The sequence below is a fragment of the Sarcophilus harrisii genome, chromosome 2 (genome assembly GCF_902635505.1).
Source record: "Sarcophilus harrisii chromosome 2, mSarHar1.11, whole genome shotgun sequence".
NCBI classification, from domain to species: domain Eukaryota; kingdom Metazoa; phylum Chordata; class Mammalia; order Dasyuromorphia; family Dasyuridae; genus Sarcophilus; species Sarcophilus harrisii.
Window position 1 is genome coordinate 134,899,378 of NC_045427.1, and position 288,358 is coordinate 135,187,735.

General features: G+C 36.0%; 3 protein-coding genes across 8 annotated transcripts in view; all 3 read left to right on the plus strand.

The window, feature by feature from the left end:
* Positions 1–3,978: 3,978 nt before the first annotated feature.
* PIWIL2 (piwi like RNA-mediated gene silencing 2) lies at positions 3,979–78,007 on the plus strand. The gene is given in 24 exon segments (XM_031950873.1): positions 3,979–4,064; positions 4,066–4,149; positions 8,709–8,948; positions 11,173–11,260; positions 11,408–11,552; positions 12,091–12,291; positions 13,662–13,772; positions 26,846–26,963; positions 28,048–28,172; positions 29,592–29,672; positions 30,016–30,129; positions 41,825–42,013; positions 42,813–42,897; positions 43,715–43,804; positions 49,281–49,421; positions 53,284–53,397; positions 54,331–54,519; positions 58,837–58,938; positions 59,484–59,600; positions 59,949–60,037; positions 71,525–71,630; positions 75,528–75,781; positions 76,440–76,547; positions 77,259–78,007. Coding segments are annotated over 24 exon segments (3,111 nt in total). The 5' UTR covers positions 3,979–4,001; the 3' UTR covers positions 77,416–78,007.
* On the plus strand, positions 77,430–155,030 carry SLC39A14 (solute carrier family 39 member 14). 4 transcript variants are annotated; one of them, XM_031950874.1, is made up of 10 exons: positions 77,431–77,512; positions 78,067–78,196; positions 138,541–138,813; positions 142,097–142,283; positions 146,178–146,347; positions 148,007–148,129; positions 148,979–149,167; positions 149,318–149,525; positions 150,651–150,835; positions 151,821–155,030. In XM_031950874.1, the coding sequence occupies exons 3-10, from the start codon at positions 138,556–138,558 to the stop codon at positions 151,965–151,967; spliced, it is 1,467 nt and encodes a 488-aa protein (XP_031806734.1). In that variant the 5' UTR covers positions 77,431–77,512; positions 78,067–78,196; positions 138,541–138,555; the 3' UTR covers positions 151,968–155,030. The 4 variants fall into 4 exon arrangements, with proteins under 4 accessions (XP_031806735.1, XP_031806734.1, XP_031806737.1 ...); XM_031950875.1 differs by lacking the exon at positions 78,067–78,196 and having other exon boundaries at positions 77,430–77,512; XM_031950877.1 differs by lacking the exons at positions 77,431–77,512; positions 78,067–78,196 and adding an exon at positions 97,787–97,996.
* Positions 155,031–173,680: 18,650 nt separating this feature from the next.
* The window catches only part of PPP3CC (protein phosphatase 3 catalytic subunit gamma), a 124,854-nt gene continuing 10,176 nt past the window's right edge, over positions 173,681–288,358 (plus strand). For 2 of the 3 annotated variants that reach the window (XR_004231770.1, XM_012540040.3), the window contains exons 1-11: positions 173,681–174,084; positions 223,883–224,080; positions 224,383–224,507; positions 248,240–248,351; positions 259,781–259,926; positions 262,363–262,502; positions 270,645–270,722; positions 270,808–270,902; positions 285,187–285,312; positions 286,138–286,215; positions 288,138–288,219. Coding sequence is in view for 2 of the 3 variants with exons in the window: in XM_012540040.3 (XP_012395494.2) it covers positions 174,033–174,084; positions 223,883–224,080; positions 224,383–224,507; positions 248,240–248,351; positions 259,781–259,926; positions 262,363–262,502; positions 270,645–270,722; positions 270,808–270,902; positions 285,187–285,312; positions 286,138–286,215; positions 288,138–288,219 (1,232 nt within the window). In the remaining variant the exon portion in view is untranslated. The remainder of the gene's footprint in view (positions 174,085–223,882; positions 224,081–224,382; positions 224,508–248,239; positions 248,352–259,780; positions 259,927–262,362; positions 262,503–270,644; positions 270,723–270,807; positions 270,903–285,186; positions 285,313–286,137; positions 286,216–288,137; positions 288,220–288,358) is intronic. The other variant, XM_012540038.3, reaches the window with a different exon arrangement.

Consider the following 288,358-nt stretch of genomic DNA (forward strand, 5'->3'; position numbering starts at 1 on the left):
ATTTTGTTTTCCTCTCCAGCTCATTTTTTTTCTATTCTTCTTCTTTCTTTTTATCCTGTCCCTCCTCAAAAGTTGTTTTGCTTCTAACCACTGCCTCTTTTAATTGGCCCTCCTTTTTATCATTCTCCACACACTTCGTCTTATTCCCTTTTCCCTTCTATTACTATTGGGTTAAATAGATTTCAATATATAACTGAATGAGTATAGATACATGTAAAGTCTGAACTAGCTCTCTGGAGGACCGCGGGATTAGCCTGAATCCTTGGTCTTAGTGGAGGAGTGAAAGAAGCAAGGGGGCCATGTGGCTGGTCAAAGATGGAGTCTGGAATCCGGCATCTTCTCTTGTGTCTGTGGCTGAGAGGCCTCTGTGTCCCTCCATCAACCCTTAAATACTTCAGTAGGATTACATCACTACCCCATACTGAACATGAGTCAGCTGTAGAACATTACATCATTACATCACATTAAGTATCTCACTAAGTATGTATTTATAGCTAGAGAATCATCTCATCAATCATACGGAGTCTTAAGTATACTTTCTCAGAGTTCTGGCCCTCTACAGATATACACATGCATACATATGTACATACATATATACGCAGATATTCTTCCCTCTCCACTGTAAAACCTCTTCCTTGCCTCTGTCATGTGACAAAATTTTCTCCATTCTGTCTCTCTCTTTTCCCTTTTCCCAATACATCCCTCTTTCTCATCTCTTTAATTTTTTGGACATCATTCCAATATAATCAACTCACACCCATACCTTCTGTCTATGTAACTATCTATGTAATTATGTAACTATGTAACATTTTAACTATCCAAATAATGACAAAATTCTTGTCTTGTCTTGAATCATTTCCTATAGGAATGTAAACAGCTTAACCTTTTGGAGTCCTTTTTGTCATATTGCTTTCTTGTTTACCTTTTCATGCTTCTTGGGTCAACTAGGTGGCACAGTGGAGTACCAGCCTTGAAGTCAGAAGACCTGAGTTCAAATTTGACCTTGGACATGGAATGCTTCCTAGCTGGGTGACCCTGGGCAAGTCACTTAATCCCAATTGTCTCAGCAAAAAGAAAAGAAAAGAAACCTTTTCATGCTTCTCTTGCATCTTATGTTTGAATATAAAATTTTCTTTGCAGTTCTATTTTTTATTATCATGAATGCTTGAAAATGCTCTATTTCATTAAATATCCACTCCTGCCTCCCCCCTTAAAGGATTACATTCAGTTTTTCTGGGTTATTCTTGGTTGTTATCTTAGCTCCTTTGTCTTCCAGAATATCATATTCAAGTCCTCCACTCCTTTAATCTGGAATCAACTAAATCTTCTGTGACACTGGCTGTGGTTCCATATTTGAATTGTTTCTTTTTAGTTGCTTGCAGTATTTTCTTCTTGACCTGGAAGCTCTGGAATTTAGCTATCATATTTCTGGGATTTTTCATTCTGGGATCTCTTTCAGGATTTTTTTTTTTACCTCTGGTAAAAAATTTTTGATTTTTTACCTCTGGTTCTAGGATATTGGGCACTTTTCCTTGATAATTTCTTAAAATATGATGTCTAAATTCTTTTTCAAATCATGGATTTCTAATAGTTCAATAATTCATAAAAAATTTCTCCTTGATCTGTTCCTAGGTCAGTTTTTCTTTCTTTTTTGACAATTATTTATTTTTTTATTAAAGCTTTTTATTTTCAAAACATATATATGGACAATTTTTCAACATTGATCCTTGCAAAACTTTGTGTTCCAATTTCCCCCCCTTTCCCACACCCCCTCACCCAGACAATCCAATATATATTAAATAAATTATGTTTTTTGTTTCACTATAGTTTTCTTACCTTTTTTCTTCATTTTCTATTCCAACATATATCACTTGCATACGATGTGCAGAATGTTATGCTACACTGGGAAAAATATAGCTAGATATCTTCTATTCATATCCAGTTCCCTTTTGACATTTTCTCTTTTAACTTTATTTCCCTCCACTATTCCGTTTTCCTCTCTGGCTTTCATTTTTGAAACTTCTTGTCATGTATCCTTTCTACCCGCTCCATTCTTCTGTTTTCTCATTTTCCATCTTTTCAAAGCAATGATTTGCCAGAATAGAAAGACTTTATTTTTGATTTTCAGTTCTTTGCTACATTGGAGATTCAAAGGTATAGAGGCTCAGGCCAGAGGTGTAATTGCGGTAGGAGGGCTATAATTCAGTCAATCCAATTGTCCCACAATACTGAAATTTAAAGCGTCAAGAGATCTTGGTTTATAGTCCCTATGCATCATAGTGCTCATCTCTGCAACCAAAGTGCAAAATTCTCCTCTCTGCCAGGCAGGCCTTGTGTCACCACCTCTTTGTCTAGTATCCTCCTGCTGGACCTGCCACAGGTTCTTATCATATGCTAGTATTGAGGGAGAAGTCCATGGCTACGCCTACCACTTCTTTATTCCTCCACCTGCTACACTGCCTCCTCTCATAAAGGCTTTATCATCTGACTAATATTATCTCTTTATAAGTGCTAACTGCAAGTAGTTTACCATTAAAGCCACCAGAATGGCACAATGAAAGTGAAGCTTGGTAAGTTGAATGGGGGACTCACAGGGCACTACCATGCCCACTCCCTACCCTCAGCCTAGCTTGCCTGAGATTCCAAACTTCCTAGTTATAGTGATGTGACAATTGCTGTCTCTAATATATGGCTCTCACATTTCTGAAAATGTGTCTTGTCCCAGGAAACTTGTACATTGTTACTGTAACGTTCTTACAACTTGATCCCCTGTGTAGTATCTTCTTAATCCTCAGAAAACACTTTGTGAAGCTAGAATTAAAAGAAACACCTCAATTTTCCTGGATTCAGGGAGAGATAATCCAGAGGTAGGGGGAGAAGGGCACTGAAACTCATAATAAAATTCAAGCCAGAAGTAGTGGTGTATTGGATTGGAAAAGCATTATGACACTGGGCATTTGCTAAAATTCTATGATTCTGACAGGAGTCCAGAGTGTAATAAGGAACAGGAAAATGAAAAGATCGTTTCCAGTTGATGCAGTACAAGGGTGAACAGTGATAGGATCAGAAGGATTTAAGAGGAGTTAGCTGTAGTTAGGCTTGTATGGAAGGGGAAAAAAATGCAGAGCAGAATTGATTTAAAGGGGGGATGAAAGGAAGAGCAGTATGAGTGAAAGCATGAAACTTAGAGGTCATAATGGAGTTTGTCTGGAACATAGAATATATAAAAGGAGAATACCCATCGAGAAAGCTGAAAAGCTGCCCAGATTGTAGAAGGCTTTGAATGCCGGAATAAAATTATACTTTCTTCCTAACTTCATTTAATCTTTGCAGCCACTCTTGTGTCTGATAATATTACTGTTTCACGCATGAAGAGTTGACAACTGAAGGACTGAACGGTTGTCAAAGCGAGATTTCCAACCCAGGTCTCCTAAATCCAAAATCAAGACTCAACTGGAGGATGAAGAAGGGAAAAGACTTTAATAACTAAAGAGCCCTTAATCTTAGAATAAAATTGGGTTTATGAGTTGCCTCGTAATGGTACGGGTTCTGTTTGCCAGGCAGGAAGAGCCGCATGATCCCACACCACTCGCCACCGTAGCACTCATCCCCCGGCCTCTGCAGGTTATTAACACTCTCTGCAACGACCCTCCCTCTTCTTGGCCATTTCCTCGACCTCACCCCGCCCTTACCGACGGGGCTAACCGACTTTTACAAACGCCTGTGAAGCTTAAACAATATTTGGGCGACCTTTGCTGACACCCCCAACAAAGGAGTTTGTTTTCGAAAGCTATTATATGTAAGTGGTGTAGCCTGTACCGAGTTTCAAAGTTACCATCAAACCCTGAATCTCTTCCCTGCCTTCACACCCTTTTGGTCTAACCCAGGTAACTCGCTGGGATAGGTGGGAAAGAAAGATAGCTTTCCCCCCATTCTTCTCCCCTCCCCAAAGAGGGGCCAATGAGAGGCCCGGCAGAAGTGAGTGGCATGCCTCAAAACCAATGAATGGAGTCAGCGTCCTGATTGCAAACGTTAGCTCAGGAAAAGAGAAGGAGGGGTCGGGGGTGGAGTGGGAGGAGGAGCGGCTCCTTCGCTAAAAGGAGTGAGAGCCGGTGGGGAGCTCGAAGCACGAAGCTCTCTACCGAACAGGTCAGCCATTACCCGGCCCAGTGAAGGGCCCCGGGAACCCGGCTTGTGTTGGCGAAGCTCGGCAGGTGTGGGAGGTGATGGTGGCACCCGGGACTGGGATGCGGGGGGCAGAGGGAAGAGAAAAGGGAGCGGGGGGGAGGGGATTGAATCCCTCCACGAGCACGTGGCGCCTTGGGGGTGGGGGGGACTCCCTGGCCTTCTTCCTCCATCTCCTCGCCAGCATGAAGACCCCATCCGCCGGTGTACCTCTGCGTCTCGCGACTTCCCTTCTCCCGCTCCGATCCCCGCGGCCCCTTTTCTGCCCTCCCCTCCCCCACCCATTCCCCTTTACCTAGGAGAGCCAGAGAAAGAGGGGTTTCGAAGGGGTGAAAGAGCCCCTGCTGGGGGCGACCCGAGGACTAGAAGACTGTGAGGGGAATGGAGATGGTTGAGGGAAGATAGAAGCCGAAGAGAAGACAGGACTGCGGGGCAAAAGGAGGGACACTGACCCTCGGGGAAGGGCATGACCTGAGCCCGGGTCAGGAGCGGTTAGCTTGTTGCCCAAGATCCAGAGAGGACCTTAGTTTGAGAGTTGGGGGAGGGGAGGGGCCTTCGAGATCATTTCCACCAACCTCATCTTACAGATGAGGAAACCAAGGATTTAAGGAGGGGAAAGAGACTTACTTAATCTTGGGATAGGAACTTCCTTCAGGAATATTTGAGCTACAAGACTACATCCATTTCCTCTTGCTCCTTACACAGATGAGGAAATTTAGGTACAAACTTCAGAGCCTTGATTTTGATTTACTTAGATTCCCATAGGAACAAGTGGCCTAAGGGGAATAGGGATTTGAATCCCCGAGTCTTCAAACCAAACTTTTAAATGTACATCACCCAGAGTTTCTCTATACAGCTGGAATTTTGATGGATCTGAAAGGCTTTCTTGCAAGATTGTGCCCAAGTCAAAATTGGGAAAGAAATGTGTGTTTTAGGGAACTTGAAAAAAACCCACCAGATTTTTATTGCTCTTTTGTTTTTACAACAAATCCATTTCCAAATATTACTCTCCTCTCTTCCCTGCCCAGTGAGCCATTTCTTTTAACAAAGAATAAAAAAGAGAAACTAAGCAACACAACCAAGCATGACACTGAGCAATATTTCACCACCTATAGTATCCCTCTGTAAAGAAAAGAAGGCACGTTTTTTATTCAAATTAATCTTAATTTTCTTCCTATGTCCAACACTCAGAGTGCCTCTGTCATTATGATTAAATGATGTTTAGGGTGTTTTTTCTCTTTCTACTTAAATTATTATTGTCCTTATTACTAATTGCTTTATTACTGCTTTCCTACCTGCTGTTTCAGTCTGAATCACTTCATATAAGCCTTCTTACTTCTAAGAATCCTTCCTAGTCATAAGTCATTAAAGCATGATAGAATTCTCTTGCAGCAATATGCCATAGATTCTTCAGCCATTCCCAGTCTGAGGAATATATACTTTGTTATCATTTCTTTGCCACTACACAAAGTGCTGTTATCATAAACATTTTGGTGTCTGGAATATTTCTGTCTTTGACATCCTTGGATCATATGTCTATAAATAGTATTCCCAGGCATGGGCATTTTAGTCATATTAGTATAATTACATAATTGCTTTCTTGAATGGTTGGACTAATTCACAGCATCACAATTTTTCCTATAGTTCCTCAAACGTTGAATATTCCCATCTTTGTCATTTTATTGGGTGTGACATTTGAAACCTGATTTATTTCAATTTACATTTTGCTTATTAATTGATTGGTAGAATCTTTCAGATAGTTTGTTAGGCATTATGGTGTACTAAATAGAGAGCTGGTCTTGGGAAATTGCAGGAAACCTGAATTCAAGTACTACCTGTGACTCATGTTGAGAGAGTCTTAAATTATTGAGGTGGCCCACCTATATTGGGAAGAGTTTGTCCACCTAAGAGTTCCTGCCCTAGTAAAATCACAGTTCTAAACTCTACCCTACTTTTTAACATGGTTAATAAGTTTGCAATTTGAGGGGAACTGTTGATATCCTTTAATCACTTATCTATCCATTATTCCTCCTATTTGTTACATTCTTAGTTAACCAGGTTCCTCATATACTGTTGTCCCTCTTATTTTCCCTATAACTACCCCAAGATCAGATACCTATCCTCGGGTTATTATTGAGTTTCATGTTTTTTCTTCTTTTCTTGCCCTCCCTTGCCCCACATAAACAACTGAAATTGCGATCATTGACTTGTTCTGTGCTTTATTGCCACAGGACCATGTTTTTTGCTAGGTGACTACCAATCAGTTAAAGTCTCATTAGATTCCATTATGTGCTTCTTGTACACTTGTAGTAGGGTCTTTCAGGAGATGATGTCTTACCTGAAATGAGTGTGTTTAATAGTAGTAACATGAAATACCATGGCATGTATGGGACTTATTTTTTAATAACTTTTTAGTGCTGTTTAGATTTTTTTTTTTTTTTTTTACTATGTTCTTATTAAACTCTGAAAAGAGCATTTTGCTTGTAGTCAGAAGACATCTAGGTTTACATCCCAGCCCTAGTCCTGTGGTGGGCATAACATGTAATCTTTCAGAGCCTGTTTTCTCATCTGTAAAATGTAGATACTTGTCCTAGCTTCCTAGTAATAGTTCTGACTGGCTGTGAGCCTTTAAAGAGTTGGGTTAATTTAAACTGCACTTTGATATGTTTACATTGGGAAATAAGGGTGGGAAGTAGGAAGAATTGAGATAAAAGGAAGGCCCAGAGTTATTATTGGGACAGCTAGGTGGTAAAGTAGAGATGAATTTTCCTGATTCCAGATTGAATGCTTTATCTTCCAGAATTCAAAACTGACTTCGGACACTTATTAGCGTTGTGACCTTGGGCAAATTAATTAACCCTGGTTGCCTCAATTTCCTCATCTATAAAATGAGCTGGAGAAGGAAGTAGCAAACCACTCCAGTGTCTTTGCCAAAAAAACAACAAAAAAACAACAAAAAAAAAAAACCCCACACACACACAAAAGAAAACTGGGCCACAAAGAGTTAGACATAACTGAATAACAAGAGATATATACATCTGGAAAGATAAATGACCCAGCTGTTACAAATATCAGGGAAAATAACTGGGCTTTTGTTAAGGGATTTAAAAATTCTCTATAGCTCACATATATATATATATATATATATATATATATATATATATATATATATGTATATGTATATATATATATATGTATATATATATATTTTTTAACCAACTTAACCATATTTATTAGTGTCATGTAGCTGATACTTAGGAGTAAAAGAAGTAGGAGTATCAGGAATCTGAAATCAGCAAAGTCTTTTTAAGTTCAAATTATTTACTACTTATGCTCTTACCTCTACTCCAAGTTTTTTTTTCCTTTTCTTAAAATATGGGAATCTGAATTTTTTAAGCTTTTTCAAACTCTTCCCTAACTACAGACCCTTATTATATTTTGCAAGACTTTTTCACGAATAACAAGTACTAGATTCAATGTTGAAGCAGTTTGTTAACAGAGGATCTTTTGAATAATACAATTTTTTGAGGCTTTGTGGAAGTTTTGTGAAAGGAAAAAAAAAGGAGGGACAGGAGAAAACCTTGGGGAAGATTTTCTAGCAGGGGGCATGATAGAGATGATGAATCAACAAAGGAAGTAGAGGAGAAAGAGGAGAGAGCCCGTGTCATGAAAAACCAGAGAGAAAAGAATGCTCCTGAGATGATGCTCAATAGTGTTGAATAAATTAAGAAGTCAGCTGAATCAAGAAGGATGAGGACTGAATAAAGAGCAACAGTGCTGACAATTAAGAGATGGTTGGTAACTTGGAAGAGAAATTGGTTCAGTTGAGTAATGTTGGAAACTAGACTGCAAGGGTTAAGGAGTGAGAGGACAAGGAAGGGGAACAAAGAGCATAGACAACTTTTTCAAAGTGTTTGGCTAAGAAAAGGAAGAAAGATAAAGGATGATAGCTTAAGGAGAAGATTGAGTGTGGTGAACATTTTTAAGGATGGGGAAACTTGAGAATGTTTGAAGTAGAAAGGGGGCTAATAAGGGAAGTTGAAGATTTGGAGGTAGGGATGAGAAATGAGATTACTGATTGTTATGAAGACTGAATGGACAGGATAAAATATTCCTGTAGAAAGGACTCTACATTCTGGAGCTCAGAAAACACAAATAGCTTCCTTTTGTCTCTAAGATGAAATACAAACTTCTCTATTTAGCTTTTAAAACCCTTCACAATTCAGCACTGACCTGTCTATCTTCATTGGACATTATCTCTCTCCCTACCATCTTCCATCCTTATGCTTGTATTCCAGACACTTAACCAAATGCCTCACTAAAGTAAGTTTTTAATATGTGCTTGTTGATTAACTGATAGTTTGCTCTAAAATGATTTTGGATCCACTCTTAGAATAAGAATGACAGGCAGCATGGAATTGGGGAGGAGTTTGGGGAAATTGTGACATTTCTTATATTCTTATGGACTTGTTTTGAAGGGTTAAAATGAGTTAGGAATCTTTGTATCTTTAATTTGTGGACAGGTGATTAACCAAAATAGGATCAACACCAATGTCCTCTACAGCCAACCAATGGATCCTATTCGACCTCCATTCAGAGGAACTCCTCCTTTTCATTCACTTCCAAGCATGCGGCTGCCAGGAACTCGACCACATGTTCCCAAACTTATGGACACAGCTGTGGGTAGAGCAGGGCAGGCAGTCCAAGGCAATTCATTTGGGAGGTCAAAGGAACCAAGCCTACAGTATGAGCAATTGCACCAGGTAAGAATACAGGAAATCCATTAATACTGTTCTTCTTGTCTAATTGTGAACATACTTTTTGTCCTGCTGTTCTTGAGTTTCTAACTTTAGAATTTAATCATGAACATGAAAGTGATTCACAAATAGGACACTGATATTTGTATATAACCACTTCCCTTTGGTGCTTTTCCAGATTTTGTAAGAAGTAGTTTTCAAGACAAATCAAGACATGATCACTTGCTGCTTTCTAAGTTCTTCTCCCCTCCCCCCTCCTCCCCCCGTGTTGTTAGCAGTATAGTGATGGTGGCAATGGTTGTTATCTTTACAGTGTGCCGACATTGTAGAGATAATAGTTGCCAACCTACTGAGTTTTGGGTTGTTTATTATTTTGATAAGGGCAAAAAGCCCTTACTCCTTAAGGGAAAGAATAACGTTTCCATTGTTTACATTTTTTTAAGGCAAAGTTTATTTGAGTTATAAATACTTAGTATCTTTAAGCCTTTGTATATATGATAAAAGGAACAATATTTGCCTACATAAATAAAACTCAAAAGAATTTAGAAAATCAAGGGAAAATCAGATTAAGCCATTAGGCAGCAGCATGTAAAATGTATTATTGTTTTGCAAAGAGACAAACATTTTCCAGTAATGTACGATTATACTCAAATTGTTTGAGGTCTCACTATTCATATGGTATATGATGTTGACATTATTATAGTATAGTAAGTTTAACATGAGACAAGGAATTTATAAATGGAATGGTAAAAACCTTGTACCCATTGAGAAACTATAAGAAAAATGAAATCTTTGTTGTTCTTAAAAAGTCAGCTTTACTGAAAAGTTGATAAGAAACTCAGAACTGCATTTAGGCTATTTCCACTTCCCCCCTTAATTTCTTCTGTCTCAATAATTGAAGAAATTCATAAAACTTAAATGAATTTTTTAAAAGTATGATTTTTTTTGTATTTTCTACTTAATATATATGGCTCATTTTACATATTCCAGTCAAGAGTTATATAATTCCTTTCTCTTACTAAAATTATTTTGCATAGATATTTTAATCTGCCCTGTTTGAAGTGAATAAAATTTTTTCTAGATAATACAAAGATTATGGGGTATGGAATACAGTGGGAAGAACACTGGTCTATAGAAATCAGGAGATTTGTTTTTTGGTCTTGACTGCTACTTGCCATGTGACCTTGGACTAAATAACCTCCTTAGGCCTAATTTTCTAATTCTAAAACAGAAAGGTGGCTGAACTTAGATACTTGCTAGCTCTAAAAGTTTCCATAGTTCTATGAAATATGTTGGAGTTATTTATAGAACTAGAAATAAAGTACAGGTCTTTTCAACAGTATATTCATTCCACCTGTGCTGGGTTCTACCTTAGATATTGTTATTTAGTTGTCTCTGAACTTATGACCTCATTGAAGGCTTTCTTGGCAGAGATATTGGAAAGGTTTGCCATTTCTTTTTCCACCTCATTAAATGCCCAGGGTCACACAGTAGTATAAGTTGTAGAGGGCTGAAACTCTTGAATCATTGCACTGAGGTTGGTTCAAGCACTTAGGTCTAACTACTGATTAGACAATACTCTATGGGCACATGCTTGGAAAATGGCCCTTCCCACTATCTTGTGCTGGCTAATGATTGGTGTATACAGAGGATTGTAGGAGGGACTAAGGGGTGGAATAAGACAAGCTAGGGGCACTTTGGCAGTAGATGAGGGAGAAGGCAGTTGTGGAGATTCTGCTTCCTGCGTCTAAAGACCAAGAATAAAGACTAAGGACTTTTGCTTATCCTGACTCCAGCTGATTTCTAAGGTATCCTGGGTGCTAGCGCGGTTGTCACAATAAGTGACTGAGGCCAGATTTGAGCCCACAAAGATGAAGCTTCCAGACTCTAGGTCCATACTCTATACACTGTACCACTCTAGTTGTCAGTATAGTTGAATTTAATATAATTATTCCCAGTTTTTTTCCCTCTTCATAATTAGCTACTTTTAAATTGTCTTTTCATGAAATACTACTATTAGACAATTGTCTAATAAGGTAAATTGGTTGTTTCCCAATAGGAACGCTACAAAGAGATTCATGCTTTTATCCTTCAACCTTATAATACTACCAGGATTAAATAAAGAAGTTACAGGACTTTTCATTTCTGCCAGAAGCTTGAGAATATCACTAGTAGTTTTGGCTCTTAAAAATTTTCTCATTTGATAATTATTTATCATTTGTACTTATAGGAGTCTGTCGGTTTGCCATCTATGTTCCGTGGGTTGGGGTTTGAGACAGCACCCCGTTCCCCTTTGAGAAGAGAGATACCAACTGTAGGTAAGTGGAAGGAAGGCTAAAAAAGAAATCATGGTGGTTTGCTTTCTCTTTTATCATCTATGTAATTTCTATCTCCAAAGAAATCTATCATTTAGAAAATTCTTTTCAGCCTATAACTCTAGCAAATATTTGATCCTTTTTATTAAGGTAGAGGCATTTTAGGCCGAGGCTTGAGTTTGGATATGGTGTCTAAAGGCCAAGAAGAGCTTCTGAACCAACCAACCTTCCCAGGCCCTTTGGTGTTGGCAGCTGGGGACAGCAAGATGGCATCAGTCTCCCTTGGTTGGAATAGGTGCGTGTTGTTTAGTTCTCAGACAAATTTAAAATTCAGAAAGATAATTTAACTGACTTTGAGAACAAAAAAATTTTTTAAGAAGGCTTGATCTACCTATCTTCATAAAACTGACTTTGTGATAATAGACCTTAGGTATTTTCTCAGAATAGCAGGTAATTGCATTCTTTTTTTGCCCACTAAAAAGAGGGGAAACGTGCAGTTTTCTGATAAGACAGTGAATATGTTTTCTATCTCTCTTAGAAAGTCTAATTCTGATTCTTAAATAATTCTTCAATCAAATGAGGTACAATGGTGTATCACTTGTAATATAGGAAGTGATATAGACAGTCAACACCAAAAGTAGTTGGTGGATGTGATTTTGCTCTGCTTTCATAGTATGTTCTGTTGTACATCACTGTCATCTGAAATTTATTTTCAAAAACTGCACTCAGTTCATTTTGTAGACTATTCTAGGAATAAATTAGATTTGGAAGTGACAAAAATTGAACATATAAAAGTACTGAATTTTTTTTTAAATTAATGTTTATAAATTCAGGACACTTGGAAGAGGGAATTTGGAGGTTCCTTTGGGAAGACCAACTATTGGCCTAGGCAGAGCATTATATAAAGCACCAAGTGATTTATCATCTCCAGATACTTCACTGTTACCATCATCATCATTACCATCACCCAAATCCTCGTTCCCCCTCTATCAAGATCACCCTCCAGATATTCCTATTGAACAGATGGAGAAAAAGTAAGTGAGGAGCATTGTCTTTGTGCCTTATGATGACTGGAGGCCTTTAGTTAATTTCTATGTTTAGACCCAGGGAACTTTTCATGAGACCAGAATCCTAGTAGGATAGGTAATATTTTTTGGTAATTGGAGAGTTTATGTGATTTGTAAAGAAGAGTAACAAATAATGAAAGTTATTGGATAACAGTGCTAGATAGGGGAATTATGATTCACTCTTTCCCCTCCAGTTCCAGCTCAGATTTAACAGGACAGTTCCCTTTATTAAATATTTATGGAGGTTTTTTTTTAAAAATTTTAATTGGCATAGTATTCTCTCCACTAATGAGTATTTCAACATCTCTACATTTTTAGTAGGTATCTTCATGCATTTTTATGGCTAAAGAAATCATCACCTGTTGATGATCCTCTCCAAATTTAACTAGTCCCATCTGGTCCTAGGGTGGCATATATATGGTCTGCAGGCCTGTTCCTGAACTCTTTCTAGGTTACCTAGGTTTAACACTGTGGCAGTATAGTGGAACTTATAGAGGGGCAATTCCTTATCATAACACCAAATTGGAGAAGTTAACTGGGGGAGGGAGGAGAACATTATTAAAATTCTTCTTTGTGAGTTTATGCTTAAATCCATTTAAACTTCTAACCATAATACTCATAAGGCTAGCGATTCAGACTGAACCTGTTATTTCATTAATAATGTGGAGCTCTTAGATGAGAAAATTCCCTTAGGCAGTGCAGATTTGCATCATCTCTGTATCTTATAGTTTTATTTGTCTAGAGCATTGACAAATCAAATGCCCATGGTCACACAGCCAGTTTGTGTTTGAGATTGGACTTGATTCCAGTTCTTTCTGATTCTGAGACCAACTATATATATTCATTATGCTGTGTTGCCTCTCTGTAATACTCAGATAGAAAAGGCAGTACCTGCTTCTGAGTACATTGGCTGTACTCTAATGGTCTTTCCCTCTCAGACTTTTGTTTTGCCTCTCTCTAATGTACTTAGCATGTAATAGTGAGTCAGCAACAACAATATAGCTATTTGGACTTGTATTATCCCTTTGCTAGGCTGTAAGCTCTATGTGGGCAGGGAGTGTTTTTTTGTTTGTTTTTTTTTTTTGTTAACTTTGTATCCTTTAGAGTCTAGCATGATAGTCCACTTATAGTAGGTGCTTAATAAATACTTGAGTTGAATTTTCAAAACAGATTCTGCTAAGAATGTTTCTTCTAATATTGTGGTTCAGAACTTACATCTGGATGCTGTGATTTCTTCTGGTTTTTAGATATCTGAGAAAAAATCATGAAATGTTCTTACTTCCTCCAGCTTGTCTATTTTTGTGTTGTTTTTTTGGTGTGTGTGTATTTTTTCCCAGAGAGCCCCTTGTGAAACAAGGATCAAAAGGAACCCCTCAACCTTTGGGATTGAACCTAGTCAAAATACACTGTCAGAATGAAGCTGTGTATCAGTATCATGTGACTTTCAGGTAATGGTGAATTTTTTCTTTTTTGCTCCTTCTAAAATGGAAAATTATATTATGTGCAATTCCGCAAATCTTGCCTACACTTTGGTGTGATGTGGGGCAGTGAAATAGTAGACCATCAGAAATTATAGATTTTACTTTATATCAAAAATCTTTATTGGCTTCCTTCTTTTAGGAACCTAGATTATTTTTCCATTCCTACATCTTAAAAATTAAATTGTTATTAGTTTTTTCAGTATGTCTGGTCATAAGGTGATTTCTTTGATTTCCAGTTTCATGTATGAAACAGTATAAGAAAAATAATTGATATCTGTTTGTGATATTTTTTGTTTATATTAGTCCCTTGCCCTGGATAGGTAGGAGACTAGCTCCAAAGTAATGGAGAATTAGAATAACAAAAATGTGACCTGTCATATGCAACAGAGGGGATTAAAAGAGAGGACCTGCCAGTCTCTTGAATTATTGGGTAGTTTGGGAAACCCAATTTTAGAAAAGACAGGAATAATGAAAAATTAGGTACATATAGGAGAAATGGAAAGAGTCCTTATATAATTGCTAATGTCAACCTTGTTCTTAAGTTCTGAACATCTTGCTTTACTGTGTGCATTTGTGTATACATAGGTGCCTGATGGCATAATACAAAAGTTTCTTTTTCTCTCTCAGAACTGAAATAATTGATCTCAGGTCAGCAGTCTGAAGTGCTGCTTCTGTATACCACAGAAGATCAATGAAAGCTGATTATAGTCTCCGGTCTGGGGGAATTCTGACTATTCCATATCTAGAGTTTGGTCAAACCTGTAAAATATTACCTACTAAATGGACCTGGGGCTAGATATAGATTCTTTGCTACAATATGGCATATTATCTATTACAAATACATTGCCACAGTTTAAGCACCTTTCCCTATAGGTTGAATTGAATTGGTATTTGTTATTAAACTAACAGTGTAGTCTAATAACTTGGGTGAAATGCAAAGGAAGTGTAAGGCAATCTCTTCCTTTAAATATCTTCCAATATTATCGGGAGAAATAAGATGGTTCAGTTAAAGAATAGCTCATTCATAATCCTTATCATTAGATGCAATATAAGCACAATTCTGCTACCTGCTGTCAACAATCCTGGACCATTTTCATCTCTGTCCAAACAGTTGGACTATAGACCTCCCAAGTCAGCTAATTCATACTATCCAAGTCTCTAGTTTGGAGTGTTGAAACTATATTGTAGGCAGTAAACTGCTTCCAGTATATCTGCTCTGTACCACTTTCTGAAGAGCTTTTGGTTTGTCATATAGTCATTTATGATCAAGCGCCCAAAAGATATGGTAAAGATAGAAAGTGTGATGAGAGGTCAAGGGAAGATGGAAGACATCTGTGTATACAAAATTTGCGAGGAAAAGTTTTATTTAAAAAGGAAGGCTTGATATGAAAGATAAGAAGTGAGGAGGCCCTTGGAACTGCATAACAAATAATATTACAAAAATGGGGATAAATTGGTGTAAGGGACAATGAAAAGGTCAATTTAAGTTGGAGCAAAAAATTTCTGTTAAGTGTGGTGAGGTTGGAGAAATAAAAGATAGTCTGACCTCATGCATTAAATATTAAAGAGGATAAAAACATTAAAATTTGCCTCTTTTACCTGGCAAAAAAAAGAAAATAGTTTGACAGCTAGAATTCCCAGTCTACTCAACAAGAGACAATTTTTGATAACATTCTAGTCATGATGATGGAATGAGGTTTTTGAAAGGACCCAGATTATCCTCATCATACATTCCCCTAATCCCCCCAAAAAAGCCTTACAAATAAAGGTACTAAAGAGAAGAAAAATGGTTTAAAAACTAGAAGAAATTAAGTTATCCAAAATGAATGAACCAAGAAAAATCCTGATAGTTTTAAAAATAGCATAAAGCTACTAAACCAGCTTAAAGTACTACAAACAATTTTGATGGAAAAAGACCTGAGATGAGATATTCTTAAATGTCTTCAACTGACTATAGGACACATTGGAGAAAATTTAAACAAGTCAGTGTGAATAGGAAAATAATAAGGCCAAAAACATAAAGATTTTAAAAATCATGGGAGGAAACAGAGCCAACAAGTATTTTAAAATGTTTTTTAAAAATGGAAGGACACAATGAAAAAAATCGCCAATATGAAGAATACAGTAGGAAACCTGAATCAATAGATTCACTCAACACATTAGTGTGGGGGACATTTATTGAAGACCAGTTGTGATATTCAGAGCGTCTATAGAATTCAAATCTTGGAAGATCCAAAATTAAAAACTTTTACCTCAGTATAAACTCTTAACATTCTAATAATAGGGAAAAAAAGCTATTTCAAGCTATCACAAGACCCACAGAAATTGTCTGTCATAGAACTTTAATCAGGACTACAGGAATACTTTTCAAATAGGGAAAAGAGACAACGGAGGAAATTAGAATACAGTATCCATAAAATTAAGAAGCATTGGCCATGAACCCTAAATTCTCTACCCAAAAAGAAACTATATATATTTTTTAAGGTGATGAGACTTAAAAAAAAAAAAAAGTTTTAAAAGTATGCCAAAAGTCACATACACTTTAAAGAAAATTTCCCCAAATGAGCTAAGATTACCAGCCAGAAAGATGAGTTCTTAATTAAAATAATATACCCTTCTCAAATCGAGACAACATATCTGTTGCCATGAATATGAAAATCCGTATTTAGCATATTGGTTGTATCATTTGGACCATTGACTAAATGATTAAACTGTTAGGAAAGCATTTCAAAGAAAAAAAGGGTAGAAACTTCTATGTGGCAAGGCATTCTCTAGGATACCAAGAACTACCCCTCTGACTTGGATTCAAAAATCCTTCTCAAAATGGTGCCACCAGTCCGTCCCCCCCCCCTTTTTTTTTTGCAGTCCAGGAGAAGATGTTTACATGTTCACTTTTGGATTGAATGCTAGAAAGTCAGCTTTTACTAAACTCAAGTTTGGGCTAATATAATAGAAGATATTGTAAGCCTTAATAAAAAAATTTTTTAAGGAAAATTAAAGTAACAAAGTATTTAGAGCTTGGGTTTCCAAGTAAGACTACAGTGATAGTTCTACCTTCTGGACCAAATTTTTTTTTTTTTTTAAATTTAATAGCCTTTTATTTACAGGATATATACATGGGTAACTTTACAGCATTAACAATTGCCAAACCTCTTGTTCCAATTTCACCTCTTACCCCCCCACCCCCTCCCCTAGATGGCAGGATGACCAGTAGATGTTAAATATATTAAAATATAAATTAGATACACAATAAGTATACATGACCAAAACGTTATTTTGCTGTACAAAAAGAATCAGACTCTGAATTATTGTACAATTAGCTTGTGAAGGAAATCAAAAATGCAGGTGTGCATAAATATAGGGATTGGGAATTCAATGTAATGGTTTTTAGTCATCTCCCAGAGTTCTTTTTCTGGGCATAGCTAGTTCAGTTCATTACTGCTCCATTAGAAATGATTTGGTTGATCTCGTTGCTGAGGATGGCCAGGTCCATCAGAACTGGTCATCATATAGTATTGTTGTTGAAGTATATAATGATCTCCTGGTCCTGCTCATTTCACTCAGCATCAGTTCGTGTAAGTCTCTTCCAGGCCTTTCTGAAATCATCCTGTTGGTCATTTCTTACAGAACAGTAATATTCCATAATTTTCATATACCACAATTTATTCAGCCATTCTCCAGCTGATGGACATCCATTCAGTTTCCAGTTTCTAGCCACTACAAAAAGGGCTGCCACAAACATTCGTGCACATACAGGTCCCTTTCCCTTCTTTATAATCTCTTTGGGATATAAGCCCAGTAGTAACACTGCTGGATCAAAGGGTATGCACAGTTTGATAACTTTTTGAGCATAGTTCCAAACTACTCCTGGACCAAATTTTTTAAGATGACCCAATCTGTGTCTTGATTTTTTAAATAATTAAAACATTTAATCTGTATAATCACAACTTTTTACTTCAAAATGGTGTCAGTCACCTATAGCTACTACCTTCTCCAATCCATACAAATGCTAACATAATCTTTCTTTGAACCATGAACCATGTCTAAAAACCTCACCTAGGGGATAAAAGACAAGCTCCTTAGTCTGACTTTTAAGACCATTTGCAATCTCAGACCCCTCTTTTTAGATTTATTCCCCTTCATGGCAGGTAAAAAGGACTCCATGACTGCTTACTTCTGCACCGAATCCATTCCACGGACCGAATGCATTCCCTTGCACCTCCTGGTCTGGCTCCCTCAGGCCTTCCTCCTTTCTCCTCTCAATTTCTTTCACATTCCGATTACTTATTTACATGTCTGGTCCCTCTCCTGGCATTTAAGCTACGGTCCCTGTAGCCTATGACTAGCGGGTTTCCTTGCACACCAGTAGGCACTGAGCCGCTTTCCCCAGCTCACAGCCGCCTGCCCAGCATGGCGGGGACTTTTTCCTCTCACTTTCTTGACATAGCCAGTGAAGATGCCCTCTCTCTGCTCAGGCCTGAGCTGCTCTCCTCTGGGCCTGCTGGATCCCCTCCCCCACGGGCTCCCCCAACCCCCATTCCCCAGGGCTCTGTCCTCCAGGCCCCCTCGGAGCTTCCTCCCCCCTCAGACCCAGCCCTGCCCTCCTGGGGCCTCCCCTCGCCCGGTCCCAGAGACTTTAGGAGCAGATGCTCAGGACTTCCTGGCCTGGGCCTCCTACCTTTCCTGGCCTCCTGCTGGCCGGCTGGCTGGTGGCCTGCTGCTGCTGCTGCTCACACTCAGCCTCGCCTCCCGCCAGCCTAGAGGGCTCTGCTTCTACCCTCCTTGTACCCTAGCCAGCTCAGGCGCCATCTACTGTGGGACAACTCGGGTCCTCCCACTGGGCTTCCCTTCCGGTGCATTCTGGGAGAGGCCACCCGTCTGCTCTGTACCTCACTGTGGTGTTGGACAAATTGCCTGGGATGGAGTTAAATTTTTAGATTTGTTTGGTTCTGTCAGAAACCTCATAATGTCTTACATCTTTAAAAACACTTTGAATGTGCAGTTTCCTTTTGCTACAATCATTTAGTTCACACAGGTAGCATTGAAGCCATATTTTTATCACATTAGATAATAATATACCTTTCAAACAGTCTTTTTTTTTCCCCATGTCTAGCTTTTGTTAAGGCCCAGAGGGTTTCAGTGAGGTTTAAATCAGACAAGTTCCTCAGCTGTTAAATTATGTTTAACTTTATTTCTTAGCTTTTATGATGTCTGGCATGTTATGATGCTGGGATATTATGCTTCTTATTATGCCAATATTTATCAGAATTCATCATTCCCTCAATGAAGACAAGCTTTTTCTAGGTCTGCAGGAAATAAATATAATGGAGGAGAACTCCCTAAAATGTTTTTTTGGATAGGTACTTTATAGTCCAGTGAAGATGCCCAGATCTTATTAGATTACCTGGACTTCTCACAACAGAGAGAGTGACTTATACTGTATAAAAGTGATTTTTTACTAGACCTTTTCTCAGTCTTCAGTACTCAGGGATCCCTTCCCAGCAACAAACATTTTTTTCTTTATAGCAGTTATTTTTTAATTGGTATTCTTTATGTTCTTCTAATTTCAAGAAACCCATGCCATCCCCAAGAAGCAAATAGATGAACAGAATCTCTTTTCTTATCCTCCCACAACCTCTCCCCACTTTTGGGGGGGCAGGGAGGAAGAACCTTTATAATAAATACACACAACCATACACAAGCAAAACAGATTTCCACATTGGCCATATCCCAGAAAATATCTTACTCAGTATCCCAACTCACCACTTCTCTTTTTTAGGAGGTTGGTAACCTGCTTTATCATGGCATTCTGGATCATCATTGCATTAATTAGTGCCTTTCAGAGTTATCTGTCTTTATAATGTTGTTTTTATTATATAAATTGTTCTCTGGGGTTCTGATCATTTCAATCTATAGCAGTTCTCACAAGTTTCTCTGAAATCATCCCTTTTGTCATTTCTTATGTGATAAGATTATTCCATTATATTAATGAATCTCTGTTTGTTCAATCATCCCAGTAGTAGCCATTTTTTAAAACCAGCAAAAGAAAGAAAAGAAACATACACCATAGGCACAAACTCTACCCCCCAACTGACAGAAAACTATCTAAAGGTGAGAAGGATGTCAAATGTTCTGAATTGGGCTGAGTGTCATTAGAAATAAGCACATACATGACCATAGCTCTCACAAAATGAAACCATATTAAGATGATTACTCCTCCCAAGTAATGCACATGCACTCTCTATCAATGTTGTCTCTTCCATTAGAATATAAGCTGTTTAGGGGCATGGACTCTTTCATGTTTGTCTTTTTATTCCCAGCATTTAGCATAGGGCCTACCTACTTTAGCAACTTATGTTAACTGGAAATATATTATCTCCTTCCAATCTCTTTTGTGGCTTCATATTTAAATATTTTTGTTTTATTGGTCATAAACAACATGTAAGCTTTTTAAAGTTTGATTTATTCCCTCTGCATTATTTTATAACTTTATAATATTCCTTTGTAATTTTTAATAAGAAAATAATTTCTCCATTTTGGTATATCATTGCAATTTGTTCAGCCATTTTCTAGTTGAATTCAGTCAAATATTTATTAAGTGTGTACTATGTGCCAGCCAGTATGCTTAACACAGGATATAAAGATGAACAGTTCTTTTTTTTTTTTTTTTTTAATTTTTTTTATTTAATAGCCTTTTATTTACAGGATATATACATAGGTAACTTTACAGCATTAACAATTGCCAAACCTCTTGTTCCAATTTTTCACCTCTTACCCCCCCACCCCCTCCCCTAAATGTCAGGATGACCAGTAGATGTTAAAATATATTAAAATATAACTTAGATACACAATAAGTATACATGACCAAAACATTATTTTGCTGTACAAAAAGAATCAGACTCTGAATTATTGTACAATTAGCTTGTGAAGGAAATCAAAAATGCAGGTGTGCATAACTATAGGGATTGGGAATTCAATGTAATGGTTTTTAGTCATCTCCCAGAGTTCTTTTTCTGGGTATAGCTGGTTCAGTTCATTACTGCTCCATTAGAAATGATTTGGTTGATCTCGTTGCTGAGGATGGCCTGATCCATCAGAACTGGTCATCATCTAGTATTGTTGTAGAAGTATATAATGATCTCCTGGTCCTGCTCATTTCACTCAGCATCAGTTCGTGTAAGTCTCTCCAGGCCTTTCTGAAATCATCCTGTTGGTCATTTCTTACAGAACAGTAATATTCCATAATTTTCATATACCACAATTTATTCAGCCATTCTCCAACTGATGGACATCCATTCAGTTTCCAGTTTCTAGCCACTACAAAAAGGGCTGCCACAAACATTCGTGCACATACAGGTCCCTTTCCCTTCTTTATAATCTCTTTGGGATATAATCCCAGTAGTAACACTGCTGGATCAAAGGGTATGCACAGTTTGATAACTTTTTGAGCATAGATCCAAACTACTCTCCAAAATGGTTGGATTCGTTCACAACTCCACCAACAATGAATCAATGTCCCAGTTTTCCCACATCCCCTCCAACAATCATCATTATTTTTTCCTGTCATCTTAGCCAATCTGACAGGTGTGTAGTGGTATCTTAGAGTTGTCTTAATTTGCATTTCTCTGATTAATAATGACTTGGAGCATCTTTTCATATGACTAGAAATAGTTTCAATTTCTAAGATGAACAGTTCTTTAATTGATAAACAGTCCTTGCCCTCAAGGAGTTGACATTATACAAAAGCTCATAAAACACATACAAAGACAATGATAATAAAAGACATATACATATATATATATATGATGGGGCAGAGAAGACTTCTAGACAAAGTGTTCTAAGAAAATTTGAGGAAAGAGAAAAATTTCATCTGGGAAATCATTGAAGGTTTTATGCAATATTTGGTACCTGAGCTGAACCTTAAAGGAAAAAAAGATTCTGTTAAGTAAAGATGAGAGACTATATTGAGGCATGAAAGAATCCCTCTATGAATGAACAGAGGCAGGAGATGACATGTGAAATGAGGGAACAGCTAGTCTTCCAAATCTGGAAAGAAGGGTGAAAGATAATTTGAAATAAGGAATGGGTAAGTTGGAGCTAGATAGAAGATATTAAAGCCAGGTGAAAGATATTTTCTTTTTATTTTATTTGTATTATGCAGTCAGCCATACAGTCTTTATTTAGGAGAATAAACAAGGGAGAGGTTTTGCTTACATGTAGTAAAGTATCCTTCTACTTTAAAAACAACAAAATTCTGCCTAAATTACCCTATTTCTTTGTATTTGGGTTTTTTAATAATACCACAGACATATCCCAATATCACCCCCTTGTTCCATATAGTCTTCCCTTGTCACAGTGAAACAAATTAAACAAAACCATTTAAAAAACAGATCATAGCTGATGGGGCATATCAATAATATTCCATTTTTCAAGTGAGATCAGGAAGATGTGTTTCAGCATTTGGCTTCTGAAACCAGTATTGGTCATTGCCTTTAATTTTAGGTCAGTGCATTGGTATGCTTATATTCTCAGATAGTCCCTGCAACACTTTTATTCTCTCTGCTAATTTTATGACTATGAAATGAAACCTTAGTTTAATGTGCATCTCTTAATATTTCTTTAATACTGAGTGTTTTTAATATGGTTTGTATTTTGAAAAGCATTCATCTCCTTTCAATATTTAATGGAAAAAGTCTTAATATTTGTCAATTACCTTCATATCTGATACTTATTCAAAATATTTGATGCACTGATTTTCTCTCATTTGATAGTTTTTCTTATTTTAGTTACATTTATTTTGTTCATATAAAAAACTTTTAAATTTAATATGATTTTTGTTGTGTAGCCTTGGAGCTTTCCCATTCGCTCCCTGATTGGTAGTTCCTCGTTTTTCGGCCTTTTGGTTATTAAATTTTAATTCATATTTATGCATTATATGTCATGGTTTCCCATCCTTCAAGCACTTAAAACAAAATTTTTGAAACCGAGACTCATTAGCCTTATTAGTGTATTTTATTTGAAGCTGTGAAGCAAATAAACAATGATGTGCAGTATAAGTTAAAGATAAAGAATCACTGAGGAGACTGTTTTAGCAATTCTCAAAGTAACAAAAGCTTCAGTGAATTCTGAAGGGATAAATTTGGACAAGGAAAATTGATGGGGTTTGATGATTTGGTCTGGTATTAGAAGAAGTCAAAGATGACTTCAAAATTTCTAAGTCTGTATGAGTAGACAATATTTGAAACTAGAGGGTAAAATGATTTTAAGTCAGCTCTTCCTTTCTCCTCATGTTGCCCTTGTGACTCTTCAGACTTTCTTTACCAAGTCATAGAAACTTCTTCCTCTTGGAATCTTATACCATCTCTAGACTTTTCTCATTGAAAGGACTCTCTGGGCCCTAGGACATCTGCTTTATGATTTACTGGCTCATTCCAGAACCATCATTTCAAGGAGAATGCCCAAGCATTCATTCATCATCCATCTTCAGGCTACCATCCTGATTTTTTGAGCTTTTTCTTGTCGTAGAAAGCCTTCATCTCTTTCCTTCTCCTATCTCCCTTCAGGTGTTGTCTTCCCTCATTAGAAGCCAAACTCCTTGAGGATGGGGGCAGGATCTGCTTTTATGCATATTATTATATTGCTAGCATGTGACATAGGGGCACTTAAACCAGGGTAACCAGTAGTAATATTACATAAAAGTATTTTTAAAAAACTCTTTAATCAAAGACTTTATAGGTGTTAGGGTGAAATTGAAGATTGCTTAGAGAAGACCAGTAAATTTGGGAGCCAGGTCTTTCCTTCAGGAAGAAACTGGGTAGATTCAGGGGCATATGATGTACCAATATGCTGAGTGGAAGAAGAATATTCTAAGGCCTTATATCTCTAAAATAAAAGGCATATTCTTCTGAGAGTACGAATTGAAAAAAAAATCGGAAAGCATTTGGGAATTTAAGGAGAAACATTGGTAACAGTAGCTACAGTGAGTATACTAGGGACTCAAGAAGAGGAAAATAATAGAATTGCTGAGTATATATACTTATAGTGGACTTCATTACCTTGGGTAGAATACAGGACATTTTGTGCCTGCAATTTGGGGGAAGGGTTGACTTATTAGTCCCTTGAAATAATCCTTCCAGTACATGAGATTTCAGTCTTGGTACAATTTTGTTGAATTTTCCAGTTTGAATATCCTTTATGATCTTTTCTTTTTATCTTTGAACATACTTCACCCTTTAGTTTGGAAGGCTGGCAGGCTCAAAGAATTCCATCTTTTGTGTTCAAAAATTTGGAACTTCAGAGGCCATCTAGGCTAGCCCCCTCATTTTGCAGGTGAGGAAAAAGAGGCTGTGGGAGGTTGAGACCTGTCCAAGGCCTATACACAGGTAGTATCAGAGATGAAATATGTTCTTTCTCTCTATAATGCTGCCTTCTTTGTAGTATTTTGGATATAATCAAAATTATTAAATGTGATACCTTTGGTCCTAGAGTCAAAGGAATTTCATAGGCATCTGCCTGGTTTATTATAATAACTTGTAATTTGTCCTTCTTTCATCCTTTCAGATCATTCCTTCTTTGACACCGACGCAGTCATGTTATGCCCACACAAAAATCTTCAGTGGTCCCTGCTGCTTAAAGGGTCGAGTTCCAACTCTTTGGCTTGACAGTTAAGGATCTTTAAATCTCAGGGCTTCCTTACTTTCTAGGCTTTTCTTTCTCTGCTTCTTTCCATAAACCCTGTGCTTCAACTACATTGAACACATTCAGCCTTGTGCCTTTGTTCACACTGTTCCCTATGCGTGAAATGCTTTCCCCCCTTTCCCTCTACTCTTTTTGAAATTCTACCCTTATTTCTGAAAACTCAAATGTGTCTCTATCCTAAAATCATCATTGATCTTCCTCATCAGAAACCAACCTCCCTTCTCTAGAGCTTAGGTATTACTTCATACAGTATTCTATTCTGCATTGTAGTATGCTTTGTTATAATTATTATGGTCTACTTTCTGTTTACTGACATATTTTACCTCACTTTTGTTAATTTAAAAAATATATATATATATATAATTTTATTTATTTTTCTGAGTCAATTGGGGTTAAGTGATTTACCCAGGATCACACAGCTAGGAAATGTTAAGTGTCTGAGATCAGATTTGAACTCAGGTTCTCCTGACTTCAGGGCTGGTGCTCTATCCACTGTGCCATCTAGCTACCCCCAAACTAACTTTTAAATTGGAATGTATCATAGGACAAGGATGGTTCTGGACATAGGGGAGGAACTAGAATTGTATTTAGTGAGAAGTGCTTCTCGTTGCCCTACTCTGTGACCCATCGCTGATTCCTCTCTTGTGACTCAGTGTCCTCTGAGCACATTGCCTTACCTGCTTTCAGTCTCCCCCTTCATAGAGCTGCCATGATAATCTGCCCAAAGCTCATTCAACAGTCTTCAGTGGGTCCCAATTATCTGTTCATAATTTGGCCCCAACATACTTTTCTAGGCGAACTTCATATTCTCTTCTTATTTTTCCTTTCAATTCAAACTGGCCTACTTGAGATTCTTTGAACCTGACATTCTATCTTTAATCTCTTTGCTCTTCCCCTTTTCTCAGATACACTTTCTTCTTCCTAATACTCTTAGAATCCCTATCTTCCTTTAAAGTTTTCTTCTATTGACCCCCCTCCTCCATGGTATGTATTTTCTAAACCACCACAGTTTGTAGTGCTATCCTTGCAGTTTCCTGAAGGCAAATCAGGTCAGTCTCTTCTTGTTTAAATCACTTAACTCATTGGGTGACTGTCTTCCCAGGCTCTCAAACTTGCATCATAGCTTCCAACTTGACTCCTCACTAAATTTCAAACTACCATACCCCTTCCACCTCATATCCAGTCTGTTGCCAAGGTCTGTCAGTTTTACCTTTGCAACATCTCTCAAATATGTACCCTCTCTCCTCTGATATTGTCCCCACCTTGCTGTAGGCCCACTTTACCTCACAACGAGACAATTGCAGTAGCCTGCTGGTTGTCCCCCTGTCACAAATATCTCCCTACTCCAGTCCATCCTCCATTCAGCCATCCAAGTGATTTTCATAAAATGCTCATCCAGTCCACGTCACTCCCCTATTCAGTAAACTTAAGTGGCTCCCTATCATTTTCAGAATAAAATACAGAATTATCTGTTTGACATTCAGTGACCCAATCCCTATCTACCTTTCCAGTTCTCTTACACTTTCCCTAGCCCTAAACATTACCATCACATAGTCTTCCATTCAGCAATAGTGACCTCTTGCTGTTTATCAAACAAGATACTCCATCTTTTACTTTGGCATTTTCTTTGGCAAAGCCATCATGCCCTCCTCACCTCTGCCTTCTTGGCTTCCTTCAAGTCCCAGCTAAAAACCCAACTCCTATAAGAAGCTTTTCCCAGTGCCTCTTAACCCCAGTGCTTTCCCCCTGTTGGTTTCCTGTTTTTCAGGATATGGCTTATTTGTACATAGTTATCAGCAAATTGTCTCCTCTTTCAGATTATAAGCTTGAAAGTAAGGACTGTCTTTGCCTTTCTTTGAATCCCCAATGCCTAGCATGGGTCTTGACACATAATAGGTGCTTAATAAATGCTTATTGACTTATTATCCTCCCATATTGCTTTATTATATATTTTGTAATTGCTTTTCTAGTATGTGTTGTATTTCCCCCAGCTCCTTGAGAAAAGGAACTTTTTTTTCTTTCCTTTCTATTTTTGAAGATACTTGCACATAGAGGGCATTTAAGTAGATGCTTATGGAATTGACTGTTTTAATTACCTTTATAACCTAATATTGAGCTTCACATGTAAATTAAATGAATGTCATTTGCTTGGTTTCTGATTTTCCTGTTTAATTATGAATTTCACAGAAAAGTTTTATCACAGCTTTTGTCATAAAGGTGATTCAGATTTTTGTATAGCCACTAGATGGGGCAACGGTTATGAACATAACTGCCTCATACTAGTGATAATGTAAGAAATGCTTCTTTTTTCACTCATTTTGAACTTTTTGCATGATTCCTAGCCCCAATGTGGAATGCAAGAGTATGAGGTTTGGCATGTTGAAGGACCATCGATCTGTTACTGGAGATGTCACTGCTTTTGATGGATCCATCCTCTATCTGCCCATTAGACTTCAGCAAGTGAGTCATAGTCATTGTTCTTCTTCCCCTCCCCCCCCATATAATAGTATTTTCTTTTTTCCAAATATATGTAAAGATACTTTTCAACATTCATTTTTGTAAGATTTTGAGGAGCAAATTTTTCCTTCGTCCTTTCCTTCCCTCCATTCTCCCCAAGAGAGCAAACAATCTGATATAGGTTACACATGTGCAGTTTTGTTAAACATATTTTCACAGTAGTCAAGTTGTGAAAGAAAATCAGAATAAAAGGAAAAGAAAATTTTAAAAAGTGAAAATAGTATGCTTTGACCTGCATTCAGATCCGATATTTCTTTCTCTGGATGTGGATAGAATCTTTCATTATGATTCTTTTTGAATTGTCTTGAATCATTGAATGGCTGAGAAGAGCTAAATCTTTATTAGTTGATTATTGTAGTGTTGCTGTTACCAGTGTAAATTGTTCTCCTGATTCTGCTTACTTCGTCATCAATTCATGTTAAATCTTTATAGATTTTTCTGAAATCTACTAGCTCATCATTTCTTATTATCGATAATATCCCATTACATGCATATACCACAATTTGTTCAGCCATTCCCTGATTGACAAGCATCTCCACAATTTCCAATTCTTTACCACTACAAAAAGAGCAAGGTGTTATTCTTTGAATGGAAATCTTAATCATATGGTTTGGAGTCATGTGGTGAGAAGACCTGTAATCCTTGAATATTTTATTTGTAAATTCCCAACAATTTTTGAGAAGACTTTGTACATAATAATTTGGAAGTTCTTATAAGAATAGTAAATTCAGATGTACCTTTGTGCTCTAGAAAAGTGGTTGAAAATTTTTGCATCCAGGAATTGAGGCTATTTTGAATCTATTTGAATACTACAGTACTCCTTCAGCTCTTGATTATGATTTTTTAATACTTAGGGAATGTGGGTAATGTTTAAATAATCTCTTCTGGAGCTTAGGATTTTTCAAATCCAATTGAGGTTTTTGCCTAGTTATGTTTGCTATAATTCATGTGTCAGAAACAATTGGAATATGTTAAGGCTTAGGAACTTGTCATTTAAAATTTTCATTTAAGTTTTATTTCTTGTTAGGCTGTTGAGTTGAAGAGTCAGAGGAAGACTGATGGTACTGAGATCAGCATCAAAATTCAGATGACCAAGATCTTGGAACCCAGCTCTGATTTGTGTATTCCTTTCTACAATGTTGTTTTCCGGCGGTGAGAATTAGTCGGGAGTGAAGGAGTACTTGTTTCCCTAGAAATATTAGACTATCTAGACACTTTTGCTCTTTTAATTTATTTGTCTTCAGTCTTTCTCTTAAAGTTAATATTAATGTTCTCGAGGAAGATGTTTTTTAGCATTACTTGCAGCTTGGGCTTAATTTAAAGTTTCGAACAGTTAGAAAGGATGACACTTATTCTGTCTTAGTTAATGATTGTATTTTCAAAAAGCACTAGGCCCAATAAAGAGAATTAGGTCTATCAAAACAGGTTTTGAATTAGGTAAGAAAACATGGGTCTTTCGAGTTCTTGTAGAGACTTTGAAATTAATATACATAAAGCACGTGTGCGTGCTCACGCGCACACACACACACACACACACACCCCTCTACTGTTGGGAATGGTATATTGAAATATCTACCACAGTACTTCTCCTTAATTATGTAAATTTTTCCTGGAAATTAAAAAAATTATTTTTTGTTATCCTTTATGAATGTATATCTACATCCTCTTTCCCTATACATCAATGCATTTCTTATAAATATTTTTAGAAGAGTAGGGGGGAAGTAGTTCAGCACATTATCCATGCCTTACACTATATTTTTGGAGATTTTAAATGACTGCTTTTATTTGCTTTCTCCATTTTAAGAATAAATGTAATTTTCATAAGATCATTTTATACACTATCTATTTTAAGTTTGGTAGAATACCATTTCCATTTTCTTTTTGGAATTGGGAATAGCTTTCTTAATTTTTGAGTAGAGGAAATTTTTTTCTTTGCCAAAGAAAAAAAATTGATGAATTAAACACCTCAAAAGTAAGTGTTCTTCTATTTTTTTTTTTTAGTAATAATAGTAATATTGTACAAAGTAGAGAAATAAACTGAATATTTTATGGAAAATTACTAGAAATGAGATTGCACAAAAATATATATCTCATTTTATTATGGCAAATTTTAGTCATGAAGTTACACCAAATACATACATACATATATACATATATGTATATATAATATGTTAGTTTTATTGAACTGCTTTTTTCCTCTTAAAATTATAAATTATCAGGAATGATTTTCTAGATAAGAGAATGGAGAAGGTTCTCAATAAAATTAAGATTTAGATATATATATATATATATATATATATATATACACACACACACACATGCATGCATATATGTGTATTTGTGTGATGTATGTTTGTATGTATATACATGCATATATATACACGCATATGAACACAGATATGCACAAACACACCTCCTACTTTAAAATGAGTACTAGTACTTTAATTTAGCTTTTGGAAATCTGTTTTAATTGTATAAAAGTTGTTAGTTATGGGACAGAGGAAAGTCTGTTAGTCTTGGGAATTAATTGTTTTCTGATAGAACACTTATCTTGAAGTTTTCTTTTGACAGGGTAATGAAACTTTTAGATATGAAACTTGTGGGAAGAAATTTCTATGACCCTTCAAGCGCTATGATACTACAACAGCACAGGTTAGTAACAGATTCCTCTTTTTTTTTTTTTTTTTGAGTGCTCTTCCCAGATTTTTCCTATTTAGACTTTTGTTGATATAAAAACAGGATGAATAAAGGAATGTTGATAAATTTATAAAATCTAATCAGATGCTTTCCTTTGAAACTTTAAAAATGAAATCAAACTGATTTTAGATTTAGCTCTCTCAATGACTACATTCTGTCATTGTTACAAGAGAGCAGTTGTTTTTGGCTAGTTGTCATTATTTTAAATGTAAGGATAGATGTGTTAGTCTTTCTCCAAAATACCCGGATTAAAGGGTGCTTATTTTTTGTTGTTGTTGTTTGTTTTTTCCTCATTTAGGTTGCAGATTTGGCCAGGCTACGCAGCTAGCATTAGACGCACAGATGGAGGACTATTTTTGTTAGCTGATGTCTCCCACAAAGTCATTCGAAATGACTCGGTGTTGGATGTTATGTGAGTGGATGAGATGGTGGTACTGGAAAAAACTATTCAATTTGACAATTAAGAGTTAATAATGACCTTTAAAGAAACACTATATGTAATGGTGGTGAAGATAGAAGCTAGATGACAAAAAATAAAAGGTTGGATTGGTAGGATGATATGGAGAAGTAGGTAGCAGACCGATTCTCAGTTTGGCAGTGCTTGAATAAAAGTCTGATAATCCAAGGATTATAGAGTTCATACATAAATCAACTCTAGTCTGAGATTTATTCTCATCAAAGGATGTTATGGTTTTTAAAAGAATTTTAAACCAGCAACAATCATATGAAAAAATGTTCGAAAATAATGAAAGAAAATTGCATTAAATGAACTTAATTATCATTTTATACCCATCAAGGTGACAGAGATGATAAAACAAAAAAATAGTATTGGGACTGTTTGGGTAAGATAAACATACTAATGCACTATTGGAGTTGTGAGTTAGTCCCAACCATTTTGGAAAATTATTTGGAATTGTAAGAAACAAATTACTAAATTGTTCAGACACTTTGATCTATTGATCCCAATATTGGGCCCCCAAGGAAATGGGGGGGGGGGAAAGCTTCCCTACATATCAAAATATTTGCAGTGATACTTGTTATGGTAGTGAAATACTGGAAATTTGAAAACAGATTACCGTTGATTGGTGAATGATTGAAGAAACTGGTATATGAGCAGAAAGTTACTGAATTGTAAAAAATTACAAATATGAAGAATTCAGAGAAATAAAGGAAAGAATTAGGAACTAATGCAGAACACAGTAAGCCAAAGTAGGAGAATTATATACAAATAAGAATTACTAAAACAATGAGGATGAAAATGACACTAAAAGACAGCTGAACTCAAATGAACAATATTGGTTCCATAGGAATGAAACATATTTGTTTGTTATCACTAAAGAGGTAGAGGATTGATAGTATCAAATATTGCTTATATACCATCAGTTAGTTTTGCTTAACTATATCTTTATGACAAAGGAGTGATTTCTATATGGGAGGGACAATACTGGGAAATATCTGATGTAAACAAGCATCAATCAAACTTAAGAAAAAGAAAAAGAAAATTTCCCACTGAAAAGGAGTTTTGTTGTCTTGTTTTTTTGTTTTACTTTTTTAAAGATAAGGGAGACCTGAATATTTTAAAAGGTAGGAAAGAGCAATTGGGAGTGAGTAATTGATATATACTGGAAGTCCTGTTAAGATGACAATAATTTGTTTCCTCAGGGCTTATCACAGTGCCTGGCATTCAGTAGGTACTTAATAAATGTTTGTTGACTTAATCGTGGACTAGCTTTATTATGAAGGTGCATATCTTCTGTTGAGGTAAGAGAAATGGATAAAGAGAAGTTTTGAGTTTGAGGGGAAAAAAGATTTGTGTTTATTATATTGTCTACTCTTGGTTTTTCCAGTGAAGTTGTCATTTGAATAAGAGGACTTTTGAAATGTAGGCTTAGAATAGTATCTGGGGAATCTGATAAGCTAATTAAAGGAGGCATAAGAAGGTTGATGAATATCTATGAAAGTTTAGCTTAGATCATAGAGCATGAATTTATAATGACCTTAATGGAGAATAGTTTTGTGACTATAGCAGTCTTTAACAGCCAGTTAGTTATTGGAATAGAGGTGTTATCCAGATTTGAACATTGGCAATTTAATCATAGAATTTTGGAGGGATAAAGGGATTTTAGGAAGCTAATGAAGCTATTGTTAAAAGATGTGATGGCACAGCTTCACTAACCCCCCTGATCTGGTTGCCAGGTATTGGTCAACAAGCATTTATCTAGTACCTGCTATGTGTCAGGCACTGTGCTGAGCCATGGAAATACAAAGGTGAAAGTAAAAATACTTTAAGGAGTTCTAATGGGAATAAAAATGTATATTTGTATATGTTTACCCAAGAACATACGGAAATCAAAGTAGCCTCAGAGGAGAAAGCAATAATAACTCAAAGGAACAGGAAAAGTATTTCACAGTAGGTAAAAGGAAACTAAAAGGAAACCAGGGATTCTAGGAAGTAGAGGTATGAAAGAAGAACATTCCAGGTATAGAGGATGGCCAGTACAATAGCTTGGAAGTGGGAGATGGAGCACTGTATGTGAGGAACTGTATGGCTGGATTGCAGAGTGTCTGCTATCTTTTGAAGCTTGCTTTGTCTTACTTAAATTGAAAAAGGTGTAGGGATGGTGTGTTTATCAACTAAAGGAATGCCTTTTGTATCTGTGAGGTGATTTGGAGGGCAGGATATGGCTATACTGGGATTGGCGGGGGGGGGGGGGGGGGGGGGGGGGGGGGGGGGGGGATGAAAATGAAAAATGGCTTTTTCCCAAGAAACTTTTCCACAACTCTCTACACCACACTCCCAATCTTAGAAACCACTTCATTAATCTGTAATCATTTATTAAGTATCTGTTTATGCCAAGTATTGTATTAATCTCTGGTGGCACAAGATAGAAGTGAAATTCCTGATCTCAGGGAACTTATAATCTTAATGAGTGGCAACATGCAAACAATTAATTGTATACAGACTGCATAAATAAATGCAAGGTACATAGAAGATAAGCAACAGAGGAGAGACACTAGCATTAATGGGAATGCAGAAAGTTTTCTTGTAAAAGGTGAAATTTTACATGGGAAGGAAACCAAGAGACCGAAAAGAGGAATGAGGAAGAGCATTCCAGGTATGGGGATGAGAGAGGGAAGAGACAGTCAGTGAAGAAGCATGGGCAGGGAGGTCATGGTTACTGAGCAGAAGACTAGAAAAGTAAGGGCGGATCTAGTTATGGAGAGCTTTAAATGCTCCTAGGATCAGTAATGAAAAGCAGAGATTGAAACTGAAGAACTCTGCCCTTAGAATTCATGACACAAGGAATGAATTTGGAAAAACATGGAAGTTTTTCTTAGTGTTGGCTATCTCATCCCTCATTATGATCCCTCTTGGATTTGCAAGGAGAAGCTGGTGCTGCACCATCATCCCTTATCAACACCCAAAACAATTTCTCATCTCACCAAGCAAGTATCAGGGTTTGGGAAAGGCTGACATTGAGAGGAACAATGAGAGGGAGAGAGGAGAAAGATCAAGGAATGCTTCTGGGAGGAGGTAAGAGTTAAAATGAGCCTTGAAAGATAGAAAGGATTGTAGAAAGTGGTGCTGAGCAAGGAGTTCACATTTTGCCTGAAACCTCAGATGCATGTGGGAGAGTAACGTGAAATTAGATTAGAAAGGTAGGTTGAAGCCAAATAGTGGTAGATGACTGCCACATACAATTTTGATATATATTCTATATTTTTGAAAGCATAAAACTTTGTGAGTACATCACTTCTCAATCGCAACATGACTGTAGGCTTCTTTATTTTAGATAACTGTCTGAAAACTTCATTTTTTTCTATAATAGCTGCCTCTTAGTTATTCATATATTAGGTCTTTTTGAGGACTTTGTCATTTGGATTATCATTCCCTGTTCCCTCCCTCTTCATTGACTGTCCCCTCCCCCCTCACATCCCCATGCCTGGAATGCTCCTCATTCCTGTCTTCTGTCTCCTGATTTTCTTCCCAGGTAAAATTTCACCACTTGCTAGAAAGTGTTCTGCATCCCCTTTAATGCTAGTGACTCCTCTGCTGCTTATCTCGAATATACTTTGGATTTATGCAATCATTTGGATTATCATTATCATTACACAATCTCTACTTTGTGTTTTCACAAAAGTGACTTTTTTTAAGGCCCCAGGTTTCCTGTCAATTATTTGCTTCTAGTACATTTTTTTTTTTTAAATTAGTGGGCTTGGGGCAGCTAGGTGGCATAGTGGATAAAACACTAGCCCTGAATTCAAGAGAACCTGAGTTCAAATCTGGCCTCGGACACTTAACACTTCCTAGATGTGTGACCCTGGGTAAGTCACTTAATCCCAGTTGCTTCAGGAGAAAAAAAATTAATGAGCTAAAAAAAAAAATAGCAAAATAAGAAATGAAATCACCAGCAAAACCGGAACTGTTTTTACAAAACCCATATAAAAACAAGAATCTTCTTTACAAGATCTCCAGTAAGTGTTTTTTCAACATTTCCTTACAGAGAGACTTATTTAGGGGATCACACTATGTCCCAAGGCAGCCCATTCTTAGTATGAACAAAAGTTGTGAGTGTTTCCTTCTATAAATACCAAGTCTGACTCTCTGCAGCTTCTTTCTGTTTATTCTGCCTTTGTAGCCAAGTACAAGTCTGACTTTCTCTACCAAATTCACTACCCCCCCCCCCACCAGACTTAGTATACAAATTCTTTAAGTATTTCAAGACAGCTCTCATGACCTCACCTGAGCCTTATATTCTTCTTTCTTCCTTCACCTGAGTTTCACATGGCATGGACTCTGGTTACTTCACCATCTGATCACTTTCCTGGAGATGCTGTAGCCTTTCAATGACTCTCCTCAAGTGTGATGCCTAAAATTAAGATAGAGTTGTTCTAGCCATCATACTTCTCATTGCAGTATAGTAGATTACTGTCTCTCATTTCACATTATTTAGTCATTGAGCTTATAATCCATGTACAGTGCTACTTGCAGGCAGCCAGAACTAGAGGACCTCACGATTTATAGGGAATCTCTCTTTAACTTAGACTCTGAACTGGATCTCCTCCATGAGAGTGGTGACCATATTTGGTGAGCATAGGTTTCCTTGTTTTATGCTGCACATGATGTCAATAATCAGGTGGTCACTGAACAACTTATCTCTGTTGTATCTTTCAAGGAATCCTAAATGATTTTGATATATACCTGGGAGATTTTTTGTTATAAGAAAACTTTTCAAGGCATTGTTTTACTTTATGTGATCAAAAACTTTTATACCCAACAAAGAGGCAGTTTTAGAGAAATCTGGCCTTGAAGAAGGGGAGACCTAGGCAAATCCTGGCTTTCACGCAGGCACTTCTTGAAATAATAAATTGTAAAACAATCACCAATTTGCATTGGTAAAGGAGGTTTCCTCATTAGAAATTCCTAATTAATAAAAAATAATAAAGCATTTATTAAATGTTTATTATATGTCAGGCCTCATGTTAAATACTGGATACTAATACAAACTAGCAAAATGATCCTTGCTCTCAAGAAGCTTATATTCTAAAGGGGAAGTCAGTTCATAGAGAAGAACTAGAAGGTAAGGATTAGAAAAGGGACTTTATGCTTTTGTGCTATGATTTGGAAAGTGCAATGAAGGCTGGCTTCCAAACTAAATGAAGCAGAAGTTCACTGGTCAGAGTCCAGAATCTTGGATTTAATAGCTACATGAGGAAGATGACCCTATGTAGGTATCAGGCAAAATTGAATAAGCTTTAATTAACCAATTAATTCAAATCAATTAATTAATTAAATAGACCTTTCCAGAGCTAACGGGGTCTAGTAGCCAAATATAGATCAAGATGATTGAATATGGCCCTGTGAGGAGTACTAGCATACCAGAGGTTAGTAAAAATGCACATATAGAGCATAAAAAGGTACTTATCTCCTAGCAAAAGCAGTAGTTCTTTTTCTGTCAGGTGAGTCCCATTTTTTATTTTCAAAATATCACTGGTGGGAAAAAAAACACCTCCCAATAGCACTGTGTGAAGTCCAGTAGTGAGAATAGAGTCAAGGATCCTGGCGAAAAGTTATGTGAATGCTTCTGTTCATTTGAATTTCTTCAGATTCCTCTCCTGAGTAACATATTCTTATTTTGTCTACATTTCTAGGAAAATTATGCTGAGATTCTTTGTATTCACTTGAGTATCATTCCTCAAGTAGGAACTTTTGTTTCTAAAACTGAGGCATCTTATCCCCGTTGAGATAGTAGAGGTAATGGTTCAAGAGACCTACCTCTCAGGTTTCTTGGATGAATTTGGTCAGGTTTGGTTCAACTTTATTCTCATTAGCTTATACCTAAGTAGTTCATGTGGAGACATGGACAAATTTTTGTTTCTTGCAAGTATTCTGTCCTTTAAATGAGTTGCTGGTATGCTTTTTGTGCTGCTTATGCTTTCATAAACATAACACAATCATATGGAGTCATTCGATCAACAAGCATTTATTAAGAAATTACTAAAGTGTTCAGGCATAGGGGAACTCTGAAGAATAGTAAATTGAACAGCAGCTAGGAACAAGCATCAAGAAACACAGATCAGCTTTGTAATTCATGATATGGAAACAGTAAAAGAACTATCCAAGACAAAGTGGGAGAATTAAGTGCTAATTAGATGCTAAACTCAATTGTTTCTATTGAAGGATTATGAGATATTTGTTATCTATAAGCAAAACCCAGGTTACCCAGTCCTGGATATGGCTTTGATTAGAAAGCATTATATCAATTTAAATTATTATTTATATTGCTCTATCACTGCTCATCTCTCAATGTAACTGTTTGTAGAAAGAAGTGCTTTCTTTGTACTGATCAGTCCACTGCTCATACAGAGAACTTAGATTCAAAACAACAACAAAGTCCCTCAAAATGTAACATATCCAGTTATTACAACTTGGTAATGGACCAGACTTGACATTTTTATGTTTTTAAATCTATGTTTTATTTTGATATTAGATACTTATTAACAAATCCCTTCAAGAATACATTTCTTGAAATAGTTAAATTGTTATATACAAAGAAGAGATGTATTTTTGACTTTGTCAATATAATAGGAATGAACCATTATATTTGATAAGAATTAGTTACCTTTTCATGTTGTCTTTATTTACCTTTTTGTAGTCACATAAGTTTATCTTTTGCCTTTGCCTTTTTCATTCTGTATTACTTCTGGATTCAATCTTGAAGACTTCTCAGTAAAATCCCACTTGCCTTCCAGAAGATTAGTCACAGCTTCTGAAAGAAAACTTAGATCACTGAAAGGTGAAGTTTCAATAACATGAGTGAAGTTAAAGACAATCAAACTTGTGGTCTTGTGTATGGGAAGAACAAAGGCAGAATTGAGGAAGGGAAGGAGGAGGAATATAATGATAGAGAACAGTTTGGATTATCTGGGTAGAAATTTCTCTAGGCTCTCCACATAAGTCCACTATGTTTTTTAACAACATTCACGAGGTCAAGTGAACAAGCATTTATTAAGTTCTTATCATGTGCTAGGCCAAATACACATTGGCAGAAAGACAGTCCCTGCCTCAGGGAACATTAAAATGGCAGAATATAACACAAAAAAGGCACTTGAAATTGGGGGTAGGGAGAGTAGGAGATGAAGGAGAGCAGCCAGGAGAGGAAAGAAAATCTCATGGCCTGAATCTCCTTTTAAAATAGAGGTAATGGGAGGAACCAGCCAATCTAAAGAGGGGGTGGGGTGGGTACCGCTTTCCAGTGTGAGAAGCACCAGAATAGAGAGGCTGAAGAGGTTTCTGAGAGGGTCAGGAATATAACCTGGAGAGGAATGACTCCCAAAAAAAGAAAGAAAGAAAGAAAAGAAAAGAGGAATATAGCACTGATAAGCAGATTGTTAAAATGTATTCTTTTATTACTTTTTCCTTCCTCTTCTTCACTCCCCTATCTTAAAGGTAGAAGCCATATTTTGTCATGATTATGAATTGTGACCAATGGCAATTGCAAATTTTATGATTAGAAGTTAATAGATGGCATGGTATATAAAGTGCTAGACTTGGAGTCAAATTCTGCCCTCATCTGTTCCCAAACTTTGTGACTCTAGGGGAAATTACTTATCAGCTTTGATTTCCTCAATCTTATAAAATGGGAATAATAAAATGGGCTGTCATAGGGTCAAGTGAAGCAATATCTTAAGTGTCTTGCAAACTTTAAAGAAGTATATCAATGCTCACTATAATCATAAAAATTTTCCTGATTTAAGAAAGTACATAATAGATGGGAAATCCTACAAAGTTGGGAGCTACAATTTTCTTACAAATAAGCAAAAGTGTGTCTCCAGATTATAGTCTGGAATCTGGTATAGTTGCAAGATGCAACAGAATCTAGGGGACTGGTGAAAACTGAAGCCCAAGCTAAGCTGAAGAGATTTCTTTATCAGAGGAAGCAACAAATATAAGAGTTTATCAGAGACTTCTCTCTGTTTGCTACACTCAGTGTCTGCTTTATGATTACATATAGGCTGCTCTGCCATTCAGCTGCTGGAATGCCTCAGCAGGATGGTTGAACTCTAGGGGCAACTTACCTTCATCATTGTTTTGTCTTGGCATTGGCACTACCTTCCATGATCCTTGTATTCTATTTTTTCCCCTCATTTTTTTTTCTTAATTTCCATTTTAGTTATAAATAATATGGGGACAGGTAGATGGCAGAGTGGATCTCAAGAATACTGGGCCTGGAATCATTGAAGATCCAAATCCAAATCGAATCTCAGACACTAAATGTATTCCCCTAGGCAAGTAAATGAATCTCTCTTTGCTTCAGTCTTCTCAACTATAAAATGGAAGTGGTAATACTAGCACCTGCCTCCCAGGATTGTTATGGATCAAATAGGATAATAAATTTGTAAAGCACTTAGCACAGTGCATGCCATATAGTGCTATATAAGTACTTATTCCTTTCTACTAGATTTAAGATGTTTGCTGGCTTCCCTAAAAATCTCAAATTCTTTTCCACTTCCTGGGAATAGGGGGAGGGAAGGGATAAGGTGAGGAGGTGTGGAGTCTTTAAGAGTTTTTTGAAAGATCAGGCAAACAAGCCAAGGGAATCTCAGGCACGCTAGGTATTGCAACCAGCTCAGCAAATAATGTGCCACCGAGCAAGGAATAGTCTTCAGGTCCCTCCTCCCCAATTCTTCTCTCTGGAGAGCTGATATGAGGATCTGTCCAGCATCCCTAACGCCTTTGGATATGAATATGATGGGACTAATGCTCTGTTGGAATTGAGCTAAGATTTGAATATGTTGCCCCAGAGACTGAGGAATTATTGTACATGAATATGTTCTTCATATATTCATTCATTGGAGGTTTGGGGGGAAAGGGGAACGTCTCTTCTTGTTTTTTATCTATCTTTGAAGTAAATATCCTTTTGTAAAAATCATTCATTGTTAAATGGATAAATTGAATTGAGCTGCTGGTGGCCTCTAACCGTGGAGAGAGAAAATAGCTAGCATAGACAGTCGGAAAAGAGAAACATGCCAGTCCTTCTGAAACCTTAGAAGCAAATGTAGCTTATTGGTGTAGTTGTGAACTGATCTGACCATTCTAGAGTCTGGACTATGTCCAAAGGGCCATAAAACTGTACATACCCTTTGATCCAGCAGTGTACTGTATCTGTATTCCAAGGAAATCATAAAGGAGGGAAAGTAACCCACGAGCAAAAAGATTTGTGGCCCTTTTTGCAGTGGCAAGAAACTGCAGTTAGGAGTTGGAGGATGGCTGAATAAGTTATGATATATGAATGTTATGGATTATTATTGTTCTATAAAAAATGATGAGCAGGATGATTTCAGAAAGGTCTGGGGAGACTTACATGAACTGATGCTAAATGAAATGAGCAGGACCAGGAGATCATTGCACACAGCAACAGAAAAATTATACAATGATTAATTCTGATGGATGTGGCTCTTTTCAACAATGAGGATTCAGGCCAATTCCAATAGACTTGAGATGGAGAGAGCCTCTGCATCCAGCAAAAGAACTATTGGATTGAATGTGGACCACAACATAGCATTTTCACTTCTTTTTGTTTTCTTTCTTACTTTTTCCCTTTTTGATCTGATTTTTCTTGTGCAGCAAGATAATTGTATAAAGATGTATACATATATTGTACTTAAAATATATTTGAGATATATTTAACATATATTGGATTACTTGCCATCTAGGGGAGGAGGTGGGGGGAAGAGGGGAAGAATTGGAACACAAGGTTTTGCAAGGGTCAATGTTGAAAAATTATCCAAGCATATGTTTTGAAAATAAAAACTTTTAATTAAAAAAAAAAGCTGCAGCAAATGTAGCATTCTGATCCTAGGAGAGAGTGTGAGAGCATGTGTTTCATTAAATTTTGAAGTAGACAAAAACTTCTTTTTAACAGCCCTTTTAAGCCAATTTTCTTTAGAATCATTAGGTATAGGGTCCTGTTCTCTAAATTGAACTGGTAATGGTTATACTGAAATTGATTTCAACAGACATTTATTAAGTATCAGCTTTGTTCTGGATATTGAGACAGAGGTAAAAATGAAAAAAGTACCTACCCTGAAGGAGTTTCCATTCCAGTGGGGAATGTAACTCAAGATTAGAAAAAGAAATACAAAGTAATTTGAATTCAGAGATAGCATTAACAACTAGAATGGCTTCAGGGCTGGGGTAAGTGAGTGACACATGAGCTGAACCTTGGAAGATAAGTGTGCTTAAAAGGATTTTTAAGAAGGAAGTATGAGAGACAGGTTTTGTGAGCATATGGACAAACAAGAGATGAAATGTGAAGTACAGGAAATAATGACTGATCCCAATTTAATAAAATACATACATAGGAATCATGTGAAATAAATCTAAAAAGGAGCATGCAGGGCAGATAATTAAAGATTTCAACTTCAGATCAAAAAAATTGGTATTTTATCCTAGAGCAGGAGAAAGTCATTGAAATAGGAAGGCTATTCTTAGTCACCGTATGGAAGCTGTATTGGAAAGGGAAGAAAGTTGAAATAAAATTGTAAGATAATATGATAGTCTGAGTGAGAGGTGATGAAGCGTCAATTAGGATGATGGTTATGTTAATGGAATAGAATATATATATGTACATTTATATGTGTATATGTTTGTAGATATAGATATAAAACATGTATATACACACACATATATAAAAATCTCCATTTTGTACATGTAGCTGTCAAAGGTCTTACTTGAAACCTACAAATAAATACTATGCTTATAACATGTTCCTGAACTCCAGTCTACTAATTGAAATGAAGTTTGGAATAACTTGTTCATTGGAAGTCCATACTGATTTCTAGTGATCATTGCTTCCTATCCTATACAAACCATTTATTTAATGATCTCCTCTCTAATTTTGCTGGGAATCAATAGTAAACCTTTAAAGTTTGAAAAATCTACCTCTTTACCCTTCATGAAAATTATAGCCAAATAAAGGCAAGAATTTATCAGTTCTATTTTTAGTAGCATAAGATTTACATCAGATCAGAAAATCACAGAATTTTAGAATTAGAAAAAGATCTCTATGACCTAGTCTATGCTATATCTGAAAAAGAAATCCATACATATCCAAATAGAGCTTTTCCTGTCTCAGCTTGAAGACTTCCAATGGGGGAGAATGCAGTACTTTTTGTGGCTACCCATTCTTTCTAATTTTTAGTAACTTTAATTAATAGGAAAGTTTTGGAGACATAGTGCTTAAATTTGCCTCTGGACTTCTACCCATGACTTTTGGTTCTGCCATCAGGGGCCAAAACAAGTTCATTCCCTCTTCCACATTTTAGTTTTTCATAAAATGTTTTTGTAGCATTGTCTGTATTATGATGGTGATTTTCAATTTGGTTGATTTAGCAGTACCCAATGAGAAAAGTGATTATTGTTCTATTTTGTGGATGAGAAAGTTGAAGCCACAGATAATTGGCATTTCTGAGAAAGAGACAGAAAGAGAGAAGGGGAGGAGAGAAGGAGGAACGGGAAAGATCACCTGCCCTGATTCCTGTTTCTTTGCTTGGTCTCTTCCATATTTATGTAATCAAAATTCTTTGATTCATTTTCCCAAAAGGCATGCCATATATCAGCAGAGCAGTGAAAACTTCCAGGATGAATGTACCAAGCTTCTGGTTGGCAACATTGTTATAACCCGATACAACAATCGTACCTATCGAATTGATGATATTGACTGGAATAAAACTCCAAAAGATAGCTTCATAATGTCTGATGGGAAGGAGATTACATTCTTGGAATACTACAGGTAGGAAAGACTGAGTGTGGACCCAGAGAAAGAAGAGAATGAAGAAACATGAATCTCCTTATAGAGCATGATTTTTTCTTAGAAAATAGGCTAAGGAGTAACTCTGTCATGATATTTGTTATGAATGTGCTATCATCTAAACTTAAATCTTCCAGCTCACTGATAGTTTCTCTTGTTACTGAATGACACAGTGTATATATAGGTCCTTTGGTCTGGAATCAGGAAGATCTGAATTCAAATCCAGCTTCAGATGTCTACTTGCTGTGTGACCCTGGGCAATTTATTTATTAGCTGTATGCCTTAGTTTCCTCATCTATAAAATACAGATAATAATAGCACCTAATTTCCAGGTGGTTATAAGGATAAAATGAGGATTATTTTTAAAGTACTTCACAAACCTTAAAATGCTATATATTTAAATGATCACTATTATTATTATTATTATTTTGATATAGCTGGTTGGATAAGGAAACTGGCTGAAGATATCATTAAAGTGATTGAGCTAATGATTTGTTAATATTTAGTCCTGTCTGGTTACCAAAGCTTTTACCTGATAGCAGTAGATAGCAAATTCTTTCTAGACTATTAAGCTTACTTTACCATCTCTTAACTTATATAACAAATTGATCTTTTTTGTTTTACTCTATTAATAAGTGATGATTTCTTCCCAGTGGATTCCTGACAAGGACTGTTATGCAAATATTGTGCCACAGAATTGGTTAAGAAAGCTGAGTTACTGGAACTTATTAGGAACATGAATGTTCTTCTGAACATTTTTTCTGCCTCTACATTTCTCTAGCAAAAACTATGGAATTACAGTAAAGGAAGAAGACCAACCACTTCTAATCCACAGGCCTAGTGAAAGACAGAATAACCAAGGGAGGGTGAGTAGAGCTATGACATCTACACTTCTCTGTTAAGTTCATGGCTAATCTCAATCATCTCCAGAACAATTTGGTGGAATTATTATTACATTGTAGTTGCAAAATTCTGTCCAAAGGTTTTTATATAACAATAACAACTTCTACTGCAATGACAGACCATCTACTGCCCACCTCATGAGATTGTAAGGAGTATATTTTGGGAATTTTAAAAGCTATATAGATATGAAGAGTAATGTAGTCAGAGCTGCCCCTTGACACTTTGTTATGATTAGTCTCCATAAAGAAATATCATAAGAGATCATCAGTTAAATAAAAGGAAAATAAAAGCAAAAAATTAGTAGAATCTCATTCTTTTGGGAGAAAGCAGTCTTAACCCTGTCCACACACATATATATTCTCTCCCCTGCCTCCTTCCATTGACTTCATCACATGTCATCAGATACAAACATTGAATGTAGAAAAAAAAGTAGGAATGGAAGATATTAGCTATATACCCACACGCACAGATGCACACACGCTAACCAGACTGTTCACAATAGCTTGACTGTAGCTGTGGCTTGGGACTTAGAAAATACAAAAGTCTCTTTTCCTTACTTTTTTTCCTGGTAACATCAATATTGTACAATCTATTGGTAGCTCTATTTCTTATTCAGAACATGTATTGCTGAGTATGGCAAACTATAAGATATTTCTGGAAGCCCTGATATGCATAGCTAACCATATAGTCAGCAGTCACCAAAGAACAGTGGGAATTGTGGCATCCTACCATGTCTCTTTTCCTTCATTATTTCTTCCCTGTACTTTTTTCTTCTCTCAGCTTTTAAAAGGAGAGATTTTACTACTTCCAGAGCTATCTTTCATGACCGGGATCCCAGAAAAAATGAAGAAAGACTTTAGAGCCATGAAGGTTAGAATCCTACAGTCTCTAGCACTTTATTATCAGAAGGTAACAAGACAGCTCTTGCTTTAAAGAATGATCTTTAATCATTGAGCTGAGAAAGTAGTGGTATATATATATATACTGACTTCCATTATGACCTTAAACAAGCTTCATCATTATTTAATGCTTTAGTTTTTCCCCTTTGTAAATTAGGGAGAAATTCTTTTCTTTCCAGGGATACAATGAATGTTTGAATTCATAGAAAAATACTATATTAGAAGTGCAAGGGACTTGGAGATCGTCTATTCCAACCTTCTCATTTTACCCCAAGAGCTAAAGCGATTTGCCCAAAGTCAAACAGGTAAGTAAGAGAGGTAGAATTTGAACCTAGATCTTCTGATTCAAAGTCCTGTGGTCTTCTCACTCTCCCACACTGTCATGTGGCTCTGAAGAAAGATGGACAAGCATAAAGAGCCATAAATAATATTCTTTTTGAGCAGTGAACTTGTCCAATCTTTTTGTAACACTTCAGTTCCAAAAGAAGGTGTGAGATTAAGTAGCAGAAAAGAACCAACTGGAAGGAGCAAAGCAAAAGAAGAGAAGTGAATTCATCTGTCAGGGACTGAAGTCTGAAAGTGATAGAGAAAAGCTCCCAGAGGGATCTGTTGTAATTGAGGAGCAGAAGTGGTATTAGGTACTTTCTCCAAGAAGAAACTGTAGAAAGCAAGTTGGAGAGAGCAAATTAAGATAATAATTATTTTTTTTTTAATGAAAAAATTTTCATGGCTACTTCCCAACCCATTCCCCTTTTTCTCAATATTTGATGATGATGATAAGAAGCTAATATTTATAGCACCAAGCACTGTGCTAATTGCCTTATAGATATTATCTCATTTAGTCTTCACAACCACTTTGAGAGAGGTAGTTGTTATTTTATTCCCATTTTACAGATGAGGAAGCTGAAGCAAACAGGTTACATGACTTTCTCACCACCACACAGCTAGGAAGTGTCTGGTGCCAGATTTTAACTCTGGTCTTACTGACTCTAGATCCAGAACTCTATTGACTATGCCACCAACTCTATTATATCTAGGATATGAGAAATATTCTGTCTTCATTCCCTTAATTCCTTCTGGTATATTCTAACCTAGAGGTACCCTTAGATTTTTTTTTAACCTTTTAAAGGTTCAAATTGAATTAAAACCATATTTCCACTAAACTCTCTGCAAGCTGTTTATAATCTTCTGTGAAGCCTATGTTAGTTTCAAATTTTCAAATATTTGTCTCAGATGACAGTGGTTTGTTTTCAGTTTCATCATATAGGATGTGGAGTGGCAGAAGAGATCACTATCTAATAAAAGGTTTCTTTCCTGTTGCTTCATGCCAAAGTTCAAAGCTACCTACTGCTGCTATTGCTGAATGAATCAATACACAAAACATTTTTATAGCACATATACACTCGTTGACACAGTTAATTGCCTTATAGGGTGTGGTAAAAGTACAATTTAGCTATCCCACAGAATAAATATACAAAGAAGTACATTCATGCTTTTTATACTTTCACATATAACTGCTGGCAGGAACCTGCCTCAGGCTTACAAGCTGTCATTTGATAAAGTTAAATAGCTTGTTAGAGCTCTGAGCTGGAAGCTCTCTAGACATATAATTTCTAAGTAGGGGTTCTTAACCTTTTTTAATGTCTTGAATCCCTTTGGCAGTTTGTTGAAGCCTAAAGATCTTCTTCTCAATGTTTTTGAATGCATAAAGTAAAATAGATTGGTTCTTGTTCTTCATTTTCAAAGAGACCCAAATGACATCACTATGTTAGAATTAAGGTACAGTGGGTTCAGCTGATGAGACCAATACCAGCTCAGAAAGCTCTGCTACAGACAGATGAGGCACAATTAGTCCATGTGAACATTTGGGGTGGGTTTTCTAACTTTGTACATCTCATGTTTCTTTTGAACTACTTCAATTCTGCTTTGCTCATAGAGCATAACACCTTCTCTGATGCAGGTATGCCCTACTGAGCAGTCCTGGACCAGTGCCTCCTATGTCATGTAATTAATTCCAGAGTTCTTAAGCGAGACCTTGAGAGTGTCCTAGTATTGCTTTTCCTAATTTCCACAGGAATGCTTGCTCTGTGTGAGTTCCCCTTTTAGGTAAATGTAACTTTGAAGGTATACGTTTGGCCTTTGAAAAGTGTGACCAGCTCAATGGAATTGTCTTCTCTGCAGTAGAATTTGAATGTTTGGTTGTTTAAGTCAAAGGACCCCAGTGTCTGGTAACTTATTCTGCCACGTTATCTTCAGGAACTTCCTAAGCCAGTTCAAATGTAAGTGATTCAGTTCCCTGGCATGGTGCTGGTATTCTATCTAGGTTTCAGAGGCATAACAATGAGGTCAGCACAATGGCTTTGTAAACCTTCAATTGGGTAGTCAATCTTACACACTCTTCTTTTCCACATTTTTCCTTTGGAGACTCCCAAAGGCTGAGCTAGCACTAGCAATGTGTGCTTTATCATTTAACTTAATCAATGTTTCTCCCTCCCCTGGAAAATATACTGTCAAGGTAAGTGAATTTATCTATAGGATTCAAAACTTCTTCATTTGCTATAACCAAAGGTTCCATGTATGGATAGTGTGGTGATGAGTGGTGGAGCATTATCTGTGTTTTCTTGGTATTAATTGTTAGGCCAAAATGATCACAAACAACAGAGAATTGATCCATACTTTGCTGGATCTCAGCTTTGGAGGCTTCATTGAGTGCACAGTCATGTGCAAACAGAAAATTATGCACCAATACTTCCTCCATTTTAGTTTTAACTTGTAGTCTTCAAAAGTTAAAGAATTTACCATCAGTGTGGTAACTAACCTCGATACCTTATTTGTCCTCATTGAAGGCATTTGACATGACTGAAAACGTATTTTAAAAAAAAAAAAGCATGGGAGCAAGCACATAACTGTGTTTTATTCTGTCGGTGACTGGGAAAGTACAAAAGCATTGTAATCTGGAACTTGGGCATAACATCATGGATTTACAATCCAGGCAACCAAATTTTGATATAATTTTCTACAAGCCCTCATGAATGACAGTATTAAAGGCTTTGAATTATGTCTACAAACATTGTGTATAGACCCACTGTTCTGCTTCTGGCACTTCTCCTATAGTTGTCAGGCAATAAATATCATATCAACCATTTCTAGGCCCTTTCTGAAGTCAGGGCTTTCAAGTAGATGACATATCTTCCAGGTGAAGGATCAGCCTATTAAGAAGGGCTCTGGTAAGAATCTTAACAGATTTTCCTGTGATTGTCACAGGACAATTTGTTCCCTTTATCTTTATAGAGGTGGACAGTGGAGACGTTCTTGAATTCCTGGAGATACCTCTTCTTGCTATATAACCCAGAAAATTTCATTCATGTTTTGTATACAAATCTTAACTGGAATAGAATTAGTACCAGAGGCTGTGCCCCAACAAAGGAGCTTCCTGGTATTCAAAGCCTCTTCTTTAAATGGAAATTTGTCTAGAGAGGGATTGACTTCAACCTAAGATAACCATTCAGTGATTTCAGCATTGATTGATGACAGTCATGTTCTTATCACTAATCAATTCGGCTCCATTAGCACTGAGTAGTTGAGATGATGTACCATATGTCTTTGACTCATAAATAGCCTTTAGGACATCATAAAAACACTTTGGATTGTTACTATCAATGTAAATGAATTTCAGTTGCCTTTTGGAGCAAAGAATCTTGCATGTCCCTAAATTTTGCTTGCACTTTACTTTTGATGGAATTAAATGCTGCTTTCTCAGAAATGAATTAATGATCTGCTGGTAAACTTTCATTTTTCATTTAGCAACTTCTGAATTTTCCTATCATTTCCTTCAAACCATTGAATTTGCAAGTGCTGTACGCCAACTCTCTGAAAACTGCCCACTCCTTTTTTTTGTTCCACTGTTGCCAACTATATATTTGTTTACCTTTTCCTCCGATTAACAACAACTTTTGTTGTTAACTTGTTAACAACAAAGTGTTCCTCTCAGACAAGTGATCTAATTTGTTGACATTTATTCTTCTGGCAGTCATTTTGCCTTGTAGCCTCCAATTTTGTTAAATGGGAGTATTTAGTGTGGAAAGAATAAGTCTATAATCAGTCCAGCACTCTGCACCACACATGCATTCATCACTCCCACATCCTGTCTGTGCCTTCTCCTTACATAGGATTATATAGCAATCAATCATACTGAAATTATTAATAAAAAATTTTCAAACAAGTTCAAAGAAGTTAAGAATTCCTCCCCTAGAGTCTGGAAGTAATAGGTATACTGAGTAATGATAATGATAGGTGTACTGGGTAATGATCGTGATAGATATACTGGGTAATGATAGAATTTGTCACTCTTTACAGTTTACTACATGGGCATAATAAAATTCCCTGGCTAATGACTTATATCAAATAGAGTTTGATAGAAAGGCAGCCTGGTGTTTATAGTTCTGGGCTTAGATCCAGGAAGACCTGAGTTTGAATTCTGCCTCAGCTACTTACTAGTTGTGTGACCCTGGGTAAGTCAAAATTTCTGTACTTCTATACCTTACTTCACAGGATTATTATGAAAATCAACTAAGATAATATCAATAAAGCATTTCACAGACCTTAAAGTACTTTGTACAAATTGGCAATTATTGTTTTTAACTGAGAGATTTTAGATTTAGAAGTTGAAAATGTACCTTTTCTGGAAACTATCTCATACCATTAAGGTAATATTTTTAAAAAATTGTTAAAAATCATTAAAAACCCTACACTTCATTCACCTTTGTATTTTGGAGAGGGATTCCCCTCCCCCACTGTTTTCACATATTTTTAATAAATGGGGGACAAGCTCTTTTCTTAAAAAATTTTTTTGCATGCGTTCTCTCTCTCTCTCTTTCTCTCTCCCCCTTCCTTCCTCCCTCTTCCCCCCTTCCTTCTTTCCTTGGTCTCTCTCCCTCTCTCCCTCCTTCTGTCCCCTCTTCTGAGTACATATGCAAACATGCATGTATTGGTTATTTTTTTTCCTTTGAAAAAAGTTTTTTGGTTCTCTTTTTTTTTTAAACATCACTTTCCTTTCCTAATAACTAAGTCTTCCTTGTGACAAATTAGTAGTTAAACAAAATAAATTAATGACCCTGTCATCAAATATATGTCTCGGGTTGGATCATCTCTGTGCTAAATCATAGGAAGCATGTTTATCCTTTCATGACATCTGAAATCACAGTGAATCATTGCATGTATCTGAATTTTGAAATCTTTCAATGTTATTTTACTTTACGTTGTTAATATAGTCATTGTGTAAATTTTTAAAAATATTTTATAAATCTTTGAGCTGCTTGGAAATCTTTACTAATTCATTAGGAAGGAGTTTTCACAAATCCACACTTTGAAAACAGTATTACTTATGTAGCCCTGAATTAGAAGAAGCAATCCTCATAATTCTTTATTCCTCTTCCAATTTTATATAGGATTTGACTCAACAAATCAACCTGAGTCCTAAACAGCACCACACTGCCCTGGGAAACCTCTTGCAAAAAATTTCAAAGAATGAGATGGCCAACAACGAAATGATACGATGGGGTCTCTGTCTGGATACAGATGTACATAAGGCAAGCTGGAGGAATGTGAGATGGGAGTCAGAATCAGTACTAGAGATTTAGGGAACATTAGGGAAGAAAAGGAAAGATACCTTGACATTGAATGCCTTTGATTTGTTCTTGAGCACCTTTTCTAGTTGTAATTTTTCTTTTTAGATTTCCATCAAACTTGAATTTTCTTAATCTAATTTTTCAGTGTCTTTCATAATTTCTTCTACATATCACAGGGAGATGAGCTATATGTTATCAAACGAGCTAAGGATGCTATTTGGCATTTCTTATACTTAAATATTCTTTAAGGTTTTATATGATATTTTTGCTTTCAAGATCTCAGTGGACCATTTTTCTTCTCCCTCCTCCTAATATTACTTTTTCTGAATACAGAACATAGAATTCACAGACTATTCTGTTTTCTGATTCTATTCTGATCTTTGTAGCTCAAAGGCTGTTTGGAGCTTATGCTTTGTAATTTCTTCTTCTTTGACAATACTTACATTTGCCTTATGTATTCCTCTGTTCTCTCCATCCTGTCCTTCCTTTTCATTCTTTATGTAGGGCTCTGACCCTCAGAATCTCTGGATTGGATGAACCCTTTGAGACCAGTTAGTTCTATCTTTCTCTAGCCATGGCAACTTGTACCACTTTGGTATAGCTGTTTTTATTAGAATGTTTTTCTTTATATCAAGCCTACATGTACTTTCTGTAGCTTCTCCCTAGTGATCTGAGTTCTGCCTTCTGAAACTCAGTAGAACAAGTCTTTGCCATGAAAACTTTTCATGTACTTGTAGAGAGCTATAATGTCTGACCATACCAAAACAAACAAACAAACCCAACAACCTGTTTTTCCAAAATAAAAATCCATCATTTCTTCAGTTGATCCTCAGGTCACACTATGTTTACTGTCTTTGCCATTTTATAAAACTGAGTTTGTCAGTGTTCTTTCTAAGATATGAACTCCCCAAAATTAATGGAAGATCATATTCCTAGATGAAGATCTGACCAGAGTAGAATGCAGTGTACCACTCCCTCATGCTGAACAGTTTCTCAAAATAGCATTTGCTTTAGGCATCATGTCACTGTTGACTGGTAGTAACCTTCCAGTCCATTAAGTCTCTGAGTTTTTTGCCTGTGAATTATTGTCTAGTCATACTTTCCCCAAATTGTATTATGCTTTTGATAGACAAAGAAGTATAGCTGATAGATCCATAGTTGAAAGTTCTGTAATTCTACAATATCATGCTGAGTTTATCATTTTTCCTGAACTTCTTGTCTAACTGCCCTGTCACATCCAGTGTAAAATCACTTGTTTCTCCATGTGGTAATACAGCAGAAAAATCACTGGCTTTGGAGTCAGAAGATCTGAATACTAATACTCAGTCAAACTCACCTCATCTGAAACATAATTCAATAATTCCCCTCCCTCAATCCTCCTCTTTTTTAAACTACCTATTACTGTTGAGGGCATCACCATCTTCCCAGTCATCCATACTTACGGTGTAAGTGTCATCCTAAATTCCTACTCATTTCACATAGCCAACCTATTGCTAACATTTGATGTTTCTACTTTCACAGTATTTCTCATATAGATTCCTTCTTTCTGTTCATATAATTATCATCTTAATACAGTTTGTCATCAATTCATCCCTAAGCTATTACGATACCCTGCTGGTTGGTCTCCCTGCCCCAAGCCTGTCCTCTCTCAATGACCAAAGTGATTTTGCAAAAGCACAGGTCCTGATCATGTCACTTCCCTACTCAGTAAATTCCAGTGGCTCTCTGCTATCTTGAGGATAAAATATAAAATCCTCCTGTTTTTTAAAAACCCTAGTTAGATTGCTTTTCCAGTCTTTTTTATACTTTATTTCCCTCTTAATAATTCTTAATGATTAAACTATACCATTTTTTTTGGCCATTCCTTGAATCCAGCACTTCATCTCCTAATTCCAGGTCTTTTCCCTGGATGCTCCATACATGGGAATGCTCTCCTTCCTCATCTTCACTTCCTGGTTTCTCGGCTTCCTTTAAAATCCAGCTCAAATCCCAACTTCTCTTAAGAGGATTTTCTTGGTTCCCTCCATAGGCATTTATTCTTGGGAAGTCCTTTTTATTTACATTGTATGCATTTTAATTGTAGCTGGTTGTAGCATATTGTCTTCTCCATGAGACTGGCAGCTTCTTGAGGGCAGGGACTGTTTTTGCCTTTGTTTTCATCCCCAGTGCTTAGTACAATGGATAACATGTAGTAAACATGTATTGAATGTTTGTTGACTGATTTAATCTCTGTGGGCTCCAGTTTTTTCATTGGTAAAATGAAAACCAGATGGTATTTGAGGACACTTCCAACTTTAAATTTGTGACTTCATGGAATCCATTCAGATGACCAAATGTTCTTCACTTGTGCCCTTTCTTGAGTTTCTAGATTTTCATATATATCTTCTGCATGTACAGGGCTACTCCCCTCCCCCTTTATCTATTTTTGTTAATTTTGAATAAGGTCTGCCTTCCCAGAGCCATATATTCCAGCAGGGCTCTGTGATATCTATGAGGTCAAATTTGCCTCCTTGCCTTATGGTCTATAGTCTATCCTATTTATTATCCATATTTCTTGCATATGTATAGATTTCTGAATCCTGGAAATTGGCTTCTGGAAATTATTGCTTCTCTTTTCTGCTTGTCTTTTTCCTGTGCTCTATTTATTACTGTATTATATCAGATTTGTAGATTAGTATGTAGTATTCCCTCTCTTGTTCACTTTTAGTTAAAGCATCTTGATCTAATTCATAGCAGCTTAGGCAAATTTATTTTTTAGACTGTGTTGGGTATATTCCATTCTAGTCCAAGAGCCTTTCAATCCTGTGTGATTCTGTATCCCTTCTGTTCTTGGCTTTTAGCTATTCTTTTAGTTTTAAGTTTTATGTCTTCTAATTTTAATTATTTTTATTCTAGTGCTTAGATTGACCTTTGTTTAGCATCAGCCTTAAACTTGATAAAATGTTGCCCTATGATACATAATTTTTTTCTTCCTTGGCTTTTTCTTTCCTTTCAGTGTTTATTCTTTGAAAGACTTATTCATCCCCTTACTCTAAAGAAATCTTTTGGAATCTAGTTGTTTTCATCATATATGGGTTCTAATTAAAAAGGTTTCTTTTCTCTCAGATGGTTATAATGCATAAAATGTGATACTTCTTGTATTATCACATAATTGGAAAAATAAAGAGTTTTTCAGGTTGTTATTTGAGTAGGGAATCAGATAAAATTTTATGGAGTAAGTATCATGTGAGATAGGCTAAAAATAATTCAGCAAGTGAAGAGAAAAGGGGAGAATTCAAAACAGAGAAGACAAAATGAGCAAAGGCATGGGGGTTGGAAAGCAGTGTTTCTTTGGATGGCAGAGAATAGTCCGTTTTGGCTGAAGTATAAGAGTACATGGTGGGGACAACATGGGATGAGACTAGAAAGTTAGGTAGCACAAGTTGAGGGGATTTGCCTATCAGGCAAAGGCATATGAACTTCACCCAGGAGACTCTAGGAGGTCCCAGAAGCTTTTGAGCAAAGGGGTGGTGTGAAGAAAGGTTATTCCGGTAGCAGTAAGGATGTGTCTTGGGGGGCATTGCTGGAGGTAAGGGGGGATTCCCAAGAAATTTTACCTCCATTTGGAAGGTGATTGCATGCCCAGATCAGCCTTAACACATTCTCAACAGCTTCCTTATTTCTCCTTACTCAGTGGCTGTGTTTATCCTGAAATTATCAGTCTCAAAACTCATAATGGAATCAGTGCCCTGCATTTGAACTATCCATATCTCTTTTGGGTAATGTCAAACTTACAAATAAATGATTTAGGGTCATTTCCTTAGAATTACTATTTTTAATTTAGATTTCAGGGCGTGTCCTACCAATGGAAAGAATAAATTTGAGAAACAGTTCATTCATCACATCTCAGGAATTAAACTGGACTAAGGAAGTAACTCGAGAAGCTTCTATTTTAACAGTAAGTAATTTGTTGAGCATGTCCTACCAATGGAAAGAAAAAACTTGAGAAACAGTTCATTCATCACATATCAGGAATTAAACTGGACTAAGGAAGTAACCTAAGAAGCTTCCATTTTAACAGTAAGTAACTTGTTGAACTAACAGAGAGAATGTCAGCATTCCTGAGCTCCTGATGGTCGAAGCAGGAAGATTTTGTTGCCATTTTTGTAAAGAGACTATTTGCCAAATGGAAAATTGTGGATTCTGAATTTCCATCTTGGATGATTCACCTCCTATGCTAACTCTTAACTCAATAGTTGGTGAGGCAGCAGCAAAAGTACTCTCGCTAAACACTGGTTGCTCACAGTGAACAAGAGCCGTTGTGTTGACTTCTAGCTGAAGGATGATGAACGAATTGTGTTTATGAATGACAAAGGAGTTCATTGCCCTCTTTTACACTTCTTTCTTTCAAGGATTTAAAAAAAGCATCCCCTAGAATTCAGTTAATCACCATATTAAAATAGAGCTTGTAGGAGAAGACAGCAGAGAAAATTAATTCACTGCTTTGTTGGCTACCTGGTCTTAATCTCTCCATCTCCGACAGAGTACAACAGTTCTATGATAGAAATTAGGTAAGGCAGGACCTAAGCATAGGTAACAAAGAACGTATACTCAGTGGATAAATCAAAGATCAAATCAATAAAGCTTCATCTTCCCATCTAGGAGGGAATGATCCATTATTAGTCCATATTTAAGAAACTCAGAATCTGAGATACTTCATTTATTATTCACTGGTAAGGGTTCTTTTGTGTTGCAGAGCAGTGAATGCTCCAAATAAAGGAAAGGGGCCTCCAGACAGTCAACTTGGAACATTTAAGAGTGTTTTCTGGTATCTACTTAACATCTGTTTTGCAGACCTATGCTGTACTTAAACATTTGTGGCTGTCCCCAGGTTCCTATGCATTTTTGGGCACTGTTTTACCCAAAGAGAGCTGTTGACCAAGCCCGAGAGTTGGTTGGTATGTTGGAGAAGATAGCTGGCCCTATTGGTATGCAGATGAGCCCACCTGCCTGGATTGAACTAAAAGATGACCGGATAGAGACATACATTAGAACCATTAAATCCATGTTGGGAGTTGAGGTAAATAAATTGGACTCATAACTTATTTAAAAATGTGTTTATTGTACACGTCTATTCTAAAGTTTACTTTCTTTTATTAGTCTTCAGTTAATAATGCATGAAAATGCAAATATAATTGGCCTTTTTGCCTTTTAGTTGTTGTCATCTTTCTTATTCCCTAACCCTACTGCAGTCTTTCTTCCTTTTATACCTTAGCTTCAGGTGTTATAATTTAGTGTCCAAGAGAGAGCACCCGATTTGACTCCTATTCATTATCTGAAGGATTGGGTGTGCTAAGACCTGTGGTGAGTGAAAGATGAAATGACTGAGGATATCAAAGGTTTGATCTTCTGAGCATATCTGTTTTACTAAGCAATGTATGTCAATCACCTAACAAATCGGACCCAGCCCCTTCTTTACCTTACAGCTGGGCTCTCAATACTGGGAAAGACAGACTTTTATACATTAAAAACAAAAAACTAAAGCCATTTGATTAAAAAGAAACAGTACAACATTAGGCAATCTAATTTCTAATGAGATGAAAGATTAAGAACGTTCCAAGTTGGGAGGGGGAGAGCAAACAGGTGCAATTCCCTGAATTCAGGAAAAGAAAATGTCCCACCCCCTCCTCCCCCAATGTCTATAAGCAATCAAAAGAACACGGAAACAATAACCAATTACTCAGTTTAGGGCTGGTTTTCAGATAAGACATATGGGTTGCTTGAGATGTACAATTATTTTTTAAAAATTTCCTTGGATCTGACTTGTTCTCTGATGAGCACAACTGAGATCCTTACCTAAGGGTCTCTAAACAGCAGGGAGTAGTGGTCCAGTTTCTTAGTTGTGCAGGACTAGATTGAAACAATGCAATAAGGTTTTTTCCTATTTCCCACAATTGAATTCATTTTTTCTCACAAGACAGAAACTGGACTAGACTCAGAAAGAAAGGGAACTGAGCTAACTTCAGAATTGAATGACAAGATAGAGTTAGTGTATTTTACTTCATTCCCACAATTAACGACTTGTTGTCCTTATCCTGTCAGTTCTCTCACAACAGAGCTAATGGTGCCAGGAGCCATCTTGTAATGTTCATTGCTTAGCTGTTAACAGCCTGCCCTAGTTCAAGATTCATATAGTGCTAATCTAGATTGGCCCATCAAGCAAGGAAGGTGCCCTTATTAGTTAGCAGTAAAGAGCTTTTGTTTTTTGACTGGTTATAAACAGTTTGTGAATCAGCTCAAAGGAAAAGAGAGGAACTGGTTTTGAGAAGTGAATTTATGATGAGGGCAGTGATAAAAGTAGATTACCTTGATGCAAAAGACAGTGTGAAAGAGGAATGGAGGTATGGAGACAGGTTTTTCTTGCTACCTTTTTTTCTGAGATTAGGTGATAGATTCCAATACAGACTGAAATAACTTTTTTGGACATAGCAAATGCAAGACTTGTTTTGATTGACTGCATATGTTTGTAATAGGGATTTGTTTTTCTTTTTTTTCGGTAGGAGTGGGTAAAAGAAGGGAGGAAAAGAAGGCAGGTCTTCAAAAAGAAAAATAGAATTTAATTTACAAAAAGAAATAGCATGTCTTTGGATGGCAGAGAATGATTCACTTTACTGAAGTATAGAGTATACAAAGCAACATGGGGTGAGGTTGAGGATTTAGGATGGTAGGTCAAGGGGCCTTGAATAGCAGACAATGGAGTTTGAAGTTTACTCAGGAAGCTTTAGGGATTTGTGGAAGCTTTTGAAAAGAGGGATGTCCTAAAGAGATTTATGTCTCAGGAAGATTGTTCTGGAGACTAGAAGGATGGATTGCAGGGCAAAGACAATAGAGCCAGGAAAACTTGCTAAGAAGTTGTTGGCAATAATGGAGATGAGTAACAAGAAGAGCCTGTTACTATGATATTGACATCTGAAGTGAGTGGATGAATGGTGAGACAGCTCACAGAAGTAAAGAGGAATGAGAAATGGAGAAGAAACAGCTGAGTATTGGCTGGATTTAGGGGGCTGCCTTGTAGGCAGTGCATGATAAGTGTCCAGGGCTCAAGATAAAGGTCTTGACTTGACTCACAAATAAAAAAGAGGAGGAGGAAGAAAAGGAGGAGGAGATAGCTAAGGGCAAACTTGCATTCGAAGTAGAAAGATTCTGGGAGAAATGATCAGCAGTCTGGGTACTGATCCATGAGGTACCTTGAACAGAGGAGGAAAAACATGGAGGCAGGAGGCCAAATTTGAGCTCTGTCCTGAACCAGCTCTGTGACAGTCTGTAAATCTGAATAGGGAGATGGAAGCCTGATTACAGGCACATGAGGGAGGAGACAGGAAGAAGGCATCAAGGGTAATTGTTTCAAGAAATTTGGCAGTGGATGGTAAGAAGGGGGTGAATGATAAGTAGAGGTAAATGTGTGAAGAGAAAGGTTTTTAGGGTTAAGAAAACATAAGAATTATTCTAGGCAGAAAGTGACTAGTAAAGAGGGGAACACTGAAGATATATGCAAGAGAAGGAATGGTATTAGAATTAGATCTTAGAGAGGAAGGAATTTGGGATGTAGTTAGAATAATTAACCTTAATACATAGTAGCACTATTATCTATTCTATAGAGGAGAATGGACAGAAGATTCTAAGATGTTTTGCTGAATGGAGGAAAATGGAGGGAGTCCATATTACATGGACATGGTTGTTACAATACAACAAAATTTTTTAAGTGTCTATTATATGAAGAATATTGTACTAAACTGTAAGAATATTGTTAGGGAGGGTATTCTTGGAAATATCAGAATTTACTCCTTGGTGAGGTACTCTTGTGTTCTCATCTAGAGTATCCATTTTATTTTCAATCTTTGGAGAAGGAATATTCAGTAATATCCATGCTAACTGAAGAATAGCTTTAATGCAGTATGAGCTTTATTTAACTTCACATTGACCATATTGTTGTTTCTGCTATCCTTTGGGATGAGCAATTCTAATTCTGTTTATTCTCCTCTGTATAATTAAGGGAAGTATTTTGATATATCACAGGGACATTTATTCCCTCAGAAATAAATTCTCTTACCTCTGTTAGTAGTTACTTGTTAAAAATTATTTTATTTTTTGTAAGCACAGAAACCTTACTCTATAGAGTCAAGCATTAAGATGTAGGGAATTCTGCTAGAATAACTATTCCCCTTTTTTTTTTTTTTTTTTTTTTTACATTTTTTGATTATAACTTTTTATTGACAGAACCCATGCCTGGGTATTTTTTTTTTTTTTTACAACATTATCACTTGTACTCACTTCTGTTCCAACTTTTCCCCTCCCTCCCTTCACCCCTTCCCCAGATGGCAAGCAGTCCTATACATGTTAAATATGTCACAGTAACTATTCCCTTTCTTAACAAAATTAAGGATAACGATATTTGTGAAGTTTCTCTTAAAATCTAGACACTGAAAAAAAAAGGCAATTATGGATTTTAGAATGGCTATGTCAACCACTGAGAGTGAGTGGAGTTGAGACTATTTGAATTAAATCTTCCTGAGATGTATATACCTATTTGAATTAAATCTTTTGAGAATCTCTATTTGCCATTTTCCTAGTCCTCCTCCACTCCATCTTCCTATGATAAGGCCCTTAGGATTATGTTCATACAAATATCTTTACAGGCTGCATTGTGATTTGCATGCTCTAGATCAGAGGTTGTAAGACTCTAACTAAGAATGGTTTTTATATTTTTAATAAAATTTTGTTGTACTTTAAAATGTAAAAACCATTCTTAGCTTAAATGTAAAAACCACATATAGACATACACTGCTGCAGATTTCTGATGCTCACTTGAGGATTGTAGTAGAAGATATTTCTTGTTACTCTTTGGTTTAATTTTTAAAGACCCAAAGTGACCAGACTTCAAATTTAGATTCATAAATTTCTAAACCCCAACTCTCTCCTTATCGGCACTAGAAAATTTTTCCTTGGGAGAACTAAAGCAGTTATGCCAAGATTCTCATTTTAATTCTTGACAAGTATTGCTGAAATCTCAATGCTTTCAGCATCTCTCTATGTCACTTACTACAACTATTATTCTAAGTAGGACTTTCAAAATGTTTGTTGACCAGTCTGGATTTCCAGAGATGCCTGCCCATGGATACAAAAAAACAAATGAAAAAAGCTTCATCTTCCCATCTAGGAAGGAATGATCCACTATTAGTCCATATTTAAGAAACTCAGAATCTGAGATACTTCATTTATTATTCACTGTTAAGGCTTCTTTTGTGTTGCAGAGCAGTGAATGCTCCAAATAAAGGTTCCAAGAAAGGCCCTGGTCTTCCAGTGTAGAATTCTAACATGTCTATTTTGTCTTCCAAAGGGGAAAGTTCAGATGGTGGTTTGCATCATCACAGGCACACGAGACGATCTCTATGGGGCTATCAAGAAGCTGTGCTGTGTGCAATCTCCAGTGCCCTCACAAGTGAGTGGAGATTAGCATGGGAGGATCAAGAAACTCAACTCCAAGATTACTTTGGGATGTTGAGGAGAAAGAGAAAAATATTTTGTAGAGTATGATCAGAATTCAGATTGTATACTAACTATGATTATAATGCCTCTGATTAGAGGGGTCCAGGTGAGCAGCATATATCCCTTCATGAATGCTCAACTTACTGCTGAAATTTTCGTAATTTTGATTTTTGAGAAGATAAGCCTCTGACTAGCTTTATAGGGCTGATTCTAGAGAATGTAAACTTTGCTTTGAAAGAGAACAGTAGTTTTTCTCCCATCAGTTTTGCTCAGAAATATTTTCTCATTTTTCATGAGATCCTTTTGAAAGTTTTTGCCCCTTAAAAATTCAGAGTTGAGATAACTTGTTAAGGTAATGGCATCTACTATGATTTCTTGAATAACAAATACTAATCTTATTATTTTGGATTGCTTTCTGATCCAGATTAGTATAAAATGATGGTGTTCTGATTTTGCTTTTGCTTTTTTTTTTTTTTTTTTTTTTAAATTTGGTCCTAGGTCATCAATGCCCGAACTGTTGCACAACCTACCAAGCTATGGAGTGTGGCTCAAAAAATTTTATTACAGATTAACTGTAAATTAGGTGGAGAACTTTGGGGAGTGGACATTCCATTGGTAAGTAGAACTTACATACCCATTTCCTGAATAAAAACAAGATACTTGTACTCATTCATGTTAGTCTTCCTAAAGGTTCAAACTAGTTGTTTTCATAGTCTTTAGGTATCTTCTTAGCTTTTGTACTAATACTGCATGTCATGTCATTAGTATTGACCATTGTGTCCTGAGTGGCCTGGTTTGTTTTGTTTTGTTTTGTTTTTGTATAGGAAGTAAAAGGTAGGTAGTAATTTATCACATTCTTGCTTTAAAAATAACTCCTTGGTTTATAAAGATGCAAAGTGGAATGTTTTTTGGGGATCAGATAATAAATGGAAGAAGTGAAAGACTGAGCTTTTTCTCTCCTAGAAACAACTGATGGTGATTGGAATGGATGTTTATCATGACCCCAGCAGGGGGATGCGTTCTGTGGTTGGCTTTGTTGCAAGCATCAGTCTGTAAGTCCTTCTCCTTAGTGCCTCTAATGTTTTACCTCATTTTGATTATATGTTATATTGATAGTTATTACATGGATATAGTGATGTGCCTGGTAGTCTACTTATTTGAGGAGCCAAGACCAACACACATGAAAAAAATTATAAAAACATGTAAGACATATAATTAATGGGTGAGTACTATAACTCAGGAAAGATGAGATCTCTGGATGGTAAAATTCAGTAACATAATAAGTAGCTTGGTGAGATGGGCCCTGCAGAATAAGTAATGACATCCAAGGCATGAAGAATAGTCTGAATTGGAGACAAAGATGTGGAATTCAGCAAGATATTTTCCAGAAACAGTGACAAGGCCACATGCTGTGGTGAAAGGAGGCTTTGGAGCTGAGGCTGGGAGCTTGGGCCTGAATCCAGCTCTGTTATTTCTGGGCCTTTGGGCAAAACCTTTCCATACTCTGTATTTTCATGTAAAATAAGAAGGTGGGACTAACTGACTCCTAAGTCCTTTCTAGCTTCAACAACCCCATAAGATATTCATGATTGGAGTGGATAGTTTGTTTTATGGGAGAATAAATGAAAATTAGGGAGGGAGAATGGAGGCAGATGTTGTAGGACTTTGAAGCATTTAAGTGAGGTGGTAAGCCATAGATTACAATGTTAGGCTTTTAAGTTAGAGGAATTATATTCTGAGAGCAATATTCAGGGGAGCCCAACTGTAGAATATAATTAGGGAAATCAAATTAGGAAGAGATTAGTTAGATAGAACTTTAAGGGTCTATAGGGATCTATAATGATCTAGCATATAACATCAACTAGAGAAGTAATGTGAGTGTAGGCTAGGGTATTGCCATTGGAATTGGAGAAGAGACAGATTCAAAAGACATCTTGAAGGTATAATTCTTGAAGTTTAACTATCTCAATACAAGGAACTAAGAAATAATAATTTCAACAAATATTTATTATAATCCTAATGAACATAAAGATGACTTCAAGTTTTGAACCTAGATATTTCAAAGAATTGGAGTATCCTTGAGTTAGGGTTCTCAGAGACTATTTAATGCCCAACCCATACTTGATCAATGAAACCTTCTACAAATAAGTGGTCATTCATTTGAGTGTATATATGACTATTGTCCTGAGGGATCTGTTTGTTTGTATAGGAAATAAAAGTCAAATAGATAATAATCTTCATTAAGAAGACAGGAATGAACACATCACCTACTAAATGCTTTCTACTTTGGAATAACTCCAATTACTAGGAATTTTTTTTTCTATATTAAGCCTATATTGTCATTATGCATCTTCCCACTCATTTTTCCTAGTTCTGCTTTCTGGACCCATGCAAATCAAGTTTCATTCATCTTTTCTGTGAAAGTCTTTCAAATTCTTGAAGATTATAGCATTCTCCCATAATTCTTCTCTAAGTTAAATATTGTTAGCTTCTTAAGTTGGGCCTCATGTTATATGACCTCCACTCCCCTTATCATCCTCTTTAAGACACAGACTATCTTGTCAACATCCTTCCTAAAATGTTATCTCCAGATGCAAAAGTAATCCAGAAATGTTCTAACCAGGGCAGAGAAAATAGGGCAATTAACTTTTGATCCCAGAAGCTATGTTTTATTAATGCAACCTAGGAAAGAAAGCATTTTTTAAAAAAATTTCACACTATTGATTCACACACACATATTGTTCTTTCACTTCATTAAAACCCTTTTTTCATATGAACCACTGAGCCTTTTCTATCTAATAAAGGTGTTATAATAAGGTGTTCTGTCTGAATCCAAAGGTAGAACTTTCCATTTTATTTTATTAGATTCAGTCTAAGTGGCTGCTAAGTAGTGAAGTGGATAAAATGGTGAATTTGTAGTTTTGTCTAAGGCGCTTTCTGTGCAGGAGCTCTGAAATTACTTTATTTCTCTCCACCTGTTTCCTAAATTGCAAAATGGAGGTAATGATAGTGTATACCAGAAGAGGATTGTTGTGAGGATCAATGAAATAACATATGAAGCATTTTGCAAACTTTCACATGATCTATAAATGCAAACTATTATTATTTAGATTATCCTATCCTGTCAAAGTCATTTCATCCAATTTGATGAGCTCTTCTTCCCATTTTTATGAGGATTTGAGATAACGAATGTAAAATATTTTGTAAACCTTAAGGTACTTTATAGATTTAGCTGTTCCTTTAGTTTTCCATTCCCTGTCAACTGTTTTTGTTTTATTCAGAATACTATTGCCAACTGGCAGATAAGAGATCTGGACAGGGAATTCAGTTTTCTTAAAAAAAAAAAAAAAAAAAAAAGATAAATTAAACTGAATATGAGGGAAAAGTAGTCTTCCCAAATGGAAATATTCTTACTGATTAGAGAGTTTTGGAAGTATATAACTTAATATATCTTGAAATTAAATGGGACCTTGAAAAGGTTATATAATTTAATCTGATATTCAAAATCCTTCCTCCTGCCCAACTTAACATTCCTGAGAAATAATTATCCAGCTCCTGTTGGTAGATTTTTAGCAAGGGGAAAACTTACTACTTAATGAGTCAGCCTATCCATTTTTCTACTACTCTAAACAAAATTCTTGTATTAAACAAAAATCATTTTTCTTATAATTTCTACTAACTACTTGATGGATCCATACAGGTTGAGTTTAGTCTTTCTAATAGTATCACTTCAGATATTAGAAGTCTATAATCTTTTTATGCCTAGGGGCCAACATGACAACATCCTCTAAGTTTATTTTTATTCCTCTTATAAGTACAGTCTTTGATTTGTGGGCTCTGAAATTTAGCTATGATATTCCTTGGGCTTTTCATTTGGGGATCCATTTCAGGAAGTAATCAGTGGATTCTTTAAATTTCTATTTTACCATATAGATCTAAGGTATCAAAGCAATTGTCCTTTGTAATTTCTTGAAATATGATATCTAAGTTCTTTTTTTTGATCATTGCTTTGTTTCTTAAATTCTCTCCTCTTTTCTCATCAGTTTTTCCAGTAAGATTTTCTTCTATTTTTTTCATTATTTTGACTGTTTTGTTGTTTCTTTATTGATGTCCATTTGCCTAATTCTGCTTTTTTTTGCTACTTGTATAGAGTTTAATGAACAGAATTAGAACAATTTTATACAATGATAATATAAACAACTTTAAAAGACTTTAGAATTCTCAATACAGTAATAAAACATGAATGCAGAAGAATAAAGGTGAAACACTATTCATCTTTTAAGTGAGAGATGATGAATTTAAAATATAGAGACCTATATTTTTAGACTAAAATATTTTTATTAAAGCTTTTTATTTACAAAGCATATGCTTCAGTAATTTTTTCCAACATTGATCCTTGCATAATCTTTTGTTGCAAATTTTCCCCTTCTAACTGCCCCCCCCCCCCATCTGATAGGTAGTCCAATACATGTGCAAAAATGTTTGTGGCAGCCCTCTTTGTAGTGGCAAGAAACTGGAAACTTGAGTGGATGCCCATCAATTGTAGAATGGCTGAATAAATTGTGGTATATGAATGTTATCAAATATTATTGTTCTGTAAGAAATGACCAGCAGGAGGATTTCAGAAAGGTCTGGAGAGACTTACACGAACTGATGCTAAGTGAAATAAACAGAACCAGATCATTGTACAGGGCAACAACAGGACAAAAATTGATCAATTCTGATGAACGTGGCTCTCTTCAACAATGAGATGATTCAAACCAGTTCCACTTGTGCAGTGATGAAGAGAGCTGTGTACACTAAAAGAGAGAACTGTGGAAACAGAGGGTGGAACACAACATAGCATTTTCACTCTCTCTGTTATTTGCTTGCCTTTTTTTTCACTTTTTCTTTTTCTTCTTGATCTGATTTTTCTTGCGCAACAAGATAACTTTATAAATATGTATACACATACTGGATTTAACTTGTATTTCAACATATTTAACAGATAGTGGATTACCTGCAATTCAGTTTTTTGTGTCCTTTTTTTCCCAGTGAACTTTGTGCCATTTTTACCTTTTGACTAATTCTGTGGTTTTTCCCCCCTAGCAGTATTTTATTTTGCCAAATATATGTAAAGATAGTTAACATTCATTTTTGTAAAATTTTCTGTTCCAAATTTTTCTCCCTCCCTCCTTTATCTCACCCCTCCCCAAGACATCAAACAATCAGATATATGTTAAACATGTTCAATTCTTTAAAACATATTTCCATTTTTGTTATGTGTTGTGCAAGAAAAATCAGAACAAAAGGGAAAAAACAATGAGAAAGAAAAAAGCAAATAAACAAACAAGGTGAGAATACTATGCTTTAATTTACATTAGTCTCTGTAGTTCTCTCTCTGGATGTGGAGAGCATTTTCCATCCCAAGTCTATTGGAATTGCCCTGAATCACCACTTTGTTGAAAAGAGTCACATCTATCACTGTTGATCATCACATGATCTTATTACTGTGTATTATTCTCTTGCTCACTGCATTCATCATCAATCCATGTAAGTCTTTCCAAACTTTCTGAAATCGGTCTGCTCATCATTTCTTACAGAACAATATTTTTTTACATTAATATTCCATATCTTATTCAGCCATTTCCCAACTGATAAATATCCACTCAATTTCCAGTTCCCTGCTACTACAAAAAGGGTTGCTATAAACATTTTTGTACATGTAAGTACTTTTTCCTCTTTTATGATCTCTTTAGGATACAGACCCAGTAGAGACACTGCTGGATCAAGGTATGCACAGGTTTATAGCCCTTTGGATAAGTTCCAACTTGTTCTCCAGAATGGTTGGATCATTTCCCAACTCCACTAACTGTGATGACCGCGTATTTTAAAATCAGCCGGAGTCAGGAATTCAGGTTAAGGGAAAATCTTCAATCTTTATTCTCAGTAGAGGTGAAGAAGGATCAAAGGTGAAGGGGGGATCACGCAATGTATGCAGCTGCAACAGGAAACCAGCCAGACCAGAAGCCAGCTAGCTGTCTCACCCCGCCTCTCTTCCTGCCTCTCTGCCTCCACCCACCAAAATCGTCATTTCCTATACGACATCAGGACTTGCACAAAGAGTGGGTGGGGGCCATTCTTTCTCCAAGCATATATATTAATAGAGTATGGTCCAATTACTATTTAGCCTCACATGCTTGGGACCTCAGTGCATCAACTCAAGCTTCAGCCCATTACAATTAACAATGAATTAATTTCTTAGTTTTCCCACATTCTCTACAACATTTATTGTTATCTTTTCCTTGTCATCTTAGCCAATCTGAGAGATGTGAAGTGGAAACTCAAGAGTTGTCTTAATTTGCATTTCTCTTATCAATAGTGATTTAGAGTATTTGTTCACATGATTAGAAATGGCTTTAATTTCTTCATTTTAAAATTGTTCATATCCTTTGACCATTTATCAATTAGGGAATGGCTGGTTGCTAATTCTGTTTTTAAAGTGTCATTTCTTCAGTTTTTTTGTGCCTCTTTTACTAAGCTATTAATTCTTTTCATTATTTTCTCGCATCACTCTCATTTCTTTTCCCTTTTAACTCTGCCACACTTATCTCTTCAGAAATTGTTGTTGGACTTTTGTACAGTTTGCATTTTTCTTTGAGACTTTGCTAATAGTTGTTTTCACAGAGTTGTTTTCTGCTGAGTTTGTGTCTTGATCTTCCATGCCTCCATAATAGTTTTTTGTGGTCCGGTTATTTTTGTTGTTGTTTGCTCATTTTCTAACATATTTCTTGCCTTTTGAACTTTACATTAAAAGTGGGCCCTTGCCCACCTGGGGATGGATCCTTTTCCAAGCTTTGAGTCTTTTTGTATTACTATTTTCAGAGCTAATTCTGGGGTCTGCAAGTTTTGGGTGCTTCCAAGATTGTACAATCCAGGGAGAGATTTGATCCCTGATCTCATGATGTTCCTCTGTGGCTATAAGCATTCACAGTCCTCTTTACCCTTAAACTGTGATCAGGTCCCCTGCTCCCCTGCAACTGTAAGTGCTGGAACTTCTCACTGCCCTGGAACTGTGACCAAGAACACTGTTCCTCTATGACTGACCATAAACGGACCTCTCTGCCCAAGAATTGTTACCCAGAATCTATAAAGATGGGCTGTGGAGTTGTCAAACAGCACCTGATCCTATGTCAGTTGTCAGCTCAGGAGTCTTTTATGACAGGTCTCTTTCTGATCCCTTGTCCAGCCCTTTATCATCTCCCAAAGCAATTGCTGCTGTGTGATATATTCTGGACTGGTTCTTACCCTTTTATCACAGACCTCTCCTACTCATCTGCTAAGTTATCTTTTTTTATTATTATTATAACTACTTTTTATTGACAGAACCCATGCCAGGGTAATTTTTTACAACATTATTTCTTGCACTCACTTCTGTTCTGATTTTTCCCCTCTCTCCCTCCATCCCCTCCCCCTAGATGGCAAGCAGTCCTATATATGTTAAATATGTCGCAGTATATCCTAGATACAATATATGTGTGCAGAACCAAACAGTTCTCTTGTTGCACAGGGAGAATTGGATTCAGAAGGTAAAAATAACTCGGGAAGAAAAACAGAAATGCAAACAGTTTACATTTATTTCCCAGTGTTCTTTCTTTGGGTGTAGCTATTTCTGTCCATCATTGATCAATTGAAACTGAATTAGGTCTCTTTGTCAAAGAAATCCACTTCCATCAGATTACATCCTCATAACCATATCGTTGTTGACGTATATAATGATCTCTTGATTCTGCTCATTTCACTTAGCATCAGTTCATGTAAGTCTCTCCAAGCCTCTCTGTATTCATCCTGCTGGTTATTTCTTATAGAACAGTAATATTCCATAACATTCATATACCACAATTTACCCAACCGTTCTCTCAATTGATGGGCATCCATTCATTTTCCAGTTTCTAGCCACTACAAACAGGGCTGCCACAAACATTTTGGCACATGCAGGTCCCTTTCCCTTCTTTAGTATCTCCTTGGGGTATAAGCCCAGTAGTCTGCTAAGTTATCTTGGTCTAGAAAAATATCTACCCCGACCTTTTTTTTTTTTTTTTGCCTCTCCTACTCCAGAATTTGATTTAAGGAGTTATTTTAAAATTGTTAGGAGGGAATTTTTAGATGAGTTCAACTGAGCTGCTATCTCTTCTACTCTACCATATATCCTACTATGGATATAATCAATAAACAAGTCCTGTTCATTCTCTACAGCATCTCTTGTAACTGTTCCCTCATTATCATTCTCACTTTTACTAATCAATCAGCAAAGGAGGTAGAGTCAAGATGACAGAGAGTAGATTTATTTTTTCTTGAGCTCTCCTCAGCTTCCCTCAGAATCAACCCTAGATCAAGTTTCTGAATGGATTTTGGAATGACAGAACCCACAAACATTTGGAGTGTAGGCAGAAAATATCTTGGAATGACTTCAGGAAAGGTCTGTCTCAATTGGGCAAGAAGTACACAGCCTAATGCAGATGTAGCACAGGGAGGCTCAGGGTTGAGAGGCCCCACAGAGGAATCTATTGGAAGACTAAGCCAAAATACAGCATCATTGGCTACTCTTCCCTGGTTCAGAGGTCTAGAGGATCAGCAGACTATCTGTGAGACCTCCAACATAAGTACAGAAAGTAAATAGTGAGCCTGAACCCTAGCATAACAGGCAGGACTTGGCCAGACTAAGCACAGTGGGAAAGGCTGCAGTACTACTGGCCCTAGGACAGTGAGAAGCCCTGGTCGCCCTATAGAGGAAGCTCAGGACAATCTCCCCTGTGCTGTAAGAGCAGACCTCAACCTTTTAAAAAAGAACAAAAAAGCAAAAAGAGTTCTGACCATAGATAGCTACTATGGAGACAAAGAATGCCAGACCTCAAACCCTGAAGACACTAAAGGTAAAATGTCTCTGGATGAAGCCTTAAAGCAGAATATAAACTGGAACCCAACTGAAAAGGTTTTCTTGGAAGAATTCAAAAAGAATCTTAAAGTTAGAAAAATGGGGAAAGGAAATAAGACCTTTGCAGGAGAGTTGGGAAAGGAAATAACAAAAAATGACTAAAAAACAACTTAAAAATACATTTGGGGAAATAGAAAAAATATACTGAAGAAAATTACTTCTTAAAAAATAGATTTGGTGAAATGGAAAAAGAAAACAACCCCCAATCAATCATCAAGCCTTGTATTAACACAGTGGTTGGTATAGTAATTCTAATTAGAAACTTCATTACCTTTTTCTTGGACTATTGCAATAGATTTCCTACTCATTTCCCTCCTTATATCATCATACACATGCGCACATGTACAACGAAATTAAATTACCTGGTATTTTAGAGCCTTCACTAGTCAGAGCCAAGATAGCAGAATAGAAATAAGAAGTATAGCAAGCTGTTCCCAGCAAAAGTCTAGAAACAGATAAAGAAAATGTACCAGGCAAAATCCTATTGGGGAAATAGAAGAAAAAGTTACAGTGACTTATATTCCAAAGAGATTTTAAAGGAGGGAAAGAGACTCACATTTGCAAAAATGTTTGTGGCAGTCCTTTTTGTAGTGGCAAGAAACTGGAAAATGAATGGATGCCCGTCAATTGGAGAATGTCTGAATAAATTGTGGTATCTGAAAGTTATGGAATATTATTGTTCTGTAAGAAATGACCAGCAGGATGATTTCAGAAAGGCCTGGAGAGACTAACATGAACTTATGCTGAGTGAAATGAGCAGAACCAGGAGATCATTGTACACAGCAACAACAAGATGATAAGACGAACAATTCTGAAGGACATCTGCCTTTTCAATAATGAGATGTTTCAAACCAGTTCCAATTGTTCAGTGATGAAGGGAACCATCTACACCCAGAGAGATGATTATGGGAACTGAATGTGGATCACAACATACCATTTTCATTCCTTTTGTTGTTGCTTGCTTGCACTTTATTTTGCTTTTTATTTTTTATTTTTTTACTAATTTGATTTGATTTTTCTTGGGTAGCACAATAATTGTATAAATATGTATGCATATATTGGATTTAACACATGTTTCTACTATGTTAAACATATATTAGACTAATTGCCATCTAGAGGAGGGTGTGGGGGAAGGGAGGGAACATTAGAACACAAGGTTTTGCAAGGGCTAATGTTGAAGAATTGTCCATGTATATGTTTTGAAAAATAAAAAGCTTTAATTAAAAAAAAAGAAAAAGTCATCCCAGCTTTTGGGATAAGAACTTACTGTTTGATAAAAATTGCTGGGAAAATTGGAAACTAATATGGCAGAAACTAGGCATTGATCCATACTTAACGCCGTACACCAAGATAAGGTCAAAATGGGTTCATGACCTAGGCATAAAGAATGAAATTATTAATAAATTAGAGGAACATAGGATAGTTTACCTCTCAGACCTGTGGAAGGGGAAGGTCTTTATGACCAAAGCAGAACTAGAGATCATTACTGATCACAAAATAGAAAATTTCGATTATACCAAACTGAAAAGTTTTTGTACAAACAAAACTAATGCAGACAAGATTAGAAGGGAAGCAATAAACTGGGAAAATATTTTTACAGTCAAAGGTTCTGATAAAGGCCTCATTTCCAAAATATATAGAGAATTAACTCTAATTTATAAAAAATCAAGCCATTCTCCAATTGAAAAATGGTCAAAGGATATGAACAGACAATTCTCAGATGAAGAAATTGAAACTATTTCTAGTCATATGAAAAGATGCTCCAAGTCATTATTAATCAGAGAAATGCAAATTAAGACAACTCTAAGATACCACTACACACCTGTCAGATTGGCTAAGATGACAGGAAAAAATAATGATGATTGTTGGAGGGGATGCGGGAAAACTGGGACATTGATGCATTGTTGGTAGAGTTGTGAACGAATCCAACCATTTTGGAGAGTAGTTTGGAACTATGCTCAAAAAGTTATCAAACTGTGCATACCCTTTGATCCAGCAGTGTTACTACTGGGATTATATCCCAAAGAGATTATAAAGAAGGGAAAGGGACCTGTATGTGCACGAATGTTTGTGGCAGCCCTTTTTGTAGTGGCTAGAAACTGGAAACTGAATGGATGTCCATCAGTTGGAGAATGGCTGAATAAATTGTGGTATATGAAAATTATGGAATATTACTGTTCTGTAAGAAATGACCAACAGGATGATTTCAGAAAGGCCTGGAGAGACTTACACGAACTGATGCTGAGTGAAATGAGCAGGACCAGGAGATCATTATATACTTCAACAACAATACTAGATGATGACCAGTTCTGATGGATCAGGCCATCCTCAGCAACGAGATCAACCAAATCATTTCTAATGGAGCAGTAATGAACTGAACTAGCTATGCCCAGAAAAAGAACTCTGGGAGATGACTAAAAACCATTACATTGAATTCCCAATCCCTATATTTATGCACACCTGCATTTTTGATTTCCTTCACAAGCTAATTGTACAATAATTCAGAGTCTGATTCTTTTTGTACAGCAAAATAATGTTTTGGTCATGTATACTTATTGTGTATCTAAGTTATATTTTAATATATTTAACATCTACTGGTCATCCTGCCATTTAGGGGAGGGGGTGGGGGGGGTAAGAGGTGAAAAATTGGAACAAGAGGTTTGGCAATTGTTAATGCTGTAAAGTTACCCATGTATATATCCTGTAAATTAAAGGCTATTAAATAAAAAAAAAAAAAAAAAAAAAAAGAAAAAGTCACAGTGAATAATTCTTTCAGCTTGCATTTGCATATAAAGTTAGAGGAGTCTGTGAATATGGGACTGGAGTCTAACCAAGAGTATACCACACTAGATATTCTAGTTGTCAGGGCCTCAAAGAGGATGGAGGTGATCCCAAATCCTTATAGAGCACTGCAACCTTGCATAGGGTGCATAGGGAACAAGAGCCCAGCTGTCAGTTTATTACTTATTCTTTAGTTCTTGGATATAGATTCAAAGCAGACTAAGAGGTAACCATTGGAGTGCAGCAGGGTCTCAGCTCCAACCTTTATCTCTACCTGAACCCTGCCAAAGAATATTAAGGGCAGGAGTGTCCAGATAAAGGGAAGCTGTAGGAGGAGCTCTGAGTTGAGTTTTGAGGGAAACTTTTGATTGCTTCTGATAAGGACAGAGCATATTCTAGGCAAGAAAACACTAGTGAAATAGATGCAGAAGGATGAAATGAAATCTAGGTCATATTTGGGGAACAGCAGGCAAGCCAATTGGGACAGAAAAAGTAAGGAGGGGATTAGACTTATAAAGGGCTTTAATTACCAAAGAAGTGTATATTTGACCATAAAAGTTATAGAGAACTTTGTCATAGTAGGAGATTAATAAATGTTGGCTGAATTAAAATGAATCTCTCAAATTTGATGGTTTTATCTTTGAGAATAAGAACCAAGAATTTTTTTGTCTTTCCCATAGTGCCTGGTACATAGTAAATGTTGATTAATTAATTACAAAACCTAATCTTTAATATCTGAGATCCAAATTTCTTCTGTTGATTATTTTCTCTCTCTTTCCTTCAGCTCCCTCACCAAATGGTATTCCCGTGTGGTGTTCCAGATGCCTCATCAAGAGATTGTGGACAGCCTAAAGCTGTGCCTGGTGGGTTCCTTAAAGAAATATTATGAGGTGAGAAAAATCAATTTTGTTGTTCCAGGATCTCTTTATACTTGATTTCTTTAAATTAACAGGAAATATGATTTAATAGAAGGAAACCCAAATCATGTTTATTGAAGCAAGTTCAAAGTCCAACAGTTCTAAGTTCAACAGTTGAATAAGAAGGTTTGAACCTATGCTGGTGTCTATCAAATAAAGTTTCTATTTAGCCATGTTGCTTTCCATGTTTTCGACCTTATGTCCCTATACCAGTGCTATTATCAGAAACTTAATTTAAATAATTAGTGTGGCACAAGAATCTATCTGACTCTTATGACTAGGTTATTGCAGCTGAATCCTCTCATCTTTCCATATGACAAATATAAATTCACCCCCCCATCCCAATCCAGATATCCAAAGTATACTGAGCATGAGAATCAGCACGTAACTACTATTAAACTGATACTGGGTTGGAGAAGTAGCCGTAGAATGTTCTCAGCTTGTCATAGAGGTATCCAGAGTGATATACAGCTTGAGCTTTTTAAGGATGGATTAAGCCCTTGTGAAAAGTAAGCTGTCAGAATTGTTTAAGACTAAATCTGGTCTCTAGAATTGTTTCTATGAAGAAGTTTCTACTGCAACTCTTTACCAACAAGTTTAACATCATTTTAATAGCAGAACTTAATGATCTATAGTGAATTTTCTTCCTGTAAAGAGACCTATGAAGAGTCATATTACTGGGGGACTGCAGGTCCCTTGCTCTTTCTGTTATATTGTTTGACCTCTGTATAACTGCAGGTACAAGTCTTCCTCTTTGTTTCTTGGATTTGCTTCTTTTTTCTGTTCCTAGAGCCATAACCATATTCCCCTCCTTAACCTCTTCTTTAATTACTGCCTAGGACAGCAGCTGAGTCCAACCATGTACTAAATTCACCTACCATTTAAGTGAGCTTCCAACAATTTAGCAGTATTGGTTTTTCAGTATGGAACCAAGGAACCAAACTAGAACTTAGAGGAGAAAAATCCTGTTTGGCCGTTGTGTCATTCAGATATTTGAAATATATTTCTAAAGTTGTTGAACTAAAATAAACCTAGATTATAAAAACATTTTCTGAATTCAATGATTCATTCCATTTGTCGAATCCACATCCTTCCAACCTTTTGGCCGCCATTCTAAACTGTACGTAGTTAGGAAGGATCATTTTTCCTTAAATATATTTTGATGCCTCCACTAAAGTTTGACTCCATTACCTCAGAATACAATTTCTTTCAGGTCTGACAAACTGGAAAACCTTTGAGTATGAGCCTGGGATAGCCTATAGACCTGTTATCTGAGGGGGACCAGAGGAAAGAGGCATCCCCTGAAGTTTGGCCACAGAGTGATGAATTTTTTGTCCTATACCACTCATGAAGATCATCTACTAAGGCAAAGAGGGGTTATGATCTGTATTAGAGGGAGAACCCATGTTGATTCTTAAAATATTGAAGTATGTCTATTTTTATCGTAGGATTTACAATTAGAAGGGACTTTAAAAATCACTAAGCCCAACACCCTCGTGTTACAACTGAAGGAAACAGGCACAGAAAAGTTGTGACTTGCCAGTTATCACACAGGACATAAACAGCAAAATTAGGATTTGAACACAAGTTCCCTCATTACAAGTTTAGAGCTCTTCCCATTTGCTGTCCGGCTCTTCACATGTGGGAGTTGAATGGCTCCTACATAAAATTAAAGCTCCTAATGATTCATAGGTTTTAAGGTTCACAATCTTCTAGTCAGTCATACTTTTGTTATCCTAAATGCTGTATATCTGGTGAAGTAGAGGGATAAGTTATTAGTTTGGCTGCAGTAGTAAAGAAAGCAGGACTGTTCATCCTGGATTTTCCAGAGCATTCCTTACTTTTAAGAAAAAAAGGAACATTCTTTATCACACACACCATGTGCTCTGGTTTTCTGATTTATGGAGTGTGATTATCATAGGCATAGTAGGCAATGAAGATTTCTTCATTGGGGCTCTCAAAACCAATAACTTATCATTTTATAGTTGTGCCTTATACCTAAGTAGAGCAGCATTCAATAATATATAATTTGTACTTAAATTTATTTCCATCATAACTTCTTTTCACCTTAGATTATAAATTCTTGAAGGTTATGGACCAGGTTACTTAGGGACTATGCCCTCTGTTTCTTTTCTAACTAAAGTTTCTCCAAGGCAGAAATTGCACATCATGTCCAATAAAGGCTGCTAAATTACAAAAGGGACATCTTAATAGGAAGCAAGAGTAGATTACTCAATGGTCTATTTCTCACTTTCACCAAAGCATGTTATCACCTCTTTGTACTTGTTTCCTTAGCTATAGCAGAAGGAGAATAACAAAATCATAGGCTTAAATTTGAAAGGAATCTTGAAATTATCTAGGTTAAATCTCTTATTGTACATATATATAGGCTCTGAGACCCAGAAAAGTCCAATGATTTGCTCACAGTGACACAGGTATTATGTGGTAGAGTCAGGATCTGTACGTCTTTAAATATCAAAATCAATGCTGTTTCCATTGTACCCCTGCCTTAGGATGTATAAATGAATTATAATGATTATAAATGGAATATAATGAGTTTCTCAGAAAAAAAAGATATATAAGTATATGTGAAAGTATAAATGTAATCTAGGTTGTTACTTTGATAAAAGATTCATTACAAATTTCTTTTTATTTCAAGCATGTACGTATTTTTAATTTAGGTAAACTATGTCTAGTTCATAAGGCAGAATAAAGTTCAAAAACTGTCCAGTTCTGTTTGGACCAAATGTAGCTTCAAATTATATGGAAATAATGAACTTTGAATTCATTCGCACTGAACAGGAACCAAAAATATCTTTTCCAATAAATTATGAGCTAAACTATTTTTAAAAACTGCACATATACAACAAAAACCCAGTGATCCAGCTCATATGGGGAAAGAACTTTAAATATTTTATAAAACTGTTAAACTTAAAAAAAAAAAACCTTAAAACATTCCACAAACTGGATAGTTATTTCATTTTTTTCCAAGTTGTGCTCTAGAATATTGTGTGATTACAGTTAAAAAATTAAATGTTCGTAATATTTCAGGGTGACAATGTTTTATTTAGCTTTCTTCATCATCTTTTGAGTCTCCGTTTTTGGGTATATAATATAATCTGAGGGGGAATTGAGTTAGTTAGGAAAGACAACTTATCATAAACTGTTCTTTACTAGGTGAAGTTTACTTGGTATAGGTGTGCCAAAGAAGATTTTTGATTTGTTCTATATATTTGGGAATTTACTAGCTTATTGATCCTGGGCAAATCCTTAACCTCTATTTGCCTCAGTTTCCTCATCTGTAAAATGAGGGTAATATCGGTCTCTTCCTCCCAGGATTGTTGTGAAGAACAAAGTGCTTTACAAGTAAAGCACTTACCAACAGTGCTTGGCACGTAGCAGACACTATGTAACTGTTTGTTAATTTTATTGTTGTTGTTGTTGTTGATGATGATGATGATGGTGATGATGATGAAGGTGTAATATAAACACTGAGTTGAAAGGCAGATGAGTTGGGACCATCATTTCCTCACCAGCCTATCAACTTTTCTTAACACAGTTGAATAAGAAACCTCCCAGCTTTAAATCTGTGATCCTGTGATCTGTCTGACTCAATTTTGTTATCTTTGTGCACTGTTTAATTGCTCCTTTTGATATTCCTGACCTCTCATGATCCTGTGGAAGTCTAGAAATGAACAAGAACTTTTTCAACAAAACTGACCATGTTTGTGACCTGTCTGTCAAATCTATCTGAATTCATATGGCCAAGAAATGCAAATTTGAATCTTTCTTACCAATGAGAACTGTGTTTGGTGAGTTCCCTTATTTCCGAGATAATAAGAAACTTGTATTATTTGGGTTTCACTTCAGGTAAACCACTGCCTGCCAGAGAAAATTGTGGTATACAGAGATGGAGTATCAGATGGTCAGCTGAAGACAGTTACCAGCTACGAGATCCCCCAATTGCAGAAGTGCTTTGAAGCTTTTGAAAATTATCAACCTAAGATGGTGGTGTTTGTAGTCCAGAAAAAAATTAGTACTAATTTATATTCAGCTGCTACAGAGAATTTTGTGACTCCCTCCCCAGGTACTGTAGTGGACCACACCATCACAAGCAGAGAGTGGTGAGTAGCCTTATTATCAGCACACCTTTGTATGGCAGATCAGATTTTGGAGGATTCTTTTTTTTCCTAGATTTAAGATGGAAGGATTGTTCTTAGAGGCTGTGTATATATAAAACACTTTTCTTCTTCTTCCTCCCTTCTATCGTATTTGGAGGGATAAACTAGTATAGATAAAGAGATTTCCCTAACTTAACAAAATAGCAAGCACAGATCTTCCTCTATGGTAGAGATGGAGATGATGCAAATGCCTACCAATCTACTGGAAACAACACTGGACTAGAGTACTCTTTTTTTCTTGTCTGTAAAAATGGATGTGCTCTCCCAAATGCATTTCATATTTACCACTCTTAGTACCTATTTTACCCTTCTTTTTGTCTGTAATTTTTTTTTTCTAAATGAATGTCCCTTTTGGCAAAAAAAAAAAAAATCTCTGGAATTCCTTCCAACTCCAAAGATGATTTCATAATATCACCTAAAAAAATATAACTAACCAAAATTGGGACTCCCTGAAAGAAAGTTTAGTGAGCGCTTCATTTTTAGAGGTCTTCTTGGGAAATGTTATATTCCTTCATAGGTATTGAGTCACTCTTCCAACTCCTGAGATTTTGTAATTCTATAATACAATCCATGTCACAAGTTTGATATTTTTTCTTGCCAGGGTGGATTTCTACCTACTTGCTCATCACGTGCGGCAGGGTTGTGGCATTCCTACACATTATGTGTGTGTTCTCAACACTGCAAACCTGAGTCCTGACCATATGCAGAGGTGAGCCCTTTCTTGCTATAGAGCAATAGTTCTCAAAATGTGGGCTTTGAGGATTAAATCCCCTTTACTTGAGGTCAAAACTATTATAATAATACTAAGGCATTTTAATTTCCAGTACTCTTATATATTGACAAAGGTAACCCATATAACAAGCTGATGGGGTTCTCAATTTTTAAAAGTGTAGAAGGGTCCTGGAACTCCAAAGTTTGAAAATTGTAGCTTTATAGATAAGTCTGAATCCAGCTGATTAAGATAGATCCAACCATAGAAACTGTTGCCAATTGAGTTCCTTGAAATCTTTGACTACCAACAAGGTAAACATGTAGTTTAAATTTGGACAATACAGAAATACTTAATTTTCTCGGCATAATTATAGTCTTTTCTTTTTTAATAATTAAATTTTGCTGAACAGAAGAGTCTACTTGTTTTTGATAGAAAATTTCCTTTATTTTAAGGTAAACAGGAGAGCCAGGCTACAAGTAAATTAATTTGTCTAAGGCATTTGATTAAATTATACCAGAAACATCTTCCCTGTAGGGATATAATTGGGAATACTTCTAAGAACTTTGCAAGACATCTTAGGTTCTTGGTTAGCTAAGAATAACTTAAGGAATGTAATGGTATGTGATAATTGATGTGCCCAAGTGGACAAATAGAAGTTTTTAAGCACAAAGGAGTTTTAAAGTACATTGTTCTGTTTTTGGCCGCCAGGTTAACTTTCAAGCTTTGCCACATGTACTGGAATTGGCCTGGCACCATCAGAGTCCCAGCTCCCTGCAAGTATGCCCACAAGCTAGCTTTCCTGTCTGGACAAGTCTTACATCATGAACCAGCCATCCAGTTGTGTGAGAAGCTCTTTTTCCTATAACCCAAAGAGTCAGCAAGCAAATTAAGGAAAGATAAAAATTAGTTTTCTGGATTTGTAACCTCAGCTATGACTTCTCCAGGATCAGCAGAGACAAAAGGTGGTGTTTTTGAGTTGCTGTTTTCCCCCTCCTCAATCCAATAATATTTACTTATTTTATTTTTTCATCCTGCTACCACCAAGAAAACTAGTTATTTCACCCCTATGTGACTTGGAAATTACTATTCCCCATATGGGAAGGAGTTAGAACAATGCCACTTTTGGAGGTCTGGGAAAAGTTTAAAAAAAAGACAAAAAACTTTTAAGAGCCCCCAAGCCAGATAGAACTATAAGAATCTGTAGCTGCTCTGTTCTCTAAACCCCATAATCCTCTCTGGTGCCATAGGTGAGAAAATAAGTGGTCATTGCAAATTCCTTAAGGAGATATTTGGACAATTGGGAAAGGGTAAAGAGCTGTTTCTTTAAAATAGGCATTGCCCCTGCTGGCCTGGTGCTTAGCCTTTCCATGGAATTGGGCTCGATTCAGCAAGCATTTCTCATGACACTTCTGACATAAAAGCCTGTTTTATTTTTTTTTAATAAATTTTTATTGATATCTTTTGTTTTTACATCACCTAAATTTCCCACTGTTGATTTTCTCCCTTTCTCTCATAGAGAGCCAGCCCTGTAACAAATGATAAAAAAGAGGGAGAACAAAGAAGTTTGGTAAAAGCTAACCAGATGACCTTGAAAAAAATCTGATCTTTATCTCTAGTCCTCTACTTCCTAAAAAGAATTGAGGAAGGTGTGTTGAGTCTTTTTTTCATCCTTCACTTTAGATCTCTGGAACTCCAAAGATTTCAAGTATACCATTTCTGTTTATACCATTTCTGCTTTCTAGTTCCACTGGTTGGGCTTAGCATTAGAACTGCTAACCTAGGGATTTAAAAACCTTCTATTTTGAATTTTGCCTTCCAACCCCAAATGCTTCAGCTTTGTTTTAGTTATTAATATGTTAAATCTATTTCTTTCAAAAGTTCTTGAGCCTAGAAGGGAAACATTTGGCATATGGGATTCTTTTTTAGGGATTTCCCCAAGTATAATACAACTTTTCTACCAGTCTGGTTAAGTCTGTTATTTATATATGGAAAAAAACTGAAATATTTAATTGCCTTGAACAATGATCTTTTGTTGGCCATTCAGTTTTATAGAAAGCTCTCTGAAGCTGGGGCAAATTTTTTAGCAATTCTGCTTTTAAAAGTGCAATGCACACAGTCCAGATACCAGAATTTCCATACATAAAGAAGGCTGTTGTTTCTTCTCTCTTTAGAATTAAGAGAATGCTAGTATGTTTGCTTCAACTCCCCTTTGTTTTGGAAGAGCCAATTTGGTCTCTCACTTAACCTTTCAATCTCTCACCTTTGTCATATTTTTTTTTTTAGTACCTTCCCCTTTTCATCTTGCTCTTTCCTCAAGGAAGGCAGGAGACGTGTATTTTATTTGTGAATTGTGAGAAAAAGAAAAAGCCAAAAACTCTTTTAGAAAAACAAAATTAGAAAGTTGTTTTCATTTACAGTAGAGTTCATAGAGGTTGGTTCATGAGAGCCATGTCATTTCTTGGGTGCATTTCTGTTTTTATTTAGATGTTGGGTATAGGAGAAGAAAAAAAGCTAAGAATTTGGAATTTTCAGAACATTGAACTTAAACATGTTGAATCATTGGTCTATAACTTGACAGATAGCTTTTTCATCTGATTCTCTCTGCAAGCATTTTGAATTTATCCTTTGAAATTGTATTCTTAAAGATCTTGTCTATCTGATACAATCAAAAAAGTTAAAAACAATACTTAAGTGTAATGAAAATTTGCCTTCACTTTTTGTTTCAAGTTTCCTAGCCTCATTTTTTCAGTCTTAATGTTGAGCAGTTTGAAGTAGAAGGCAAAAAATATATAATTTATTATTTAAGATTGATGAAATACTTGAATACTTTCCTAGTAGGTTATAGATTCATTAGCATTATTACAAAATGTCAAGCAGTTTTTGATTTATGAGCCTCTGTTAGTATATTGTAATGGTTAGAAACCCTTGGAGGTTTTTTATTTTGTTTTTTACTTCACCTTCTGATGCTTCACCTTCTGGTGTTGGCACTGTTTTATCACAATATCAGATCAAACTGTGAGATGCTTGTTTACTTATCAAGAACAATGTCACTTGCAAAACAAAATTACAAATAAGTTGACAAATAACTCCCTCTTATGGTAGGTGGTTTATGCTGATCACTAGCCTCATCTTCAAGATTATTTCCTAGTAAATATATAAAGTTTTTTTTCTACTTTTGGTTACATATCTACATAACAGCTCTAGCATCTTTCTCTGTCTTTGATCGCATCATTACTTATAAGCCTGCAAAAGCAATATAAAATGTAGGTGCCATGAGCTCCCTGCCATTATGGATCATCTCCAGGTGATATTGTCCTTCCATTGGACATTTTGATGTCTTTAAGATTTCCTTCTCCACCTTTTCAGCCTGATGATGACTTATCAAATTGTAAGAATTCCTTCTTGTTATAATCTTAGTCTGGGTGTAGGGACTGTGGTTAACAGAGAAACTGTCCCACATGGTCAAACTGTTCATAAACCAGTACTCCCGCTCAATTCACCAAGTTTAATTGAATATGACAAGGCTTTATCTCTACACTAATGAGCAAAAGACAAAATTCCAAGGAGAAGTCACTTCAGAATTTTCTCCTGGTAGTTTTTGAATAAAGGATCAGCCAGTTTAATTTTCCAGGATGTTTTATGAGAAGCTTCATTTGAATAAGAGATCAAATTTTGTAGTTTGATTGCAAAAATTGGAGTAGTTTTTTGCATATAACTCTGAAAAGACAGTATTCAACAGTTAAAATATAATTATGTTGATGAAATTATGTGAGCATAATCCATGTGAAGTTGCTCCAGCTAACATCATTTTCTAAAAGCATAATTAAAATGATATAGCTGAATCCCCTTTCTAAAGTTATGAAAAGCTAAAATAATCTGATTCAGCTAATCATTTATTTATTTATGATTTGATTCAACATGTATTTATTACTTCATGTAGGGGTACATGTTAAGTCTGCTAGTCCACCCTGAGTTATGATATATATAATTAACATATAAGAGATGCATAAAAAAAGATGTATAGTGCCAAGTGAGATCTAGAGAAAAGGCAATAATCAGGGAAAGACATTATGATGTAGCAGAAGGAATATTGCACCTGGAGGTGGGAAATAGCCTGGTTGTAAACCTTCTGATTCCATCTTAGTGACCTCACTTAACCTCTAAAAGACACGCAGTCCTTAGCTAACAAGAGTGTGATGATCAAATGTAGTTATGTAGGTAAAACTCTTTGCAAGGTTAAATGTCAGCTGATGACAACATTCCTGGGGGAGATAGCATTTCATGTGGTCTTTAAAAAACAGTTGAGAATACAACAGTTGGGGTTCAGTAGGGTATCACATTGACTATAACATAGTTTATGTGGAAGGCAGTATGAGAAAAGATTAGAAAAATAGGATGGGTGACATTAAAGCAATTATTAGAAGTTATTTTGCCTAATTATATGCCAATAAACTTAACAAATTAAGTGAAATGGAAGAATATTTACAAAAATATGCCCTGCCCAGATTAATAAAAGAGGAAATAGAATATCTGAAAGTAAGCCTATTTTAGAAAAAAGAAATTAAACAGACCATAAATGAGCTTCATGAGAAAAAAAGTCTCAGTATCAGATAGATTTACAAGTAAATTCTATTGGAGATTTAAAAAACCAACAAATTCCAATATTAAATAAACTATTTGGAATAATAGGCAAAGAAGAACCCTGTGAAACTCCTTTTATGTAACAAGAATGGTACTGATATCTAAATCAGGAAGAGCAAATTCAGAGAGAGAAAACTAGACTAATTTCACTAACAAATATGGATGCAAAAATCTTAAATAAAATATAGCTAGGAAATTCAACAATATGTCACAAAAGATTACGTTATTGTGACCAAGTAGGATTTATACCAGGAATTCAGGGCTGATTCAATATAAGGAAAATTATTAACATAATTGATCTTATCAGTTAACAAAAGTAACCAAATTTATCTGATTAACAAAAGTAACCAAATTTATCTGATTTTTTCAGTAGATTAAAGAAAAGGCTTTTGACTGAATAGAAGAATACTCATATTAAAAATACTTGAAACACGATTTTTTCCATACAGTTACAAGATCCATCTACCTAAAGCCATCAGCAAGCATTATCTGTTACAAGGATAAGCTAGACCACATCCCAGAGCAATCAGAAATGAAACAAAGATGCACATTTTAACCAGTTTTAGTCAGTATTGTACTAGAAACACTAGCAATAGCAATAGAGAAGAAAAAGAAACTGAAGAAATCAGAATAGGCAGTGAAGTAATAAAATTAATCTCTTTTTGCAGACAATATAATGGTATACTTGGAAAATCTTAGCCCAACTAAAAAGAATTAAACCAATAAAACATTTTTATGTAAATAAGGTTAGATTTAAATAATAAGAGAAATATTCATTGCTAATGAGTGAGCAAAGCCAGTATGAAAATTCCCTCTGATCTACTTATTTGATAGCATTTCAATTAAATTACCAAAAATCATTTTATTGAGTTATAAAAAAGTAATAAAACTCATTTGGAAGAACAAAAGAATTTAATGGAAAAAATGCAAAGCAATGTTTTATTTATTGCAAAGCTACAATTATCAAAACTATCTAGTGCTGGCTAAGAAATAGAAAGAATCACTGGAATAGTGCAGATAAACAATACACAATAATAAACTATTATAGTAACATTGTATTTGATGAAAAGATTTAAGCTTTGGGAATAAGAATTTACTATTTGGTAAAAAATGATAGAAAAAGTAGGAAGCAATCTGGCAGAAACTGGGTATAGAACAATATCTTATACCATTTACCAAGATAAGGTCAAAATAGATATATGACTTGGACATAAAGGGAGGTATCATAAAGTAAATTAGAAGTACATGGAACATATTACTTATCAGATTTATAGATAGGAGAAGAATTTATGAATAAACAAAAGATAGAGAACATTACAAGAAATAAAATGGATAATTTTGATTACATTAAATTAAAATGGTTTTGTAGCCAAGATGTAGCCAAGATTAGAAGGAAAACAAAGTTTTTTATAGACAGTTTCTCAAATATATAGAAAATTTTGCCAACTTTGTCAAGTACATAGAGTAATAAGAATTTGAATCATTCCCCAATTGATAGACAAAGGATATGAACAGCTAGTTTTGAGATTAAGAAACCAAAGCTATATAGTCATGAACAAATGCTCTAAATAATTGATTAGAAAAATTCAAATTAAAGCAACTTTGAGATATCTTACACCTATCAGATTGGCCAAATTGATAGGAGAAAATGGCAAATGCTAAAAGGTATGTGGAAAAATTGGGATATTTAATATATTGTTGTGAACTGATCCAACCATTTTGGAGAACAATTTTGAATTATGCCCCCAAAGTTATAAAACTGTGTGTATGTGTGTCTCTCTCTCACACACACACACACACACACACACACACACACCCTTTTGACTCAGCAATGGCACTATAAGGTCTGTTTCCCAAGATGATCGGGGTGGGGGTGGGGAGAATCTGTATCTTCTAAAATATTTATAGCAGTTCTTTTTGTTATGGCATAGAACAGGAAATTGAGGGTATGACCATCAATTGGGGAATGCCAGAATGATTGTAATGGAATATTACTGTGTAAGAAATGATGAGCAGGTTGGTTTTAGAAAAACATAGAAAGACCTGCGTGAAATAATGAAGAGTGAAACGTGCAGACCCAAGAGAACATTTTATAGCAGCAGTTCTATTCAAGGAGTAACTGCAAATGACCAAACTATTCTGAATTATTTGACTGTTCAGATCAACTACAAAAGGACTCATGAAAGAAGATGCTATCCATCTCCAGAGAAAGACTACTATATGGAAATACGTGATGTATGGTTTCACATATGTATATGTGTCAGATGTTTGACCTTCTCTTATGTTGGGTTGGGAGGGAAAGAGAGAAACAGCTTGGAACCAAAATGTAACAAAAATATATATATTAAAAAAGAAAATTAGGGTGGATCTAAATTGTGGAAAGCCTTACATCTCAGGCAAAGAAGTTAACTTTATTTAACAAGCAATGGGAGCACATCAAAGGGTTTTGAGAAGAGCAGGACATGACCACCAATGTTCCTGTGCAGCTTCCCCTTGAAACTTTCACTTGTGGTTCAGCATTTTAGGTACAATTTTGCCTGTTGAGGTCATTTCACCTATATGTATCTAAAATGCAGTTTAAGAAGTTAATAATTACAAGCACTTCAAAAAAATGGTTCATAAATGTTAAGCACCATGTAAATGTGAGTAATTATTGTTTCTCACAGGCCGGTAATCACACTCCTATCTGTAAAAGTACAAGTAAAGGCACAGAGCACCCAATCTAGCTATGCTTGTTCTCCAACAAAGATCTTTTTGCAGTCATATACTGAAGAATGTTAGCCTTGACTGAGAACATGAGCTACATCATGCTTTCTCTTAAGAGAACAGATAAATCAGGAGAAAGATGGCCCTAGAAGCACTCACATTTTGGCCATTTCCTGTGAAAGGCTTGTTTAGAATGTTTTTCATGGTCAAAAGCTAGTAAGTGAATATAGCTTGACCTAATATTGTAATAAAGAGAATAAAGCATAATCATCCAAACATCCTAATGACTATGTCATTCCTAGTAAGTCCCAGTGTTCTGTCCACACATTTTTTAAAATGTTTCATTGATACTTTCTTTTATATCAGTGTTGCATCCCCACCCCATCTCCATTGTTACAAATGAGGACCTTTGTGAAAAATAAATCACCACGATGACTATGTCTGGAAATGTATGCCCCATTCTGTTCTTAAACTTTACTATATGTTTCATAGTTCTTGGAAATCACTGGCCACTGCAATGATCAGAATACTTTTTATTTTTCAGTTTTGTTTCCCTTTACCTCATTAAGAGCTGACATTGTGGAAATTGTCCTGGTTCTGCTTTCTTTTTGATCAGCTCACAGAACAGTTGCTAAGTTTTTCTGATTTTTTTTTCCCATATACCTCTTCTGAACATCACAGCAATATCTTATTACATTGAAAAGCCAGAATTTTTATCATTTCCCAATCAAAGGGCAACCATTTTACTTCCAATTCTGTGCTATTACAAAAGTGTGTGTATGTGTATGTGTGTGCATATAAACATAACAGTATATTTATATAGAGATTTTTAAAATATAGTTTGATTGATAAATATCTCTATGTATTTTTATATGTGCTACTACTGTTCCCTCTGCCTTTGACCTCCCTAGGGTATCTGCCTAGTTATGTATCCATTATTAATGTATTATTAATAATATTCAAAATGAGGGAGTTAATAGGCCCATTTTGATGTCCATATGAGTGGAGAGAGAAGGGAAGGAATATAAGAGATGATCTTGAGGCATAATCAGTAAGATTCTACAATTGATTGGTTATATGAAGAGAGTGGTAGAGGGAATGACTCTAAACTTATAAATTTGTTGATCATATGGTGGAATCTGTGGAAGTTTTGATTGAAGGTGGGGTTTGGGAGGATAAACAATAAGTTCTGTTTTGTACATTAAATTTGAAGTGATTGAGGCTTCAATTTTGAAATGTTCAGTAAGCAGTTAGTAATGTGAAATTGGATTTCAAGAGAGTGTGTGAATGTGTGTGTGTGTGTGTACATTATATCTGAACAGCTAAGTGGCACAGTGAGTGGGTAAGAGCTTTGGGCCTAAAGTCAGGAAGATTTGATTTCAGTTAAGAGGCAGCTGAATGGTAACAGTGAGTAGATAGAATGCCAGGCTTGTTAGAAAAACCTGAGTTTAAATCTGGCTTCAGACACTTACTAGCTATGTGACACTGAGCAGGTCCCTTAACTCTGTTTACCTCAGTTTCCTCATCTGTAAAATAGGATATAAAATAGGTCTCATGGTGGTTGTGATTCTCAAATGGGAGAATAATAATAAAATGCTTAGCCCAGTACCTGGCATAGAGTAGGCACTATATAAATGTTTACTTTTTATTTCCGTGATTTTTCAGAGTTCATTGATAGTGGCTCAGTAAGCACATATACTTATGACTTGAATTTATTAAAGACATCTAGATATTTTCTTACCGTCTTGTTTATTTTGTTTCAGCTTTCTGTCTACTGTTTTTCTTTCCTTCAGTCCAAAAATAATTCTCCTTTGTAAAATAAATAGAAACAAAGAGAACTGAATATTCCTGCTTTCATTCTATTAATCATTATACTATTTGATTTAAGTAAAATTCAGTTCTTTTTCTGGTCTTATTCATGCTCTCAATAAAAATTTAAAAACATCTGTTGTCTACTATGGGCATCTTCCTGTGTTCTGGGATAGAGTTGAAAAATTGGTTCAGTCCTACCCACTGGGCTCTCTGTTATGGCCTACTGAGAGAAAAAGCATGTGCTTAAAAGAAGTAAAATATATTGAGGCAGAGAAGAGACCAAGGAAATTTGGGAGGCAAATTTAACCCTCTCAACTCTGGGCATCAATAGACTTCATAGAGACTATATGTGCACTGTGCACTGAAGAAATGAAAGGATTTTAACAAGTGGAGGGAGAAAGGAAAGGGTACATTCTAGGCTCATCCACGAGCAGGGGTGGGAGATAGAAACTATTGGAGAACCATTAGGAGCCCAAATTGGTGAGGCTTTTAACTTAAGTGGATCATAGTCATGGGAAATAAGTACAAAAGGAAGGCATAAAGGAAGTCCATAAATGCTGGACTAGGAAGGCATTGTCTTAACTACTATTGATGGTAGTGAACCAATAGAGGTTTTTGATCAAGGAGGATAGCCTAGGCTTGTGTGCCTTAGAATGGGCTGGAGAGGAGAGAGTGGCATCTGAATCAATCAATTCCTAAGGGAGGATGAAGGCCTGAAGAATGTGAAGTTGTGAGCCTGGCCAACTGAGAAGGGAGAAGAAAGAAGTGAGAAACCTGAGACTGCTCCAAAAGCCTTTTGTCTGTGGTACTCAATGCCCAGGCCAACTCAATCAGGGTTCTCGCACTCTCCATGCCGTTCTTGGGGAGTCAACACCACTCTTGGGTTCATTGGCCGGTGGTCAGGCTAACTCTGTGACCCTGTGGACCACAGGACTGTGGGGCTATCTGTGGGGCCTTCCTGGCTCACCTTTTCCTTTTCCTTAAGGTAAACAGAAGGATCATACAGGAAGTGTCTGAGGTCACATTTGAACTAGGGTCTTCCAGTCTTCCAGACTGAATTTTCTAGGTGCCTCATCTTGTATTACTCATTGGCATCATGTAGGCACCTTAATCTCTTCAGAGGGTTTACCATTACTTTATATGTATGGTTGTGGGCATGAGTGTGGGTGTGATTTCTCTGCTGATCATTTTTAAATTCTTATTTTAAAAGCAGTAACCTGGAGTGAATAAAGAAAGAGCTGATCTTGAAGCCAGGATGATCTGTGTTCAAGTTCTATTTCAGGCACAAAGTGACAGGTTCTCGTTGTTTTAGGCAATTCTCAAAGACAAATATTAAGTTGCAGGATAGTATTAGTAGAGGAAGTTTTCCGGAACCAACGAAATCTCAGGTTCAATCAATATTACATCTGTTTTTTAATGTTTTACATTACATCATGCAGGACAGCGAGGTGTCACAGTAGATACAACACCAGGGGCTGGAGTAAGGAATACTTGAGTTCAAATATGACTTCAGATACTCACTGCATGACCCTGAGCAAGTCACTCCACCCAGTTTGCCAGTTTCCTCATCTGTAAAATGAGTTGGAGAAGGAAATGGCAAAGCACTGGTCTATTTTTGCCAAGAAAACTCCAAACTCTCCCTCATAACAAAGAAAAATGGGCAGAATCAATAGATGTAGAACTGTGACAAGAGTGTTTGTGTACTCTATCTGTAATTCTTCCCTCCCCTCTGCCCCTGATCTCTCCAAAGAAAAAAAGAAGGCAAAGAATTGTATTATCTCTTTTATAAAGAGGTAATAAGATTTGTCGTTGAAATTATACATTTGGGAATTCTTTTGGGAGTATTCTTGTTTACATTCTTATAATCACTGGATACATTGTTTTCAAGGATGTGCTTGCTTTCTTTTTATCAGAGCAAACCTCTTCTATAGAATTAGCTATCCTTTTTTCTAAACTCTTCAAAACTTTGCGATTTATAGAATGCATGTCAATGTCACATGATGCCTTACTATCTCTTATCCATCATTTCTCATCATTTTGGCTTTCCATAACCATATCCTCCTCATTGGTCAACATTAGATCCAGAATAACAGTTCCCCTTATTCCTTCTTCCACCTTTGTAAGAATGAGAATTTCTTCAGAGAGCTTCATCAGAAGTCTACATAGTTGGAGTCAAATCTCATTCTACCCCACATTGATTTGGTGCCATTGTTCCTGATCTATTTTCAGAACACTTGCTTGGGTTGAATTAGCTATGGTATACTACCACAAATCTGTTTCTTTTTTTAATTAATAAATTTATAATTTCTAAATTATATATAAATGTTTAATAGACATTTGTATTTCTTTTTTGGTTTTACATCACTTACTTTCCAGCAAGTCATTTTTTTAGTTCTATCCACTTTTTCATGGCCCATTTGGGATTTTCTTAGCCAAGAAACTGAAGTGATTTGCCATTTCCTTCTCCAGTTCATTTTACAGATGAGGAAACTGAGGCAAATGGGATAAAGTGAGTTGCCCAGGGTCATAAAGCAAGTCTTCCTATCCACTGCACCACCTAGATACTTTTCAGAGTCCCTCTCTTCTCACAAATCTTCTCTTTTAATAAGTATAATCAAGCAAAATCAATCCATTGGCTATCTAAGAATTGCATGTGTCATTCCTCACTTATTATCTGTCATCTCTCTGAGAAGCAAGAAGTTTCACCATCAAGTGCTATAAAAATAGGATTATTCGCCCCACTGATTAAAATTCATATTATTGATAATTGATTTAAGTACTATTTTCTTTTATATTACTGTAGTCATATTGTTAATTATAACTCCTGATGCCATTGTCTTCTCTCTACATCAGTTCATGGGTCTTCTCAAGATACTCTGAATTGATCATATTTATAATTTCTTAATAGCATAATAATATTTTGTTGAGTTCATATACCACAATTTGTTTTCCAGTATATGGGAACTCACCTTTCTTCCATTTTTTTGCAACTACAAAAATGATGCTTACAAATATTTGTATGTGTCTCTCTACTTTCTTGTAGTATGTCTAGGAGGGTTGCCACTGAATCAAAGGGCATGTATAATTTATAGGTTTTCTTGGACTTATTTCCAAATTGCCATCCAGAATGAGTGAATCAGTTTACTGCTCCACCAATTGTACATTAGGGTGTTTTTCTTTCCTTGATCCTTGAGGTATTTTTTATCCTTTGGCATTTTTGCTAACCTGATGAGTGTAAAGTAAAACCAGTCATGTTTTAATTGTACTTTTAAAAAATAATAATTTGGAGTATTATTTTACATGATAATATCTTGAATTTCCTTTTCTCAAAAGTGCTTATCCATATTCTTTGACAACTCACATAATGGAGAATGATTCTTTATACATATTAAATACTAGTAGACAGACATTGATCAAACATAATTGGCACAAAATTTTTCTCACCTGATTCTCTTCTAATTTTGGTTATATGAATCTATTATATAAAAAACTTTCAATTTTATTCAATTATCAAAATTGTCCATGTTATTTATTGTCTCTGATCAACCCTCTTATTTAGTAAAGAATTCTTTCCCACCATAATTATAAAAGTTATCTCCTTCCGGTCTTCTCCAGGTCTTTTTTAATGATATGACCTTTTGATATTTAGGGAATTAATTCATTGGTCACTTCTCTGTTCCTGTTTATCCTCATCTAAAAGTTCTCTATGCAGATTTATGAATTTTTTCACAAGAAATAAGATTTTTCCCATTTTTGAAATATATATTGTCATCCTTTGTTTATGTCACCAGCATTTCCAATATATCTCTTTTCCTTCACCATAAGACATTTTAATATCTAAGGCAGTGGTTCTCAAATTTTCTGACTTTTTATATATTATTATAAACTATTGAGGACACTCCAAGAAGCTTTTATTTATGGAAATTATATCTACCAGTATTTACTGTGTTAGAAATTGAATCATCTTAATATTATGAAAATACAGTTTTGATCATACAGACCCCTGAAAGAGTCTTAAGAATCACATTTTGAGAATTATTGATCTAAAATAAATAATTCAGGAACCATATTCTAGTCATGAATCACATCTTATCAAGTTTCACTATTAAGTGATAATGGCATCATAATATTACTTTATGATAATATCTACAGTTCATTTTGTTTATCATCTATATTTTGTGAATTTTTTATAGATACCTGGAGCCATGTCATTTTTAATTATGGTCTTACTGGTTCTCTCCATTGATACTCATTCTATGTTGTACCTGCTTTTCTCTCTTCATACAATTTTGGCAAGAGGATGATGTATATGAGCAGTTTTTTTGCTTGTTCTCCATGTCTTAGATTATAGCAGGTTTATGATTCTCCAGGCCAGTTTTTTTTAACCTGCTTTTAAGGTTTTGTGTAGTCCTTGAAGTTTTAAAAGTGTTTTTCTCACAATTCTGTAGACAGTAAATACCATTATTATTCTCATTTTCCAAATGAGGAAAATGAATAAAATTGAGACATCCATGGTCATGTAACCAGTAAATGGAAAGTTGGGATTCAGACTTAGGTCTGACTCCCAAAACAGGCTCACTTTCTCCTACATCATGCTCCCATTCAATACTGGCCAAAAACCCATCCATTCTCTGTTTTAAGTTATGATGAGGAAATCCAGGTTCTATATGCAAATACCACCTTCCCAAATTAACCTTTCTGTTGTCAAGTCCCTACCTCCAAATCAGCAACATTGTGGAAATATTTCCTATACTTATAGCATTGAGTCTTCCCCCAAGATTTCATCATCTCTGTCTAACTGGTTCCACTTATTGCAATCATTTCCCCATATGAATCACTGGAAGTGACTAGTGGTCATCAGGTTTAACAAATCTCAAGACAGTGTTCTTAGACCAACATCTGGTGGGGTGGGCCTAGTACTCTGGGCCCCTTCTAGGATAGCCATCACTGCTCAGCCATCTCTTCTGACCACCATCAAACGGTTTTCTCATGGAAGCCCTGGAAGATCACCATCAACATTCCTGGGAGCCTTTCTTTCCCTATAAGGAGAGAGGTTTGGTGGTACTCGTCACAAAGCTCCCAAAGTTTAGAGGAGGTCTACCTTTGCTTCATTCTCCTGTTTTCTCACCCTTAAGGAAGGTTAAGATTCCCCTTCACTGCTTCCAGATCCTTTCTTCTCAGGATATGTTCATGGGTAAAATTATTTTTTTCTTATTTTAAAAAATACATTTTATTGATTATATATTCTTGTTTTCTTTCAAATACTTCTTTTTAAATGAGTACTTCCTTTCTCCCTGATAAGCTGGATTAGAGGCATCCTTCCAAATCTTTCACCAACTCTGGTAAGCAGACTGTGCTGTATTTTGTGCATATGTGGCTTTTACTTGGTAATGCCAGAGACAGAGTGTACTTTCTGCAGGTTACTGGAAAATTCTCTTCCTCCTCTTTACTATTTAGAACTAAAACACTCAGTTCTCTATTACTCTTTGCCAACTTATGTGGCCAGTCTCCAGGGGCTGCTACGGGAGTTTTCCTGAAGCTTTATAACTTCAGCAAGCTTTCCTTTGCTTTTTTCTGGGTCTTTCCCTGTCTTGTAATGTGTCCCCTTGTGCATCAGCATTTAACTTCTTGCCAAAGCTCTTTGACAAACAGAGGCTTCTTTCATTGGTTTTTATATTTAGAGCTGGAAGAGACCTGAGAGGTCATTTTATAGATGAGGAACCTGACAATCACAGAATTATTAGCAAAAGGCAGAACCTGGGCTTCCAATTTCAAATCCTTTCCACTTCCACTTGCTGTCTCTCCTAGAGAAACTAAGCTTTCAGCTACTTCTTCCCTCTTCCCTTCTCTTCTCTCTTTTCACCACTATTTTAGAATCTAAAGTGTATGGGTTGTTCAGGGAAGACTAGCATCTTTGATGTGAGGACTTGCTGAGTATTTTCAAATACACTCAGCTCTCATCTGTACCTCCAAGAAGCTGTAGCCTATGAGATGGCCACAATCAGGTAAACCATCTTAGCAGACTGGCTAAACCAGGTTGAGGGTAATCTGTAGGTGAATTAGGGAGTATCTAGCTCAAGCATGGGAAGATTTCCCCAACCAAATGGGCATGATGAGGACAGTTTGTTCCAGTGGCCATGAAGCAGAAATTACAAAGCGCTTAGTGCTGGATCATATATTGGCAAGATCATCCACTGGGCCGTCAACTACTCCTAGCCTTTGTCTTGCCTTTGGGCTGCAGTGACTGTAGAAGAAAGAGTGAAGCTGATGATTTTGTGCAACTCTTACCCACTTAAATCCAATTCACGATGAGTCAAAACATCACCTTGTGATGTCATAGATCCTTTTTAAAAACAAAAGACAACTATTATTTCACATGTCTATGGTTCTATTTGTCTATCTATTTATGGTTCTAAATGTGGGGGGGGGGATTTCAGTGTAATTATGAAGCTTTTCCCCCTGTTTTTGGATTCACATAGTTCCCTTCCTTTGGACAACTCAAACATTTGTTAAACTTATTCACAGATTGCTCTGCTTATCAGGGTGAGTCTTAAGCACTAAGTGTCAGATATCCTCTAAACCAAGTAATGCATTTTCTTGTGACTTCACTGGGAAAACAAAGAAGTATTTTTATCACTTCTCTCCTCATTAAAAAATTGTTTCTATTCTTGATAAGAGACAGGAAGAGATTAAAAAAAAACTCCAACTATTTGGCTATCTTTATTTTTTCATCTATGAGTCTCCAAGCACTTTTCATGCCTTAAACATCTTTCAAGAGAAGCGTAGACCATGTAGCTCATGCCATACTTTGTTACAGAATACCAACAACTTCATATTCCTTCAAAATCCTCATTTTTAAAATAAATCTGAGGGGCAGTTAGATGCTGCTGTGAATAGAACACCAGCCCTAGAATCAGGAGGACCTGAGTTTAAAATTGGCTTCAGACACTTAATACTTATTAGCTGTGTGACCCTGGGCGAGTCACTTTACTCCAACTGTCTTGCCAAAAACAAAACAAAATAAAAATGCTTGTTAAAGCAATATCATCAAGAAGGAATTCTAAGAAAAACCGAAGTATCATTCTTGGTTGATAAACCTCAGTCACACTGGATATGGGATTCACTTTTTTGGAGTACAAATGGTTAAGGTTTTTACATTAGAAAACTTAAGTGTTGCTGTTGACTGAAATCTGATTTGGGATTACGGAGTGTGGTGGCAGAAGACCTAATTTCTAACAATAACCACATCCTTCATCTACTCTGGCTTTGACCATTACTGTTCCCCTTAATTTTTCCCTCTTCAAAATAAACCTTAACTGGAGAGGAGAAGAAGATCAAGCATAAGGATTAAATAAGTTCTCTAAAAAAGCTCTTTGGAAATGAGAGAAATAGAAAAATATTTTCAAAATGCTCTTCTTTTAATTCACTTCCTTTAATGATTATTCAACTTTCCTAAATATATAGATTGTGAATCAGCAATTTCTTTTAATCCAGCTAAACCACTTGAGGAAATAAATAATTCTTTTTTTTATTTATTTAATAGCCTTTTATTTACAGGATATATACATGGGTAACTTTACAGCATTAACAATTGCCAAACCTCTTGTTCCAATTTTTCACCTCTTACCCCCCCACCCCCTCCCCTAGATGGCAGGATGACCAGTAGATGTTAAATATATTAAAATATAACTTAGATACACAATAAGTATACATGACCAAAACGTTATTTTGCTGTACAAAAAGAATCAGACTCTGAAATATTGTACAATTAGCTTGTGAAAGAAATCAAAAATGCAGGTGTGCATAAATATAGGGATTGGGAATTCAATGTAATGGTTTTTAGTCATCTCCCAGAGTTCTTTTTCTGGGCATAGCTGGTTCAGTTCATTACTGCTCCATTGGAAATGATTTGGTTGATCTCGTTGCTGAGGATGGCCTGATCCATCAGAACTGGTCATCATATAGTATTGTTGTTGAAGTATATAATGATCTCCTGGTCCTGCTCATTTCACTCAGCATCACTTCATGTAAGTCTCTCCAGGCCTTTCTGAAATCATCCTGTTGGTCAGGAAATAAATAATTCTCTTGGATGCCTCTGACATAGATGGGGCATGAGGAAAAAAGAGAAAGGAAGAAAGCATTTAGAAGGTTGACAGATAAAAGGAGGAATGGAAGTGGTATGTGGTTGCTGTGGCCAAGGAATTCCTTCCACAGGTTAGTCCTCTGAACAACTCTACCAAAACCTTTCCAGCTTGGAAAAGCTTTTACTCTGTGGCACAGATTTTGAAAGTCCAGAATAACTGCCACAGCACAGTGAGAAGCCAGATAGTGACTGAACTCCCTTCCAGCCTTATTCTGGTTGTTGAATGCTGTGGTGGAGAAATAAACGATTCCATGTTCATTTCTTCTAAATCATCTCAAACCAGTTTTACATGAAGTGACACTGAAGCGCAACTGGAATGGAGGAGAAATAGCTTCCTTTCTTAGTAAATTCCTTTCTATTCATTTAGTACCTTGGGTCATAGAAATTCCTGCTGTGGCCAGGTTAGCTTTGAGGAAGGACATTCACCAGAAAAGCTTTCTGCCTTCTTAGGCAACTGAAGAGAGGCAAAAAGGCAATACGACCTATCCCTTTAAGAGAAAGGGGATTTTGATATTTCCATCCTCTCCCTAATCCCATCAAGACCAACTTCTCAATTCTTTTTTCCAAAACTATGTTATTCTCCTCAATTTTCTGAAGAACCCTTTCTCACTAGCTCTTGGGCCCTGTTGGGCTAACTTGAAAGACTGTGGGACCTGAAGGAAACAGCAGCAACTCATAATTTAAACTTCAGTCAGGATATTACATAAATCTGAACTTTGGGAGCATGACAGTAGAAACTGGTCCCCAGAGCTGGGATTGTACTCATAGGAGGTAAGTAGGCATCACTGCTTAATGGGAGCATGCCCCACAAATCCACAAATAAGGTTAAGACCTATAGTTACAAAGAATTAGTTTAAACACTGGGGATCCTGGCCAAAAGCACAATAAGCTGCTTCTTTCCCCTTGTAGAAGTTGGGTTGATATTGTAGATCCCTTTCAGGGAGGGATTGGACTCAATGGCTGCTGAATTCCGCTTTCCACTTTCCAGTTCTGTGGTTCTGAGCCTTGTTAATGAGTAACTGTATTCCTCTAATGGGTTACTGATAGGAGCTTATCTGCTTTTATTGGCTAGTGGTACACTGCCCAGGTGGACTTTGGCAATTATAACCTGGGTCAACTTGCAAACAACAAAGGAGCAAACAGTGAGCAGTGATAGGCCCATGCAGAAATCATGGGGCCGTGCCCTGCCTCGTCCATTCTATAGTTTGAGCAATCAATTTGGCAAGTGTTTTTTACTGCTACATCTGAGGTTGCCATATTGGTCACTCTTACATTTTAATTTTAAAGAACAGAGATGAATACTGTCTTGAAGTCTTCTAGATCTATCATGTTCCTAAGAGCTTCGAAGGATATGTATTGTAGATGGGTTTAAAGCATCTTCCTCTTCACTTCCTTTAGCACTTTGCTTCTAGTCCTGGCCTTCATGTGGGTAGTAAACAAACTTCCTAAACCTCTTCCAGTTCAGTATAGTCTTCATTGTCTAGGACACTGAAAAAGTAAGTAATATTTGGTGAGGGTCACATAAGGCAGCTTGTGGGGAGGTCTTGAACATTAGGGTGACACCACCTCGTCCAGCTCTATCCACTTGGCCATTCTACTTTTTCCTGTACTGAGAGACTTTCTCTCTCTTCCCTTTGTCTGTCTCTCTCCCTCCTCTCTTCACTCCCCGACCCTGCACCATTCTTTGATTTTACATAGATGTCTCACTAAGACATTGTGCTGACTCAAAGACGCTGGATCCCATTCCTGACCCTGACATAGGCTGTGAAACTCTACTGTTCTGCTTCAGTTTCCCTTCTCTAGGTGGACGTGAATCCCTGTAATTCTTAAAACTTTAAAGTATTCCATAAATGTATCAGTTATTATTGTACCCACTTTTCCCAAGATGCTGAGAAACTTGCTTTCCTCAAACAAACTATTCTGCATTCCAAAGACAAAAGGAGTCAGCTATAAAGAGCTATTATAAAGATGAAAGGTGCCCCAAAGGGGAATTTAGTTGGGTGACCATGTTACTTTGAAATTACTTGGAAACAGAAGGAATATAATCTTCCTCATCCTTGGCACACCTTAATTACAGGGTGTGAGGAAGGCTGGAACTCTGAAAAACAAAAGTCTGCCTATCCCAAGAGCAAATAACACCTCTTTGCCCTTTTCTCTCCAGACTTAAATAATTTTAGATTGCTGAGCAGAATATGAGCTACCTCATCTCTTCTGGGGGTGAGGTAGAGGTGGAAGAGATGTGAAAGAGGGGAATACAGAAATCTAGCCTCCAGAAGGTGCAGGCAAGTAGACTTGGTTATAGAAGCAAGTTTGGTTGTGGATTGCATTTAAGAAAGGAGGCTAAGTCTTTCTTGATAGACCTGGGAAGGCTCTCAGTCCCATTCCAGCAAGGATAAGACCTCGTTGAATTGCCTCCTCCCATCAATTCTAGGTTAGACTTAACACGCTGATTTCCCCTCGCTTCTGATTTTGGGTCTGATAATTTTAGGCCTTTCCCAGTAGGAGAGGAGAGAAAGCTGTGTTAATGGGAAATGTAAAAATGAAAATAGCAAGCTGTCTTTCACTAAATGAACATTTAGTAAGTATTTTTAAATCATAGTGAGGAAAAAACTGGGTCAATGGAGTAAGTTTCAGAAGCCAAGGGGGCCTCTTACATTTTCTACATGTAAAATTATAAATCTATTTTCCAGGCCCCTTATTTTTAAATACCCTGAGACATAAAATTAGAAGGAAAACGAATTGGAAAAAATTTTTGCAGCAAGTTTGTCTGATAAAAGTCCCATCCTCAAATGCATAAGGAACTGAGCCAAACCGATAAAAATAAAAGCTATTCACCAGTTGATATAGTCAAAAGATATGAACAGGCAGTTTTTAGGGAAAAAAATTAGTTACCAATAATCACATGAAAAAAAAATGCTCTAAATCATTACTGATTAGAGAAATACTAACTCAGACCTCACACCTATCAGATTGGTTAAAATATCAGAAAAGGAAAATAAGATGCTGGAGGTGATATGGGAAAGTGTGGAATACTTCCCAGAGAGAGAATCTGTGAACTCTGGGTACAGATTGAAATTTTTAATTTTTTTTAACTTTGCTGTTTTATTTTGCAACCTGGTTAATATGGAAATGTTTTGCATCACCTCATGTACAATCTTAAATCAAATTGCTTTCCTTCTCAAGGAGAGAAAATGGAGAGGGAGGCAGAGAATTTGGAATTCAAAATCTTTTAAAATTATTGTTAAATTAGTTCACATTAATTCGGAAATATTCAATGAAATAAAAATAATTTTTTAAAAAATACCCTGAGGTACAAAGAAACTTCCTGGGGGAAAGAGCCACTCAGGTCAGAACGGGTGAATCCAGGGTCCCTGAGGGCAGAAAGAAGCCTTAGGGAGGGGAGGCACTGAAATGTGAGTAGGGTTTTTCTCCAAATAGAGCTGGGTTGTACCCTACCGACTGGCATTAATCCTGAAAGCAGGTAGGCTTGGATTAGCCCGCTCGGGAGAAAAAAGCATCCCATGTTTTGGAAGTAACCATGACGACACGTGCATTCAGATGGGATGGGGAAGTGAGCCGGAGGGACCTCGCGGAAGACATCGTGTGTTTGGTCCCCATTCTCCCGGATGGCGAGGCTGCGGAGCTCACACACGTTTAACCCTTTCTTTGCCTCGAGCGCTTGTCGCGGCCCAGAGCAGCCCCTGTCCGCGGGGGTAGGGGAGAAGAAGGGGACAGCAGATACGTGTCACGCCTTTCCTGGGCAGCGCCCTGCCAAAGCTCTGGCCCGCCGGCGCCCCACTCCGACAGAAGGACCCCCGAGGGCGGGAGCGCCGACTCCGCAATCATCACGCGGCTGCGGGGCTCCGGGCCCGGGGCGGGGCCGGGCGGAGGGGCGGGGCCGGGCCGGGGCTCCGCGGTGGGTGGCCCCTAGCTGCTGACGTGCGGGGTATATAGTCGGGCATGCGCGCGGTGGCGGGAGACAGGAGGGGGCCCGGGGGCGGGGAAGGGGGTACCGCTGGAGCTTGCAGCCGGTCCGAGTGCGCAGAGCCGCCGCCGCCGCCGCTTGTCATCCCCGTGGTCGTGGAGGGCCCAGCCGGTGCCGCGGAGCGCCGAGAAGCCGGGGCCAGCGCCGCGGGAGCTGCAGGTGAGCCAGCCAGCGAGCTCGGGCTCGGCCCAGCAGACAGCGCGCCGATGGAGGGGGGAGCCTCGTGGAGGGAGGGCATCGGGGACTCCCCGCCGCGCGGCTACAGCCGAGCGCTTTAGGGGATGGGGACGCGCTTGTCCCCTGGGAAAAGGGGGATGCTGGAGGGGATTGGGCCATGGCCTGGAGCAGCTTCCTCACCTGCACACGCTGTGCCCTGGATGTCAGCGAACCCAGATGAATGCCGCAGGGAGCGCTGGGTGGTGCTCGTGGGCCCCGAGGGCAGAAGAGGAGGGAGAGGCTGACACGTCCCGATCCGTGGAAGGAAGTTGGAGGTAGCTTCCCGACAGGCTCTGGTTCCAACCTTGCTGCTGCCGCCGCCGTTGCTCCTGCCTCCTGCCTCCTTTGTGCCTGGGCCACCTCCCGGCCATGTGGGAAAGCTGCTGCCCCCGAGCCCTTCCAGTTAGGTCCTCGGGAGCGCGGCCCAGGAGCCCCGAAGGCAGGCTTGGAGGAGTCCACGGGTTCCAGCTCAGTTCACTAAATGCTAATTAAGCGCCTACTGTGTGCCCGGCCCTGTCCACTACCCATTCCTTGGCAGTTTTGATCTCTTACTTAGACATTGGGAAAAGCTTCCAAAGAGGCCTGGGTTATCATTCCTGGAATAGCTCTTCCTCTCAATCCTTTCAAGGCTCAGTCCACGGGCTGGCTCCTTCATGTAGCCTTCCCTGGTTTCCCTCCTCCCCCCTCACCTCCTCCCTTCGGATATGTTCTTTCTCACACCTTTTCCTAAAGTTTTTTGGAACTTTTCTTGGCCAATATTACAATCGGTATTGTATTCTGACCAACAAAGGGCCTGTTGGGCTCCCCACCTCTACCCTCCAGACTTAGGGTAGAATATAAACTCTAAACACATTTTAAATCTTTGTAGTCCTAGTGCCCAGCAGAGTATTTGGTACATTATATGAAATTAATATATGCTTGATGGTTGAGCACAGGAACTATCATTTTCCATCTGTAAACCTACAACTTGGCACTGAGCCTTGAACTCAGTAGGTACATAATAAAAATTTGTTGGTGAATTAAATTAAGCAAAGTTTCTCTTTCTCATCTCCCAGAATGGCTGGGCTCAAGGCCTTGGAGGAATTTGCCAATGAGGTGATAGGTCCTGAGCAAGCAGAGTTGCCAGCTGATAGAGTTGTCTAGGTGACTTAGATAACACTGGGCATGTGGTTTGAAGGGGAACTATGAGCCCTCTGCTCTGGCCTTGGCTGTGGTGGATGGGGGCTGCAGAATTATAAGAATAGCACTAGTCTGACTCCGGGGTGTGGAATTATAGATTATAAATAGCAAACCTTCATTATGAGGAGTAATTTTTTTTTCTTCAAACAAGTACGCTTTATTTCTTCCTAGGTTGTTTTTCCTAGTCATAGGAAGGCAAGAAGGCAGGGTTCTAATTTTGACTCTAGCCAGTGTGGCCTTCAGTGGAGAGAGTAAAGGAACATGGATTAGAATCCAGATTGTGCTGCTTGCTCTCTGTCTGTGTGGACTTGAGCAAGCTAATGTAACTTGTAAGCTTCTGTTTCCTTCTTTCTTTCTGGTTTGGAGTAGATGACCTCTCAAGTCCTTTTCGGCCTTAAATTTACAAGCCCATTCTCTTTGGTACCTCTCCAGACCTCGGTTTCTCTTCATGTGGAAAAAATAAATAAAAGTTTTCAGTGTCTAATGTTAGGCCTGGCCACTTTATCAACATATATTGAATTCACTGGTTTGTTATGTACCGAAGGTCCTTCACAAGAGTAAATTTTATTATTTATTATCATTCAAACTCAGAACAACCCCTAGAAATAAGACAGGAATTAGTTTTAGGGAATGTTTCTTTTGAGTCAAGAAAGAAGAGACACTGTCGAGTCACATGGCAACTAGTAACTAGAATCAGATATTCTGACTCCCAGTTGTGGGATTAGTTTCTTCATCTAAATGCGTGCCCATGGAAGTAAAACTTCTCCTAAACTCTGCTGGATGACTGGTTTTTGCAATGAGACTTGGTTTAAGAGCTTCTCTTCTGGAAAAGGATTAAGAAAAGAGATTCCTTCCTTTGGTCAAAGAGATCCCTTCCTGCTCAGCCCAAAATGCTTTGGTTCCTTTTCCCTGTTCCCAAGAATGTGGCAAGGGGGCAAGAGGGAAAAGGAGAGGGCTGGCTCAGGAGAGCAGCTAGAAATGAGTTAGGAGTGCCAAGAAAGCAGCTCCAGCCAGAGAATATCGGCAGCTGGACTGGAGATGGGATCTTCCTCACGTAAGCTTGGAAAAGGGAAGTGGTTTTGGTTATTTGGTATCTAGAAGTGCCATATCCCAACTATCATCTTTGTGGCTTATACTCATTTGTTCTTTCATTCTGTATGGAAAAGCTTCTGTGTATTTTTGTGATGGGCAGTAGGAGAAGACATCTTCTACAATCTTCTGTTGGGGGGGGGTGAGGAAAGGGGGCAGAAGAAGAGAGGAGGGACACACCTCTATTTTAGTACTTTAGGAATCTGCTGCCCTCCTCAAGAGAGGTCTCAGAATCTTTGTGCCTTAGAAATATTCAATAAACATTTATTAAGTGCCTCCTATGTGCCAGACTCAGAGTTTATTATTAACAATTATTATAATCAGCAATTAACAAACTGGCATTCAGTTTTCAAAGTATTTTACTTCGTCATATGGGTGTTTCAGGACCATCCTGGAAGTTAGTTACTACAGGTTTTATAATTTTCATTTTATATGTGAGCAAAGAGAGGGTGAGCATTTGTCCATGTTTATTCAAACTAGAAAGGTGGTGGGATTTGAACGCAGGTTTTCCCTGCCCAAGCTCATGGTGCCTGGAAAATTCATCACTCTGTAGCCAAGTTGAAGATTAGTGTCTCCAAATGGATATTTTCTTAAGTTAATTTATTTGATTTTACTGTTTAGAGTATCAGTTATTCTCCTGGTTCTGCTCACTTCATTCTTTACTAGTTCATAAAAGTCTTCTAAGGCTTTTCTGAAACCATCCTCTGGTCATTTTTTTTTTACAGCACAATAATTTTCATTGCATTCATATGTCATCATTTATTTAAGGAATTTTCCACTTGATTATGGGTATCCCTTTAGTTTCTACTTTGTTGCCACCTAAAAAGAGCTGCTTTAAATAGTTTTGTGCCTACAGGTTCTTTTTCCTTTCTTGTTCTCTTTGGGGTATAAGTACCAGGCCTGAGCTTGTGCTTTGCTGGCATGGTGGCCCAGGGTCACCTTAACATCAGATTTAAGTGCACATACTTTTACATAGAATAAAAGCTAAAAACCAGGATCAGGCTTTATGAAGTTAGTACAGGTCAAGCCTCAAATGATTAAGTTTCCTGAGTGATTCACAGGGGTTAGCTTGGGTTGGGCCTTCAGGAAAGAGTTCAGATGGAATTAGGACTCAAATTAAGCCAGCAAGGATGGGTAGGATGTGAACAGTCAGAGAGGGATGGAGGAGGGATGTTGTTGACAAGGGAAACAGAAGTGGAATGTTTTCATTTATAAGAAAGGATAGGTGGCCTTCATCTGCATATTTAGCCTCTCTTCTCTCATGTATGTTAGGCAGAGTTAGCCTCTGTGAGGAAGGCCACAGTCTGGCTAAGTCCTAAGGATGTTGGTCATCTTTTCTCACGTGGGCTACTGATTCAGTGGTGATACAAAGCAAATCACTCTCTAGTTTTAAAAACCTTCTCCCTAACCTTCACCTCAGCTCAAGGTCCCAGGAGAATCAGCCACAGATTTCTTGTCACCTGTTGATAAAGGAACTCTAGAAAAATAAATAACAGCACAGTCCCAAGTTTTCCCCTCTGTAAGAGGTTGGTTAGGAATAGACTCACTGCTGTATTATTCTGAACTTGTGCCAGTCCTTTCTTTATCTCACATACTCTTCACTTACTTCTATAAGGATCAAGGTCAGCTTAGGTGGTTTTATTATGAAGATAGAATGTAAGCCCAGGCCTTGAAGGATGGGGAGGATTTAGACAGGAGGAAGAGAGGAAGAGGATGTTTCTGATGGAGGGATTAATGAGTAAAAGAGACAAAGTGAAATGTAGTAAAAGGCAATGATGAGAGAATGGACATTTGGGGCATGGGTTTTTCTCCTAGTAACCTCAGCATCTCTCCAACGGCCTACCACATAAACGATATTTAATAAATAATTTATGAATTGAATCTGAACATATGTTTAGGGAATGGTGAATTTGTCCATTTAGAGCAAAAAGTAGATTTGTAAATGTACAAGAAAGGTAAGGTGAGAACCTAAATGAGGTGAGAGACTAATAATGGTTTGTTGAGTCCTAATTATTGATAGTTATGCAAAGAGGAATCTTGTCTTTGCCTTGAGTTGATATTTGGTCAGAGACAGTCCAGGTTGTCTGGGGTTTGTACTACAAGTTTTGGTTTCCCAGTATTTGGGTGTCTGAATTCTTAGCTTATCAAGGAGTGAATGGCACTGGAGAAAATTCTTCAAGCTGTTCTAACTTTCTTAAAAATGAATTTACTTATACCCCCAAAAAGCCAATCTTAGGGTTTTTTTTTTTCATTTTACAGAAGGAAAATGCCTTTTTTTCTTGGAAAAAGGATCTGTTTGAGTAACCAAATTCTGCTTAGAAAGCAGTCTGATAAAAGCAACCAAATCTGAGCAGGGCTAAAGCTTTGCTGGTTGCTTCCTGTCCTCTGCCTGTATTGGGAGAGATGCCAGCTTTTTTTCCATTAGCTTTAGGCTATGCATTCAAAATCATTGACGTGGATTTGTGTTTTTTGGCTGGGGAAGGGGACTTTTTTTTAAATATCTTTTGAAGGTTCTGAGGGTGACTCCAGGAATTTGTACTGAAAAGATTTTGAGCTAGGAAACAATACAAATTTCTGTAAACCAAAGCACTCAAAGAATGCCAAAAATGGGGAGGAGGACCTCTGAGGGCTGATAGATCATCATCCACCATTCCTGATAAGTGAAGGTCTTATCCTGGCTGGAAGCCCTAACATGGTCAAGGGAATACATTATCCTGACCCCTCCCCCAAGGCAAGCTGCTCATTCAGATTTTGGATAAACTACTCCATTTGGAAAGTGTCTGTTGTATGGAACTGACCTGCTGTTTTGTCTTCTGGGGTCAAGTGGGATGCTATGATTTGTGTATATTCTCAGGCTATATAGACTGTATGGAATTCTCCTTATCTCTAGTTCTCCTCTCTAAGCCTTGCAGGTTATAATTACTTTAGTGGTACTTGAGGCTGCTGTCTGCCTCAAGAGATAGCAAATTCCCTCTCATGGAAGGTCTTCTAGTGGAAGGAAGTGGGATGACTGCTTGCTGCACTAGAATTCTTAGTCAGGTCTGAGGATGGATTAGATTAGAGCTTCCTAAACTGTGGTTGAGATGTCTCAACCCCATATAGGGTTTGTGTAACTGAATGTAGGAATTGTGAAAAATTTGGCAACAGTAAAAGTTATAAGTAATGCACGTGCCTTTTATTTTTATTTTCCCCAGTTACATGTAAAAACCATTTTTGTTATATGTATACATTCATTTTTTTCATATTTCCTCAAAAATCACATCATAAGAGAAAAATCAGAATAAAAGGGAAAAACCAGAAAAAGAAAGAAAAAAGAAAAAGAAGAAAAAAAAAAGGGAACATGGTCTGTGTTGATTTATGTTCAGTTTCCAAGGTTCTCTCTGTGGATGAGAATGGTGTTTTCCATCCAAAAGTGGGATATGTATGTGCTTTTTTATTTAGACAATTACATTAGATTCAGAGACACAACTGGAAAATCTAAAACATCACACATAGTGAGCGTGTATTTTTTTACTCTGTAATCTGTATTGATCCAAGTTTTATGGAAATTGCAAACTATAGGAAAATGGAATCTATGATCCTGAGTTTATCATCTAATTACAGACTATTTAGAAGATCAAACCTTCACTGAAGTTTTTAGAAGACCCAGTAACAGGTGCTTCTACTTCCTTTCTTCTTCTTTCCTTCCCTGCTTTTTGCACTGTGGGTTCTATCCTGATGATTCTCCTCTTTCCAAAATAAGTAATGATCTCTTAATTAGCAAATTTAAAGACCTTTTCTCAATATTCAGCTTTCTTAAGCTTCAGAGCTTGGACACTGTTGATCTTTATAATAATACTCTTTTCTCTTTAGATTTCCATGACACTACTCTCCTCTACTTCTCCTGGCCTTTCTGACAGCTCCTTGTTTGTCTCCCATACTAAATCTTTATTCACACAAGATTCAGTTCTTTACATAAAAATAAATAAGCAAATTATCTCATTAGTATGTTAATTTGCTTTTGACTTTTAACAAATGGTAAAATTATATGTAAAGAATTGCTTTAAAACAAATTTATTTGCAATTTATTATCAGTAAATATTTGATTTGTATGTCTACTTTATATAACTATATACCCAGAATCATATAAAAATCTGTCAAGTGAAAAGGGATCATAAGTGGAAAAAGTTTAAGAAGCCCTGGACTAGACAAGATGCCTAATAAATCAGAGATTCTGGGACTCTCTGCAGTGGAAATCCTCTTTCATATAATAATAGTTAAAAATAGCTAGGATTTGTTGAAGCACTCAGTGATTATATATTATAAGTTTTGCAAAGTGCTATATCAAGAATATCTTTTTTGATCCTCACAACCACCCTGGAAAGTAGTTAGATGCAATTATTCCCATTTTTACAGATGAGGAAACTAAGGCAATCAAAGTATGCAGGGTCTAATTGGGAGTTTCTTGACTCCAGATCTGGGCCCCGAAGGAATCATCAGATGTTAAAATGCTATTTGTCCATCCCCATCGGTGACCAGAAAGTGACCTCCTGAGCTGTGTCTCCCACATAGCACTCTCTTTGTGGCTCAGGGTGTTTTCATAACTATCCTCCTTCTTCAGCCGCCCCTCTGGCCTTCCCTGCCTTTCTTCAAGTCAAGGCTAATGTCCCACCTTCTACTGGATACCTTCCCTATTCCCCCATAGGGCAACTAAGTGGGACAATGGAGAGAGTGCCAGACCTGGAGTTAGGAAGACTCATCTTTTTGAGTTCACATCTGGCCCAGACATTTACTCACTGTGTGACCCTGGACAGACTGCCTCAGTTTCCTCATTTGTAAAATGGGCTGAAGAAGGAAATGACAAATCACTCCAGGATCTTTACCAAGAAAATTCTAAATGGGATCATGGAGAGTCAAATAGAGAGACTCCTTCCCTCTTTTGATTATCTCCAATTTTTATGGTATGTGTCTAATTTTTTTTTGCATGTTGTTACTCCTGTTAGACTATGAGTTCCTTGAAAGCAGGTTTTCCCCCCTTTCTTTGAATCCTCAGTAATTAGGATTGTGCCTGGCATATAAGACACTACCCTGATGCCTCCTCATCTCTTTCCATGTCAAACACTAACATCAACTTCCATAATTTTACACCACCGGACTAGACCTGCCAACCATCTCCCCCCTCAACTCATCTTCCCAGTTATTCTTTCTTTACAACCTCCTAGATTCACAGACACAGCCTTGTTCGTCCTTCCAGCTCAGCTGCCTAGCCCACCTCCTTCAGGTTTTCAAGGAAGGCTCTTTGTAGTAACTGCACTTGGTGCGGCCCCTCGCCTAGAGCGGTCACTGCGCCAATCTGTACCTCGCTTGCATAAATGCTTTTCTTGGCCACCCTAGGAGGCTGAGGTCTCTGAGGGTACGTATTCCCTCCGGGAATTCCAGGAACCGGTGTCGGTGCTCTTTGTCTGTAGTGTTGGATGGCTAGGCACCATGAGATTTATAGACGTCTATAGGCAAAGGGAACCTTGGAATTAGTTATGTAGATAGCCAGCACAGTTATCTGTCTCAGAGCCTCCCCTTTGTACAGTCTTGTGAAAAGCGGCCCTGAACTTGGGAACCTAGCCACCCTCGGCCCCTCCCTCTTCATCACTTCCCCGGTATCGCACCCTTCCCCAGCACCAAGAGGTCCTGGTCCCTGACTCCTCACTCAGCTCCCAGGACCTCCGGTCAGGCGCTGGGCTCTGGCACTGCAGGCACTCTGGGGCAGGCCCTGGGCACCACCTGCCTCAAGTTTCTCCCCACTGCACTCTGTCCTCCACCCACACGCCCATCTCACCACATGGCTAGCCCTACTCAGCAAACTATAGTGGCTCCCTATTACCCTCAGGATGAAAAATAAAATGTTCCATGTGTCTTTCAAAGCCTTTCATAACCCGGCCTTTGCATTACTCCTTCCACATACCTGATGGTTTAGCTCCACTTTCCCTCCCCTTTTTGCTTTCTGTGCCCAACACACTCCATTTGGCTCAACTTAGTCCTCTCTCATCCCTGGAGTTCTTTCCCATGTCTCTGCCTCCTGGCTTCCCATAGATCCCAGTTAATATCCCACCTCCTAGAGGCCTTTCCTGATCCCTCTTATTGCTAGTGCCTGCCTTCTGTGATTATCTCCAATTTAGCCTTTATTGATCCTGTGTGAAAATAGCCGTTCCCAAATTGTCTCCCCCATTAGACTGGGAATTTCTTGAAGCAAGGATTGTCTTCTGCCTTTCTTTGTATCTTAGGGCAATGGCAGGTTGGTACTTAATAATAATATATAGGAACTATGAATATAGCAATAAATGTGAATTGTATTATAATTTATAGTAATGAATAAACAAGGATATGTTATGAAATAAATATCTTTAACTCAATGTAAATTCATTATCAACTACCCTGTTGAGTAATATTAAATTGTAGTCTACTGATTTATATTATAAATAATAAAATAAACTAATAAATACTTATGATTGAAGTCTAATCAATAAAAATTAATGATATGAATAATAACTTATTATTGTAGTACCTAACATGTATATAGGGTTTATTACAAGGGAAGCACTAAACTAAGCACTTGACAGTTATTATCTCTTTTGAACCTCAAAGCAATCCTGGGTTTCTCATCACTGACATGGACTCCCCTGAGGCCATTTTGAAAACTAAATGAGATGGTGCCTCATTTAAGAGTTAGACCCAAAAAGAAATTTATATCTCATTTTACAGATGAAGAGGCCCCCAGGGTCCTTAAGGGATTTGCACAGGTTCAGACTGGTAATAAAGAGCAGAACTTTCTTAGATCTCCTCAAACTCCAGATCTCTTTATTTTTTTATCCCCTGTGCCTCTTGGTGTCCTGGAAAGGAGAAAATTCACTTCCTGCCTGTCACACTTTGAAAACACGTTGATAAAGAAAGGCCTGGTGATCCCAATGAAATTTTTGCCTGTTGCCACCTCATAAGAGAGCTCACATTCCCTCCTCCTCTATAACTTCAGTTAGGGCATCTCTGGCTATTTCCTTTGTAGGGAAAATAACCTTGAAGGCAGGGAAAGTTCACTTTTGTTTTCACATAAGAAATGCTTGATTGATGGTCTCTGATTCTCTTCTCTTTTCTCCTTTCTACTTAAGGGCAGTCACCCATATCCTCTTTTACTTGCAGACATGAGAGCTGACCATGCTTAGGACTGGTTTCTGCTCCAGCATGGAGCAGAGGCAACAGTTATTCATTCTACATTTATCACATGTAATGTGTGACTTTAGTATCTGAATAGTATTCCCATTTCTGTTACCTTCTGGTTGTTAGAACCTCTATTGGTTTCTTAGTCTCAGGTAGTAGGATGCTTTTTGGTCTTCTAGGACTCACACACACACACACACACACACACACACACACACACATTTTATCTATAACTTTTGTTGTTATAGCACTTTCCTTTTCTAAATTTATCCTTCTCCCTAGAGATTCATCTCTTAAGAGGATTTTTTAAAAAGTAATTTAACAACATATGAACTAAATCAGACAGGACTTGATGCCCTCTCCTCCCCTTCCCTCCAAAAAGAAAGGGAGGTACATTTTCTCCTCTCTTTTTCAGGGTCAGGCTTGATCTTTATAATTAGGCAGCATGTTGTTCATTTATTTATTTGTTTCTTTATCTATTTTTTCTGTTTATGTTTTGCATATTGCTTTCCTGGTTCTATTTATTTAACTTTGGATAAAGTTCATTCATGTAAGTATTCCCATGCTTTTCAATCTTTGTGGACTTGTTTTTTTCTATTCCCTTACCATCTTGAATCACAATTTGGTTAGACAGTCCCTCAGATGGTAGATATTTGCTTGGCTACTACACAATGTGTGAATGTAAAGATTCTGGCCTCTTAGGGAAACTTTGTCTTTGACATTTTTGAGATATATATCTAGGCATGGCTAGATATGTGACAAAGAACATGGACATTTTAGTTACTTTCTTTGCATTTGTTCTAATTCTTCATGACTCCTTTTGGGATTTTCTTGCAAAAATAACGAATTAGTTTGCCATTTCCTTCTACATATGGGGAAAATGAGGCAAACAAGGTGGATGACTTACCCAGAATCACACAGCTAGTAGCTCTGTGTCAGAGGCCACATTTGATTTCATCTTTCTGACTCCAGGCCCCTAACAGTCTGTCCACTGTATCACCTAAATGCCCCTCTTTCTTTCCATACTTTCAAATTTTGCATACTTTGCCTTCCAGAACAGTTGGATCGAATTTCACTTTCACTAACAGTATCTCAGGGTGGTACCCATCTTTTCTATAGCCCTTCTGAAACTGAGTAGTCCCATCACTTTTTATCTCTAGTTACCACATACAGATGTGTGAGATGTGTTTTGATTATTATTTAATTTTGGTTGATGGTTATTTCTCAGTATTTTTCATGGGCTTCTAACAGTCTGCTTAGTTGGCAAACTGTTCTTCTGCTATGCCTTGACTTTGTGTGATTCTGCCTGTTCTTTCTTGCTTTGAGCTATGATCGCTGGGTTCCCTGGGACTACTATTTGTCAGCCTTCAAATACAGCCCTGCCCTCTGCTTGTGCATTTCTTGTTGCTTAGGGGTGATACAGAGAATCATAGAATATGGAATATTGGAACCAAGAAGGACTTGAAAAGTTTTACTTTTGCATTCATAGAGCGAGAAATGGAGGCCCAGAAGAAAGCAGCTTGGGAACTTAGATTAAAAGTTAAGAGGGATTCTGGAGGTCATGTAGTCCAAATCTTTTGTGTTACAGATGAGGAAACTGGGGTCTCAAGTCAAGTAATTTGTCCAGAATCATGGATGAAGTAAGTGATGGAGTCCAGTCCATGCACTCTGGCTCGATACACAGCATTTTTCTCATTGAAAATGAGATGATGCAGTGCTTAGTACGCAGTAGGTACTTAAATAAATGCTTATAGTACTTTCTCACTCACTTTGCCATCAACCCTTTAGTTCTAATCTCAGGGACAAATCACATGCTTGACTGTCCTTTTCGATACGAATTGGCCAAAACCCAGGTGTGCCCTCATATCATTTGGGGATCTGTTCACCAAGGTAACCCTGCCCTTGACATTATCTTTTCCCTTAGAGAGAGTGGAAAACAGAAAAAAAAAAAGTTGAGGAAAGTGATGGGATTTTATAAGTGGACCTCAAAAAAGACTTGCAGGAAAAAGAAAAAACATGAGGCTGTGTTTTCAGCTACAGGCATCACAATCAGAATATAATCTCCTCTCCCCTCTCCCTCACCCAATGGCTAGTACCTGGAAGGTGCTGAAGATTAGCTCTGATTTAGTTCTTCCACAGTTAGAGAACTGGCTTCTTTCCCCACTGCCTTCACTCATCTTCACTCTCCTGATCAATCATTTCTTCTGCCTTTTCCTAATTCCAGCATCTTTTTTCTGACTCTTCCCTTCCCCCTAGTCAAATATACTGGTAATATACCCCACCCCTTCCCACAGTCACACACAATTGCTGATACTTCATATATCCCTTAGTAAAGAAAGAACCTTATTGACCACTGTATTTTGAACTTATTATAAAGAATTGCACATTTCTTTAAGGTTTTATTGATCCTTTTTGTTTTCACAAAACAGTCATTTCCAGATATATCCCTCCCCCTTGGCTTTCCTTCCCCAACCTCTGCCCCCTGTGAACTTTCTTTTGGATCAAAGACCAAAAAACAAAACAACAAAAAACACGTTAAACAAACCCAAGTAAGCTGCATTGATATCATGATGATTTGATATATATCAAAGCTGCTTAAACCTCACATATATGCTCATGAATTTATAATTTATTGTCAGTAAATGTTTGATTTGTATGCCTATTTTATATAACTATCTGGAGTCACATAAAAATTTCTTGGGCAAAAAGGGGTCATGAGTGGAAGAAGCTTAAGAAGCTCTGATATATATATATATATGACATTACATACCCATTGTCTCCCACCTCACCAACAAAAGAATGGTAGTATATTTCCCTATTTCTTCTCCCAGTCCAGGATTAGCCATTAAAGATATGTAGCAGTTACTACAGCTTTATTTTTATTTTTTTATCCTTTACATCTGCATTGTTGCTGTCACTCTGAAAACATATTAAAGTTCTCCTTTTTTCTTTTCTTTATAAATATTAAAAAATACTTTCCTCTAACCCCTTCTCTCAAGTTCTGGGAAAACCCTTTGGAAAGACGAGTGATGAGATATTGTGCAGTCATTTCCCACTCTTTGTGACACCATTTGGGATTTTCTTGGCAAAGATGCTTGGAATGGTTTTCCAGTTTCCTCCTCCAACTCATTTTACAGATGAGGAAATAGACAAACATGACTTGCCTAGGATCACACAGCTAGTGAGTAGCTAAGTCCAGTCTTCCTAATTCCAGGCTGGGCCTGTTGCCCTTTCCACTGTACCACCTACCTGCCACCATGACTGGGAGACCTAGACAAAAAGTTTTTTCTTAAAAAAGTAAATGGATATTATCCTAATTTTATAACACCTGAAATTTGTAGTGCTAGGCTTGTTTCTTCTTCATTGAAGAATTATTAATACATTGATTAAAGAGAAGAGGGTTTTTTTTTTGTTTTTTATTTTTAACTTCAGAAGTGAAGGAAATGGGCTAGGAGTAATGGGATAGTGACTCATTTGCCCAATTTTGAAATGTTAGCCCAAACTGTGTTTTAAGATATCTTTTCCTGGTTCAAGGTTCCTATAATGTTGCTTAAATTGTCTTGGGAAAGAGAATCAATCATGTTAGAGGGCATGGGGGTTTACTATGCCAATTTAGACATCTCTCTTTCCAAGCTAGAGACAACTTGAATGTTGTGTAAACTTCACATGTGCCTTCTCAATGGAGGGAGGGAGGTGGGAGAGAAAGATGGAGGGGAAGGGAAGAAGGGAGAGAATCTAAAACTCAAATTTTTAAAAACAAAAAATTTACATATAACTGAAGAAAAATAAAATATTAAGTTAAAGAATGGAATAGAAATGATTTGGACATAAATTAATGATAAAAAAGTGGTTTTGGCAGATTGGTATCAACTTAGAATATAGTATTAATACTTTGTATTAATACTTTTTTTCAACACATGATGTATATATTTTTTGGTTCTTTACATCAATTCCCATGTTCTTCTGAATTTCTTGTATTTGTTATTTTTCCACAACATTATTTGATTGCATTCATATTTATTGATTCAGTAAACATTTATTAAGCACCTTCTACTTGTCAGGCTCTATGCTAAGCCTTGGGGATACAAATAGAGGCAGAAGCCAATCCTTGCCTTGATGGAGCTTCTAACATAAGAGGGAAGAGAATGTGCAAATAAATATGTACAAAGCAAACCGTATACAGGAAAAGTAGTAAATAATTGAGGGAAGGCACTAATTAAGAGGGGTTGGGGGAAAGTTTCCTGTAGAAGGTAGGACTTAAAGGAAGCCAGAGAGGTCATTAATTAGAGTAGAGGAAGGTGAGTGTTCCAAGCATTCAGACATTCAGAGAAGCAGAGAAGGGGGTGTCTTGTTTGTGGAACAGAAAGGAGGCTGGACCACTGAAGATAAGAGTATGTTTGGGGCAGGAAAGTGTAAGAAGACTGGAAAAGTGAGAAGGGGCTAGGCTATGAAAGGTTTTGCATGTCAGACATTCAAAGTATTTTGTATTTGCTCTTGGAAGCAGTAGGGAGCCACTGGAGTTTATTGAGTAGGAATGTGTGTAATACAGTTAGATCTGTGTTTTAGGAAAGTCACTTTAATGACTGAATGGAGGATGAATTGAAGTGAGGAGAGACTTGAGGCAGGCTGACCCACCAGCATGCTATTGCAGTAGTCCAAGGGTGAGGTGATGAGGACCAAAGTGGTGGCAATGTCAAAGGAGAGAAGTGGGCATATTTGAGAGATGTTACAAAAGTAAAATGGACAGGAAACAACTTGAATATGGGAAATGGGAGATAGTGAGGAATCCAGGATGACTTCTAGGTTGTGAGCCCAAGGGACTGAAAGGATGGTGTTGCCCTTTACAGTAGTAGGAAAAGCTGAAGTTGGGGAGGATTTAGGGAGAAAGACTTTGAGTTCTGTTTTTGACATAATGAATTTAAGCTGTCTACTAGAAATCTACTTCACAATATCTAAAAGGTAGTTGGAGATAGGAGATTGGAGATCATCAGTAAGAGAGGGGCAGGTCATATAGATTTGAGAATCATCAGCATAGTAATTAAATTCATGAGAGCTGATGAGATAACCAAGTGAAATTGTAGAGAGGAAAAAGAGAACCCAAGGGACACATATGGATAGAGAGGGCACAATCTGAAAGAGGATCCGGCACGGGAGTCAGAGAAGGAATAGTTGGTGAAGTAGGAAGAGAACCAGGAGAAAGCTGGATCCCAAAAATCTAGAGGGAAGAGAATGATCCACAGTGTCAAAAGCTTGAAGAAAGATGAGGATTAAGAAAAGGCCATTAGATTTGGCAACTGGAAGATCACTGACAATTTTGGAGAGAGCAATTTCAGTGGAATGGTAAACATCAATCTGTTTATTCCCCAGTTCCAACTTCATTTCTACTATGTCACTATCACAAAAACTGTTGTAGTATAAATTTTTATCTTGGAACCTCTCAGGTTGTATGCCTACTAGTGGCATCTCTGGGCCAAAAGGTATGAATGATTTAGCCACTTTTCCCCCATGTAGAGTTCTTCAGAGGTCCCTGAGTTCTTTAGAAGAGTACTTCTGCCACTAATATTTATATGACTTATTACATGGTTAGGGTTAGGCTGTGGCCAAAAAAAAAATCATCATTCTATAGTCAACCTAGTTATCAACCTCTCTAGATTTATTTAGGCTCATCCTTGGGAGATACTTTTATACTCTTTCTTAGACTCTTTGCATAATATAGGGGGGTACTCAATAAATGGGCTTAATGAAACAAACTGAATTTTGTTTAACTCTTATTTATAAGTACTTTCTGTCTACAAGTCCTGATGGAATTCCCCTGATTTTCTCCCAACAAGAGCCTGTAGATTGAAATGGACATTTAAGGGTAGAGTTGCCTATGAATATAAATGGCCCATACTCTCCCCATCCTGAATGATTACTGAGAATAAAGTCAGAAAATAACTAAGTTCCACAAATTTACTAAGTAACTAAGCGTGCTCCCCACCCCACCGCCCCCCTGCCCCCCAAGGCTGACTGCTCTGAACAGAATGTTATTCCTAGCTCAGAGGCTCAAAAGACCCCATTTATGCATTATAATAGCAGAGAGTGACCCCCGCATTTCCAAGGCTAATGGCAAAGGTATGAAACTGGCAGCACTTTTCGTGCATGGGCCCCAGAGTGGGGGGGAAAGTACAGACCCAACAACAGGCTGTATGTTTGCTTTCCAAGGATTTAGTAGTTTATCAGGAGGCTGGCCACAGGATAATAAAATATTAAGTCATTGAAACTCTCTAGACCATCAGACTCAGAGTTTAGGATCTAATTTCACTGGCTGTTCGTCATGGTTGGAATTCTTGCCTTGCTCACCTCTGCCTTCTAGTATCCTGGGCCAAGTCAGCAAGCATTTAAGTCCCATTGGAGTTTCTTCAATTCCCAGCTACAATCTTATCTTCTCCAAGAAGCCTCCTATCTCTGCCCTCAAAGAACTCACATTCTAGTGAGGGAGACAATATGCAAGGAATTATCTATATAATAAGGAGTAAATGGAGGTTAATCTCAGAGAGAAGGCCCTAGCAGTGTGGGGAATCTGGAAAAACCTGCAGAATGTGGAACTGGAGCTGCACCTTGGAGGAAACTAGAAAGGTGAAAAGGTGGAGGTGAGGAGGGAGAGAGTAGCAGGAATGGGGATAGCCAGGACAAATTCATGGAGTTAGAATACAGAGTATTATGGGGGAGGAGCAGCAGATAGAGAGCAGTGTCTCTGGCACTAGTTTGTAAAGGGAATCTAGGTCTAAGATGACTGGAAAGGTAGGAAGGGACAAGTTATAAAGGACTTTAAATGCCAGCAGAGCACTTTTATAGTTGATCCTAGAAGTAAGAGGGAGCTGCTGGAGTTTATTACATGGTGCCGCTGAGCTTTAGAAGGACCACTTTGCCTATAGGGATCATGAAATAGAGCAGGGAGAGACTTGAGACAAGGTGACTGACTGGAAGAAGTCTGTTACAACAGCCGGGGCTGAGGAGGGCCTGTGTGAGGATGTCAGCTGTGTGAGCCCAGAGTATGAGTATACACGAGAGATGCTGTCAAAGTCAAAACACAAGATGTGACAACCAGCCTGGAATTTCCTCCCACTTCATCTCCCCGCTTCCTAGCTTACCTGGCTTCCTTAAGTCTTTCCCAGACCTAAATTCTCTGGGATCATTTCTGTTCCTTTCGGGTGCCATCTTGTTTGTTCCAAGTTGTTTGTATGTTGTCCTCTCCCACTGGAATGTGAGCTCCTAAGGACAGGAACCGTTTTTGCCTTTCTTTCTAGCTCGGGTGCTCAGCACAATGTCTAACACATTTTATTGTCATTCAGGTGTGTGGCAGAATCTTCCTGACCCTACTTGGGGTTTTCTTGGCAAAGACACCAGGCTGTTTGGCCATTTTCTTCTCTAGCACATTTTACAGATGAGGAAACTGAGACAGTCAGGGTTAAGTAGTTAGTCCAGTTACATAGCTATTGAGTGTCTGAGGGCAGATTTGAACTCAGGGAGATGAGTACTCCTGACTCCAGACCTGGCACTCTGATCCACTGTGCCCATCTAGCCACCCTCATGGCACATAGAGGGCCCATAATTAGTGTCTGTTGATTGATACATAGGTTAAAAAATGAAATAAAGTTTCTGCCTTCAGAGAGCTCTCTAGGAACAGAAAGCTTAATCAACCAGTGGCTATTTTTTTATTGGAAGTCTGAAACTGATGATTCAGCTCCTTGAGAGCAGGGACTATTTCCCCCCATCCATGTATACCCATGCATTGGTTCGTGGTAGGCATGTACTTGTTGGCTTCCACTGAGGGGAGCCAACAAAACTATTCACTGGTGAAAAGAAGCTGGCAATTGCTCAGATCATGGTGAATTAAGTGGGAAGGGGAAGAACAGCCAAGCCCACCATGCGCAAACTCTCTAGAGGGAGGGAGACTAGGCAGGACCACCCCCAGGCTTTGTGAAGGTTTCCACTCTAGGCTGTGAGTTTGTTGTGAAGCTTAGTTTGTTTTCTGCATTTTCCTGGTCTTGGACCAACAAAGCTGAAGGAAAATGATTCTTTCTCTCCTCTCCCCAGGCCCAGCCCTTGACTTTTTTGATGCTGATCCTCTAAGAGCTTGCTCACTTTTCAGGTAGCAAGATGTATCCAAGGCAGAATTTTCTTTCTTCCCTCCCCTAGTGCTTCTCTCCCTTTTCTCCTTTTCCCTGTCCCTCTAAATTGTGTGCCTACAAGGCTGGTTCTCTCCAACTCCCCATCTTGTGGCCTCGGAAAGCCCCTGGACTGGCTAACAGTCCTGGCTGGCCAAACTGGAGCTCTGGCTTGGCTTTCTGCATCCTTTTTTCTGCCTGCTCCTCTTCCCCCATCACTTGTGTGTGGTTGGCAGGTAAAGGGCTGTTAGCCATGCGATTTAGAGACTGAAACTCATAGTTTCCATGAGCAGTGAAGATTTCTGGAAAACTGCTTGTATGGTCTGGAGTTTTTCACTTTCCTTTTCAGCAACCAGGACAATTAAAGGAGCATTTAAAGCAGGAACACTGAGTGACTAAAAATACCCTGTGCTCCAAGGTCAGAAAACGGGCCAGCAACTCCAGCATCCCGATTCCTTTTCACTATTTCCCTTTGGATCATCTCCTTCTTTCACTTCTCTTCCACTGGCTTGTCCTGAATCTTCACCTGGGGCCTCTAGGTATGATTCCATTTACCCCCACCTCACTGAATTTCATAAATTGGGGACTAGAAAGCAGGCTCATTACTGGACAAGAAGCAAGCCAGGAGTCAAGGAATGGGCTAGAATCCAGGTTTTTTAATTCCCAGCAGAGACTAGGTAACTTCTTCTTTCCCAAGGCATAATAAGCACTTCTCTGGAGGTCTCCTCTGTATCTTTTAATCATCTAAAATACCATCTTATTAGAGAGATTAAAATAAACTCCATTTCCCAGAAAATTATTCAAGAGAAAATAAACTGATTTATCATGGCAGTGTATACTCTGATGCTGAGGGGGAAAAAAGGAGACTGATTCATGTAGGCTTAAAATCTTTTAGTCTCCTCCCACAATAATAATGATGACTAGTATTTATATAGAGCCACCTGTGTGCCAGACACATTGGATCCTTATAACAACCCTAGGAGGTGAGTTATTAATCTCATTTTACAAATGAGGAAACCGAGGCAAACAGAAGTTTAGTGACTTGTCTAGAGTCAAGCAGCTAGTCATGGTCTGAGGCCATATTAGAACTTGGGTTCTAACCACTACTGTACCCTGCTCCAACTGTCACATCAGGTGTCACGTCCTGTCTGTTCTAATTCTGCTTATTCTCCCTTTTCACTACTCTGGCTTGCACCCTCCTTCTCTCTTGCCCAGACCATTTTAATAGCTCTCTAAATGGCTTCCCTGCATCCCATCTCTTCCTGTCTTCTACCTTAGAAGTCAGCTCTGGGGACATCTTTCTTCCCCTGCTCACAATTCTCCCATCATTCCTTTAACCTGCGGGACAGAATGTATATTGTACAGCTTGGCTTTCAGGGTCCCTCTCCAACGTCTTCCTTTGATATTTTACCTTCCTTCCGGATTCCAGCTGGGATAGTCTCCGCCCTATTATCTCTGCTCATATTGTTCCCTGTACCTTCTTCCTCCTTGACATTTCTCCTGTTTTTTCTCCCCCACGCCACCCAAAGCTATAAGCGATTTCTCTTTCAGATATCTCAGCCTTTTTCTTCTACCTTTTCTATGTTAGAATTTTTTTTTGTATTATCATGATGTTTGAGTATATCTGGCTTTTTGTGACCCCATTGGGGGCTTTCTTGGCAAAGACACTGGAACAATTTGTCATTTCTTCTTCACTTCACTTTATAGTTGTGGAATTGAGGCAAACACAATGAAGTGATTTGCCCAGAGCCACACAGCTAGGAAATGTCTGAGGTAACATTTGACTCGGATCCTTCTGATTCCAAGCCCCACACTCTGTCTGCCATATCACCCAGCTGGTCATGTTATATTATATTGTGTCATTATTATTTTTTAACTGATACTGAAATTAATTAGAGAGTATAGTAGGTAAGAACACTAGATATGAAGTCAGCATTTCCTGAACTCAAAAATATTAATTTCCTTCTGTAAAATGTTGATTAATAGTAGAACCCACTTCACAGAGTTATTGTATTAACCAAATTCAAATATGTGTGCATATATATATGCATATATGATATGCATATATATATACACACACACATACACCTATCTTTTATAAAACTTAAAGGTCTCTATAAATGCTATTATTATTACAACATGGAAAGTTTTTTGCAAACTTTTAAATACTAAATAAGTGTTAGCTTTAAGTGGTTTAAAAAAAAAAGGGTACTCAATGGAGCCTGGTTATATCCTATTCCAATCTTACAAGGCACTGTGTTAGATTCTAGAGATCAAAAGCAAAAATAAAAATCAGTCCCAACTTCAGTATTTATGCTATGAGGATCAAATGAGATAATAATTGTAACACATTTAGGACAGTGCCTGGCACATACTAAGTTCCATATATAATAAATGTTAGCTATTATTATCATCATAGTTGGACATTTTTAGGATTGTCTTCTAGAATGCTTGCAATATATCGTAGATTATTTTCAGACATTCTGCTAACTGTGGCTCTTCAACTTTATATTTTTGAAGTTGATTTTTTTAATCCAAGTGTTGACATTTATCCCTAATAAATTTTCTTTTTTTCAGATTCAGCCCAATAGTCTTTAGCCTATAAAGTTCCCTTTGCATACAGACATCAGCTAGTTTGTTAGCTTTGCTTACCATCTTTCTGTCAGCTGCAGATTTGATAAACATACCATTTATGCTTTTATACAAATTATTTTTTTAATTATTAAATAACACAGGAACTCTGGAGCACCTTCTTCTAAGCTGACTTTGGAGCAATAATTGATTTTTTGATATTCAAACAGTGCTGAATCCTTCTAATTGTTTTTTGTCTAGCCCCCATTTCTCCATTTTCCTCACAAGAATAGTATGAGATACTTTATCACTTTCCTAAAATTTAGGTTAATTATGACTATAGTAATCCTGTGTTCAACTTGTTTAGTAATCTTTCATTCACAAAAGGAAATAATTTAGTCCAGAATCACTACTGAAAAAGCTATACTAGGAATTTGCTATTACTTTTTTTTTTTGATGTTCATTAATCATCTTTTTAATGATATGCTTTATAATTTTCTCAGGATTTGAAGTCAAGTTCACTGCCCTAGAGTTTGACTATGTTTTAGTACTTCTTGTTGTTTCATAGTGTTATTAACTTCATTTGATCCAATTTAACTTTTAAACAAACTGTTGTTTAAGTAAGTTTTTATGCTTTGTGTACCAAGTTGTTAATAATTATCTTTCTAGTTCTTTCTTCCATAGCTCTCATTTCTTTTCCCATTCTTTTCTCTAATACTTCATTTATAAAACAATTTTTAACACTTAAAAATCCTTCTTCAGGAATTCTAATTGAACTGAGTCCAGGGCTTTGCTTAAAGTAGTTTTGCATTTATTCTCTTCTTTAGGGTTTATGTCCTAAACCTCCAGTCCCAATAAGAACATCTTATGGTAGAATTCTTTCTTTGATTTGTTTTCTTATTCTTCTAGTCTTATTTCCTGAGTTTTGACTTTATATAAAGGCCATAATTTATACACTTTTAAAGGGGATGGCTGTACTTAGTCCTGTTTTTTGTTTTCTTGGGTTCCCCTTGGGTTCTCTTCTCTTCTTAGGGAATAGGTGCTTTGTTATTTGAGAAACAGAGGAGGGATAGCTTAGTCTAGATACCAGCAAGCTTTCAGTATGTCCAAAGTCATCTTAATAATAGTCTGAGTACTGCAAATTTCCTAATCTAGATTTGGGTCTGAGACCCAAACACAAACCTTGATTGGAGTTCCAGTATTCTGGAACTGCTGGACTCTGTCCCCTCCAGCCACCTGGAGAGCTCCACAGATTTGGGGTGATTTAGCACTGCTGTCTCCCTTTCCACCTGGGCTTCCTGCTCTGTTTTTTCTGCTATAGACCTTATAGTTCTGAGAGCTGGATCTCAGGCCCCGTCTATTCTGCCAGTCAGAGCCACACAGAGCACAGTCTAGGTACATAGCTCCTTTATTTCTCCTTGTGCTGGCCCTCCACTGACAGCTATTTACCCTAGCCCTCCACCTTTAGATACAGATCCCCTTTTCAGGATGCACTGGATCTCTGAGGTGTGAGTGATAGTTGCTAGTTGGCATCTGTTCCTGCTCCTTGTACTAGAGGAGGTCTTTTTGCCATATCTGGGATTTCTTTTTGCCTTAGTGCACATCCATAGGCAAGCTCTCCCTTAGTCCTTGCATTTGAATGCTTCTTAGAATCTGCTCCTGACTGTACCCTTCATGTCCCCAAACTTCTATGTCAGTCTCCATATGATGACTTGGGATAGAAAAATGAGGTTTTTTCCTCTTGGATTTCCCAGTCAAAAGTTGTTTTGATATTTGTTTTAGATCTAGTGGAGTAGTTGGTGGCAGAGCTGAGTTGTATTGCTTCCTATTCCTCTACCATCTTGTTTGGTCTCAATTGGCTCTATCGTTTATAAAGTTTATTTCTTCCTTTTTAAAAAAAATAAGGACTTTCACCCTTCTCTCTTCCTAAAGGTGCCTCATTTATACTCCATCATGGAGACTAAGTGATAAAGCACTTCCTAGTAATTCAAAGATAATATTTACTGTTGTCTGTAGCATATTGCCTATTTGAGTGTGAAAATCTAGTTTAGGAATTAACTAGTGGTTCTGCATAATTTCATATGTGCCTTCTCTATGGCGGAAAGGAAGAGGAGAGGAAGAAGAGAGAGAATCTGAAACTCATAGCTTTAAAAACAAATGTAAATAAATCGTTTTACATGTAACAGTGTATAATACATTTTTTTAAAATTAATAAGGAATTAACTGGTGTTAATGCTGTCAAGAGCCCTCCTAGGCAAGCATTCCAGCATCCTTCCCACCCCCAGGAACATTAGAATAATGCTAAGCCTTTAAGACTGACTAGAATGTAGATCCTATTTTAATGGGCAACCATTTGGTACTGAAGGTGGGGGGCCTAGTTAGGAATAAGAATTAATGGAAATGAATTCTATTGTTTCTACTGGATAGCTGCTCAATTCAGTTCTGCAAACATTTATATTAGGTAATTACTATGTATATCATTGCTGAATATACCTGTGGATATCTAGAACTTGGGGGGGTGGGGTACATATTCTTTTGCTCTTAAACCTCCCACATCAGGCTCATGCTGAAGCCAGCTAGGTAGCTCACAGTTCATCATAGCTCACGGATCATGAAATTCTCAGTGTAAACATTCGTACCTTGGAATCAGCAAATGTTCTATATCAGGGATTGATTTATTGGCTTGTTGATTGTTTCCACTTAAGAAAGCATTGTTAGTAATGCAGATTAAACTTAAGTGTGTCCTGCATACATTTTGTTTTTTGGAGAATCAATTGCTAAATATTTACCAGCAAATTCCTATTCCACTTCCCTTCTGAATCTTGACCAGCCAGAGTGTCTGTCTGTCTGTTTCTTTCTTTCTTTCTCTCTCTCTCTCTCTCTCTCTCTCTCTCTCTCTCTCTCTCTCTCTCTGTCTCTTTCTGTGTCTGTCTGTCTGTCTCTCTCTGTCTCTTTGTCTCTGTCTCTCTGTCTCTCCCTCTCTTTCTTTCTCTGTGTCTGTGTATGTGACTCTCTCTCTCTCTCTCTCTCTCTCTCTTACACACACACTCACACCCCCCCTATAATATAAGGGAACTATAATAAATAGCAGTCATTTTATTATCTGTTCTCTAATCACCGACATCCCTCACTTCCACCCCTGAGATATAAGTCTGGCCTTCCCTGTGCTCCTGTCACTCTCCAGAGTGAGCTCAATCGGAAGGCGGTGACTCACTCCTAGCTCTCACTACCTGAGATGCTATGATCTCTCGCACTAGACTGGCTTCATCATTCTGTAGCTGCTGGGGTTTTGTCACAGAAGGACCCTTTGATGTTACGACCCTTCTGTGTCAAGTCAACAAGCATTTGTTCAACGCCCAGACAAGAAACAAGGGGCTGTCCCCTCAGGTAGCATCGGGGTGTTGTACAGACTCCAAGAGAGCAGAATAGGCATCTCTGGCTTCTTCTCCCTTCCATTTTTCTCTAAGGGAGACTGACCCCGGCCAAGAGGGAAAGAAGGAAGTCAAAGACAGATGCTTGACCACTCTGCTCCCCTCCGAGCACAGGGGCTACTGGACTAGAACTATATCTGTCTTCTCCCTTAAATACTAGCCTAAAGGATGTAGCTAATTTTGGTCACTGTTTCATTATTAGAGAAAATAGAGGACACAAGCTTTATAGCCAAGATTTGACTCCCTTGCTACCAAAAACCAGTTCCAAAATGAACATACACACATAGCAATTACCAAAGAAACCTGTTCATACAAATCTATAGCAAAATAGAAATCATAGAAAGTATACATAGCAGAATACATGTCTGACAGTATCAAGTAGAGGAGGCCTATCATTGTGAGGAAGGAAACTCGGTTCACTAGAGAGAGAGTCTCAGATCTCATCCAAGGAAGGGGAAGTTCCCTGACGTCTTGACTGTAGCAAGCTGGGGACAGAGACATGATGGAGACCACCAGCTCTTCTTATCTCAGCTTCTTCACAGAGGTTTTTCCTTCAGCCACCTGAATGGGGCTGTCATCTTCCATCTGCTCTCTGGAAGCCAGAAGCTGGAATTCCCAAAGTCTAAAGAGAATTAGTGAGTCTAAGAAAAACTGAAGAGGACTCAAAATTTGGAGAAAACTCAAGAGAGAATGGTGGGATCAACTAGAACTTTTCCCTTCTTCCCAATTCCACTCAGTCCCTCCCTCAGGCTCTGGACATTGATCTCTACCAGTTAAGAAGGAATCCCTTATCCTTGGGCTTTGTGGACTCCAGTTACAACTAATTTTCTTTTCTTTTTCTTTTTTTACTTTTTTAGCTTTTTCTTTTCAAAATATATGCAAAGATAACTTTCAACATTCACCCTTAGAAAACCTTGTGTTCCAAATTTTTTCCCTCCCATCCCCCACTCCCTCCTTAGACAGCAAGTAATCCAATATAAGTTAAACATGTGCAATTTTTCTGTACATATTTCCACAATTATCTTGCTGCACAAGAAAAATCAGATCAAAATGGGAAAAAATGAGAAAGAAAACAAAAAACAAGCAAACAACAGCAAAAAGAAAAGGATGAAAACACTATGTTGTGATCCACATTCAGTCCTCACAGTCTGGGTGCCGATGGGTCTCTCCATCACAAGTCTGTTAGAACTGGTCTGAATCATTCATTGTTGGAAAGAGCCACGTCCATCAGAATTGATCATTATATAATCTTCTTTTTGCCATGTACAATGATCTCTTGGGTCTGCTCATTTTACCCAGCATCAGTTCATGTAAGTCTCTCTAGGCCTCTCTGAAGTCATCCTACTGATCATTTCTTATAGAACAATTTTCCATAACAGTCATGTACCACAACTTATTCAGCCATTCTCCAAGTGATGAGCATCCACTCAGTTTCCAGTTTCTTGCCACTACAAAGAGGGGCTGGCAGAAACATTTTTGCATATGTGGGTCTCTTTCCCTTTTTTATGATCTCTTTGGGATATAAGAGATGCTGTACAGCTAGTTTTCTAGAACAGTAGTCCAACTCAAATCAAAATGGGGCTGCTAATCTGTGTAGAAAGATGTGGGTCACATATAAGTGGTAGCAACAATAACTAATATTTAAATAGCACCAACTTTGTGCCAGCCACTGTGCTCAGTCTTTCACTATGATTATCTCAATTGATCATTGATCATCAACACTAGGAAGTATGTGCTATTATCTCTATTTTACAGATGAGAAAATTGAGGTAGACAGAGATTAAATGATTTGCCCAGAGTCACACAGCTAGTGTCTGAGACTGGATTTGAACTCAGGTCTTCCTGACTTCAGACCTGGCACTCTTTTAACTATCTTGCTGCCCAATTAAAAATGTAATATTATCTACATTTCATTGTTTTTTCAAATTTATTTGGTAGAATATTTCTCACCTGCATTTTAATCTAGTTCTGAATGCACTTGGGAATGTTGTGGCCTACATGTTTGACATCTCTATTTTAGAAGGTAGAGGATATGAAGAGAATAATATGAAATAGTGCAGGCAAGTTGGTAGGTGTCAGATTTTAGATGGCTTTAAATGCCAGGCAAAAGAGTTTGTTTTTAACCCCAGAAAAATTTTAGCAGGGTTTTGACATGGTCAGATCTGTGTGTTTGGATAGACTGAAGAGAGAAGAGATTATGAGCAGGGAGAATACTTAGGAAATTGTTAAAATAGTTCACGTGAGAGTCGATGAGTGCCTACAGTACAATGGTGGCTGTATGAGTGGAGAGAACAAGACATGCTGTGAAGACAGAATCCACAAGATTCAGCAAAAGATTGAATTGTCAAAGGAGAGTTGAAATAGAGAAAAGAATCAGAGATGATGCCAGTGCTGTGGAACTTGGGTTCTTGGGAGGATGGCAAAAGAACAGAAGTGTCAGGTTAGGGGCAAAGTTTATGAGTTGTCTTGGATGTGTTGAATTTGAAATGCTGATGATAGAGCATCCAGGCTTCATTTTTCTCTACTGAACCAAATGTTTTCTTTAAAAAATTGGCACAAATGCAATGGGATGATATATTCCCTGTATCTTTGTATCAATTATGAGAATGTAAAACTGTGGTCTGCTACAGAATACTGTTTATAAAAGCTTTTGTTCTCTTACCCTATTTTCCGGAAAGATGATCTCGAGATCATTTTCAAAAAGACTGTAAAATTGAGAAAATAGCCACATGGATGGGTCAATAGTTATTCTGTACGTAACTTAGATGTAAAAAGTCACATCACAAACAAATTAGAGGTGTGAGGAAGAAATTAATTTTTAGAGTTATAAAGAAAAGTTCATGAATAAATGATAAAGAGGATCACACAAGATAGGACAGACAGTTTTAATTTCATAAAATGTAAGTTTCTGTACAAATAAATCTAATGTAGTAAGACTTAGAAGGTAAGCAAAGTAACGGGGGAAAATCTTTGCAACAGGCTTCTCTGATGAGTCTCATCCTAAACTATATAAGGAATTGATTCAAATTTATAAGGCAAACAGCTCTCCTCTAGATAAATAATCAGAGGAATAGCAAATTCCAAAGAGATACAAATCAATTAACAATCCTCTGGGGAAAAAATGCTCTAAGTTGCTAATGATTAGAGAAATATATAGTAAAGCATGTTTGAAGTTCCTCTTCACACCTATCAGATTTGACAGAAATAACAAAAAAGGAAAATACTAAATGTTGAAAGGGTCTGTGAGAAAATATGTGGTATTCACTTAGTACACTCACTGTTGGTGGAATTGAAATTAGTCCAACAATTCTGGAAAGCAATGGGGAATTTAATATTAGAGTCCAGATATGGTTCTGTTTTTCTTGACAGAGAAAAATCAGTGTTTACAGATCTTTTCCATTCATTGTCTGCCATTCTTCCTCTTTAGTGCTCTTGGAATGAGCTAGTTGGGTTTCATGCCAAGCTTTCTACAAATTTGTTTTCCTTTCTACCACACTTTGCTGTGTTTATGAGGTGATGCTGCTCTTGGGTTTCCACCATCCTTCTCTGAAAGATTTCGTGAGTGAATTTGTGTTATAATCCAGTGTTACTCTTGGCTGTTATTCCTTTCCATGTAGAAAGACGACATCATGTTTACAGGTACTGGGTGAGGTGGTTTCTAGGCTCTATTCATTTATATCGGTAAAAGTTGTATAGGAAATTTTGTTAGTCTGAGTCAGTACATTTTCCTTCATCTTTTTTTCAATATCAGTGGCTTATTTAAATATTAGTCCAAATTTAAGTTATTTTTAACACCATGGTCTATTCTTCTCTTTAACCTTTTCCCTAAATCTAACGATTTAGATCTTCCTTCTAACAAGTTGACATTCTGCTTGTACATTGACAGATGATTTGGGAAATCACTCCCACATGGATAAACAATCATTTTTTGTCAAAATAGAGTCATTTTAATTTTTTCTAATGTTGGGTGTTTTTCATGACCAGATACCTTGCAACTTTATTGAAGAAAATATTCACAACATAAAGGAATGAGGCATCCACATTGATTTCTTTTCTTTCTAAATCCTCAGCTGTATTCTCCAGCATAATTTTCACTGCTCCCTCTAGTGTGCCTATCATTATATTGAAGTCACCTATTATTAAAGTATATGTTGATTTAATTTGGAGTGTTTTGTCAGTTTCTTCATAAGATGATTGAATGATCTATGAAGTGATGTTTATTTTAATGTTTTGTAGGTTTTTAATAAAACCTACTCTAACACATGCATTTTGCTTTTCCTATGGGAAATCTGTGAGTTACATCTTGATCTGGGATTCTTATCCTTATTGTGTATCTTGGACCCTTACAGCAGTCTGGTGATGAAGCCTCTTGAGTACCCTCTCAGAATATCGTTTTTAAATTCTTCAGATAAAATATGTAAGATTACAAAGGAAACCAGTTAACATCAAAGTTCAGTTGACAAAATATTTAGAAAATGGGCTCATATACCCCAAGTTAGAAACTCCTAATCTAGTTACAGCCTCCTTATATCAGTTGATCAACATTTATTAAGTATCTATTATATGCCAGGCATTGTATAAAGATAGAAAGAAAGGCCAGCATGATTAAAGGAGCTTAAATTCTAAGGAGTAAACAACATGAAGATAACTAGATACATACAAAATAGGTACAGATGAGATAGAAGGTAATCTAGGGATAGGGACTAGCAACTGTGGATAAGGGGAAGGCAGGGAAGAGCTTCATGCTTCATTTATGGTAAAGATGTCAGTTTGTTATTCTTTAGTTCTTTTTGTACTATGGCAGCTCATTGAACTCAGTTATTTATTACATTTAGGTGACCAACAATTTAGACATTATAGATGAAAGCCATGTGATTCCTTTGGGAGTAGTGGTGTGATTTTTGCAGGTTTATTTGATAACCAAATACTTTTTTTTTTTTTTTAATTTAATAGCCTTTTATTTACAGGATATATACATGGGTAACTTTACAGCATTAACAATTGCCAAACCTCTTGTTCCAATTTTTCACCTCTTACCCCCCCCCCACCCCCTCCCCTAGATGGCAGGATGACCAGTAGATGTTAAATATATTAAAATATAACTTAGATACACAATAAGTATACATGACCAAAACATTATTTTGCTGTACAAAAAGAATCAGGCTCTGAATTATTGTACAATTAGCTTGTGAAGGAAATCAAAAATGCAGGTGTGCATAAATATAGGGATTGGGAATTCAATGTAATGGTTTTTAGTCATCTCCCAGAGTTCTTTTTCTGGGCATAAGCTAGTTCAGTTCATTACTGCTCCATTGGAAATGATTTGGTTGATCTCGTTGCTGAGGATGGCCTGATCCATCAGAACTGGTCATCATCTAGTATTGTTGTTGAAGTATATAATGATCTCCTGGTCCTGCGATAACCAAATACTTTTACTGAAATTATTAAGTAAATCATCACATTATATGCCAATAGTGCTCATTTTGTTTTTTAATCTTTTTTAAAATTAGTTTTATTTCATTTTCAATTTTGAATTATCTTCCTTTCCCTCCTCTAATCTCTCTCTCAACAAGACTCATTCATTATAAATATATATAGTTCAAACTGGGCATACCCTTTGACCCAGCAGTGTTACTACTGAGCTTATATCCCAAAGAGATTTTAAAGAAGGAAAAGGGACCTGTATGTGCAAGAATGTTTGTGGCAGTCCTGTTTGTGGTGGCCAGAAACTGAAAACTGAGTAGATGCTCAGCAGTTGGAGAATGGCTGAATAAATTGTGGTATATAAATTATGGAATTATTATTGTTCGGCAAGAAATGACCAGCAGGATGATTTCAGAAAGGCCTGGAGAGACTTACACGAACTGATGCTAAGTGAAACAAGCAGGGCCAGGAGATCCTTATATACTTCAACAACAACACTATATGATGATCAATTCTGATGGATGTGGGCCTCTTCAGCAATGAGATGAACCAAATAGTTCCAACAGAGCAGTAATGAACTGAACTAGCTACACCCAGAGAAAGAACTCTGGGAGATGACTATGAACCACTACATAGAATTCCCAATCTCTCTTTTTTTGTCCACCTGTATTTTTGAGTTTCTTCACAGGCTAATTGTACACTATTTCAAAGTCCGACTCTTTTTGTACAGCAAAATAAATGTTTGGACATGTATACATATATTGTATTTAACTTATACTTTAACATATTTAACATGTATTGGTCAACCTGCCATCTGGGGGAAGGGGTGGGGGAGAGGAGGAAAAAAGTTGGAACAAAAGGATTTTCAACTGTTAATGCTGAAAAATTACCCATGCATATATCTTGTACATAAAAAGCTATAATAAAAAGTAAAAATAAAATGAGAGCATTGGGCCATTTAAAAAATATATGTATAGTTGTGAAAAATAAATTCTTGTATTAGCCATGTCAAAAAAAAAAAATAGAAAGAAAAAGAAAACATGCTTTGACCTGTAATGAGTCCGTCAGCTCTCTAGCTAGAAATATTTCATCATGAGACCTTGGAATTGTGGTGGGTCATTAAGTTATTAATGTTTAGTTATTGAGTTATTAAGTCTTTCATTTCATAATTGACTATCTTTACACTATTAATGTTAATGTAATAATTGTTCTTATTCTGTTCATTTCACTTTACATCAATTCATACAAATCTTCCCAGGGATCTCTGAAACTTATCTTGTTCTTTATTTTTTATAGCACAATAGTATTCCTTTATTCTTATACCATAACTTGTTCAATGATTCCCCAATTGATAGCACCCACTCAGGTTCCAATTCTTTGCCACCACAAAAAGAGTTACTATAAATATTTTTATATATGTGTATTCTTTCTCTCTTTCTTCCTTGGGGAAACAGACCTAGTAATTGTTGATGTGACAAAAGGTATTCACAGTTTAATACCTTTTATTATTGGCTTCTAATTGCTCTTCAAAATGATAAAATTGTCACACAGTTCACAAATTATATGATTGTTGGTACTGTCTTTCCCCATTTCTGCTTCTGTCACCATCACAGCAGAATAAAAAGAATACAAGGCTAAGGAAGTTTTTTTCCCTGTTTTTCTTTGTTTCATGAATGGCCATAGCTAAAGAACTTATCATATGCTTGCTGATCTGTGGTAAGGAACTTCTCTACATTCAATAAAGCTTGTTCTTAAGTAGCAGAAGTCTTATGTCACTGGAGCCTTTCTTGTACGGATTCCCAAATCCATACAAGATTTTTTTTTTTTTGGTCTCTCTAACTCTTGGTTTTCTATAGACCTTCTAATACCCCCTATTTAATGTGAAAGAAAACAAAGTCTAAATTTTGACATGTATATACCCATAAGAAAAACCTTAGGAACTGGTATTTAATATAAATAAATTCTAACATTTACTATATTTTGCTCATAAGAAATAAAAAAGATTAATTAAAAATTATAATATAATTATTTCTCATATTCCCCATTTCCTTTTTGCCAGGCTTCTCATATCCTTAGGATATAAATACCCCAGATGGGAAAATTCTAGACTTAGAGCATAGTAGACACTGCCAGGGATTACACTCTTGTGGGATAACCAGTGAGAAAGCAAGAGAAGGCATTAGAATGGAACTTTTTTGGAGTCCTGGTAGCACAGTAAATAGAATATTAAATTTGGAGTCAGGAAGATTAATCTTCTTGTGTTCAAATTCAGCTTCAGACACTTATTCACACTTAGCTGTGTGACCCTGGGCAAGTCAGTGAACCCCATCATCTATAAAATGAACTGGAGAAGGAAATGGCAAACCACTGGAGGATCTTTGCCTAGAAAATCCCGTTTGGGGTCATAAAGAGTCAGACATGACTGAACAACTACAACTGGTGGAAGATAAAGCTGTAAAAGATCACCTCAGGCCTTGAATACCAGTTAAGGATGAGGCTTGAGATGCCATTGTAAATTCTTGAGCTGGGGAATTAAATAGATTTTCCTCCTTATCTGACAGTTGTATACATTCTATCTATCATCTGTATGACTTTGCATAGGCCTTTCCTATGCCAGAAATTCACTTGTCAGGTCTGTCAGCCTCTTAGAATCCTTGGCTTGACTTTTCTGATTCCCCTAGCCATAGCAATGTTTTCTGGTTTCTCAAGTTAGTATGTTGCATATAATTATTTCTTTACATATTGTATTCCAGAACAATGTAAGCTTCTTTAAGGAAAAGACTGTTTCATTTCTTTCTTCAGTCCCATAGCCTACCACTTGGCCTTGGCCTCCTAGGTATTTAAAATTTTTTTGAATTGAATTGCATCTCAGGAATGAGCCAAAGTTGAAGAGCCTGGAGCGTTAATCAATGAAAGCACTGGATTTCATTTCAAGCATATGATCACTCCTAACTATGGACTTCCAAAGAAAGGGAAAGGGAGGAAATTACTGCCTTTTCTCCATTAGCAGTCTGGATTATCCCATTTATCACCCTCCCCCCTTAGTTTTTCTCTGCCCAGTGACTCTTCCCTCCTCAGCACTTGCAGCAGAGGGTGGGTGGGTTCAAGGAAGAAAGTAGCTATTTGAGGGGGTAGGGATAGGACTGGTGAGATTTGCTGGAGGAAGAGAAGAAGAGCTGAAAGGCTTTTGTAGAGAAGACCTACCCTGGGATGGTAACAGTGGGAATTTAAGAATAGCTCTTTAGGTAGACTCAGGAACAGAAGCCCAGTTACTGTGGGCTTGAGAATGGGCAGTGCAGAAATGGTGTAGGTAAATGGATAGGAGGGGCAGCAGTTAGGTGACAAAGTGAACTGAGAGTCACAGTGGATGGAATGTCGAGCCTAGAGTCAGGACGACTCACCTTCCCAAGTTCCAAATACCCCCTCAGACACTTACTGGTTCTGTGACCCTGGGCATGTTCACTTAATCCTGTTTGTCTCAGTTTCCTCATCTGTAAAATTAGTGGTAGAATTGGGAATTGAATTCAGGTCCCATGACTCCAGGCTGTGTCATTATGCTGCATCACGTGGCTTCCTCCCCTTGTTCCTTTGGGTTCTACCGTGTCTATGAGAGATGGATTTAAATTGTGGAGAGGAAAATTTTTAGGAATATAAGGAAGTATTTCCTAACAATTACAGCTATGCAGAATGGGAATGGGATGGCTTTGGAAATGTTGATCCTCCTCACTGGAGGTTTTCAAGCAAAGATTGAATGATCACTTGTTGGGAATATTGTAGAAGGAGTCCTTGCTCAGGTTTAGGTTGGACTAAATGAACCCATCCAAATCTGAGATTTCAGATTGTCTCCCTGGCTCCACCACTGGTTCTGTCTGTGATGTGGGGCTGGTCTTTTTGTTTCCATATCTGTAAATATGGTTGTAATAATGTAATAAAGGGGTTGGACCAAACGATTTTTCCCAATTTTTTAAGCTTTTTATTTTCAAAATACAGTTTTCAACATTCACCCTCACAAAACTTTGTGTTCCAAATTTTTTCTCCCTCCCTTAGATAGTAATTCAATATATGTTAAACACGTGTAATTCTTCTATACGTATTTCCACAATTATCATACTGCACAAGAAAAATAAGGTCAAAAAGGGAAAAAATAAGAAAACAAAAAACAAGCAAATAACAAAGGTAAAAAGACTGTATTGTGATCCACATTCAGAATCCACAATTCTCTCTCTGGGTGCAGATAGCTCTCTTCATCACAAGACCATTGGAACTGGACAGAATCACCTCACTGTTGAAAAGAGCCACATCCACAAGTTTGAGGTTGCTGCGTATAGTATTGTCTTGTTGACGAAAAGATTTTAAAGGCCACTTGCAAATTTCATATTCCTTCTCGTCTATGATTCCAGACTCAAATATCCAGCCTTTGATAGAGAACTGCCCATGGTTCTTATTCAGGGCATGAAGTTCCTGAAGATTTCTTCACTTCTAGCTCAAAAGCAGAGAATTATGGGAGCGAGCCAGGGTTAGAAATACAACAGACTTTTGGGAGAAGAGGCGTGTAGATATGCTGCTGAGTAAAGATGCCAGGATTTGAAATTCATCAGTTAACAAATGAAACCTTAGCTTTCCTATGACCAAAGGAGATTGAACAGACTTCTTACCAACTGGATTAAGAAACTGCTGAAGAATTCAGATTTCAAATCTGAGGTTTTATACAGTGCCTCAAAGTATTTTTTCAGGGTAGGTAAATGCCTGGAGGCCCTCTGTTGGATTTGGAGATTTTGGTGGTGGTTGTAGGGTTTTTTTGTTTGTTTGTTTGAGTAACAGGCCAGGATAAATAGAAATGTTAGCATCCCACTAGGAAAGAACAGCTCTTGAGAACTTTACGGCAAATATTTTGATGCCAGTAACTCTGGCATCTGCTCATAGACACACTCCCCCACCCCTACCTCTTTCAGGGATCTTGTCCTTACTGGGTTTGTATCCCAAGGAAATCTAAAAGGAGGGGAAGGACCCACATGTGCAAAAATGTTTGTAGCAGCTCTTTCTGTGGTAGAATTAGAAAATGAGTAGATGCCCATCAACTGAGGAATGATTGAATAATTGTGGGATATGAAGATAATAGAATATTATTGCTCTATTAAAAAAATTAACAAGCTGATTTTAGAAGGCCTGGAAACACTTACATGAACTGATGCTGAGCGAAACAAGCAGAGTCACAGTACACAATAACAGCAAGAATATATGATGATCAACAATGAAAGACTTGGTTCTTCACAGTGGTTCAATCCACTGTGATCCAGTAGACTTTGGAGAGAAAATGCCATCACATCCAGAAAAAGAACTAAGGAGGCTGAATATAAATCAATGCATGCTATGTTCACTTCTTTTTTTTTTTTTTAAATCTCTTCTATGGTTTTTCACTTTTGCTCTGATTTTTCTCTCCCAACATGATTCATAAAGTAATGTGTATGGAAATTAAAGAAAGAATAGAATTTAGTGCCTTGTTAGTATTCCGTTCCCTTAACTTAATTTTCTTGAAAGCTTCTTGTATTGTTTTCATGAATTTCAAAGTTGAATTGCAGGGTCTTTTGCTATTCATCCCTATTTACAATTATTTGCTTTTTGTCCAATTGCTTGTTTGCTTTTTCTTACGAGGATAGGAAAGAGATTGATGATGACAGAAGCATGTTTTCACAGATTTGGGAACTTCCTAATAAGGGAGCTTTTATGGAAGTCAGCATCTTCCCTGCAGTTTAAGGTCCTACAGAGTGGCCTGAAATAATTAGAGGGTAAGTGACTTTTGCAGGGTTTTTTCATCACTATTTTCCTGAAATTGGGATTGGACATTTCATTTTTCAGAGTTCTTCAGTACTTAAAGGGTTTTTTTTTTCTTTATAATTCTGTTATTGGGTGAATTGTTCTTGTCTGCTTGCTTTCTTCTGTATCCATTCATACTATTCCCCATGAATAGTTTCTCTCTCTGAAATCATCCCTTCATATTTCTTAGGGTATTTCAGTTTTTATTTCTCCCATACCATTCTGCTTCCCTCCATCATCTCATCTAAAAAACTGAGCCAAGGCTCAGATCTAAGCATCCTGGATTTAACTGCTGTAGTTTAAAAAAACTCTTCAAGGCCTTGTTAACTTTAAAGAATAGCACTCTCTTGTCCCTGGATATAATTTGGGTTCATTTGCAGTCCATCTGGCCCTAAAATGAACCCCAAGAATGTTACCTGTCCCTGATGAAAATCTTACTTCTCCAAATTGCTCTTTATACTGTGATGCCACAATTGGATTAGTGACTTGTGGGGGGGGGGGCACCATAAAATAAAATTCCTAGATTGGTAATAGCCTTCTAATACTTGCCAAAATGACTTTCCTGAAGTATGGATCATATTCTCCTTCTTTCCCTACTTAATAAACTCAGATGGCTCCATTATCCATACTCTAGGATCAAATATGTAAAGGCCTTTGTTTGATATTTAAAGCCTTTCACAACCAGACCCCTTCCTGTCTTTCTAGTCTTCTCACATTTTTTCCTCCCCTCCAAATGTAAAGCCACAGAGATAGAAAGTGGTGTATGTAGGCCAATTAGGCTGGACTGTGGAGTTTACACAGTGGAGTAATCTTTAATAGGGCTGAAAAGATAAGTTGGGGCTGGGTTGAAGAGCTCTAAATGATAGAGAAATTTATATATTTGAACCTAGAGGTGGTAGGGAAGTTGTTATTGTTATTGTTATACATCCAAATCTTTGTGACCCTGTGAGCTGTGCATGGGATCTTCTTGGAAAGACACCGAAGTGATTTGTTATTCCCTTCTCCGGCCCATTTTACAGATGAATCCAGGACATACAAGCTTAAATGGCTTGCCTAGGGTCACGCTGCTAGTGAGTATCTGAGAAAGGACTGACTCCAAGCCCAGCTCTCCATCCACTGAGCCATGCAGCTGGCCTGATAGGGAGGTACCAGAGTCCATTGGGTGGGGGATTGATAAGGTTAGATCTGCAGAGAACTTTGAGGCAGGAAAACCACCTCAGAGATTACAGCAGTTGCTAGAAGAGAAGTGATGGGGTGACTATGGGAGAAGAGAAGACTTTTGTGGGAGCTTCTATGAGGGTAGAAGTATCCAGACGACAACTGAATTGGATAAGTGGGGTGCAGAGCGTCCTGGAATGGTGCTTTGGGCTCCCAAAGGAGAAGCAGCCCTCTTCCGTTTGTACACCAAGGGAAAGACGTCATGGAGACGATGCTTTCCTTTCTTTCTTGCCAGTCCTCTCACTTGTAGTCAGAAAGCTTCCTCCTCCTTGAGGTTGGGTTTGCTTTGGAAGCCCTGGCCAGAGAAGCCTGGAGGAGGACCGCTGGCTGGCTCTGCTTTGTCAACATGCCGGAGTCAGCCTGGAGACGGGGAAGCCACCCCTCCCTCCTTCCTCTCTGCCTGGCTCCAGCCCACTCTGCACTTGGGCTCTCTCTCAAGGGGCCCAGTGTTTCTAAATGAGTTACGGCTTCTGTGCCTTTCTCGCCTCCCGAGGGCAGTGACCGCGCTTTCTTTTCTCTGCAAACCTTCCCCTGTACAGGCAGGCACACAGTGGGCGCCAGTAAATATTGGTTGATGACCACGAGACAACTGCTGGTTCTAATCTTGTCTCCTTTCAGGCCTGTTTTGTTCTTACTTTCCTCACTCTGTCTGTACCCCCTTCCCTTCCCCAGGAAGGACCCAAGCAGAAGCTGGAGACCCAGATCTCTAGCTCCCCTTCCTGGCTGCTCTGGGGGTGGGGAGGGGGAGGGCAGAATTAAGACCATAGTTCCTGCTGGGCAGGCTTCAGAAATCTCTTTACTTTGGGTGACCTCTTACTCTGCTAAGGGCATGAAGTCCAGGGATGGAGAAATGATAGGATCTCTTTTGGTTAATGTGAGCTGATAGGTTAGATGAGATCAGAGCAGAGATTCTTAACACTTTTATGTGTGTGTTGGACCCCTTTGGCAGACGTAGACTATGGACCCCTTCTCAAAATGTTTTAAAATGCATAAGATAAAATAGAGAGGATTAGAAAGGAAACCAATTATTGTGGGAAAGCATTTTTAAAAGGTATATACCCCAGTTTAAAAACTCTAAGACAGAGAAGGAATGTTACTGTTGTTCAGTCCTTTTCAAATCATGTCCAGCTCTTCGTGACCCCATTTGGAGTTTTCTAGCTAGAAATACTAGAGTGGTTTGCTGTAATTCCTTCTCCAGCTCATTTTACAGATGAGGAAACCGAGGCAAATGGGGGAAATGACTTTTTCAAAGTCACACAGTCAGCGTCTAAAGCCAAATTTATACTCAGGTTTTACTAACCCAAGGCTTGCTGTGCCACTGTGCTATCAATAAAGTTGTGGAGGCCATCACTCAGGATGATCATCCAGGTCAATGTGCCAGTGTCCTTAAAGAAGGAACAGTCAGAATTAGTCACTAAATTCTCACAAAATAAGGTTATTAACTGAGATTTACTGTTATTGTTATTCCTGTTTCACAGTTGAGGAAACAGGCTAATAAAAATTAACTAGTTACACATCTAGGAAGTATTTGAAGAGGGATTTGAAATGGGGTCTTTCTGACTCCAGATCCAGCTCAACACTGGCCTCATCCTTCAATCCCTCATTGGCTGGAAAGTTCTGGGGGGAACATGCAGGGGAGGATGGGATGGCCTAGTTTTTCTTACATTTGCTTCTAGACACAGAGAACTGTTGAAACTGTATTTATAGCTGGTGTGACCAGGAAAAGGAAAGACTGTGAGTGAGTGCATGTATCTGTCTGTGACTGTGGCTATGTGTCTGCATGTTTGCTAAACATACCAGGATTTATCCGCCCTAGGAATATGGGCTTCCGGAGTAGTCACCTTGGGAGCTGGCAGTCCTGCTGCTTTCAGCTCAAAGTGCATCTGGCAGTAATTCCTCTCTGAGAATCTTTTTCTGTGCCAGTTTATGAGTCACTGGGGGTAAGACTCCTCTCCTTTTCTTGGCTTTATAATGACAGCTCTGTTTGGACCCACAGTAGTATTACTCATCTTGGTCACTCATTTTCATTATTGTGCTTAATTATACAAAGTGTAGACACCAATTGACTCAGTGGAAAGTTTGCTGACATATCCCAACTTCTGTGATCTGGCCAGTCATATGACCTCCTTCAGATCCAGTTTTTTCATCTGTAAAATGGGGATATAAATAATACTATTTATATTACAGGGCTATTGCCCTGTATTAGAACTTAAATTGCTTTCTGTAATGAATCACAGTAAATAGGGATCTTAGCATTTGAAGGTGCTAATTTCATTCCCTCATTGGACTTGTCCAAGATCACATCAGAAATCCAAGCCATCCTCTAAGAATGTGTATTTCTCAGGACTAAATAAATTTAAAAGGTGTGGATTCTGAAAAGGAATTAAGGGGTTTATTAAAGAAATAAAAAGTTTTTTGTTAGAAATAGTGGTACAGTTTTCCCCCACAATCCCGTAAGAGATGATGGCATTTCATGATCTTCAACCATGTAGTATCACTGAGGGAATACTGGAATTTAAAAATGAATTTTTTTCCATGATTTTATTTTCAGGGAATAGCTTAGATCCTTGTAAACTCTGAAAAGTATTACAAATATAATTTAGTCTACCTTCTTTCTCCCATTTCCTGAGCCTACCTATCCCTTTGACCATCTGCAGTTTTCTATACAAGATTTATATACCAATAATTAGTTCCATGAGTTTTCTACCCACCCAAATATTAGTCTGGACAAGTCATTCTTCATCCACTGGGTTTTATGTGTATAGACTCTGTTAGGCCCCAATATTTTTTTTTCTTTTTACTTTTTAAAATTAAATTTTAGTTTATTTTCAAATTAATTTTTTAAGTGGTTAGGGATCTTCCTTAAGTATGCTGTTTAGTATTGAGGCAGTCAGGTGGCACGATGGTTAGAATGCTAGGCCTGAAGTCAAGACAACTTGAGTTAAAATCCAGCCTCAGACACTTATTAGGCTCTGTGACCCTGTGAAAATCACTTAACCCAGTTTGCCTCAGTTTTCTCACCTGAGCTGAAGAAGGAAATGGCAAATCATTCCAGTATCTTTGCCCCTAAATCCCAAATGGGATCACGGAAAAACAACAACAAACAACAAGGAGTATTTCAGGGTTTGATGCAATCGGGGCAGTGTCATTTGCAAACAGAAGTATTTGGAGGACTTCATCATCTGTAGAGAGCTCCTCTTCCATTTGGACTCTGCACTGGATGCCCACTATATGCACAAATGCCTTTTGCAAGTATGTGCCCTCCCTGTTTTAGAACTCATTTCATATTAATAATCAAAGTTATCTCTGATGTTTTTATGCAATGGAATCTTTTCTGATTTTAATATGTGTGCAAGAGACATAATTGAGAGTAGCTTTTAAGAGATCTTTTTTAATAATAATGTTTTATATATATAATAATCAGCAACCATTAAGTAAAATGGACTTTTAGTCAGTTGTGACTGAAACATTGTTTTGTTTATAAAATTTACCTGCCTATTCCTTTCATGTATCATCATCTTAGCATTGTACATGGCATTGCCTGGTTTCTTCTCTTATTTTTTTGTGCTACAATATCCCAATTTTCTGACAATAATACTGTTTCCTCCATCTTCCTTCCTTCTCAGTTTCCCTCCATTAGAGTGCTAAAAATTGTTATGAAGTGTTATGAATTGTTATGAAGAAAAAATAGGTAATGAAGGGCCGGGCCTACAATAATAGACTTTTAATTTATTTTGGAGGTAGTCAAGGTTGGTGGCTTGCCCAAAGTCACATAACCAGTTAGTGCTTGAGGTCACATTTGAATGCAGGTCCTCCTGACTCCAGGGCCAATGCTCTATCTATGGCAACACCTGGCTATCCCTCTAAAGCACTATAATAACTAAGTAGAGGAGTTTGGGACTGAAAGAATAGTTAGTAAGCATTAAGAAGCTAAAGGACATTTATAAGGTAGAATTGATGGGACTTGTTGACTATTGATGAGAAAATAGGAAAAGTCAAAGATGATGAATAAAATACTATTGTACCTTAAGAAACGATGAAAACAATGGTTTCAGAGATATCTGAGAAATTTTGGATGAACTTACCTTACGCAGAGCAAAATGAACAGAACCAAGAAAATAATTTATACAATAGCAACATTGTGGAGACAAACAGTGTTGAAAAAGTTAAGAACAATGATCAGTGAAATGACCCACCATAATCCCATTTGTTAAGTAGAGATTGTTGTTTTTCTCCCTGGTAATGGGTGAGATGGGGAGGTAAGAAATTAAATGTTGATTCTTAAAAGCAGACTCTTAAAAAAATCTCAGAATTGATATCCAGATTTTGAATCTGAGGAAGAAGAATAAAGAAACTGAGAGGGAAGCCAGTCTGTTAGCATATGGAAGGCAGAAACTCATTATTACTTCACTCTTCTTTCTTGTAGCTTTGTTTGGTCACCATGAAGCTATCCCAAGCACCCCAAAGTCTTCTGTTGACGCTACTATGCTTCCTGGGTATTGCTTCCAGATCAAATGCATCATCTCTTGGGCCACCAGCCATCACTGCTGCCTCCTTCCTTCAAGAACTCATGCATCGCTATGGTGAAGCAGACACCCTCACCCTGCAACAGCTGAAGATCCTGCTCAATCACCTCAACGTGGGAGTTGGACGGGACAATGTTACCCAGCCAAAGCTGGAACAGAGGAATCTTTCTAGGGTAAATGTGCTTTCTGTCTAATCCAACATAGGAAGGAGTAACTGGCAAAAAGATTAATTCTTCATCTATTTGTCTGTAACACAGAACTACTAGTCTGCAATATTGCCTTAATAGTAACAGTAATTCACTTTCCTCTAATCCTTTAAAGTCTGCAAAGGATTCTCCTCAGAACAGTATAATACAAGATATTACAAAAGTCTTATTGCAATTTTAGGCTATCATAGCTTAACATTTGAATTTTGTAAATGGGGAAGATTAAATTTAGAGAATTTTATAGCATCAGAATTACAAGAGATCTCAGAGATTATCTTGTTCAGGGATCCCTAATTGTTTTTATGTCATGGATCCCTCTCAGTCTGGTAAAGCTTTTGGACTTCTCAGAATCATATTTATAAATGCATATAACAAATAATACATTGGATGAAAAGAAAACCAATTATAGTGAAATAGTTATTAGACTTTAAGGAAAAAAAGCCAAAATAAATTTATTGAGGTCAGGTTAAAAATCTCTGATCCAGTCCATTTTACAGCTGAAGCAGTTAAAGATCTAAGAAACAAAGCAGCTTGTTCAAGGGCACATAGCTAATCAATGGCAACTCTATACCTAGCACAAAGAATATAGAAAGAGAGATGGAATGTTTACAATGCATTTACTATGTGCTAGACACTGTTGCTACATGCTAGGAATTCAGACTTTGGGAAGGAGCATAGTCCCTACCTTGAGAAATGTACATCTTATTGGGGCCAGACAGCATGTAAAGGCAAGCTGGAAAGTAGAGGGATGGGGATGTGCCCGTTTTGGGATCTTATTTAGTAGTAAGGAGGAAGAGAAAGAGAAGTTTGGAGTTGTTAGCAAAGTGTAGCATGTGAGACCCTCCCCTCCTACCCCTGAGATAGTGACCTGGGAAGAAAGGAGGGCCTCATCTGAGAGATCTCCAGGTTGAGAGGGCTGTTTGGAAGCAAGAGGGAGGATCAGAAATCCAGAGAAATAAGTTGGGTGAGAAGAGTTATGATATAACTCCTACCCGTAAGAGTAAACCTAGATAGGCTTGGAAAGCAAGACTAACCACCTGTGAAATACCTGAAGTATATGAAGTAGTGCTAAATGAAACAGTTCAGATTATGAGAGACTTGTTATTGTTGTTTGTCCTTTGTTCTTGAAGAGGACTGTGACATTGGGGGGCGGGGGGTGCCATGACATGCAGGTGAGTTGGACTTAAGGGAGGAAGGGACCTCACTTTCTCCTCTGGAGTCCTTCAGGTCTCAGCGGCCAGACATAGATCAGGGTGACTGGAGATGGCCCTCCTAAGAGCCTTTGGAAGAAGAGGAAGTCCCTACAGTTGAGTCCTTAGAAGGAAAGCCATTCTAGGCCAGGGAAACAATAGAGAGCATTGAAGTAATGCTCACGATACCTAGGATTGATATGGCACTTTGAGGGCTGGGTAAAGAGAAAGCTTTGGAGTCTTGGAGCCCTGACTTTAGAATCATATCTTTCAATATAGCCTGGTTTTATGACCAAGGAAAATCGATTCCCATCTCATTGTCCCAGCTAAGTAAATTACAGATGTTACTGATCTCTATTCCTGGAAGGAGTCTGTACTTTGAGAGTCTGCACAACACTTCCACTTGTATGTCATTGATCCTCAGAGAAAACCCTTCAGATGGGTTTTACAGATACTCATTTTAGAGATAAGGAAAACAAAGATCAGAGAGGGCCACTGAGCTAGAAAGTCAGTCAGGTTAATATTCAAACTCGGGTCTCTCCTGACTACAATTCTAGTAAGTTTTCCACTGTGGCACACTTGTACAATATGTGATATGTTCCTGGGGGAAGGGAGGGAGAAAAGTAAAAAATGGCAGTGGTCAGGTCAGCCCTATAAAGGGCACAAAAAGGGATAGGCTGCTCCCTTGTGCCTATTGAAATTCTCTTGCCCTCTCAAGAGCAGGGTGACTATGTTTGGGGATGGGGTTTGCAGCTGCACCATAGTAAGGGTCAGTTCATTAGCCAGAGCTCAGGGGAGCACCAGGGATGCCCCCAGCTTGTGAGGGCCTGGGAGGTGCTGGAGGGGTTGGGCTCTTTGGGGGCCGAACTGGGTGGCTCTGGATGCTGGGCACCTCTTCCATGCTGCTTATTGGGTAAGTCGTGGTGAGGATTGCCTTAGGCTTGTCCCTGCTGACTCGCCAATTTTGTGACTTGAGGCTTCTTTCTGGTGCTACCTTTGCTATGAAGACTTCTCTGACTTTTACGTTCTAGAACATACTTCATTCCCACTCTCAGAAGTGAGGGTCCTCTCCTTTCTCAAGATCCTTCTGACCTAATTCTTTCTTTTGCTGCCATCACACCTCACCTTGTTTAATGTGTGTTTATCTCTGTGGATGCTTTCTCTCTCTAAAACCATAGAGTGTAAGCTTTAGGAAGCTAAGGAATGTAGTGGATAGTGTGGGGCTCTTGACTTTAAATCTTGCTGTGTGATGTAGTATATAAATAATAGCTGTGTGATACAAGGAAAATCACTCAGCTTCTCCCAGTCTGCTTTCCCATCTGTAAATTGGAGATAATAATCTCACCTTCAGATTTCTTATGAAAAAATGAGATAACACATGGAGCAAAACTTAAAGAATTATATAAATGTTTGCTATTATTATGAGCAAGCTCTGCGTAGTTTTTCATTTTGTATCCCTAGTGCTTTGTGAATAGTAGGCACCTATGCTTATTGAATTGGATCATAATAGAAGATTCACATTCCTGCGGAGAAGTGAACATAAAAGCCAGAAACAATAGTAGTAGGTGTTAGAAGGGTGGCAACTTATGAGTTATTGTGAAACATGCTGTAATTTTCTGTATTCTCAATTGTTTCTCAAAATTGAGTATAAGCAAACTTGACATTCAAAAAATGCTCAATTGTGTTGGAACAGACAAGCATTGTAGCCGAAATGGTTGTACATGGGTGGGGCCAGGTCATGGTGAGCCTTGACCCATCCTAGCTGTTTTTTAATGAAAAGGGTGGGAGAAATAAGAAGAAAGTGGGAAATGGGATGGGGAACCAATTCATAGCTGACATCTGGATGCAATTGGCTTCTAGAAGGAAAGAGAGTTCTGGGCTTTTAAAGCAATTTTATCACAAAAGAAATTGAAAAATTTTTAAGCTTTTCTGAAAATGGGAAACTTCTTATTTTTTTGAAAGAACTCTGAGTGAAGTTTCTGTTTAAAGAAAAAGCAAAGCTTTTGGACTCAAAGGGGCTTTTATTTTGTCTTTCCTCCCAACCCCACTTTTCTCCCCAGTGTTTTAGCTCTTCAGACCTCTTTGCTGCCCATAATTTCAGTGAGCAGTCGAGGATCGGCAGATCTGAATTTCAGGAATTCTGTCCCACAATCTTGCAGCAGCTAGACTCTCGAGCCTGCACCTTGGAGAACCAAGAGAATGAGGAGGACGAGCAGACAGAGGAAGGGAAACCAAGTGCAGTAGAAGGTAAGCAATTGGTGAGAGGCAACATGTCTGAGGCAGCCTCAGGCTTCCCTAGCATTCCAGTTGTACCACCAGAGGTGGTCTGGGGGTGCAGCCCTAGCGAGTCTCCTGATGGTGCTGGTCTTTCCCCTTCCTAGTGCCTGTCTATCCCAAAGTAAGATGATGGGGAGAGCAACAACTAGTCCACCAGTCATCTTCTCTCTTCCCGATTTTGACATAACAGATTGTTGAAATCACATGATAAACCTGGTTTGAGGCCTTTAATTTCTTGAGAGTTGACTATTCCTATCTGGCTGGACTTTACCAATGAACCACAAAGTAATGGCTTTCTAGCAGCCTAAGCTCTCCTTCAAGGCCTTCCACAGTCTGGCCCCTTTGTTCCTTTCCAGGCTCAACTCCAGTGACTCTCACAAATACTCTCCACCAAACTACATGTTGTACCCTGGTAACACATTGGACTTCTGTGGCCTCCCCTTTCCCTTTATGTCTTCTTGGAAATTCCTTTCTGTTCACCTAAATCCTGCCCAGTTCAAGTCCTCTTCCTACTCCAGCCAACCTTGTCCTTCGTTGACCACTCTAGCTCACACACATCAGCCTTTCCCTCTTCTAAAATCAGTCATCATCAGGCTTACTCAACAATCATATATTGCCTTGTGATATCTCTCATATGGTCTATTGTTATCTTTTAACTCACTATTAAGGTTCAAATTGTAAGGGTTTATTTCCCAAGTCATGGACTGGTTGTGGTCTGCTTTGGTGGAGACTCCTCATACTAAGAGCTCTTCCACAATGACAATTCTCATTAATTTGTATTAATATTGATTTTTTTTCATGTGTTTATGTCTTTAGTCCCCAAGTTGACTGTAAACTCCTTGAAAGTAGAGACACTGTGTCTTTGACTTTTTTGCCTCTCCCACAGGTCTAAACTCAGAGCAGGTCTTACTCAAGGGTTGGTCGGTTGGCTCCACAAACATGTGGGTGTTGGACAGGGCCCTCCTCCCCAGGAGAAGTCCCAAGAGTCCTCTGCCACCTATTGCCCCTGTACTTGGTAACCAGGGCTGCTCTCTGTTCTTGTTCCTCCACAGTGTGGGGCTTTGGTTTCCTCAGTGTGTCCCTGATTAACCTGGCTTCTCTCCTGGGAGTGTTCATCCTGCCCTGCACCAAGAAGACCTTTTTCAGCCGGGTCCTCACTTATTTCATCGCCTTGTCCATTGGAACGCTGCTCTCTAATTCACTCTTCCAGCTGATCCCAGAGGTGTAGTAGACCAGAAAATAAACAAACCAAAATACAGTTTTCTCTTTGCGTCGGCAGCTGGGATTTCCATTAGCTGGCTTTTTTCCTCTTCATTTCATCTCATTCACTCACCCAATCGCCGTTCAGAAAATAAAATCTCTCTTTTGTGCTGAGCCTCAACATTAAAGATGTTTCTTCCTGTTGGATCTCTAGGACCTTCTCTTATTTTTCCACACTCCCAGGAAGCTTCCAGGTTTGCCTCTGGTCTCTCCAGGTAATGTCAGATGCAAGGTTCTTCCATATTCCTTCTCTCCCCTTCCTCTATTTGGAATTCCCATATACTTTGGCTTATCAATTTTTTTGTCCAGTCCTGTGATTTCATCAGCATAGAAAACTCCAGTTGTGGAAATTCCTTCCTCTAATACACGTCAACAACTCCTCTGCAAATTATAGCCAACAAGTTGCCTTTGAGGTATTTAAATATATCAAGAGGCAGGCTGGCCCGTTATGGTATACCTGGGATCTACTATTCCTCAAAGTCTCTTATGGGAACTAAAAGTGCAGCTGGTACTTCTGGAAACTTCCTGCCTCAGGTAAATGTAAACCACTAAGGTCATATGTTCCCTTGGTTCTTTAGTACAGCCCTTAATTCATGATCCTGGTGTGAGAGTAAGGGTGACTACAAGGAAGAATCCTAAAAAAAAAAAAAAAAAAATGAAATGTGGATCTGGAAAGGAAGAAATAATGGACAAAAGGTATTTTCTAGTTATGGTCTTCAATTGAAGCATTCAGAGAGAATACAAGAAAGAGAATACAGGGAAAGTTCAAAGTTATTTTGGCAGTACCTGACTACCTAGACCTTGCATCTTGACACTTTCCTGATATAACTGGCTTCCTGATGGCTTTTTGGGGCTTTTGTGAATTATGAATCGTTCATTCATTTTTTTAATTATGTGATTTAAGAACTGCAAAAATGATACCCAATTTGATGATCTTCCTAATGGAAGGAAAGTCTGCTTTCCTGCCTATGCCAAGCACAGTGCCTGCGAGGAATAAGTTTTTTTTTTTTTGTTTTTTTTTTTTTGAGGAATAAGTTCTTAATAAATGCTTGCTTACTGTTAATTGACTAGTCTGGCCCCTACTTGCTCTTTGTAACAGAGTTTCATGCCCTGGACAAAGAGAATTTGGAAATCTCTGAACATCTGCATTATTACTTTTAAGAATGAGGTCTGTGATCAGATAAATTTTTCCTTGGGTTAATCCCTATGCAGTAATTCCAGGAAACTCAGTTTTGAGTCAAGGGCAGGTGAAGTTTTGTCCCTTTTCTCAGGGAAAAATTAAAAGCTGCTTGGCCTATAAAGTCCCTTTCATCTCTTTAGGCCTTTTGTAGATTGCCTACTCTTCCAACCTCCCATTTAAAGTCCCTATAACATAATTGAACCCCTAGATTATAAAATTATAAGGCTTTCCATTCCTATAGTAGAGTGAAGACAGAAAGACATAGGGTAGCATCTCTCATATGCCCACCCAAGATACAAAGACTAATGAAGCTTTTCTGTTTAACCTAAGGTTTGGCAGTTTTGGTCAATGCCAGTTGAAAAGACTTCATCAAATGTTTCCAATATTTCCCTTTCTACCCCACTGTCATCCTAGGCAATTCTCATCTCCTTGGGTGATTGTTTTTACAGTTCTAAAAGCTTGATTTTGTTTTCTTATTTGAAATGCCTTTTTTACCTAATTAAGTGGAAATGAAAGGATTGTGCACATGCTCCACTCCTGTCATGGTTCACAGATACCATTTTCTGGAATCCTGATAACAACCAGTTTTTGACACAACCTGATTTAAGGTGGTGGCTGTACCTCAGAGTCTATGAAGGAACTGGGACATGTGTGACACTGGGAAATGTTGAAGGAGAAATTGTACAATGATCTGGGCGGTCCTAGAGCTCTGTCTTCTAAATTTAGGTCTTCCAAAAAAGAAAACTAGCCAAGTCTAGAATATAGGATTCTGACTAATGTGGGAAGAGGCCCTAATTCCTTGTCTACTCTTCTTATTCCTGCATCTTACTATGCTTACAAATTTTGTTTGTATTTACTAGCCATTACTTATCCATCAGATAATAGTAATATGTTTGAATATATACTAGAGATTGAATTTACCAAGCAAAAGTACCAGGAGTTCTACCTGCTTCTGTCTGCCCTTGCTTCTGCAGAAGCAAGAGGTTTTAGGTCCAAAAACGTATTCGGTCATAAAGAAGACTCATGATACATATAACCACACTATTCATCCTTCAGAAATTGGCAGGTGTGATTGTAAGAGCTTTTGCGAGAATCACTTGGAAGGAAACAGGAACCTAAGCTACAGAGCTCAAAGGCCGCCTTAAAACTCCTCATTGCAATCTGATAAATTTATTAAATTTTTTTCTAACTCAAATCACTAACAAACATTCTGTTTTCTCTCTCCCTCCCTATTTCCTCCCCCATCTTTGATTCTCCTCTCTCCCCCTCCTCCCATGAAACTCCTCTGTCCCTCTCCATATGTCAAACAAACCCTTTCTCTTTCATTTCCCATTTTCAATCTTCTGAAACTATGGGTTTATATTCTTTTGGGGCCTTCTCCCTTCATCTTTAACCCTTGGGTGGGGTTGGCCACGCGACTGCAGTGTGGGGATACGGTCTGCTCTGCGTGACCGTCATTTCCCTCTGCTCCCTCGTCGGGGCCAGCGTGGTGCCCTTCATGAAGAAGACTTTTTACAAGAGGCTGCTGCTCTACTTCATAGCTCTGGCGATTGGAACCCTCTACTCCAATGCCCTCTTCCAGCTCATCCCTGAGGTATGCCGAGGACCTTCCCACATGGGAGGAGGTCTGGTCTCGGGTGGATGGGTGGGCTCTAGTGGGGAACCTTCCACTTTCATGGAAGGTGTGGAGAGAACTCTTGAGTCCTGCTTTTAGCCTGAATTAGGACTCAATCTGATAGAATCAGATCTCTTGGTGCTCTCCCTTGATCCCCTACTTGAGCTCTGAGTTCTCTTTCAACCACAAATAATCAGTTCCTAACAGTGTAAGCTCAACTCAGAGGTCTCTTTGGTTTCCGTTCTGTTTGGTTTCTGTAGTAAAGAAGTAAGAGAGAGATCATCAGAATTTGGGTCTTTCTTACTTAGCAGTTTCATTCTCTTGTTTAGAAAGGTGGATATAGAGCAAAGGTGATCCAGATGAGGTCATTCATGGTCAGGATTTACATGTGTTGGTGGCACCTTTGCCCCCTTGCACATCTGGCATGCTCTCCACAGTGAGGAATTGCAAATATTTATAAAGTTCGGTTATCAGCTTCTGAGATTTGATTTTGGTATAACCAGATCTTACCCTGCCTCTCCAGCTCATGAGATTTTTTTCAGTCAGTTGTCTCTGACAGATTTGGGCCTAGCAGTAACCAAGGCAGACACAGAATCATACAACTTCGTATCTGTATTTGTTCAGCAAAGTGTTTTCATGCCTGTTTTCTCCACATGATGTTTATAACAACCTTGTGAGAGATAAGGCAGGTAATCTCCTTTTAGAGTTAGATATTTAGACTCCTTCCTGGTGCAATGACTGCAGACCACAGCTTATTGATGTTGAAGAAGAGATTAATCACTTATATCTTACTCAGCATGTCTTTGAGTTAATTTGGCTCTCTTTGGTGACATGACTTTTCATTCTGTCCACAACCATTCTGTACATCCAGGTCACTTAATGACTGTTCAGGCTTATTAATATACAATGATGTTATTGGAAAAAGACTGGGAATTGCTCCTGCCTTTTAGGGAAACTCAGATAAAAGGTGTGTCTCCTGAGAACATCCAGTAAGTCAACAAGATATAATGAACCTGTTTACATTTCCTGACTTCTAGTCTTGTCTTCTTTCCATCAGATTCTGCTTGCTTTCTTAGTGTAAATGGGAAAATGCAGGAAGAACTGAAAACAAATACTGAAATGTGCTAGAGTTAGTAGTCTAGTTTTTCATTTGTCTGCTATGTGCATTTGTGCCTAGGAAGGGCTATAAGTTTTCTGGAATAATGAGGAAATGGATTTCCTCTTATAGGTAGTCTGATTTTTATTATTTCCTTTTGTATTCCCAGATAGTTCAATAGGGACACTTTCTAAGTAAGAAGAAAAGACAACACGTTGACATTCCAGTCAAATGGAGTTGATTGCTTAATTGGAGGAGCTTAATGATGACAAGTAGTACGTACTTTGAAGGGAAAAAAATAGTGAGATATTTTTTAAAAGCATTTTTTGCCAAACTAGGTGCCCATGGTGGTATTATGCCCAAGGTCACAACCCTGCAGTTTCCCTGTTTTCTTATATAGAAATAAGCTATGTCTTTAAGAGAACTTTTCTCATAAAGCATCTCTGAACAGACCTAACAGTCTTGTGTCAATGAAACTCCTCTGTGTGTAGTTTGGTAGTTTTACATTGCTGTAAAATCACTCTTTTGTTATGGGTCTACAGGCTTTTGGATTCAACCCTCTAGAAGATTATTATGTCTCAAAATCGGCAGTGGTATTTGGAGGCTTTTACCTCTTCTTCTTCACAGAGAAGATTTTGAAAATGCTTCTCAAACAGAAAGACGAGGTGAGGCTGAAGGGGCTGGCAAAGGAATCTCTCCTAACAAGGTTCTTCTCTCAAATAATTTTTACTTATTTTATGTTCTTACCATAAGTCCACCACGTTGAACTTTCACATTCCTCTCATGGTATTTTAAAGTATGTCTACGCCTCACCATCATCACCACCACTACCACCACCAGCAGCAGCAGCAGTGGGAGGGAATTTGAAGGAGATCTAAATTAAATAGTGATTGGCCCAAGCTGACAGCTCTAGTTCAATAACATGAATATATTAACATTTTTTTAGTCTTATTCTATTTCCAAATAGCAGTTATACTCAGGGTTTTACCTACATGGGTTGAGATGTAGAATAATAATGTTTGAAATATGACGATAAAATGATGAAATTGATTTTCTGGCATGGCTTGTTAATTTATTGTAATTAACTAAATTATATATAATTGGTTTAAAGACTTCTAGAAGAAGAGTTCTAAGAGTTTTGAGTAACGTTGGTCTTGTTAAAATTAGGTATACATAAATATAGCTTCCTAAGATGATATCTTGAATGGGAGGAGGGATGATGATATTTAAGGCTTTTGGGGATGTTATAAATTTGGATATATATTTTTAAATGCAAGTTCATCTTATAGTCATATTTCATACTGCCTCATGATCTTTTTTATTATCTTGTACAATAAGTCTTCCCAATTAAATTTTAAATACCTAAGTATGAGCTCCATGTCCCATGGTACCAAGAAAAAAACATCTTATGCATAGTTGATGCTTAATAGACACATCTTTATTTTATGGACAATAAGGAGAAATTCCTCACTTTTAGTGACTATCATGTGTTCTTTATTTTCCTGTTCCTCTAGCATCACCATGGGCATAGTCATTATGTTTCAGAGACTCTTCCTTCTAAGAAGGACCAGGAAGAGGGAGTGACTGAGAAGTTGCAGAATGGAGACCTAGATCACATGATACCACAGCACCTGAATAGGGATCTGGAAGACAAGACCCCAGGGATAGACGAGAAGGTTATTGTAGGCTCTTTGTCTGTCCAGGTATGTGGGTCTTCATCTAATGAACTTAAGGAAACTATACAATTAGTGATAGAGCTCTGGGCGTGTGGTTCTCTAATCCTTTGTAGGAAAAGCTCTCTTCTCTAATATTCTTATTGGTTGGGGGTGGGGGGGAAATTGGTTCTCTTACAGGATCTACAGGCATCCCAGAGTGCATGTTATTGGATAAAAGGTGTCCACTACTCTGACATTGGCACATTGGCCTGGATGATCACCCTGAGTGATGGCCTCCACAACTTTATTGATGGCTTGGCCATTGGCGCCTCATTTACTGTGTCTGTTTTCCAAGGCATCAGCACCTCAGTGGCAATTCTCTGTGAGGAGTTTCCACATGAATTGGGTATGTAGGAGCCTTATTGATTGTATTGCTTATACATGTACCCTTTATGAGAACTATACATCCCTACTTACAATTCCACAAAAATACTTTTTGTATTTTTTCATTTGTAGAATGTAAGTTCCTTAAGGACAGGCATTGTTTTAGTTTTATCTTTGTATTCCCACGAGCTACCATAGTACTTTACACATAGCAGGTGCTTAATAATTTTATTGAATTGAATTAAAAACTAATTTGGTTTGAAATTTAGCACTGCCTCTTGCAAGATTCTCCAACTTTGAATAGAGACCATACAAGATTTTCTTTCTTTCCTTATTCTCCCATTTAACATGATTATGAAGGAAAAGCCTCTATTCTACTACTCTACTTGTGGTGTGGAGATGACCCCCATTCTTGAAGACTCTGCCCATGGAGAGGAAGCTTTGATAGGTCTTACCAATCCAGAATGCACCCAGCCATGGGCTGCCTATTAGTTGCTATAGGCCCAGGCTCATTAATGCAAAGAGGGTCATCACTCATGACCAGATGATTGAATTATTTTTCATCCTCAGCAGGTCATGTAAACCACCTACCAAGGCAAGAAAGAATTAGTAGCTTTGTCAGTTCACTCACTGCCCACGCTGATGAAATTATACATCTTTATAATATTAATATGGCATTTTAAAAGAGGTTAATATATCCTATGCTCATTACATTTATGACTGAGCACAATAAAAAACTGTCAGAAGTCTTAAGTTGGAGCTTCTGTGAAGCCAGCTAGCTGCTAAAATGTGAGCCAGAAAAAAAGGAAACAAGGACTGAGATGGACTTATACATTTTGCTTGTCTCCAAGACAAAAATTAAAGCCAATTATAGTTTTCATGTCTTTATTATTCATGGGAATTAGTTTCTGATACCAGGCTTTGGACATTTGGCCAATTTTCCCAATTATAGGCAGCTCCAAAGCCTATGGATATATTTGCTTTTACTGTCATTTATTTTATAACTTTTGAGTAATCCTTGATTATCCATGAACTTTGTCTTTGAAAGTTTATCCCTCCAAACTTTTTCCATCTTCCATAACTTTGTGTCATCTTTCAAATCTTAATCTTAATTTTTTTTTCCTACTACCTTTGCTTACCTTTTTAGGAGATTTTGTCATTCTTCTAAATGCTGGAATGAGTATCCAACAGGCTCTCTTCTTCAACTTCCTTTCTGCCTGCTGCTGCTACCTGGGTCTGGCCTTCGGGATTTTGGCTGGCAGTCACTTTTCTGCCAATTGGATCTTTGCTCTCGCTGGGGGAATGTTTCTCTATATTGCGCTGGCTGATATGGTAAGTCTTCAATACTGGCCCTTACACTCTTTGCATGAGAAGGCCTACCAAGAACATACTGTGTTGTGAGCAACTCATCAAATGAAATAACGTATAAACAGCACCATGCAAATCTTAAAGTGCTCTATAAATGTTCTATTACTATGATCACATTTCATCAGGGCCCTGATTTAATGACTATTACAGATTATAGGTCAGTTTTCACAGGAAATCATGAATGGTGGACCATCGTGGTCCACAGTCACATGAGGTGCAACTGCATCTCTAAATCTGCTAACAGCTTGTTCCATGTGGCTTGATTTCCATCATTCCTGAAGGCTGCAGATGGCCCCAAGTAGCTCAATCCCCACCAATAGTGTGAGGCTTAGGGTAAGAGCTAGTGAAAACCTGGCTTCCTTTCTCCAAGCCACAAATGGCCACAGACACAAATATATACTTGTCACATATAGCTTACTTAAGTAAGCTTGAGTTGCTTAAGTTATAGCCCACACTACTGCTGACTGCATTCTGGAGACAGACCAAGACATGGCTATACTGTGTACATTAAAAAAAAAAGTGTTGTTTCTGTGTGAAAGGCTGATTTTCAACCAGAGTTCAATAGCTAGTAGGAATGGAACCTTATTTCCTGTCACTCCAAAGATGTAATTGCCATGAAGAAAAGATGGCTGCATGTGACTATTAAATGCTTTTGTGGAAGGGGGGTCACCTAAGTGATGTAAAGGATAGGGCATCAGTCCTGGAGTCAGGGGGATTTTGGATACTGGACACTTAATAGGTTTGTGACCCTGGATAAGTCACTTAACCGCAATTGCCTCATTAAAAAAACAAATAAACGTTTTTACCTGCTGCGGCTGCTGCTGCAGTTGCCTTCTTTTCTTTCACATGGGAATTGTAGCAGCCTTCAGAATTTGCTGGGACCTGGGCTGGGTTAACAGGAAGGTATGGAAGGCCAGAACTTTCATTCTTTTATTCATTTTTTTCTCAGTTCCCAGAGATGAATGAAGTTTGTCAAGAAGAAGAAAGGAGTGGCAGCATCCTCATTCCCTTTATCATCCAGAATCTGGGTCTGCTCACAGGCTTCACCATCATGCTAGTTCTTACCATGTACTCGGGGCAAATTCAAATAGGATAGTGCCATGCTATAAATAGTAGGTCTGGCAGTGGAACTCACTGGGGTACCCTGTCAACACACAGCACTGGTCTGAGGACAATTTCAACAAAGCACGACAGAAGAGGCATTTCTGCTAAAGGCTATTCCCTCATCTAAATGTCAGATCTCTTAAAAACACTATCCTAGAATAAACTTCCCTAGTAACTGGTTGCTAGGTAGTGCCTCCCACCCCTCTGCCTGCTCTCTTCTCAAAAACTGGACACTGAAAACAACATGGAAGAAAGACCCAGCTTCTCTCTTTGGCTATTTTCTGCCGTTTTTCCAGGAACAAGCACTGCTGGCAGTGGTACCAACAAACTCCAGAACCCATTTCCTCTGTGATCCAGCACATGTCCTTGATTCTGTTAACACAAACTATAACTGGTTGTTATTACTTGCTATTAGCAGATGCATCTGGACCTCACCATGTCCCCTTTTGAGAAAAGTTCACCTTTCATATAGAGAAAGGATCCATCTCATCCCTTCAGAGTTTCTTTATTTGCCTCATGCTTTTCAAAGGGAAATGGGGCAAATGATGTTTAAAAAGAAGGCTCTATCGAGTGAGGAGAATAAGGGCAAAAATGAGAAAAAAGACAAAGCCACATTTCTTTTGCAGTGATGATGGCCTCCTCTTACTGAGGGACTGTTGTTGGTTGAGCTTCTACAGGCATCCCCAGCATGTCATGACTTTTCCTCTCTTTCAAGCTAGTTAAACAACAGACATAACTATTACTGTTTCAGCCTCCTCTTTTCTCCAGAGATTGGAGGTAAGGGATTCCTGTAGCTTCCAGGAGGTTCTTCTTGCCTCTTTAGAAGCATCTCTCTGAAGTATTCAAGCTGCTTTGTTAGAGAGGAGACCAAACACATCTTTTCCCCAAGTCAAGACCTCTACCACAGAGGCAAATAAAGGGGGGGACAAATGGGAGAAGAGTGGGGCTGGCCAAGATTCAGAATGTACTAAGAGGAAAATAGTGCTGTGAAGACATGGCGAACCTTGAGGTCAGAAGACTTTGGTTTAAGCAACTTAGAGGACTTAAAGACTATACTGTGAATTAGCTTATAATAGCACTCCCTATTGTAATGCTTTCCAAGAAAAACAAAAGGGAGACAGTAGTGTGATTGGTCCTTGATAATACCAACTTTCTAAAGAAGATGGATGTACCTGATGAAGCTAGAGCCCAGCCCTAGGGAATGTGATGGTATGGTTAGAACTTTGGCTTCAAGGGATAGCTGTTCCCCAAGTTCACTAGGTGAATTGATTTATTATTATCATATTGATAATGTCTAATTCTTCAGCCACTTGGGCAGTGGAGATCCCTGGAAGCCATTTAGGCAGTGCCTCACTGTTGCAACCCAGGGGCTGTCTTGGCTAATACTCATTTACTTAACTGGGAAGGTTGGTAGTCCATTGCTAGCATCTATGAGGTTTGTTTTTTCTTCTCAAGTCTGCAAATGAGGATAGGGCTGATCTGTAAGAAAAGGTACTGCAACACCCTCCATCATTTATTAGTTAAAAACAGCATCTTTTTTCTTTTTTCTTTTTGATCCCTTGGGGAACTTTCCTCATGTCATTTTCATGTAGGAAAAAAATGAGGAAAATGCCGATAATTCACTCACTGATAAGAGTTTTCCCTCTTTGTTTTGCTTGTTGCCTTAGGTAGGCTGAGGTTGGGCTATATAAGGAGAAATTTTGTGATTAAGGATTGTGGGATATGCAATTTTCATCAGAATTAAGGCTCATTTGTACCAAAGAGCTGTTTCCTTGGACTTTGGAACCTATCTTTCTTTTATTTTAAGCCAATTCTTTTGTTTCCTTTTTCCCCAGGAGCTGGAGAAACCAAATCTACTGTAGATCATTCTCTTATACAGGAGAACCAGAAAACCTTTATTTTTCTTAGCTCACATTTATATTAAAATATGTTAAGTCTCTTCCAAAGGATTCTGCCTTTCCAAAACAGTACTAAATTCTTGGCTTTAGAAGAGAATATCAGTTTAGGGTGAATGGCTTCCTGATTTAGGAGAATTGTTCAGTGGTAGAAAAATTATTTTAAATCACTTAAAAATCTGAAACATTTTTAAAAATATGGCATTTTTTCTGCCTTGCATACATCTTAAGAACTTTCTTTGCCTTTTCCCATAGCTGCCTCAAGAAAGTTCACATTACAATGTAAAATAGAGAAGAGGTCAGTTATAGCAAAGGGGAAGAGACTTCGAATATTATCGCAACTGATTAAAAGCTGCCATTAGTAACAGACCTGCCTCATATGCTGAAAATATGGCTGCTATTGGTGGATAACTCAGTGATATTTTAATATGCATTCCCTCCACCGCAGTATTAACTGTTGAATTGTACTTTTAGAGCAATTTGCTATATAGGTACCTGGAATTACACTCTATCTCTACCATCTGCACCCCCATTTTACTGCTTCTATGGGCTAGCTCCGTTTTCCTATTTGAAATAGAGGAGGGTTGAGATAGGGGAAGAAGAAAGTGCTGAGTTTAGTGCTTCTCTTCCAGGGCAGAAGAGTTAGACCATATAAAGAATTCCCTCCCACTTTGAGGGGAGGCAGCTTTCCCTTGGTTAGTAGGATTATTCTCAGCTTTTTCAGAGTTAAGAGCTTGGTTGGGGGGTTAGAGTGTCTAGAGAAGTTACCATTTGAATGCTTAGAGTATTGACACATCAACCTTTATTTGCTCTTCATACTGAGCTCATAAGAAGCCCCTTCAGTCTACTTTTTCTATGGTCTATATTTAAATGCATCATCTTCTACTAACATAGTGGTCTCAAGATGGCAATTTGAAGAGGCACTCTATTATTTTACTTAGCAGTACACATTGCATTGATGGTATGCAAAAGGGGAAGTCAATTAAATTGAGTTTTTATTATTCATTTCTTTTTAAAGTTCTACAATTCCATCACAGTATTCTTTTTAAAATCTCAGGTGTTAGAAAAAAACAAAACCCAAAAATTTATTGTCATGTGGACTGTAACCATTTTATTTGTAAGATTCTATAAATAAATTTATATTCTGTAATGACTGAGAATCCTAAACGTGGTCTGTTGCCAAATTGTACAAGACTAAGCCAACCTATGGAGTAATGGAAGTTTTTAAACACAAGGTGGCACAAGTGTATACAGCTTTTTTTTTCCCCCAAGAAGTGGAGTTGAGTTAATTCAAACTGGGTCCTGTGGTTTCTTACCCATTCTGAAAATGGGCAGCATAATCATTTTAAAAGAGTATCCAGTATCTCATAGTGTCATTGAAGTTGGCAATAGAGTTTAATAAGATTTCCTAAAGTAACTATCACTATTTTCTCTCTGCAAAGCAAAAAAAGTAAAAATCAGCAAAACCAGTCAACACATCTGATGTTATTAAATGCAATCACCTAGACTTCCCTTCTAAAAGGGGGGTGGAGGAAGCATTCGTCCATCTCCTTTTTGAGTCCAAGTTCCAAAAGACTTAAAATCAGAACTGGAATCTATCCCTATGTTGATTTGTCTTCATCATACACTGATGATGAATGCAAGGTTCTGAAAGAGAAAAAGGGCATATCTGTACAAAAATATCTATCACAACTCTCTCCATAATGTCAATGAATTAGAAACAGGGTATACATCAATTGGAGAATGGCTGAATAAATCATGGCAGTAATGCATGATTATAATGGAATATTATTTTGACAAAAGGTACAGAGAAATCTGAAAAGATCTTGCAAAGTAAACTTCGATAAAGTGAGCAGAACCAGAACTGATCAAAACAATGACCAACCAAGATTCCAGAGGACAGATGATGAAGTTGTGACAAAATTTAGAATGAGACATACATTTTCTTGGACATGGCTAGTGAGGGAATTTCTTTAACTGCATATTTAGGGATTTTAAATTTTGGTTTTTTTCTTGATAATGGAAAGAAAATATTTTTAATTTAAAAAGTTACTTTTATGAAACAATTTTGAAACACAGAAATACACCAACAAACCAACCTAGTTACAAGAATTTTCTCAAATCTTTGCCTCTCCCTCACACACACAAAAAAAATTTTAAAAAATTTGAAGAACAGTGAATCCACATATATATGCCATACCAGGTATACATTTTTCCAAATGACAAATTTTTTGGTGTTTCCAAAACCAAATACCTGCTTATAAAATGTGCTATATTTTGCTATAAAAAATACTGATTGTTCCATCATCAGGATTCTGAATGATTTCCCAATAAGTGAAAGATTTACTCATAAATTATTACACTCCCATCAGCCATTCACAAGTATTTATTAAGCCTTAACTACTTGAGAGGTTTTGGGCTAAGCAGTAAAGATACAAGAAAGGCAAAAACAGGGATCTTACAATCTGATTGAGAGACAACATTCAAATAATTGTTTACATACAAAATATATCCAAAGTGAATTGGAGATAATTTCTGCTGGAGATGGAGAAGGAAGGAATGGATCTGGGAAGGCCTCTTCTACAAGTTGTGATAATGAAAATACCCTCCATCTCTGACTGGTTCTTTCTATAATTTCCATTTTAAGGAATAAGCCCAGGCCAGGTATATTTTCATTCTTTTCTAAGTTACATTCTTAATCTTAAGATGTGTTGTCTTCTGCATTAAAATGTGATTTTAGTGTAGAGCCTATTTTTACTTTTCTTTGAATCTTCAATGCTTAGCAAAGTGCCTGGCACATAATCAGCATATAAATGCTTGGTGAACTAAAATAACTTAGATTGTAGATTATATAGAAAAAGAATGAAGTGTAAGAAGAATAGAAAGGTAGAGAAGGGCCAGGTAGTGAAGATCTTTAAATGTTTTGTAGACTTAAGTTCACTTTGTGATCATGATCAAATCTGGCTATTTAAGAAGAAATACTAATAGGATGATTCAAATTGTAGATTCAGGAGGAACTGATTAACTCACACTCTCTCACTCTCTCTCTCTCTCTCTCTCTCTCTCTCTCTCTCTCTCTCCCCCCCCCTCCCTCCCTCCCTCCCTCCCTCTCCCTCCCTCCTTCCCTCCCTCTCTCTTACATTAGGTAAAATGCCAATTGTCATTAGTCATTGATACTGTTCTATATGCTGCAAAGATGTGATGGCCAAGATGTGCAAATCAAAATTCTCTCATTTAAATCCCTGTTCCTCTTCTTTCTGAGTATATATTCCTTTTCTCTGCAGAGAAATAAGGCTAAAGCCTACTATATGCCAGACACCAATCACTAGAAATACAAAGGAATGTAAAATACTGTCCCTTATCTCTAGGAATCCCCTATTGGACCTGAGGTAACAACAAGCAGTTACCTATCTATACACAATAAATTAGCCATAATCAGCCATAGGAAGTCACAAGTATTAAGATGGAAATGAAGAAAGGCTTGGAGAAGGTAGAATTTTAGCTAAGACTTGAAGTCAGGGAAGTCAGGAAGCTGAATATTTCAGGCATCTAAGAAAGCCAGTGAGAACACCAGTCAGGAGATGAGAGTTTTTCTTCTGTCAATTATATCAATAAAGTCAGTGTCAATGAATGAATGAGTAATTGAAGGCAGGAAAGAATAAGGTGTAAAAAGACTGAAAAAGTATGGAAGATCTATGTTATGGAGGACTTTAAAAGAGATTTTATATTTGATTTTGGAAGTTACAGGTAACCACTGGAGCTGACTGAATAGGGAAGGAAGAGGAATAAGCATCTACCATATGTTAGGCACTGTGCTACAAGTTATCTCCCTGTACATATCTCTCATTTGATTTTTACAACAATCTTATGAGGTCAGTGCTATGATGTCCATTTTACAGGTGAGGAAACTAAGGCAGAAGTTAAGAGGTTGTTTAAAGTCACTAGCTAGTGTCTGAAGTCAGGTTTACTCAGGTATTCATTCCTCTCTCCAAGGCAAGCACGCTATCCACAATGTCATCTATCAAGGGGCAGCAGAGTAGTTGTAGAAATGATGTCAGATTTATACTTTAGGAAAATCAGTTTGACAGATGAGAGAAAGACAGGCTGGAGTAAGGCAAGACTATTGTAACCAATAGACTATTGTAACAAGTTAATAGCCATTTCAGAAACAAGGGTGATGCACTAATGTCTTAGTCAAGGGAAAAGTATCCTCATGCTATTTTCTGGAAGCTACTCTCTGCTCTTAATTCATATGAAAGATTTAAGTTTCTTGTAGTCTTGGTAGTATTGAATAATCTTTTTCTTAAAATAATTTTATGTAAATATATTTTATTACATTTACAACTTCAAAATATTTTCAAATTATGCATAAAAATTCCAAATCACCTAGAATTTAAGGTTAATTTATACATTTAATGTCTTTTAACAAAATACTATCTAGATTTATACTTGTGTCCCCTTCCAATCATTTTGGTGAATTTTCTTAGATTTTGTTGTTTTTACTTATAGTATGTATTATTCTAAATCTGCTTTATGTTGAATTGCTTTGTCTTTCCCTGTTTATATTCATGTGTGTTGCTTTCTAATGAAACTTTTATTTCAATAAGCAAAAATCCACCTTTTCTCCCTCCCAATCAATCACTCCAATCAAAAAAGAAAAACAAAACTCCTAAATTTTCACACTAGCCACATTTCAAAAAATGTCTCATATTTACCTCTCAATTAGGTGCTAGTTAGTTATGTATTTCATCACAAATATTCCAGAATCATGACTGGTTATTAAATTCATTAGAGTTCCTAAATCTTTCAAAGTTTGTTTTGTCTTTCTAATATTGCTCTCATTGTACAAATTATTCTCCTGGTTCTGTTCTTCTTCATTCTGCAACAGTTCATAGAAGTCTTCCTGGATTTCTGTGAAACTATCCCTTTACAAAACAGTAATACTCCCTATCACATATACTTTAACTTTTTCGGTCTTTTCCCAATTTGTGTGCACTCTATTGGTTTCCAATTCTTTGCCACTGCCTCCCAACAAAATCCAAAATAAAACTACAAATATTTTGTACATTTTTTGAGTTTATTTTTTTTAGGTCTAATTCCTTCTTTAACCTAATCTCTCATTCCTTCTTTTCTTCATTCTCTCCTGTTTCCCTGTTGCATGAAATGTATTTCTCTATCTCTGTGTGTGTATTGTTATATATATTATTATTCTTTCCTCTAACTAGTTGAAATTAAGGTTCAAGTGTGTTTCCTCTACCTTTTCTTCCCTGTTTTTAGATATTTCAGCACCCTAATTATGTGAAATAATTTGCCCTAATTTCTCTCCCTTCTTCCCATGCCAGTGTATTCTTCTTCTCCCTTTCCATTCTATTTTTTAAGATCATCTAGACATAACAACTCCCAGACCTTCTGACTTAGCCTGCTTCTATGACCCTTGAAAATGATTTAGTTCACAGGTACAAGTATCATCACAAGTACCAGTTTATCTTTGTTTAGTCACTTGTGATTATTTATTCACATGCTATCTTTTCATATTTATCCTGAGTCTTGTGTTTTAAAATTTTTACACAGCTCTAATCCTTTTTTAAAAATGTCATGCTTCAAAGTCCTCTTTCATTATCAGTGTTTGCTTGTATGCCTATATATTTTATCTTCTGGAGTATCTTATTCCAATATATGTTCCTCTATAGTGATGGCTGCTAAATTGTGTGTATTTCTAACTGTAGTTCCTTGCTACTTAAATTCTTTATTTCTGGTTACTTGCAGTATTTTTTTCCTTCAATCTGGAAACTCTGGATTTGGGCTCTGATGCTCCTGTGAGTTTCCATTTTAGAATTTATTTCAAGGGGTGACCAGTGAATTTTATTTCTATTTTATGTTTTTCTTTTTAAAATCTTTTGTTTTTAATATTTCTTTTTTATAGGAGAACTTCTATTTAGTCCATTCTACTTTTCAGGAATTTGCTCTTTGGGCATGATTTGGGCATTTCCTGTTGGAAATGCATTCTAGCTCCCATTCAGAGCTAGAATTTTCACTTTTCTACTTTTTTCTTCAAGCACTCATATTTCATTTTTAAGACCTTTTCAACTTTTTTCAACTCTTTACCTTTTAAGAATTCTAGTTATGCTAAGCTATTTTGAGATTTTGCTTGCGATTTTGGAGTACTATATTCTGAGTTTGTATTTTGAGCATTCCTATTACCATAACAGTTTTTTATGGTTGAATTACTTTTATATTTTTGTTTGCTCATTCTTCCAGACTACTTCCTAATATCAGATTTTATGTTCGGGTCAGGTTCTACACACTTCTGGAGAAATGTCTGGGCTGGTCCTGCTTCTGCTTTCAAAGCAACCCTCCAAAAGCAGTCTATTCCTGGGTAAAATCTGATCACTAGTACCTCTGATCTGAACTCTGCAGGTTTCTGACGTGGATTTAGTTTTGAGCAACAGGGCTTTGAGCTGCTAGATCCAGCTATTAACAGGAAGTTGGAAAGTTCTGATTTAGATGAACAGAAGTATAGGTTTTCTTGTGATCTAGTATGAGTACTGTGTTTATTCCTCTGCAAACTTTAGACTGGGTTTTAAACTAGGAATTTAGACCCTTGTACACTCTAGTGGTCAGAGCCACACAGCTAGCTATTGCTTGCTACTGAATTTGCTGCCTGCTCAAGACAAAGAGCCCAGAGTAAAGAAATTTGTCTTTAACTCTGAAATGCCATACCTAATACCTTTCCTCAAGATGCCCTAAATCAGTGACTCAGTACTGAGTAGTGAGCAAAAGAATTGTCATTTGGCACTGGTACCTGCACCCTGTGGCAAGGTAGATCTCACCATCTAGTACTTTCTCTTGCCTTAGTGTACTGAATCTCCCTGCTCTAGAATGCTGTGTGCTCCGTGATTGTGGGCCAAACTTTATTCCTAGCTAGCGTCAGGAGTCCTTTCTATCTCTCTATGTTGACTTGGATTGGAAAAATCATAATGATTTTTTTTCATTGTGGCTCCTCTCCATATTTGTGACTTTCTGACATCATAACATTGTACTAATTATTCAGCCATTTCCCAATAATTGGAAAGATAAGTTGCTTCCAGTTTTTGCTTTGCTTATTATTATAAATAAATGTCTTATGAAAATTTTTGTAGTTATTTTTTCCTCTTTAATAATATCCTTAGGGAAAAACTCCAGAACTGGGATCACTAGATCAAAACAAGAACAGTTTTTCAGTTGTTATTGTATATTGTTATACAACATTCCAAAAAAGATCCGATCAGTTCACAGCTCCAGCAGCAGCTTAATCATTTGACCATTTGGATAGTTAGGATATAGCACCAACCCTGAGGTCAGAACCTGAGTTCAAATGTGACCTCAGACCTTTTTTTTGGTGACCTTGGAAAGTCATTTAATCCCTGATTGCCTCCCCCACAAAAAATTAGTTTGCAAGAATTTGCCTGTTTTCCTACATAGTCACAATTTTATCATTTTAAACAATATTTGCCAATTTAGATGGGATAGTTCTCAGTATTTTAATCACTCTTTTTGTGATTTTAATAAACTTTGAGTAACTTCAGGAAGTTATTGAAAATATGTTTTCTTGTTTCTAATAAACAGATGAAAAAGTCCACCCTTTTTCTTTTTGGACGTAAAAAAAAAAATCTGCATTTACTATCAGATTCCATTTAGTTAGTTGTGCTGAATTGTGGTCTTTTTTTTTTATTCTATATTCTTCTATTTTTAGTTACAAGATTAAGGGACTGGGAAAGAATTGAAAACTGAAAATGAGATATCAATGTTAACTTATTAATTTTAATAAAGTGACTTAAAAAGGAAAATTTCCATTTCTTCAGGCTATCAATATGCATTTATTCATTACTTGTTTTACTCCTTCCAGTGTGCTGGGTGCTGGGGATAAAAAGATAAAAACTGAACAATTTTGTCCTCAATGAGTTTATATTTTATTGCAGGAAATAGCATGTACATATATGGGTATACAACAGATATGAGCTAATTTAGGGGGAGAAAGTTTTAGCAGCACGGTGAGGGGCAGAATCAGAACAGGTTGTTTTTTTTTTTATAGAATATGGTGCTTAAACTGAGTCTTGAGGCAAACTAAGAATTCTAAGAGATGAAGGTAAATTAAGAATTGGAGGAAATGGGAAATGGTATTGCGAATGAGAAAACAAAAAGTCTATTTTGGCTGGATTTCAGAATATATAAAAAAGTAACAAGGCTAAAAAGGTAGGTTGTGACTCTTGTTCTCAAGAACTCTAAATGACAGTTTATATTTTATCTTGGGGATAGTGAAACACTGCAGTTTTGGGGAAGTGAAGGAAGGAAAGCTAAAAGGAGGTGATGGACTTGTCCTTTAGAAAAATCACTTTTGATAGCTGTGTGAAAAATGGATTAGAGTAGGGAGAGATTTGAGTTAGAGAAACAAATTAGCACTTTAACAGTCTATGCAGGAGGTTCTCAAGTAGAGTGGTGGTTGTGTGTTGGAGAGAAAAGGACAAATGCAAAAGATATTTTGAAAGTAAAATCAATAGGATTGAATTTTATCATTTTAAACAATATTTGCCAATTTGAGTGGGATAGTTCTCAGTATTTTAATCACTGTTTTTGTGATTAATAAACGTTGAGTAGTTGCCCAGGAGGTTACTGAAAATCTGAAGAAAAAGTCCACCCTTCTTCCTTCTGGATGTGAAAAAAAAATTGCATTTACTATCAGACTGCATTCATATGATGTTAGTTGTGCTGAACTGTATTTTTTTTTTAACTAGATATGAGTGCAGAGGATCCCCAAAATATACAGCAGCTCCAGAATAGTATCATGGGTTTCCCAAAAGAATTTGTAAACTTAGATCGTTTCTAGGTGGAGGCAGATTTTTTTTATAATTGTAATGCTAATTAAAGCAGACTAAATTCCAAACATGGAAGGTAGCAAAGAACAGGGAGCAAAAAAGTACATTTATAAGGGAGAACTAGTAGAGGCAGAGTTGGAAAGTACAGAACACTAAAGCAGGGTAAATGACATCATGAAATTGGGATTCACGTGATTGGAAGTTTGGTATTGGGGATTAATAACAATCCCTTTTATCTTCTTTCATGAACCTAATTATTTGAGTCCAGTGGTGAGATAGCCCATATTTTTAGATGACAAACCAGACATCCCTGAAGGATAGCTTAATGGGAAAAAGATTTCAGGCTCAACTCCCTTTTTGTCATACACATTCTCCAAGGTTGTGCCACATCATTCCCAAGAACTAATCAATACACTGAGATCATCGAAGGGCTGGACTACACTATTCCCAAGGCCAGGTGGCCTGCGGTTTCTTGAAAAGTATTGGATTTTCTGCTACAATTGGACTTTCTATGACATCAAATCTATCAAGATAAAGATGTATATAGATACAATTTCAAAACACTAATGAAATAATGATTAAAATAGAGGGATATCCAATATTCGTGATAGTATCACACTAATTCAATAAACTGACAATACTATATACAAACCTAGTAAAGGGATGCTTTAAAGAGCAAGACAAAATAAGCTCAGAATTTCTTTAGAAGCAACAAAAGACCTAGAATCTCAAGAGAAATAATGAAACAAGTAAAAATTACTACTTTTAAATCTGATTATACTATAAAGCAGTAACCTATTTGGTACTGATAAAAAAATAGAAAAACAGAACACTGAAACAGACTTATTGCTCAGAAACAACTGAACTCAATAACCCAACGTTTCATAAACCTAAGAGCATAAATTAGATAAAAACTCCTTATCTGACAATACCTTTTAGGAAAAGTGGAAAGCAATGTGGCAGAAGTTGTTTTAGTTTCTTAACCTTTTAAATGTCATAAACTATAAAGAATTAAGATTTTTAATGCATAAAATACATGGGATTAAAAGGAAATTAATTATATTAACTAGAGTTATAAAAAAATTTCAGACTGCAGGTTAAGAACCTCTGGTTTAGATTAACATCTTAAGACATGTAATATGATAAGCCTAAAAAAGGATACATGAACTGATGTTAAAGATCATAAAAATAAAAAGTTTTTAAACTGGAAAAAAAGCAGATTAGGTACTATGTAGAGCTATGACGGAGAAGAGTTTATAACTAAATAAGACACATACACTATTATAAAAAATAAAATTTATAATTCCAATTACATGAAAAATTTCTGAATGAACACAAGATAATTAGAATAAAAGAGAAGACAATCGATTAGTCAAAAATGAAAATTTGTGTATCAGACATTTCTTATAATGGTTTGATATAGAAGATATAAAGGAATTTATCAATCAATAATTATAAAGCACTTATGATGTGCTAAGGCTGTATTGAGTATTAGGGATACATATATAATGAATGATATATAATCTCTACTCTTAAGGAATTCTAATTGAAGAGCCAGGTCTGAGTATATAGAGAATAAATATAAATAAATATAAAGTAGTTGACTATAAGGTAGTTTGGGAAAAATGGCACTAGCAAGTGGGGTATCAGGTTAAGCTTCATGTATATGTGTTTGAGCTGCACCTTGAAAAAAGAGGGATTCTTTGAGTTGGGTAAAAGTACATTCCAACATTGGTGTTAGCCTATGCAGAGGTACACAGAAACAGAATGGAGAGAGATTAAATGTAAAGAACATAGAGAAGAACCAATTTGGTGTATCAAAGAAATACAGGAGGGAGAATAATGTCCAGTGAAGCTGGAAGGATAGGTTAGGACCAGTTAGAGAAGGGTTTTAAAAGCCAAAGAGAAAATTATATTTAATTCTGGGGAGAGATCAGGAAGCCACTGGAGTAAAATGAGTACGAGAGTGACGTGATCTGATTTGTACCTCAGGAAAATCACTTTGGAAGCAATGTGTACAATGGACTGGAATAGGGGTAGAATTGATTCAAATAGAACAGTTACAAGATAGCTGCAATAAACTAGGGTACAGGTGATAAAAGGTCTGACCTAATCCAACTACAGAAGATCAACCATATAGAAGATCAATACCATAATTGGTGAATGGCTAAAAGATATAAACAAATCTTGAAGAAATACAAACTCTTAACAATCATAGGGAAGACTAATCCAAATCACTAATAATAAGAGAAGTACAAACCAAAAACTCAGAGGTTTGACTGCACACCAAGCAAATTAGCAGATAAGTTAGATATATTACTTCTGTAAATTCTACAAAAACTCAATGACACCCCCTCTTTTGCTTATGATATAAATTTTACTCTAAAGTTGACCATAATTCCCCTGCCATCCCTACACCAAAATTTTATTTGTAGTCCTTTAAATCATTTCTTTTAATTCTTGTTGCCATCTCATCTTCTCCTTTCCACCTCTTTTCTTTCTTTTCAAACCCATCTATGTTAATCAGTAGTTAGCAATAATGCACTATTTTTAATGTTTCTGTATTGATTGCATTGAGATAGCAATGAGTTAATGATAGTTGAAAAGTATTATTGTTTAAAGAACTCAGCACTTCTTTTCCAGATGCTCATTTTTTTTTTCCCTCTCAAGCCCTAAGTCACTTAAGGACCCCTAGATTATTCCTAGTTTTTTTCCCCCCTAGCCCAAAGCTGTTCTGTTTTTTGCAGAAACTTCTGAAATTCATCTTTATTTTAAATACCCATTTTTTAAAGACTACTTGGCTATGTTAGGAGAATAAATGTTATAACAATTATATTCTAGCTTCTGGAATATTTTTCCTTATGGAAATATGGAATCTTGCGAGATTCATATTGATATTTACTGTGTAATATTTTTTCTTTTTGCTTTGTGTAGGATAATTGCACTGCCACAGTATACTTGAAGTTTGATAATGATGTGCCTAATTGCATCAAACTTTAATTTTTTTTTCCTGATTAGAATTTAGTTAATTTTTTGTATTTGTGATATCCTCTGGAAATTTCCTTAATTGATTTTCTGAGATAGGGTCATCAGATTATTTTCCTTCAGTTTTTACAATCACTAATAATCCTCAGATTTTCCATCTTTGAACTATCTGTAGCACAGCTATAGATCTGTCACTTCTCTTTTTCTTTTTTTGGTTGAGACAATTGGTATTAAGTGACTTGCTCAGGGTCACAGAGCCAGGAAGTGTTAAGTGTTTGAGGTCAAATTTGAACTCAGATCCTCCTCACTTCAAGGCTGGTGCTCTATCCACTGCACCACCTAGCTGACCCAATCTGTCACTTTTCTATGTATAACTTCCAAAACTTTTTCTAGCACGTATATTTGATTCTATTTTTCTCGTTTCCATTTTTCTTTCAATTTAGAATTCTGATTTTACAGATATTTTTCTTTTTTTCCACTAACTATTAGAAGAATCAGAATAAAAGGGAAAAACCACAAGAAAGAAAAAAACAAAAACCAGTGAAAATAGTATGCTTTGATCTGCATTCAGATTCCATAGTTCTTTCTCTGGACTGAATAGCATTTTCTCTCAGTTTTTTAGAATTGTCTTAGATCATTGAATTGCTGAGAAAAGTTAAGTCTATCATAGGTGATCGTTGCACAACATTGATGTTATTGTGTACAATGTTCTCCTACTTCTGCTCACTTCATTCAGCATCAGTTTGTGTAAATCTTTCCAGATTTTTCTGAAATCATCTGTTCATCATTACATTCGTTTACCATAACTTGTTCAGCCATTTCCCAGTTAAAGGGTATATCCTCGATTTTCATTTTTTGCCACCATAAAGAGCTACTATTAATATTTTTGTACTTATAAATAAATCCCTTTCACCTTCTTTTAGGATCTTTGGAATGAGGACTCAGTGATATTTCTGGATCAAAAGGTATACATAGTTTGGTTGCCTTTTGGACATAGTTCCAAATGGCTCTCCATTTGATTTTCTCTCCAAATGGTTGGATCAGTTCACCATGCTATCAATAATAGATTAGTGTTCCAATTTTCCCACATCTTCTCCAACATTTCTCATTTTCCTTTTCTGTCATATTTGCCAATCTGATAGGTGTGATGTGATACTTCAAGTTGTTTTGATTTGCATTTCTCTAATCAATGATGATTTACAGTACTTTTTCATATGACTATAAATAGCTTAAATTTCTTCATCTGAAAATTGCCTTTATATTTTCTGAACATTTCTCAATTGGGGAATGACTTGTATCTTATAAATTTAACTCGGTTCTCTATATATTTGAGAAATGAAGACATTTTTTCAGAACCATGGGCTGTAAAAATGGTTTCCCAGCTTTTTGTTTTCCTTTTAATCTTGTTTGCACTGGTTTTATTTGTGTAAAATCTTTTTAAAGTAATCAAAATTATCCATTTTGCATTTCATAATATTATCTTTTGTTTGATCATAAATTCTTCTCTTTCCCATAGATCCAACATGTAAACTATAAATTTGCTCTCCCAATTTGTTTGCCTTTATGTCTAAATCACATACTCATTTTGACTTTATCTTGGAATATGGTGTGAGATGTTGGTCTATTCCTAGTTTGTTATACTGTTTTCCAGTTTTCCCAGAAGTTTTTGTCAAATAGTGAGTTCTTATCCTAGAAGCTAGAGTCTTTGGGTTTATCAAATAGTACTACTGTGTCTTGTGTACCCAACCTATTCTACTGATCCATTACTCTATTTCTCAGGCAACATCAAATAGTTTTGATCATTGCTGATATAATATGATTTCAGCTCTGAGATTTTTTTTTTACACAAATTTCTAAACTATTAGTTCCTTCCCCATTCCCCTCCAATTCCTTAGCTATATTCTTGTTATTTTTTTCTTAATGATTTTATGGGGTCATTCCATTTGTTGCCTCGCCATGGTCCTATACAAAATTCTGGTTTTCTGCAAGCCTGTGTCATGTAGGCAGTTTCTGGCCAACTATAAAGTTGTTTGAGAATAAGCTTTACTAGTACAAACAAATCATACACACAATTATGGCTTTCAGAAAAATTCTAGGGAAAGGCTCTGACTTGAAACCTTTGGAAGAAGTTATTCTGTATGACATTTTTAAACAAATGTAGCTATATTAATATATTAAATATTTTTAAAATTTTAAAAATTAGATATAGTTTATAGCTGTTGCTTAAGATATAAAAAATGACCTGGAAGTTATATGAATAGAATTTTCTTCTCTGTTAAGTGATTCCTTCCAATCTTTTAGGATTTATAAGAATATAAGTAAATTTAATAGATATTGGCAAAGATTTAACCTAGTTTAACCTGTCTTCCAGAATAAGAGATGCTTTCAAGAAACATGCTCTCTTCAAGTCCTTGAGGATAATAAAACATAAATATCTTTGAACAGTGATCTAGCAGGGCTCTATGAAAAGGATTTCCGTATTCCCATAGTCTTGTAATTTTCAAATTTTTAGGCTCTCATTTCTTTGATTTTTAAAATTCTCCCTTCTAAAATGGCATAAGGGTAGAAAGAGTTATTTAGATTTCTTTTTTGGTAGAAAATGGATTTTTATAAGGCTAAATTTATAATCAGTACAGGTCTCTATGTGTTTATGCATATTAACTAAGGGGAGAAGAGAGAGGATTTTAAAATTCACTATACTTCTTGACTTTGTAATATGTAATATGTATATGATGTATATGTATTCTCCCAGTTCCCAATAAAATTTATTTTCCTAATTAGTTTTGTTTAGGCTAATGTTATGATATAGGATACTTTCATTCATTTGTATCTACCGTTATCTGATAGGATAGCACAAATCCAATTTTATGTCAAATAGCTTATAACTTTTATAACTCAAATAGTTATAACTTTTTATTGACAGAACCCATGTCTGGGTAATTTTTTTTACATTATGCCTTGCACTCACTTATTATTATAATTATATTAATATTATAAATTATTATTATTTATTATGCTTGCCATCTGGGGGAGGGGGTGGAGAGAAGGAGGGGAAAAGTCAGAACAGAAGTGAGTGCAAGGGATAATGTTGTAAAAAAAAAAATTACCCATGCATGGGTTCTGTCGATAAAAAGTTATAATTATTAAAAAAAAAAGTATCAAATCATTTGTTGGTTTGGACTATATAACTATTCTCAGACTAACTTATTTTGGGCACTAAGACTATTTGTCTATCTAGAAAAATTTAAAGAAAATGATTAAAATATGGTAATATATTTAAAGGAAGTATATATTCTATTCAATAATAAGTATTTGTTAAATTCCTACTATATAGCAATTAAGAACTATGTCCAAAGGGCTATCAAATTGTGTATATCCTTTGATCCAGCAATGTCTCTACTGAGCCTGTATCCCAAAGAGATCATAAAAAAGGGAAAAGGACCCACATGTACAAAAATGTTTGCAGCAGCCCTTTTTGTAGTGGCAAAAAACTGGAAACTAAGAGGATGCCCATCAGTTGGAGAATATCTGAATAAGTTATGGCATATGAATGTTATAGAATATTATTAGTCTATAAGAAACGATCAGCAGGATGATTTCAGAAAAGCCTGGAGAGACTTACATGAATATTAAGTGAAGTGAGTAGAACCAAGAGAATATGGTACACAGAAACAAGATTATGTGATGATCAATTCTGATGGATATGGAACTTTTTTTTTTAAACCAAGGAGGTGATTCAGGCCAATTCCAATAGATTTGTAATGGAGAGAGCCATCTGCATCCAGAGAAAGGACTATGGGGACTGAGTATGGATCACAACAAAGTATTTTAAACTTTTTTTGGTTGTTGTTCACTTGCTTGGGTTTTTTTTTCTCATTTTTTTCCTTTTTGATCTGATTGTTCTTGTGCAGCATAAGTGTGGAAATATGTTGAGAAGAATTGCATATGTTTAACCAATATTAGATTACTTGCTCTCTAGGGAAGGGATAAGGAGGGAGGGAGAAAAATTTGGAACATAAGGTTTTGCAAGAGTCAATGTTGCCAACTATCTTTGTATGTATTTTGAAAAATAAAAAGCTATTATTATAAAAAAAATTAAGTTCCCACTATATACAAGACACTAGAATACAGTATATAGTAGATTATAGTATATGTGTATGACATAATATATTAACTATTATTACTGCACCTTGAATATATATGTATATATAATATACACTATTGTTTTTAAGTCATTTGTATATATATTTTAATAGATCCATATTCTAATTTAGTTTTAGTTATTTAATACAATTCTATATTCTTTTGCCTAGACATAATGTATAATGATTTATATAGAGGTGAAGTAAGGCTAGATTACTTTTAAGACTAGAACAGATTTTCTGAAATTTTTGGGAAATTTAAACCTTTAATTAGCACCTCTCTCTGGGGGAATGATCATTAATCAACATTTATAAAAAGTTCAGAGACTTAGTTAATACACCAAGGATTAGCTGTATGGCTCTAGCCTAGTTTTGAATAAATTAATAAAAATGTTACCTGCATGAGAAACTTCATATGTTACAACGCATATCAATGTTCACTCTAACAGGAAAGTAAAAGGATATAAAATTCACTTACCTATAAAAAAAGCTGACCTTTGCTGAAGCCATATGGCCAGACATGTAAATAAATTGACATGGATACTTAAGCTAGTCAGAGTTGCTAAATATTCACTGTAAAGGGTTTTCTGCTATTTCTTTTTAAATTAAAAGTGTTATACAATTGTTTGGGACAAATAGTCTTCAAAAGGGGCCTATTACAGCTATAAATGACTGCTTTATCAAAGAATTTCAACAAGAAATACTCTATGAACACAGCTATAGGCAGCATGTTATTTAGTTATTTTAGTTTGACTCATCATGACATCATTTGGGCTTTCTTTCTTTCTTTTCTTTTTTTTTTTTTGGCAAAGCTACTGAAATGCTTTACCATTTTTTTCTCCAGCTCATTTTACAGATGAGGAAACTGAGGCAAATAGGATTAAGTGACTTGCCCAGGATCACACAGCTAATAGGTATTTGAGGCCAGTTTGAACTCAGGAAGATGAGTGTTCCTGAGTACAGGCCCAGTACTTTATTTCCTATGAAATGTGTTATCTACTGTATGGCATAGTTGTATTGGTTAGTTTGCTGAACTGTTTTTTCCCCTTTCTTTTAAAATGCCATAAGTTTTGGCTTACTGGTTTCAGAGAAGAAAAGTTCAGAAAATAATGTAATATAATAACAGAAGGCATCAATAAGATATTTTAAAGAAAGGAAAGAGGTAGCTAGATGGTATAGTGGATAGAGCAGTCCTGGAGTGAGGAAAGCACAAACTGAAATCTGGCTTGAGACCTCTACTAGCTTCATGACCCTAAGCAAGTCACTTAACCCTATTGCCTTCTCTCCCAAGAAAATAATATCAAGAGTTGGAATGGAATTATAGATTATTTAGTTCAACCTTTTATGTTATAGATGAGGAATTTAAAAAGAAGTTTAAATGACTTGAAGATCACAATTAAAAAACATTAGTCAGGATATGTCAGAGACAAATCCTCTTTTGGTAATTACAGAAATGATTTAGGGAATCTGAAACTCTAATAGGTATTTCAGAACTAGGCAACATGACAAATAGGGTTTCAGAGGATCAAAAATTTGCCATTTTATATGTGCCATCATACCAATTAAGAAAATTGTAAAATGAATGCTTTCTAGAGAAAAAGGATATTAAGTATATGCTATGCTAATTAAATACAGTAGGAATACATATTACAATTTTAGAATTTGAAGAGGTCTTCAACCTAAATGTTTTTCACTAAAACCCAAACTATTGCAGACCAATAAAATCAGAATTCTCTGAGAATTTTCTGTGTTCTCCTCTTGTGTCGGGTCAGTAGCTGGGGCGGAAGAAGCAAGACCAGATATAGAGAACAGTCAATTTTGCAAAAAGGCTTTAATAAAGACTGTATAGACGGAGTTACAGATTGATAAAAATCTGCCCCAAAATATATTTTTTGAGGCAATTGGGATTAAGTGATTGCCCAGGGTCACACAGCTAGGAAATGTTAAGTGTCTGAGGTCGGATTTGAACTCAGGACCTCCTGACTGCAAGGCTGGTGGTATTCTATCCACTTCCCCACCTAGCTGCCCCATGCCCCAGAATATTGATTGGGGAACATTGCTGCAGAGAGTAAGACTTGCCATCCTAATGCATCTCCCTCATGCTGGTTGGTCAGGGGTTAGACATTGGAGAACCCCTAATCATCTACTCTGTAAGGAATAACCATCTCATCATTTCTTAACCCATCTGACATCCTGGATTTCATGATCTCTAGAAACTTATCATTCTTCAAGATGAATTCATCTCTATAATTCACATCTCCTCAAGATCACTTCTCACAAGCTCTTGGGGCTTCTTAATTCTTGCTTCCTGCCTACTCCCTCCCTCCCTCCCCAACACACTTCAATTTCCCTGAGTTGCTTCCCCCTCCCCCAGCCCCTCAGATAATGAACTCCTAGAGGATAGGGGCAGTCTTTATGCCTTTCTTTGTGTTCCAAGCACTTAACACGGAGCCTGATGGAGTGGGGGGCTTCACTGACACAACCTCCCTGCATAGATTTTGTTGCTGTTTTTACCTAGTGCATCAGTCCAGGTGCAAGGACCAAAATGAACCGGTAGTTGGCCTCCTATTACACCTGTCAACTCCCCCTGACCGAAGTAAAAAGATAAAAATTCCTTGAGAAGTTGACCTTACTCTAAGCATCCACTGCGGAGGGAGGTGCTGAAAAGTGGACGGCGATTCTTACCCTCTCCAGGATAAGCGAAAAATATGCGGAGGATTTAAGACCCTACAATGTTTGGCTTCAGTTTTAATGAGATCTTATTTTCCCAAATACATGCAAACATAGTTTTCAACATTCCCCTTCGCAAAACCTCCTGTTCCAAATTTTCTCCCAAGCGATCCGATACTGGTTAAACACGTGCAATTTCTCTAAACATATTTCCGTATTTGTCAGGCTGAGCAAGAGCAAAAAAATCAAAAGAAAAAGAAAAAAAAAATGAGAAAGGATTTAAAAAAATCACGCCACCAAGTAAACAGCTCAAAAAAGGTGAAAATGGTGTTTTGATTTCCATCCAGACCTGACTTTAGTCTTGTCACAAGATTATCCTTATAAATGTTGCATCCAGTAAAAACTGAATCGCCTACCTGTTTCTCAAAGCCAGAGCCTCTAAGAAGCCTTCGACACATCCCATGTTCGCCGCGTTTGTCCGTGCAGGCTAACCAGGCAACAGACATTATTAAGGGCCTACTACGCGCCAGAGCCCGTTCAGTGTAGACTTCGGGGGCTAGGAAGCTCTCCGGCCTTCCTTCTCGGTCCCCGCTTCTGGAAGCTTCTGGAGCTGCCCTTTCTCCGCACAGATCCTCAGCCTTCAGGACGCCGGCCCGACGCGGCCCCGGAGAAAATTAATGGGTGGTTCTCGGAGGACACTGTCGCGGCGGAGGGGGCGGGGGGAGGGGGATGGACGGGAAGAGCACGTGCAGGGGGCCACGAGGCCCACTTAGTGTACAGGGGCCGTGCGCGTGCGTGCAGAGGTCGGACCTGAGGGGAGCAGGAAGCATCTGGAGATGCCCGACTGGGAGCGGCGAAGGAAGAAGCCCCGAGCCAAGGCTACGTCCCCACCGTGCTTCTCACTCTCGAGAGAAGGATGCTCCAGAGCCATGGGCGTGGGTGCGAAAAGGGAAGGCACGCGGAGGGGAAAAGAGTGAAAGAAACCCCGACCAATGGGAGAGGGTTAGATACGCGTGCGCAGGAGAACAGGCGTCTCGACGCTTGCGCCGCCGCGGCGGGAAGGACCGCCGCGGGGGTGGGGGAGTGGGAGGGAACTTGAGGGGGACTGGAGGAGTCGGGCAGCGCGTTGGAGCTGCCGCGGGGCGCGGGGGCGCGCGGGGGCGGAGGTCGCGCGCCAAGAGGGGCGGAGCGCGTGCGTGCTGAGTTGGGACGGGTCGCGAGAAGCTGCTCCGGGCTCTGTCGCGGCGGCCGCTGCTTCGGACTTGTAGCCGGCAGCCTCTGCGGCTTGAAAAAAAGGGGGTCGCGCGGGGCGGGATTCTGTCAGGCGAACGCAAGCCGGGAGCCGGGGGGCTTGCTCCGCCTCCTCGGGCCTAAGCCGCCCTCAAGAGCCGGAGACGGGGAAGAACTGGCCGGCCGGCCCTGGGGGAAGCGGAGACCGCCGGGGAAGGAGGCGGCGGCGGCCCAGGGCCCGGCCGCCGCCCGGAACAAGGAGGAGGAGGGAGACAAGGGGACCATGTCCTCGAGGACTCGCAACAAACTCTCTACCACCGAGCGCGTCATCAAAGGTACCTGCTCAGCGCCGGGGAACGGTCTCTGGGCTCTGCGGCAGCTGAGGGGGAGAGACAGGGCAGAGCCGGGTGGGGCGGGGGGTGTCTTCTGGGTCAAAGCCTAGGAGTCCCGGGCTGCTCCTCCGACTCGGAGGGCCGCGGGAGGCGCTGCCCGGCTGGGGGGCAAAGCGCAGAAGCCCGGGCCGGCGGGACCCCGCTCCGGCGGGACCCCGGGCCGGCGGGACCCCGCTCGCTGCTTGGCTAATGTGCCGGCTGAGGGGATCTCGGAGATGGGGTGTGGATTTCCTGTCAGCTCCTTTCCATCACAGAGGATTTCTTTGATTCCTCTGAGTAAGGAGGGATTCTCGGGTCAGACCCCACCCCCTCTCCTTTTTAATCTCGGGATTTGCTTTTATTCCGCTTTTCCGATCCCGTGGACCGAGCTCAAACTTCCCATGCCTCCCAGAGTTACCACCTTCCAGTAACTCCTCTTTTAAAAATCGAGGCTGGAAACACCCCAAGTCATACCACTTGTCAGCTCTCTTCCCCTCATCCTAGTGTGGTACTTTACTGCATTAAAGTCCCCTTAAAACGGCGAAAATAAGCCTTCCGAGAATCGCCTCAAGGAATCTTACTTATTTCCTTAAAAGATGCGTTGGGCATTCGTGTTTTTTACTCGTCACTCAAAGCCCGAGAGCGATTTTCTCCCATCTTGTTGTTCACTTTAGGAATATTTTTCTCTGATAACAATACGGAAAACTAATTGCTCTCAAATTATTGACTGAATTAAAGTAAGGTTTGTGCTTTGTTAAACCGCCAGATGTATTTTTTCTTTAGTATGTCTTTATTCAGACTTCACGTCACACACTTTCCTGGCATTCTTGGGTAGCAGAACTTAGTTTCCGAACACCAATGGGTGCTTTCATAATCCCGACGACAGACCTTCACTTTGATTTTGGAGGGATTAGTAGTGGTGTGAAGAGAATCTTAAGGCTTGTTCCCAAACCCCCTCGTTTTAGGTTTAGAGAAAGAAAAGAAATAGTGATTGATGTCGGTGAAAAGAGTTTGTAAGGTCCCTTCTGGGCTCTCCAGTTTGGGGATAGAGAAACCAATTGAGCGCTTAAAAGAGATGAGAGAGCAGTTTCATGGTATTGGCCGAATGTGAATTTAATAAATAAATACTCTAGTTCATGTGGAGATAAAGTTATGGTACAGTGGAAAAAATAATGGCTTTCAGTCAGAGGTTCAAATCCCACATCTGACAATACTATTTGACATTATACACATTAATCTCCTTGTGCCTCAGCAAATGAGACGGTTGGATTAGGTGGCTTTTGAGATCCATTTCAGGCCCAAGTCTATGATTTGATGATAATTATCCCATTACATCAAGGCGCATGAGGTTTATTTTATAAATAATTTGAATTTACCTTCTTAGCGCCAAAACTTGAAAATTAAACCATTTGAATTATACATATTTCTAGTCGAGGTAAGTTGAACATAGTATACTATTTCTTGATGACCCAAAATCATTATGAATAAGTTACTCTTCTGGGCCTTTAAAAATCTTTATTTGTTATTAGTAGGAGTAGGAAACTTGAATTATTGAGTGGAGGAAATATCCATACAAATCACTGATTATTTAGAAGTACCTAAATAAATATTACAAAGAACACTGACCTCTTGATAGGGATTTGGACTCTAGTTCTGGCCTAGTCACTAATTTGCTGGGGGAAACTATTTTACTTCTCTGTGTTTGTTTTCTTTGGATAATAATATCTCACAATCTTCCTCACAGATTAAATATTAAAATCAAATGACAGTGGATATGAAAGACTAAAAACACCACCTAAGTGCAAGATAGTTTCAGTGATGAGATGGGTGATAAATTTAGATGATTCTTGGAGTCCTTGACTCTAGGAACCACTGACCTTTGAATTTTACTGAGAAAATTTTATAAGCTTCTCAGAAATTGTAGAGGCCATGTGGTATAGTGAATAGAGTGCGGTCTGGAAGCCATAAAGCCCTGCCTCTGATGCACATTGCCTGTGTGATCCTAGGCAAATCATTTACCTTCTGAATACTGCTTGATTAACTACATTGATAAAGAAAATGTGCTTGTCCTGGAATATTTTATACTAGTGAAATCACAGATCCAGTCCCTTTTTGTTTTTGACATTATAATGTTCCCTCAAGTTAAAATACTTAATTTCATAAAAATATATGTAGCTTGTCCAGAACAGGACCCTTTACAGAGACTAATGCAGCTGTTTTTTTTTTCTTCTAGTTTTGTGGATCCTAAATTTTTCTGTTGACCATGTTGATAATGACTATAACAAATATATTAATATAGAATGTTTATCATGCAACAAGTTGATTGAATTTTTATAATATAATGTATTCAGCTCACTCAACTATCTAATGAATGCATATTTTGTGCACTCTTTGGCTCTGGTTTGACATTTTGGCTCCTGGTTGTTACTACTTTCTAATCTGTGGAAGTAACTTTGTAAAAAATAATAATAATAATAATAATAGATGTTAAGGCAGTGTGGTCCAGTGGTCATAACATCCGAGTTCAAATTCTGCTTTGAAATTATGTGGTAGAAAAAACATAAATAACCTAGGAGCCTCAGTTTCCACAGCCATAGGATAGATTAGACTAGATAGCTTCCGAGGGAGGGTCTTTCAGCTCTTATATTCTATGATTTGCTTTTTAAAAAACTCTTTTCTGTGATTTATTATAATGCTTCAGATTCATTATAGCACCACTTCCAGTACCTAGGTCAAAGAACTTGAGACTCAAATGCTTGAATCCACACGCATAATTCATTTTCAGCTTGATTGTTGAAATTCTAAGCTATCTATTTTATTTGGTCACAAAGAATATTGCTTTTCTTTGACAAAATTTTTTAAAGTATTTATAACTTCAGATTGAATGTTTCTAGAAATAAGGTTTAATTTAGAAATATGAACACACATGTGTGTGATCTATATCTATAGCTAATCTATAAAGATATAGATACATATCACCTATATATACATATGGCATAGTGTAGAGGTGTCAAACTCAAGACCAGAGAGAAGCCCTGTGGACTGAAGAACTCCCAAGAAATCTTGACCAAGATTAGAATGTACTTGGAAAATGTTTACCAAAATAAAAACAATGCAATATAAATAATGGTAATTTGTGATGTTCTAGCCTACTAAGATTTGGTTCCCTACCTTAGTAAATAGAAACTGCCCTGGAAGCCAGGAAGACTTCTGTTCAAGTCCTGTCTCTAATAGATATTAGCTGTGTGACCCTTAGTACCTCACTTTATCCCTCAGTCCTTTTACAGTTCTCAGACTGTAAGTTTAAGAGAAGGTAGCACCCTACATTGGAAGAAGGAGTTATTTGAGAATTCTCTATGCAGGTAAAATTGTAGGCCCAGTCCCTATTGCTATCCCTACATCTCTATTTATAAGTATAAAGAAGTCTGTTTGTAAAAAATCATTTTCAAAGTAGACAGACCTTGGTAGAAGTTAGACTTATTTCATTGGAGACAAAGTACTCCAATTCTGAGGAAATTCGTAACTACAGTATTTAATATTTTTATAAAACTTTAAGGCTTGCATATATTTTTTGATATTTGATCCTGTGAGATAGGTCATATTTTTATCCCCATTTTCCTGGCAATGATACAGAGACTTGAAGATTTAAGTGACTGGCTTAGGGTTATATAGCTAAGTAAGTGTCCAAAGCAGGATTTGAATTTGGACCTTTTTGAGCCCAGATTCGATGTTTCATCCACTCTGTTGCCTAAATATATTGTGTAGAGATTCATATGAGCTAAAGACTATAGTGTACCACTGAACCATAGGGAATTACTAGTTTTCTTCCCCCTTTCCTTGGATACATGTCATAAGTTCTCTTTTTTTCTTAATTGTATTCTGATTCTCCAGACACTCATGTTAGAAACTCTTGTCATCCTCAATCTCCTACTGGTTTCTAGTCAGTTGCCAAATATTCTTGATTCTACCTATCATATAGTCACCCCTAGTTAACCCTTTTCACTTCTCACTTGCAGTAGTCTCTCAATTGGCCCCTTTGCCTTTTATCTTCCTCTCTCCAGTTCATCCGTCACAGCTACCAAGTGATTTTCCTAAAGCATAGATCTAGTGATACCATTCTCTAGTGTCTCTATGTTTGATACAAACTTTTCTACTTGGCAGTAACACTTCATATTCTGGTTCCAGCTTACCTTTCAGATGTATTTCTTTCTGCTGCTCTTCACTCACTCATTCTACAAGCTTAGCCAAATTGGTCTACTTATTTTTCTCTCAGCATCCCATCACCTGTCTCTGGGCATTTTACACAGGTTGTCCCCCTTGTCTGTTCTTCTTCCTAATATTTATCTTTTTGAATGCCTGTCTTTCTTCAGGCTCTGTGTGGTCTACCTTTGAGGTCTTTCCTGATTTGAATTATCTTGTACTTATTTTGTGTATATTTTGAATCTATATATATGTAAAATATTATTTTCCTGGATAAAAGAATCAAATATCCCTACTTCATGAGAGTAGGGACTATTGGGTTTTCATCTTTGTTATCCTTATGTTACTATGGTGTTTTGTACATAGTAAGCAATTAATAAATTATTTGATTTATTATGTTCATAGTTTTTATATTCCTGGATTTTTTTTTAACATTGTTGTCATTTTTCCATGATTCCTAAGTAGTCATTTCCCTCTAGCACCCCAAAGAGAACTCTCCCTTGTAACAAAGAAATACAGTTTTTAATTTAATAATTTTATTTTTTTGCCATTTTTCGCTTTTACAGCATCTTTATTTCTAAATATTTCATTCCTTCTTTTTTTGTTTACTGAACTATCCTTTGTAGCAAAGATTTAAAAAGAAAGAAAAAGCAAGTCAGCAAAATGACTTATCACATCAACTATTTAAGAGTGTGTACGGTAATCCCACGTTCATAATATAGGATAGAATAGGAAGAGAAAGAGGTACATTTTCTTAATTCTCCCCTAAGGCAGATTCTTGCCTGCTATGAGGTAGACCACGAAGTGTCTCTTATTTCACACTGTCACTGCCTATAACAAGGTTAGACCTCAGGGGACAATCTTGAGCAATATATCCCTTCCTCAAGGAACCTCTGTTCTGCCACTGATGCGTTGCCTGCACTTATTCTTCAGTGATTATCATGCTCCCTCCGAATGATTCTGAAACCCTGATTTCTGATGTACTCCTATTCTCCATCCCTTTCATACACTGTCTTCTTCCTAATCCAGTCTGCTTTAATCCAAGCCTTTCAAAATCTCCTTCCAGATCTGCCCATTCTTTTTCACTGTGCATTGTGGAATTCCTGTGCCATCAAATTTTGTTTCATATTAAATTTTTTCCTTTCTTGAATTTCTGGCATTAACATCTGGCAGATCTAACATCTGCCTCTTTTTTGATGGACACCGTTACCATCAACATTGATGGTATGGGCAAATGTGAGTACTCCGTCCTTCCACATTGCTACCTCTAGATTTTTCTCTCTAATGCCATCAAAATTTATCACCCATTCCAAATCTTGATGACCATTATCTAGGAACACCCTTTTCTCTCACTGACCTCTTCTCCATTGTCTTCTTTTCTCAGAGTTTACCTTGACCACAGTGTTTCTCTTCATTGTAATTTCTGCTCTCATATAAGAAAATTGGGTTTCCTCAATTACTCTTAACTTTCTAGTTCCTTAGTCTATTCAGTTCACATACTTTAGCCACACATAAAGATAATCATATCTTTGATCTTGCCATTATAATGTTCATAAACTCTGAAATTCCTTTATCTGATTATAATCTATCTCATTATCCCTTTGTCTTATGACTTCTAAACCTATTATTTTTATGTTTTTATTTTACTTTTTAAAAAAACAATTTCTTTCTCTTTTGGGAACAGAGTGGTTGTGTTTTCTTTTACAACATGACTAACATAGAAATATATTTTGCAACCTATATCAAATTGGCTTGCTTTTTCAAGGAGGGAAGAAGTACAGGAGAGGAGAGAATTTGGAAGTACAGGAGAGGAGAGAATTTGGAACTCAATTTTTAAAAATCACACAAACGGTAAAAATTGTTTTTACATGTAATTGGGGGGGGGGGGAAATAAAATATGAAATAAAAAGAAATTTAAAAAAATAATTCTGATTAGTGCAACCATCAATGTTGACTTTACATCAGAAAACTAATAACAAAACATTCCCCTCTTCTGGCAGAGAGGTGGTATGTCACAAATATAGAATGAGGCATATGTTGTCAGACTTTGCCAATGTATCAGTTTCCTTTAACTAGACTCTTTTAAAAAGAAAGACTCTCTGATACAAGCTGGAGAGAGAAGGCATCATTGGGAAGTGCTAGCGATACTAACCCATTTTGTTTTACTTTTTAAAAAATTAACAAGCATGTATTTTTCCCTCCCCGCTATCCTCTTCACCATGACCCCCATCTGCTCTACTCTTAGTTCTTTCTCTAGCCATTATACTTGCCCGTACTGGATACACTTTTCTTTTGTCCCTGTCTTTATATCTAGTGAACCAATTAAATTCTATTATTCTCTACTCGTGAATCCTTCTTCCTTTTGTTGCATCTTGCCAGATCCCAATTTTTGATTATTTCTACATTGTCTCCTTCCTTCTTGTTCACGTACTCTTCAGTGGTATTAGAGAAAAATCACAAAATCTTGTTGATAACTACTATAAATTTTATCCAATCTCAGTTGGGCCTTCATTGCTATATGACCTTTATCCCTCCTCCTAGTGCCTTCTAGAGTAACGGCTCTTATTGACTACATGCCTTTTTTTTTTTTTTTTTTTAATTGGGATTAAGTGACTTGGCCAGAGTTACACAGCTAGTGAGTGTTAAATGTCTGAGGTCAAATTCGAACTGAGATCCTCCTGACTCTTAAGGCCAGGTTGTCTATCCATTGTTCCAATTAGCTGTCCTAACCACAAATTTTTTAAAAGAGGAAAAAGAGAGGAAAAATTTTAGCTAAATAGATCAACATCAAAAAAAATTGATGTTAAATCCAGTGTGCCATATCCCTAGATTCTCTCACCTCTACAGAACCTTATTGCTATATGGGATCTGGAACTGGAGTAAAGACTGTGTTTGTCAAGAAGTAAACAGTTGTGAGAGTGATTTAGAACATTGACAAGGATTGATAACTAATTAGATGTTGGACTTAAGGAAAAGAGAGAAGTCAAGAATGACTCAAAGGTTGCAAATGAAGATAACTGAAAGGATGGTGCTATCCTTAACAGAAATAGGGAGGATGTCAAACTCCTGGGACCCCACCCTCTGTGGAGGTCTTGAGCAGTCTTGTCTTGTCATGCCCTGTCAGATGTCTGGATTGTGTCCCTGACATTGAATTTTTCCTGTGGGAGTTACTTATGGGGCTATCCCATGACTGCTGCCTTCCTGTGGATCAGTCTGCCATAGTGCTCTGCCTTGTGGTGTCTTTTTCCTTGTCCTTCCCCCATGCCACATGGTGTCTCCTCTGACTTACACTGTGCTTCTCCACCCTGTTTCTCCTTGCAACTAATTGACTCTTTTGGGGTACTGGGTCCCTTTCAGGATTTCGCCTGCCAGGTGGGGGTACTCCCCTTCTTCTACTGTGTGGTTGTAAGTTCCACTGAGGAATTTGTCTTTCATGTGCTCTTCCAATATTTCTGTTTCAGGCCCATTCCCAATGTCTGTTGTGTCCCAGAAGAAATTGGGGGATTTGGGAAAGAAATGAGTTGTTTTGGATATTTTGCCTCTCTGGTGTCTTTGGAATGGATATCCATCTGAAGATTACTGACAACTCAATGGACATAGAGAATATTCAGGAAAAATATTAAGACAGTCAATCAACCAATTTTTTTAATAGTAACTTTTTATTTTTCAAAATACATGCAAAGATAGTTTTCAAATTCACCTTCGCAAAATCTTTTATTACAGATTTTTCTCTCTCCCTCCTGCCTTCCCCTCTCCCCTAGACAGCAAGCAATCTGATAAAAGTTAAACGTTCAATTCTTCTAAACAATTCCATATTCGTCATGCTGTGCAAGAAAAAGTAGATCAAAGAGGGGGAAAAACATGAGAAAGAAAGAAAAAACAAGCTAACAGCAACAAAAAGTAAAAATACTATGCTTTGATCTATACTCAGTTTCCATAATCCTCTCTCTGAATGCAGATGGCTCTTTCCATCATTTCTATTGAAATTGCTTTGAATCACCTAATTGTTGAAAAGAGCCAACACAATTGATCATCACATCTTATCAACAAGCATTTATTAAATTCTTATTATACTAAGCATTGGGATACAAAGAAAGAAAAAACTGTCCTTATTGTCAAGATATAGAGATAATTAAGGAAACAAAATGCAAACTATGTATATATATGATATGTACAGGATAAATGAGAGGAAATTTAAAAGGGACAAGGAAAGTCTTCTTGCAGAATGTGGGGTTTTGATTGAGACTTGAAGGAAACCAAGAGGAGGAAAGAGTAATGAAAGAATGAAAGATATGTTCAGTTCCTAGTGAAAATGCATCGACTTGGGAGATGGGTATCTTACATGAGGAATAGCAAGGTTGTCCTTGTATATTACAAGGAGAGGAAATAAAGTATAAAATTGGAAAAGTAGAAAGGGGCCAGGTTATGAAGGGCTTATAAAACCCAAGCAGAAGATTTTATATTTTATCCAAAAGCCATTGTATTTTTATTAAATAGAGGGTGATTTGGTCAAACCTAGACTTCAGGAGAATCTTATTGGAAGCCGAAAAAAAGATAGACTGGAACTGAGAAATTGGAGGCAAGACGACCAGCCTATTGCAATAATTCAGGTATGAAGTGATGAAGATCTGCATCAGAGTTTTTGGCTTTTATAGGAGAGATTGGAGCATATATGAAAGATTTTATGAAGGTAGAATCAAGACTAGATGACATTGAATGTGAGGGTAACGGTATGAGTAGTTTGAAAATGACACTTGTATACTTACTTTTTGTTATTGGGAGGGGGTGTTGTTCTCCTCAAAGGTAACAGCAAACTTAAGGAGAGGAGATAATTTCAAAGGAGAGATAATATGATCAGTTTTGGATATGCTGAGTTTTAAAATATCTTTGAGATATCCAATTTATTGATAACTTTTGTCTTCGCATCACTCAAATTTCCCTCATATCTCTTCTTCAGAGAACCAGCCCTTTCATTATGCAAGAGGATTTTAAGTGGAAGAAAAGAAGGAAAATGAGCAAAACCAACCACATAACATTGTTCTTCTTCTGTAACTCTCCCTCTCATCTGTGCAAAAAGAGTGGGGAAAGTGTCTCATACCTCTTCTTCAGGATAAGCCTATTTTTTGGTAATGTTGCACAGTTTATTTTCAATTGGTTTGTACTTATTCCCTCCATTTGCAGTGCAAGACTCAGCCCCATTCCTGGCTCTACTCTCTTCATTAGGTCATATAAGTCTGTCGTGCTTCTCTGTATGAGAGACATTAATTCTCTTTCATAGCATAGCAATATTCTATTAAATTCATGCATCATAATTTGCCTAGCCATTCACAAGTTGATGGATATTGATTTTTTTCCCAGTTCCTTACTACCATAAAAGGTTCTGCTCTAAATATCTTGGAGTATATTGGATTCTTTTTTTTTTTTTTTTAATCAGCAACATCTTTGGGATATATGCTTAACATTGGGACAGAGTATATAGACATTTTAGTTGCTTTATTATCATAATTGCAAATTGGTTTCCAGAATGGTTGATAGCAGTTCACAGTTCTACTAATAGTGCAATCTTTTTCCTATCTTTATAAAGTCCTCCAATATTATTATAACTGTCATCTTTATCAGTGTTACTATGCAGGGCAATACCATGCTCCCAGTTACTTACTTGATATCCAGATAACATCCTCAATTCCTCAGTCTTTCACCTCTCCCCATCCCATCCAATCTGTTGCTAAGTTCTGTTGATTGTATTTTTGACTTTGTAGACTGTCATTACCTTTTACCCGGGACTGGTCTGTTCATTGGCCTTCCTGACTTAAGTCTTTCCCCATTCTAATTAATCCTTCACTCATCTGCCAAAAAAGATCTTAAAAAGCGAAGATTTGATCCTGCCACCTACTATTCAGTAAGTTCCAGTGGCTATATCACCGCTAGGATCAAATATCAAGTTCTTTGACATTTAAAGCCCTTCCCAATTTGACCACTTCCTACCTTGGATATATGTACTCTTCACTTCAGAGAGACCGATCTCCTTAGTATTCCTGGAATAAGTCATTCCATCTCCCAACTCCAGGCATTTTTATCAACTATTAGCTATGTCTGGAACACTCTGTTTCCTTATCTCCATGTCCTGAAATTCTGACTTCCTTTAAGTTTCAATCTACAAGAAGCCATTCCTGATCCTCCTTAATGTAGTGTTCCTTCCCTCTGTTATTATCTCCAGTTTAAACAGTTATTTTCATTGTTTCCCCCCTTATATTGTGAGTTCCTTGAGAGCAGGGCCTTTTACCTTTCTTTGTATCCCTTATATTTCATACAATGCCTAGAACATGTGAGGTGTTTAATAAATACTGACTGAGTTGCTTTGATTTACATTTCTTTTGTTGTTAATAATTTGGAGCATTCTTTCATGTGATTGTTAATAGTTTTTAATTCTTTTGAAAACTATTTATTCATATTCTTTAGTTACTTAGCAATTAGAGAATAGCTTTTGGTCCTACATATTTCTATTAGTTATCTAATATATCTTGGAGCCCAAACCCTCTCTGAAAAATTTAAGAAAAGACTTTTTCTCCATTAGACTGTCTCTCTTCTCATTCCAGATACATTAACCTTGTCTGCATAAAAGTCTTTCAGTTGCATGCATCAAAATAATCTACTTGCTTCCATTACTTGTCTGATTAAGAACTCACCTTCTACCACATTTTAAGAGACTTAATAGATGCTTTTTGACTGACATGCTCACTGAATAAGTCACTTAACTTTTCACATCCTTAGACAACTCTCTAAAAACTACCACTTGTTGCTTAAATCTTCACTATACTATTAAATCACTGATCTAGACCAAAAGACTGTTTTTAACATAAGTATAGCCAAATATGCATATTTATGTTTATACAATTTTGTCATGTATTAGATGAAAAGTTATATTACTCCTTCAAGGTAAAAGTTTTGTATTGTACATCTTAGACTACGCATATTTAATAATTTATCAATGTAATGAGCTTTTAGTAGAAAAAAATGTTGGAAGTATGAGAGGATCATCTTTCTCTTTGATATATATGAGAGAATTCCCTGATGAAGAAGAAGAAGAAGAAGAAGAAGAAATAGCTAATTTCCCAGTATTGTTGTCTGCTGGCAGGCTAAAAAAAATTTTGTGTGTGTGTGTGTGTGTGTGTGTGTGTAAGACTTAAATTGTAAACATTCACGAAATAATGGAACAGATTTTTTTCAAATGTCACTCAGATATATGGTATTAAAGTTGTTTCTTTTTCCTATAAAATATGTGCTACTTTTATCTACAAAAGGAATACAGTTAATAAAAACCTCTTAGAAAAATATTATGGACATCTTTTCATTTGGGAGAAAGAGAAACAAGTTACATATTTGGTTATTTTTAATAATGAAAATTTCCTTTATTTTTATTTTCTTTAATACATATTTTCTCATTTATCATACTGCACAAGAAAAATCAGATCAAAAGGAAAAATTTGAGAGAGAAAAAAACAAGCAACCAAGATGAAAATACTTGGTTGTATTCCACATTCAGTCTTTTAGTTCTCTGTTTCTGAATAGCATTCAAATTTTTTTTTAATAATAGCTTTTTATTTTCAAAATACTTCAAAGATAGCTTTTAACATTCACTCTTGCAAAACCTTATGTTCCAAATTTTTTTCCCTTCCTTCCCCCATCTTCTCCCTTAGACAGCAAGTAATCGAATATGTTAAACTTGTACAATTCTTCTGTGCATATTTCCATATTTATCATGCTGCACAAGAAAAATCATATCAGAAAGGAAAAAAAATGTGGAAAAAACAAAAAGCAAGCAAACAACAACAAAAAGAGTGAAAATACTATCCATATTCAGTCCCCATAGTCCTCTTTCTGGATTAAGATGGCTCTCTCCATCACAAGTTTATTGGAATTGGCCTGAATCATCTCATTGTTGAAAAGAGCCAACTCCATCAGAACTGATCATCAGTCTTTTTTGCTGCTATGTACAATGTTCTCTTGGTTTTACTCACTTCACTTAGCATCAGTTCATGTGAGTCTATCCAGGCCCTTCTGAAATCATTCTGCTGATCATTTCTTATAAAACAATAATATTCCATAACTTCCTGATTATTCCTGGATATTAGTGGAATGGATAGTATAGTATTAATGGAATGGATACTAATGGAATATTTCTTGGAATAACATTTATATATCATAATTTATTCAGTCATTCCCCAATTGATGGGCATCCGCTCAGTCTCCAGATCCTTGTCACCACAAAAAGGGCTGCTACAAACGTTTTTGCACATGTGAGTCCTTTGTCCTTTTTAATGATTTCTTTGAGGTACAGGCCTAGTAGAGACATTGCTGAATCAAAGGGTATGCACAGTTTGATAGCCCTTTGGGCATGGTTCCAAATCATTCTCCAGAATGATTGGATCCACCAATAATGTATTAGTGTCCCAGGTTTTCTCACATCCCCTCCAACATTTACCATTATCTTTTCCTGTCATCTTAGCCAATCAGAGGTATATAGTGATATCTGACAGTTGTCTTAATTTGTATTTCTCTAATCAATAGTGATTGAGAGTATTTTTTCATGTGATTAGAAATGTCTCTAATTTCTTTATCTGAAAATTTGTCTGGTCACATCCTTTGACCATTTATCAATTGGAGAATGGTTTGTATTCTTATAAATTTGAGTCAGTTCTCTATATATTTTAGAAATGAGGCCTTTATCAGAACTCTTAGATGTAAAAAAATTTTCCCAGTTTTCTGCATCTCTTCCAGTCTTGTCTGCATTGGTTTTATTTGAACAGAAACTTTCAAATTTAATATAATCAAACTCATCCATTTTGATTTAGAAGAAGTTTCAGACTTATGACTTCATGTGGACTTAAGAAATAATAAAACAACACTTCATGTGAAAAATTCAAGATAGATATGGCTGATTATTTTAAATCTGAGGCTATTTCAAAAAAGTAAGTCCTTTATTGATGACTTTTTAAAGTAAAGAATATATCAATAAGTTTGTATTTTGAGTCTCTATTTGTAGAAATAAAACTAGGAGAGATCCACCTGTTCATATATTGTTATTTGATTTCTTTTTTAGGTAACATCCTTTGCTGAAATGTGTGTGTGTATATATGGATATGTAGGATTAGACAGATAAATGTGTGTGTGCATGTGTATACATGTGTAACAGATGATAAAACATGAACAAAAAATGCAGTTTTCTTTGATTCCTTTTCTGCTACTATTCTTACAGGAGTTTGACACTGTTATTTATAATTCTATTTTACATTTTAATATTAAATTTTTATATTTTTATGCTTCCATTTAATAAAACTAAAGATTAATTTGAAAGTTTCAATCCTGTGTGCTTTCTAACCAGTATTTGGTTAAAGCACACATTTGGCAGATGTGTATTATTAGCTTTAGAATAATTTCAGGCTACTTATCTGATTGACTAATATGACAAAAAAAGAAAACAACAAATATTGGAGTGGATGTGGAAAAATTGGGACACAGTGCATGGTTGGTAGAGTTGTGAACTGATCCAATCATTCTGGAGAGCAATTTGGAACTTTTTTCACTTATTTTATTCTTTTTATGCTTTTTCATATTTTTTCCCGTTTTGAGTTGTTTCTTCTTTCACAATAATGCTAATATGGAAATATTTTACATGATAACACATGAATAACCTATATCAAATTGTCTACCAATTTAGGAAGAGGGAAAGCAAAGAAAAATTGCAGATGGTGAAATCCTCAAAAGTTAACAGCATTTTTTTTCACTTAATAGTATTTAATTTTTTCCAATTATTTGTAAAGATAATTTTCAGCATTCATATTTGTATGATTTTGAGTTCCAGATTTTTCTCCTTCTGTTCTTTTTCCTGAAGACAGAAGCAATATTATATAGATTACGCATTACAATCGTATGAAACATTTCCATAGTAGTCATGTTGCAAAAGAAAAAATGAGAACTAAAGGGAAAAACTACTAGAAAGAAAAAAAACAAAAAACTGCATTCAATTTCCATAGTTCTTTCTCTGAATGTGGCTGGCATTTTCTGTTATATCTAGCCAACAGCATTTCTGTGTGATAAAAACAAAACAGATAAAATGCAATAGAAAGGGAAATCCCATTCCAAATAACTATACAATATATAAAATACTCAGGTAACTACCAAAACAATTTGTATACATTAAATTACAAAGAAGTCCTTAAAGAAATAAAGAACAACTTAAATAGTTTCTGGCTAGGCACTATCAATATAATAAAAATGATAATACTACCAAAATTAGTTTATATTTTTAATGGTGTATTAATGAAATTACCCAAGAAGGTACATTACTTTATAGAACTTGATGTAATAATATCATAATACATTTGGGGAAGGAAAAGTATCTAAAATATCAAGGAAAATGATAAAGAAAAGTGGGGATGATAAGGTGAAAGCACTTTTGAACTTCAAATTGTATTATAAAGGAGCAATTACTGAAACCATACGATAATGAATTTTTTAAAAAAATCCGCTTTTTGATTAGTGGAACAGACTAGAGACAAGGGAGAATGATAAATTATAGAATTTAGTAACCAAGTATGGAAAACAAAATTTACCTAGGAAAAAACTCTTTATTTGATTTTTTAAAAAATTACTGGGACTGTGATCCTGCTCAAGTCACTTAATCCTGATTGCCTCAAAAAGCACAAACAAAAAGAACTGCTGGGAAAATTGCAAAGTATTCTGGCAAAAATTAGGCTTAGGCCTGTACTTTACAGCTATTCCATAATACATTTTAAATGGATATGACATTAATATTAAAGATCATCTCATAAAATTAGAAGAGAAATGACTCATATATTTATCACACTTTGGGAGGAGAGAGGATATATTCTTAGACAAACAAAAAAAAAAAAAAAAAAAAAAAAAAAAACCAAACAGATAATTTGGAACACTTGAAACTGAAAAGTTTCTGCACAGATAGAAATAATGTAGAAGTAAATAATGGAAATGTCAAAGTGTGAAAAAAAATCTTGGTATAAAATTTCTCTGATAACGGTAAGCAAGCAAGATACATATATAATTAATAAATATATGTTATATATAAGACTAATAGCCATTTATCAAAAGATATGATCAAGGGATATGAACAGTTTTCAAAACAAGAATTGTGAGTTCCCAGGGCAGAACCAGAATGATGGAGTGAAGCCAGGAAACTGCTTGAGCTCTCCCAGTTTCCCTCGAAAACCACATGGCACCAAGCCTCTGAATAGAGTCTGATGGAATGAAACCACTCTCCAGCTCAAGATAGATTAGAAGGACTTGAAGAAAAGTCAGTCTGGGGGTGGGAGAGTGGGGGGGCGGGGTGCTGAAAGAGGTGTTAAGTCCAGCTTAGACAGAGTCTGGGAAAAGCCAGTGAAGAGGGTCTTAATTACAGCAGATCAGCAGCTGAGACCCTCAATCCTGGCTAGTAGAAGAGCAGACCAGTGGGCAGCCTCCAGTCCCAGCTCAGAAAGCAAATTGCCAGCCCGGGGAAATCAGGATGTTTTCCTGGAAAGAGCAAGTAGATCTGCCCCCTACTGTGATGTGAACAAGACATCAAGTTCAGACTGGCACAAAAAGGTTGGGATAGCGCTCTCTTTACCCTAGGAGCAGAGCTCAATTATAAACAGCACAAAACAGGAAATAAAAAGAGAAGGAAAGAAAATGATCAAGAAACAGAAAAGAACTTTAACTACTGTGGTGACAGGAAAACCCAAAACACAAACTCAGATGAGGACAGAATGTCAATGTTATGAATTGGCTTCAAGCCCAAAGAGGCTTCTTGAAAGTGCTCTTAAAAGATGATAAAAGATAAATAAGAGAAGTAGAAGAAAAAAATAAGAAAAAAAAAAGCAATATGCAAGAAAGAGTCAACAGCTTGGGAAAGGAAGGACAAAAATCGACTAAAGAAAATAATTCTTTAAAAATAGAATTGGACTAGCTGTGTAACCCTGGACAACCCAATTGCCTCAGCAAAAAATAAAATAAAATAGAATTGGCCAAATGAAAACAAAATCCACTGAAGAAATAAATTCCTTAAAAAATGCAATAGGCCAGATATAAAAAGAAGAATTGCAAAGTATTCTCAGCCATATGAATAATGTGCCAAATCATTAATAACAGAAATGCACATCAAAATGTCCCTAAATTTCACTTTACACTCTTCATATTGTCAAAAATAGCAATAAATGTTGGAGAAGTTGTGGAATGATAATCACAATAATGATATATTATTGGTGGAGCTGTGAAATGGTACTATCATTTTGGAAAGCAATTTGCAATTATGCAAATACAGTGATTATAGTATCCATACCCTTTGAGCCAGAGATTCCATTATTGCAAGGAAACCATTGAAAATCCCTATATACTCCAAAATATTTATAGCAGTACTTTTTGAGATCCCTAAGAATTGGAAATAAAGTAACTGCCCATCAGTTAGGAAATGGGTAAACAGATTGTGCTACATGAGTGTAATAGGATGTTAGTATGTTATAAGAAATATTTGTGGTAGACCTTAGCTTTTGGGATAAGAATTCACTATTTGATTAAAAACTGTTGGGAAAATCGGAAAATAGTATGGCAGAAACTAGGCATTGACCCACATACTTAACACTGTACACCAAGATAAGGTCAAAATGGGTTCCTGATTTAGGCATAAAGAATGATATTATAAATAAATTAGAAGAACATAAGGATAATTTACCTCTCAGACCTGTGGAGGAGGAAGAAATTTGCAACCAAAGAAGAACTAGAGATCATTATTAATCACAAATTAGAAAATTTTGATTATATTAAAAAGTTTTTGTACAAACAAAACTAATGCAGGCAAGATTAGAAGGGAAGCAATAAACTGGGAAAACATTTTTATAGTCAAAGGTTCTGATGAAAGCCTCATTTCCAAAATATGTAGAGAATTGACTCAAATTTATAAGAAATCAAGCCATTCTCCAATTGATACATGGTCAAAGGATATGAACAGACAATTTTCGGTTGAAGAAATTGAAACTATTTCTAGTCATATGAAAAGGTGCTCCAAATCATTATTGATCAGAGAAATGCAAATTAAGACAACTCAGATACCACTACACACCTCTCAGATTGGCTAAGATGACAGGAAAAGATAATGACTAATGTTGGAGGGGGGAAACTGGGACACTGATACATTGTTGGTAGAATTGTGGATGCATTCAACTATTGTGGAGATTAGAACTGTGCTTAAAAAGTTATCAAACTGTGCATACCCTTTGATCCAGAAGTGTTACTACTGGGCTTGTATCCCAAAGAGATCTTAAAGAAGGGAAAGGGACCTGTATGTGCACAAATGTTTGTAGCAGCCCTTTTTGTATGACTAGAAACTGGAACTTGAATGGATGCCCATCAATTGGAGAATGTCTAAATAAATTGTGGTCTGTGAATGTTATGGAATATTATTGTTCTGTAAGAAATGATCAGCAGGTTGATTTCAGAGAGGTCTGGAGAGATTAACATGAACTGATGCTAAGTGAAATGAGCAGAACCAGGAGATCATTATATACTTAAACAACTATATTATATGATGATTGATTCTGAAGGACATGGCTCTCTTCAACAATGAGAAGGTCCAAACCAGTTCCAATTCTTAAGTGATGAAGAGAATCAGATACACCCACAGAGAGAACAATGGGAAATGAGTGTGGACCACAACATAGTATTTCCACTCCTTCTGTTATTGTCTGCTTGCATTTTTGTTTTCCTTCTCAGGTTTTTTTTACCTTCTTTCTAGATCCGATCTTTCTTGAGCAGCAAGATAACTGTAAATATGTATACATATGTTGTATTTAGCATATTTTAACATTTAACATGTATTGGACTATCTGCCATCTAGGGGAGGAGGTGGGGGAAAAGAGGGGGAAAGTTGAAACAGAAGGTTTTGCAAGGGTCAGTGTTGAAAAACTAACCATGCATATGTTTTGTAAATAAAAAGCTATAATAAAAAATAAAAGTAATAGAGAAACTATTAATATTAAATTTATACTTAAAAAAATAAAGAAATTTTGTGGTGAATACAGAAAGGCATGGAAAGAACTACATAAACGAATGCAGAGTAAAGTAAGAAAAGCCTAGAAAATACAATAAATACAATTACAAGAATGTAAATGGAAAGAATGACACCAAAAAATCAAGGGTAAAATTTACAAAATTATAAAGATAAAGCAGAACTCAAATGAAAAGATCTGAGAGGACATCCCCAGTCTTACCTACATGGAGTTAGGAGGTCCACAACTGCCACACTTTGTGCATATTTTCAATGTATTAATCAGTTGTGCTGAATTTTCTTTCTCTTTGAAAAGAAATACTATTTCTTATATGGGATGGTTCTCTAGGAAGACTGAGAGAGAGAGATATACTTGGGATAACTATGAGAACATAAGAAAATGTCAACTTAAAGAATTTATTTTGAAAAGAAAGGAGAAAGACATGCTAGAACTAAGTGGCAGAAAATGAAGAATTGGAGAGCTGTTGAAGGACCTGGAGTAGTTCTTTGCTTGTGAGAGTAACATTTTAATTCTTGTAGCATCCCAGTAGAATGTAAGTTTCTCAAGGACAGATACTGTTTTAATTTTAGTTTTGTATCCCTGGTGTTTAAACACAGTGGTTTGTACACAACATATATGTGAACATGTAGTATAATAATAAATACTTTTCCAATTGAATTATAGCTACATTGTGAATTGCCAGAAGAAAGAGAAGTGGGATTTTTTTTTGAAAGGCCTTTTTTTTTTTAATTTTGTATTTTTATTTCCAAACCATATTGCAAAAACTTATTTCAAAATTTTTTTCTCCCTCTCTTCCCCCTACTTCTCTCCTAGAGGCATGTAAATCCAATATATGTTAAAACATGTGAAATTCTTCACACTTAAGTCCCCACAGCCCTCTCTCTGGGTGTAGATGGTTCTCTTCATCACTAGACCATTGGGACTGGCCTGAATCACTTCGCTGTTGAAAAGAGCTTCATCCATTAGAATTGATCATTGTATATTATCTTATTGTTGCTGTGTACAATGTTCTTATTGAAGTAGGAATTTTTTCATGTGGCAAGTGGGGGAAAAGCATTAATAAAAACTGTAGCACAGAAAGTTACCAGAAGAATCATGACCAGTGAGATCTGAATGGATTTTTGTTTTCCTTCTGTGGGCTATGTGGAAGTGTAGGGAAATTAGGAAAGGTAAAATTAATGATTTGAAAGTATTGTGGTATATTGTATATAATATTTAATGGTTGTCAGGCATATTTAACTTGAAAAATAAAATAGCACAGAAAATGAAGTCACTTAGAATAGATGACATTTCATAATTGTCTTACATCAATCAACTCACTTAAGTGCCTACTTTAGGCAAAGACTTATGCTAATCTCTATGATATATAAAAAGAGGTATATGACAGGATTCCTTATCTCAGGGAGTTTATATTATCTGTGACATGAGATTAATTTTCACGTTGAAGTATTATTTATACATTCAAATTTCTTTTTTGGATGGTGCTTTTTCATAAAACAAGCCATATGTATTTTGGATTTAGAATATTCTGTTATAGTTGGGTTAGAATAGCTGTCTTTATTAGATTACATTTATATGCTTTTATTGTGTTTTGAATAGTACTTATATATTACGTAATCTATAAAAAGTAATAAGCTGTGGAATAACCTATGACTAATACCATTTGGAAGAACAGAAAACTATACTTTAGTTATGTCTTATAAAATGTCTGCCTTGCCTTTTAAAATAGCAACAGTTTTGTAAACAACTTTTAATACTTCCAACTAATAAATGATCTTGAGAATAAGATTTGACTATTGCACATTTGCTGCAATTGCATGTATATATTTTGGACTTGTTCTTCTTGAAGTCTTTGAGTTAGATTCATGTGTAAAATCATAGTTTCCTTTAAAAATTGTGTTGTCCCATTCCTAGTCACATGAAAAAATGCTCTAAATCACTATTGATCAGAGAAATGCACATTAAGACAATTCTGAGGTAGCATTACACACCTCACAGTTTGACTAAGATGACAGGAAAAGATAATGAGGAGTGTTGGAGGGGATATAGGAAAACTGAGACACTAATACATTATTGGTGGAGCTGTGAACTGATAAAACCATTCTGGAGAACAATATGGAACTATGCCCAAAGGGCTATCAAACTGTGCATACTCTTTGATCTAGTAGCACTTATACTGGACCTGTATCTCAAAGAGATCATAAAAAAGAAAAAGTTCTCATATGTGCAAAAATGTTTGTTACAGTCCTCTTTGTAGTGGCAAGGAACTGGAAACTGAGTGAATGTCCATCAGTTGGAGAATGGCTAAATAAATTATAGTATATGAAAATGTAATGGAATATTATTGTTCTGTAAGAAACGATCAGCAGGATGATTTCAGAAAGACCTGGAGAGACTTACATGAACTGATGCTGAGTGAAGTGAGTAGAACCAAGAGAACATTGTACACAGCAACAATAAGATTATACAAAGATCAATTCTGATGGTTGTAGCGAGGTGATTTAGGCCAGTTATGATGGTCTTGGGATGGAAAGAATCATTTACACACAGAGAGAGGACTGTAGGGATTGAGTGTAGTTCACAACACAGTATTTTCACTTTTTTGTTGTTGTTTGCTTGTTGTCTGTTTTCTTGATCATCTTTTTCCTTTTTTATCTAATTTTTCTTCTGTAGCATGATAACTGGGAAAATATGTATAGAAGAATTGCACATTTAACATATTTTGAATTGCTTGCCATCTAGGGGAGAGGGAGTAAAGAGAACAGAGGGAGAAAAAATTTGGAGAACAGGGTTTTGCATATTAAAAACTATGGATGGTTTGAAAATAAAAAGCTTTAAAATAAGATAAAAAACAAAACAAAAAAGTGTCCTGATTTTGTGAATTTTTTGAAAAAATAAGGATTATTTCAATGAATGCCTAAAGTGATAAAATAAAAATGCAGTTTGTAAATATGATAGTGGCCAGATGTAGGAATTTTGTGTTAACAGAATATCAACAATAGTTATTGGGCATATAAATACATAAATAACTAGGGAAATTGGTAATAGTAATAATCTAGCAGAGGATGAAACAATAGAATTAGATGGTTTTTGTGCTTTGATGAGTATTGAAATATTTTGAATAGTTATTCAAGTGTTTTTTAATTGAATAAAATTTTTAAATTAAGAAATATAAGTTTTCTCCTCACTCCCTCCCTCAATTGGGAGAAGAAAAAAGAAAAATATTTTTTGTATAAGTCTGGCCAGATATTCATCTGAACTGTTCATTCATTTTTTTTTAAAGGCAGAATAGAATTTCATTACATGCACATGCCCATAGTTTGTTCAGTGATTCCCCAATTGATGTACTCTCCCCTAGTTTCCAGTTCTTTGTCATTATAAAAAAAAAAAAAAGCTGCTATAAGAATTTTTTCTACACATAAAAACTTTTCTTTATGATGTAGCTGAGTCAGAAGATATTCACAATTTAGTAGCTGTCTGCAGTGATTGTGCCAATTCATAACTCTGTTAATAGTGCCTTTGTCTCTTTTTTCAGAGCCTAAGACTTCTCATTTTTCTTTTTAATTTACTCTTGCCCGTCTGCTGGATGTGAGATGGAACTTCAGAATTGCTTAAATTTTCATATCCCTAATTACTGGTGATTTGGAGATATATATATATATATATATATATATATTTTTTTTTTTTAGACTATTGATAGCTTGGATTTTTTTCTTAGAAAACTGCCAGTTCATATCTTTTGACAATTTTATCATTTAGGGAATTGCTCTTATTATTACAGATTTGAATCAGTTTGTTCTACAAAATATCTCAAAAGTTTTAGTGCAGTTTGGGGCTCTTGAAGTTTCAAGTTACCCTACCACTTTTGAGATGCAATTGTATATCTTGGAAATCGGACCTTTATCTGAGAAACTTACTTGCAATCATTTTTTTTTCCTCCTTATTTACCTATTTCCTTAATAATTTTTCTTGCATTAGTTTTATTTATGCAAAAAAGTTTTAATTTTTTTAATCAAAATTATTCATTTTAATTTCTCTGTTACCCTCCCATACTTAGTCATAAATTCTTTCCCTACCTGAACATCTGAATGATAGTTTCCTCCATGTTGCTTTGATTTATTTATGACTATTCTTTATATCTTAAAGTCATATCTATGCGGAGCTTATTTGAGTATAGGGTATGTGGTATATCGAGTTGTTACTGAAGTGTTTTTTATTTTCCCAACAATTTTTTCTTTTTTTTCAAATAGTGTATCTTTGTCCCAGTAGCTGTGGTTTTTGGATTTATAACACATTTTAGGATACTCTGTTCATTTACTTTTGTGTTGGGTACTGAATATGTTTCACTGATCACCCTGTTTCTTAATCAGTACCAAATTGTTTTGATGATTACACAGTTTTATAATATAGTTTGAGATCTAGTCATGTTAAATCACCTTCCCACTTTTTCTTGTTCCTCCTAAAATTCTTGACTTTTTTTTCCTTTAAATGAATTTCATTATTATTTTTTCTAGTTCTCTAGTTTTCTTGGTATAGTAATGAATAAGAAAACCAATTTAGGTAGCATTGTCATTTTTATTATATTGACTTGATCTACCAATAAGCAATTAGTATGTTTTCAGTTATTTAGAGCTGCCTTTATTTCCATAAAATCTGTCTTGAATAGTGTTGGGGTTGGTTAATTCAAATTATTTTACATAGTTATTTTAAGTTGAACTTTTCTATCTCTTATTGCTGGTTTTAGTTGTTAATATACATAAATGCTGGGGTGATTTATGGAGATTTATTTTATATCCTCTACTATTTAAATTCATTTTAATTGGCATGAGAGTTCTAAAAGTAAATCTGTAAGATTACTGCTTTTTGCAAATGATAAGATGGAGAGATTGAGAGAAAAGCACTCAACACTTTGTGTTGAAATTAATTAATTTAAATTGAAATAGTAATTAAAGGATAGTTGTTGATGCTTAATTTCTAATATTTAATTTTTTAAGTGTGGAGGAAAGGTTTGCAAAATATAGCAGATACCCCCAAATGAACTTTCTATATCCTAAGGAACAAGAAACAACTCATTAGCACTATAAGAATAATTTTCAAAATCAGCTTTCTGAATTCAGTCAGATTATAGAACAGAATTTTAAAAATCAATGCCAAATTTAGAAAATAAAGATGAGAAAATGGCATTGTGTATGATTAATGTAGCTTCATCCCAGTTCTTTGATTTTACTTCTGTTGCCTTATGATTTTTGTAAAAAAAAAAAATTAATCTCTAATTATATTCTACTCCATTTCCCCTGTATAGAAAGCTTTCCCTCATTGCAAAAATTTTAAAAACAAACAGCAAAACCAGATATCTTGTTTGACATTATATACAATCTTATATACCAATAATCTGCCCTCTGCAAATGAGGAAAATGACCATCTTTTCTAAGATCAAGATTATTTATACAGCAGTCTGTTTTGTTCTTTCCATTTACATTGTTGTGGCTACTGTTTAAATTGTTTTCCTGAATCTGGTGAGTTCATTTTACATCAGTTCTTAAGTCTTCCTATAAGTAGTTAATTCTTCTCGTTTTTCCCTTTCAGTGCAGTAGTGTTCCTATACATTCAGTTGCCACAATTTTCCTTCGCCCAACCAATGGGTACATACTCATTTGTCAGTTCTATGCTATTGCAAAAGATCCTGGGACTCTTGCGTTTGTATTTTAAAGTTTCTACTCATTACTAGGCTTTTCACTTGAAATACCTGAAAGCCTTCTCTGTTAAAGGTACACTCTTTAATCCTATATGATTATGTTCACTTTTATTCATGGTAAATTATTTTTGCTTTTTGGAATATAATGTTCTAATTATCTTTGGCAACTAGAAGGCACAGTATATAGATTGCCAGTGCCAGAGTTCAAATCTGGTCTCAGACATTTACTAGCTCTGTGACCTTGGGCAAGTTACTTAATTCTGTTTGCCTTAGTTTCCTCATCTGTAAAAATGAGCTGGAGAAGGAAATGGCAAACCATTACGATATTTTTGCCAAGAAAACTCATAATTGGGTTACAGACAATTGGATACAACTGTAAATAAGCTCCCTCCCCCAACTGAATTCTAAAACCACATTTTCAATGGATGGTTCCAGGTCTTTGGGGGGATCTTAATTGGGTGAACTTGAACTACTTCTTCCTGAATTTGCATTATTTTGTTTTTTGATATTTGTCTTTGACTTTTCCTCTTTGGGTTCCTTTCAGGAGGTGCTTTTGGACATGAATTAAAGATATTTATTGGATAACCAATTTGAGTCAGTGGAAGATATGAGATTGAAGAGAGATTAGAGGTGGATAAATAGATTTGAGAATCACTAGCATAGAAGTAATTATGAGGATGAGTAATAGGTCATTGAAATTGAGTAAATTAAGAAACTCAGAAATCAGGGTATTTAAGAGGGAACATTGATCTCTATGTTGAAGATCCTAAGTGTGAGAGAAGTGAAGCAGTTAGTGACAGTGCAGAGAGTTGTAGAAATCCTCTCCAGGGGATATCAGAATCCCCTCTAGGGGAGGAAAGAATTCACAAACCCAAAAAGTCTGAATGGCAAAAGGAAAGTTTATTATTGGAACTGAAAAGCCAGCTTTGCTAGGAAGACAGACTTCTGAGTGGCAAGAAGTCCTGGCACAGAAATAACAAAAGATTATCACTGAGAAGAGAATGTCTTCACAGCAGGCAAGAGTCTTGGTAGGCAGCTGTGCCAAGAGAAGAGGTTCCTTGGCAAAGAATAATTCTTACTTCAGACTTCTACAAAGACTTGGAGTTTAAAATTGTCTTTTTACAAGAAATCTGAGACTGGAGTTTCTATTGAATGATATTCCTTCAATGTAGTCACTGCTCCCAGGCCTAGATTTCCAGTTAAATGAGACCACTTAAATTACATCAGGTCCAGATCTCCAGCTGAATGAGACACTTAAGTTAATAGGGAGTGGGCCTAGGCTAATCTTAATGAAACCACTTAACTGCCCTGAATGGTAGGTCTCTGTCAGAGGAGAGTTTGAGCTTACCCCAAAAGTCAAGGAGGACAGTTTCAGGGTTCACTCCCATCAAAAGGAGTTAAAGTAGAAAGATTGTGAGGTGAATACTGAACTCATTGCAGATGGAAGGAGAGTGATCTGGAGCTTTGCGTAATGGACTGTAAAAATGGGTGACATATTTAGTTAATATGAAAATTTAAATAGAGCAATTGTTAAGTGATAGTGGAAGAAAAATTCTGAAAATGGGGAACAAGTAGTATTTTGATTTCTTCAATGTGCAGCTGAGTGAATGAAGAGATATTCCAAAAAGCATAGCCATTATTCAAAAGGGTATACCAAGGGAATGCAAGAAGGGGGGGGGGTATAGTTTTAAATGCCAAAACATGGAATAACCAAGAAAAATAAAGGTTGAAATTAAGAGAAATTAGTTGATTAGTCAAGCAGACTTTTTAAAAAGACTTATTAATGCCTTTTGCTTTTCTGACTGGCCCTTTTTTTTCCCCTACTAATAAGTCTTTCCTTTTATAAACAAAGATTTTTCAAAATCAGCATTGTCTTTTTCCAGGACTAAGAAGTATATCCAATTTAATAGTTACCACAAATATAAAACCAAAAGAACCCAAAACCATAGCCAGGAAACATTTGATCTCCTTGGTGATATGGCAGCCAAAGGCAACACTAATTTTGTATTCTAGTTTATTTATAAAACATTATTGAAGAGAAGTATAAGATTTTTATTTAAATTAGAATTTTTAGTGTTAATTCTAATAAGGTTCTTTAATGTGAAATTAGGATAGTATATTCTATATTTTATATGAGTTTTAATTGGTTGTATTGTGTCATCTTAAAGCTGTTCCCATTGTTTAGGGAGATTCTGAGAAAGTGGTCTGTCTTTGTCCCTTCAAACATGATTAATACCCGAACATGTTTTGATATAGATTGGTTATTGAACGTCTTAAAGTAAAATGATTTGTGTAATGTTGAATTTAAAATCCATCTATTTAAATATGAAGATAAGTTGTGAACTTTCTGGGATGCATCTCTTACTGTTATTAATGTAAGATTATATAGTCGATATTTATTTAGGATATGTCATCCTTGAAAGCTAAATTCACCTGAAGCTTTGCTTAATAAAACTTGCTATTTAAGATAAAACCTCTTAGACTGTAGCTGATATTTTTTTGGAGTTTTGAATTCAAAACTGTATTTTGCCTGTATTATCAAACCAGAAATCCAACATCTGAAAGGAATATGCCACAAACTACTCAGAGGAATATGATCCTAATTGTTATAGGTGGAGGTTAGTATCCGGGCAGAGTTGGAAGGACGATCTTGGCCTCTGATTAAGGTGGAATCCTTCTGACTCAGTTTCCCAGTGATGTTCCTTTGATTAAGAACCCATCTGCTAAGGGAATACAGAAACTGTGAGGGAAAGGAGTAAGATAGGGGGAGGAAGGAACTCTAAGGTGGGGAGGAGGGATACTAAAAAGGGAGGGCTGTGAGAAGCAAGTGGTGCTCACAAGTTTAATACTGGGAAGGGAGGTAAGGGGAAAGAAGGGAGAAAAGCATAAATAGGGGTTAACAAGATGGCAAGTAATACAGAATTGGTAATTTTAACCATAAATGTGAATGGGGTAAACTCCCCCACAAAGAGGAAGCAATTAGCAGAATGGATTAAAAGCCAGAATCCTACAATAATTGTTTACAGGAAACACACCTGAAGCAAGGAGATACATGCAGAATAAAGGTAAAAGGATGGAGCAAAATCTACTATGCTTCAGGTGAAGTCAAAAAAGCAGAGGTAGCCATCCTGATCTCAGATCAAGCAAAACAAAAATTGATCTAATTAAAAGAGATAAGGAAGGGCACTATATCTTCAAAGGGTAGCATAAATAATGAAGCAATATCAATATTAAACATATATGCACCAAGTGGTGTAGCATCTAAATTCTTAAAAGAGAAATTAAGAGAGCTGCAAGAAGAAATAGATAGCAAAACTATAATAGTGGAGATCTCAACCTTGCACTCTCAGAAGTAGATAAATCAAATCACAAAATAAATAAGAAAGAAGTCAAAGAGGTAAATAGAATACTAGAAAAGTTAGATATGATAGACCTCTGGAGAAAATGAAATGGAGACAGAAAGGAGTACACTTTCTTTTCAGCAGTTCATGGAACCTATACAAAAATAGACCATATATTAGGACATAAAACCTCAAACTCAAATGCAGTAAGGCAGAAATAGTAAATGCATCCTTTTCAGACCACGATGCAATAAAATTACACTCAACAAAAAGCCAGGGGAAAGTAGACCAAAAAAATAATTGGAAACTAAATAATCTCATACTAAAGAATGATTGGGTGAAACAGCAAATCATAGACATAATTAATAACTTCACCCAAGAAAATGACAATAATGAGACATCAAAATGTGTGGGATGCAGCCAAAGCGGTAATAAGGGGAAATTTCATATCTCTAGAGGCCTACTTGCATAAAATAGAGAAAGAGAAGGTCAACGAATTGGGCTTGCAACTAAAAATGCTAGAAAAGGAACAAATTAAAAACCCCCAGTCAAACACTAAACTTGAAATTCTAAAAATAAAAGGAGAGATCAATAAAATTGAAAGTAAAAAAAACTATTGAATTAATTAATAAAACTAAGAGTTGGTTCTATGAAAAAACCAACAAAATAGACAAACCCTTAGTAAATCTGATTAAAAAAAGGAAAGAGGAAAATCAAATTGTTAGTCTTAAAAATGAAAAGGGAGAACTCGCCACTAATGAAGAGGAAATTAGAGCAATAATTAGGAATTACTTTGCCCAACTTTATGGCAATAAATTCGACAACTTAAATGAAATGGAAGAATACCTTCAAAAATATAGCTTGCCCAGATTAACAGAGGAAGAAGTAAATATCCTAAACAGTCCCATCTTAGAAAAAGAAATAGAACAAGCTATTAACCAACTCCCTAAGAAAAAATCCCCAGGACCAGATGGATTTACATGTGAATTCTACCAAACATTTAAAGAACAATTAACCCCAATGCTATATAAACTATTTGAAAAAATAGGGATTGAAGGAGTCCTACCAAACTCCTTTTACGACACAGACATGGTACTGATACCTAAACCAGGTAGGCTGAAAACAGAGAAAGAAAATTATAGACCAATCTCTCTAATGAATATCGATGCTAAAATCTTAAATAAAATATTAGCAAAAAGATTACAGAAAATCATCCCCAGGATAATACACTATGATCAAGTAGGATTTATACCAGGAATGCAGGGCTGGTTCAATATTAGGAAAACTATTAGCATAATTGACTATATCAATAAGCAAACTAACAAAAACCATATGATCATCTCAATAGATGCAGAAAAAGCATTTGATAAAATCCAACATCCATTCCTAATAAAAACACTTGAGAGTATAGGAATAAATGGACTTTTTCTTAAAATAGTCAGGAGCATATATTTAAAACCATCAGTAAGCATCATATGCAATGGGGAAAAACTGGAATCTTTCCCAGTAAGATCTGAGTGAAGCAAGGTTGCCCACTGTCACCATTATTATTCAATATTGTATTAGAAACACTAGCCTCGGCAATAAGAGTCGAGAAAGAGATTAAAGGAATCAGAATAGGCAGTGAGGAAACCAAACTATCACTCTTTGCCGATGATATGATGGTATACTTAGAGAACCCTAGAGATTCTACAAAAAAGCTATTAGAAATAATCCATAACTTTAGCAAAGTTGCAGGTTATAAAATAAATCCCCATAAATCCTCAGCATTTTTATATATCACCAACAAAATCCAACAGCAAGAGATACAAAGAGAAATTCCATTCAGAATAACTGTCGACAGCATAAAATATTTGGGAATCTATCTACCAAAGGAAAGTCAGGAATTATATGAGCTAAATTACAAAAAACTTTCCACACAAATAAAGTCAGACTTAAACAATTGGAAAAATATCAAGTGCTCCTGGATAGGTCGAGCGAATATAATAAAGATGACGATACTCCTAAACTAATCTATTTATTTAGTGCTATACCAATCAGACTTCCAAGAAAAATATTTTAATGATCTAGAAAAATAACAACAAAATTCATATGGAATAATAAAAGGTCAAGAATCTCAAAAGAATTAATGAAAAAAAAAATCAAATGAAGGTGGCCTAGCTGTACCTGACCTAAAACTATATTATAAAGCAGCAGTCACCAAAACCATTTGGTATTGGCTAAGAAATAGATTAGTTGATTAGTGGAACAGGTTAGGTTTACAAGACAGAATAGTCAACTATAGCAATATAGTGTTTGACAAACCCAAAGATCCTAACTTTTGGGATAAGAATTCATTATTTGACAAAAACTGCTGGGATAACTGGAAATCAGTATGGCAGAAATTAGGCATGGACCCACACTTAACACCGTATACCAAGATAAGATCAAAATGGGTCCATGATTTAGACATAAAGAACGAGATTACAAACAAATTGGAGGAACATAGGATAGTTTATCTCTCAGACTTGTGGAAGAGGAAGAAATTTGTGACTAAAGACGAACTAGAGATCATTATTGATCACAAAATAGAAAATTTTGATTACATCAAATTAAAAAGCTTCTGTACAAACAAAACTAATGTAAACAAGATTGGAAGGGAAGCAACAAACTGGGAAAACATCTTCACAGTTAAAGGTTCTGATAAAGGCCTCATTTCCAAAATATATAGAGAACTGACTCTTAATTTATAAGAAACCAAGCCATTCTCCAATTGATAAATGGTCAAAGGATATGAACAGACAATTTTCAGATGATGAAATTGAAATCATTACCACTCATATGAAAGAGTGTTCCAAATCATTATTAATCAGAGAAATGCAAATTAGGACAACTCTGAGATACACCTACACACCTGTCAGATTGGCTAAGATGACAGGAAAAAATAATGATGATTGTTGGAGGGGATGCAGGAAAACTGAGACACTGATACATTGTTGGTGGAGCTGTGAACAAATCCAACCATTCTGGAGAGCAATCTGGAATTATGCCCCAAAAGTTATCAAACTGTGCATACCTTTTGATCCAGCAGTGTTTCTACTGCACTTATACCCCAAGGAGATACTAAAGAAGGGAAAGGGACCAGTATGTGCCAAAATGTTTGTGGCAGCCCTGTTTGTAGTGGCTAGAAGCTGGAAACTGAGTGGATGTCCATCAATTGGAGAATGGTTGGGTAAATTGTGGTATATGAATGTTATGGAATATTATTGTTCTGTAAGAAATGACCAGCAAGATGAATACAGAGAAGCTTGGAGAGAATTACATGAACTGATGATAAGTGAAATGAGCAGAACCAAGAGATCATTATATACGTCAACAACGATACTGTATGAAAGATGTAATGTGATGGAAGTGGATTTCTTTGACAAAGAGACCTAATTCAGTTTCAATTGATCAATGATGGACAGAAGCAGCTACACCCAAAGAAAAAAATACTGGGAAATGAATGTAAACTGTTTGCATTTTTGTTTTTCTTCCCGTGTTATTTCTACCTTCTGAATCCAATTCTCCCTGTGCAACAAGAAAACTGTTTGGATCTGTACACATACATTGTATCTAGGATATACTAGGACATATTCAACATATATAGGACTGCTTGCCATCTAGGGGAGAGGGTGGAGGGTGGGAGGAGAAAATTGGAACAGAAGTGAGTGCAAGGGATAATGTTGTAAAAAAATTACCCTGGGCATGGATTCTGTCAATAAAAAGTTACTATAATAATAATAATAATAATAATAAAACATGCCAGACACTGTGCTAGGTGCTGAGGATACAAGGACAATGAAACAAACACTTCTTTCAAGAAGCTTATATTCCAGTTATGAAGACAACACATACAAATAGAGGTATATGCAGAATAAAGAAAAAAAGATGAAATAAAAATAAATATAAAGTAAAAAAAAAAAAAAAAAAAAGAACCCATCTGCTTATTCCTGAGTCTGGGTATGAAGTGGGATTGTTATTGCATACAATTACCTAAAGTCAAATTGAGCTAAGGATGCTTTATCCTGTGATGTATGTGCTCTCAGGCTGAGTCCTATAGGAGCAGTTTTTTATTATAACCATGTCCTTGCTTTTTTTTCTTTATATCAAATTTCTATAGTCAGGGCAAGTGGTCAGTAGAAGCTATGAGCACAATTTAAATATGTAAGACTTTGCAGTTTCCTATCTGAAAATATGAGGTTATTATATCCTACTTAAGTAAGTATTTGGCCTAGTCATCTATCTTGCTTAGAAGCATATGTCTTGTCAGTGTTTCTTTTAGAATTTCTGTTGTGCCAACTTTTGTGATGGACAGAGTTACCTACTCTAGTTAATAGGTACACAAATGGTTGGGGTGATAAGATGGCTCTAGATGGGAGTTGGGGTACAGACCCCAATTTGTATGCTGAATAGGATTATTAGACTCTAGGCCATGGTCAAAATAATTACTACAGCAAAGACACTGAACAAGCCACTCAGACTAGAGAGCATAGGTTGGTATTAGACTGCTTGTTGGCTGAAGAAGGTAGAGTTTATGGGAAGTCAAATCTATCCACTTACTGTGTGAAAATTGATGAAAATGGATAGGTAGTGAAGGAAATTGGCAAAGACTTCAGAAAATTGCCTCATGTCCTGTTCCAGACCTGGTCCTCACCTTTTAATATTTTTGGTTCCTGCTGATAGCTTTAAGTCGAGTCATATTACAGTTTATCACAAGGATAGTACAAACAAACTGATCAGTATAGTAAAAAATGAGCAACTTGAGGGGGAGGTCCATTTAGACTTAGAGTATTGAAAGCATGAGAATGGACCCCAGTAGAGGGAGACTGAGAACAAGATGGTTGAAGAAATGTATCAAGAATGGTGTGAGACAAATTTGGCAGCATGTTTGCTAGTAATCTCTTTAAAAACATTTTAGAATTTTGCTGGAATTGAGGTTAAGTTCAGTAACCTGTGATTTGTAGACTTAAAAAAAAAAGAAAGAAAACTTTGTTGAAAACATTAAACATTTGACATTTAAAAAAAAAACAAAAACGGTGTGAGAGCTCTTCACCGGTTAATAACTAAAGAGGAGGAATTGAATGGAATTAATTGGATGAAGACCTCTCATAAGAATGTGGCCTTGAGCTGTGCCCTAATTGTGACTTGAGACTTTGCAATAACTTTTGAGCTATAGCTAAAAGCTTCCGGTGTTGTTCTATTATCTTAGATAAGCATTTCCCTTCTGTGTCCCACTCCCACCTCCCCACCTTTTCATTAGCATTTAAGTACCTAATATAGTAAAGAGTGTGTTATTGACTAGTATTTTTTGTTTCTGGGCTCTGGGAAATTAGAACTCCCTGGCCAATTGGAGAAAAGATCAGAAGGGGGAAGGAGGACTTCTGATTTGGATCAGTTTTAATCTTGTGTTTTGCAGTTTGTACTTTACACTCTTTTACTGACACCTTGTATGTTGGGAGTTGTCTTTTCTCAGGAAATTGTAACAACTCCCTTTTTGCTTTTTACCTTGAGAGTCTCTGGTTTTAATTTTTGTAAGAACACTGTTCCACACACATCTCAAAAATTTTGTGATTCCTATACAATATTCATATAGAAGAATTCCTTATTAATAGAAAAAACCTTTTTTTCCCTGATTTTGGATAATCTTGCTCTAATTTGTACCAAGCCTTCAACCACGTTGGGTCTTCTCAGGGAAGCTGCACAGTGGTTCAAAAGAGACTACTAGCCTAGCCATCCATCTCTATGAAAGACAAACTGGATAAAGAATACACATTGCCCAGATTTTCAAATTAAAGTGATCATGGGAAATTGGATTGAACTCTGCCTTTAGCCTTTATTATTTGTTTCACAACCTTTCTTTGTGAGTCTTGTAGCCTGCCAGATCTAAGCTACTCCCTTGGGAATCCATTCTTCCCACCAAACAGACCTTACACTGCACTGGTACCTTCTGCCTCTGATTAGATTCCCTAATTCTTTATCTTTACCAGCTCCTTCCTGTTAAAATGTGATTCTCTACAGGACATATTGCCAACCACAAGGTTTAACTTCTAGTAAGGATTGTAAACAGTTTAGTCATCTGTGTTCATCAAGAGACCTCTTTCTAACCACTGATTACTCTGTACTTATTCCTCAATGAGACTATACTCCTCTCTCCTCAGATCCTTCCCTTTCCAGTGATTCTGAACCATCAGTTAGTTGCCAACATACAAACCTCAGTTTTTATCCTAACTACTCAATCCTTTATTCCCATCACCTTTAACCCTGTCCTCTCCCGCAATGTCCAAATCCAGATCTATTTGATCCTTCTACTGTGCTTATTACATAACGCTTTCATTTTAAACTCTTTCTTTCTTACTCCTTCCAATTTCTGGTTTTCTTCCGATGACATTGCTTCCATCATTATCCCTGCTATGTTTTAGTTGTTTCTCCTGCCTCTGTTGGTGGGGAAGATCAATATTTCTCTCTATTATTACTTCCTGAATCTCCCTCTTACCATCATTGCTCAGCAAACTCTCCTTTTTTAAGATTCACCCAATTGAAATATATCACTTTAATTCCTGTTGACTTATCAGCTTCCAGCACATTATCTTCCTTTATTCATTAAGTTCTTTACCTTTCTTTCAAATATCTCACTTATTTCCCAAACCATCACTTTTGCAATAGCTATATGCTTTGCCCCATCCCTCTTAACTCTTGGGAAATCATCTTAACCTTACACTTAACACGTGAATTCCTTGCCGGACTTCTACGGTAGATCACTTCCACCTATATGACTTCTTCATTTTTATTCACATGCTGCTGAACAGAGCTGGGGAAATACATAAACCATGTTGACTAGATCTACTTCCAATTTTTTGTGTAATCTCAGCAGGACTCTTACTGCAGCAAATGATTCATTATTCTACTTACTGCAGTAAGTTCCAAACCTTTCGTCCATCTTCAAGCCTACCCTAGCCCCTGCTCCTTTCAAGTGAGCACCTTAATTCATGCTTCAGCAAAAAATCGAGGCTATTTGCTAAGAATTACCCCTTATTCTTTCTTGCTCATGTTGTATTACACAGACATCTCCTTCCACTCTGCTCCTTGACACACCTCTCCCTCACCTGAAGAGATGATTGTTGTCTTTGCTAAGGCAAACATTTTTACATGCACCTTTGATTTCAGTCCTCTTTTCTTCTCTAGCAGATTACTCTCCTACTTCCTTCTCTTCACTTGCCTCCTATCTACTGGTTCCTTCCCTTGCTGCCTAAATGGGCCCATGTCTCCTTCATATACTAGAAGGAAAAAAAAACTCATTTTATCTATCACTATTGGCCATTATCTTACAGCTTTCCTCTCATTCGTCTTAATTCAACTTCTTAATAATCAGCATTTATATAACAGCACTTTAAAATGTAAAGTGCACTATTATTATCCTCATTTTACTAGTGAGGAAACTGAAGCTGATGAAGTTGAAGAGGTTTGTCTAGGATTACACAGTGAGTGTTTGATGCAGGATTTGAACTCTGGTCTTTCTGACTCCAAGTCCAGTCCTGTGCTGTATTTATTGTGCCACATAGATACCTCCAGCTAAACTTTTTGAGAAAGTCATTTACACCAGATACTTCCATTTACTCTATTCGTATTCATTTCTAAACCACTTGTTATCTGATTTCTTACTTCATCATTCAAATAAAACTGATCTCTCTAGAATCACCAGTTAATTGCCACCTTTAATGACTCTTAATCTTCATTCCATTTAAATTTTCTATAACTTTTGACACTTTGTCATTAGAGGATCTGTATCTCAAAGAAATCATAAAAGAGGGAAAAGTACTGATGTGTAAAAATATTTGTAGCAACTCTTTTTGGCAAGGAATTGGAATTTGAAGAGATGGCCATCAATTGGGGAATGGCTGAATAATTTATGGCATATGAATGTAATGGAATATTATTATTCTATAATGGGCAGATTGAAATAATTTCATGAACTGATAACTACGTAAAGTGAGCAGAAGTAGGAGAATATTAAACATGTGATTGTGTAATGATCAACTATAATAGATTTAGCTTTTCTCAGCATAACTTGGAGTAAAAAAGATGGCAAGAAATACAGATTTAGTTATTTAAACTGTGAATGTGAATGGGATGAACTCTCATAAAATGGAATCAGAGAGCAGATTGGAGCAGATTGGCTTAAAAGCCGGAATTCTACAATATGTTGTTTACTATAGAAACACATTTAAAGCAGAGTGATACATACAAAGTAAAGATAAAAGACTGGAGCAGACTCTGTTATGCTTCAAGTGAAGTAAAAAAAGCAGGGGTAGCATGATCCTGTTCTCAGATCAAGCAAAAGCAAAAATAGATTTAAAGAGATAAGGAAGGAAACTATATCTTGCTAAAGAGTATCATAGATAATGAAACAATATAAATACTAAACATATATGCACCAAGTGGTTATAGCATCCAGATTCATAGAGGAGAAGTTAAGAGAGCTGCAAGAAGAAATAGACCACAAAACTATACTAGTGGGAGAATCTCAATTTTGCTCTCTCAGAACTAGATAAATCAAACCACAAAATAAATTTTTAAAAAAATTAAGGAGAAAATAGAATTTTAGAAAAGTTAGGTATGATAGATCTTTGGAGAAAATTGGAAACAGAAAGGAATATTTTTTTTCTCGTTTAATGAAAACATTAAACATTTGACATTTAAAAAAAAAAAAAAAGAACAGTGTGAGAGCTCTTCACAGGTTAATAACTAAAGAGGAGGGAATTGAATGGAATTAATTGGATGAAGACCTCTCATACGAATGTGGCCTTGAGCTGTGCCTTAATTGTGACTTGAGACTTTGCAAGCTCAGTTGAGCTATAGCTAAAAGCTTCCGGTGTTCTATTATCTTAGATAAACATTTCCCTCCTGTGTCCCACTCCCACCTCCCCACCTTTTCATTAGCATTTAAGTACCTAATATAGTAAAGAGTGGAACATGGAACCTATAAAAAAAATTGATCGTGTATTAGAGCATAAAAACCTCAAAATCAAATGCAGAAAGGCAGAAATAGTAAATACATTGTTTTTCAGATCATGATGCAATAAAAATCACATTCAATAAAAGGCCAGGGGAAAATAGACCCAAAATTGGAAACTAAATAATTTAATCCTAAAGAATGAATGGTGAAAGGACAAATCATAGACACAATCAATAATTTCATCCAAGAGAATGACAATAATGAGACAACATACCAAAATTTGTGTGATGCAGCCAAAGCAGTTATTAGGGGAAATTTTATATTTCTATGTTATGAGCCAGAACTTGAAACAAGGTGATAACTCAAGGGAGATGTTAGAATCCTAGTGTTAACTCAATAGAAATTGATACAATGCTTATTGGTTCACCCCTTAGAGCAAATCCTTATAAAGTGATAAGTCAGTTGCCTAATTTAGCATGGTACTTAGCAAATCCTCTAGCTCACTAATGTATTTAAGTACTCACTGGAGTTCACAAGTATGGGAGATTCACAAAGATAACTTTGTAACTTTGTGAATTCACACCTCCCTTAATCCCTCCCTCAGAGGAGGAGTCAACCTTTGGAAGATCATGTATAAAGAAGCTCTTAGAGCTTCAGGTTAGTTAATTCAGAACATTGCCAGGAGTTGGAGAAGAGCACTCTAGGAGAGCCAGAAGCCTTCTCTTAGAGGCAAGATAGATTCATTCCAACTTTCACCGTAGTGCTGGCTGGAGATATTTGGAAGAAGAGAAGCTGAAGCTGGCAGAGATTCTGGGAGATACAGAAGCCCACAAGCCCACTCTTGGAGGCGAGGTCAGATTCATTCCATCTTCCACCTTTCTGCTGGCTGGAGGCTGAAGAAAGCAGAAGCAGAAGCAAAGGACAAAGCTGCAAGAGCGCTTAGAACCAAGGAGAGAGAGAGGCTCTAAGAAAGCTAACCAGGCTTGGAAAGAGATAAGAAATAAACTTTTGGATTTTATCAGCTGGCTGTATTTGAGGTGATTATTAAGTTGAACTGAAACTAAGGCTGCCTCCAGAAAACCTCCCAGAGAAATCTGCTCCCAGAGAGAACGATTATATTATATAGAAGAAGAGAACACCACATTTCTAGATGCTTACTTACATAAAATAGAGAAAGAGATGATCAATGAATTAGGCTTGCAAATAAAAAAAAGCTAGAAAAAGAATAAATTTTAAAAACTCCAATTAAATACCAAATTTGAAATTCTTAAAAAGGGAGATTAATAAAACTGAAAATAAGAAAACTACTGAATTAATAAATAAAACTAAGAGTTGGTTTTATTAAAAAACCAACAAAATAAACCTTTAGTTAATTTGATTTTTAAAAAGGAAAGAAGAAAATTTAATTATTAGTCTCAAAAATGAAAAGGGAGAACTTTCCACCAATGAAGAGGAAATTAGAGCAATAATTAGGAGCTATTTTGCCCAATTATATGTCAATAAAATTGATAATCTAAATGAAATGGAAGAATACCTATAAAAATGTAGGTTGCCCATATTAACAGAAGAGAAAATAAATTACTTAAATAGTCCCATTTTTGAAAAGGAAATAGTACAAGTTATTAATCCGCTCCCTAATAAAAAATCTCCAGGACCAGATAAATTTACATGTAAATTCTACCAAATATTTGAAGAATAATTAATTCCAATAATGTGGAAACTATTTGAAAAAATAGGGAAAGTAATCCTACCAAATTCTTTTTATGACACAGATATGGTGCTGATACCTAAACCAGATAGGATGAAAACAGAAAAAATATTATAGACCGATTTCCCTAATGAATATTGGTACAAAAATTCTCAATAAAATATTAGCAAAGAGATTACAGCAAGTCATTCCCAGAATCATGACCAAGTAGGATTTATACCAGGCAGGAATGAAGGGCTGGTTCAATATGAGGAAAAACTATTAACATAATTAACTATATCAATAACCAAACTAATAAAAATCATATGATTATCTCAATAGATGCAGAAAAAGAATTTGATAAAAACACTAATAAAAACACTAGAGAGTATGGGGGAATAAATGGATTTTTCCTTAATATGATCAGCAGCATCTATTTAAAACCATCAGCAAGTATCATATGTAATGGGGACAAGCTAGAATCATTCCCAATAAGATCAGGGATGAAACAAGGTTGCTCACTATCACCATTACTATTCATTATTGTTTTAGAAATGTTAGCTTTGGTAATGAGAAGAAAATGAGATAAAAGGAATTAGAGTAGATAATGAGGAAACCAAATTGTCACTCTTTGCATATTTTATTATGGTATACTTTGAGAATCCTAGAGAATCAATTAAATTAACAACTTTAGCAAAGTTGCAGGATACAAAATAAGTCATCAACATATCTACGTTACCAACAAAATCCAGTAGCCAGATATGCAAAGAGAAATTCCATTTAAAATTGATAATATAAAATATTTGGGAGTCTGTCTGCCAAGGCAAAGTCATTAACTATATGACCACAAGTACAAAACACTTTCTACACAAATAAAGTCAGATCTAAACAATTGGAAAAATAGCAAGTGTTCATGGGTAGGCCTAGCGAATATAATAAAAATGACAATACTACTAAATTCATCTTCTTATTTAGTGCCATACCAATCAAACTACCAATTATTTTATGGATCTAGAAAAAATAACAAAGTTCATCTGGAAGAACAAAAGGTCAAGAATTTCAAGGGAATTAATGAAAAAAATTGCCAATGAACATGGCCTAGCTGTGCCAGACCTAAAACTATATTATAAAGGAGTTGTCATCAAAACCATTTGATACTGGCTAAGAGATAGAGTAGTCCATCGGTGGAATAGATTAGGTTCACAAGACAAAATAGTCTATAACAGTCTAATGTTTTACAAACCCAAAGAGCCCAGCTTTTGGAATAAGAACTTACTATTTGACAAAAACTGCTGGGAAAATTGGAAACTAGTATGGCAGAAACTAGGCATTGACCCGCACCTAACACCATATACCAAGATATGGAGTTTTCCTTAAAATGATCATTAGTATCTATTTAAAACCACCAGCAAACATCATGTGTAATGGAGATAAACTAGAACCATTCTTTTAAAGTGGAAGTTGCTAGGCCCTGGGTAATCCTGATTGTAGCTCCTTGATGTTTGATTTGGATCTAATTAGCACTTATTTCTCATAATCATTGTAAGGCTTGAATAAAATGATATTTAGAAAGTGCTTTACATACCTTAAAGTGTTATATAAGTACTGTTTGTTTAAAATGTTATTATGTCTCTCAGATGAGATACAAATTCAGCCAGGCAGCATATACTAGATGGGCCAAATCTTTGTCACCAATTTACCTGCTGCTTTCCATTCGACTCCTTTGTAGAGTATCAGGACCCATTGCCCAAGATTTTCTGTAATAGTAGCCAGCTCTTGCAGCCATTATCTAGGAGAGTAATCCAATCCCTGATTGATTAGACTGGGCATTCACCTTCGTAAATGCTATATTAATTGTCTTCCTAACTCCTAAAGACCCAGAAAATAAAATTTTGCCCCCAAAGTCCTTGGCAATATTAAATAGTTGAATATCCAAAACTGATAGTTTTATTGATAGAAGTGACACTAAAAATACATCATCATTAAATTAATACATCATCTTAGTGTGGCCCCCTGTTAGGGGTCACGGCCCTAACTCCTGAATGGAACAAGCCTCATTGTGACCAGCACTGCCTGTCTACCTGAAACGGCGAAGATTGTGAGTAGTGAGGGGCGAGAGCCAGGGTGATGTGAGACTCTTTATTATAAAGACTGCAAGTGCTTTTATCATCTTGGTGCTTGTTTCTAGTTACTACTTCATATGTGATCACATCTTAGCCTATAGTAGCTACATGATTTTCTACAGGAAGGTACACGTAGATATGTTGTGTGCATTCCTTTCCTAATAAGGATATTCAACGTACTCCCCTCTAAGGTCCAGCACCCTCTCCTGGGAACTGCCACGTTGCTCCTTGGGGTGCTACCCCCTTCTTCACAGCACTATCATGTTCACTCTTACAAGGCTACCCTCAGATTATCTGAGCCGTGTCCTGTGTGATGTGTAAGGCTGGCAGGGGGTTGGCAGGACCTCTTACAGCCCCCAAAATCCCTATCTCTTTTTTTGGTTTGTATCTTCAGTGCTTTGCACATAAGAAGCATTTAATAAGTGTTTTTATCTAGGTTGAGAGTAACTGAGAGGCTTCAAACCCATTAGTGAGTTAGGAGAATATCTATCTCAAGTATACAAAGACTTCCCTGATGGATGGACAGCTAAGAACAGTGTTTTCCAACAGACATGAAGAGAGTGGAAGTAGAGGCTGCATTAGTTTAAAGCTTAGTCAGACATCAAAGACACTAAGATCATCAACAGCATCTTGGGCCATCATCAATCAGTCTTGATTTTTGTCTTGCTATTGAATGACTCTGGAAGAGAGGAGGCTGACAACTTTGTGTAATTCTGCCTTACTTAAATCCAGTTCACACATAAGTCAGGATATCACCCTTATGATGTTGTTGGTCTCCTTAAAAAACTGTTTGACCCAGAAATACCACTACTTGCTCTGTTTCCAAAGATGATTGGGGGAAGGAAAAGAGCCTAAATGTTCTGAAATTTTTGTAACAGCTCTCTTTGTGATGGCAAAGACTGAAAAATGCAGGGAAGCATTAGTATACGTTACGTTATATACAGGATATTGTATACAGCAATAGCAATATTGGTTTAAGAATGACTTTGAGTGAATGTTATTTTGTCTATTATAAATACCCAAATTAACTATAAGGACATACGAAGAAAGACACTACCTGCATCTAGAGAAAGAATTGATAAAATAGAAGTGTGTATGGGATAATTTTACATATATATAACTATTTGTATTTAATAGTAGCTATTTTTTAGACTAAGGTAGGGGAGAGAACAAAAAAAATTTACATGATAAGTTGTACATAGTAGATTTGCAATTTCATGTAGCTTCATCTATCATGGAAATGCTTGTTTTATTTCATAAACTAAAAACAAAATAAAAAAATTTAAAAGATAATAGCTTGGAAAACCCTAAAACAACATACTTAAAGTGTGCTTTAATTTGAAGGTGTGCTAGTAATTTTGGTAATTTTCATTTCCATGTTGTTCTAGCAAATGACCATAATTCTTTTCTCTGTTTTATTTGCCACTTTCTTTGTGTGTCCTAAAACAAACGAGAAGATTCTAGTCAAGGTCCTGTACATCTTAGGTTTCTGAATGGAAGCTAGTTATGGAATACTCCCTTCTTAGCTTCCTTTCTCTTTGTCCTTCCTTCTCCCCATTCTTAACTTTTTGGTTTCACAAGCTATTTGACTTACCTTCTGACTTCCTTGGTGTCCATCAAAGTCCTTTGAAGTATTTTTGTGTGTATTTGTTGAAAGTTTCTAGAGAATCAAAATTGTTTCAACTTTTTGCCCTTTTAATTTGTAGCACTTAGCACAGTGTTTGGTGGCATGGTTAGTACTTAATAAACCCCTTTTGTTTGATTAATTGTAATAAACTGTATGGGACCTGTTTTAAGTGATAGAATTATCCTATAATACCCAATTTCTGATTTCAGTTATATAATACTTTGACTTTTAAAAAAATCTTGATAAGTGGGTTATAAATGTTTGATGCACTTTGAGTTCATTAGTTTTAAGTTTGTGTACTTCTGGGTTAAATTATATAAGTTATAATAGTATTTTTAAGATGTGGACTTAATTAGAATTTGTCTAGGAGATTTTTTCCCCCACTTTCTATCCTATATGCTCAATGTCAATTTTTAAAGTTTCCATTTGCACACTTGTTAAATCACTGACTCTAGATCAGCCAGAGAACTGTTTTGGTGGCATGAAATAGTGAATTTAAAAAGCAGATTGCCTGAAGCACAAATAATAAATATGGCATTCTATTCTGGCTGTATAGTATTAGTCCTTGGTAATTCTTTACCCTTAACTCTTAATAGTTATTAACAGCCTTATACATTTCAGGAACTTTAGTTTTAATTAGTACTTTAAAAAGTATTAATAAAAAATGAGCATTTCTGTATACATAAAGAGCCCAATACAGATTTGTATATTAAGTTGAATCTTCATTTAATGTTTTTGATAAAGTAAATAAAATTGTACACTTGCTTTCAATATTGTCCTATTGTATGCATTGTCAACTTTCTTCTTGTTTCTTGTCTGCATTTAAAAAATAAGTTTCAGGGCAGCTAGATAGCACAGTGGAAAGAGCACACCAGTCCTGAAGTCAGGAGGACCTGAGTTCAAATATGATCACAGACACTTAACACTTCCTAGTTGTGTCACTTATCCCTAATTGCCTCAGCAAAAATAAATAAGTAAAATAAAATTTCAATTGGCCTTTTTCTCTCATCATTATTATTATCTCCCTCCACTTAAGAAAAAAGAAAATAATCCATGTAACAAATAAACATGGTCAAGCAAATTAAAGCAACACATTTGCCATGTCCAATAATGTTTTCTTTCTTTCCCCAGTCTTTTAATATTGTTCTAATAATTCTTGCTGCCTCAACTATTATTGATATCATAAAATCATTGATTTTTGTTTGGTCTATTCTAGTTTTCAGTGAGTCTCTTAGGTGGTAAGATTTACCACTTAGTCTTCTAGCTATTTGCTCTTCCATATTTTTACTCAAAGGCTTTTAGTTTTTGTAAATCTCTTCACGTCTTTGGTGTCTTTATATTTGTAAGAGGTCCATTTTTTTCCTTTGAGTTTTCTTTCAGTTGTTACATTAATGTCTCTATGGAATGGAACCTCTGGATTTACAGTCATTCTTCATATTGTTCCTTCAGTTTATTCCTTTGTCTGTTCTTAGTTCCTGAACTGGGTTTTTTTTTTTTTTGTCGGGGTTAGGCTCTACCCACTGCTGTGTTTTAGTAAGATTGTCGATCCTTCTTTGTCTTATTCTAGATCAACCAGATTCCTGTGCTTATTATCTCTGTCTCCTGCTGTTAGCTCCTTCCTCCACCCCTCATCTTTGAGGTTCAGAGATTTGGCTATTTAGGTCTTCTTAGGCTTTCCTGTTGCCTGTGAATTTCTGACTGGCTTTTTATGCAGTTTAGAGTTTTTCTGTTTGCTGAGGACAAAATCGTCACTGAGGAGCAGTGAACAAAGAAGCTAGATGTGAGGATTAACAATTAGTTTCTAAAAGTAGAATGAACAACCTTTGGAAATAATGATTTCCTTTTCAGAGATCTTCAAGGGAGAGATTGAATGATCACTTTGAGAGTATGTTGAATTGATGCATTGTTGGTGGAGTTGTGAACGAATCCAACCATTCTGGAGAGTAGTTTGGAACTATGCTCAAAAAGTTATCAAACTGTGCATACCCTTTGATCCAGCAGTATTACTACTGGGCTTATATCCCAAAGAGATCATAAAGAAGGGAAAGGGACCTGTATGTGCATGAATGTTTGTGGCAGCCCTCTTTGTAGTGGCTAGAAACTGGAAACTAAATGGATGCCCATCAGTTGGAGAATGGCTGAATAAATTGTGGTATATGAATATTATGGAATATTACTGTTCTGTAAGAAATGACCAACAGGATGATTTCAGAAAGGCCTGGAGAGACTTACACGAACTGATGCTGAGTGAAATGAGCAGGACCAGGAGATCATTATATACTTCAACAACAATACTAGATGATGACCAGTTCTGATGGATCAGGCCATCCTCAGCAACGAGATCAACCAAATCATTTCTAATGGAGCAGTAATGAACTGAACTAGCTATGCCCAGAAAAAGAACTCTGGGAGATGACTAAAAACCATTACATTGAATTCCCAATCCCTATATTTATGCCCACCTGCATTTTTGATTTCCTTCACAAGCTAATTGTACAATATTTCAGAGTCTGATTCTTTTTGTACAGCAAAATAACGGTTTGGTCATGTATACTTATTGTGTATCTAATTTATATTTTAATGTACTTAACATCTACTGGTCATCCTGCCATCTCGGGGAGGGGGTGGGGGGTAAGAGGTGAAAAATTGGAACAAGAGGTTTGGCAATTGTTAATGCTGTAAAGTTACCCATACATATAACTTGTAAATAAAAGGCTATTAAATAAAAAATTAAAAAAAAAAAAAAGAGAGAGAGAATGTTGAGTGACGGTTCTCTTTTGAGTATGTTTTGAACTCACTGAAGTTGTTGAGGTCTAGATTTGGGGTACCTAAATGAAATTAGGGTTTAGTTGAGGTCTAGTGGCAGGTTTCAGGTACAGGGAATTAAACAGATCTCCCCTGCAACCTACTTGGATTCGGCACAAGGATACGGCGGTAAAGGAGGTCTAGTAGCAGCGCAAGTTCCCAATAAAGGAATTTATTGGCCCAAGAGCTAGATTGATAAAAAGAGGTTTATTATTGGGTTTGGAAGTAGGAGATAGGTGAAGGTATGTAATGCCGGAGAAACTGAGGCAGGAGAGAGATTAGAGAGTTTTCAATAGTTTATTAATTGGAGAGTATAATTGACTGGACAGGACTCTCGTCTCAAATTATCCAGTCAGATAGAGATAAAGATATACTGGGACCAAGGAAACCATGTTGGTTCCAGGGCTGGAATCCAGCATGCTACATCTAGAAGCCAGGCTCTTCCAGCAATGGACAAGAGAAAACCAATCACTTAAATATTCTCTACAGGCAAAGACCCCAAAAAAGGTGGGAAGGCTTCTGTCAGGTTGGGGAGAGACCATAACTCCTAAAAGCCCAGAGACAGGATGTCTGAATACCCAAAGATAAAAATGTCAGTGAGGGATATTGTAAATTCTTGAGGACAGGAGAGGCTCTCTTGTTTATCTTGCTAGCAATTTATAACCTTAGAGTAAATGGTTCCCAATCTTAATGAACCAGAGTGGGTTTTTATCACTAAGGGGATTTGACAGAATAATTAAGGAAACTGAGACAAAGGAAACTAGTTCAGGGAAACCAAGTCAGAACAGTTAAAGAGAACTGTGGTATAACAGGTAGAGATAAGGAGGGCACCGGACAGTGTCCAATGGACAGAGGATCCTCACATGGCTAGCATGTTGGGAATCTCTGCAAAGAGAGGTTCCCAGCGTGGCCCTTTTATAATAGGAGACTTAGCTCGAGGGGCTTTTGGGTATAGCCCCAAAGTTGGCTCAGATGTGGGTGGGGCTGGGACAGGTCCGGATCTTCTATTGGAATTCAAAGGGACCAAGATTTGTGAGTCAAAGGGTAATTTACATTATTAACTATGAGGGGGTGGGAATCTAGAAAGGAATCTTTCCCACATCAAAGTCCTTTATTGAATATTTAGTCTGAGTCAAACTACTCATTGGACACATTGGGAATTTTAAAAGTTCAAATGTAAGTAGCTCTCCTTTGCTGTTAGGATTTAAAAAAAAAAGTTTGTTAGAAATTTTGTCCTTTTTAAATGCTCTCCCCCCCTCCCAATTTCATCCTTAAAGGTATTTGCTTAGTTAGATCTCTTCAAACTCTCTTTAAACTGTCTTTTCTTCTACTGTTTCTCTTTCCTTAATAAGATGATTCTAATTGTAATCATCCTTTATTCTTTTTTTGTGAGATTTTTACAAACAAGTTTTTATTCTCTGCCACCATCATTGCAGAAGTGAGAGTGGGGGTGCCCAGGACTGAGAACCATTTTGCACTTTTCTTTGTTTAATTGATTATCATGGCCAAAGAACTCAACATCCAGTTTCCAGCCTAATGGTGCTAAACTTTTCCCTACTTAATTAGGCTGCTCCTGGGAAATCAGACTCTGCCTATTATTGGCTTATAATTGAAGGCTTTCTAGCATGGTAGAACTTATCAGGATTTAACCTGTATTGAGAATTCAAGGCTACCTCCTTAGCATAATTAAAGCATCAGAGTAGAACTTGGTGGAGGGTTTCATAAAACAATTAAAAATATAAAAAATGGAACTTGCTAAATATATATATTTCCAGAGAGTAATTTAGGTGAAGTAGGCTTACCCAATGTGACTGTTCAGGGATTCCTTCTTTCCAGTCTAAAGTCCAGAAATCCTACGTGGCTCAGACTAATAATGCTGATCTATTTTTGGCACATCTGCCCTAGGAGACTTATGCCATAGATCTGTATTAACCACCGTACCTCTACACAACTTAACTCCATTCATTGTTTTTGGTCTGTCCTTGTCCCATTTCTCTTATCTGCCCTAACTCTAACCTAAAGACTTACTTTTACTTTATTCCTTTTGCCCTATTTAAGAAAGAAAACAAGGAAGGAAAGAAATTATTGTTACTAGATAACTGAAGAAAGTAAATTTAAACAGTATAAGTTACCCATTCTGATTTTATCTTCAGATCACTTCCACTCAGATCACTTTTCATGTTGGATGAGAAATCTGAATCTTGCTTACTTTTTCTCTGAATAGCTCATTATTCAGGAAAAGAAGAAGTTCTCAATTTCTGTTCTCTTACTTTAGGGTTAGTAAAAATATAGGGTTTATTCCAGCAGAGCACTGAAAGGTTAGCTGATGTTTTTGTCTATGGAAATTTTAAAAACACACATAGATAAGGTATACTTAAGTTGTGATGAAACAGATATCTCATCAATGGAATTTTAGATGTAAAAAAAAAAAAATTGGCATGAACAATGGCAAAAATAGATTTTTAAAGCCAAGTATTAATAACTTCATCTCAGAATCTCAGATTCTACTTTAATTTTAGACATCACTTTGACTGAGAAAAGGTTTAAAGTAGGATAGGTTGTAATTTAGGCTTTCATTAGTAACTTACCCATTTCATGATGGTTTGATTTGGATTTGACTAAGTTGAGATAGCAATGAGATATAAAAGGGAGATTAAGTACGAAACTGCCTTTGGGTCTTATATGATAAAGGACTAGTGATTTCTAGGGAGACAGCCCCAAGAAATCTTGTTTAGGTGACTTATGTTTCTCCTTTGTCCCTTAAGGTGACATGTTCACCTTCCCCTGCTTTCTGACTTTTTTTGCCGCCAAGGTTCACTGTCTTCATTTCTTGGAATAATCTTTTAGGGAGATAGAACAAACCATGCTCTCCCATTTTAGGTAAATTTTGAATAAATTTATTCATAACTTTTTATTGTCAGTCTCTTCCTACTACCATATACATTTATCAGCTAAGTAAAATATCAGTCATCTTTATTTTTGTTTGTTTTTTAGCTGAATTGTCCATTTAAATAACATTTCACTTTTCTCTCTGGCTTGTATAAATATCACTTCATTAACTGTAAAGATCTTTTATTTCCTTGGTGGTGAGTTCCTCTGAAAAAACACATTGCCAACCCCCTACAGCTCTTGGTGAATAATCTGTAATATTTTCTATGGCTAAAAATTTCTTTATCTTGAAGCATACCTAAGGGTGAAGGTTTTAACAAAGTTAGTTCTTGAATAACAGATGAACACCATCAGTAAGCCTTTCCTCGAAGGCTTTCTGGCTTAGGACTTGTTAGATCTTTTTACACTGTGATGAAGCTTTTGAGCATTTAAGATCATTTTTTTTGCTGATGACACCTTGAAAGTAGAAAAAGTGTTAGTGAAGTAATGTAAATCTAAGACTAAGAATTTTATCATCTAATTGTGGAAATATGTATAGAAAAATAACACATGTTTAACATATGTTGAATTACTTGCCATCTAGAGGAAGGGGTGGAGGAAGAGAGGAGAAAAGTTTGGAATATAAGGTTTTGCAAGGGTGAATATAGAAAATTATCCATGCATATGTTTTGAAAATAAAAAGTGACAATAAAAAAAATAAAACAAACCCTCCCCAAAAAATTGTTTTTCATCTATGAAAATCTGATTTTACTGTTTTAATAACTACTATAATTTCTGTAGTAATTTCTTAGTAAAGAATGAGATTCATAAGGAAACTCTTCATAATGAAAATATTTTGAACTTCTAAAATCATGCAAAATCTGACTAAAATAAGCCATTTTATTCCTGCTATCTGTTTGGGTCTCTCGTCACCCTTTGGGTAGTGTAGGAAATGTCTGTTTAAAGATACTTGTATCATTCATTTAGTTGAGCTCCTTTCTGTTTGAGAAATTTGTGGCTTTCAAGCTGTCACTTAGGGAATATGAAATAAAGTAGGCTTTTTTTGTCATTATATTTGATGTTATTAAATTAAGCTATTTAATTTTTAAATGTTTCGTGTTTTTCCTAGTAAGGTAGTTCATTAATTGTATTGTCATACATACTTTGCACCACACATGCAATTGAGACAAATTGTCCACTTCCCAATTGTATGATCAGAAATGAGTTGAATTGACTCTCAGAACTGCCCATGCAAAACCTGATAACAAGATGGAAAAAGGGATGATTTAGTATGAAACTTCCCTTTTTAGCATGCTTAGTCATTAAGAAACAGAACTATTCCTTTTATATCTGCTCTTTTCAATTTTATGTTTATTGGGAAAAAACAATTTATACTATCAGATCAATGATATTCTTGATAGAATTTTTTTTTATCTTTTTCTAGAAAACTGCACTCTTAAGTAACTTTAATATGTGTTTAATAATGCTTGTTAAGATAAGTAAAATGCGTGTTATGTAATTTTGTAGTCTGCTTAACCTAGAACTTATAGCATTATAGGATTTTCAACTGGAAAGGACTTTAATACTTATGTAGTCTAATTGTCTTATTTTAACTATCCAAAGTTAAAAGTTGTAAAAGGTACTGTAAATGACCATTGCCTTTTAAATCCAGATCCATTGCTTTGACCAGTGAACTAATTCAGATCAAAAAGAATTATGCAAGTGTATGGTTTCAACATCATCTTTAAGCATTGTAAATTTTCCTTTTTAATTCTTCTTAAATGAAGATTTTTATAGTTTGGAGTCACTTTTTTTAATCCCTTAATAGAATGTAAATTCCTTAACTTCTGATTTTGTCTGTCTCCAGAATACAAAGCACAGTCAGTGCCTAGAACATAGTAGGTGCTTAGTAAATATTTGTTGTTTTGGATTATATTTCTCTTTTTAGATAAAGTAGAAAAACAAAAGACTTCTTCATTAAAATTTATGTAGGAAAGTCTTTTATTTTACTTGTTTAAATCAGCTTCAAATTCAGGAAACATTATGATAAGTAAAAATCTCTTATGACCAAATATGAGGCTTATGGCATTGGATTTATCTGTAGTCTTTCCCAAAAACAATAAATAATCAGATTTAATATTCAGGATTTTATTTAAGGGATTGTGACTTGCCCAGAGTCACACAGCTACCAAGTGACGAGGCCAGATTTGAAATATACAGGATCTTAGAAATTTTTCATCATATAACTTAAGTGTTACGGATACAGAACCAGAATACTTGTTAAACAACCACAGAAAGCATATGGTTTTTATTCATAATATTATCACCTCTAAACATAATTATTTTTATTCTTTTGTCTGTTTCTAGCTGTTCCTTTTCCTCCAACTCGGCGGCTCACAATAAAAGAAGTATTTGAAGATGGTAAACCCAGACTTGATGTCTTGAAAAGCCACTTGGTGAAAGAAGGTAGACTAGAGGAGGAAGCAGCCTTAAAGATAATCAATGATGGAGGTGCCATTCTGAAAAGTGAAAAGACTATGATAGAATTGGAGGCACCTATCACAGGTCTGAGAAGTAGTTCCATGGTGACATATATGGATGGGCACTAATACAAGTATTGGGTATTCTTGTAGAAGTAACATGTTGTGCTAATTTTCTTTGGCATTGTGAAATGTTCCTAATTTTACTATAGTATTTTCTTTGTTCATCAAAATTAAGTCTGAAAAGTCTATAGAAGAGAATTTCACTATTCCAAATTCAATATAATTTTTAAAAATACTGATCATGATAATAATTCCTCTTAGTATAATGCCTTTTTTCTTCTGAAATTGTAAATACTGTTACCTGCATGCTTTTTTTTAACCTAGTGTGTGGTGATGTTCATGGACAATTCTTTGACCTGATGAAATTGTTTGAAGTTGGAGGATCACCTGTTAACACACGCTACCTCTTCCTGGGAGACTATGTGGATAGAGGCTACTTCAGTATAGAGGTAAAAATTAATTAGAAAAAATAAGTAAAACAAATTTGTTAAAAATTTGCACACGTTAAAATTATGACATAAAAGATAAAGTATTTTTTTGTTTTCAGTTTAGTGAAGTTATTGAAATGAGAAAATTAGCAACATTTTAGATCTTACTTTTTATAACTAAATGGATATAAAAAAAGACTTTAATATTAGGTAGGAATGATTTATTTCATAACAATAGGACTCATTGATTCAGCATTTCAAATAATCATTTTTTAAATTAACCTGCTCTCCCTATAGCTAATATACAATTAATAAATAAATGGTATAAATTATTACTTGTCATAAGCCATGGCTCAGTTAATTGATATGATTACCTTTTGCTCATCCTTCTCCTTCACTTTGTATTTAATTAGTTACCAAATCTATTAATTTCTTTTTTTTGTAAATAGTTTTTATACTTTTTCCAATTACATATAAAGATATTGATTTTTTTAATAATACTTTTGAGTCCCAAATTTTTCTCTAATCAAGATTTGCTGCCTTAAAAAGATTGCAAGCAGTTTGATATATTATACATATGTAATCATGCTAAAACATTTCCATATATTTAGAAGAATTGCACATGTTTAACCTATATTGAATTTCTTGTTATCTAGGGGTGGAGGAAGGAAGGAAGAAAAATTTTAAACACAAGTTTTACAAAGATGGATGTTAAACTGTCTTTGCATGTATTTGGAAAAATAAAAAGCTTTTATTATAAAAACATTAACACATTAGTCATATTGTGAAAGAAGAATCAACAAAAAGGAAACAACAATAAAAAAGTGAAAATAGTACACTTTAATCTGTTTTCAGACTCCATAGTTCTTTCTCTGGATGTAGATAGCATTTTCTTTCATAAGTCTTTTGGAATTGTCTTGGATCATTGTATTGCTGAGAAGAGCTAAGCCTATCATAGTTAATTTAATTATCACACAATCATGTAACAGTATATAGTGTTCTCCTGATTTTGCTCACTTCACTCCACACCAATGTAAGTCTTTCTGAAATCTACCTGCTTATCATTCCTTATAGCACAGTAGTATTCTTTTACATTTATATACCACAAGTTGTTCAGCCATTCCCCAGTTGATGGGCATCCTCTCAATTTCTAATTCTTTGCCACCATGAAAAAAGTTGTTATAAATAAATATTTTTATACATATAGATCCTTTTCCTTTTTTCATGATGTCTTTGAGATATAGACCTATTACTGGCATTGCTAGATCAAAGTGTTATGCAGAGTTTGGTTGTTCTTTGGACTTAGTTCCAAATTGTTCCCCAGATTGGTTGGATCAATTCACAACTCTTATCAACAATGCATTAGTGTCCCAGTTTTCCTACATCTTCTCCAACGTTTATCATTTTCTTTTTTTTTTTTGTCATAGCAATCTGATAGGTATCCAAGTTGGTGGTGGTATCCAAGTTTATTAATTTCAACTGAAAATGTTCTGTATGCATCACCTCTTTTCTATTCCTGCTGTCACTATCTTAATTTAATGCCCCCATTTCCCCTCTATACATACATACATACACATATACATACATACATACATACATTTTTACATGTCTTCCTGCTTCACTCAAGTAATCTTATGTGTAGACTTGGTATTGTCATTCCTCTGCTGAGACATCTTTACCTGCTTCCTCTTGTTGACCAAGTCAAGCTCAGAATTTTGCCATTTGCCAAAATCATCCACAACTTTGAATTGCCCTGACTTTCCCATCTTTGCATCATGTTACCCACTACCCCTTCACATTCTCCTTATTCTAGACTTATTCAACAACTTTCCTTCTCTATTTCTCTAAAAAAGCCTTTTCTACACCTATCTCCCTTTTTGCTAATTTATATTTTTCTGAGATCTCACATGGCACAGTGTTCTGTAGCTATCTAATGCATTTATCATGGAATATTTTACATTTTGCCTATTTTTGTTGTTTAGTATCTTATCTATCTTCTAGACATGAAGTAGAGGTTCTCTATCTTTTACAATTTGTTATTCTTCCATCCCCAGCACCTAACAATGATACTTTTGCACAGTTACATCATAAAATATTGTTGATAGTAGTTGATGATTTGAGTAAGGAAATCAGAAAAGAGCTAAATCAGAGAAACCAAGGGAAAATATAATAAAACAAGAAGAAGAGGTTAACAGAATCAAATGCAGCAGAAAGGTAAGGACATTGAGAACTAAGAAAAGACCATTGAATTTGGTAATTAAAAGGTTTTTCTGAGTTTCAGTAGAATGATAGGATGATGAGGAAGTAGAAGCAACTACAAGTTTAGAAGTAGAAAGGACAAGGAAATTCTGTTAGTTTAAGGGCATTGCAAGTTCAAGGACTGAATTTTGTCTCTCTTTATAATAAGAAGAAAATGAACATGTTTTAATGAAAAGACAAAGAGACCAGGAGAGCAGGAGCGATTGAAAGTGAGAAAGAAACCTAATTTCTTCCAGACTATTATCCAATTTTTCCAAAAGTGTTTGTCAAATATTGAGTCCTTTACCCCCCAATAACTGAAGTTATGGGGTTTTATTGAATACTGTACTGTTATATCCATTTGCTTCTGTTGTTACATAACTAATCTCTTCTATCAATTGACCCTTTTTTTTTTAAACAGTACAAAAATGCTAAACATAACCAACATAATTATTTGGAATGGAATTCAAATTGAATTTCTCTCTGTTTTGTTGGTTGTTGTTATTCAATTGTTTTTCAGTTCTTGAGAAAGATACTGGAGGGGTTTGTCTTTCCATCTCTGGCTCATTTTACAGATGAGAAAAACTGAGGCAAACAGATCTAAGTGACTTTCCTGGGGTCACACAGGTAGTAAGTAAATCACATACCTCAAATCTAAGTCCAGATTTGAACTCAGGAAAATGAGTCTTCCTGATTCTGAGTCTGGCACTCTTTCTACTGTACCACCTAGCCCCACCCTGTTTTGTTAGTTATGTATAAGAAAGCCAATACTTTATGTGAATTTGCCTTATATCCTGCAACTTTGCTGAAATTACTATTTCAATTAATTTTTAGTTTACTCTATTGAATTCACTAATGCCTATCATCATATCTGCAGAAAGCATTAATTTAATTTTCTTTTTGTCTGTGTTCATTCCTTCAATTTCTTTTTCTTGTTTTATTGATATAGCTAGTGTTTTTTTCACTAAATAGTTAAATAGTAACAGTGATAATAAATATTCTTACTTTATCCTAGATCTTACTAGAATAGCCTCTAACTTTTTTCCATTACATATGATGTTTGTTCTTGTATTTAAATAAATACTGTTTACTATGTTAAGGAACAATACACTTGCTCCTATGATTATTAGCGTTTTTATTGGAAATGAGTGTTGGATTCTGTTAAAAAGTCTTTTCAGCATCTGTGGATATTATAATCATGTGATTTTTATTATTAATATACTGAATATATTTACAATATCCTTATGTTGAATCATTCCTGCATTACTGAAATAAACTCAATCTGGTCATAGTATGTGATATTTCTAATATGTTTTTAAGCTACTTGCTAATTCTTTAAAGTTTTACATCAATGTTCATTAAGACTATTAGTCTGTAGTTTACTTTTTTCTACTTTGTCTCTTGTTTAGTTATCAAGATCACTTTTGTTGTAGAAAGAGATTGATAATGTATCTTTTCTTATTGTAAACAACTTAGGTAGTATTAGAGTTAGTTTGATTTTAGTGTTTAATAGAATTTACTTTTGAATCCATCTTTTTTGTGGCTCAAAACAAAGTTTTATTTATGTAAGAAGGGATAAGGAGACTAGTAAATTCAAATTTAGATTAAATACTTTCCATGTTATCGCTTAGAATCTTTGACTTAAAATCCTAACATTAACTGAAACGGTTTTATTTTAAAACTAAATTTGGTATGATTTTCATTTGCTTGGTAGCCTTGAAACTTGTAGAGATTCAGAATGCTTTGCTGTCATTTAATAAACTGTTACTGAAAAATCATAGTCATTTAGCCTCTTCAAGCAAAAACAGACATATCCAAGTTATATTATAGATGCAACTAGTCATGGAATAAAGACATATGATGATTTCATGTTCATAAATTGTTTCATTTTATGAGCATTGCAATAAAATACCAGGCCTTTCTTTTCAATGTGTTGCAGTCCATTCCAGAGATTGCAACAAGACCTTTGTTGTATAGTCTTTTTTAGTAATAAATATCACAAAGAGTATCAAATATTTAGACCAATATGAATATAAAGAACCAATTCCATGGTGCTTTTTCATTCAGTTTCTTTACCATCACAATCAAGGAGAATAAAATCTGGGTGAACAGAATTTTCTGAGCCAGGGATGTTTCAGTGAAGCAGTTTAGAGAAGTTGATGCAGACAACTGAAAAAAGCAAACACACCAATACCCCTTGAGTATTGTTATTGCCATAAAATAGAGGGTATAACTAAATGAGGGATTCATAAAGTTATACCTCCAAGAACTTCACAATCATTTTCCCCATTAAATTCAGAATATTTCAGTGATAATTAAGAAAAAAAAATAAAACCCACATCCTTTTATTCTCAATTCTAGAGCTGCCAAGTTAAGGACTCATCCAGCTTCTTCCTTGGCTTTTGCAATATCCAGGGTATAAGAAAAAAAGACATGTTCAGTGAAGCAAGCTTTTGGAGAAAGTGAAATCCATAGCACAAGTAGAAAGTTTAGTCTTGATTAAAAAAAGAAAAATAGACAGCTACTTTAACTTCTGAAACTAGAGAGAACCAGAAGAGAATGGATGAGCACAGAACTATGATGTATAGAACATTGGTGTCAAACTCAAACAGAAAGGGATCCTCACAGTCACATATAACTTAGAAAACTACAAATTAATATTATCTAGGATATATTGTATATATTTATTTTGTTAAACATTTCCTAGTTACATTTTATGTTGGTTCTGGTGTGCTCAGAAGTTTTTGTGAATTGATTACACCTGATACCTCTAGTATAGAGGATTAAAGATGAAAGCTCAAAATGGATGGCTTCGCTTTTCTCACAAGTAAGAAGCAAGAGAGGAAGTTGTGTGAGTAGAGTTGAGAAATTGAGGAAAGATTTGGAACAGATAATTTCAAGGATGTGAAAATCAAAGAGATAAATGATGGAATCACAATGTATTAGTAGGATGTTAAAGTTAAATGTTTGATGAATGAATGACTACTAGATAGTAGAAACTATAACTATATCTTCAACTTTGAAATGTTAGTTCACTTGCATTATGGAATGCAAAATGGATAATTTTGATTATATTGAGTTTAAAAGTTTTTGTACAAACAAAACCATTGCAGACAAGATTAGAAAGAAAGCAGTAAATGGGTCCAAGGGTGCTTTGATAAAGGCCTCATTTCTAAAATATAGGGACACAGTCCATTCTCCAGTTGATAAATGGTCAAAGAATATGAACAAACAATTTTCAGATGAAGAAATTGAAACCATTTCTAGTCATATGAAAAAATGCTCTAAGTGATCAGAGAAATGCACATTAAGACAACTCTGAGGTACCACTGCACACCTCTCATATTGGCTAAAATGACAGGAAAAGATAATGACGAATGTTGGAGGGGATGTGGGAAAACTGGGACACTGATACATTGTTGGTGGAGTTGTGAACTGATCCAACCATGGTGGAGAGCAAGAAACTTATGTCCAAAGGGTTATCAGATTGTGCATACCCTTTGATCTAATAGTGTTTCTACTGGATCTGTATCAAGAGATCATAAAGGAGGGTGAGGGACCCACATGTGCAAAAATGTTTGTAGCAGTCCTTTTAATGATGTCAAAAAACTAGAAATTGAGTGGATGCCTATCAGCTAGAGAAAGACTGAATAAGTTATAGTATATGAATGTTATGGAATATTATTGTTCTATAAGACATGATTAGGAGGATATTTCAGAAAAACCTAGAGAGACTTACTTGTACTGATGGTAAATGAAGTGAGTAGAACCAAGAAAATATTGTACACAGCAAGAAGATTGTGATGATTAACTCTGATGGACTTGGCTCTTTTCAACAGCAATGTGATTCAAGCCAGTTCCAATAGTCTTGTAATGGAGAGATCCATCTGCATCTAGAGAGAACTATGGGTACTTGAGTGGATCACAACATAGTATTTTCACTCTTTTTGTTGTTTGCTTGCATTTTGTTTTCTTTCTCGTTTTTTTTTTTTCCTTTTTGATCTTAATTTTCTTGTTCAGCATGATAATTGTGAAAATGTGTATAGAGGAATTGCACATGTTTAACCTGTATTAGATTACTTGCCAGTTAAGGGAGGGGATGAGTGGGAGAGAGGGAGAAAAAAATTTGGAACACAAGGCTTTGCAAGGATGAATATTGAAAATTACCTGTGCATATGTCTTGAAAATAAAAAGCTTTTAAAAAAAAAAAAAAGAAAGAAATGTTAGTTCACTAGAAAAAGTATGGTATCTGTTGAAGACAAATACTAAGGGTAGTTAAAATATAAAAGCTGTAATAGACAGTAGCCATTCCTTGTATAATATTATCCCTACCATTGTAATTTTTCAAAAATATTACTAACACATTATAGCCAATATGCCTGATCAGCTCTAGATCTTGATCCCTAATTTGGTTCTTGATCATTTGCATGGAAGTTCAGCTCTTTGTAACACTGTTTTGTTTTGTATTCTAAGTCATAGAACCAGTTAATAACCAGACTTTGTTAGGAAACCTTGTAAAATCAACCAATTGGGATCTTTAGATTTAAATAAGTATCAAAGACTGACCATAAATTCATATTTGAATCTATGATCATTCCTCTCAATCAGAACTCAGATTAACCAAAAAGAAAATTCTTTTATTCCATACTCTTTTTTTTTTTTCCCTAAGTAAAAAGAAGTTGAATTCATCACATAGAATTTCTGGCTTCCTAGTCCTGGCTATTTGTGGTCCCATATAGTCACTTGGTTAGTTGAGTGACCCATCTGTTGTCCATTATCCTAGCTCAGTATATCTGTACAAAAAAATTACCTTCAGTACATCTAATTTATGGTTAGATAGCAGAGTGGCACAGTGGATAGAGCACTAAGTATAGAGTCATGAAGACTAAAGTTCAGATTCTGCCTCGCTTCCTAGCTATCTGATCCTGGACAATTCACATAACTTGTTTGTCTTAGTTTATTTATGTCAAATTTCCTATCTCTCAGGTTGTTGTCTGAAGTCAGTCAGTAAACATTTTTTTAAGTGACTGTTATGTGCCAGGAATTATGCTAGGGGTCTAGAATACAGAAAGAGGTAAAAGATAGTCATTGCTCTCTAGGAGCTTGCAATCTAATGGAATAGATAACAAATAAATATATATATATGAACCATCCCTTCCTCCCCTCTTTAGACTCCCCCCAACACACACAGACATAGACATGATACATAGAAAGTAGTTAACAGAAATAAGATACTAGAATTAAGAGGGGTTGAGTGAGAAAGGCTTTTTGCACAAGATGATTTTTTGGTTGAGATAAAAAGGAAGACAATAGGCAGAGATGAAGGAGAAGCATTCCAAGCATGGACAGCAGCCAGAGAAAATGTCTAGAGCCAAAACACATAGTGTCTTTATCATGGAGCAGCCAGGAGACAACTGTCATTGGATCAGAGAAAATGAAGATTGGAAAGGTAGGAAGGGACTGGGCCATTAATGAAGGGCTTTGACGGCCAGATACAGCATTTTATATTTGCTCCTGTAGGTTTCTTGAATGTGTGTGGTGGGGTTGAAGAGATCAGGTTTTTGACATGGTCAGACCTTCACTTTAGAAAAATCACTTTAGTGGTTGGATGAAAAATGAAGTAGAGTAGAATTGAGGCAGACAGCTGTGAGAATAAATTGAGATAATATATCTTCTTTCCTATGCAAATTTTTAAAAAAGGCAGCATAGGATAGTAAATAGAATGCTGGATCTAGAATCAGTAAGACTTGTGTTCACATTCTGCCTCTGTCATTTTTCAGCTATGTGATCATACATAACCTTGATGGATTCAGTTTTCTGACTTTTAAAATGAAGATGATAATAAAATCTGTATCTACCTCACAGTGTTTCAAGCCTCAAATGTTTTAATATGTATAGAAGTATTTTGGAAACTTTAAAGTACCATACAAAGTATCTGTTGTGATTATACTCGGTTGTCTCATTCTTCTCTACTAATTTGGTTGGGATATTATATTTCTGATTTATGCACTTTTACAGGAAGCCTTTGAAGTTAATTTTTTTTCCCTTATTGTTGGAATATGGAATGGGAGAACTGTTGGAATATATGGGAGCCACCTGACAGTGGCTGCTGGAGATCCAACCCAGAATAAATCTCCTTTTGTAAGAGGATGATACAAGGGGACTGAGAGGCAGTTGCTATTCTCTGACCTATGTAACTCAGAGGCCATTGAGTTTTCTAACCTCTCTTCTCTTCCCTCTACCTCCAATTTATCTTATTCTCAGGCTGCAACACCTGTGTCAGCAAAGGTTGCCTTGGAACGCATTCAAATGCTATGATCCACAGCTGTGGAGACTCTCAGGGCATTGACCTGTAACACCTGATCATTGTGGAAAGCTCGTTGGAACGTATAAATATTCTCCAACAGTATCCTAATTAGACTATATAAACAGTTAAGATGGTAGAGAACAGTTTCATTCAGCTCAGAAGTATAAGTAATGAGATGTTAACAGAAATCTGGAATGTTATTATTAGACTTTTCTACAAGAGGCATTTTAAAAATATTTTAGTAAACTAACAAGTTCATTTAAAGAAACAAATAGATAATATAGAAGTAGACATTCAGAACAGTTATTTATAGGTGTTTAGTGTGGGGAGAATTTTACTAGCAAATTTGTGCCTTTTAAAAATTTCTTTATTTCCTACTAATGCTATTTCTTGTGATTCCCCAGTGAGCCAAGTCTGTGAATAAGTTATCTGAGAGACAAGATACTTAATATTTACATGGAAGTTTAGAAATATTGGCATTTTGTGGAGATCAGAATATAATGAATATAAATCAGTACACAAAAAAGGGGTGCAATTTAAATTAATTTTTTACAACTTTGCACTTAAATGAATAAAAATATTATTATGACAGTGCCACCCTATGCTAAATTAGCCCCTAAATCAAGAAATGTTACTTATATTATGGAAATAATCTATTATTTGTATCAGTATGTAGAAATTGCAGTGATTTCATTGTTCCAGATAGATCCTGAAATATCATCAAGTTTAGAGAAGCACTCGTATACTGCATGGTGATCATGATTACTATGAATATGTGTTGTTGTTTTCTGTTTGAATGAACTAGAAGTAGCTGGTAATATAGCAGATAAAGTGCTGGGATCAGAAAAATCTTAGATCATATCTAACCTCTTATACTTACTGTGTAACCTTGGACAGTTCACTTACAACTCTTGTTTACCTCAGCTTCCCCAATTATAAAATGGGTGCCTACCTCCCAAGATTGTTGTAAGGATCACATGAAATATTATTTGTATATAATGCTAAATACAGTCTGGAATAAAGTAGGTGGAATGTAAATGCTTGTTCCCTTTCCCTTCTTTTCTACCTGGTCATGGAACTCTTTCATCATTTTAATTCCTTTCCCTCTATCTTGAAAGCTCCCTTTTTTTGAGTTTATAGGACATGGTTAAGTTATGATGGATTACGTAAGCATTGATCTTTCATGAAGAAACAGTGGCTTTGATCAGTCCAAATATCACTGATAAAATAGAATGGGAATGATTTCCTTTTACTTAATAGTGTTCTTTATTCCTTTTTGTATCTACTACAAAATGCTTTCTGACTATTGAGAGATGTTTTCTTTATGAAGTGCAACAGTGATAATTTCATACTGAAACTGGAAAAGTAGCTGAATGGAAGAAATCAAAAACAAAAAGAGCTGTGGGTATATGGGCCACATAAGAATACAAAAGGTTAGTTGTTGTCTTTGAATATTTGGATGCCAGGTGTAAGCATTTGCTCCTGGTCTCATTCCCCACCCCCCACCTAATAGTATTTTATTTTTTCCAATTGCATGTAAAGATAGTTTTCAACATTCATTTTTGTAAGATTTTGAGTTCCAAACTTTTTTCCCTGCTCCTTCTCAAGACAAGCAAGCAATCTGATATAGGTTACATGTGCAATCATTTTAAACATATTTACATATTAATCATGTTATGAAAGAAAAATCAGAACCAAAGGGAAAAACCATGAAAAACAAAAAACCATGAAAATAATGTGCTTTCATTTGCATTCAGTCTCCATAGTTATTTCTCTGGACATGCTTGGCATTTACCATCTCAAATCTATTTGAATTGTGTTGAGTCACTGTACTGCTGAAAAAGGCTGTCTGTCATAATTGATCATCACACAATCTTGCTGTTACTGTGTAACATGTTCTCTAGGTTCTCACTTCACTCAGCATCAGTTCATGTAAGTCCAGATTTTTGTGAAATCTGCCTGCTCATCATTTCTTATAGCACAATAGTATTATATTCATATGCCACAATTTATTCTGTCCAATTAATGGACAGGAGGGCCCCCCTCCTGATTTCATTTTTTTTTTTAAAGTGAAAAATATTCATGTATGCAGATCCTTTCTACTTGTCAAGACAGTATTTTCTTTGAATATTCCCATATTTCAAGACAAGCTTGGTCCTTCACAGATTCAAGAAACAGCTATGATCATAGCTGAGTTTAAATTCTCAGGAATCTTGCTCTTCTGGCCTTATTCTTTACACAAATTGTTTTCTTAGCTAATGTTGACCTTGGGTTAAGATGATTCACTTATTGATCTTATTCCTTGTGTTATTGGTGCTAAAAATTTTGTGGATTAACACCCTGAATTGTTGATGATAAGCTACTCCCTATACCAGAAAAATCAATAAATAAATGAAAGGTGAATTTTGAGATAGTTGCTATCATTGGTACAGTGGAAAGAATGCTGGATTTAGAGTGATATTGGGCAAGGTCACTTAAGTTCTGGTTTCCTCATTTGTAAAATGATGGACTTGGACTAAATCACCTTAAGGTCTCTTCTAGTTCCAAATTGGTGAAGTGGAGTTAGTACAATTAGAAAATCCTAGTTGCCGTGCTATGCTAAAGGAAAAGATTCATTGGTTGAAGCAGGTACTGTTGTTTTGATGCTCCCCATGATAGACTTTGAATATGATGAGCCAGGACTTCTGCTAAAAAGGCCTCACTCTAGCAAATGAATTCATCAAAGACTAGACAAACTGAACTCAGGATGAACTTATCTGGTCAAAATATCTGGCTTTGTTAAATCTTGATTAAAAATCTCTTAGAAGCTAAAAGATCACTTAGAAGTCATCTACTCCAACTCTTTTTTTTTAAGAAGAATTTAAGAAAGGTTAAACAATTTGTCAACGTTTCATATATGTGTGTGTGTGTGTGTGTATATATATATATATATATATATATATATATTAAATCGCAGAACTGGTATTCAGCATTCTCCCAAAGAGAGGCCATTGGGAGTCTTCAGATTATTTTAATATTATATGGATATTAATGAAGCACTTTTGCCTATTGCTCTGGGCAGTCATAAAGGAGAGGAAAGGACTAATTCCCTCGCAAAGGGGAGAAGAAAGGTAATCACAAAAGCAACATTCTTTTCTCTTAGGAACTGCTAGATCATGAAAATAGAATGCTTTTATACAAGTATCCCAGCTACATAAACAGTTTTTCTCTCTAGTGCAGACTGACTGACACCTGTCTTTGGAGCATGTTTCCAAAGACACATAGGAAGTTCAGCTTGGGGTGCAAACAACAAGCTCAGGAGGGCTTCATCCTTGACACACTCAGGGCCTCCTGCATACTTTCAGTCCAGTATTTCTGAAAAATATAACAAGTCAAGAAGATAACTTCAGAGGGCCCCTTAACAAAAGTTATTATTGGTAATATAATACATCCAACTTATACCAAACATACATGTTTCCACTACTCTTTGGATCACCTGTAATTGTGATTATGGTATTATGTGATTTGTAGCAATATAGTAGTACTCCAGAAAAGTAGTATTATTTTTTGAAGATGGGCTTTTGCACCACCCTGCAAATTGGGATTAAAGACAATGGCTTTCCTAAATATAATCCAGTCCAATATTCTATTCAGTTTGGGGCCTATTTAACAAATTATGTGTACATAGTTATATAACCAAGCTATATGAACTGATATCTAATGAATTCCCAGATCACCTGAATTTAATAATCAAGGCAATGTAGTTAACCTTTGTTTTCAGATATGGATGGATGACTAAGATAGTCTTTTTTGAACCATGACACATCTTAATGAGAAAGTCTTATAGTGTTGTAATATTTGGTGCAATCAGAACAAGGTTGTCCTTAAATAAGAGAATCTTTAGAAATTTTCCATTAATGGGTAATTCCTTTCAGCTCATATAGAATAGCCTCCATGACACCTAGGGAATATCTTGAGAGGGCATTGTGTTTCCCTTTTTGGTGCCTTTCCAGGGTTTCATCCAGCAGAGCTTATGTTTTTCAGAAGTCAGACACTTTGCCCCAACTGCACAGCTTTATGACTTAGGAAGTATTAATCTCAGTCTACCTCCGTGAAAATAGTTAAAATACTGATGGACTAGATTCTATGAGGTTTGGAACAACTCATATAGGAATCTTTTTGATGACATCTCCTTATCCAAGCTGGTCTAATCATTCTACTAGCAGTATTCACACAAGCCATTTTTCCTCATCTAGAAAGACTTTAAGAGGGGAAAGGAGGTGTAAAGTTCAGTACAAAAAAAACATTTATTCATGTTTCTACATTGTACAGAACATTTTGTAGTATATATACCCAAATGTATCTCATTCCTGCAGATCATGGGTGGAAGCAGTTTTTGACAGCAGCAGAGTTTTAAGTATATGACTTCAGTAATATTTTAGAGAACTCTGAAGAATGCTTGTTCTTGATCTTCTGTTGTTATCTCTGAATGTCACTGATCTTGAATTATGGATTACTTTACCCTCTTCATATTTCTAATGATCCTGGCCTGTTTGTGGACTTAATTAACCTTTGGGTTGTCCTCACCCATCATGGTATGTTTCTTCAGATACGGCAAACTTTCATGAATTGAGTGGAAGGGAAGCTATTGAATGTCTACAGAGAATTACTAATAATCATGACCTTTTAATTGAATGCAAGAAGAGATAATTGTATAATTGCATCCTGATACAGAGCCAGGAAATAGAATTTGAAATTGAAGATAGAGGAGGTATAATAGTTAAATTACATTGTGACATATACACATAAATTGTCCTTTGATTTGAAATACTGCTTTAAAATGGTAGTAAATGTAAAAATGAGATCTTAGGATTTTTAAACAGATCAGCCAATTAAATATAAAAATTTAAATTAACATTTTTCTTATCAAACATAAAAGATGACTAGAAAATTGCTGGATCTCTCATCCACATAACTAAATCATGTGAAGACAATGACAGAAGGAGCTGATATTTTATTGGAGAGCTTCTAAAAATCTGCAACATACCTTGACTATGGGACATAAGAGGAAGAACATAGAATTTACCATACTCAGAAATGGTCTAGATAAATCTAACAGAAAGATAAACAAAAAGGAAAGGAATTGAATATGTTCTGCACTGTGCCCAGAGCCCTTGCCTGCACTGGCTAGACCCCTGAAATTTAAAAAATAGACACACACATATTTGATTTACTTCCTTTTAATTAACAAGTATTTTTTTTTTTTCTTGATCTTCTACCAACCCCTGAAAAAAAATGGGAGACAGAAAAAACAAAACTTGTAACAAATATGCATTGTAGTGCAGAATGGATTGCTCCATTCTGCATGTTGGCATCTTGAGTCCATCATCTCTTTGTCAACAAATCAGTAGCATGTTTCATCTCTAGAATTGTGATTGGCCATTGCATTGATTAGAGTTCTTACACATATTAAAGTTGTTCTGTCAGTTTCTATATTGTATCATATAAGTCTTCCAAGGTTTTTCTGGAACACTACCCTTTATCATTTCTTAAGATTCATTGATACTTCATATTCATAAACTATAATTTATTCAGCCATTCCCAATTGATAGGCATCTCCTTAGATTTCATTTCTTTGTCTCTATAGAAAGAGATGTTTTATAAAAGGTAAGCAGGGACAGGAAAGATGTGTGGAGGTTATGTGTATGTATATATCTATATATGAGGATGGTAAGGGGAGGATAAAAGTGGGGAAAAAAGAATAAAGTAAAAAGTTATGCAGCAGAGAACAAAAGAACAATTTACAAGGAAGTAAAGAAAAGATGGACACTCATGAATATAATTTCTTCTGTTAACACACACACACACACACACTTTCTTGAAATGGTATTTGTTGTTATATTTTTTGAATCCTTGATTTCTTAGTCACATGACAATCTTCTCTTTTGTTTTGTTTCATTTTCTTTTGTATTTCTTTTTTGTTTTTCTTATTCTATTTCTTTAAATAAAATAATTTTTTGGGGAAAAAAAAGTCTATTGGAATTAGCCTGATTCATCTCATTGTTGAAAGGAGCCAAGTCCATTATATTTCTCCATCACATAATTTTCTTGTTGCTATGTACAATGTTCTCTTGGTTCTGCTCACTTCACTTGGCATTGGTTTGTGTGGGTCTCTCCAGGCCTTTCTCGGGTCATCCTGCTGATCATTTCTTATAGAGCAGTGGTGTTCCATGACATTCATATACCATAACTCCTACCCAAATCAGAAAAAGAACCTATCTTACAAAAATATTCACAGCCACTTTCTTCATAACAGTTAAAAATGTAGAAACAACCAATACTTATAACAACTGTGAAATGCTGAATGAATTCGTCTTTTTTTTTTTTTGCTCTTGAATTTAATTTAAATAAAATACATTAAAATTATATTTTAAAAAAGAGATGCTTTAAATATTTTTTATTTACATATGGATCCTTTTCTTCTTCAAACTCTTTGGAATATAGGCCTAGTTTTGTTGTATCAAAGGAAATGTAGAATTTAAATCATTATTCCAAATTGATTTTCAGACTGTTTGGACCAGTTCATTAGACCACTTCACCAATAATGCATTAATGTTCCTGTTTTCCTGTCTTCCCATTCCTTAGAATTTTAAATCTATGCCTCTCAAAGTGCCTCTCACCTTCATGGCTTTATACAAGTTGTACCCGCAAGCCTGGAAAGCCTTCAGTCCTCTTAGAATCCTAGTTTCCTTTTTTACTTTATTTTTTCCCCTTATATTCTGTTTCTTCTTTTATAACGTGACCAGTATGGAAATATGTTTACATGATTTTATACATGATGGGATTTATACATGGTACCTATTGGTTATATTATCTTAAGGGGAGGGAATAGAAAATTTGGAACTAAAATTTTTTTTCAAAGTTTAAAATTATCTTAATGCAGTTGGAAAAAGTAAAATACTATTTAAGGGAAGGGGGGGGGGGGAATCCCTAATTTTCCTCTTCAAACTATGAGCTATCTCCACTTGGAAAGTTTTCCCGATTCCCAGAATTATTTATGCACTTTCACTCATTCTCTCTTTTTCTTACTCTCTTTCTTCTGCTCATGCTTTGTCTCTCTTTCATTCTCTTTTGCTCTCTTTCTCCTCAAATTATTGTGTGTTTTCTTGTATCTTTTCTGGTGAATATAAGCTCAATGACACTTTTTAGTTTTGTTTTTGGTTTAATTCCAGAGCCTATCATAGGGCTTTGTTCATAATAAGTGTTTTTTGGATAGGATTGAATTTTATTAGTGCATTTTGAGATTATCTTACTGGGTAAATAGTCATTTAGAATTTTAAAGTGGTTTTGTAAAAGTTTTTTTCAATCTTCAGAATGCATTTTTTTAAAAATCAGGGACATTGAAAGAAACAGGAAATAAAGAAAAATATGTATTGAGAAACCTCATTATTTAAGCATTGGAGTACATGGGTCTTCAGGGTGTTCATAATAAGCCACCAAATCAATTACTTTAGTCAGAAAATATGGGTTGCAGTTTTGCCCTCCTTCTACATGGCAAAATAAATAAAAATTTCAAGAGTAATAAAAAAGGAATATACACTGAAACTTTCATAGTCTTCCTTCTTGTGGATTATTTAACTTTTTTTGGACATCTTCAGTGTTGGCATTTTTTTGACAAAGTTAAAATAGATAACAATAATTTTGAAACATTCACTAAAGTATTATTATTCCTCATTGTTGAGTATTGAAGTGTAACCCTGATATTTTGTTTTAAACTCTGCCAACAAATTGAAAATTCTCAGAGGGCCCACACCTTTCTTAATACAGATCAAGTTATGGACTCTGTGGCTTTTAGTTCTTGACTAGTTAATGTTTGTTTTGGAAGATTTTCATAACCAATTAACTACCACTTAGAAATTTATTTTGGACCCCATTAAACTATTTACAAAAATAATTTAGCATTTATAATACATATCAGTAGGATCAGTGCTCATGCATATTAAATAAAATATTCTTTAAATGTGAAATAATTAGGATTTTTATTGAATATTCAGGGTGCACTATTGACTGCCTTCTCCGAGGGGTGGAAGGAAGTGTCTATAAGTCTGTGGCTCTAGATGGAGCTATGTGCCTTGGTTTTCTCTTCCTAGTATTGACTAGTGTGAAATCACCAATCTATATCTACTATATCTTATTCTTCTCAGACTTGTTACTTTTGTCCCCAAAGGAAATTATTAGTCACTAAGCATGAGTGAATTGCAGAATTTCTGATTTATTTGTCTATTTATAATTTACTTGATAAATTCTACAATGGGAGAGGGGGGAAGATAGAGAGCTAAGAGTATAATCAAGGAATCTCAGGACAATATGATGAAATGCAAAAATTTAGTATAATATTCATAGAGAATATAAACATAATAGTGATAAGTAGATACATTTTATTAGAGGACAAAATGGCAGTAGCAACAGTGGGGAAAAAAAGAAAAACATACACTTAAAATATTTTTTATTATTTTCCCCATATTGTCCCAAAGCACATTTCATCCTTTACATACTACCTTTCTGTAGGACTTCCTGTCTCTTCCACCATTAAAAAATTGCTACTACCACCACAAAAGAAAAACCTTCTGTCTATTGGTTTCCCATACTACTCCAGCCATTCCTCATATTTCTAAATCTGTGGTTATCCAGACCTCCCAGCTCTACTTGAGATGTGATATAAGGGCTAGGTCTCTTTTATCCCAAAGTTCTCCCAGTCTCTCTCATGCAGTTTTAATAAAAAGTTTTCCACATTGAAAGGAAAGACCTATTTAAACCAAGAAACTTGTGCCTTACTCTTTCTCCTTTCATACTCTTAATTATAGCTACAGTAGGCAAAAATGGATCAAATATGTCAAAACATTTTTTCAATAGAGTATTTTAAATAATTTCGTGTATTTTTTTAATCTGGATTTGCTAATTGATATTAATTATTAAATATATGGTAATACCATAGGATCATAATATGCTGTTATTTTATCCTGTTCATTTAAGTAGCAAAATTGACATTCACTGATATTGGCCAAAAAAAATTAGGTTTTATATAACCCATTCTGTCTTTTAGGCATGTTTTTGGGTAAATAGCTTTAGTCATCATCTTCATTTATTCAAGAAACATGTCATTAAGCATCTATTATGTGTCACACAGTATGGAAGACACTGAGTAAAATATAAAAATAAATAAAACCTGTGAATTATTCCATTTGTTCTGAAGACAAATTGGATTTTTTTAAGTTACCAACTTGTGTGCCCTTTGATCCACCAATATTACAATTAGGCAAATATTCCAAGATAATCAAAAACAGAAGGAAAGATCCTGCATAAACACCATCAAAAGCCTATGTATGGATTTACTGTATGGGTCAGTTATTGTACCTTTAAGAGATAGAGATAAAGAAAAGGAAAAAAACTGATTTTGTTTTCAAGGATCTCATAATCTACATAAATGCTGAATACATACAACATATAGAGTGGATAGAAAGTAATCTCAAAAGGGAAAGCATTATCAGGATAGAGGAAAATGGAAAGTAAGACTTTTTGTAGTAGATAGAATTTTATGTGAGTTTTGAAGAAAGTTAGGGAAGCTAAGAAGTAGGGAGTGATAAGGGAGTGCATTCCAGGCATGGGAGAGAGCTAGCATAACTGCATCAAGTCCAAATAGCTGGTGTCCTATGTGAGGAGCAGCAAGAAGAGCAAGAAGACCCATGTAGCTGAATAGCAGAGTAAGGAGAAAGAAGTAGTTTTAAGATTGCAATGGTAGGAAGAGACCAGTCAGAGGACTTTGTATTTATATTTGTAGTAATAATTCAGAGAAACTTGGGAAAATTTATGAATTGACACAGAGTGATATAAGCAAAACCAGGAGGATAGTTTACACTGTCAATACATTAATGTGAAGGGAAAGAACCTTGAAAGATTTCAGATCTCTGACCAATGCAGTGACTAATCATAACTTCAAAAGACAAGTTATAAAGTATTTGTCCTATCTTTCAACAAGGAGGTGTAATGGTTTAGAGGTGCAGAATGAGACAAAGGTTTTTGCTTAACTTTTTTTTTTTTTTTTAATATGGAAGAGCTTTATTAAGGGGGTGGAAAGGAACAATGGTTTTTTAAAAGAGGGCTTCAATATTAATCTTGTTGAAAAAAGTTAGAGAAATTTTTTTTCTAAACAGTAGCGATAGTTATCTACTGAGATAATGTACGTGTGTAACAGGCCTCATCATGCCACTCCCCTGTTTAAGAAACTCCCAAGAGTTCCCTGTCACCTCTGAGAGCAAATATAAACTCCTCTGGCACTTGAAACTCCTACCATATTTGGCTTCAGTCTACTTTTCTAGACATATTAAACTTTACCTTCCCTTCACACATTGTATGATACATGTAAATCAATCTTATTCCTATTCTTTAAACATATCACTCTGTAGCCCTTCCTTTGTGCCTTTTCGCTGACTGACCCTAATTCCTAATATAGTCTCTTCTCTCACTTCTGCCTCTTAGGATCCCTGGCTTTCTTCAAAACTCAATTCCAAGTGGAATTTAAGTATCTTACAAGGGGAAGAATTCTTTTATTTTTGTCTTTGTTTCTCCAGGACTAGGGACAAAAGTCACTTAAATGCCCATATGTAGGCTACTAAGGTCTCTAAATGCTAAACAGCATTTAATCCTGAAGATAATAGGGAGCCAGTAGAATTTCTTGAGTTAAGAGGATGATGTGGTCAGACCTGCCATTTAGGAAAACCATTGAATGAGGGGACCAATTGAAATGAGGGAAGACTAGAGTCAAGGTAGACCCATCAGCAAGTTATTGCAATAATCCAGGCATGAGCTAATTAGGGCCTGTACCAGAGTGGTGGCCATGTCAAAAGAAAGAAGGGAGCACATAGGAGAGATTTTTGTAAAGGTGAAATTGACAGGTCTTGACCTAATTAAATTAACCTTCACAAAATGGACAGATGGCTTGAAAAGATTTCTGCAAGACAACCTGCAGATTGAAGAAAATACTAATTTTTTAATAACAGCTTTTTATTTTTCAAAATACATACAAGGATAGTTTTCAAAATTCACCCTTGCAAAACCTTGTGTTCTGATTTTTTCTCCCTCCCTTCACAATCCCTTCAATTAGCAGATAATTCAGTATAAATTAAACATATGCAATTCTTGTAAACACATTTCCACATTTTATCATGCTGCTTAAGAAAAATCAGATCAAAAGGGAAAAAAATAATAGAGAAAAACATAAGCAAACTGCAACAACAAAAAGTGAAAATACTACATTGTGGTCTACATTCAGCGCCTTTATTGTCCTCTCTTTGGGTGCAGATGGCTCTCTCCATCAGAGTCTATTAGAATTGGCCTGAATCACTTTGCTTCATCACAGCAGGTTCATCACAGTTGATCATCACATAATCTTGTTGTTGCTATGTGCAATGTTCTCTTGGTTCTGCTCACTTCCTTTAGCATTAGTTCATGTAAGTGCCTCCAAGCCTCTCTGAAATCATCCTGCTGGTCATTTCTTACAGAACAATAATATTGCATAACATTCATATACCATAACTTATTCAGTCATTCTCCAGCTGATGGGCATCCACTCAGTTTCCAGTTTCTTGCCATGACAAAAAGAACTGCTACAAACATTTTTGCACACATGGATCCTTTCCCCTTTTTTATGATCAAAGGAGGGATACATACCCAGTAGAGACACTACTGGATCAAAGGGTATGCACAGTTTGATAGCTTTTTGGGCTTAGTTCCAAATTGTGAAAAGAATACTGTTTCAAGCAGAAGTGGACAAACAAATGGCAGAGCTGATATTTCTACTATATGAATTCTTCATCAATCATGTTTTAAGGTAAGAATGATGACTTAATATGATCTGATTCAAAATTAATCCTTCTCCCAAAAATTTCGCTGTCCCTTAAAGAAAAGTTGATTTTTTTAATAAGTGGGAAAGTCCCTACTTAAAAATATTTTCTGTGAAATGAGTATTTTGAAAGTGAGTGTTTAGAAATGTTTCCATTTTGTGATTGCTAAAATAATGTATGTTATCTATGAAAATTTTCCTATCTGTATATTTAAACTTGGAATCAAAATTTTCTAACATATAGTGGTATCTTGGTACTCATTGTTAAAGGGTTCCAGAAGGCACAAGTAGTAAAAACAATGAGTACTGAATAAATTTTTCCCATAAGGAGTATAGCTCCAATCTGCAGCCTAATCATCACTCCGTTCTCCCAATTCTCCAAAGGGGCAAGTGGAGAAACAATCCAGCACAGCTGGGCACCCCCCTTCTTGACCCAACTCTTTCTGAGAGGAACCACAACCTTTATACTTTTTTCCCACTCCATGCTTTCAAGTTTCCTTAGAGGGAGAAGGGAAGTGAGAAGTAGAGACAGCCTAGGGCTGTGGCCGCTCCCCTGGGGATTGGGACTGGCAGGAGGTGGTGTGTTCTCTGCTGCTCACAGCAGCACCATTTCTTCTGCTTCTGTTGCTTCTTCTCTTGCTGAGCATCTCAAGCCCCTCAATGCCCTTTCTAGTACTGCTCTTTGGGGTGCCAGAAAGCATGTCCTGCAGGAACGGCTCCATGATCTGCTCACTGACATGCACAATCTCAGCAATGTGGGCTCCAACCTGACAATTCTGCATACTGCTACCTTCTCTAAGCAAGAACTACTCACTGTTGATGGCAATAGCAGCAGCAGTAAGGGTAACCTTGCATGCCTGGCCAACCTCACATCCCCAAGATACAACCAAGGGCAATGAGTGCTGAACAAGCCTCAAGTACTGAAGCATTTTTTCTCATTGAAATATGTTAAACATCAAGTTCAACAAGTTTTAAAGCAGATAAGTGCCAAAATACCACTGTATTTCAGAATATTACTAACAAAGACTTAAGAGGTTTTTTGTTTTGCTGGGGCAACTGAGGCTAAGTGACTTGCCCAGTGTCACACAGTTAGGAAGTGTTAAGTGGCTGAGGTCAAATTTGAGCTGAGATCCTCCTGACTTCAGGGCTGGTGCTCTATCAGCTGTGCCACTAGCTGCCCCAAAACTTAAGAGTTTTAGCCCATTTACTCATTTAAACACTAAAGTGTAATTTTTTGATTAGTTTGTAAAAAGAATGGAAAGATAGAAATTCACTAGACATTTCACCAAAAACCTCTGCATAACTGGGCGAGATTGAAAAATAATGATTTATAAACACAACTAATGATGTAATCTCCCATTTGGATCTCATCTTCGGAAACTGTGATAGGCATTAAATCCAATTTCAGAATACACTGAACTTAGAATCAAGCCTTTGAACTGCTTTATCATAAAATATTATTCCAAGTTTTCCAGAATAATAAAATATGTTCAATCATATTGCCTTCATTAAAAATAGTACTAATAAGTATTATTTTAAAATTTTATTTATTTTTTTTCTTTATCCCATCTTTGGTTTCTCTTTTGCATACTTAGAATGTATATCATGTGTCTGAATTACAATAGTAGATTATATCACTTATAGGCATGCTCCCAAATCTTTTTATAGATGAGTTGTACAGTCAGAAAATTTGAAGTTTGCTGCCCTAGTTGAGGAAAAAAAATGCCTATCATACCTACCTCTTGAGCTTGTTAGGATGATCAGATGAGATAATAGGCCAGAGAGGAATATTTTATGTAGTGCTATTTTTAAATGTTTTTTTTTTCTGAAAAGAAAAAATATCCCTTTTCAAAAAAAAGATTAAGTTACTTAATCTTAAACATACTATTTATTGTTAAACATTAGATTATTGAGGTTTTTCTTTCACAAGACTGATAAATCTGTGAATAGCTTTTTTTTTTTTTATGTGAATAGCTTTTAATACACCTAGAAGCTCTTGATAGTCTCAGTTTCTGTGATATAAAGCTGAGAATATTTTTTTTGAAAATTAGGAGCATAGACTTTTTGTTATTTCTTTTTATTTTAATTGTGTTTTCTGTGGCCTTTAAAAAATTAATTCTGGCCAAATAGATGACGTAGTGGACAAAGCACCAGCCCTGAAGTCAGGAAGATCTGAGTTCAAATTTGATCTCAGATACTTAATACTTCCTAGCTATGTGGTCCTGGGCAAGTCCTTTAACCCCAATTGCTTCAGTAAAACAACAACAAAAAATTAATACCATTTAAAATTATATATGCTATTTAAATTAGATATGCTAATCATGTGGGGAAAACACAGTGGTGATTATGGATGATAAAACTCTTCAATAGGAATTTTAATATATATATATTTCTAAGGAAACTAACAGCAAAAGTTCTTTTTTTCCTGAAGTTAAGACCCACTATTTTATTCAGGTTAGACATTTATTTGATGCAGAAATTTGAGCGATCTATAGGTATAATAATTAAATAAATATTTTTTTATTTATTATTTTATTATACCTATTATTGGGTGATAAGAAAGTTGGTCATTGATGTATGAAAAGATGAGAATTAAAGGTAGCCTGGTATTTGCTGACAGGAGGTATACCACATACCACAGCATTTGAGGTATCATTATTATATTAAAAACAAAGGAACATGTCCTTGTATTTAACATTAAAAACAAAGGAACATGTATGTGTTTGTACTTAACATTAGTTTTGTCATGTTTGATTAGTAGGTTAAACTTTTGAAAATACCAAATAAAACTTTTAGAATTGAAACCTACTTTCTGATTTTATCTGCCTTCTTCCCTTAAACTTATGTAAAATCAGGAAGCTGCCTTGAAAATAAAATTATTTTGCTTCTTCTGCTATTGAAGGAAGAAAGATACCTATTCTGTTGTGTGCCATGAGACTAATTTCATCTGCAGGTGATCTATCTACCAGTTATTTGAAGTGCCTGCTAAATACAGATTTTTGATCTATTTCTTCTTTTGTTTCAGAACTCAAAAAATATAAGTTGTAATGCTGAGAATTCTGGAACTGGGAATTAAGAAATCTAGGATTTCATTCTACCTTAAACTTTAAACTTAACTATTAGATTTTGAACTATTTACCTAGCTCTTTAACACTTTAGTTGTCCAGTTTGTAAATTAGACAGTATAAAATGTCCATTTCCTTAGCATATTGTGAAATATATTAATAGGAATTTTGGGAACTTAATTCACCCTTTCTAATATATTGTATGAACTTTTCTACCTAATAAATAATTTATTGAATATAATCTATTCTTGAATTCATCTTGCAGTGTGTGCTGTACTTATGGAGTTTAAAAATTCATCATCCCAGAACGTTTTTCCTGCTTCGCGGCAACCATGAATGCAGGCATCTCACAGAATACTTCACTTTCAGACAGGAATGTAAGTATAATTTGTTCTCTTTAGAAGAACTTTTGTAAAATTGGGACCCCAAATTAAAAGTATATATAAAAATAAAATGTTTGTAATGTTATTAATTTATAGGGAACATGTGTGTTTAAAATTCAAGATTAAGATATGAGAAAGCAGCAAACAAACTGTATCTCAGTATGCAGTATCTCAGTTTTTCTTATATTATCTATACCTCTGATTATGACACCTTAGATTTGCCCTGTTTGCATAAAAGAAGTTATCTAAAGGACTTTTAAAAACTATATTCACATCCTGGAATTAGTTAACTTTTAAAAATTCTTTGTTTGGAAAAAAAAAGACTGAAATATGGTCAAAAAATAGTCCCAAAGGGAAAAAAACATATTTCATATTATTCTGAACATAGGCCACCATTTTTCCTCCCTTCAGTGTACTTTAGTTTATATAATTTACGTTTCTCTTGCATTTAAGGTTTACAAAGCTATTTCCTTACAACAGCCTTATGAGGTAAAAAGTGAAAACATTCCTTCTCCTATTTGCATATAAAGAAAATTAAGCCCATAGAAGTTAAGAAACTTGCCCATGGTCACTTTTGATTCTGTGGTGAAAAGTCAAGACTCAAATCTAGGATTTCAAGTTTGCTTTCCATCACACACATTGTGCAGCACTAGTGCAGCCATAGTTTTGCTCTTAATACTGTAGGTTGCTTAAGCCTGAGTGGTTTCCTCAGTAGCAGAAGCAGTATCACTGACATCCTCACAGGCCCACACATGTGCATTGCAAAACCTGCGTATATTTCCTCCCCTTCCCTTTTATCCCTGTCAATTTGCCCCTCCTTTTCTGATGGAATAGAAGAATTTTTAGGAATATTTTTATTATTTTAGGAATATGAGAAGGAATAAGTTCCCCCTTCCTAAAGAGTTGGCATCTTATCCTATGCCTCTGGTGATACTTCCTACTTATAAGTAGATATCCATAAAGCAACTTCTGGCAACAGACATGAATCTGTGAAGCAGAAGGGGAAAATGTCAGGAGTTATAGATCCCATAGAAATAGTGAAGTCTTTGAACTTTATAATTTAGTGAGGAATTATTCTATGAGCAGAGTGAAGTTTTAAAAGGGAAGGGGGAGAGGTCATGGAGTAAGAGAAGGCAAGTGAGAGTGTTCCATCTAGTTAGGATTTAAATGATTTAGAAAATGAGTAATGTCTTTGCCATCTTCAACACCCTCATTTCCCTGAGTTCCCTTTAACACTACCTTTTATAATTACTTACTTGTGGAGGGACAGAGGTTCTTATTATATTCTATATGCAGTAATATTACATAATTTTTCACTGTATTCCATTTTTTCTATTCAAAAAGATCTTATGATTGGGGAGAGGAGTTAGCTGCATCATTTAATACCAATTTCGTAATCAGTTCATGTTATAAAAAGTCTTTTTGACTTTTAGTCATTATAGTAATATTTCCCCCAGCTTTGACCTCTTTTTGGTGGTGATGGTGGTAGTGTCATCCACGTTTAGCCAATTTTACATTTAGCCATGGGTGGAAGTGAAAATGAAACTGAAAAAAATTTCAGAAACCCCTTTCTCTGCCCCCATGAAGGTGTTTGTTAACATAAAATGATACATTTTTTTCTTGGAACTATAAGATTAAATTTCACAATAATTTTGTACAATCTACTTAGTTTAAACATTCAACATATTGTTGCTTGTACTTATTTTCTGGTTTTGAGCCTGTTAGACCAGGGGTCCTCAAACTTTTTAAATAGGGGGCCAGTTCACTGTCCCTCAGACTGTTGGAGGGCCTGACTATAGTTAAAACAAAAACTTTGTTTTGTGGACCTTTAAATAAAGAAACTTCATAGCCCTGGGTGAGGGGGATAATCGTCTTCAGCTGCCGCATCTGGCCTGTGGGCCTTAATTTGAGGACCCCTGCTGTAGGTTAGTGGTGAAGAAAGCTATGTGTATTAGTCAGAATTAAAGTGTATATTGCTATTTTCAATGAAATTTTACCCCAATTCTCTCTGTTCTTATGAAATTATTAACTGACCATTAAAATGAACCTTTTTTGGGAAGAGATGAGAAAGGTATAGAGAGATATAGTGTCTTCTGTATGAAATTTTTCATTTCTGGAGTTTTATTGCTTTTTTAAATGATTTTACTGTAATGTGTGTGCAAAGCAAAATTATTTTGGGAGAAAATTCCACATTGGTTTGCTTTTCTTTAAATATTTATTGTTTTCCTTTAGTTCCTGTATATCATTGAGTTTGAAATGTGAAAAATAATTCACCTCAGTGCAATTATAGGGTTGTTAGAGTTTTTAAAATTTTTTTGTTTTTGCTTCATTCCTGCATAAGGGATCTCTGCATGCTGTTCTGCATAACTGTTGTTTTTTTAATAGCTTTTTATTTACAAAATATGCATAGGCAATTTTTCAACATTGACCCTTGGAAAACTTTCTGTTCCAACTTTTCCCCTTCTTCCCCCCAACCCTCTCCCCTAGATGGCAGATAGTCCAATACATGTTAAATATGTTAACTCCAATATACATATGCATATTTATACAGTTATCTTGCTACAAGAAAAATTGGATCTAGAAAGAAAGGGGGGAAAAAACCTGAGAAGGAAAACAAAAATGTAAACACACAATAACAAAAAGAGTGGAAATGCTTGCATAACTGTTTTTCACTGATAGGCTGTTCTTTCTTAAAGGGCCACTTTGAATTTTAGAATCAGCACCCTGTAATTACTACCAAGTGACATTTAGCTCCAGATTGTGCAGCTGGATCTTTTTACAGCTGAAGAAAATAATTTACTTATTCCTTCCTCCCCCCGCCCCTTAAGGTACCTAATCTGGGGAAAATCTTTACATTTCAGTGATTTTTATTAGTTAAAAACATTTCCCATCCTTTGTTTTTCAAATACTAGATTTTAGTATTTGTTTTGTTCTAGAAAACAAGCAGAAAATAAAATTTCAGTTTACTTACTCAGTCTCCTCAGATTAAATTATCTTTTTGCCATTATGTAATTGAAAACCTAGTGTTTTTACACTGATATCTTATATATGAAAACCAAAGGTTTTAGAATTTAGAACAGTTCATGCAAACTGGCCCTTTTTTTTTCTAAATTTGATCATTTTTGATTACACAGTTAAACTTAATAGATAAGAGAAAGCTAGTTTTTAGGTTTGCTAACAAAAACATTGTTTTTGGAATGAATTGAGGGAGAAATAATAATTTGGATAGGATATGGCTTTTTTCTTTTGTATCTGATCCCTATCACTGAGACTTTCAAAAAATGCCATAACTTAGGGATTCGAAATGTGACTTGCTGGAGAGGATTCTAGGATGATGGCAGAGTAAAGCTGGAAATTACCTGTTTCTCACACATTCTTCACAAATAATTTAAAATAATGACTTAAAGTGACTTTAGAGAGCCAGAAGTAAAGATTGGAGTAAAGCAGTTGGCTAGCTTAACACAGCTTGGAAGGACATTAAAAAAAAAGTCCTGACCTCCTAGGATAGTACTTTGACCTGATTGAAGTGCAAATATTTGGGGCAGATAAACTATAAATCCTGGGGGCAGCTATGTTGATAGCAGCCTCAACTTCAGGAAATTAAGGCTATGGATAGTATGGTCAGATAGCAGGTTGGAGAAAATTGAAGGATCCTTTTCTGGTGCTGGATATGTGTTTCAGATACACTGGATGAGTTCCCAGGCTGTAGGCAAGGAGCGAGCACCCACTGGTGGGTGTATTTGAAAAGGAGTGGGACCCTGCTAGTCGTGGTCACTTGCAGGAAAGCAGAGTCCGTAGTTTTGGTTCCAGGATAGAGGAGTGGCTTAAAGCTTTTAGCCACAGTGGGGAGTGCTTGAACTAAGAGTATTTGAGATGATAGTGTTGCTAGGGGTCCTATTTGAAACTCATGAGTGAAGAGGAGGGCCTGAGGTCAGGCCTACAGATTGAACTCAAAAAACAATAATATGAAAAACCTGAAATTTGAGACATTAGCCCTCACACTTTGAGACTAGGGCCCAACTTTAATACAAACTTACCAGCCAAGAAATAAGCTGCTTAAGTATGATAATTGTGGAAATATGTATAGAAGAATTTCAGGGGCAGCTAAATAATGCAGTGGATAGAGCACAAGCCCTGAAGTCAGGAGGATATGAGTTCAAATGTGACTTCAGACACTTAACACTTCTTGGCTCTATGACCTTGAGCAAGTCACTTAACCCCAATTGCCTCAGCAAAAAAAAAAAAGAAAAAAAAAAAAGGAATTACACATATTTAGCATATATTAGATTACTTGCCGTGTAGGGGAGAGGATAGAGAAAAAGGAAGGAAAATTTTGGAACACAAAGTTTTGCAAGAGTCTGTGTTGAAAATTGTCTATGCATATGCTTTGAAAATAAAAACCTTTTAAAAAAAAAAAGAAAGAAGCTGCTTTTTAAAAAAGAAATGTGTGCAAAAGAGAAAGAACATGATTGTAGATAACTACTAAAATGTTAGAGAAGATCTAGGTTCAAACTCAGAAGAAGATAGTAGAATCAAATGGCCACTTCTTCAAAAGAGAAATGTAAGATAATCACAAGGCCAAAAGGAATTCTTGGAATAGTTTAATAAGGACTTTAAAAATCAAATGAAAGAGGTTGAGGAAAAATTGGGGAAAATAAGAGTAATCCAAGAAAATGTTGAAAAAGAAAGTCAACCAACTGGAAAAAAAATCAAAACAATTTAAGGAAGGTAATAACTTCTTAAAAATTGGAATTGGGTAAGGAATGTCTAATAATGTCATAAGATACCAAGAAATTATAAATCAAAATAATTTTTAAAAAATTTTTTAAAAATAAATATTTAAAAAATAATTTAAAAAATAGAAGAGAATGAGAAGAATCTCATTGAAACAACTTACCTGGAAAACAGGTAAAAAATATTCAACATAAGAATTATTGGACTATCTGAAAGTCATAATCAACAGAGTCCAGATATTATACTTCAAGAAATTTTTAAGGAAAATTGCTCTGAAGTTTTAGGAATAGGGAATGAAATAAGAATTAATTAAAAAAAAAAAACCACCAATTACCACCTGAAAGAGATTCCAAGACAAAAACTCACAGGAACGTTCTAGCTATATTTCAAAGATCCCAGATCAAGGAAAAAATTCTACAAGGAACTAGAAAGAAAAAATTTAAATGATGTTAGAGCTACAGTGTGAAATAACACAAAATTTAGCAGCTTCTACCTTAAAAGACAGAAGGACATGGAGCATAATATTTCCAGAACAAAGGAGCAATTAAGAACAACTCAGCAAAGCTGAGTATTATACCCTATATTTAAAAAAAAAAAAAAAAAAAAAGGATATTTAAAATGAATTAAAGGACTTTTAGGTATTTGTGAGGAAAAAACTTGGACTAAATGGAGATTCTGCCTTGCAAAAATCAGGAGAAACAAGGTAAACATGAAAGACTGAGTCAATCATAAGGGATTTAATGAAGTCAGTGTTTACTTCTTATATAGGATTGTGTAATTCTTTTTTTTCTCTTTATTTAATAATTTTCCCCAGTTACATTTAAAACTTATTTTTATTTTTATTTTTTTGCTGAGGCAATTGGGTTTAAGTACCTTGCCCAGTGTCACACAGCTAGGAAGTGTTAAGTGTCCGAGGTCATATTTGAAACTCAGGTCCTCCTGACTTCAGGGTTGCACTCTTTCCACTGTGCCACCTAGCTGCCACTGTTTTTAAGATTTTTGAGTTCTAAGTTCTCTCCATCCACAATTAAGAAATCACATGTAAAGTTATGCAAAACATTTCCATAAAAGTCAAGTTGTGAAAAAAAAGATAGGTCTCCTAACCTAAGGAAAATAAAAAGCCTCAAGAAAAATTAGGTTGAAAAGAAAGGGAGAGAAAAAGTTCTTTAACATACTCAAGTTCCTTCTCTGGATATGAAAAAGATTTTTCATCATAAACCCTTCAGAATAGTCAGGGATGATTGTACTAGTGAGAATAGTAAAGTCATTTATAGCTGATCATCCTAAACCTTGCTATTACTTTGTTCATGGAAAACTTTCCAGGGTTTTTTTTTCCCCCCCTAAGAGCTTTTCCCAGAAAATGATAATATTCCATCACAAACACATACCATAGTTTGTTGAGCCATTTCTCAGTTGATAGGCATCCCTTCAATTTCCAGCAGTTATTTTTGCCCTGAGAAGAAAGCTGTTATGAATATTTTTTGTACATAAAGATTATTTTTCTTTTGATTTTTTTTTCTGTTTTTTCCCAATCTTTTGATATTCCTGTCTAGTAATAGTGTTAAGTCAAAGGATACACATAAATATGTAGCCCTTTGGGTATGGATCATATGTTTTGATCATTTAATCAATTGGGGAATGGATCTTTTTTTTTTATATAAGTATGTTTGAGAAATGAGTCCTTATCAGAGAAACTTACTTCAAAATTCTTTTAACAATTATTATTACTAATTGTATTTCCTCCCATTTATTCTCTCTCTTTTCACCTTGTCCCTCCTCAAAAGTGTTTTGCTACTGATAACTTCCTCCCCCAATATATCCTTTCTTCTGTCACCCTCCCTCCTTCCTGTATCACATTCCCCTTCCTATTTTCCTGTAGAGTAAGATAGATTTTTATATTCATATTGAGTGTGTATGCTATTTTCCTTTTAGGCCAATTCTAATGAAAGGTTCATTCACTCCTCTCTTCCACTCCACTGTAAAAGCTTTTTCTTGCCTCTTTTTAAATGTCAGATAATTTACATCATTCTACTTCTCCCTTTCCCTTTATTCCAGTACATTCTTCTTTCATCATTTTTTTTCCCATTCAACCCACACCTGTGTCCTATGTATATAATAGAGTACTCCTTCAAACTTCCATAATAACAAAAAAGTTGTGATGAGTTACAAGTATCATCCTTCCATGTAGAAATTTAAACAGATAAACCTTAAGTTCCTTATGACGTCACTTTCCTGATTGCCTCCTTAAGCTTCTCTGGAGTCCTGTATTAGAAAATCAAAATTTCCATTTAGCTGTGATCTTTTCATCACAAATTCTTAAATCCTCTATGTCATTGAATGACCATCTTTTCCTCTGAAAGATTATAATCAGTTTTGTTGGGTAGGTGATTCTTGGTTGTAATCTTAGCCCCCTTGGTCTCCAGAATATCATATTCCTAGGCAAGTTCCTTTAATGTAGAAGCTGCTAAATCTTATGTTATGCTGATTATGGCTCCACTTTTCTTGAATTATTTTATTTTGGATACTTGCCTTATGTATAATTCTGTTTATCTACTAATTATCTTCCTAACTTACAGAGAAATAGGGTGAGGGGACAGAATAAGAGAAAGACACTTAAAAGAGGGGGAGATTAAGGAGAATGGCCAACTGAAGAGGGATAAGTTAAAAAGAGAAAGAAAGAAGAATAGGATTGAGGGAAATATATAACTAGTAATTATAACTTTGAATGTAAACAGGATTAACCTGGCCATAAAAGAGAAACAGATAACAGAATGGGTTAAAAAACTAGACTTTTACTATGTTGTTTAGGAGAAACTTATTTAAAAATAAAAGAAGCCCATTGATTTAAAATAAAAGGCTGGTGGAGCAACTAGATGGCATAGCAAATAGAGCATTATTTCTGCAATTAGGAAGACCTGAGTTCAAATCTGCCCTCAGATATGTAACACTTCCTAGGTGTGTGATCTTGGGCAAGTCACTTAACCCCACTTGCTTCAAGTAAATAAATGGAAGACTGAAGTAAAATTTATTATCCTTCAGCTGATGTAAAAAAATTTAGCAATAGCAATCATGATTTCAGATAAAATTAAAACTAAAATAGTTTAAAGAAGAGATCCACAAGGAAACTACATTAGGAAAAAAAAAGTCCCATTGATAATGAAGTATTATCAATCCTATGTCTATGTGTAACCAAATATTGAATAACCAAATATCGCATAGCCTTGTGTTTCAGATTTTCTCCTCCTTCCCCCCTACTCCCTCCCCTAGATGGCAAGCAATTCAATATATGTTAAATCCAATATATATAAACATATTTATACAATTCTCTTGCTACACAAGAGAAAATAGATCAAAAAAAGAAAGTAAATGAAACAAAATGCAAGTGAACAACAACAAAAGAGTGAGAATGTTATATTGTGATCCACATTCATTTCCCACAGTCCTCTCTCTGGGTTTAGATGGATTTCTTTATCACAAGATCATTGGAACTGGCATCAGTCATCTCATTGTTGGAGTGTGACGATCATCAGAATTGATTATCATATAATATTGATGTTGTCATGTACAATGATTTCCTGGTTCAGCATTAGTTCATGTAAGTCTCTCTAGGCCTCTCTAAAATCATCCTCCTAATCATTTCTTATAGAACAAAGATATTCCATAACATGCACATACCATAACTCACTCAGCCATTCTCCAACTGATGGGCATCCACTCAGTTTCCAGTTTAGCGAGCATCATATGTTAATGGGAATAAACTAGAAACGTTACCAGTAAAGATCAGGGGTGAAATAAGATTGCCCACTATCATTATTACTATCTAATATTGTATGAAATTTTAGCTTTAGCAATAAAAAAAAAAAACAAATTAAAGGACTTAGAGTAGGTAATAAGGAAACAAAATTATTACCCTTTGCAGATTTTATTACGGTATGCTTTGAGAATCCTAGAAAATCAATTAAACAACTAGAAACAAATTAACAACTTTAGCAAAGTTGCAGGATACAAAATAAATCCACACAAATTATTATCACATCTATATGTTACCAACAAAATCCAGCAGTATGAGATGCAAAGAGAAATTCCAGTTAAAATAACTGTTGATAATATAAAATATTTAGGAGTTTACCTGCCAAGGCAAAGTCAAGAATTATATGAACATATAAGAATAGATTAGGTTTACAAGAAACAATAGTGGCTAAAACAATCTAATATTTGATAAACCCAGAGATTCCAGTTTCTGGGGAAAGAACTCACTATTTGACAAAAATTGCTGGGAAAATTGGAAACTGGTATGGTTGAAACTAGGCATTGTCCTACACCCAACACCCTATACCAAGATAAAGTTGAAATGGCTTCTTGATTTAGACATAAGCAAATTAGAAGAACAAAGGATAGTATACTTTTTACGTCTGTAGAGAAGGAAGGAATTTATGGCCAAAGAAAAACTAGTGTATATGGATAATTTTGATTATATTATCTTTAAAAGTTTTGAACAAATAAACCAAATGCAGACAAAATTAGAAGAGAAGCAGAAAAGTAGGAGAAAATTTTTTATATCTAAGGGTATGATAAAGGAGAATTGACTTAAATTTATAAGAATGCAAGCCATTCTCCAATTGATAAATGGTCAAATATATGAGTAGACTTTTCAAATGAAGAAATTGAAACTATTTCTAGTCATATGAAAAAATGTTCTCAATCACTATTTATTAGAGAAATGTAAATTAAGACAACTCTGAGATGTCACTACACACCTATCAGATTGGCTAAGATGACAGGAAAAGATAATGCAGAATGTTGGAGGGGATATGGAAAACTGGGACACTAATACATTGCTGGTGGAATTGTGAACAGATCCAGAGATTCCAGATTCCAGGAGATCATTATACATGGCAACAACAAATTTATGTGACAATTAACTGATGAATTTGACTTTTCGAAAGCAAGGTGATTCAGGCCAGTTCCAATAGACTTGTGATGGAGAGAGAGAGCCATTTGTGTCCAGAAGGAGGACTGTGGAGACTGAATGTGTATCATAACATAGTATTTTTACTCTTTTTGTTGTTATTTGCTTTTTTGTTTTCTTTTATTATATGTGTTAAATAAACATTATATATGTTTATTTTGTTTTCTTTCTCATTTTTCTCCTTTTGATCCAATTTTTCTTGTGCTGCATGATAATTGTGGAAATATATATAAAAGGAATTGCATATGTTTAACATATGGATTACTTCCTGTCTGGGGGCAATGGTGGAGGGGAAAAGAGGGAGAAAAAATTTGGAACACAAGTTTTTACAAGGGTGAATTTTGAAATCTATCTTTGCATATATTTTGAAAATAAGAAGATCTTAATGAATGAATTAAAGAACATATCACAGAAACAATAAATAAATTTATTAAAGAGAATGATAATAATAAGGCAATACGCCAGAACCAATAGAATGTCATAAAAAGTAGTAATGAAAAGAAAATTTCTATTTCTAAATACTTACATAAGTAAAGAAAAAGCAGCTCAGTAAATTGGTTATGTAGTTTAAAAAAAAAAAAAAACTTGAAAAAGGAAGTTAAAAATCCCCAGTTAAACTTCAAATTGGAAATCCTAAAATTTAAAGGTGAGATTGATAAAATTGAATGTAGGAGAACTATTGAGTTAATAAAAGTAGGAATTGCTTTTATGGATTAAAAAAACAATAAAATAGATAATTGTTTAAAAATGATTTAAAAAGAGAAAAGAAAACCAGATCACTAGTATCAAACATGAAAAAGATGAATATACCACTGATAAAAAATAAAAGCAAAGCAATTATTAGGAGCCATTTTGCCCAGTTATATGCCACAAAATTTAACAATTTAAATAAAATGGAAGAATATTTATAAAATATGAAGTGTCTAAATTAACAGAAAAGGAAATAAAGTATCTAAATAAATCTGTTTTGGAAAAAGAAATTGGATAGGCCATAAATGAATTTTCTAAGAAAAAAGCTTCAGGACCCAATGGATTTATAATTATACCAAATTTAGAAAAAGAAATTAGATAGGCCATAAATGAATTTTCTAAGAAAAAAGCTTCAGGTCCCAATGGATTTATAATTCTACCAAATTTAAAGAGTGAAATGAGCAAAACCAAAAGAACATAATACATAGTAATAATAATACTGTTCAGAGAAAAACTGTGAATAGCCAAGTTATTCTAAGTATTATAGATATTCAAATTAACTACAAAAGGCCTATGAAGAAGGGAAGGAGGGAGATATTTCAGAGCTTAAATGTAATCCAAGAAAAAATGAGTTGCTGAATGTCATTTTATTAGCCATTCTCATCAGGTCTGTTTTGAGACAATATTCAGAGGCTTCCTGCGGAAAATGAAATAAGATTTATCCTTTCAGACAGATTTCTTTCAGCAAAAATCCATCAGACCATGATTGGAGTGGGATTGTTTTTTTTTTGTTGTTGTTGTTAATAATACTAAGTTTACCAAGAATTAATCTTTTTGCTTTCCCTTGCTTCTAATTCTGGTTTGTTTATTCAAACAATTTTGCCAAAATCCTGGTATTTTTTTTTTAATGAAAATAAACAGGTTTGAAATTGTATTACATATTCTAATTAGCCTGTTTAAAACTATATGGTAAACTTTTTAGTCTTTTCTCATTCCCTTTTCTTCTAACACTATTTCCCTTTTCTATTAGGTCGAATCAAATATTCAGAACAGATATATGATGCGTGCATGGATACATTTGATTGTCTTCCTCTTGCTGCTCTCTTAAACCAGCAGTTTTTGTGTGTACATGGAGGACTGTCTCCAGAAATCAATTCTTTAGATGACATTAGGAGAGTAAGTAGCCATTTCCCTATATTATCTACTCTTCTTATCTATTAAATCATGCATGAATGGCCATTGTTTCAATTTTTGCTGAAGGAGGGAGTATTCACAATGAGAATATTAAACACTGAAAAATATCTCAGGTCACTAACATATCAATATAAGTAAGATTATTGTCATTATAGTGCTACTATTTTACTGTTGTCATATGACTTATGCTGTGGGGTACACAGACTGTACCTCTAGAATGAGTTCTACCAAGTCTTTTTCCAGGGCTGCTTTTCACCTTTGGTATCTACCTGCCAACTAATTTTCATCTGTGGCTCTAAGTCTTCGTAGCTATTGAAATAAATTGTTCTTATCTGTCTATTCCACAGAGGAAGTCTTCCCATGCTTGGAGTAGACATCTCTCTAACTCACCAATGAGTCTGATGTCCATTGATTACCTTCAACCTAGTTGAGCCCCTCTGCCAAAATGATTTTACCAGGGTCCTGCATGGCCACTGCACATGTTACTGCTTTTTTGGAGCCACAGATGATAGGTAGTAGTTGGCTAGTATCCTTAACACTTTCTTCTCTCTAAGTTGTGACACAGATCTCTTTTGGTTTCCCTCCTTCCTGTCTGACTTCTCCTTAATCTCCTTTCCTGCGTCTTCCTCCAGGATAGCCATGAGTATCCCAAAGACTTCTGCCCTAGGCGTTCTTCTTTTCTTCTGTGGTGTTTTTTTTTTTTTTTTTTAATCTCATGGATCTAATTATCATGATTCTCAGATCATTTATCTAGCCTTTATTTCTCTATTGATTTCCTCTAATAGGCATCACCTGTTACCTATTAGACATCTTGAACTGGATGTCCAATATACATCTTAAGCTAAGCCTGTCCAAAATTGAACTCCTTATCTTTCCTTCCCAGTCTTGCCACCTTCTTAATTTCCCTAATACTTCTAAGGCATCACCACAAGGAGGATATGACCTCTCAGTCACACAGCTTCAAAACCTAGATGTCATCCATGAGTGACTAACTCTTACCTACCCATTCCTGTATCCAATCTGTTGCTAAGGGTCCATAAGTTTTACTTTTTTTTTTTAACATCTCTCATAATATGGTTCCTTGTCTTCTCTGGCACTATTCCCAACCTAATGAAGGCCCTCATCACTTCATGCCAGGACCATTGCAATAGTCTGCTGATTAGTCTCCCTGCTTCTCCCTCTCTATCTATATTATCCCTCCCTCCCCATCTACACCAGTCCCTCCTTCATTCACCTGCCAAAGTAGTTTTCCTAAAGCATAAGTCGGACCATGTTATCAACTCAATAAATTCCAGTGGCTCCCTATCAAACATAAAACCTTTTGCTTAGTGCTTAAAACTCTTCATAATCTGTACCACACATCCATCTTTCCTGTCTTTTTCTACCTTACACTATCTCCAGCATAATCCCCCATATACATTCTATGATTCAATCATTCTGGCCTTCTTGCTCTTAAAAAAATACTCTGTCACCAGATTCTGGGTATTTTTATTGGCACTACTGCATACTTGAGATTCTCTCCCTCTTCATTTCCTCCAAGTAGTTTCAAGTCCTAGCTAAAATTTCATCTTCCACAGAAAGTCTTTCCCACCCCCTTAATTTTAGGGCCTTCCTTCCATTGGTTATTTCTGTTTTATCTGATATATAGCTTGTTTATATGTTGTCTCTCCCATTAGAATGTGAACTCTTCAGGGCAGGGATTGGCTTTTACCTTTTTTTATATCCCTAGCACTTAGCACAAATGACTGGTGAGCCCCAATAGTGCTTAGGACCCTATGAAAGGGGATCCAAAAGGGATTGGGATATTAGAGGAAATTAAAATAAGACCTATTATACCTCATTTTTCTCAACTATATAATGATGGGATTAAACCCTTATGTCTAAAACAGCAGTCACCAAAGATCCCTGTTGCTGCAACTTTTATTAAAATATCTAAGTAAGTGGGGCAGCTAGGTGGCACAGTGGATAGAGCACCAGCCCTGAAGTCAGGAGGACCTGAATTCAAATGTGGTCTCAGACAGACTCTTAACATTTTCCTAGCTGGATGACCCCAGGCAAGTCACTTAATCCCAATTGCCTCAGCAAAAAAAAAAAAAAAAAAAAAAAAAATTTAAGTAAAGAAAAAACTCCATGCACCCAAAATTTATCAAATGGAATAAAGGAAAGATCAGGAGGGACAACTATGAAAAATAATAAGTGTGAATTATTTTATGCCCCTATAAAATAGCAATTTCATCAAACAATAAGAATATTAAGCTAAATTTTATTTTTTGTGCTTTTTTACATGTGACCCTTGTTGGAAGTTGCTATTAACTTTTATTATACTAAATAAAGGGAGGTAGAGTAATCACTTGATTTAGAAAATACCAAAAATCATTTTGTTTTCATGGTTTTCTTTGCCTTTTATGTGCCTTCTAGTTAGACAGGTTTAGGGAACCTCCAGCTTTTGGACCAATGTGTGACCTGCTTTGGTCTGATCCCTTGGAGGACTATGGCAGTGAGAAGACCATGGAGCACTTTAGCCACAACACTGTCCGAGGGTGCTCCTACTTTTACAGGTAAACATTTTTTAAAGTTACAAAGTAGGGTTGGTAAACCTAAATGATTTTTGTATTCAGATTTTATTTTTTAAAAAAGTAAATTAAGTCCAGTAAATTCATTTTCATATTTGATATATTACTTTTAATATGCTACATTATTCAGAGTTTAAGTTGTCAAACTTAACCCTAAATCACCTCCTCTTTTTCCCTTTTTCTAAAGTCTTCTCATGTAGTTTTCTAGTTAACTGAGCATTATCCAGGAGTGTTTTTTGTTTGTTTGTTTGTTTTTATGTTTCCGCTCTTAGAGTAAAATATTTCTAAATAGGTTAATTATGTTTTTGTCTAAGTATGGTAGGGTGAATCTAATTAAGGATCCTTTAGTGTCTCAAGATAATTCAAATCGTGCTCATTTTTTGATACTGTAGATGAAGGGATGGGGGATTAGTTAGATATTTATTAAATCCACAACATTTGGAGTTGCTTATTATTATTGGTGGTTTTTACTAAATTCCTAAATTAATTATAGTTATTTGCTATTGTTGTCTTGGAAAATATAAGAGGAAAGGTAGCAAAAAACTTTAAAAAATAAAAAATAACCTAGAATTATATTCAATTCAGTAATATATACCCTTATCAATACACCTGAATGAAATAGTGATAAAAACCTGCAGATAAATCAGAAGCTTAATTTTAAGCAATACTTTGAACTTTATTCTCCCACCAACTTTTTTTTAACTGGTTGTTTATAAGTGACAAAATGAAATTATTTCTGTTTTCTTTGGATGTTTTCCACTTTCTTTCTCCACCCCATGCTCTTATCTAGTGAGAATCTACTAACATTGCCCAGAGGCTGAGCAACATGAAGACAAATTTTTTAAAAGTTTACTCACTGAATGCTTAGACCCCACTAGTAATCTCAGAAGCCCCAACTAGTTTCCCTAAAAAAAATTTGATACCCAGGTAACCATTTAAACTTGTTGCCTTTCACTAGAATCATATAATATTTTTTTTTTCCTACAGTACACAGTTTTAAAGGTCATGTTCTGATGTTGATACTCACCATATGGTTTTTTTAGTCCTTTGCTCTTAAATTTTTTAATAGAATGGAAGTGAACTTCACAAGGTTATTATGAGAAAAATGATCTGTAAACTTTAGGATGCTAAATAAATATAAAGACTTGTTATTATTTTTATTATTATTTTTCTATTGATGTGCTCCTATTTAAGCATTGTGCTATCTGTGATATATTGCTCTTGCATAAGTTCAATATTCATAATCATGCCCACTATATACAAGGAACTGGAAACAGAAAAATAAAATGACAGCCTCTGCCCTTAAAATGTTCACAATCTAGTAGAAGAAAAGACATAAATAACTGTAAGGCAGAGTCTCTTAAGTGCAGAAGAAAGATCAAATTAGAGAGACGATTTAGAAAAGAGAAAGATCACTTCTTGTGGTGGAGGTGGGTGTGAAAAATAAAGTGAGGAGGAAAGTGGCATGAAAGTCAGATTTAAGGTATTTGTATGTCCTAAGCAAGGCTTGAAAACTATTTCTCCTAGGATTTTGGAAATTAGCACATCTAGACACACATTAATGACTAGTCTTCTGATATTAGATATTTGTAAATTTGTAAGAACATATTAAGAATTTTCTCATATCACATCTCACCAAGTAACCTAATTGATTTGTCTCTGGGTGGCATGTAAACTGGAGCTAGGAGGGAAGGAAGAACTTCTACCTATGTCAATATGAAGGGGAACCTTTTCACAAATGCATATTGCTGGGAGAAGACTAAACAAGCAATTAATAAACATTGGTGTCTGTGATATAGAAGGTACTGTTTTAGACAGCAGAAATATAGAAGAAAATATGAAATAATCTCTGCTTTCAAGATTATGTTTAAATAAGGCACAGCATTAATAAATAGAAGCAAAATAATGATAATAAAATAATCTTTTAACTTATTCCCTTCCTCATGCTCTGCCATCCAGTAACACTGGTCTCCTGAGTATCCCTTGCACAAGAGACTCCATCTCTAAACTCCAGCATTTTCTCTCACTCTCCCCCATGCCTGACATCTCTCCCTCCTCATCTCTTCATTTCTTCACTTCCCTAACTTTTTTCAAGTCCCAGCTAAAATCCTGTCTTTTATAAGAAGTCTTTCTGAATCCCCTTAATGCTAGTGCCTTCCCTCTGTTGATTATCTTCAGTTTATCCTTTATATAGCTTGTTTGCATGCTATTGCCCCAAATAGGTCATGAGCTTCTAGAGAGTGTTTGGAGTTGTAGTTTTTTATTTGTTTGTTTTTCCCCTTTCTTTGTATCCCCAGCATTTAGTAAGGTGCCTAGCATATATATATTAGGCTTATTGACTGACTTCAAATTTCTGGTTAATATAGATATATGAAATGTCCTAGTGGAAACCAAATCTCCCACTTTTACTTCAGCAATGATCTTAAAAAGAATACAAAATTGAACCGTGACCAAGAATCCACTAAGCTCCTTTATCCAGCTCAAGTTTGAAGAAAAAAGACAGCCAGAAGCTATGAATACTAGATGAGAGGTCCTGCCAGAGAAACCAGCATGAGCACAGGTAAACAGGGGAATCCCCTGGAGGGATTGAAGAGAATTTCAACAACTGGAATAGGGAAACCCCAGCAGGGACAGAACACTGCAGAAGCATCCTGACTGGAAACAACCAAACACAGAGTTCTGAGCACATACTTCTGGGGAATGGAAGTTGATGGCAGGAATCCAAGAAAAAGAAAAAAAAAAGACTATGATCAAAAAAGAGTCTGTCCACTCTATTCAATAATTTTATGAATGAGTGGAGCTTAATCTTGATACAGAGTCCCAAATCAGGAATTGAATTTGAAACAAGAATAAGGAAAAGATGGCACAGAACATTATCAAATATCATGAATCAAACACTAAGCCAAAGATAAACCCCACAAGAAGAGAACAATTCCCTAACAGCTATAAATGGAACTTCAGGGAGGAAAATGGCTTTAACTAAGAACTATGGAAGTACCTGGAAGAAATAAATTAAGAGATTTTTTAAAATGCAATTATAGGTGAAATAAGAGCTTTGAACAAAAGGAGAAGGAAAATAAATAACTTAGAACAGAAAGGAAAGTAAAAAACCTTATTCAAGTATCAGTGCAACTCCTTGAAACTTTGAATGGATCAAACAATTGAATAACTTCAGGAGAAAAGAAATATTAAAATAAAATCAAAATATTGAAAAAAGAAACAGAAGAAAATATAATGTATCTACTGTCAAAAAAGCATTAACCTGTAAAACAATTTATGGAGAAATAATTTAAGAATCATAAGATTTTATGCCAACCACAGCTTATTCTTTCCCACCCTGTGCCCCAGCATTCCCCCCAAAAATAGGTTTGGATCTCACATTTTCAGAAATCATAAATACTGCACAGATCCACTTAAAACTAAAGGACAAAATAAAAACAGGAAAGAATCCACTATCAAGTAATCTCCAAAATGAAAGCATCCAAAAATGTCCTAATAGAAATCAAGAATTTATAGATCAAAAAAAAGTTAATGTAAACAGCTAGAAAGCTTAAGTACTAAGAAACTTTAGTCAAGATCACATAAAACCTACAAAATTACTAAAGAAGTAAAAATCTTAGAATGTGATTCCTGAACAAGAGGTTTGGCAATTGTTAATGCTGTAAAGTTACCCATGTATATATCCTGTAAATAAAAGGCTATTAAATTTAAAAAAAAAAAAAAAAAAAAAAAAAAAAAAAAAGAATGTGATTCCTGAAAAGGCAAAAAATAATAAAACCAAAAACCAAAAAATAATTCATCCTGCAAGACTGAATACAATCTTGTAAGGAGGAAAAAATTCAGATTATTAATGAAATAGATAACATTTAAGCATACCTGATGAAAAAAACAGAACTGAATAGAAGTTTCAGGTACAAATATAAAAGCCAAGAGAAACATAGCAAAATAAATACATTTGGACAAGCACTAAATAATGATGAAGTCCTTCTGATAGAGGAAGAAAGATATTTCCCTTCAGAATCCTAATGATTTCAAGAGTCATAAAGGGAATTTAAAAAGATGAACAGAGGGAATAGGAGTAGTTTGATTCTGTTTTCTTGGTCTTAAGAGAGGAAATAAAGGGAATACACTAGAAAAGAAAACAAAAATGAAAGAGAAATGCACAAAACTTATTTATCATAATTGGAGCATGAAGTGAAAAGTATACAAAAATGGAGAAAAGACAAAAGATTTGATGTCAAATGAACTTAATTCATTTTAACCAAATAGAAGACAGTTGAATAATCAATTTTAAGCCTTAAAACTTAATTTTAAAGAATTGATAAATCAAAAAACAAGTTAATAGAAAAATAGATGACTTCTTCAAAGGAAATGGCATACCAGAATTTTTAGAATGTTCCCAGAACATTTCTTAGGGAAATTTTCATATATTTAAATATTGTTTTTATCAACAAAATAATAGGTCAATAAATCAAAGAAGAGATTAATCAAAATGAAAGCAAAAACCTGTTGAATTGATAAATACAATAAGAACTGGATTTTATTTTTTGAAGAAATAATGAAATAGATCAATCAATAAACATTATTAAATGCCTGCTTTGTGACAGGTACTGTGCTAAGTGCTAAAAGAATAGACAAATCATCAAAAAGAAAGAGGAAAACAAAATGACTAGTATCAAAAAATGAAAAAGGAGAATGCACAACAAATCAAGTAAAGGGAATTATTAGAAACTTATTTTTGTCAATAAAATTTATAAATTCAATAAAATCAACATTTACAAACATATAATACTCAGACTGACAAAATGAGAAATAGATAATTTTTTTAAAAACCTAATCTTAGAAAAAGAAATTGAGCCATAAATGAACTCCAAGGAGAAAAAGGCCAGGCCTACATCGATTTATAAGTGTATCATGTCAAACATTCAAAGGACAAATATTTTTAGTACTGTGTAAGCCAGTGGTTCTCAAAGTGTGATGCAATGAGTCCTGGAGGGTCTCTGAAATCCTTTCAGAGGGTCTACAAATTCAAAATTAGTTTTTTTTTCTATTTATGATAAATATCTATTATGTAACCCATATAAACAAAAACTCTTTGGACATATTCTCAATAGTTGTTAATACCATAAAGATACTGAGAAAAAGTGTTTGAGAACCACTGCTGTAAGTTGTTTGCAAAAATAGAAAAAGGGGAATCTTATTAAACTCCTTTTATATTGCAGGTATATAATCTTGATAGCCAAACTAAGGGAAAACAAATTAGAAAAAATTATAGATCAATATCCATAATGAATCACTGATATAAAAATAATGATTAATATATAGCTTCTTATATCAAGGAAGCTATAATAAAATACAAAAACAGTTTTATCATATGAGCAGGTTTTTATACCAGGAAAGCATGGTTCACTATTAATAAACGTATAAACATTATATGACATGAAAATAGGGATTATGTCAGTAGATGGAAAAAAAATTTTTCACAAAATATGATACCCATTTCCATTAAAAACCATAGGAACAACTGAACTTTTAATACTGTAAGTTATTTTTGTTCAGTTTTAGTCATTGCCAATTCTTCATTGGCAAAGATACTGGAGTGGTTTGCCATTTCCTTCTTCAGATCATTTGACAGAGGAGGAAACTGAAGCAGACTTGCCCAGGGTCACACAGTAAGTGTCTGAAGCAGGATTTGAACTCAGGTCTTCAGGCTCAGTTCTCTATCTGCTTCAACCTAGCCCATGACATTATAAGTAATACCTATCTAAATAAAAGCTAGAGTCAACATTATTGGTAATTGCAAAATGCTATGAGGATAAATCAAGAATGCCCATTATCATCACTGTTATTTGATATAGAGGTAAGCAAATAAGACCAAAAAAAATTAAGGGAATAAGTGAAGAACAAATACAATACTTTTTGCAGGTGATATGATGGCCTAGCCTAATTAGAGAATTCTAGAGATTTAACTAAAAGAATTAAAAAATAAACCTACATATACTATTAAAACTTTAAAAGAAACAGATTACATATCTCTCATAGCTATGTGTAGATGTTTTCTTAATTAAATAAGAGATAGAAGCAATTATAAAAGATAAAATAGATCATTTTGATTACATAAAACTGAAAAGCTGCACACACAAAAAAATTTATGCCTCTAAGATGGGAAGCTGCCAAATGGACAATAAATCTTTATTATTTTTTTTTTATTAAGAGTTTAGAATCCAAGATACAATTTTTAAAATTAAATATATATATTCTAGCAGTCATACCTCAATAGATATCTAGTCAAAAGATGTGAACGAATAGTTCTTCTAAAAAATTTATGAAGTACTCATGCCACATGGAAAAATGCTCCATGAAAAAATAATAAGAGAAATACAAACAAAACAAGCTTGAGGTTTTACCTCACATTCTGCAAACTAGGAAAGATGACAAAAAATGGCAGTAGTCATTGTTGAAAGGGCTATGGAATGATAACCACATTAATAGCACATTGGTTTTTTTTTTGTTTTTTTTTTTTAATAGCTTTTTATTTACAAGTTATATGCATGGGTTATTTTACAGCACTGACAATTGCCAAAACCTTTTGTTCTAATTTTTCCCCTCCTTCCCCCCTACCCCCTCCCCTAGATGGCAGGATGACCAATACATGTTAAATATATTAAAGTATAAATTAAATACAAAATAAGTATACATTTTCTTTATATTTTTAATCGATCTACCCAGGGGAAATTTGTTATAACTTTATTTAGTTTCATAAAATAGTCTACTGGTTTTTTTGTTTTTTTTTTTTTTTTTACTGATTTTTCCATTAAATTAAGTTGGAAAACATAATAGCACATTGTTAATGAAGCTGTAACAATGGTATAGCCATTTTAGAAAACACATTGGAATTAATATAAAATGACTAAAAACTCACAGCTTTTAACCAGAGAGTCCCATTATTGGACTTATACACTTGTAAGAAAATCCCCATTCTCCAAAACGTTTGTAGCACCACTTTTTATGATAGCATTGGAACAAAATAGATGCCCCACCATTTGGGGAATGATTAAGCAAATTGTGGTATGTTAAGTAGGGGAATAAGAATTTACGTATGTGATAAATAAAGAAAAACATGGAAAAAATCTACATGAAGTAATGCAAAGTGAAATAAGTGGAGCCAAGAAAACAATAAGCACAATAACTACAACAATGTAAATGGAAAGAACAGTGACACAACAAAAATCAGAAGTGATTTTTAACAAAATTATAAAGATCAAGCACTACTAAAAGAAGAGATTTAAGAAGATACCTCCAATTTATCTCTTCATAGAGGTGTTATACGTTGGGACATATTTTTGGACTTTTTCAGTTGTGCTGGTTTTTTCTTTTTAAAAGTAAAATGAACCCACAGAAATCTGCAGCTTTTATACCAGCAGAACTCAGCAGAAAGAGATAGGAATAGAAATTGTATTCAGAATTTCTATAGAACTTTAAGAGCTCATTAGTAACTTTGGAAAGTTTGAGGTGACTAATTTCTGAAGTCAGATTGCAAAAGGTAAAAGAATTAGTGAGAGAAAAAAAGGGGGGATGAAGATGAATATTGTAAAGTTTATTTTGCCTTTTAAAAAAAATATGAACAATAAACCCTTCTAATTTATGTATTTTATAGGGAATGACCATACTAAATGGCCAAAATATAAATTGATCACATTGAACTCTACAAAACCAAAGGTCTCATTAAAGTTATATAACTTGGTTTACGTTAGATATTTAAAATCAAAACAGAGTAACATAATCTCTTTAGACCTCAGTTTATGAAATGGAGTGTACTTTCTGATAGAGATAATGAACTCAGTACAGAATGAGGGTTTTTTTTTTAATATGCAAATGGTTAGATTTTTCTTGCTTGACTATGTATATTACAAAGGTTTTTTCCCCTCTTGTTGTAGGGAGAGGGAGAATGGATTTTTGTTCATTGAAAAAAAATTTTTTTTAATAAAATTAGGCGCATGGATTAGATAGCTTTTAAGATTCTTTCTGCTTCTAAATCTGTGCTATGATTTTATCCCATCCCATCTTACTCTGAAAAGAATTGTTTCAGTTCAGAATTAATATATTTTCTAAAAACTTTTTTTTCAGTTATCCTGCAGTTTGTGAATTTTTGCAAAGCAATAGTTTGTTATCAGTAATCAGAGCCCATGAAGCTCAAGATTCCGGGTAAGTGATACTAGAACTGCATCAAGTGTCACTAGAGAGTTTTTCTTTTAACAACAAGACAGACAGGCTGTCATTTCTTTTCCAGGTATCGAATGTATAGGAAGAGCCAGACAACAGGCTTTCCATCACTCATTACAATTTTCTCTGCCCCAAATTACCTAGATGTCTATAACAACAAAGGTAAAGGAATATGACAGGGTTTGGATTTGAGTTTTGATGGGTAAACAAGAATACTATCTATGTTGTATGGGAAATAGGGTGTTGTTAATTACTCTGCTATACTTCAGTATCCTCAAAATTGCTGGGCTGGAACCTCAGGAAAGACCATGAGTAATGAAGGTAGATTTACTTTGTGTTTCAGAAGGAGAGTATATGACTTAGATTTAGAAAGCTTAGTGTTACACGTCTTTGCACTTATTGGCTCTCATATTGCTCAGCATAATTTATTATTTTCAGTCTAATGTCATCTATATTTAAAGAATGGCCTCACTCAAAATAAGTTATTTCTTAGTATCTTAATACTTCTGAATGGCCAAGCTCTTTTTGCCCTTCTGGAATTCCCAGAAGTGGCATTGTATAGGTGTTATTATGTTGATCTATTCTAGTCCTAGCTCTATAGCTAGCTGACTATATGAACTTGGGAAGATCTTTGTTTTCTTCATCTTAAAAATATAGGTTTTGGACTGCTTATCTGGGAAATCCATTTCCCTTTGAAAATCCTGTATATATGAATTTCATGTTTTTTTAATTTTTTTATTATTAAAGTTTTTTATTTTCAAAACATATACATAGATAATTTTCAATATTCACCCTTGCAAACACTTGTATTCCAAATTTTTTTCCCTTCCTTTCTCCCATCCCCTCCTCTAGATGGCAAATAATCCAATATATATTAAACATGTTCAGTTCTTCTATACACATTTCTACAATTATCTTGCTGCACAAGAAAAATCAGATCAAAAAGAAAAAAATGAGAAAGAAAACAAAATGCCAAGCAAACAACAACAGCAAAGGCGAAAAATACTATGTTGTGATTCACACTCAGTCCCCACAATCTTCTCTGGGTATAGATAGCTCTCATCACAAGATCATTGAAAGAGGCTTGAATCACCTCATTGTTGAAAAGAGCCATGTCCATCAGAATTGACCATCTTGTTGTTGCTGTGTATAATGTTCTCTTGGTTCCACTCTCCTAATTTAGTATCAGGTCCCGAAAGTCTCTCTCCAAGCCTTTCTGAAATCATCCTGATGTTGTTTCTTATAGAACAATAGTATTCCATAACATTCATATGCCATAATTTATTCAGCCATTCTCCAGTTGATGGGCATCCACTCAGTTTCAAGTTTCTTGCCACTACAAAAAGGGCTGCCACAAACATTTTTGCATATTCACATTTTTTTTTTTAACAGAATAAAGGGAGTGAGGTGGCACAGTAGAGCATCAAGGACCCAAAATCAAGAAGACATCTTCCTGTGTTCAAATCTGATCTCAGACACTAGCTTTGTGATCCTGGGAAAGCTACTTCGTTCTTTTTGCCTCCATTTCCTTATCAGTAAAAAGAACTGGAAAAGAAAATGACTTACTCCAGTATTTCTGCCAAGAAAATCCCAGATGGGGTCACAAAGAGTCTCAGACATGATCGAAAAACAGAATTTAGAAATTGGTTTTGAAGAGCCCCATAGATCTAGGTTCAAGTTCAATTTAACACTTAGTGCATATGTGACCTTTGACAAGCCTCTAAACCAGGGGTCCTCAAACTACGGCCTGTGGACCAGATGCAGCAGCTGAGGATGTTTATCCCCCTCACCCAGGGCTATGAAGTTTCTTTATTTAAAGGCCCACAAAACAAAGTTTTTGTTTTTAACTATAGTCCAGCCCTTCAACATCCTGAGGGACAGTGAACTGGCCCCCTATTTAAAAAGTTTGAGGACCCCTGCGTAAACCATGGACAACTCTCCTAATTGTGGAAACTGTAGCTGAGATGCCATCCTTCTTTAGTAAAGGGAATTCCCTCATTCAGACATATCTACATTAGTGAAATCACAAGTCCTGCCCTTCTCTTCTTGTTATTTCTATCTCTATCAGGTCAAGGACTCCTCCTCTGAGTGCTGGCTCTTTCTGAGTTCTTCAGCTGTGCACAGTCATCTATTTCTTAAAATAACAAATAGACCAGAACTTACAGAACCACATAAATATTGTTTTCTTCAAAGTTGTCAAATTAGGAAATTATACACTTTAGCAATACTATCATTGCTCAAAACATTTCTGGAATTGCCCTTAGGTCCTTGAACACATTTTTTAAAAATATGCTCAGTCCTGGGAAATTTTTCTTCTTTGAGCATGGATTTGATTGGAAATAGCTAAAAGTTCTTTATAGGCAAATTTGATGGACAAGCCAAGCAATACAGTTTCAAAATGCGATCAAAAATGAATTCTAATGTTAAGTTGTAAAGCTTACTTTCTTGTAGGGAGTTTTTAATTAACTTTTGGGGAGTTTCCAGAAATTATTTGAGCAGTGCAGCACTATTAGAATAAATGTATAGAAAGATAGAATGAACTGAATATTGGTCTAGAAGTTAGAAGACTGGGATACAAATCTAAGCTAGATTTTGTCAATTACTCGTGACTTAAAGTACATCTTTTTGTCCTTTGTCCTCCCTTAAATCTTGCCAAAAACACATCATCCCTGGCCATCACTTTCATTGCTGGGGGTTCCTTCTTTACTCAGTCACCATTATCTGCCATAATTCCTTTTCATTTTTCACCTCTCTTCCTTTTATCTGTAGCATTCCGTCAGGCTCTTTGTCACAGTTTTCTGGCCTCTAAGTTGTTTCTCCTCTTATCAAAGAGGTCAGTGTTTGGCTCAGGTAGTTGAGATTGGATACTCTAAATTTATGGTAGGCCTATTCAGAAGTTCCATGGCTTTTTTCAGTGTGGCATTTATCTCCAAAGATGTAAGTCAAAATGAAGACGTGGCAAGATAAGTTTAGTAGGAGTAAAGCAGATGGACAAATAGAATATAGTTATGAACAGTGAGAGGAATTTTGAGATAGTATTGAGAGCTAAAATTAATTATTCCAATAGGTAGCATAAGTGGATTGAAGATCTTGGTAATGGAAGTTAAAGAAGTTGATGAATTGAGAGGCCAAATTATTTAAGGCTTCTCCACCTTAATCCTTAGCTTCAAGCTCTTTCTTTAGTTTTCACAACTTTGAATACATTGACTAAATCTAATATCCATTTCTTAATTTATCTGCATATTTTGACAAAATCCACTTCCTTTTTTCTGATGGACTTTTCTACATAGATGATTACAGGCATCTCAGATTCAAGAGGTCTGTATTCTTCCTATACCTATCCTTTTTTCAAACTTCTCCATTTCTGTTGATTACACCACCATTCTTGGAGTTATTCTTTGTTTTTCCCTGCCCCTGACTAATATCCTCTTTTCCCCCAACCTAGTTATTTGGTCAACTCTACCCCATCCCTTTTTCTCTACTTAGATAGCTTCTTCCCTAATATCACCCCTGGTCTAGATTATCAAAATAGCCTCTTAATTGGTTTCTCTCTTAATTTTCTTCCACTTAGTTATCAATTGATATTCATGGAATACAGATCTGACTGTATCATATTCTAAATTAGAAATCTTTAGCAGTTCTAGAATAATCCTTCAGCCTGACATCCATTCATTTGGTTCTGCAAACCTGGAATGGGCTTCTTTCTCACTTTTACCTCTCCTTCCGGAAATTATTTCTCTGTCTCCATGTCTTTTTCTAGTAAATATCTAATGGAAGGGATTGTATTGTTTTTGCCTTTGTAACCCCAGCACCTACCACAGTGCTCATATATAGTATGTGCTCAATAAATGTATTTAGAATTGAATTATATGACACTATTCTCTACTAGTTCATTCACTTTTCTGACTGTTGTTTTCATTTTCTTTTCCTGCATCATCCATCTTTCATCTTCAGCCATTAAGCTATAAGTGGCCCCAAAGTTCTCTCTTAACACAGTTTTCCATACAAGAGATGGGGAAGTCTGAGATCCTCCAGGCCATGGCATAAAGGTGTAATCAAAATTACTGAGTACCTTTCAAATATAATTTCCACATGCCCATACCTTAAAAAAGGAAACAAAGTTCAAATCAAAGGCAGCAGTGGCAAGATGAACACAGCCAGTTTACTCTAGCTGACAGTAAATACAGCAGCATGAGTGTTTGATATTGTACACAAATAGGATCTAACTTACTTCTTTTCAGCATGGACATATGTGCCCCTGTCAGTCTTTATAAATTGTTTATGAAAAGTGGACAACTGGGCTACTAGATTTGTTTTTGTAAGTAGGAAGACTATTAGTATAGCATTTAGAAATCTGTGCTCTTTAGTCTCTCTTGGTGATCACTTAGGTCCTAATGGTTCAGTCCTTGTTTCTATGTAGATAAATTCTCTAATTGAAATAATTCTAATCTCGTTCCCGAATCCTTAATCACTTATTCCTACTGTACATCTCCTCTTGGATGTCTTATTGACATCTCAGACTCAAAAGATCCATTCATTCTTTTTTCTTCTATAAACTTTTGTTGAAAATCCCATTGTCTTTGTGCTCAGCTCCACAGCCTTGGTTATCCTTGATCTTCATTTTCAGTCTTTTACCCACTGCAATCAGTTCTGCATCTTATCAGTAGAATTTCCACATAACCACTTCCCTCGTTTACCTCCCCAATCACCTCTGATTTACAGTACTGTTGGTATTGGAGGTTCAATCAGTAAGAATTACCAAGAGACCGGACTTGTTTCTCAAAAGAAGGGGCTTTATTGTCATAAAAACAGATGGAACAAAACACCATCAAGAAACGGATGATCAGATGAAGTAGCTAATGATGGGTATTTATAGAATAAGGCAATGATTATCTCCTCCCGGGGAGGGTACTCTTCAACCATTAGGATTTCTCAAAAGTTTGAAACTAACAAGGCGTCTCTGGGGTCCCAGATTTTGGAACATCTGGTTTCTGATAAGTCTTTCCTGAGATCCTAGATTTTGAAAATTTTCAATTTTCAGGCCTCCTGCACCTGGCTGAGTGGGCAATAACATCTTGTTTTTCTGCCCCCTGCAATTAGCTGCCCACACAGGAACTAACAAAGGCCCTGCTGAGGCCTATTCCATTTCTCCACTTTTGAATTTTGGGAAGCAAAACAGGATCAAGGAATAGGGATATAGATGCTGTCATCTGTTAACTCAAGCTAGCCAGGGATGAAGAAGATCTTAATCTTCTTCACGAAGGAGATCTTAATCACTCTTCTCCAGCTGCTGGAAAGACAAGCTGCTGCTTCATCAAGGGAAATGAGGAGGGGGAGGGGGATAGCAGAGAGTACTTTAACTTATGAAAATTATTTAGCAATAAAGGAAACAAAATAATGAGTGGAGGATCAAAAGAAGGGAACTAGGATAAGCAAGAAGGGTGGAAGGGCAAGTGGGGCCAAGAGGGAAATAAGCCAGGTCTTCTAGGGGGAAGCAAAGGGCCTAGAATAAGCGAACATCAGAAGAAGAGGAAGAAAAGGGTGAAAAAGCAGGAGGATGGCAAAAAGCAATAGTTTGATACAGGGTTCATCAATAATGATAATGTCTCTTAAAAAGAAAGTATAGCATGTGCAAAAAATGTTTGTGGCAACCCTTTTTGTAGTGGCAAGAAACCGGAAACTAAGTAGATGCACATCAATGGGAGAATGACTGAATAAATTATGGTATATGAATGTAATGGAATATTATTGTTTTATAAGAAACAATCAGCAAGATGATTTCAGAAAGGCCTAGAGAGACTTACATGAACGGATGGTAAGTAAAATAAGTAGGACCAAGAGAACATTGTTCATGACAACAACAAGATTATGTGATTATCAATTCTGATGAATGTGGCTCTATTTCCCAAGGAGGTGATTCAGGCCAATTCCAATAGACTTGTGATAGAAAGAGCCATCTACATCCAGAAAAAGCACTGTGGGAACTGAATGTGGAACACAACATGGTATTTTCATCTTTTTTTGTTGCTTGCTTTTTTGTTTGTTTTTTTTATCTGATTTTCCTTATGCAGCATGATAAATGTGGAATGGTGTCTAGAAGAATTGCACGTGTTTAACCTATACTGAATTACTTGTCATCTGAGGGAGAGGGATGGGAGGGAGAAAAATATGAACATAAGATTTTGCAAACGTGAATGTTGAAAACTATCTTTGCATGTATTTTGAAAATAAAAAGCTATTTTAAAAAATGAGGGGAGTAGAGCTGCTGACTTGTATTTGATCCGGGGTCTTTTGAGGAAACAGGGACTGCCTTAATTCTGGTCTAGTGTGTTCAAGTGGGTTGCTCTTCTAGTTTGACTGCTATGAGAGTAGCAAGTATAATTTTAAAGGGATCTTTCCATTCAAGAAGTAAGTGAGAATGTCCTTGGGCCTTTTGCCAATTTTTTATACGTACAGCATCACCAGGTTGGTAAAGGCTTAGGCCCATTACTAGGCCCAGATAAAATTGAATTAACATGCTCTTAGAGGGTAGTTCTCATTTGTTTGAGTTGGACATCGTACTGAGAGATCTGAGTGGTATTAGTGTCATGGAGGCTACCTGTTGTTAGAAAGGGTCTTCTAGAGAGCTCAAAAGGACTAAATTTTATCTGTTGGGGGAGGGGGGCTACCCTGGTGTGGAGAAAGAAGATGGACAGAATATGTTCCATAATTGATTAAGAACTGTCTATATGTAAGTGCTGTGCTAAGTGCTGCGTATGCCAGTAGAAAAGTGAAATATCCCTATTCTCAAAAAATTCCCTCTAATTGAGGGAAACCACTCATATAAAAAGGTTCAGCTATAGGATAGATAGAAAGAGTTGTTCCAGGGGACAGCAGGTCTAAAGCTCATCACATGTACTATTTTTAAGTCAAGGAAAAGCCTTGACTTTTCCTTACTGCTCTGTGTCTCTACTCTACCCCACTTCATATATGTCTGTCTGTCTGACTCTCTCTCCCTTTCCTTTACCCCCTCCCTCTCTCACTCTCCTTCTCTCTTTCCTTCTTCTTTCTCCTCTCTCTCTTTTCTTCTGGGTATCTATCTTTTATATGCACAGAAGAAGGCATGCACATTTTCTCTTCATATTAGTTTCTGTTTCTTTAATAGTAATAACTAATATTTATGTGACTCTATATAATATCACTTAATCTTCCAAATCATCAAGGGTAAGTGCTGTAGACATTATTTCTGTTTTACAGATTTGCCCAGACATGTCATATCCCATCCCTCCAGGAGAATGTAAGTTTCTTGGAGGCATGTGACCTTTTTTTTTTTCCTTTTATATCTTCAGTGCCTAACATAATGCCTCAAACATGATAGGTGCTTTATAAAGGTTTATTGAATTGTGTTGAATAAGATAGTGTCTATAATTATTTTTCTCAGTATTTTATTTTTCCAAGTACATGTAAAGATAGTTTTCAACATTCATCTTTGTAAAACTTTAAATTTTTCCTCTCTCCCTCCCTTACTTCTCCCCTCCCCAAACAACAAGCACTCAGATTTAGGTTAAATACATGCTGTCCTTTTAAACATATTTCCATATTTGTCAGGTTGTGCATGTCTAAGAAAAATCAGACCAAAAGAAAAAGAAAACAATAGAAAGAAAACAAACAAAAAGGTGAAAATGCTATACTTCAATCCTCATTCATTCTCCATAGCTCTCTCTCTGGATGTAATTGGCATTTTCCATCCCAAGTTTATTGAATTACCTTGAATCATGGCATTGTTGAGAATAGCCAAGTTTATCACAATTGATACATCACAATCTTATAATTGTATATAGTGTTCTCTTGGTTCTTCTCACTTTATTCAGCATCAGTTCATGTAGGTCCTTCCAGGTCTATTTTTCCAAATAGTTTACATAATATTGGTTTTAATTGTTCTTTAAGTGTTTGGGTAGGATTCACTTGTAAATCCATTTGGCCCTAGAGATTTTTTCATAGAGAATTCATTGATGGCTTCTTCAATTTCTTTTTCTAAAATGGGACTATTTAAGTATTTTATTTCCTGTTCTGTTAATCTGGGTAATCTGTATTTTTGTAAATATTCATCCATTTAATTTACATTGTCAGACTTGTTGGCATACAATTGGGTTACAACTATTATTTTTAAAGGGCAGCGCTCATTTAGATGTTTGGTATTTTGTTTATCAGCTTGTTCTCATTTTTAATCACTTGTCATTTGCTATTGGGAAAAGTTAGTTTATTGGGGTTTTTTTTCATGGGAATAAATTGTGCATACTCTAGAAACTTTTCAAACTTAAATTCTTTGATATTGAGCTATGCATAAAACTTATTTTTTTCTTTTTTAATAATACTTTATTTTTCCAAATAACTGTAAAGATAGTTTTCACATTCATTCCTGTAAGATGTTGTGTTCCAAATATTTTTTCTTTCCCTCCCTCATCTGCCCCCTTCCCAACATATCAAGCAATATATACAATATTAAATAAGATATACAATTTATTTAGTTAAGTACTAGAACACTTTTTTGGAAGGAGTCCTTCAGTGATTCATTATCTGTCTCTTTTGGGCTTTTTTATTTTTGATCAGTCATTACATGAAATATAATTACTTTATAAAGGTTGGAAAGAGGTAGCAGGTAATAGTGGCTAGGAAGCTGCTGTCAGAATCAGAAATACCAGTGTCAAGTTCCACCTTTCATATACTGACTTTGTGATACTGGTCATGGGGGTTAACCATTCAGTGCCCCCAGAGCACTGTAAGATGCAAATCTGCATTGGTAGGGCAGAATTTTCACTAGGGACTCCCTTTCCAGATGAAATCCAAAATCTTTATCCAAAATAAATAAATGTTTCGTTTGTGTGTGTGAGGGTTTTAAAGTGACACGTAGTTAAGTATGTATTTTACCCTGCATGTGGCAGAGGGCCACTGAAGCTTATTAATTAGTGAAGTGATTTAATCAAATTGTACTTTAATACGATAGATTGGCAGCTGTGTGGAATATGGACTCGGCACCCCTACTCAGAATCATAGGACTCGGCACCAGAAGGGACTTTAGACCATCTAATTTACCCCTACATTTTATATATGAGGAAACTAAATCCAAGAGAAATTAAGAGCTTCAGAGATAGGATTTGAACCCAGTTCTTTCTGATTTCCAACTTCAGCACTCTTTTCAATAATCCACACTTACCTCTCTTAACTCATTTTCTTCCATACTAAAGAGTTTATTTCCATTTTTAGATTACTTGCCTCACACATTCAGTATTTAAATTGTCACAACATCCTCAAATTTTGGGTAATATATCTGTCTTCAAACTTCTATTTGAATATCTCCCTCTAATTTTTGTAGCAATTAATATTAATTCACTGCTCACTTGTTTGAGCACTAGATAGTACACTGCCTTGTTTACTCTTGTTGCTTACAGTAGAGTTTTTCAAGTCTAGTTTAGCTCTGTGTGTTTGGTACTCCAGTCTTCAAGCAGTTTGTGCCAAGGACTCTCTTAAATTCCATAAGACATTTTTCCCACTTGACTTTTCCATCACCATCCTTATTCAGTAATTGCTCCCTTTTTTTTTACTGATTCCTAAGCATCTCTTAGGAAATGCTGAGTGGCCACTAACTACTTACTGACTGGTAGCATTCTGCCACTACTCCTAAGGGTTTCCTTCTGTCACTTCCATCCTTTCTGCTCCCCATTTTCCTTTTTTTCCTAAACTGTTTCTTAGGCCTGACAATGAAATACACACATTTATTTTTAATCCCATTTTTGCCCTTTGAAAGCTAAAATATTGTTGTCAATCCCTGCTTTAATGGTTACTTTTCTATATCCTTCCCTTATTTGTTATACCAAATGGATACCAAGGTTCTGTTGCTGCTTCTCTCAGCATTTTCCCAATATAGTCCTCTGCCCCTATGGCCCAGCTCCCATGTTTGTCTCCTATGTAGTGTAAGGACACATGACCTATGTGAAATACTGTTTTTTAAAAATCGCAGATATTATAATGGGAGAACATTGTTGGTGAATAAAAAGGGTAATTTTGATTTATTTATACAGGAAAATTTTAATTTAAAATAAATATATAGCAAAGAACAGAAAGAATGCAGAAAATTGGAGGGAAACTCATAGAAACTTTCTTTCAGATAGTATAGTACCGGGTTGGAATATTGCTGTGATGTAAAAAATGATAAGCTGGTGGATTTAGAAAAACAGAAATCTTGGACTTATGGAGTAAGATACTATCCATCTTCAGAGAAACAGATGATAGGAGTAAATAAGCATAATATGGTCTTACATATATGTTTATGAGGGGATATATGTGATGTTTATGGATACATACATTTATGCTTAATTTAAGCAGCCTTCTGGGGTGGTAGGAGGAAGGAAAAGTTCACAGCAGAAAACAAAAGAAAACAAGGAAGCAAAAAAAAATCTGGGCAGCTCTGGAAACTAGTATTTATTGAACAGAATTTCTTGAAATTAAAATTTATTTTATGTTGAATCCTCTTAAGGTCTGCTCTGTATATGGCAATTTTTCCTTCTTTTCTCACTTTGTATTTAAGTCTAAATTTTTTTTTAATTTACCAAAAAAAAATCCTACATAGAAAGAATGAGAATAAATAATCTCTACAATGCTTAATATTACATAGATACTCATTAACTTTTAGATATTGAGGTTACTATGCCATTATGAGTAATTTCACATTAACAAAAACGAGTGCTAGATAATCACCTTTTCTGTACTTTCTGAGAGATTATTTTATCTTTTTAGTATGGTAATAGTAGCAAGTAATAACTGTTGCTTGTAATGAGGACAGACTGCTATTTTAATATTCTAAACTATCACTAAAATATGTACAACTACATGAACTTGTTGAAATTTTACATCTCTAGGAACAATAAATATCACAACTATAGGATGGGGGGAGAGAGGGAGAAAGAGAGAGAGCGAACCTTTTCACGTGTTCATAGAAACAACCTTGTTTTCAAGTTACTCCCCACAGTTTAACACTTTGCAGTCAGTAATGTGAATTAATAATTGTCTAGTTATAACCCTTTAGAAAACCAAATCTTTTCCCGTTAAGACTGAACAGCAAAACAGGCTTACTTAATATAAAATAAGGCTTTTTAAGGATAGTTCTAACTTCAACCAGTTACTGTAAAAAGCTATAAAGTGGAAAAGGTAGGAACTTTCCCAATCCCTCCCCCCAAACGACTCTAACTTCCTTGCATAATGACTCTAAACAAATTTTAGAACATCAGAACACCCAAAAAAATGGAGCAGAACATTTTCCAGCTGAAGACAACTTAGAAGGTCAGCAGAAAAGGTCTGTGGAAACAGGTGGGAGCCTAGTGCACAATCCCAGCATAGACCCAGCCCCCAAACCCAGCCTTGGCCCTGACCCCAGCAAAGCAGGACCTCTGAATCAGCTGCAATACTGGTGGCTTCTAGACCTCTCAGCCCAGAGATAACTTGGGCTTCTGAAGCCCAAAAGAGAACTTGGAAGGTCAGCAGAAAAGGTTTGTGGCGACAGGGACTGTCCCCCAGTGCACAATCTTAGCATAGACCATGCCAGTGCAGCCCCAGCCCCAGTCCCTGCGCCAACTAGGCAGGTCTCTATTGCTTTAGCACATTTAGCACACTAGATCTTACAACTACAGTGAGGCAAGGACACTGAGCAGAAAAGGAGGTTTGTAGTCAGGTCTCTAAAAGGATGTCTTAAAAACAGCTGCAAAAACCCCTGAAGTTTGGTTCATCCTGGAAGCAGAGCCCTACTTTAACAAAGAGCTAAAAACTGAGTAATAAATTAGGAAAGTGAGCAAATAACAAAAAAAAAAAAATTTCTGATCATAGAAAGTTACTATAGTAACAAGGAATGTCAAAACACACATTCAGAAAAAAATAAAGTCAAAACTTCTACATAGCTTCCAAGAAAAGTAAGAAGTGGACTTGGGCTATGGAAAAGCTCAAAAGGAATTTTGAAAATCAATTAAAAGAGATAGAAGAAAAATTAGGAAAAGAATCGAGAGTACTATGAGAATGTCTTAAAAAACAAAATTGGCCAAATGAGAAAGGAAGCACAAAAGCTCACTAAGAAAAATAATTCCTTAAAAATTAGAATTGCGCAAATGGAAACTAATGACTTTATGAGAAATCAAGATACAATAAAGCAAAACCAAAAAAAAAGAAACAAAGAAAAAATAGGGGGAATGAAAAATCTCATTGGAAAAACAACTGACCTAGAAAATAGATACAGGAGAGATCACCTAAAAATTATTGGTCTGCCTGAAAGTCATGATCAAAAAAAAGAGCCTGAACATCATGTTTCAAGAAATTATCAAGGAAAACTACCCTGATATTCTAGAGCCAGAGGGTAAAATACAAATTGAAAGAATACACCAATCACCTCCTGAAAGAGATCCAAATGAAAACTCCCAATTTGGCCATAACCAAATTCTGGAACTCTCAGATTAAGGAGAAAAATATCCAGAAAGAAACCATTAAAATATAATGGAGCCACAGTAGCGATAACACAAAATTTAGCAGATTCTACTTTAAATAGTCATGGCATGGAATATGATATTCTGGAGAACAATAGAGCTAGGATTACAACCAACAATCATCTACCCAGCAAAACTGACTATAATCCTTCAGAGGAAAAGATGGTCATTCAATGAAATAGAAGATTTTCAGACATTCATAATGAAAAGACCATAGCTAAATGGAAAATTTGATTTTCTAATACAGGACTCTTCAGAAGCATGAATGAGGAGGTAATCAGGAAAGTGATATCATAAGGGACTTAATAAGGTTTATCTCTTTACATTCTTACTTGGAAGGATGATACTTGTAACTCATCACAACTTTCTTATTATTATAGCAATTTGAAGGAGTAGATATAAACAGAGGGCACAGATGTAGATTAAATATGAAGGGATAATATCTTTTTAAAAATGACGAAATTAAAAGGTGAGAAAGGAATGTTCTGGGAGAAAGGGAAAGGGAGAAATAAAATTATGTAAGTTATCTAACATTTTAAAAGGGGCAAGAAAAAGCTTTTACAATAGAAGGGAGGAGAGGAATGAATGAACCTTTCATCAGAATTGGCTCAAAAAGAAAATAGCGTAACACTCAATATAGGTATAGAAATCCATCTTATATTGCAGGAAATAGGAAAAGGAACGTGATACAGGAAGGAGGAAGGGTGATAAAAGAGGATATATTGGGGGAGGAAGCCGTCAGTAGCAAAACATTTTTGAGGAGGGACAAGGTGAAAGGAAAGTGAGAATAAATGAAGGAAAATACAGTTAGCAGTAATAATCGTTAAAAGAATTTTGAAGCAAGGTTCTCTGATAAGGCCTCTTTCTCAAACATAGAAGAAGCTGAGGCAATTTATTTAAAAAAAAAAACAACAACATCAACAACCATGCCCCAATTGATATATGATCTATGCCTAAAGGACTATAAATTCAATGCATATACTTTGACCTAACAACATTGCTAGGCATCAGTACCAAAAGAAAAAAAAATTTTTTTTCAAAAGGAAAATGACCTATATGTACAAAAAATATGTCTTCTCAGCGCAAAAGAAAAAAAAATGGAAATTGAAGGGATGCCCATTAAATTGGGCAATGGCTGAATAAATTGTGGTATATGTTTGTGATGGAACATTATTATTTTATAGGAAATCATGAGCAGGATACTCCCAGAAAAAATTCTAGAAAGTCCTCCATGAACTTAAGTAAAATTAAATGTATTGTATACAAGATAATAGCAATGTTCTGGGATGACCAACTGTACAATGACTTTGCTATTTTCAATAGTACAATGATCCATGACTACTCTGAAGGACTTATGATGAAAAATTCTATCCATGTCCAGAAAAGGAATTGAATGTGTTTGAATATAAATTGAAGCATTCTCTTTCTTTCCCTTCCGCTTTCCCTCTCTTTAAACTTTATTTTTTCTTGAGGGTTTTTTTTTTTCCATTAGGTTGAGAAATCTATGTTTTCTCTCACAATATGACTTTTATAGAAATGTTTCACATAACTTTGCATATGGTTTCTTAATTGGAAGTGGAGGATAAGGTAGATAACCTGGAACTCAAAAGTTTTAAAAAATAAATGTAAAAAATTATTTTAAATGTAACTGGGGGGAAAATATTAAATTTTTTTAAAAAGAAAAAACTAAAAAGTTATTGTATTGCTTTTTATCCTTTGTAGTTCTATTGCAGTGACTCTGCAGGTAGCATAATTCCCTGGGATAGTTAACTGAGAAGATGAATCACTATAAATTATTAGGAGCCTTATTTCCAATCAAAAGTCTTAGACTTTACAACAAAATAGCTTGAATTAAAGTAATGTGTTTAAAGCTACATAAAGAGAAACATTTGCTGTAGCATATTTTTAACATACCCAAATTCTCTTGCTTTATTCTTTTTCAGCTGCTGTACTGAAATATGAGAATAATATCATGAACATCAGACAGTTTAACTGCTCTCCACACCCCTATTGGCTTCCAAACTTTATGGATGTCTTCACATGGTCTTTGCCTTTTGTTGGAGAGAAAGGTAGGATAAATATATTATCCAGACCTCCTTGTGCCTAAATCAGTGATTAAACACAAAGTAATATGTATTCATAGCCCTTGTTTTATTCAATTCAGTTTATTATTGAAAACTGGGGTTTTGGTTTTTTTGTTTATTTTCTTTGCTGTATATTCTAGGTATATTTAGTGTTTTGACTGATCCTTAGTTTTAATTGTAGTGGATTACATTTGATTTATTTATAATAGCTATTTAAAGGAGTAAATTCCAAACTGATCAAGTAGCTAAAAGTAATAAAGTCTCTACGTGTGCTGAACTGAACATGAGAATCAGTATACCTATGTTTGGATATTCTGTGCATGCCTCATGCGAGCTATATGATTTTGCAGATCATTTCCCTTTAACTTCAGTCTCCTCATCTGTATAATTGGGATGACAATAGTAGTAATTACCAACATTTATGAAACGCTTCTAAGTTTTCCAAAATATAATTCTTTTACAAAGTTGTTGTGACGAAATATCAACTGTAAGATGCCATAGAAATGCAACAATATAATTATTCGTGTATTTTCAGAATTGTATTATTGCATTTGATATAACTATACAAACAATCCTTTTGTCAAGTTTATTGTTAAATCAAATTTTTTTCTTTCTATGTCGATCAATTTAAGATGTTCTGAAAAGTTAACTTACTAATTATTAAATGATTGGTAGACTCTTTGAGGAGACTATAATGGATGAAATGAGATATTTGGTTTTCATAATTTGGAGTATCTGCATGAGATATTTAATATTAGAGTTTCTTTCATATTAAATGTTTAAATTTTTCTTTTTTATCTCTTCACATAGTCACCGAGATGCTGGTTAATATTCTCAACATATGCTCTGATGATGAGTTGATTTCAGATGGTGAGGAGACACTGGAAGGTAAACTTGGATTGTCTTTAATAAAAACCACATTGGGGGATGTCATGCTGAGTGTTCTTGATGTGATTCTGACAAAGTTAGCCCAAAATATTTAAGTACTTAGTATATGGTCAATCTTGTTTGAATTCACAATGAAGTTCAATAACAATTTATAGTATCTACATAAAGAGAAATGAGAAATTGCTTCATGTTATAAGGAAGTGTGCTCCCCTTTATACAGAGAGAACACAGAGGACCTGCTGTATGTTATGAATGCTTTGAATTGTTTTTCAGTAGTGGTGATAGACTGCATGAAGCTAGCCATATCCCTTGCAGAAGCATACATTTGTGCAGTTGGGCCAATCTTAGGAGGGATCACAAAACTGGATTTTACATTATACAAAGCTAACTGATTCAACTTGGTTAGAAGGATTTTGATTTTGACTTTAATAGTTTGATGTTTCAACTAATTTAAGCAGACTAGTTGAGATTCCATTGTAAAAATCCAGATTATTGGAAGCTGCTGCTTCTCACTACATTACTTTAAATTTGTGAATGTTAAGCTTATCTGCTCTTTTTTTTCCTCCTTATTTTAATGTTCTGTGGTGTTAGAAAGCATATTGGTGGGTCTCATACCATTTACATAAAACTATAAAGTCAAAGTATATGTAATTAGGAAGTCTGAAATTTGCTATTCTACTCACATTACAAGAAAATGTCTCTTGTGAGCTGCTTGTCCCATTGCCCTTGTCACATTTCCTCTTGACTTTTTTTTCTCCCTCTCATGAAAACTTAAATTTCTCTTCTCATATTTCTATCTTCATTCCTTGTTTCTTGGTGTCTCTTCTCCCTGAAGATCACTACATTTCAAGCTATCAGAAAGGTACCCAATTAGAATGTGCTAATAGCTTTATACATGCTGCCTGTACCACTAGAACCCATGAAATAATTTTTTTTTAATAGTTGATAGCTGGATAATTGAAGCAGACTCTTCATCCTTTCTCATCTCTTTTTTATTTTAACATAAATGCTTTGTGTGTGTGAATCTTGCTATGATTCTTTAGGATATTGAAAGCTGCAGGGATGATAACACATTTCTGTTTCTGACTTCTGAATGTGGTAATCTGATGCATGCCTGGACCTTCAGTGCATGTTAGATCTGAAGTTTGGCTTGTAATGCCTGGATTATTTCATGAACCTCAGATGACAAAAGACCATAAGGCCTTGCACTCTTTTGTTTTTTTTTGTTTGGTTTTTATGAGTTTTTTTGGCTTCAAAAAGTATCTTACATTCTGTACTTCTCCCACAATTCTGTATGAATAGTTGTCTGTAGTGTAAAAAGATTTCATCAGTTCACATATATGTGGGGCTTAAAGAAATAAAGGCATTCCCACTAGGTTCAGGATAGTATACATTGTGTTTACATGCAGAAGAACCTGTTTGAATGATCACTTGCCATTTGTCAGGCACAATCCTGCATCCCAAGATGTCCATCGGCAATCAGGAGAACTTTGTTTCACCAACTGTCTTTATGTTTTTGAGGTGTGTGCATATGTATGTAAATGTGTGTTACATTGTTTTATTATGTGTTATCCTTTGCCTGCTGAGATCTATCAAGAGAACCTTAACCTGAGACAGACCCATCCAATTTTTCTTTCTTTTTTTGTCTCTCCTCTCTTTTTAAAAATCTCATCCTTTCCTGTTATTTTGTTTCTTGTCCTTTCGGATTCTGATTTCTTTAGCTCTCCCCAGGGTAAATAACTTAAGATTTCATTTCTCTCTTTATTTTTAAATCTGTTTTAGTTAAAGCAGGATTCTTCACACTGACCTGTTTTGTTTTGTTTTGTTATTTTTGAAGCAATCTGTTGGCCCTCAAAAAAAAAAAAAGAAGAAGAAAAAGAAAAAAGGAGGACTTTTAACTTGATTGCTCTTTCTGTTCTCAGGAGCTGCATCACTTCGTAAGGAGATCATCAGAAATAAAATCAGGGCTATTGGAAAGATGGCACGAGTGTTTGCAATTCTTCGGTAAGACCTCAACTGTAATATATAACAGAAAGAGGGGGTTAAATTTGATTAATGCAAACAAATTGAGTTGGGCCATTTTTTACATTTTGAAAAATAAAGTTTTCATTGCACTCATGATTACAGTGGAAAGATATAACAG

Bases quoted from the DNA above. Each gene is read 5' to 3' on its own strand.
- SLC39A14 (XM_031950875.1), top strand. From the start codon at position 138,556: ATGAAGCTATCCCAAGCACCCCAAAGTCTTCTGTTGACGCTACTATGC. The intron at 148,130-148,978 runs GTGAGGCTGAAG...CTGTTCCTCTAG, and splicing joins TTCTCAAACAGAAAGACGAG to CATCACCATGGGCATAGTCA. The intron at 149,168-149,317 runs GTATGTGGGTCT...GTTCTCTTACAG, and splicing joins TAGGCTCTTTGTCTGTCCAG to GATCTACAGGCATCCCAGAG.